The sequence below is a fragment of the Bos grunniens genome, chromosome 21, assembly GCF_055505025.1.
Source record: "Bos grunniens cultivar Pamir isolate PY7600 chromosome 21, Bosgru_T2T1.0, whole genome shotgun sequence".
NCBI classification, from domain to species: domain Eukaryota; kingdom Metazoa; phylum Chordata; class Mammalia; order Artiodactyla; family Bovidae; genus Bos; species Bos grunniens.
Window position 1 is genome coordinate 3321143 of NC_141185.1, and position 214921 is coordinate 3536063.

The 214921-nt window shown below is 52.2% G+C and overlaps 4 protein-coding genes, 1 long non-coding RNA gene, 2 other non-coding genes and 1 pseudogene across 46 annotated transcripts; 4 read left to right on the forward strand and 4 right to left on the reverse strand.

Annotated features, from left to right (window-relative positions):
* The first annotated feature begins 59672 nt into the window (after positions 1–59672).
* On the forward strand, positions 59673–62876 carry ANKRD9 (ankyrin repeat domain 9). Of its 4 annotated transcripts, XM_086362854.1 has the most exons (4): positions 59673–59957; positions 60965–61039; positions 61777–61807; positions 61944–62876. In XM_086362854.1, exon 4 carries the CDS (start codon positions 61983–61985, stop codon positions 62781–62783), a length of 801 nt encoding a protein of 266 aa, XP_086218980.1. In that variant the 5' UTR covers positions 59673–59957; positions 60965–61039; positions 61777–61807; positions 61944–61982; the 3' UTR covers positions 62784–62876. The 4 variants fall into 4 exon arrangements, with proteins under 4 accessions (XP_086218980.1, XP_086218979.1, XP_086218978.1 ...); XM_086362853.1 differs by having other exon boundaries at positions 60965–61153; positions 61777–62876; XM_086362852.1 differs by having other exon boundaries at positions 61777–62876.
* Positions 62877–68109: 5233 nt separating this feature from the next.
* On the reverse strand, positions 68110–167692 carry TECPR2 (tectonin beta-propeller repeat containing 2). Of its 17 annotated transcripts, none has more exons than XM_086362833.1 (22): positions 167504–167692; positions 153003–153291; positions 149766–149866; positions 134057–134185; positions 133527–133658; positions 127433–127590; positions 120074–120386; positions 118162–118294; positions 117395–117712; positions 115336–116288; positions 112881–113064; positions 109928–110101; positions 108051–108231; positions 106691–106832; positions 103630–103870; positions 102869–102958; positions 101306–101539; positions 92512–92660; positions 73068–73262; positions 70514–70655; positions 70054–70203; positions 68110–69767 (listed from the first exon to the last, which is right to left on the reverse strand). In XM_086362833.1, the coding sequence occupies exons 3-22, from the start codon at positions 149781–149783 to the stop codon at positions 69616–69618; spliced, it is 4188 nt and encodes a 1395-aa protein (XP_086218959.1). In that variant the 5' UTR covers positions 149784–149866; positions 153003–153291; positions 167504–167692; the 3' UTR covers positions 68110–69615. The 17 variants fall into 17 exon arrangements, with proteins under 17 accessions (XP_086218959.1, XP_086218956.1, XP_086218949.1 ...); XM_086362830.1 differs by having other exon boundaries at positions 117395–117733; XM_086362823.1 differs by lacking the exon at positions 149766–149866 and adding an exon at positions 156488–156836 and having other exon boundaries at positions 117395–117733; positions 167504–167688.
* On the forward strand, positions 80597–87330 carry LOC147348918 (uncharacterized). Its single transcript, XR_015149397.1, has 3 exons — positions 80597–80693; positions 85837–85965; positions 86983–87330. It is a non-coding gene; the product is annotated as an uncharacterized LOC147348918 (long non-coding RNA).
* Positions 167693–167713: 21 nt separating the features above from the next.
* Positions 167714–182411, forward strand: CINP (cyclin dependent kinase 2 interacting protein). 3 transcript variants are annotated; one of them, XM_086362857.1, is made up of 5 exons: positions 167714–168724; positions 172437–172605; positions 174707–174836; positions 180730–180859; positions 181972–182411. In XM_086362857.1, the coding sequence occupies exons 1-5, from the start codon at positions 168688–168690 to the stop codon at positions 182172–182174; spliced, it is 669 nt and encodes a 222-aa protein (XP_086218983.1). In that variant the 5' UTR covers positions 167714–168687; the 3' UTR covers positions 182175–182411. The 3 variants fall into 3 exon arrangements, with proteins under 3 accessions (XP_086218983.1, XP_086218982.1, XP_086218985.1); XM_086362856.1 differs by having other exon boundaries at positions 167714–168326; XM_086362859.1 differs by having other exon boundaries at positions 167714–167765.
* On the reverse strand, positions 173702–173818 carry LOC147348920 (U5 spliceosomal RNA). Its single transcript, XR_015150805.1, has one exon. It is a non-coding gene; the product is annotated as a U5 spliceosomal RNA (small nuclear RNA).
* On the reverse strand, positions 176223–199777 carry ZNF839 (zinc finger protein 839). 19 transcript variants are annotated; one of them, XR_015149388.1, is made up of 8 exons: positions 199459–199777; positions 193354–194205; positions 192228–192443; positions 190327–190419; positions 189500–189649; positions 187718–187835; positions 187450–187558; positions 176223–176370 (listed from the first exon to the last, which is right to left on the reverse strand). XR_015149388.1 is itself a non-coding variant. In XM_086362845.1 (8 exons), exons 1-8 carry the CDS (start codon positions 199744–199746, stop codon positions 176339–176341), a joined length of 1881 nt encoding a protein of 626 aa, XP_086218971.1. In that variant the 5' UTR covers positions 199747–199777; the 3' UTR covers positions 176223–176338. The 19 variants fall into 19 exon arrangements, 9 of the variants coding, with proteins under 9 accessions (XP_086218971.1, XP_086218970.1, XP_086218969.1 ...); XM_086362845.1 differs by having other exon boundaries at positions 187695–187835; XM_086362844.1 differs by having other exon boundaries at positions 176223–178434; positions 187695–187835.
* Positions 199778–200114: 337 nt separating this feature from the next.
* Positions 200115–209489, forward strand: LOC147348922 (translationally-controlled tumor protein-like; annotated as a pseudogene).
* A 1844-nt stretch (positions 209490–211333) lies between these two features.
* On the reverse strand, positions 211334–211407 carry TRNAI-AAU (transfer RNA isoleucine (anticodon AAU)). Its single transcript has one exon. It is a non-coding gene; the product is annotated as a tRNA-Ile (tRNA).
* Positions 211408–214921: the final 3514 nt, after the last annotated feature.

The following is a 214921-nucleotide window of genomic DNA, read 5'->3' on the forward strand; positions in this document are numbered from 1 at the left end:
TAAGGAACAAAAAGGAAAAAATAGGTAAATTGGACTTCATCAAAATTTGAATATTTTGTTTTTCTTTTACAAATGATACTATCAAGAAAGTTAAAGACAGTCCACACAATGGGAGACGATATTTATAAATCATACCTGGTAAAGGGTTTGATCTAGAATATGTAAGGAATTTTCACAACTCAGTAATAAAAGATGAACAAGCCAATTTATTTATTTCTTTATTTTTGACTGTGCTGGGTCTTCGTTGCTTTGCAGGCTTTTCTCTAGTTGTGACAAACAAGGGCTCCTCTCTGGTTACGATGTGCGAGCTTCTCTTTGTGGTGGCTTCTCTTGCTGTGGAGCAGGGCTCTAGGGTGAGAGGGCTTCAGCAGTGGTGACGCTGGCCTCCAGAGCACAGGCTCGGTAGCTGTGGTGCACGGGCTTGGTTGTCCCACGGCATGTGGAATCTTCCCAGATCAAAGATTGGGAAAACCCATGTCTCCTGCATTGGCAGGCGGGTGCCTTACCACTGAGCCACCAGGGAGGACCTAAACCAATTTTAAAATGGATAAAAGTATCTAAACATTTCTGTGAAGAAGATGTACAAATGGTCAATAAGCACATCAAAAGATGCTCGACAATAGCCACCAGGGAAATGAAAATCAGAACTGCAATGAGATAGCACCAAGTATCCATCCCATAGGACGGCTGTCATGAAGAAAGAGTAGTGATAACAAGTATTGGGAGGAGGAGGAAACGTTGAAACCCTCATACACTGCTGGCGGAAATGTGAAATGATGCAGCTGCTTTGAAAAATAGGCTGGCAGTTCCTCAAAAAGTTAAACATAGAGTTACCATGCAACCCACCAATCCTACTTTTAGGTATACAACCAAAAGAATGAAAACATACACCCACACAAAACCTTGTGCACACATGCTCATAGTGGTGTTATTCGCAACAGTCAAAAAGTGGAAACAAGGACTCCCCTGGTAGTCCAGTGGTTAAGGATCCACCTTCCAAATAAAATGTCATGTCAAAAAAAAGCAAAAAGAATCCACCTTCCAACGCGGGGGACACGGGCAGGATCACCGGTTGGGGAACTAAGATCCCACAGGCCTCAAGGCAACCAAGCTCACACACTGAAGCTAGAGAAGCTCACGAGCCACAGCGAAGACCCAGCGCAGCCCAAATAAAAGGGAATAAAAAGTGGAAACAGCGTAAATTCGTCAACTGACGAACGGTTAAACAAAACGTGGTCTATTCATAAGACGGAATTTTTTTTAACTTTATTATATAATGTTTTTTGGCATCGCCACAACATGTGGGATCTTAGTTCCCCCATCAGGAACTGAACCTGTGGCCCCTGCATTGGAAGCCCAGAGTCCTAACGACTGGACCACCATAAGATGGGATATTATTCAACCATAAAAAGGAAAAAATAGACACATGCTACAATATGGATGAGACTTGGAAACATTATGTAGGATGAAAGAAGCCAGTCACAAAAGAGCACATATTATATGATGCCCTTTATAGAAAATGCCCAGAATTGACAAATGAATAGAGACAGAAAGAAGAATGCAGGGAGCCAAGGGCTGGGAGAGGAGGGCACTAGGGAGTGAAATGCTGGGTGTGGGGTTTCTGTCTGAGGTGATGGGGTGTTCTCAAACCGCTGGTAGTGCTGGTCCCAGACTCTGACTGTACTAAAAACCACTGAATTGTACGGGTTTCCCAGGTGGCGCACTGGTAAAGAATCGGCCTGCTCGTGCCAGGAGACGCCAGAGATGGAGGTTTGATCTCTGCTAATTGTGTCCGACTCTTTGCGACCCCATGGACTGGAGCCCTCCAGGCTCCTCTGTCCATGAGATTCTCCAGGCAAGAATACTGGAGTGGGTTGCCATTTCCTCCTCCAGGAAATCTTCCCAACCCAGGGATCAAACCCGTGTCTCCTGCATGGGCAGGCAGACTCTTTACCACTGAGCTGCCTGGAAAGTCCATGGGGTGGCAAAGAGTCGGCCACGACCGAGCAGCTGAGGGCACACACACACTGAACTGTACACTTGAAATGGGTACATTGTATAGTTCGTAAGTGCTTTCAGTAAAGCTGTTTTCAGTCAAGCCTCCCCGCTGGGCCTGGAGGTCTTGGGTCCGGCTCCCCGCGTTGGCTTCCTCTGGGATGCCAGGACCAGCATAGTGACTACAGGAAGGGCCCCTTAGGTCCTGTCTTGCAGCTCCCTGCTCAGTCAGGTCCCCGCTGTGCAGTCTGTGAGCCCCCAGGTGGAGTCTTGCAGCCTTGACCCTTCCGTTACAATAGAGGTCAGAGGCCCAGTCGGAGCCTGCCATCAGGGAAGGACTCAGGAGCAGAAGAACCAGGGCCAGGTCCTTCTTGCCCTGTTCCTGCCGCCCTTCCTTCAAGTAGCCTCAGGAATATGTCCGTCTTTATCTAAGAAGCCTCCCCAAGAGGCTTGGGAGATGGCCACAGGCCTGGGGTAAGTGGCAGAGGGGAGCGCAGGCTACAGGCCTGTGGAAGGTCAGCTGAGACAGACCCCATCCCCAGGCCTGCAGGTAGCCACGGGGAGTGTTATCGCTAGAGCTCAAAGGCCCTGCAGCCCCAGGTCTGTCTCGTTTCCCCACTTTGGGGGACCTCTGCCTTCCTGGGGTTGCTTGGGGCATGCCGCTCCCACCAGGCCACATGGCCCACTGCGTCCTGTCTCAGCTCACGGGTCACCTCCTCCAGGGAGCCCTTGTGCCCTCCCTGACCACCTGAGGCCCCTGTCCCAGCCCAGGTCCCTGTGATCCTGCTTCCTGGCACCAGTCACAGTGATAACCACCTTGTGGGGCTCTGTGTTTCTCTCCTTCTGGAATGTAAGCTCTATGAGGCCACTCTGATCTGAGGGCCTCACACACAGCAGGGTTCATTAAATCACCTCTGCTAAGCGTCCTGGGGTCAGTCTGGGATGTTTCGACAAAACCCAAGTCAGAGTGTAAACGTGTCGCCGTGCAATAAACACTGAGCATGTGTGGCTTCCCAGGTAGCCCCGCGGCTGGCAGATGCCAGCTTTCAGGCTGCCGCCAGCTGTACCCAGACATTTAGACACTCAGAGACAGGGTGTCTCTCATCTAGAAACCGCCTTCCAGCGTGTGGTTTCCTGTCCAAGGACGCACCCCTTATCTACAGGAGGGACAGTGGGAGTTAGCTACTCCTCTCCACCCCAACTCCACGGGATGCTGTGGCAGAAAAAGGCAAACCTGCTAAAGTCCCCCTGAGACAGACAGACACACGGACGGGGAGACAGATGGCCCTGGCAGGTGATGTGGGAGTGATAGGTCCTGGAGACAGGTCACTGCCTCAGGTGCCGGGCTCAGGGGAACCTTGCGGGGTCTTCTTCTAGGCAGGGCAGCTCAGGATACCTGGGCAGTTCCTCCTCCCTCCCAGCTTGAATGTGTGTCAGACACCATCCCTTTGCCCCAGGACATCCAGACAGTGTGTGTATGCTCAGTCGCTCAGTCCTCCCCAACTCTTGGAGACCCCATGCACTGTAGCCCGCCAGGCTCCTCTGTCCATAGGATTTCCCAAGCAAGAATACTGGAATGGGTTGCCATTTCCTCCTCCAGGGAATTCTCCCCACCCAGAGACTGAACCTGAGTCTCCTCTCTCTCTTGCATTGGCAGGCAGATTCTTTACCACTCACTACCGGGAAGTCCCAGGACAGCCGGAGACCTGGAACCTGCCTTCCCAATTCGCAACCCCCAGGCTTCCTGCTGAGGATACAATTTAAAGCCTCCTCAGCAAGCACCAGGCCCTGGGTGGGTATGGGTCTCCCCTCCCGCCCTCTGATCCCTGCCCACCCACTCACCTCCTCCGGGACTGTGCACAGGCTGTTCCTGGCCTGGAGCCCCTGCCGCCTCTCGCACTGCCGTCACCTCCTGGGAGCCCTCCCACCTCCCACCTCCAGCAGCCAAGGTGGCCTCCCGCAGGCCCTCAGCTTTATCTCAGTGACAGTTGCGGCTCTTTGTTCTCCTGTGTTATCACTCACTCACTGGACTCCACCTTGGCACCAGGACCTGTCTGTCTGTCCCACTCACAGAGTGCTCCAGCCCTGGCCGGTGCCTGGCCTAGAGGAAAATATACCTCCAGGTCCTCCTCGTGGCACCCACGTGGGGTGGGGGGCTGTTGAGAGTGGTGTAGGTGAAGGTAAGGCCGGAAGAAGACCCTTCACCACTTGCAGGAAGGGCTACCGTGGCCCAAGGGCGGGGCTCAGCAGAAGCCTCTCCTTGGTCCTCCCACCCTGTCACCAGCCTTCCTCCCTCTGGCCCAAGCATCTGTCTGTTTTTTTCTTAATTAAAAAAATTTTATTTTATTTTTTCTAATGGCAGAAAGAGAAGAGGAACTAAAGAGCCTCTTGATGAAGGTGCAAGAGGAGAGTGAAAAAGCTGGCTTAAAACTCAACATTCAGAAAACAAAGATCATGGCACCCGGTCCCATCACTTCATGGCAAATAACAGATGGGGAAAAAGTGGAAGCAATGATAGATTTTATTTTCTTGGGCTCCAAAATCACTGCAGATGGTGACAGCAGCCATGAAATTAAAAGACACTTGCTCCTGGGAAGAAAAGCTATGACAAACCTAGACAGCATATTAAAATGCAGAGACGTTACTCTGTCGACAAAGGTCCGTCTAGTCAAAGCTATGGTTTTTCCAGTAGTCATGTACTGGATGTGAGAGGTGGACCATAAAGAAAGCTGAGTGCCAAAGAATTGATGCTTTTGAACTATGGTGTTGGAGAAGACTCCTGAAAGTCTCTTGGAGAGCAAGTTCAAACCAGTGAATCCTAAAGGAAATCAACCCTGAATAGTCATTGGGAGTTGGAATATTCACTGATGCTGAAGCTAAAGCTCCAATACTTTGGCCACCTGATTTGAAGAGCCAACTTATTGGCAAAGACTCTGATGCTGGGAAAGATAGGGCAGGAAGACAACGGGGCAACAGAGGACGAGACGGTTGGATGGCATCATGGACTCAATGGACGAGTTTGAGCAAATTCCGGGAGATAGTGGAGGACAGGGAAGCCTGGAGTGCTGCAGTTCATGGGGTTGCAAAGAGTTGAACACAACTGAGCGACTGAACGAGGACAAGGATTTTTTTTTTTCTAGCGGCATCACACAACTTGTGGGATTTTAGTTCCCAGACCAGGGATTGAATGCAGCCCCTCAGCAGTGAGTGCAGAGTCCCAACCACTGGACCGCCAGGGAATCCCCCTGAACATCTGTCTTGCTGATATCTGTCTTCCCACTGGCCTAGAACACGTGGGCCTCAGTGAAAGTTAGGGGTTCTGATGGGTGGCCCCGGAGGAAGGCGTCCTTTCAAGCAAGGGCACAACTCAATAGTGTCGGGCCGATTTACCAAACACCCGGCATTTTCAGAGCCAGGGGAGGAATGGGGCAGACCTGGGGCAGCCCCGCCCCATCTCCAGGGTGCAGCCTCCGCCTGTTCAGACACCCCTCTGAGGAGCAGGTGAAGCCTGTCCCCGAGGGCTGCCTCAGAAATCTCAGGAAGCCTTCGAAGGAATGGAATGATGGTCGGTGGAGCCCATTCACTCACCTTCAGTCTTGCCCCAGAAAAGAAAAGAAAGTGAAGTTGCTCAGTCATGTCCAACTCTTTGCTACCCCGTGGACTGTAGCCTACCAGGTTCCTCCATCCGTGGGATTTTCCAGGCAAGAGTACTGGAGTGGGTTGCCATTTCCTTCTCCAGGGGATCTTCCCGACCCAGGGATCAAACCCGGGTCTCCAGCATTGCAGACAGATGGTTTACCCTCTGAGCCACCAGGGAAGCCCTCAGTCTTGCCTCAAGCCCTACCAAAACGGACAGAAACAAGAGCAGCAAAATCTTGGAAGCCAAAAATCAGGTGGGTGAGTGGTCACTGACTTCACCCACAGCTAGAGCTGGTTCCAAGTCCCGCTGTGGGGGAAGCTGAGGCATCACCCCTGACCGTGCAGACCCCCAAAGCCCTCCCATCCACACTGTGGGCACCAGGCCCACCCCACTTCCCCCGGCCCAGCCCAGGGGGAGGAGGGCTAGCACTACTTTCTTTTGTATTGAAACCTCCTCACGTCAACCCAATGAACTAAGGTGTGTGACTCCAGGTGGCAGAGGCGGCCAAGGATGGAGGGACCCCACCAAAGAAAGGCATGAACCATGGGCCAACGGAGACTGCGCAGATGAGCCTGAGAGCAACATGCTAAGTGAAGGAAACAGGCCCCACGGTGTCTGATTCCATTTCTGTGAAATACAGAACAGGCAAGTCCACAGAGACAGAAAGGAGATCTGGGTTGTCCGGTGCTGGGGAAGAGGGAATAGGAGTGACTGTTTATGGGGCCAGGGTTTCCTGCCGAGGCGAGGAGAAGGATCTGCAACTGATAATTGAGATGGTTGCACAATACTGTGGATGGACCCAACTGCAGCTGAGCTATAGGCAGGCGCCAAAATGGTAAAGTGATACATCTTATGTGTATTTTCTCTCTCTCTCTCTCAAGCACACACACATACAGGAACTGAGGGGCCAGGGTTGGAGCCCAGCCTTCAAAGTCAAGGCCAGGACCCCCCCAATAGGGCCAGAGGGGATGGTGGGGCAGCTGGTAGACGGCCTTGCATCTGGACGCAGCTGCGCACCCTGCACTCTGTCCCTCAGCCTTCTGACCCCAGCTCTTTTTTTTTCATTATGATTTTTATGGTTTTAATTTATTTTGGCTGTGCTGAATCTTCGTTACTGCAGCTTCTCTCTAGTCGTGGTGAGAGGGGGCTGCCGTCTAGCTGCAGTGCGAGGGTCTCTCACTGCGGTGCCTTCTCTGGTTGTAGAGCATGGGCTCTGGGGTCCGTGGGCCCGGTAGCTGTGGCTCCCGGGCTCCAGAGCACAGGCTCAGTAGTTGCAATACACAGGCTTAACTGCCACCCCAGCTCTTTGCCTGGACGTGGTCTGTGATGGAGCGGCCTGGGTATCAGGCACCACCATCATAGTGAGAGAAGCACCGGGGGCTGAGCACCCGCCAGTGCTCCCTGAGTGGGAGACACTGCTGGTACTATCTGCCCCAGCCTCTTCTCTCACTCACCCCTTGGTGGTCTCAGGCTGGCTTGTGGCCTTTGAGAACACCTCTACCCGATGACTCCCAGGTCTACATCTCCAGCAGAAACTCAGCCCTCAAGCCCGGCCGCCCGCTCCAGGACTGTCCGGTCCCATGGGCATCACGCCCTGGCCCCTCCCTAGGGACTGTCACCTCTTCTCCCAGGCGCTCACTTCACAACTTTGGAGGCACCTTGCTTGGCTTCTCTCCTCCTCAAACTCCGCACCCGCCATCTGCTCAGCCCCCAGGCGTGTGCAGGATCCAGCCTCCAATGGTTCCTCCACAGTCCCCACCCGGGAGGAGACCTGTCACCTCTTACCTGGACTGTTACGACTGGCTTTTTGGCCTCTGCCAGAGGAAGACGGTGAAAACAAAAACCAGATCACGCCATTCCCCTGCTCTAAACCTTCCCCGGGCTGCCCTGGGGGCTCAGACGGTAAAGAATCTGCTTGCAGTGCAGGACATCTGGGATTGACCTCTGGGTCAGGGAGATCCCCTGGGGAAGGGAATGGCTACCCACTCCAGTATTCTTGCCTGGAAAATCCCATGGACAGAGGAGCCTGGCGGGCTCTAGTCCAAGGGTTTGCAGAGTCAGACACCACAACTGAGTGACTAACACTTTCACTTTTCAGACCCTCCAGTGGCTCCCACCTTATTCAGAATGGAAACAAAGGCTTTCCCATGGCTCAGCAGGCCCCACCCAAGCAGGCCCCTGGGACCTCCTGGACCCTGTCTTGTCACCTGGCCTCCTCTCTGTTGCCACTTGGCTGTCGTCCCACTACCCCTCCTGCTGCTCCTCGAACAAACCAAGCTCGCCCAGCCCTCAGGGCCTTGGCATCTGCTGTTCTCTGTGCCAGGAGTGCGCTTCCCCTAGAGACCCCCTCGGCTCACTCCTTACCTCTTTCAGATCTGACCGCCCTTTTGAAACAGGCCACCCTCCACCCAACACACGTTTTCATTTGCACACGTCATCAGCTGGTGTGTTTTTGCCGAAAAAGGTTCATCTAGTCAAAGCCATGTTTTTTCCAGCAGTCATGTACAGATGTGAGAGTTGGACCATCAAGAAGACTGAATGCCAAAGAATTGATGCTTTCAAACTATGATGCTGGAGAATCCTCTTGAGAGTCCATTGGACAGCAGAGAGATCAAACCAGTCAATCCTAAAGGAAATCAACACTGAATATTCATTGAAAGGACTGAGGCTGAAGCCGAAACTCCAATACTTTGGCCACCTGACGTGAAGAACTGATTCATTGGAAAAGACCCTAATGCTGGGAAAGATTGAAGGCAGGAGGAGAAGGGGGCAACAGAGGATGAGATGGTTGTATAGCATTACCGACTCAATGGATGTGAGTTTGAGCAAGTTCCAGGAGCTGGTGATGGACAGGGAAGGCTGGCGTGCTGCAGTCCATGGGGTTGCAAGGAGCTGGACATGACTGAGCAACTGAACCACAAAAACACTGTCTGGCTCGCGCTTAGGATGACAGCCGCTGGAGGGCAAGTATTCCTGTGTTCTTTGCTCACTCTGTTTCTCCAGAGCCTAGAGCAGTGCATGGCACACAGTGGGCTTCCGCAAGTATCTGATAAATGGATGCATCTCTTTACGGTGAGGACACCGGGCCCAGAGGGGCAGAGCAGTGCAGCTGTGACCAGCAGCTCCAGGGTTTCCTTCAGGCCTCTCTCTCGGGCTCCCAGATCCCTCCAGCCCACGGCGCTTGTTATTTCTGTTAGTAGCCGCCCGTATGCAAGACGGAGTGTTCTCACAGTGTCTTCTTGCTGAGAAGGCAAATATTCAAAAATACTTTGACAATGACATTCTCCACTTCCCCGAGGCTGTGTGAGATGCCAAAAATGATGTGACTAATTAGCGGCACCGACTCCCCGCACATCCTGGCATCTGTGTCTCCTGGGGAGAGGGCATAGTGTCCGAGACTTCTCTGGATGCTGCCAAGGGACCCCCAAGGCAGAGGGCGGTGGAGCTTGAACCTGGGCCAAGACTTGCTGCACTAGGGCTGCCCCAGGGGCCCCTGAGCCCATCCCTGGGGCTCTCTGGCCTCAGTTTCCCCATCTGTAAAATAAGAGGCTTCTGCCTCAGCTTCAGGTCTAAATGGGACCTGATCTGCTACAGGATTCTCTGACGCCATGTGCCAGCATTGGTGAGGCTTGAGCGGTTTTATCTGAACCTCAGAGACTTGAGCCCCTTTCACTTAAGCCCACTCTCAGCCTCGTTCACTTTATTTATTTATTTTAATTTAGTTTTGGCTGCGCTGAGTCTTCGTTGCTCTGTGGGCTTCCTCCAGTTGCGCCGAGCGGGGGCTCCTCTCTAGTTGTGGGGCTCGGGCTTCTCATTGAGGTGACTTCTTTAGTTGCAGAACACAAGCTCTAGTCACGTGGGTTCAGTAGTTGTGGCGAACGACCTTAGTTGCATGTGGGATCTTCCCGGACCAGGGATCGAACCCGTGTCCCCTGCCTTCCTGCACCACCAGAGAAGCCCACAGCCTCCTTCACTCTTTGACTATGCTGTGGGGTCTTGTTCCCTGACCAGGAATTGAACCCAGGCCCTGACAGGGAGAGGGGAGAGTCCTAACCACCAGTGAGTATGAGTGGAAGTCGCTCAGTTGAGTCTGACTCTTTGGGACCCCATGGACTATACAGTCCAAGGAATTCTCCAGGCCAGAATACTAGAGTGGGGTGGCCTTTCACTTCTCCAGGGGATCTTCCCAACCCAGGGATCAAACCCAGGTCTCCTGCATTGCAGGTGGATTCCTTACCAGCTGAGCCACCAGGGAAGCGCTAACCACTAGACCACCAGGGAATTCCCATTAGCCTCTGCCGTCTTCACATCGGCTCCACACCCCGAGAGCGCCCTGCTGAGCCAGGTGCCGGGGACACAGCGACAGGGTCCCCCATCAAGGTTAGCTCTCTCCTGGCCCCAGTCCCCTTGAGACCAGGCTTTATTTGACCCTCGCAGCACCACGGGAGGCCTCCAGCACAGGGGTCATTGCTCCCACTTGACAGATGTGCAAAATGAGGCCTTGAGAAAGGAAGGGACTTGTTTGTTCCAGACAGCACAGGAAGCTGGGCAGGTGGAACCAGACCTTGAACCTGTACTTCTGAGTGCTGGTCCAGGACTTGCATCTGGACACCTCGGAGGAGCGCCAAGAAGGGGCCTCAAAAGCTGGGAAGGGACCCCTGTTCTCAGTCAAAGACAGATGGACCCAAGCTCACAGACTCCACTGGGCTCTGGGGCCGTGGAGAATGGCCAGAGGGGCTGGACCTGGCCGAGACCACGATGAGAGCTAGTGCACGCCAGAGATCAGTTCCATCAAGCCACTCCTCTGCTCAAGAGCCTCCTGTGGCTCCTGCTCCTCAGCCGCACAGGCCTCCTTCCCTAGTGTCGCCCTGCAGCCCCCTGCGTGTCCCTTGTCACCCTCCACCTGGCTGCAGCAGACTGGTGTCCGGGTCCCTCCAGGCTCCAAACGTGTCCCCATCTTGGGACCTTGGCTGGGGCTGGGATCCCCTGGGGAGCACCCCTCCACCCCCAACCTGGTCTCATTTTCTTTCTCCTTAGTGGCCCTTAGGCCATGCCAGCGCTCCCTCCCTTGGGCCCAGAGATCAGGAGGACAAGGTCCCCACCCTCCAGAAGCTCACAGTTGCAAAAATAAATACATCTATGAAAAATCAGAAGTCGTGGTGGTTTAGTCGCGAAGTCATATCTGACTCTTGGGACCCCACGGACTGCAGCCTGCCAGGCTCCTCTGTCCACGGGATTCTCCAGGCAAGAATACTGCAGTGGGTTGCCATATCCTTCATCCAGGGGATCTTCCCAACCCAGGGATTGAACCCGGGTCTCCTGCATTGCAGGCAGATTCTTTACCAATTGAGCTACAAGGGCAGAACACAAGGCAAAGGTAACTTGGGTGTGAAGGAGCCGACAGCCATGGCAGCTTTTCTGATCCTCCCCTAGGGCCAAGAGAGGCTGCAGCATTCCCAAACTGAGAAGAGCTGGAAGGGCATTCCTGGAGGGAGGAACAGCCTGTGCAAAGGCCCGGGAGTGAAAGAATATGACTTGTTCCTGGAAAATCATCCACCACATCCCAAGCCCAGTTCTGTGTAGAGATGTGGTGGCAGAGGAAGCTGAGGAACATGAAGAGTTTGAATGCCAGGCAAAGGGTTGGGCTTCATCCCCCAGGACAGGAGTGAGCAGACCAACCCAAAGGCGCTACATCTAGCCCATCACCAGTGTTCATAGAGTCCATGAGCTGAGAATGGTTTCACTTTTTTTTTTAATTAACTAATTAATTAATTGATGTGGCTGCGTCGGGTCTCAGCTGCATCATCTGGGGTCTTGGTGGCATCGTGCGGGATCTTTCGTTGTGACTCACGGGCTCAGTAGTTGCACCGAGGCAAGTGGGGTCTTAGTTCCCGGACTGGGGATGGAACCTGAGTCGCCTGCATTGCAAGGAGGATTCTTAACCACTGGACCACTGGGAAGTCTCTGTTTCCACTTTGGCTATCTACTTTTTTTTTAAATGGTTGGAAAAATCAAGAGAGTCTGAAATTCAAGCTTCAGTTTCTATAAATAACATTTTATTGGAACGCAGTCACACCCACTTGTTTGCATATTGCATGCAGCTGCTTTTCACGCAAAGATAGAGTTGGTCCAGAGGCTCCTCCCCCCACTGCAAAGCCTAGACTGCTTGCTATCCGATGCTTCCCAAAAAGTCTGCCCATCCCTGTTCTAGGAATTGGCAGTGGTTCCCAAAGGGGATTCTAGGAAACTCTCAGCCCATGAGATGCTCTGGGAGAAAAGGGTTTCCCAGGCAAGTAAATCTGGGCTCCTCTGCCCGCTGCGCCCCACTCTCTCCAGAGAGGGACAGGGAACAGCAGTGCAGTGAGGGCACTGAGAAGTCCTGCAGGAAAGGACACCATTCAACTGCTGAGTTGTCAGAGGTGTGCGCAGATGCTGGAATCCTCTCCTTCCAGGCTCAGGGGAAGACTGCACATCTCCTTGGAGGGAGGCATGGCTGGGGAACTCACTTTGCCACTGAGATGCAAAGTGATGTGTTCTGAGTGGAAGCTTTAAGAGCCAGTGGGTGAGTGAACACTTCCCCCTTACTCCCACCATGGCCACCAGTGTAGCTCCAACAGCTTGCGTCCTGGAGGGAGGAGACTTGGAGCAGAGACCCTGCCAGCCCGTGACGGACGTGAAACAAGACCAAGAAAATGTCCCTTGCTGTTTTGTGCCTCTAACAAATGAACAGGGGTGGAGGGGCATATGGGAAAACTCACTGGGTTGTAAACTCACTGGGTTGTGAACCTAAAGAATAAAGTTTAATTAAAAAAAAAAAAAAAGGCAGTACATACGATCCAGAAATCCCAGTCCTGGGCATATATCTAAGTTGAAAAGATATATGCACCCCAATATTCATAGCCATACTATTTACAGTGGCCAAGAGCTCAGTTGGTAAAGAATCTGCCTGCAGGGCAGGAGACTTGAGTTTGATTCCTGGGTTGGGAAGATCCCCTGGAGAAGGAACTGGCAACCCACCCCAGTATTCTTGCCTGGAGAATCCCAAGGATAGAGGGGCCTGCAGGTTACAGTCCATGGGGTCACAAGAGTCAGACACGACTTAGTGACTAAATCACCACCACCACCAAGACATGGAAGCAACCCAAATGTTCACCGACAGACAAAGGAGCAAAGCTGTGGCGCGCACACACAGTGGAACGTTACAGTAATAAAGAATGAATAATGCTGCTCACAGCAACATGAATGGACCTAGAGATTATCATGCTAAATGAAGCAAGTTGGATAGAGGAAAACAAATATCACACGGTATTACTTACATGTGAAAAGTGAAAGTGAAAGTCAGGCGTGTCTGACTCTTTGGGACCCCATCGACTATATAGTCCCTGGAATTCTCCAGGCCAGAGTACTGGAGTGAGTAGCATATCCCTTCTCCAGGGGATCTTCCTAGGGATCGAACCGAGGTCTCCTGAATTGCAGGTGGATTCTTTACCAACTGAGCTATCAGGGAAGCCCTTTACTTATATGTGGCATCTAAAAGATGATACAAATGAACTTATTTACAAAACAGAAACAGTCACAGACAGGGGGAAAAAAACTAATGTTTACCAAAGAGGAAAGGGGGAGAGAGATAAATTAGGAGGTTAAGATTAGCAGATACAAACTATTATGTATGAAATAGATGGAACCTCCATGGTGGTTCAATGGCTAAGACTCTGAGATCCTGAAGCAGGGGGCCCAGATTCTATACCTGGTCAGGGAATTAGGTTTCACATGCCGCCAACAAAGATCAAAGACCCCATGTGCTACGACTAAGACCTGGCACAGCCAAATAAATAAATATTAAATTTAAAAATAAAATAGACAAACAACAAGGTCCTAATGTATACTACAAGGAATTATATTCAATATCATGTAATAAACCATAATGGAAAAAACTATGAAAAAGAGATATATATATATATATGAACTATCTTGCAGTAAATCAGAAATTAATATTTTGTAAATCAACTACAATTAAAACTTTAAAAAATTGAAAATGGGCAGAGGATCTGAATAGATGTCACTCCAAAGAAGATATATAAATAGCCAATAAACACATCAAAAAATGCTCACCAGTCAGGAGGGGAATGCAAAACCACAGTGAGGTTCCACACCAAGAAGGATGGCTTTCACCAAAAAGACAGACAATACCAAGCGTTGGCAGGAAATGAAGAAACCAGAACCCTCATACACTGTTGGTGGGAATGTGAAATAGTACAGTCACTTAGAAAAGCATCTGGGCAGTTTCTCAAAATGTTAAACATAGAGTTACCGTAAGACCCAGAAATCCCATTTCTAGGTCTACACTCCAGATAAATGAGAACTTAGGTCTACAAAAATCTTGTACCCAAATGGTCACCATTGTATTATTCATAATAGCTAAAACGTAGAAAGAACTTCGGAGAAGGCAATGGCACCCCACTCCAGTACTCTTGCCTGGAAAATCCCATGGACGGAGGAGCCTGATGGGCTGCAGTCCATGGGGTCGCGAAGAGTCGGACACAACTGAGCGACTTCACTTTCACTTTTCACTTTCATGCATTGGAGAAGGAAATGGCAACCCTCTCCAGTGTTCTTGCCTGGAGAATCCCAGGGACAGGGGAGCCTGGTGTGCTGCCATCTATGGGGTCACACAGAGTCGGACATGATTGAAGTGATTTAGCAGCAGCAGCAGCAGAAAGAACTTAGTGTCTATCAACTGATGAATGGATAAGCAAAATGTTTTCTACCCATACGATGGAATATTATTCAATCATTAAAAGGAAAAAAGTACACCATGGGTTAACTTTCAAATTATGGTAAGAAATTAGCCACAAAAGGCAACATACAAGGTTCCATTTATATGAAATATCCAGAATAGATAAAGCTATCCAGGCAGAAAGATTAGTGCTTGCCAGGAGCTAGGAGTAGGGAGTGGGTTAATAGAGATAGATTACCAGTGCGTTTAAGGTTGCTTTTGGGGGTGATGAAAACATTCTAAAATTGTTTATGGTGATGGTTACACAGCTCTGAGTGCACTAACTGAATTGTACATTTCAGGTGGGGAGTTCTATGGTATCTCAAAAACCTTCTATATTTTTTAAAATCTGTAGGCGAAAAGGAAAAAAAAAAAAGAATCTGAGGTTGCTTATTAGTATCACATAACCTAGCCCATCCCGTATAATATAATTCAGAAAGAGGAAGGGACTTGCCCAGACCTCACAGCTGGTGGGCTGCAGGGCTGGCCACCCACCCCTTGCCGCATTACCCTGGCGGTGGAACGGAGACTGTGACCCTGGTGGGTCCCGGACCTTGGGTCTTCTGGTGCCTGGTACCTGGGCAGCCCCCCTCTATTCCCCATGTCCCACCGTGGAGGACAGCTGTGGCTCCCTGGAGAGACTGCCTGGCAGCTGCTATGCAGGGGCAGCTGGATCCCCAAATAGAGTCACAGGCAAGATGGAACCGGGTGATTTCCCATTTCTGCCAAGGACACAGAGCCACTCTTCTCTTGAGCTCCGTGTGGGGCTGAGGGGACCACAGCCCCCCTCCCCAGAGCCCTTCCCAGCGGTTTCACCAGGGCTGCAGTATTCATGGGACACATGGGCCCACCTCTTAAATGGCTCCCATCCAGAGTACAGCCTCATTCACTCATTAATTGAGGGTCTGCAGCATGCAGTCCTGAATTGGCTGCTGGGGGCAGCACTGCATCCACTGGACACCCTCCTTGTCCTGGAGGCCACCCTACCAGTCACTGGGCCTCCACCAGACCCTCCGGTCCAGCCCCAGTTACATGACCATGGCTGGTCCCAGCCCCGAACATCTGGTGACTCCCAGACACTTCCAGGCCAAAGCAAGCTTCTCAGCCTGGCATTCAAGGCCCTTCGAGGTCTGGTCCCTGCCTCTCCAATCACGTGAATGCCCGGGGCTCCTGCAAAAGGAACCTGATCCCAAACTGTTCTTGGAACGGCCCCTAGCTGATCCCATCCCTCGGGGCCTTTTGTTCACTGTGTTCCCTCGCCTGGAATGCCCCTCCCTAGCCTGTCTAGTTGGTCCAAGTCTCTGCTGTTGGAGGCTAAGTAGGAGGGAAACAGGGAGCAGAGAGGCCCCTGGCCCTGTCTGTGGATGGGGGCAGGTGCAGGGATGCCAACGAGGTGGTTGCCAAGGCTCTACTCATCAGAGTTAGCCCAGGTGAGCTCTTGCCAAGTGCTCCACGGATTAACCTGCTGGCTCCCGTGAAGCCGCATCTGTCATCGTCCCCCTTGTGCACAGGAGTAATCAGAAGTCACCTGCTCAGTGCCACATTCGTGAGACAGCGGCAGAGCGGGGACTTGAACCCAAGCAGAGCCGGACTCTGGCGATGCCCTCTGAACTGCAGTGCCCCTTCCCTGCCTGAAGGAGCCAGCCGGCTGCGGCCCCAGCTCTGGCTCCACTTGCAGCCTCGGGCCACATCATTTCCTGTTGGAGGGTCTCAGTGTCCCCATCCTCACCAAGGGGAGGAGGATCCTGTCTCCCTACTCAGAGGACAGTCTCTATCAGGTGGTCCCACAAATACACCAGGCCCAGAGGGGCGGAGACAGCGACCCCACAGAGAGCTGTGTCCTCTCCCTGGCTGCAGGGGGCACAGATCGGCAGAGGGACTGTGCCACCAGGGAGGGTAATAGTGCTGTCTGGATATATACAGTGCTATGTATACAAGAGATCACTAATGAGAACCTACTGTATAGCACGTGGTGGGGGCGGGAGAGAAGGCACAATCTGTTTATAGGATACATGTTAACCTGCAAAATGTATTCCAGGGCACATTAGGTGCTGGTGGTGAAGAATCCGCCTGCCAATGCAGAAGACGCAGGAGACTCGAGTTCAGTCCCTGATTTAGATCCCCTGGAGTACGAAATGGCTACCCCACTCCAGTATTCTTGCCTGGAAAATTCCATGGACAGAGGAGCCTGGTGGGCTACAGTTCATGGGGCTGCAAACAGTCAGACACAACTGAGCGACTGAGCACCATACATTAGATCCAGACAAATACTGTTTGACTCCTCAGTTCAGTTCAATTCAGTTCAGTCGCTCAGTCGTGTCCGACTCTTTGCGACCCCATGAATCGCAGCACGCCAGGCCTCCCTGTCCATCACCAACTCCCAGAGTTCACTCAGACTCACATCCATTGAGTCAGTGATGCTATCCAGCCATCTCATCCTCTGTCGTCCCCTTCTCCTCCCGCCCCCAATCCCTCCCAGAATGAGTCTTTTCCAATGAGTCAACTCTTCGCATGAGGTGGCCAAAGTACTGGAGTTTCAGCTTTAGCATCATTCCTTCCAAAGAAATCCCAGGGCTGATCTCCTTCAGAATGGACTGGTTGGATCTCCTTGCAGTCCAAGGGACTGTCAAGAGTCTTCTCCAACACCACAGTTCAAAAGCATCAATTCTTCAGTGCTCAGCCTTCTTCATAGTCCAACTCTCAGAATAGTCAAATTCATAGTCAGAAAGTACACTAGTAGGTGCCCGGGGCTGGGGGTGGGGAGGGGCAATGAGGAGTTGGTATTTAACGAGCTTGTTTCAGCTTGAAAGGAGAGAAACTGTTGGCTGCTCAGTGGTGGCCAACTCTGCGACTCCATGGTCTGCAGCCCACCAGGCTCCAGGCTCATCTGAGCCACTGGGAAGCTTGGGGGAGAAAAATTCAGGAGATGGATGACGGTGAGAGCTGCACAACAGCATGGATGTCCTTAGCGTCACCGAACTGTGCAGTGAAATATGGTTAAAATAGTATATTTTGTATGATGTGACTTTTGTTGCTGTTATTTAGTCGCTAAGTCTTGGCTGATTCTTTTGCGACCCCATGACTTTTACCACACACATACACACACAAACATTTTAAAAAGTGCTGTGCGGATCCACGAGGGGGCTGGAGGAGGGGAGATGTGAACTGAGGGTTAAGGGACAATCGAAGGTTTGCCAGGCAGCCAAGGGTGCGAAGGACACCCCAGGCTTTGGGAGGCATGAGAGGGTCAGTGTGAAGCCTCTGCCCTTGGACATCCTGCAGCTGGAGAGGGCAGTCCCAAGGTGGGAGCTAGGCTGAGGCTTGGGGCAGCATTCCTGCTGGCCTGCCTCAGGGCCCTGAGCTCCCGAGACGCCGAGCAGCAGTGGGTGGGTGGGCCTCTGTGACACCCCGCCCCCCCCGGGAGTGACCCCTCACTCTTCACTGCCTCTCCGCTCTGGCCCCTTCCCGCTGGCCACACACAAGGGGAGGAACTGGGGTCAGCCCGAAGTGTCAGGTGAGGAACAAGCTCAGGTCTCCTCCTGGCCCTCTCTACTGGGTCCTGGGTCTGGGGACTCCGGGAGGCAGGGCCCAGGCCCAGCCCTCACTGGAACCAGGCCCTTGGCTTGGAGTCTAGCCCAAGTGGACTGGGCGCAGAAGACCACCTGTTCAGCTGTTACCTCAGCATCTCCTCGGGTGCCCAGGGTGGCACACACACCCCAGAGGGGCCCAGGCTCTGTGACCCCTCAGATTAGCCCACGGGGACCAGGACAGGCCTGGCAGTGTTTAGGGCTGCAAAAAGCTAGAGTCGAAACCTCTGTGCGCCCCCTTTTACAAACGGGGAAACTGAGGCTCAGCTTGGGGGTAAAGGAGAGGACCAGTGTCCCCCAGCCTGTAGACTCTCTGGGCTCTCAAGGAGGAGGTGGGGACCCAGGCTGGGCCTTGCCCCTCCACCAGGAGGGCACGCAGGGCCAGAAGTGGAGCTGGTCCTGGGGCCTCTGCCACCTGGTCCTGGGGGGCCCCCTGGCTTGTGGCCAGTGCCAAGGCGGGGCTAGGCCAAGAGGGGGGACCATCTCGGTCACTCAGGGCTCCTCACAGCCTGCCTCCATGCTGGGAGGGGCGGCCCTGGGCCTCAGCAGGGGCCGGGGGACCCTCTGGCCCCATTCGGGGCCTGTCTGCTTCTCCTGTGATGAGGCGGGAGGCTCCCCGCCCGCCCCGCGCACTGCCTCCCCGGGGCCTCCTTAGGAGGACCTTCCAGACTGATGCATCTTTCCGAGGGAGGAGGCGGTGAAAGGAAGGGATAGCATGGCCAAAGCCAGCGAAAGGTCAGAGGAGCCAGTGCGTCCGGGCCCGCTGTCCAGACAAGGAAACTGAGGCTCCGAGTGTGCGAGGCTGGCCCGAGGCCACCCGGAGCCCCGGACTGGGCGGCGGCGGGCGCCCGCGGGGGTCCCCGTAGGCCCGCGCCGCCTCGTCGCCGGGCGCTGCCGGTTCTTTGTCTCCCGCGGTCACCATGGCTACGCGTCCCCGCGCCGCCTCCGCCCGCGGCCGGCGGGATTTCTCTTCCGCGCCGGGCTGCAAGGACCCGGCCGCGGGCGGGGGCGGGAAGCGGCAGGCGGCGCGGGCGGGCGGGCGGGCCTCGGTCTCCCGACCCGGCAAATGGGCGGGCACGCTGCCAGGGAGGGGCCGGCGGAGCCCCTGACCCTCTCCTTAGGGGGTGCTGAGTGGCCTGGGGTCTCTGCGCCCCTTCCCGCCCGTGTCACGTGGGTAAGATTCCAGGCGGTGGCAGGAAGGGCCCAGGAGCCGAGGGACACGGGCAGGTGCCTATTCCTTGGTAGCCAGTGTCATTATTCTGAATAAAACGTTGTGACTTGGGTCCAGGGGGCCAGGTCTGCAGGCCCGGCTGGTACGGGGCGGCGCCGTCACTGAGCAGACCACATCTCCACCGCCAGCCGGTATTAGGAAGAGCTGAGCCTGGATCTGATGACAAAGGACACTGCAGGGAAGAGCACTTTATGCGGAGGGAATAGCAGAGACAGAGATCCAGACGGCAGAGGTCTGGGGGCCCCTCCCTAAGCTGGAAGCAAGCCAGGTCACAGGAGGACCCGGAAGAGACCTGGGAGGAGGCCAGCCCTTCAGGCTCCTGCCCAGAGGAGCCCGTGTTTGCTCCTCGGCCCTGCTGTTGCCCAGTCTGGAATTCTTAATTTTTAAACAGAGTTCCTGCAGTCTCCTTTTACACTGGGCCCTGCATATTATGCAGCTGGTCTTCACGGAGGCAGTGTGGAGCCAATGGAGGGTTTTGTGTTTAATTATTATTTTTTATACATAGAATTTACCATTTTAAACTGTGCAGTTTACAGGGAACTTATTCAATATCCTGAAACAAACCACAGTGGAAGGATATGAAAAAGAAAACATGTATATGTGTGTGTGACCATCACCTTCCTGTACACCAGAAACTAATACGATCTTGTAAATCAACTATACTTCAATTAAAATAGTAATAATATTGGGGAAGGGTGGGAGGGAGGCTCAGGGGGAGGAGTATATACATAGGGCTGATTCCACTTGTTGTACAGCAGAAACTAACACTATTGTAAAGCAATTATACTCCAATTGAAAAACACATTTAAAAAAAAGACAAGATGATGCCAGTCAGACCACCGATGACCAATTTCAGGATGACTGTCAGAGCTGACTGCTATTTCTACATGTAGCCCCCTCCCTCTGCATATAAAAACTCTTGCCCCTGACAGTCAGGGCAGGGAGTCAGCTTTTGGACAGGAGTCTGCCCTCCCCACCTGCCTACCCCAGTCCCTAGCCCCATTCCCAGCACCTGAAATAAACTTTACTTTCCACCATAATAATAATAAAAGTGTGCACTTCAGTGGCATTAAATAATACCCACTGTGTGCAGCCATCAACACCATCCATCCACAGAACTCTCTTCATCTTGCAAAGCTAAACCACTCCTCATCCCCCCACCCCCAGCCCCTGGCAACCGGCCTTCTACTTGCTGTCTCTGAGCAAGGTTACACTAAGTACCTCCCATAAATGGGATCATGGAGATTTGCCTTTCCGTGACGGGCTTATTTTACTCAGCATAACATTCTCAAGGTTCATCCATGTTGTAGCTTCTGTCAGAATTTCTTTCCCTTTGAAGGTTTGAATATACGCTACTGGATGGATAAACCACATAATTTATCCAATCACCCTTCCATAGGGATAAAGGCAGAGGGTTCCCTGTGGCTCACAGTCTCACCTGTCCAGCCCTAGCCTCACCTGACACTACCCACCCTTGCTTCCAGCATTCCCTTTTCTGTTATCATTTAATGAAAACCTACTACTTATGACAAACCTAGGCAGCGTATTAGAAAGCAAAGTCATTACTTTGCTGACAAAGGTCCATATAGTCAAAGCTATGGTTTTTCCATGTATGGATGTGAGAGTTAGACCATAAAGAAGACTAAACGCCAAAGAACTTATGCTTTTGAACTGTGGTGTTGGAGAAGACTCTTGAGAGTCCCTTGGACTGTGAGAAGATCAAACCAGTCAGTCCTAAAGGAAATCAGTCCTGAATATTCATTGGAAGGACTGATGCTGAAGTTGAAGCTCCAGTCCTTTGGCCACCTGATGCAAAGAGGCAACTCATTGGAAAAGACCCTGATGCTGGGAAAGATTAAAAACAGAAGGAGGTGACAGAGGATGAGATGGCTGGATGGCATCACCAATTCAATGGACATTTTGAGCCAACTCCAGGAGATGGTGAAGGACAGGGAAGCTTGGCATGCTGCAGTCCATGGGGTCGAAAAGAGTCCGGAGATGACTGAGCCTCCAGAGATGACTGAGGACTGAACAACAACAACAGCAACAGTGTATCAGGTGCTGGAGGTACATCAGAGAACAAGAAGGACAGAGACCTGCCTCCAGAGGCGCTCAGGCCGCAAGGGCTGCCAGGTCCCCACGCCCACCCCGCCCCGGAACTTGGCAGCCTTCTACCTCAGGGTCTTTAATCCTGCCACTCCCCTGCCTGTACGTACCCCTCCCCTCACCTCTTTTGCTTTAATTCTCTCATGCTCCCCTCAGACTTTCTTTCTCAAAGCAGTCTTCCCACCTTACCAGTGTGGTCAGGCCCTCCTTTGCACACGGGGGAGCCTGGTGGGCTGCCGTCTGTGGGGTCGCACAGAGTCGGACACGACTGAAGCGACTCAGCAGCAGCAGCAGTACTTCCCTGCCCTCTTTGGAGCAGAGGTTAGCACAGCCGCTGTGGTGGGCCACTGATCTACAAGCACAGATCAACTTCTTGTTGCCACAGATTAACCTGCCTGCTTTAGAACTTCACATAAATGGAATCATACAGTAGGTAAGAATCTACCAGGATTCTTTCAACTCACTGTCACGTCTGTGAAATTCATGCATGGTGTTGTATGTATTGTTGTTTAGTCAATAAGTTGTGTCTGACTCGTTGTGACCCCATGGACTGTAGCTCATCAGGCTCCGCTGTCCATGGAATTTCCCAGGCAAGGATACAGGAGTGGGTTGCCATTTCCTTCTCTGGAAGATCTTCCCAACCCTGGGATCAAACCCATGTCTCCTGCATTGGCAGGTGGGTTCTTTACCACTGAGCCACCAGGGAAGCCCTGTGTATTAGTATTTCCTTATACAGATACACCACATTTGTTTATCCATCTACAGCTGATGCAAAGTTCGGTTGTTTCCAGTTTGGGACAACTACAAATGAAGCATTTTTTTAAAATGAAATAAGGGTAAGCTCTGTTCCATAAGCTTTTCCTTGCTGTAATTGAAGACGTATGTGCAGGGCATGGGGTAAAATGCAACACTTCCTGCCGCTGCATGGGGCAACCAGCTCCGGAGCGCCCGTGTCCATGGTCAGAGGCAAGTGGGGTCCACATCAGAACTCAGCAGGCCTTGCTCTGGGCAAGCGTAGGAGTGGAGAGGGTGGTCTGTATCTGAAAAGGGATCCACTGACCCGGAGGTCTGGGCTCAGGCAGTGGGACCCCCGACGGTCCCTGGGAGGGTGTGCCGTCCCTGCTCTCAGGCCCCACCCTCTGGCTGGTCCCCACCTCATTCTAGAGCCAGAGAAGCCTGGGAGGCAGCCCGACTCCTGCTGCTCAGCAGCCCTTCCTCTCGGACCCCATCCCCACCATCAGGATTTCCTCCCCTGCTACAACCTAAGCCCTGATTGTGGGAGACCTGGGAGCTCCGGAAAGGAGCCTGACAATCCTCCCCCACCGGGGAGCCTTGGACTTGGGCTGCAGGGGCCCCTGGGCAGGCACGTGTCTCTTATTAGCTCTAAGCTGTCCCTCCGGGCTGGGGCTGCCGTGCCCAATATCAAGTTGAGTCAACTGAGGCCAGGAGACTGGGGCCCAGCCAAGAGAGGGTCTGGAGCACTGGGGCGGGGCGGGGGGAAGCGGAGGGGGGAGGAGGCAGTTCAGACCCAAATTCTGACAAACACTCCCTTCCGGTTCTACTTGTTCTCATGGTCCAGTCCCATCCACGCTCCCCTCGGAGGGCCCCCGACTCCTCTCTCTGCCCTCCTAACCATCTCCTGCCTCCCCTCTGAGGACAGCTCTGCTCTTGTCATCCCCATTTTGCAGATGAGGAAACTGAGGCCCAGAGAGGTTAAGCAAGTTGTCAAGGCCACTTTAAAGCAGGTACAGGGAGGAAGTGATGAAGCCAGAGTCATCCTCCAACCACAATGCTCCAGGCACGGGGTGTCTCAGCCAGTCCCAGCCCTGCCTGGCAGGTGGGCAGCCCTGCATGGCCCCGTGCCCTACGTGGGTGCCAGACACCCCCAGAGATCCCTTTCTGTCTCAACCTCTCACACCATTCCTCTCCTCCCAGCTCCTTTGCACCAGACCTTCCTCAGACATTCAGGCCACACTGCTGAGGTCCTAGGACTCAGGCCTGTGACAGGTGTTCCCAGCCAGACTCGGGCTCCCAGGGCAGTGAGGGGGTAGGGGAGAAAGCCCGGCAGTCTGCCTGGAGGTGTACAGCTGCAGCTGAGTTCGTTCAGTTCAGTCACTCATTCGTGTCCAACTCTTTGGGACCCCATGAACTGCAGCACGCCAGGCTTCCCTGTCAATCACCAACTCCCAGAGTGTGCTCAAACTCATGTCCAGCAGCTGAGTTACTGAGAGCAAAATCCTACACTCCAGCTGAACACCCACCACTGGGAACTGGGCACACCAGTGGGGGCTCCTGGCACAGGGGTCTGGAAAAAGGGGTGAGACGGCTCTCTCTGGGGGTCTTGGTGTAAGAGAAGAGTGCCTGGCCAGGCGGCAAAGTGAATAAAGCAGGGTGCAGACCACGGGCGTGCAGAGAGAGACCCCTGCGTGCCTGGGAGAGAGAGACGGACGTCAGCAGGAACAGGAGGACCCCTGGGGACCCGCACGGCCTGACAGCAGTCACCCCGCTGGACACCACTGCGGGGCTGCGCTTTTCCAAGACATCCTGTGCTCCCCAGTGTTTGTACCAGAAACACTTATTACTTAGATTAAAAGCAAATTATACAAAATCTACTGAATGAAAAACAAAACCTCACAGGAACCTTCAGAGTTTTTCCAAGAAATGTCTACGGAGACGGGGACTATGAGGGTGGGGGCATCTGCCTGGGGCCTGAGGCTCCCCGCATCCTGGGTGAGGGATCCCGGTTGCCCCTCCCCACTTCCTTCCCAAACCCTCCCAGTACTCAGGTTGTTACCGTATTCTCCCTGTGGAAGCTCCGGTTACCACGTTCCCCCAAGTATGTGCCACTCAGGTTCTGCCCCGGGGACTGCCATTTCTGCCCTGGATCCTCAGAACGCCTCCCCGCAGGGTAAGAAGCTCGGATGGCTCATTATCCCCAGGGACTCCCCTGTTCCCTCCAGGGGATGGTGCTCCTCCCCCTTATCTCTTTCTCTATTAATTAATGTGTATTTTTATCGGAGCAATGTAATAGTTTAAAGTATATGCCCTTGACACGCACAGAATTTTCCAAGATACACAGGCCTACAGTGTCGAGCAGCAGGCCCTCCCCAACCGCCCCACCCCCAACCCTCCCCGGAAACAACCACAGTCAACGCTTTTGGCTTCTTCTGGGTTTTATCTCCATGTTTATAAATAACATGCCTGTGCTGCTATTACTTGATTTACCAATTTGAGCCATTATCTACTGACTTCCTCTTACAGAAGACAAGGGTTCAGCTCTCTCACACACAGTCCCCCTCAGCTACACACCCAGCTACACACCCACACAGCACTCTCCCTCTCTGTCACTTCTTATTACCAATATGCAACAATTTTTGGTTCAACAAATATTCAGTTGTTTAACAATTATGTAAACACTGTTTGCTACTGAGTCAAGTAATGTAATGTGGTTGTATTTCCTTTCTGGTTTAACTTTTAGTTTTTCATGAAGTTAATAATTAGCTTTGTTTAGGCTGCTTTAACGGAGAAGGCAATGGCAAGCCACTCCAGTACTCTTGCCTAGAAAATTCCATGGATGGAGGAGCCTGGTAGGCTGCAGTCCATGGGGTCACTACAAGTCGGACGCGACTGAGCGACTTCACTTTCACTTTTCACTTTCACACAACGGAGAAGGCAATGGCAACCCACTCCAGTGTTCTTGCCTGGAGAATCCCAGGGACGGCAGAGCCTGGTGGGCTGCCGTCTATGGGGTTGCACAGAGTTGGACACGACTGAAGCGACTTAGCAGCAGCAGCAGGCTGCTTTAAAAGTGGGTCCTAAATTTTAAGAAAGTGATTCCCAATATAAAAGAATGAAATTGGATCATTTGTAGAGGCGTGGATGGACCTAGAGAGAGTCATACAGAGTGTAAGTCAGAAAGAGAAAAGCAAATATCGTATATTAATGCATATATGTGGAATCTAGAAAAACAGTATAGGTGACCTTACTTACAAAGCAGAAATAGAGACACAGATACAGAGAACAAATGTATGGATACCGAGGGGGAGTGGGGTGGGAGGAGCTGGGAGGTTGGAACTGACACATAGGCACTATTGATACTATGCATAAAATAGACAACTCATGGGAATGTACTGCAGAGCACAGGGAGTTCTGCTTAATGCACTGCAGTGTCCTAAATGGGAGGGAAATCCAAAAAAAGGGGAAATTTGTATATGTATGGCTAATTCATTTTGCTATGCAGTAGAAGCTAGCATTGTAAAGCAACTATACTCCAATAAAAATTACTTAATAGAAATAAGTGGCTCCCGAAGACCCCACCATCTGGTGTTCACACCCTTTTGCAGCCCCTGTCCTTGAGTGTGGGCGTGACCTTGACTCACTCTAACCAACTGAACACGGCAAAGGCGACGGGATAGACATGGTCATGTGGTATAAGATCACAGAGCCTGTCACACAGGTGTCTCTTGGACCCTCCTTGGCTAGGAAGGAACAAGCTGCCAAGTCGTGTGGTCACAGCAAGAAATTGTGTGTGGCCTCTAGAAGTCGAAGGCAGATACTGGGCAATAGTCAGCAAGAAGCTGAAGCCCTCAGTCCTATACAGCAAGGAACTGAGTTCCAGCAACATCGTCAGTGAGCCTGGAAATGGATCCTTCCCCAGTCCAGCCTCAGATGAGTCTGCAGTCCCATCAAGCACCCTGAGTGTAGCCTTGTGACGCCTTCAGCCAACGACCCAGTTCAGTTATGCCTAGACCTGCCCAGAAGGTAAATTTGTGGCAATTTGTTAGGCAATGATGGGTTACTAATAGCTTACCTACTTATCCATTTCTAAGTATACCTGATGGTGGACAGTCTCTAAATATTATTTCTTACCTATCAAAGAAACTGTGCTCTGCTCAGTCCATACCTTCCCTGCCAGAACCACCCCACCACCATCACCACCCCTCAACAATCCAGGCTGGCTGCTTCTGTTTCCCCGACCCAATCTTTCTAGTTCTTGGTTTCCTTGCTTTTCTAGAGAACCTCCTCCAGGAACTTCCTGAGAAAAGGAGCATGGAAGATTGATTAGTATAACTCTTGCACATCTGAAGAGGTCTTCAGCCAACATCATGCTTGGTGATAGCTTGGCTAAGTATAGAATTTCAAGTTAAAAATAATTTTTGCCAGCAACTAATTTTAGAGTTAATTTTTTAATTAAAAATATTTAAACTATTTTTTAAACATTTTGGCCATGTCACATGGCATGTGGGATCTTAGTTCCCAGACCAGGGGTTGAACCTGCATTTTCTGCTTGGCAGGGTGAACTGTTAACCACTGGACCACCAGGGAAGCCCCTTCAGGAGCACTTTGAAGGCATTTCTCCATTGACTTCTTAGCTCCCAGTGCTGCTGCTGAGAAGCCCAGAGTGTCTCTGATCTCAGTCCTTTCCATGAGACAGACTTTTCGTCTCTGGAACTGTTTAGTATCTTTGCTTTATCCCTGGCACTCTGGAACCCCTCTGCCTTGAGGGGAGGGCAAGAGGGGGATGGTCTCTGAGCAACTCTGTGCGGGGCAGGCCTCTGCACTCTGGGGACTCACACTCTGCAGGCCTCTCCTTCTGGGACTTCTGTACTTGGATTTAGCGCTTATCCTCTAATTTCCCCCCTATTTCTTTGTCATTTAGGTCTACTCCTTAGGGATTTCCCTGCCTTTTACTCCCATCCTTATTTCAACTGTTGTCTTTTAAACTTCTACAAGCTCTTGGCTCCATTAAAACCAATAACACTGTTCTGGTTTAATGTTCTCTCTAAGGAATTAGGATTAGTTCTGACGTTTCCCTCTGCCCCCGATTCTCTCCTCTCACCCTACCTCCTTCCCTCTCTGTTTTGGTCTCTGTTCTTTCACTGATGGGTTTCCTCAGTGTCTGATGACGCTCAGCTGCCACACACACCCCCAGAGGGCACAGATGGGCCAGCTGGAATCCCTGTGTGTGGAAGGACGCCCTGGATTTTCAGGCATCCAGGCAGCTTTCCTGGGTGTATCAGTCAGCTTTGCAAAGTTATGCTTCAGTAACAAACAATCCCCCCCAAATCTCAGAGACACACAACAGCAAAGGTGTATTTGGTGCCTGCAGGTCGCTGCAGCTCTGCTCCGCGTGTCCTTTTCATCCTGGGCCCTCGGCTGAAGGAGCTGCCTCCACGTAGGACACTGTCTTCTGTGGCGGAGGAAAAGAGCAATGGTGGGACCACAGGACGACTTTTCACATTTTCAGAAAGTACCTGTCACTTCCAGCTCTCTCTTCATTCACCAAAGCAGGTCACATGGCCTTTGCAGCCCAGGGCAATGAGTGATGGGGAATCTTCCCGCGCTGGTGCTTCGGGGTGTCCACAGAAGACCCTCCATCTTCCGCCCAGGGACACACACTTGGTTGCTGGCATTCCAGAGGCAGGGCAGGGAAGGATTGGGAATCCGTGGTCACTCAAGCATCTTTTTCAGCTCCACACTCATTCCTGCCTCTGCCATGCCCGAGGTCCTGATTTTGGAATCTCTCTCCAGAGGATGCATTTTGTCTTCTGCAGGAGGGGTTGGTGCAAACGGGGAAGTGAATGGTGAGCAGCTGTGGGAGGGCCTCGGAGTCTGTGTTTCTACGCTGAGTAACAGATGACCACAGACGGAAAAACTGAAAACCACAGACATCTATTCTTTCACAGTTGCTAGGGGTTGGAGGTCTTGGTGGGCTGCTGCTCTGCTTGGGGTCTCACGTGGCTGCAATCAAGGTGCCACTCAACGCGTGCCCACCTGGAGGGTCTACTGGGGAAAAGATCCACTTCCAGTCTCATTCGGTTGGTTGCTGGCAGGATTTCTGTCCTTGTGGCTGTGTGACTGAGAGCTCCAGCTTCTTGCATGCTGGTGGCTGGAGGCCACACACCGTCCCTCGCCTCATGGGCTTCCTCTTCAAGGCTGCTTACCTTGTCGAGCCTGCCAGGAGGGTCTCCTTAGAGAGGAGTGGGCCGTCCCATCACCTGTGCCATAGTCTATTGGTTAGAAGCGGGTCACAGCTCCTGCCAGGAGTTACACAGGGGTGTGAATATCAGGGGACAGGAAATCACTGGGGTCACATTAGGGTCTGTCCACCACAAGGGCTGTCATCAGACCCGGCCCCACCTTCCACAGTGGGGCCCAGACCTAGCCCCACCACCAGTCCCTGCTGGTCTGTGGGTGCCAGTCTCCGGTACAGGCCACCCCAGGGAGGCACACAGAGCCCTGTCAGTTTCCATCTTCCTAAAACATGCAGCCCCTCTCATCTGCAGAACTCTCCTGTCTCGTGTTTATACCTTTTTAAACTGTTTTGCCATCATTTTTATGAAGTTTCCAGAGGAAGCAGAGATGAGCATGAGGTTTAGTCTCCAGGTTTAACCTCCCCCCTCTACCCACTAGCTAACCCTCCCCCATCTGACAGCCTGGCTTTGATGCGGTCTTCCCTGCCCCCTCTGCCCATCCTCCACCACCCACCTCCTGCAACCACCAGCCCACCCAATGCAGAGGCCTCTTGCTGCTCCTTGCCTGCACCTTCAGAGAGACACTGACACACGGGGAGACACACGCCAAGTCCTTCAAGTTCTCATGCAGGGGTTCCCTGGGCACCTGCACTCTTTGCTGCCTCTGTGCCTTTGCACATGCTGTCCCGTCTCTGGGATTCCTCCCCTCCCCCACCTCTGGGCATATCTCCCGGTGATCCCCACTAGGCTGAAGGCTGGGGCCCCTCTCCTAGGAAGCCTTCTCCAAGTGGTCCAGGATCTCGCATCCACAAAGATCTGCAAAGTGGGGCTCCCATCCATGTCCCTCGACCCCTATGAAGCCACCAGGGCGAGGAGGCATTGTGGCAGCGTTGCATGACAAGCAAGGAATTCTTTCCTTCACAAGCTGGCAGAGCCCTGGGAAGGCACCAAGGCCAGAGGGATCTATTAAAACCCTAACTGGCCGCACTAAACTCCTGCTTACAGCCCATCCATGTGTGGCTGGGCTAAGATCCAAAGGCCCACAATGCTCTGCGGGCGGTCTCCGCGCCCCGCCCCCACCTCGTCGTTCTTTCAAGGGAGACCAGGAATCCTCCCCAGTCTCTGGGTGGAAAACTTGGAGCTCTTTCTCTCTCTTCAACTCCAGACCCTTCCCCAGTCATTTCCTGAGGGCTCTCAGGGTCTCCCCCTGAGGCAGTCTCCAGCCCCGGCCCCCCTCACGTGCCCCTCCCCACAGTTCCTGGCACAGACCCCCCTGAGCGTCCCCAGGCTGTGAGCCCCGGGGGCAGGGCTGTGTATGCCTCACTCCGGACATGTTCCGTCTCAGAGAGTAGGTGCTGCATGCAGGAACATGGGCAGGAGAACCCACTGTGCAGCTTCCAGTGGACAAATAACCAGGTCCAGAGGATCCTCAGGGTCAGGTGGTGAGGTGAAACCCGTAAACAGCCTGAAGCCAGAAAGTCAGCGGACAAGTGCAGTGTGCACCCAGCCCCAGCAGCAGCTGAGCCCGGGGCTGTGCTCTCTGTCCCTCACCCTCCCTCGTATGAGGTCTCCACCTGAGGCAGCCCAGGTGGCCCCAGGTCACCAGCACCCACTCCACCCGCCCCGCCCCCCCCCCCCCCCGCAGGGCTGGGGGTCCTTCTCCAAACCAGTGGGGCAGAATTCTGGTCGCAGGCCTAGATCTAGGAGGGTAGGGTGCCACCCCGACACCGTATCCCTGGAAGGGGGCTGGGTAGGGTCTCCCTGGAAAACCAGGGTACTCTTAGAAGGAGGGATTAGACATCCCCCCCAGGGTGAGCCCAGAGGAGTGGGACCAGCTCTGGGGCCCCAGGAGACTCAGCACTGGAGAGCTGTCCCAGGCCACTGAGTCCAGCACCTCGAGTGCTGGTCTGGGGCAAGGCCGCACAGTGGTCCAGCCCGGAGCTGGAGGAATAAAGCAGGGGCCTGCGTGCCTTCCCCTGCAGCGCCCAGGGCACTGAACAAAGGACCCACTCCCGGGCGGTGAGTCACCAAGTGGAGAGTAGGCTTCCCGGATAAGGTGGGCCTCTGGAGCTGGGACTCCAGCGGGCAGGGAGGCGTCCACACCCACAGGAAAGAGTCCCTGGGATCCCCAGCCCACTTGCCGCCCGTGAAATGGGTCAACAATCGCCCAGCACAAAGCCAGGGGGCGTCGCAGACCAGCCTGAGAGACGGGGCGGGCAGCCTAGGTGCGGGGCTCTTTTGCTAGGCCAGGGTTTGAAAACAATTGGGTTAATCTTCCCCATCGGGGCTTGGGGACAGGGTTCAAAGTTCCCAAATAATCTCCTCGCGTGAGATGCAGGGGTGCGCATGCGCCCTAGGCCGGGGGAGCCGCTCTCCCGCGGGTCCGCGGTGTGGAGCCCCAAGTCCACAGGCTCGCGTCTGCACGCGACACTCGCATCCTCAAGCCCAGCTCGGTCCCCAGTCCCGGTCCCGGGCTGTGCTGTGTTGCTCCTGGGCTGAGCTGGGGCAGGTGCCTGACAGTGGCGAGTCCTTACCAAGGAAGAAGGGCGGCCCTTGACGGAGCGCGCAAGGGTGTGTGTGGGGGCGGGGGTGGGGGTGGGGAGTTTGAATCCCGACGGCATCTCCCCCTCCTGAGACCTTGGGGGCCACTGAACTCCTCGGTATCTCTCTCTCTCCTCCCTCTCCTCCCCTGAAACGTGGGGTAATAATAATAAAACCTGCCTCGTGAGGTCGCGCTCCGCTCCCCTGCCCCATAGCGGCAAGGGTACTCCTAGGGGTGGAGTTCGGGTCATAGACAGATTTGGTGGTATTTTTATGGGGGAGGAAATAGCAACCCACTCTAGTATTCTTGCCTGGAAAATCCCATGGATGGAGCCTGGTAGGCTACAGTCCATGGGGTCGCAAAGAGTCGGACACGACTTCACTTCTTCACTTTATGGGGGAGGGGAGTTATTTACTGATGCCCCCCCCCCCTCCAGTGACTGTGCATTACTGTCGGTCTTGGACAGTAAACCTTCCCTCCAGAGACCCGCAGTTAGGGGTGCGGCTTGGAGGCGGTGCGATCGCCCCATTTCATAGAGGCGCACGGCTGGGGGCGGACCGAGTCTTCCTGGAGCTCAGCCAGGCTGAGCGGGCAAAACATCACACACACACACACACACATACACACACACACACAGACATACACATACAAAGACACACACACACACACACACACACACACACACACACACACACACAGACAGAGGCCCCACCCCCAGCCCCGGGTCAGGCTAGCCCCGGGCTCTCACACATACACACACAGGCACAGACGCACACACAGCCCCCTCCATCCCTAGCCCCGGGTAAGGCGGAGCCCCGGGCTCTCGGATTTCACCCCACCAGCGGACGCACAGAGGGTCTCCCCGCGGGCTTCCCGCTCCGCGTTTTAGGGGCCCTTAGCTTGCTCTTCGTGGGGTGGGGATGGGCCGCCAGTGGAGTCATCACCACCTGGCAAGGCTCGGCGAGCACCTGGCCGGGAAGAGGAGCACAGCGGGCTGGCAGACGGGACCAGAAGGCCGTGAGGCTCAGGGCCCTCCCGTGTGCCGGGCGCCCCACAGGCCGCGCGCCCTTCGCTCCGCCCAGCTCCCCGACCAGAATTTGCTTCCTGTTGCAGCCGGGGAAACTGAGGCCCAGAGTGGTTAGGTCGCTGGTTCAAGCTCGGCGGCGATCTGAGCATTTGGGGAGGGAGGGTTGTGTGTTAGGCAGGGGACCCGCTTGGGCGAAGGCGGTGGGCCAGGATGCGGGGGCTAAGCCCCGGGCGGGGCCTGCGGAGAGCGGGGTCGGCCAGAGGGCGCGCGCCCAGCGCGCTGGAGGGCATCCGCCCGCCCGAGGGCAGGAGGCTTAGCTGGGGAGCTGGGAAGTCAGATGGGATCGGGCGAACAGCCCGGAGGTTCCAGAGATGGTCCGTCTGGTCTGGAGGCGGGCGGGGAAAGAGGACCAGCCTGTGGCACCTGGCGAGCGCTGGGAAGCCGGTTCTGGGGAGAAAGCATCACGTGTCTGCTTTTGTTGGGGCGTGAGGGTGACTCCTGCAGCTCTCTCTGCACAGATCCCTCATCTGCCCCCTCGAAGGGTCTGGGAATGGTCAGGAGGCCCAGCGGGCTCCCGGGAGGAGGAGGCACCTGGCAGTGCGACAGCCTGCTTGGAGCCGGTGGGCTGCTCCACGAAAGACGGTGGGGGCCGCAGAGGCTGAGGGCAGAGGACCGCCAACCGGGCGCCCGGTCAACGGGTCGGACCGGCTGGGGAGGGGGTACAGCCCCTGGGCGCGGCACCCGTGACACATTCCTGCCTGGAGGCTGGTGACCCGGGAGGCCGCATCCGGGGGTGTCACCCTGGGCGGGGCCTGGGGCTGCCTCGCCCGGCTGAGAGCGCAGAGGGTGTGGCCACGGCCGGGACACGCCTCCCCCCGCCCCCAACTCCCCCGCCGCCCCCAACAGAAACCTTAGGGCTTGTTCTAAGGTTTGTTCTAACACAGCCGGGCTGTTCTCTAGAGATGGTCCCCCCACCTCCACCCCCCCAACCCCGTGGCCTCCCTCACTCTCGGGTTGTCTCTGCCCCTTCCCACCACCGCTCCAAGGAGGCAGATCTATGGTGGTCAAGGGAGGTGGTCTGTACCCCCGTTCTACCCGGTCTGTACCCACTCTTCCTGGGGGTGAGCCTGCCTCCCCAGGATTCATCACCCCACCCCTCCCGCAGCTAAGGGTGCCCATCGTGTGCCGTTCCAACCTGCCTCTTCCTGAATTTCAGACCCAAAGTCACCCCTGAGGGCACTTGCAGGCTCCTCAGACTCAACCCAGCTTCCTCCTTGGGCTCAAACCCGTGTGGGTTCGAATTCCAGCCTGATCCGGGCTGTGGGGTTTGAGGACAAGCTCCTTCCCTCTTTGTGTCCCCCCAAAATGGGGAGGATAATAGCGCTGACCTCATAGGGTGGTTGGAGAAGGGCACGGCAACCCACTTCCGTATTCTTGCTTGGAGAATCCCATGCACAGAAGAGCCTGGCGGGTTACAGTCCATGGGGTTGCAAAGAGTTGGACATGACTGAAGCAACTTAGCAAGCAGGTACAGGGTGGTAGATAGTGGTCCTGAATCAGCGCCCACAGTAAATGCTGCATCCTGAGTGTGTTAGATTCTAGGAAGACCCTTATCCCACTCAAAATGGACAATTTATCCTTGAGATCATGGTGGGCAGCTTTCACAAAGACCCCAAATGATCATGGCGGTGGTATTCATACCTGGGCATAATGCCTGCCCCTTCAGGGTGCTATGAAAAGAGCAGACTTGATAGGGCATCACTTCTGAGACTGTTGTTGTTGTTCAGTCACGAAGTCATGTCGGACTCTTTGGGACCCCATAAACTGTAGCTCTTCAGGCTTCCCTGTCCTTCACCATCTCCCAGAGTTTGCTCAAACTCAACGTCCATCGAGTTGGTGATGCCATCCAACCATCTCACCCTCTGCCGCCCTCTTCTCCCCCTGCCCTCAGTCTTACCCAGTGTCAGGTCTTTTCCAGTGCGTCAGTGAAGAGCTGACTCACGGTCGTGGTTTAATTACCCACATGGCTATGGTGTTTCCAGCCTCTGGGGCTTCTAAGAGCTTCAACTGAGGAAGCATCCCTGCCCACCCCCACGTTAAGCTCTCTGTCCCATCCGTCACCGAGGTTCAGTGGCTGTGCCTCTCACATGTCCCCCGGGGTTCCCTTTTCTCCCTCCCAGTAACCACACTGCCCCCCCCCCGCCTCCATTCAGCTCCTTCCAGAAGGCTGCCCTGGACTCTTCCTGTCCCCATGGGCAGCTAGAAGGTATGTGTCCCTCCCCTGCTGACACCTGCCCGCCCCTCCCCTTCAGCCATCCCTCTGCCCCACCTGCCAACTCCTCCTTTCACGGCTCCCCCTTCTGCCCTTTAAATTCCAACCTTCCCACCTCGCCCAGGTACGTTTCCAAGGCCCCTTCTTGCCACCTGCTCACCCAGATAGAGGGCAGATAGCGGATGTGCAGAGCCCAGGGCTCTGGTCCTACCAGCCGGCACTGCTTACCTGTCCTCTGCGTCCTAGTTGGCCCAGTTCTAGGACAGAAGTAACGATGGCTCTCCATGCTCATCCCAGGATTGTTGGGGGAATAAGATAACAGAGAAGAAAGGGCTTGGGAGGGGTCAAAGACTTTGTGAAGGAGTGATGATAAATAATAATATCATATTAATAATAATCATCATTCTTATTAATTATCAGTGTTGTTACAAGCACTCAAAAACAAGACAGTCCAAGCCATAGGATGGCTAGTAAGAAACACCAAAAAGCAGCAAAAATCCACCAGGTCTTTCCCCAAAGTGGCAGACTTGGGGGGAGAAGAGGTTGGGGGTTCAGAAGACCTGGGTTCAAGTCCCCTTCCAAGGGGAGGAGCCTGCCAGGCCAACCCCCCCTTCCTCAGACACAGCATCTGGGTGCTGGGGCCACAATATTTGTAGGGGCCATGAAATGGTTCAATTTTATTTAAAGTCAGAATGGGGGGAATTTTAGGATGAAGAAAAGTTCTAATATATTATTAATATATTATTTACGGTAATGTTGTCATAAAATAGATTTGTGCGTGTGTGTGTGTGTGTGGAGGAAAAAGCCCAGGAAGACCAACCCTCAGGCGTCTGGGAGTAAGGCAGGTGGCCCTGGGCTCTGGGCAAGGTTTTCACACCGTGAGCCTCAGTTCCTGGCCTCCCGCGTGGCCGTGCTTGCATGAGCCTGGTGGGAAGGAGTGAGCAGCGCAGCCTGGGTGCCTGGTGGGGGCTCCTCCCTCCATCCGTCCCGCGGGGGTCTCTGATCGCTGCTCTGGCACTTGAGACATAGTTTAAGAGAGGCTGACGAGGTCTAGGCTTGAGGCCTCAGGGGGCTTAAAGGGATTAAGATGAAAAAGTGTGAAAGGAAAGAAAGGAAGAGGGAGCAGAGTGAACCAGATACAAGGAAACCTTTGGGGAGGACGGACCCTGGCCCAGCCAGTGACACAGAGGCAGAGGGAGCTAGAGCCCGGGGTACAGAGCTCCACCAGCCCTGCTGGGGTCCCCTCCCAAGGAAGGAGCAGAGCAGGGCGAGAGACAGGAGCCCCCCACAGCCTATCCAGTCTCAGCGTCCTAGGCAGGCCATCTGAGCGCCTCTCATGTGTCAGCATGTGCCATGCCTGTGTCAAAACCCTGCTTGCGGGAGCAGGTAACTCAGCTGCCACGCAGCCCCGTCTGTTTTCCAGGTTTGGGCATGACCCCTCCATCTTAGGGAACATGTATGCCACTCAGAAGATGCTCAGGGACAGCCCTGGTGGTCCAATGGGTAAGATGCCTCGTTCCCAATGCAGGGGGCTGAGTTTGATTCCTGGTCAAGGAACTATATCCCACAAGCCGCAATTAAAGATCTCAAGTGCCACAAGGAAGGCCCGTTACAGCCAAAATAAAATAAACAAATATAAAAAAAAAAAAAAAAACAACAAGAAGATGCTCAGGAGGAACTCCAGACAAGCTGATGGAGGGGCAGGGGCATGTTTGGGACAGGAAGTCTGCCCTGGATACCCCAATACTCAAGTGTGTGTGTGAGACAGGGAGCGATTTACCACCTTGGATCACACCCTAGCCCACAGCCCCAGGACATACTCACATATGTGCCCCTGTAAGACTGTCACCAACACGCTCAACCTGAATGCAGGCTTAACTCTGACCCAGTGAGGGCGCACACACACGCGCGCGCGCACACACACACACACACACACACACACACGACCCCTGGGCCAGTTTATAGCCCGGGGGAAAGAAAAGTTTTGGCCTCTTTCTGAATTCAAACACCACTCTGCCAAACACCCCAGGACAAAGCTGCAGGGGAAACGCTTATTCTTCCTAAGAGGCCGTGTGTGACCAGCAGCCCAGGCCCTCCCGGATCCCATCAGGACCCTCCTCCCTGCAGCCTGGGGTGTGTGGTGCCTGGGGCCTCCCAAGGCAGCCCTCAGCCCCTCTGGGCCCCAGACCCCTCCGAACCTGCCTGCCGGGCAGCCTGCTGGAGAATCTCGGGTATGGATAGGGGGGTTGAGGAGTCGGGGGAGGCAGGCGTCAGGAGGGAGCACCGAGAGGGGCCCTGGCTTCTCCCCCCTGCCCGGCCTCCTGCCAGGACCCCTGCCAACTCCCCCTTCCACCCCGACCCTGGCTCCAAGCCCGGCAGCCTCCCCTTCAACGCTCTCACGGTTGAAAAGAGGGGGTGAAGAGACCCCACCTAAAGCACAGCCTCCAAAACTCCTGCGGAGCCCGGGGGCCTGGAGGACCCTGAGTCCCCCCTCCCCCCGCCCCGGGCCTCAGTTTCCCCCAAGACCTGCCCAGGGCCCCGAGGATCCGTGCGGATGGGCTGGGGTGGGGCCCGCGCGTCCTCCCCCACCCGCCTGGCAGGCTGTGGGCGTTCTTGGCAGCAAGCAGCTAGTCCCGGCTCCGGAGGAGGAGACCGGGCGGGGGCGGAAGCTACGGGCTCGGGAGAGCGAGCAGCCGGGCCTCCCCAGGAAGGGCCTCCATCCCCCCCACCTGGAGAGGCCGGGGCCCCGAGGGCAGCGCCTCCAGCTGGTGGAGGAAAGAAAGGGAAGTCGCTCAGTCGTGTCTAACTCTTTGGGACCCCAAAGACTCTTTGGGTGCCCTACCATGCTCCTCTATCTATGGGATTCTCCAGGGAAGAGTACTGGAGTGGGTTGCCATTTCCTTCTCCGGGGATTTTCCCGACCCAGGGATATGAACCTAGGTCTCCCGCATTGCAGGCAGATGCTTTACCTTCTGAGCCACCAGGGAGTCCCCAAGCTGGTGGAGGAGGGGAAGGGTCACCTCAGGCCCAGGGTCGCCTTCCCCGCCTCCCACACACCAGATCCCTGCTCAAAAGTGCCCTGGGACAGATCCCCGCCGGCGCCAAAGGCCCAGGCCTCAGTCTCCACTTTTGTAAAAAGAGTGGGCTGGGTGGGGCTGGGCTCTGCGCACTTGGATCTCCTGGACTTTGGGGGCTCCCCTCTTCACCCCACGCCCCTCACCTCCTTCCCAGGTCACTAGAGGGGTTGTGGACCTCAGGTGCTAGAACCCAGGATCTCAGAACGCAGCTCCTGGACTCTCAGACTCCAGAACCCCAGGACAGGGAAGCCTGGACCAAGGACGGCCTCCAGAGCTTGGGCTGCTGGGGGTCGTGTGAGATCCTGTGAGGTCCCTGTCCTTCAGGCAGCTGAGCGCTTTTCGTTCAGTCCCCCAGGTCCGAGGCCTCAGAAGCAATGGCGGGCAGGATGGAGCTCTTCCTGCAGAACCTTGGGGCTCTCTTCTCAGAGTTTCCTGGTCTCTGATCCTGGGTGAGTGAATCCCGCCTTGGGGGCTCAATCCCACCCTGAAGGCTCCTGTCCTTGCCCTTCAGGGTCACCGGGAGGGAGCAATGGCCCTTATCCGGTTGAGGACATCAGGGCCGGCGGAGTCCACCCACTGACCCACCCGCCCTCAGCGCGGGACCGCAGTGACCTGGAGGCCAAGCCGGCCCTGGCCCAAATGGCAGCTCCAGGCGGAGCGGGACCTCGGGAGACCCAGGGGGCTGGGTGGCGCGGGGCCTTGGGAGACCAAGGGGTGGGGCCTCCGGGAGACCCGGGGAGGGGCGGGGCTCCGGGAGAGCAGGGGAGGGGCGGGGCCTCGGGAGACCCGGGGGGTAGGGCGGGGCCTCCGGAGCTTCCCGCGTCTTAGTTCCCAGGGTGCTCTCCGCACCCACCGTTCGCGCTGAGCGGCTGGGGGGGCTGATGTAACGAAACATCCCCACGCCCGCCGCTTGCCAGGGACCCTGCACACCCTCCCTGCCTGGGCAGCTGGGAGCTGGCTCGTGCCCAGCCTCAGGAGCTCCGTGGACACGGGCACAGAGGGCATGCCCAGAGCTCGCCCTAGGTGGGGATGGGGCGCACCCCAGGGTCTCTGGGAGGAGCTTTCTTGACTCGAGCATCAAGTGATGTTCTAATCAGACCATGGACCCCCGCAGAGCCTCGAGGAGCCCCAAACTGTGGCTGGGGCCAGGCCTAGAGTCTGGGATTTGAGCCCCCAGGGGTCAGTAAAAGCCCTAGCGTTTCAGACTTGCCCGGTTTCAGTCTCCAGCCTGTGGAGTGGGAATAACCCACCTCAAGGTCTGCAGTGAGGACCAAAGAACATCCGGAAGTGCCAACCTGGCGTGTGGCCTGCCCCTCTCCCCCATTAGCCTGGTGGCCTTAGGAATGGACTGCCAAGAACTTCAAAGCAGGTGGGGCTGGTGCCTGGCGTTTAAACATGTGGAAACTTCTACAAGAGCCAGGTTTACTTTAGGGCCGGGATTTGGGGCCCAACCCTCCTACCCTCAGTCTTGGAAGGCCAGGCCGGCAGTGCAGGCCCTGGAAGGCAGTGGCTGTTTCTCCATAGGAACACCAGGGTGTGGGGGTGGAGAGTGGAGGGCTCCGGAGGTCCCCTCAAGCCCCCCACTGCCTGGGCCAGCCCCTCCCCGAAGCTCAGCCCCACAGGTGCACGCACCTTCCTGTCTGCCCAAGCTGCCCCCGCCTCCCCCACTGGCCTGCGCTCTGCAGCTCTGAGATTCACACCTCAGGCCTCTGCCTTTGCCAGGGCCCCTGCCAGCGAGGCTTTGCCTTCCTCCCCATCTGTCCGTCCTTAGACAGTCCCTCCCATTCCTCCTCAGTTGGAATTAATTCATCAGCCAGAGCGGTGGGCCCTGATCACCTATCCCCCACTGAAGTGGACACCCCCGAGGGCAGGGGCCTGCATCGCCTGTTCTGGGAGCCAAGGACACAGCATCAAGAGCCGCTAAGCAAATGTGCTGTGGACAGTAGGAGAGTCTGAAGGACAGAAACACACACAAATCAACAGATGCTATTCGTAGCCTCACAAGAATCCCACGTTACCCCCAGTTTACTGATGGAGTGGGCTCTGCGAGGTTAAGTGATTGCTTGAAGCCACACTGCCTGGAAGTGGCAGGGCTGATTTAAAGGCTGGCCGGTGAGCCTTCAGGGCTTCCCGGGTGGTGCAGTGGTAAGACTCCGCCTGCAGTTCAGAAGACAGGAGATGCTGGTTCCATCCTGGGGGGGAAGGTCCCCTGGAGAAGGAAATGGCAACCCACTACAGTATTCTTGCCTGGAAAATCTCGTGGACAGAGGAGCCTGGAGAGCTACAGTTCATGGGGCCGCAGAGAGCCACACACGACTGAGCATGCGTGCATGGGCCTCTTGGGCCCCTGACGAGATGCAGGTCAGTCAGGCCGTCAGGTGCAGGAGTGGACTCCAGGCCTCATCCTGGGAGGAGGGGGGAACCGCTGGGGGAAGCTTCCTGCCTGAAGAAGGAAACTGTCCAAAGCAGGGACCCATGGAGAGAGGGGTTCAGATTTCAGGAGAGCGGCTCTGCCCCTGGCCCGGGCCTCTGAGAGCACAGAGCCCGCCCCCGGCCCCAGGGTGTCGGTCGGGGCTTGGCTGGGCGCAGGCCGGGCAGCTGGTGGCTGAGGAGGCCCGTTTACTCCGGCCCCCCGTGGAGGTCACCTCTCCACCGCAGTGGAGGTCTGAGGAGTCGGGGGACCCCAGAAGCCCTCTGCCAGTCCCGCTGCCCTGGAGTCCAGGTGGGGACACGGGCGGCCCAGACTGGCGTCTGTCTGCCTTTCAAACAAGTCTCATCTCCACACGGTCTGCTGTCTCCGCCTTGGCAGGAGAAGCGGGTGGTCCAGTGTGCTCCTGGCTCATCCGTGAGGCTGTGGTGTGGCCAGTGCCCTCGGCTTTCGTCAGGGCGGGTCGGGGGCTTTGACTCATTGTCACTGAGTAACCGCAGCCATCCTATCAGCTTTCACTAATGTGGGAGACCCGGCTTCGATCCCTGGGTCAGGAAGATTCCCCCGTCGGGAGGCATGGCAACCCACTCCAGTGTTCTTGGCTGGAGAATCCCATGGACAGAGGAGCCTGGTAGGCCACAGTTCAGGGGTCGCAGAGTCAGACACGACTGAGCAGGAGCACAGAGCAGGCGCTTGGCCGCTCTGAGAGCTACTGTGGAGCCTCTCAATTGACTCCTGATTCCGCAGATGGGAGAAGCAAGGCACAGAGAGGCTGTGTGTATGCTCTGGGGTTACGCAGCTGGCACGTGGAGGACTGGGGACTTGAAATCCTGCCGTTGCTCACCAGGGTCACATGTCTTTTGTATCAAGCAGCTTGAGACCCCACCTTGAGACAGGGAGAATGTGCTTCTCCCCCTCTTATCCCCTCGCCCCATCCCATAGAAAGTCCAGGCACCCCTGGGTCTTGCTCGGGCCTGGACGAGGACCAGGACATCTGCTGTGTGACGGGGCCAGTCTTCCCAGCTCCCTGACCGCCGGGGCCACCCCACAGAGGTGGGGGTCAAGGGATGGGAAGGGACGGGGAGGGCTGCTCCCAGGGCCTGGCTGCCGGGTATCACCCTTGGGTTACACACGAGTCACAAGCCACCCCCAGGCCTGGCTCACGGCAGACCCCCTGCAGTTCCCCAGGGCCTACCTCTTCCTGCCAGTCCCATAAGGACCTGAGCACAGCAAGTGGGGTGTCCCAAAGCCTCGGCTCCCCAATTCCAGCAGGTCAGATGACTCTTCAGTTTTTTGAAGAGCTCCTTATTTATTTTTTGGCTGCACTGCGTGGCTTACAGGATCTTAGTTCCCTGACAAGGGATTGAACCCAGGCCCTGGGCAATGAGAGTCTCGAGCCTGTCCTAACCACTGGACCACCAGGGAGGTCTCTAGATCGCTTTAATATTTGTTATCACAGTCATACAAGGGATGATGTTAGGAGAAAAGGGAGCACCAGGGGCTTCCCTGGTGGTCTAGTGGCTAAGCACACTGAGCAGGGGGCTGGGGTTTGATCCCTGGCCAGGGAACTAGATCTCACAAGCCGCAACTAAGAAAAGATCCCCAGCGCTGCCAAATACATAAATAAATGCAAATAAATATTAAAGAGAAAAGAAACAGAAAGCCTTGGGAGGAAAACAACCCAAGATTTCTTTCCTCCCCACTCACCACCCCACCCCCAGAGAGCCATCCCAGCTCCTGGGAGTGACCTCCTCCTCCACACTGCCCCTCTTCACCCCGAGTCCCTCCCCAAAGGCACCCATCTCAGCTTTGGTCCTCTCTTCCCCTGCCGCCTCCACGGCCCTAAGAGAGGACAGCCAGCCGACTTCTGCCCCCTCAGATCCCTCCTGTCTCAGGAAGACCTTGGGGGCCTTCCTTGCCCCCCTCCCCAAAAGGGTCTCCCAAGCTGTGTTAATCAGTTGGCAATTTGAAAATCAATAGTCAGGTTTTAAGCTGCTGCAGATCTGCGCATCTTGGAACAGGCACTTTTTAAAAGGAGCTGTTGTACCCTTGGTCTCTGCCTCCCTGGGCTCCCTGCTGCAGAGTCATGAGATGTCAGAGCAGGGAAGGGCCCTGGAGACAGTCTTCCTACAGCCCTGGTTCACAGAGTCAGCCAGGAGCTCAGAGAGGTGAAGGGGCTTGCCCAAGGGCACACAGCTTGTCAGAGCTTGGTGCAGAGACTTCTCTCGGCCCCTCAGGTTCCTGTCCCCACCCTGCCACCTCCATTGTCCAAGGATATAAAACCTCTGAAGGTCTGTCTGAGTATTTGCTGCCTGGAACGAATTCCCAGCCCCTCTTACATCTAGGTGTGGTGTGGCCATATAGTTTTGGCCTAGATGTAAATAGTGTTCCATTTCAGAAAGGGTCTTTAAAGGACAAGCACATCCTGTTCGCCTGTTTCTTTCCTGCTGCCTGTAATGCAGATGTAATGGCAGGAGCTTCAGCAGCCATCTTGGATTACAGTTTTTCCACATAAAAACCGTGCATGGCAGAGCCATGTACAGAAGGAGCCCAGCTTCCCAATGCTGCCCTGACCGCCTCTGACCATCTGCACTGTGAGTGGAAACTAAACTTCCATCTCGTGGAAGCCCCTGGCTCAGCAGGTAAAGAACCAGCTTGCCAATCCCTGGGTTGGGAAGATCCCTGGAGGAGGGCATGGCAACCCACTCCAGTATTCTTGCCCAGAGAATCCCATAGACAGGGGAGGCTGGTGGGCTGCAGTCCATGGGGTCACAAAGAGTCAGACACGACTGAGCGGCTAAACACAGCACACACTGGCATTTTGGGTTTCCAGCTGGGTCTGTCTGACTCAGTCCAGGGCTCCACTTCCTCTCCCAGGGTGTCCTCTCCAAGGAGACTTCACAAGGGACCACCAGGTCTGGGTGCTGAGCAGGCCTGGGGTTTGTGACTTGGCACCTCATCGGAGTGCAGGGGCCCCAAATGTTTTTGAAGTAGCTTAAGCCCTGAATGAGAAAATCTCACTCAGATCTCTAAAAGAACAGAGTCCCTTCTTCCCAGTTGAAAGGAAGAGGACAGGAGCCCCCCGGTCAGCCTTTGCTGACGTGTCCCAAACCCCCTGAGCCCACCCAGCATCTGTTCTTAGAAGCACCTGCCTGCACCCCTGTCCCCCACCATCCCAGGTCCCCAGGTGTCAGACAGACTGACTGATGGAAAGTTGCAGTGACTCGGCCTAGCGGTATAAACAGCCCCTACTCCCGGCGTGGTGGCTCTGACATCCCCAGAACATCCCAGACCCCAGGGACTCTGGGTGCAGCTGCATCCCTCCCTGAGCCCTCCTCATCCTGGGGGACATGTGAGAGAAGCCACGCTCCCCCCAACCCCAAGATATCCAAGCTACTGCCTGGCAATGGGTAGGCAGCTGGAATCAAGATCCAACCCAGAGGACCACGAGGACCTGGTGCCACAGTCCTCCGGCGGGACCCTCAGCACCGTGCCGCCTCTCCTCCTGGCCCCCGGGCTCTCCTGGCATCAGTGCTGCCTTCTGTCAAGTGGGCACATGGCTCCTTGCCCTGCCCGTCTCCCTCCCACGCTGCTCTGTGACTCAGAGAGAACAGATGAGAGCAGGGCTCTGGGGTGAGAGGCTGGCGTGCACGTTGCCAACCTGGGGGGCCTGGCAGGCAGCCGCAGATGCCACCCTTGCTGACTCCACGGTGGCAGATGGAACACCACCTCGTCCGTCAGCAGCCCCTTAGTTGTGGAGGCCAGTGGGCTCAGACGGTGGCTGCTGGCATGGAATCCCTTGGTTCACGAAACCAAGTGCCTGTGGGTGTTGCGCTCTGTCCCTTTAACGTGGGGGCGCTTCAGTAACAAGACTTCGATTTTATGCATTTACTCAAATCTCCACTTCTCATCCCAAATGCCTGAGTAAAGCCGATGCTCTGGAAGGTGACCTGTGACTGTCCGGGGGCTACTCCCCACTCCTCCGCCCCCCACTCCCCACCCTCCTCTGCCCCCTACTCCTAACTGAGAACCAGGCCCCCACCCCAACAGAGAAGCCTCCCTAATTGCCGCTTCACCTGTGCAGCTGGGCAGGTCCTCTCCTGGGGCTGGAGCTTGTTACTGGGAGGAAACTGATTTCCCCAGGTTAGAAAGATTCAGACTTGGGGGGTGACGTCTGCTGGTTTGGAGCCTTGATCATTCACAGCAGGCCTCATTCGCTCACGGTGGGTTTTCTGTCAACAGCTTAGAAGGGATCCCTCATCATCTGGGCTCCTACCCCGCTGGGGTTCCTGGCCTAAGGGGCAAGGGTGGCACCCAGGGTGCCACGACCCTGCACAGGCCCCCGTGGGTCTGGGATCTGAAACCCAGAAGGCTGGGGCCGACTCCAGCCAGGTGTGCCCTCAGCCGAGCCCCACCCACCCTGAAGGCCTGGCCCTGGGTTCCTTCTCCTTCTGAGAGCTTTGCTGATGTATCGCTTTCGTGCCATGAAACTTCCCGAGTTGGAAGGGCACAACTCAGGGATCTCCAGCACATTTAGAGAATTGTGCAGCCACCACTACAGTCTAGTTCTAGGCCATTCCATCCCCCTCCCCACCCACGTTCCCAGCACCTCTTTTCAGTTAATCCCTGCTCCCACCTCAGCAAGCACTGACCTGTTACCTATATGCTTTTTCTGTACACTCTGCCAAAATGGAACCTCACAACATGTACTCTTGTGTTTGGTTTCTTTGTGTGTGTGTGTGATGTGCTTAGTCACTCAGTTGTGTCTGACTCTTTTCGACCTCATGGATTGTAACCCGTCAGGCTCCTCCATCCGTGAGGATTCTCCAGGCAAGAATACTGGATTGGGCTCCCATGCCCTCCTCCAGGGGATCTTCCCAATCCAGGGATCAAACCCAGGTCTCCCACATTGCAGGTGGATTCTTTATCATCTAAGCCACCAGGGAAGCCCCAAGTTGTTTAGGGATTCCTTCTTAGATTTTTTTTTTAAGTTGTATTTTATTGTGATAAGATCTATCCTCCTAATGCAACTTGAAGTGTGCAGCACATTCTTGTTGACCACTGGAGTGTTTGATTTCTTTTACTTAGCATCATATTTTTGAGGTTCTTCCTTCTTGTGGCATGTATCAGACTTTGTTCCTTTTTCAATTTTTAAAAATTAAATAATTATTTATCTTTGGCTGTGCTGGGTCTTCGTTGCTGCAAGGCCCTTTTTCTCTACTTGCGGAGAGTGGGCTTCTCCTTGCGGTGGCTTTTCTTATTGCCAAGCTCTAGGAGCACCAGCTCTAGGGGTTCGGCGTTCAGTAGATGCTGCCTGTGGGCTCAGTAGTCACGACTCCTGGGCTCTGGAGCGCAGGCGTAATAACTGAGGTGCACCGGATTAGTTACTCTGCAGCGGGTGGGATCTTCCTGGATCACGGATTGAAGTCCTGTCTCCTGCATTGGCAGGCGGATTCTTCACCACTGAGCCACCAGGAAAGCCCAGAGTTTGTTCCTTTTTATTGGTGAATAATTTCCCGTTATGTGGACAGACCACAATTTATTAATCTATTCGCCAGTTAATGGCATGTGGACATATGTTCCTATCTTTGGACTGTGATGAACAATGCTGCTGTGAATGTATAAGTCTTTGTGGGAACATATATCTTCATTTCTCTTGGATATATACCTGGGAGTGAAATTACTGGGTCATCCAGAAACTGCCAAAGGTTACCTGGGAGTGAAATTACTGGGTCATCCAGAAACCGCCAAAGGTTTCCAAAGTGGCCGCACCCGACTCCCAGCACGTGAGAGTCCCAGCTACGCCACTTCCTTGTCAACAGTTGACATGGCGCATCCTTCATTTTTCTGATTTCCCGCTGGAACGAAGATTGTCAGGAGGAACATCAACAATCTCAGATATGCAGATGATACCACTCTAAGGCAGAAAGGGAAGAGGAGCTAAAGAGGCTCTTGATGAGGGTGAAAGAGGGATGAGGGATAGTGGCTCAGTCGTGTATGACTCTTTTCGACCCCTCGGACTATATCTGCCAGGCTCCTCTGTCCATGGTATTCTCCAGGCAAGAATACTGGAATAGGTTGCCGTGTCCTTCTCCAGGGAAGGGTGAAAGAGGAGAGTGAAAAAGTTGGCTTAAAGCTCAACATTCAAAAAACTAAGATCAAATGGCATCTGGTCTCATCACTTCATGGCAAATAGATGGGGGAAAATGGAAGCAAGACAAATTTCATTTTCTTGGGCTCCAAAATCATGGTGGACGGTGACTGCAGCCATGAAATTAAAAGACATTTGCTCCTTGGAAGAAAAGTTATGACAAACCTAGACAGCATATTAAAAAGCAGAGGCATCACTTTCCTGACAGTATAGTCAAAGTTGGTTTTTCCAGTAGTCAGAGCTGGACCATAAGGAAGGCTGAGCACCAAAGAATTGATGCTTTCGAACTGTGAAGATGATCTCCCAAGCTCATTCTTGAATTTATCTTCTTACCTTTCGCCCCCCGCTTCCTAGACCTGACAGTCCCACCTCCTTAGTTTCCTCTCCTCACGCTCAGCCACCTCCTTTTGGGAGGTGACTTTAATTTTTTTTTTTTTTTTATCTTTCGGCTGCACTTTGTGGCTTGTGGGATCCTAGTTCCCTGATCAGGTATCAAACCCCTCTGCATTGGAAGTGTGGATCATAACGACTGAACTGCTAGGGAAGTTCCAGCAGTGATTTTTTTTTTTAATCCCAAATCAAATCACACTCCACAAGGGCAGGGATGGTTCTCTGTTTTGATCACCAGTGAGTCCCAAGTGCCTGGAACAGTGCCTGGCATACAGTAGCTTCTCAGTAGATAACACTGAGCACCTCCGTGGAGACACTGAGCACCGAGTTGGGTTGGGTCATATTGATCCTTGGGAGACACTGGGCTGCACTTGGAGCAAATGCAGCCTCAGTGTCCAGGCCCTCAAGACTCAACAGGGGCTTCCCAGGCGATTCGTGGTAAAGAATCTGCTTGCCAGCGCAGGAGAGGTAGGAGACGTGGGTTAGATCCCTGGGTCGGAAAGATCCCCTGGAGAAGGAAATGGAACCCACTCCAGTATTCTTGCCTGGAGAATCCCATAGACAGAGGAACCTGGCGGGCTACAGTCCAGGGTGTCACAAAGAGTTGGATACAACTGAGCGACTGAGCATAGCACAGCACACAGAAGACTCAACACAATCCGACCCTGCCCACCCTGCCCCTTGCCCACCCCTCTCCTGCCACCCTGATCTGCCCACTAACCCTCAAACGTGTCAAGCTCATTCCCATCTCAGGGCTGGTGCTTTAGCCTGTGATTCATTTCCCCTGCCCTCCCCAGGCCTGGCTCCTTTTTTTGGTTGAACTCAGCTTAAATGTCACCTCTTCTGAGAAGCCTTCCCTGACCACCTTGTCTAAAGCAGCTGCCCCACCCCCACATCCGATCACCCTATTACATCAACCTATTTTCATTGTCCACAGAGCACGCATCTCCAGATGTTTTCCCCAGCTTGTAACTTTCCTCCCTGGATGGTTATCCTCCAGCCTCCATGGGCCCCAGGATGGAGCGGGGTGGGGGTGGGATGGGGTTGAGGGTGGAGAACAGAGCTCCCAGCCCTCTTTCGCCAAGCCCTTCCTCCTTCAGGAGGCCTCCTCGGTTACTCTGACCCCCGAAGCTCTCCTGTCTCTTGTCTGTCTTCCTTCCTTTCCCACTTCAGTAAGCTGTAAAGTTGGTGGCCCACAATGGCTCATGCTTCCTGGTATTCATGTCCTGGGGAAGTCGCATTCCACACTGACTCCGGGCTTGGTCGTGCCACTTATCCTGGCCAATGACATACTAGCAAATGTGATGGAAGTGGAGGTTTGCTGAGCTCTTGCCCACTGAAGCTTGTCTTAGTGTAGCATAGCTGCCATGGTGTGAAGAAGCCCAGGTTAGCCCTGTGTAGAGGCCAAGTAGAGGAGGATAAAGCACAGGGCCGGGTGCCAGGACCTCTGCAAATACCAGTATCCCAGGGTGCTCAAGTCCCTGGTACACGATGGCATAGGAGGATTCCTGGCTGTCCAGTCGTTAGAACTCCGGGCTTTCACTGCCTGAGCCCAGGTTCAATCTCTGGTCAGGAAACTAAGATTCCACAGGCCATGTGCTGCAGCAAAAAATAATAAGTGACACAGTATTTGCATATAACCTATGCAATATCCTTCTGTATACTTAATTATTTAAAAATATTTATTTATTTGGCTGCCAAGTTGACAGTTAACATCAACTGCAGCTGTGTGGGTAAAGCCATCTTGGACATTTCACCCGCTTCGAGCCCCCAGCTAACTGCAGCTGTGTAAATGATCTCAGCCAGCAAAATATGAAGAACTGTGCCGTCAACCCAGAGGATGGCGAGAAGCAATCATTGTTTCAAGCCACCGACGTGGGGCTGTTTGTTACACAGCAGTAGGTGGCCGATACACCTGGGGAAGCCTCTTTGGTCTCAGGGCTTATTGGCAGACTAACTGCAGCTTGCGCACCGTCCACCACTCCTCCCTCCTGTTCACTGCTCCTGGAGTTGGTCAGTTTGTGCAGTCCTCCCTGTCCTTGGAGAGAAGTCCCTCCCAGGCCTTACTGACCTGTCTCCTTGCAGCCCAGTTCCATGCTCCCTGCACAGGGGTCATCGGGAAAGCTCAGGCCCTTAGTGACACCTGGCATGGCCCTCCCTGCCTCTGCAGAGCCTCGGCTTCCCATTGGAGAAGCGGTGGCAGAGTGAGAAGCGGTCCCCAGGGGGATCCCTGAGCCTCCCATCCAGACCACAGTAGACCCTCAGTGGGCTCTGCCAGGCATGTGCTGTCCATTGTCCCCTGGAGTGGGAGCAGAGAGACAGGCTTGGGACGCGGTGCCATGGGGGTGGGTGGCACAGCAGTGTGTCACAACCAACCGTTGTTTCCTGCCAGCCCACCTCCCAGGCCGGCACCTTGTGGCCTGCTTCTGCGGACACTCTGGTCTCAGTGCCAGCATTCTGTAAAATGGGCCCGAGGTAGGATGAACTCTCCCCTGGAGAGGGCAGTTAGACCTCTTGTCCAGGCAGGCCCAGCTGGGTGGACTGCATTCCGGGGAAGGCAACAGCTGGTGGCAAGTCCTGTTCCCTGAGGCGGGGAGAGGAGGCCTTTGTGGAGGACTGGGGCAGGGCGGGGCACCGGGGCCTCTGTTGGGCAAGAGGCCTTGCTGCCCTCCCCACCCTGCGCCCTGCTGGGGTCCGAGGCCTCCCCGGGGCGGGGCACCCCAGGAGGGGAGGTGCCTGGACGGGGTAACGCAGGGAGGGGCCCCACTTCGCCCCCCGCCACCCCCCCGGATTTCGCAGTGGCCTCTCGGGGCAGTGGCCTCGCTCACTAGGAAAGGGGGGGGGTGCCGCTCACCCTGGGTGACCGCGCGCGCGGAAGGAAAGCGGGGTTCGCGGGCCCCGAGGGGGCGGCCGAGTGGCCACCGGCGTAAGATGGGCACGACTGTCACGGCAGAGACAGACCCAGAATGGGAAGGGGTCGGTGGCGGCCGCACGGCGAGTGGAGGGCGGGGTGGGAGTCTGTTCGTGGACGCCGGCGCGGCGCAAGGGCGCTCAGACGACCCCCGTCCTCCGGTGACGAGGCGCCCGGCTCCCTCGCGGGGCCAGGAGACGGCCCGCGGGCTGCGCTAACGCGCGGGGCCGCCAGGTGGCGGTGTCGGCCCGCGCCGGGCGGTGGGACCGGACGCCGTGTCGCGGACTGAGCGGACGGGGAAACTGAGTCAGGGCGTTCCTCCCGCCCCGCCCACCTCCGCCGCCTCCCTGTGGTTGCACAGCGGCATCCGATAGGGGGACTCCCCTCCCCAAGCCCTGGACCTGATGAGTCCTGTAAACCTAGTTGACGCTCACGCCCCCCTGCCCATTGGCTGCGCCTCCCCGCACCCGTTTCCCCTGGTGTCCCCCGAGAAAGTGATATTGAGGACGTGGGCATCCAGACACCGACCGTTTGGGGTCTTGAGAAGGCGGAGGCTCCTGTGCGCAGCTGGCTGAGCTGAATGGCCAGGGCCAGGCCTCAGTTCCCCCTGCTGACTCACTGCACTGCAGGCCACAACTATTTACCCAAGGGGACGTAGAAAACAAAGCCGGAGGGCCCACAAAGTGGGGGGCTGCCCACCGCGCGGCCCACCTGGAGTGCTGCCCCCGCCCCCCAGAGTGGCTGAGGCCTGGTGGAAGCCCCTCCGGATGTTCACCTGGCCTCAGGGGCAGCATGGGCTTAAAGGCACAGCCGGGCAGGAGTCCAGCCCCTCTGTGCTGGGAGGCTCCTGGAGACAGCAAGCCCACCTTCCCCCTGCAACCTGCTCTGCCAGCTAGCCGCCCCCAGGAGGAGCCAGGTCCGAGTTCTGTGGGCTCCTGCCAGCCGGAACCTGGGCTGGGCCCCGACTGGGGCCCCTCGCGCCCAGGGCTCCCTGGTGTCTGGGACCCGATGCAGCAGGGGTGAATCAGCCTGTCCAGGGGCCGGCCTGCTCTCCCATGCGGTGATGGGGCCTTGCCAGGTTCCCACCCAGCCTGCTCCCTCACTTCCTAGCCCGCCCCAGCCCCACCCTGATCAACTCCTTCTGCACTTAGTCACCTGCATTTATGGGGCACCTACTACCCTCCCCCGGGACAGGCAGGCCCCACCCTATGAGGGTGAAACAGAGGAGAAACCCCTAAGGCTGCAGGACGCTGTAGGTGACACGGCCAGATGGGCGGGGCCCACTCCTTTAGCCAGGCGACACCTGAAGTGAGTCCCTTCAGACTTCTGGGGCCTGAAGGCCAAGGTTCTCCTGTAATGTGAAGGGGTACAGCCTTGAGGACTGAGATGGTTGGATGGCATCACTGACTCAGTGGACATGAGTCTGAGCAAACTCTGGGAGATGGTGAAGGACAGGGAAGCCTGGCATGCTGCAGTCCATGGGGTCACAAAGAGTCAGACTCCACTGAGCGACTGAACAACTGGCCTTGAGGCAGAGCGGGGGTTTTCCACGCAGGTAGGCGGCACCTTTGAGCAGGAAAGGCTCCCAGCAGAAGGGCTGAGTTGACTTGTTTTGACAGGGTGCCCTTGGGCCGAAGGAGGCTGAGGCTGAAGCTGCAGCCTGGAGGGTCCGGGGCAGCCTGGCCCTGGAGGGGGGACGGAGTGGCGAGGAGCGGGGCAGGGTGTTTGCACGCAGTCCTGGGGGTGATGTGACGGGTGCTGGTCTTCATCTCAGGTGGCCTCATCCTGGAAGCCTCTCCTGCCCGCTCACCTCTGGTCCTCAAGAGCAGGCTCCAGGGGCTTGTCAGTTGAATTACCCAGTTAAGCTGCTCAGAAGGGCTGGCTGACCATCCAAGTCCCCTGGCCAGGGATGAAGGGGCTCCCCACCACCCCCATCTGCATCTGAGGCCCCCGCCATCCTCTGAGTGGCACAGATTTCTAGCAGAACTTACGTCAGCTTTCACCAAGGCTTGGGAATTCACGAAAGCAGAGCCTTTCCTTCCCAGACTGGAATGAGGCCTCTCTGCTCCAACCCTGTGGGCAGAGTCCTGTCTCTTCTCTGAGCTCGGTTCCCTACCTGGAGAGCGGGCTGACAATGCAACCTTCCTCACCGGGCAGATCCACGAGGCAGCATTTCGCCCACAGGACCTGCCTCTTTAAAAACTTGCCTTAATTACACAAATAATATTTGAATATGAGAATGACTCAAACCACAGAGAAGGTGCAGGGAATCAAGAGTCCCTTCCTCCTCCTCCCTGACTTTCTCTCCAGGAGGCCCTTCAACCCACACATCATTGTGTGGCTTCCAGTATTTTTCAAACATCACGAGGGACTTCCCAGGGGGTCCAGTGGCTAAGACTCTGTGGTCCCAGTGCCAGGGACATTTGATCTCTGGTCAGGGAATGAAGATCCCGCTTGCCACAGAGTGTGACCAAAAACCAAAACATATATGTGCTTTTTCTTTTAACATTTTTATGCTGAAATGTTGAAAATTAATCCTAAGAGCTCAGTTATTGAGGGCAGCTCTGTGCCCAGCACGGCGGAGTCCTGCAAGAATGCCGTAACTTCTCAAGGACAGCTCTCTGATCCCCACTGACAGATGGGGAGACTCAGGTTCTTTACTGGAGGCTGTGGCTGCTTGATATTAATACTTGGGTTGAGCATGAGTCACAGGGCAGCTGTAGATTTCCGCCCTGAACTGGAGCCAGGCAGGAATCTCCCTGGCGGTCCAGTGGTTAGGACTCTGCCCGTCCACTGTAGGGGAGACAGGTTGAATCCCTGATCAGGGAACTAGATCCTGTAAGCTGAGAAGAGAAAAAAAAAATTTAAACAAGGACCTGTTGAGAGTGTTGTTGTTCAGTTGTGTCCGATTCTTTAGGACCCCATGGACTGCAGCACATCAGGCTTCCCTGTCCTTCACCATCTCCCGGAGCTTACTCAAACTCATGTCCGTTGATCGGTGATGCCATCCAACCATCTCATCCTCTGTCGTCTCCTCCTCCTGTCTTCAGTCTTTCCCAGCATGAGGGTCTTTTCCAATGAGCTGGCTCTTCACATCAGGTGGCCAAAGAATTAGAACTTCAGCTTCCGTCCTTCCAATGAGTATTCAGGACTGATTTCCTTTAGGAGGGACTGGTTGGATCTCCTTGTGGTCCAAGAGACTCTCAAGAGTCTTCTCCAACACCACAGTTCAAAAGCATCAATTCTTTGGCGCCCAGCTTTCTTTATAGTCCAACTCTCACATCCACACATGACTAATGGAAAAACCATAGCTTTGACTATATGGACCTTTGTCAGCAAAGTGATGGCTCTGCTTTTTAATACAAGGGGGACACTATTACAACTGCGCTGAGATGACAGGGACTGTCCTGAGCAAATACCCTTGACTCAGGGCTTTTTCAAGTGACAAAGCCCTTTCTCCAATTGGCCTAATCCTAAAACTAGATGACTTAAATATTAAATAAAATACTAAATAAGAGAGTTATACTTTAATATAAATATTAGATAAAATATGTATGTAATTAAATAGTAAATTAAAAAATAAAAATTCAGCTGGCTCACTTAATGAGAGAGCCAGAGTCCTCAGGCATGGCTGTCTCCAGGGATTCCCCCACGGACCCAGAGATGCTATCAAGAGTGTCTCCCAGCGGGTGGGGGTGTGGTGGGGGTGAGGGGGATGTGCCCTAGGCTGCAGGCCTGCACGAGGTCCTCTCTGAGAGCCAGCAGGGCCCCGGGGGTGGGGGAGGATGCACGCCTCCCAGCTGGGAAAAGGCATCGTGATCATTTTGTGCTCCCCTTCGGATGGCCACCTAGGACGTTTCCAGTTTTTATTATTAAAAACACAGCAGTATCATATTTTCGTAATTTAAAAAAATACAGAGAAAAAACCCCACAGCAGTGATTGTCTATTTGGTGGCTGACCCGCGTCGTCTCCCAAGGCAGACCTCACTTTACTGCACTTCACTCCCAGTGCCTCACAGATGCTACGCTTTGCTCAGACGGGAGGCTGGCGGCCATCCTCCGAGAGCAAGTCTACTGGCGCCATTTTCCCACTGCATTTCCTGCCTTCGTGTCTCTGTATCACATTCTGGTAATTCTCACAATATTTCCAACTTTCTCATTCATATTTTTCTGATTTCTGTCATCAGTTATGTTCCCACTACATCTCACTGAAGCCAAGATAATACTTGGCATTTTTATCAATGAAGTATTTTTTTAATGAGTTGATTTATTTGTTTGATGGTATCAGGTCTTAATTGCAGCACAAGGGATCCTCAGCTGCGCCAAGCAAACTCTTGGTTGCAGCATGCAGGATCTAGTTCTCCCACCAGGGATCGAACCCAGCCCCCTACTTTGGGAGCAGCCACTAGACCAGGGAAGCCCCACAATAAAGTAGTTTTTAATTAAGGTATGTACCTTGCTTTTTTTAAAGAGATGGGGATACCACACCACCTTATTTGCCTCCTGAGAAATCTGTATGCAGGTCAAGAAGCAGTAGGTCCAACCAGACATGGAACAATGGACTGGTTCCAAATCAGGAAAGGAGTACTTACTTGGTCAAGGCTGTACATTGTCACTCTGCTTACTTAACTTTTATGCAGAGTACATCATGAGAAATGCCAGGCTGGCTGAAGCACAAGCCGGAGAAATATCAATAACCTCAGATTTGCAGATGACACCACCCTTATGGCAAAAAGCAAAGAGGAACTAAATAGCCTCTTGATGAAAGTGAAAGAGGAGAGTGAAAAAGCTGGCTTAAAGCTCAATGTTCAGAAAACAAAGATCATGGCATCTGGTTCCATCACTTCATGGGAAATAGATGGGGAAACTGGAAACAGCATCAGACTTTATTTTTGGGGGCTCCAAAATCACTGCAGATGGTGATTGCAGCCATGAAATTAAGGATGCTTGCTCCTTGGAAGTAAACCTATGACCAACCTAGATAGCATATTGAAAAGCAGAGACATTCTTTTACAGACAAAGGTCCATCTAGTCAAAGCTATGGTTTTTCCAATGCTCATGTATGGATGTGAGAGTTGGACTATAAAGAAAGCTGAGCACCAAAGAACTGAGACTTTTGAACTGTGGTATTGGAGAAGACTCTTGAGAGTCCCTTGGACTGCAAGGAGATCCAACCAGTCAATCCTAAAGGAAATCAGTCCTGAATATTCATTTGAAGGACTGATGCTGAAGCTGAAACTCAAATACTTTGGCTACCTGATGCGAAGAGCTGACTCATTGGAAAAGGCCCCGATGCTGGGAAAGACTGAAGGAGGGAGGAGAAGGGGATGACAGAGAATGAGATGGCTGAATGGCATCACTGACTCGATGGACATGAGTTTGAGCAAGCTCCGGGAGTTGGTGATGGACAGGGAAGCTTGGCATGCCACAGTCCATGGGGATCGCAAAGAGTCAGACACGAGACATATTACTATTGCACACTTAGTAAACTTTGGTGTAGTGTGAATGTAATGTTCACATGCTTGGGGAAGCCAAAATATTTTTGTGTCTCCTTTTATTGTGATACGTGCTTTATCATGGTATCCGGAACAGAGCTTGCAGTATCTCTGAGGTCTGCCTATAAAATAAACTTGAATTCTCTCCTAAAACTGTAAAGAATTAAGCAAGTGAACAAACACCATAGCAGTGAGCATCGTACATGGAACCTGGCACTTGGGCCAGTATTTATCCGGAATAAGATACCCACAAAAGGTGCCACTGGACCCAACAGCACGCGTGTTTTCCCCGCCGGTGGGCCTACCCAGGGGCCTGCCCGCCCCCGTGTGAGTGAGGGCCTGACTCCTGACCTTGTCGGTGCAGGCTGTTACCCGTCTCCTTGGGTTTTCCGTTATTGGGTTTTGCCATTAGGAGAATTGTTAGAGCTGAGTATCAGGCGTTTACTGGCCAACCTGTGAATTGCCTATTCATACCCCTCCCCCATGGTCCTGGGTTAGTCCTTCTAATTGGCTGCAGGAGCTCCTTATTCATTCTGAATACAGACCGTTGGAGGCCAGGAGGGCTTTGACCCGGTCCAGCCCAGTGGTGGAAGTGCAGGGCCCAGGTGAGGTGGGGGTGAGAGGGATGTTCCCAGCCTCTTACCTGATCCTGGCCACTTCCCATACTGGCCATGGCCAAGCCTGCCCCTTGGAACACCTTCCTTTTGAAATACAAAACTCTAGCTGACTCATTTCACAGGGAAGTGACTGGCGCTTGGACAGGTGCAGTTACACACAGCTGGTGAGCAGTGACTAGTGCCCAGCTCATTTGGCACCAGCCTCCCCCAGGAAGCTCTCTGCCCCCGAATCCCTGTGCAGTGTGCGCCCTGAACTGCGCTCCCAGGCCCAGGCCACCTGCCACGTGCCCTCTGCTCTGACGCCACGGGCCAGGCTTGCTGGCAACAGCTGGGACTCAGGTCAGGGAGGGTCTCCGTGAGGTCAGTGAACTCCTCTCAGGTCCCACCCTGCACCCCTTGTCATTCTCAGCAGATGACCTTGGACACAGAAGTCATCACAGCAGACCTCTGACTCACCTGTCCCCCTGCTCTCATTGGCACCATGCCCAACCCTATGCTGCCCAGGAAGAAGGGTCCATGCTGGAGGCTGGGGGCTCCTTTCCTCGCCTGGTGGCCGTCCCTGAGGGCCGGAAGGTCCTGGCTCCACAGGTCTTTCCTGCATCAGTGTTTTGGCCCATCAGTGTCCTGCTCACATGCAGCACACTGCACACGGACACGTGCACACACGTGTGTACACAGCGCAGCCAGCTATGACCTAGTGCACACGTCTGCATGTGCAGCACTTATGTATTCAGTGTTCACGCTTTCATTCTTTTTTGGCCCAACCCTGAGACTTGCGGGATCCTGGTTCCCCTACTAGGGATGGGAACTTGGCCCACTGAGTGAAAAAGCCGAGTCCAAATCACTGGACCGCCCAGGGAACCCCCATCTCTTGCATTCTTTAGCCCTGCTCACCTCCTGCCCCTTTTCCTCTGCTCCTACACATCTTTCCCAGCCCTTCCCCCACTCCCCTCTCCACAGGCTTCTCCGGCCGCCCATGACCTTCTGGAGAGGGCACCATGACCTCCGTGTAGCCAAATCCTCCCGACCCTCTGGTGGCACTTGCCCCAGGTGGCTGCTCCCTCCTCCATAGGGCGCCTGTGCCCTCCAACCCCCGATGGCCTCTCCCAGCTCCTGGCTCCGCCTGCCTCCTCTCCCTACCCTGTGCGCTAGATGTCAAGCCTGGCCTCCCAAACTTCCCTCCCGTGTCAGGCTTCCAGTACCTTTTCTCTGTCACCGGCCAGGGCTTCTCCCTCCACTTCCTGTTGCCATAGACACCCCCAGAGTGGCTGACAGGCATCTTTGGGGGCGCCCTGCTCCTCCCCACCCTTCCACGTGCTCAGCCTGACTGGGAGGCATTCTGGACTGCACTCTCCCTCTTGGAACCTACCCAGCTGACCCGAGCGCACACAGAATTCATCGTTTCTGCTTCTCCCCTGTGAGCTCCCTGCCGCTCACCCCAGCCACCCCTTCTCAGGCTGGTCGGCTACTGGGGCTTCCACCCTCTGCCCCTGGGGTTGGCTCCCTGCAGCCAGAGGGGCCTGAGAAAAGCCTCCTAGCCCCTGCAGGGCCCCTGCTCAGAGCCCTTGCTCCCCCAGTCCTCGCACTGACCCTTGGGTCCCTCTGGACCTGGGCGCACGCGGACACCTGCCCATGGGTGAGACAAGCTCTCCCAGCAGAGAGGGGAGTGTGTCTCGGGTCAGGTCCGAGTGGGAGCATGACAGGATCAAAGGTCAAAGCCATATTTAGAAGGCCATCTGCCCACCCTCAGATCCCCCCTTAGTCTGTGAAAATTGAGCCCTATGTCCCGGCTTGTGCCCACTCTCCACCCCCAGCCCCTTCACTCCCCACCGAGCCCATCTGCCCTCCCGGGGAAACTCTGTTCACAGCCCCATCCACAGCCCCAGAGGGCAGGACACTGCTTCTCTGGGTGAGGGGGCACCTGCCCCCAGGGCCACCCTGGACGGCTCGAAGCCATCACAGCCCCACGGAGGCGCGGGGAGGGTGTTCACAGTAGCACCAGGGCTCCACACCCGTGTTGGGCACGGGCAGCTCTCGCCAGCAGAAGGTTCCTCCGCAGGGATGGTGTGGGACCCAGAGTAACATGTACCCCAGAGGGTGAGTCTGAAAGTGACCTGGGAGAGAAAGACAGCTTGTCGAGGCTGGGAGCTGACGGAGCCGACGAGAGGGTTCCAAGGCCCACCACCGCTGTGGGGAGCGCCAGCGCCAGGCTGGGCCGCCAGACGCGCACACCGGCCGTCAGACGTCCCCACAGGCTCGTTCCTAACCTGGCTCATGGGTTCCCAGGCATGGAAAAGTTATCAATACTATTATTTATGCCTGAAATAATCCACCCCCCTCCGCCTCCAGGTCCTCAGGACAAACCCCAGCTCCTTGTGCCGGCCTTCAAGGCCTGTGCTCCCCTCCCGCTGCCCTCTGCAGCCGCCCTCGGTCACGGCCCAGACCTTTGCCGCGGTTGTGTCCTGACCAGGATCACCCTTCCTCTGCCTCACCTGGTCTTTCTGGCTAAACTCATTTCTGAGGGCAGCTTTAAGTAGTGGGGCAACAGGGCCAGGTTTTATGTTGAGAGAGGCCTTCAAAAAGGCTCTTTCCCTTCGGGAAAGCCAGCAGCAAGCAGTGGGGAGGGCAAGTTGAAGCAGAGGGCCAAGAGGGCTGGGGGTGGAGAGACAGTTGCCCAGAGGCCAGCTGCAGAGCAGGCACCTACAGCTGAGGCCCCTTCACCCTCAGTCCACTGGCGGCCGTGCAGACGGTGTGAGGTCTCACCTCCAGCCCTTGAGGAGCAGCCTCGGCACATGGGAGCCATGTGGGTAGCGTCTTGAACCACAGCGAGTTCACTTGGGACGCCACCTCCCTAGGTTGTCTCCCAGGGCCTGGGGGCTATGAAAGGCCAAATGTCAACCCCAGAATTTCTATTTGCCTTGTCCCCCATCAGAAACATCAGCAACGGGACAGCTGAGAGAAGATGTAGGAGACTGAGGCCTAAAGAGGGGAGGACACAATGAAAGGTGAAGTGGGGCAGAGGTGGAGCCTGGACCCCCAGCCTTGGTCCATGACCATCTCTGTACATCTGGTGCTGATCATGGCTGTCCAGGTGGCGCCAGTGGTAAAGAATCCACCTGTCAATGCAGGACGTGCAAAAGACATGGGTTCGATCCCTGGGTTGGGAAGATCCCTTCGAGTAGGAAATGGCACCCCACTGCAGTGTTCTTGCCTGGAAAATTCAATGGACAGAAAAGAGCCTGGCAGGCTACAGTCCACGGGGCAGCAGAGAGTCGGACACGACTGAGCAGGCACGCACTATGGTGCTGATAATGGATCCCTCCCCCACCTGCCTCAAGGTATGGTAAGGCCTGCAGGGCCATGTTGCACTAAGGCAGGCAGCAGTTTGGGTAGCAGGATCTGGTGGCATCTTGGGCATGTGTGTGCTACTTGTAGAAAGCCCAGAAGGCCAGGACCCCTTCAATCATAAATGTCTGAAGAAAAGAAACACAAGTGTCCAGCTTCCCTTTTGTGTGTTCCTCACTTGAAGGACCGATGCTGAAGCTGAAGCTCCAATACTTTGGCCACCTGATGAGAAGAGCTGACTCATTAGAAAAGACCCTGACGCTGGGAAAGACTGAAGGCAGGAGAAGGGGACAACAGAGGATGAGATGGTTGGATGGCATCACCGACTTGATGGACTTGAGTTTGAACAAGTTCCAGGAGAAGGTGAAGGACAGGGAAGCCCCGAGTGTGGCAGTCCACAGGGTCACAAAGAGTCGGACAAGACTGAGCGACTGGACAACAACAATGTATGAAGGTCATCTCCCTGTGAGACCCGATTTCATGGTTGGTGAAATCAGGGGTCATAATTCCCACCGCCACTGGCTGTGGAAATGAAATCAAGTGTGTTTAGCACAGAGATTGGTGCAACTAGGCACAGGTAAGTGATTGTCTGCAGCCGGTTCACCATCTATTCCCTGGGAAAGTCAGCCTGGAGCAGGGGCTCCAGATGCCCGGACCTTCTTGGGCAGAACGCGGCCGGGGGCTCTTAAGAGGTCACAACCCCTTCCCCCTGCCCCCTCCACGTGCGGTCCCGGGGGTCATCCCCAAGGTCACAGAGGGTCAGTGCAAAGGGGACGTGGAAGACGTCTCTTGGGGTGCCGAGGACAGTCACGCTCGGCGGAGCCCGGGCTCCTGAGTGTGAGCGCAGACTCGTTGAGCGGAGGCACCGCAGGCCGAGGGGCCCTCCCGGGGCTGGTGGCCCGCCGCCCGGAGCCCGGAGCTCTTCTCCGCCGGCTACTCCGGTTTCCGGGAGCCCCGCCCCGCTCGCTCCCATCGCGGCCCCGCCCCCCGTGCGCCCGCAAGTTTCTCCCAACTTTTCCGCGGGTCCCCCCGGGCGCCCCGCCCGCCGGCCGGTGACGTAACAATGGTGCAGCGCGGTGGCCAATAGGCGGCGGCGGAGGCCGGCGGCGCGGACCAATGGCGGCGGCGGGCGGCCAGCGGTCCTGCCCGGCCGGGGCCGCACTGCGCCGCCCGCCGCCCGCCCGCCCGCCGCCGGCGCCGGCACCGCCGCCCAGCGATTCGGCAGCGGCGGCTCAGAGCGCGGCTGAGGCGGGCGCGGGCGGCGGCGGCAGCCTCTCGTCCGTCAGTCCGTCCTGGGAGCTTCGCCTGCGCACCGACCCGCGGGGAGACAGCGCGCGCTCCCGCCCGCAGCGGCGGCGGGGACGCCAGGCTCGCGGCCCCTCCAGCCCCCAAGGTGAGTCCCCCTTCCTCGGCCCGCTCGGCGTGCGGCTCCCGTCCCGGGCGCGACCCCCTGGCCGTCGCCCCCCCCATCCTCCCTGGACACACGCGCACGCAGGTGCAGCCCTCGCTGCGGCGGCCACCGGCCCGCAGATACTCTGGCCTCGCCCCCCCGCGACCCGGGGTCCCGCCGTGCGGCCGGTGGGGGCCGGGGCGGAGCTGGCGGGCGGCCCTGGGCGCGCGGCCTTGCCCTCGGTGGCCCAGCCCCCACCCCCCATTCACTGAGCCGCGACCGTGACTCGCTGCCCAGTGACGTGAGGCCGGCCCAACTTTACGTAACCCGCCCGGCGCCCAGTGTCCACACAGGGTACACCCGGGGCGCGGAGGCCCCGGCGTGCGGCGCCGCGTTTCAGTCACGGTGCCCCCTTAAAGGGCTCTGTGGCTCCAGCTCCGCCCCCCCCGCCCCCTGCCCCGTGCCCGTGTCTGTAACTTAGTTACCCGGTGTGTGTGGACTCAGCCTACCCGCTGACCCAGGGCCCTTGTGACCCAAGGGCTTACCCTTGACAAAATGCGGTGGAGAGCTGGGGCCAGGGGCTGGAAGTCAGGGCTCAGGTTGGTGCAGGGGGCTCTGGGGACAAGGTTAGGGCTCAAGCTGGGTTCCCGGTGGGTTGGCGGGTCCCCCGACTTCTGGAATGAGCCCGAAGTACGAGGTAGAGATCTTGGGTCCAGGCCTGGCTCTGCCGTGACTTGCCGGCTGACCTTGGACAAGTTTGTCCCTTGCTGGAAAGTGGGATGGCAAGCCCTGCTTTGTCCAGCCTCCGGGAAGACCAAGGGAGCCAGCAGACCTGGGGCGGGGTCTGCAGGCCCTGAAGAGTGTACACACGGGTCTCTGGGTTGATTTCATCCCCCTGCCTCCTCGCGGGAGCTGGGGGCGGGGACAGCGCGGAAACACCGTGTTTGGGTGGAAGGCTGGAGGCCCGCTCCCTGCTGTGGCTCCCAGCCTGCCTTCCCTCTTTCTTACAGATGAGGAAACTGAGGCTCAGAGGACAGTGATATACCCACCTGCACGGAACTTGGTCATTGCGGTGCACTAACCAGGTAGGTTAGTTAGAACTCCGGGAGTTGGTGATGGACAGGGAGGCCTGGCGTGCTGTGATTCATGGGGTCGCAAAGAGTCGGACACGACTGAGCGACTGAACTGAACTGAACCAGGTAGGTCTGAGTCTGGAGCTCTGCCCCTGGGCAGGGTCTCCTAGCTGCAGGCAGGGGTCAGATGACAGGGTCAAGGTTAGATGGAGTTGGGGAGAGGGAGTTTGGACTATAGAAAGGGTTTGGTTCAGCTTGAAATGTGAGATGCAGCTCTTCGGCCCCCCACCACGGCCTGGCTTTTTCCTTGATTGGGGTTGGATGCAGCTGCCGCAGGTGGGAGCAGGAACTCTTCCGGCGGGTCCCTGGCCTGGAGGGGGTGTGAGGTTTCAGTGTGGTCTTGGCGACGGTAGGTGGTGGGTTATGAGGGCAGAGGGAGGGGAAGGGGGTCCTTGGCCGAGGTACCAGAGAAGGAGACGAATCTCAGGGCGGGCCACTGGCTGCCGCTAGATCTGGGATGTGGGAAGCGGTTCAGGGCCTGGAAGAGAAGCGAGCTGTTGAGGAGTGACTGGGACAGCCCGTCGGAGTCTGGGGGTGGGGTGGGGGTGGCGGTGGCGGTGGCGGTGGGGGTGGGGGGGGGCCGGTACGAGACAGGCCCAGCCAGGTGGGGCGGCGTGGGGGGCTTCGACGGGAGACCCCCGTCTCCCGCCTGGATCCTCGACCCTCACTGGACTCTCCTCGGCTTGCAGGTGGTCGGCCCCCGAGGGCCCATGCCGTGAGGTGAGGACACCCAGCCAGCATGCCGTGGGACGCGCGACTGCCGGGGGGCGGCGCGGAAGGTGGGCCGGAGGGCACAGGGGCGGCGCGCTCTAGGGCACAGAAGCAGTGCCGCAAGTCGTCGTTCGCCTTCTACCAGGCCGTGCGCGACCTGCTGCCTGTCTGGCTGCTGGAGGACATGCGCGCCAGCGAGGCCTTCCACTGGGACGAGCGCGGCCGCGCCGCCGCCTACTCGCCGTCCGAGGCGCTGCTCTACGCGCTGGTGCACGACCACCAGGGGTACGCGCACTACCTGCTGGCCACCTTCCCGCGGCGCGCCCTTGCGCCTCCCAGCGCTGGCTTCCGCTGCTGCGCGGCGCCGGGGCCGCACGTGGCGCTGGCCGTGCGCTACAACCGCGTGGGCATCTTGCGCCGCATCCTGCGCACCGTGCGCGACTTCCCAGCCGAGGAGCGCGCGCGCCTGCTCGACCGGCGCGGCTGCAGCCGCGTGGAGGGTGGTGGCACGGCGCTGCACGTGGCCTGCGAGCTGGTGCGCCCCGAGTGCCTCTTCCTGCTGCTTGGCCACGGCGCCTCGCCAGGCTTGCGCGACGGCGGCGGCCTAACGCCGCTCGAGCTGCTGCTGCGCCAGCTGGGCCGTGACGCCGGGGCCGCCACCCCTGCGGCCTCCGGGGCTCCTGCGCCGCTGCCTGGGGAACCGCGCCAGCGCCGCCTGCTGCTGCTCGACCTGCTGGCGCTGTACACACCCGCGGATGCCGCCGGCCCGGCCCGCCGTGAGCTGCTGGGTGACCGGCCGCGCTGGCGGCGGCTGCTGGGCGAGGAGAAGTTCCAGTGGCTGGCGGGCCTCGCGCCGCCCTCGCTCTTCGCGCGCGCCATGCAGGTGCTGGTCACCGCCATCTCGCCCGGCCGCTTCCCCGAGGCCCTGGACGAGCTGCCGCTGCCGCCCTTCCTGCAGCCACTGGACCTCACGGGCAAGGGCTAGACCGCGGGGGCGCTCCGGGCCCTGGGCTTCTGGAGCATACAATTTTTAAGAGCGTTGTACCTGGCACTTTACATATATTGTTTCTGGACGGCAGAACCTCTGTTTTCGTCTGTCGGCGTGCTTCGGGGGGCCAGGCCAGGATGGGCAGGCGAGCCGTGAGCTGCGGGGCTTCCAGATGGGGTCGGGCTCAGCTTCCACCTCCCTGCGTGCGTGGAGCGGGGCTGCGAGGTCAGGCGACTCCCAAGAGCTGGGCCCTGTCCTCAGCTACTTGCTCAGACTCGAGGACCGGAGCCCTGCCTTGATTTAGAGCCTCCAGGAAGGTGTCCCAGAGGGAGAGACAGCTGAGCGGAGGAGGAGCTGGGCAGGTGCTGGGGGCCGAGGGAACCGCCGTGTGGTCACTGGCTGGAGGGCCTCTATCCCGTCAGCAAGAGAGGCCTTGCCAGCTGTCTTGTGGGCTTGGGCTGGGGCTCGGGTCTTGAGAGCTGAGGACGGAGGAGGGCCCGCGCGCCGGTTGTAGGGGGCAGGACCCAGGCTGCGCCTCCTGTTTCTCCCCAGCCTGCCCTGGCCACTGCCCCTCCTTGGGTATCGTGGAGCTCTTCCCACCCACACAGGCTGAGGCCTGGACTCGTCCTCTTGTCTGCTTTTTTCTCCTCTGGCAGTTGGTGTCGGGGCCTGCTTCTCACCTCTCTTTTCATGGATGCAGCTGCCTCGGGCTCCCAGCTTCAGCCTCCCCTCACCTGGTGTTAGATGTGCCTTCCTGCAGGCCTGCCTGCTCACCCTGGGCATGGGCTCCCAAGACCCAGGCCCCGGTGTTCGATGGCACCTGTGGGTGCTGGCAACACCCTGTGGGCAAGCTCTCCTGCCTCAGCCGGTAGAGCTGGTTTCTGCAGGAAGGGTTTGAAGATGGAGGCTTGTTGACAGATGTTATAATAACCCTTAAGGACCAAGGGAAAGCGGCATCCACGCCCGGAGGAACGTTGGGATCAGGGATGATGGCCAGGTTGTTGTGCCTGGGAGTTCTGCAGGGCGGTGAAATTCAACCCGTGCCGGCTGGGCTGGAGAGCCACGGTGTGCTGCCAGGAGTTGAGGGCTCAGGAGCTGCCCGATGAACCCTGACTGCTTGGCCAGGGGTGCCCACTGCCCTCCTTGCCCCTGGCATCCCTGAGGGGAGTCTGGCTGGGGGTGGAAGAGGCTTGGGAGGTGGTGGCAGTGCCAGGGTGATGGCTGTGGGAGGGGAGGGGTGGGAGCGCCCTGGTTCTGGTCTGTATCTGCCATATCTTCTCAGGGTGACTTTGGGCACATCCCTGCCTTGGGCCTCAGTGTCCCCAACTGCCCTCAGAGGGGTTTTGGAGCATTTCCAAGCTCCCTACCTAAAAGGATGTTCCTGGGAAGTGTAGGGTGGGCAGGAGCACAGCCCTGTGGGGTAGGGGACAGTGGGGGTCAGTTCTGCCCAGTGCTGACCCTAGATTCTTGGTGGGGGTGAGGGTGCCTCCTGTGTCCTGGCCCAGTTAAACAGACTTTCTGAACCTTGACACTTGGCGGGCAGTGGATACTAACAGCTCTTCTACCTTAAAATGTGGAGCATCAGGAGCCCTGGGGTATGAAGACCGGGAATGTGTTGTTGGTGAGGCACACTCCTTGGAGGAGATGGCGAATGCAGACCACGTGCCGTGGCTCCTGGGGGCTGGGCTCGGGAGGTTCTGGGGACTCGGGGCCCACTTGTGCCCTGGAGCTTCCGCCTGGAGAGAGCCCAGGCACCTGCAGGGCATGCAGACTTCCCCTCGCGTCTCCCTGCTCCCAGCTCTGGCCACTCTGGGCTGAGCCCTCCTGGCCCGAGGCCCAGGGCTAGGCCCTCACTCGCTTCCCTGCTAAACCTACAGCTGACCCGTTGGTGACAAACTCCTTTGAGCTCCCTGGGCTGAGGATGGGGTGATACAGGGTTGGGGGGCTCCCTGGTGGGGACCCCACAGAATCCATTGTCCAGTGAGCAGGAGGTGACCCTTGGGAGGCTCCTTGTGTACAGGGCAGGATCTGGGCAGGAGTTGCGGGCACCAGAGCCGGGGTGGGGGGTCTAGCCAGAGCCCAGCTTCGTAGCTTGGGGGGTGAAGGGCAGTGGGGGTGTCCTCGCCGTGGCTGGGCGGGACAGGGATCTGTGGGAAGGCCGAGGACACGCTGCGGAAGCAGAGTGGGGCCTGATTCCTGGCGCAGCTCCCACGGAGCCTGGGGTGCCTGGCTCAGGGCGCCCTGGTGTGAGTACAGAGAACCTGGAGCCCAGCGCAGGGCGGAGACCTCGGGGTTATCTGGCTGCTGCTGCTGGCCTGCACGAGGGTGGCTGGGCCTTGGTGCTTGTCTTATCACTACCCGGGGCCCTCCAGCTCCCGCAGGGGCCCCTCCCCAGCCCCATCACCACCGCCGCCCTGGCGATGAACCTGGTGGCCTGGAGGGGGCCAGAGGCAGCCGGGAGATGCGGCTCTCGGCTGTTGGCGGGTGGCCTTGGTGGCTTCTCACAGGCAATAGCTCTGCCTGGAGCAAGGCCCACGACTCGGGCAGAATTCTTCTGTTCACTTCCTTCATTCCACGGACCTTGTCTAAGGAAACCTGGCATCGGCCAGATTGCCTCCAGCATGCCCACCCCTGGGCTTGGTGAACTCCCAAACAGGAGAACTCTGGGGCCAGAATCTGGGCACCCCAGATGCCTGTCGGGGAGGTGCTATGACTTGTTCCTGGAGCCTGGAAGAGACACACGGCCCTGAACCGCGCCCCCCTTCGGGGGTGGTGACAAAACCCCGCGCCGGGGCCTTACTTCACCTCCTCGTGTGCTGACTTCTCCCATCACTACCTCGATTTCCCCACTGATTTCCTTTCCTCCCGATTTCAACCTTCAAATATTGTACTGAGAGTTTTCCCCAGTCCTGTGCAGAACAAGGATGCCTCCTGAAAGGCAAATGTGGAGGCGTGCTTAGGGAAGGCAGTGGAGAACCAGCTTCTGCTCCAGGAGACCGAGTGGATGAGGGGACCAGTTTTGTCCCACTCCGTTTTAAAATTGAGGCATGACTGACATGTAATAAATGCAGACTTCAGTTGTGTGGTTTGAGGAGTTAGCCCCCCATCAGTACATGTGTAACCATCCCAGTCAAGTCAGAGGTGAAGAGATTTCTATCTTCAGTGTTCTTTTTTGGCAGTGGCTTGTGAGTATCTTAGTTTCCCCCCAGGGATGGAACCTGTACCCTGGCAGTGGAAGCTTGGAGTCCTGCACCCCTAACCACTGGACTGCCAGGGGATTCCTGTATCTTCAGTGATTTTTTTAAAAAGAATTTCTGCTTATAGATGCAGGCTCATGGCAGAACACTCAGACTGTGCCGGGAAACTCAGGGCAGGATGGATCGGAGCCCTGCCTGCGCAGCTCCCAAGTAAAGGGGCCACCTGCCTGTGGGCCCCCCACCACCCAGGCGACCGCTGCGCGCATTTTGGTGTATTCTGGCTTTTTCTATGCACTCGTATACATATGCTAAAATTTTTTTCTATGCTTATTTCTTACGTATAGATTTGCCATCAGATCAAATTGAGTATTTAAAAACTTACTGTAGAATAAGCATTTCCATATGTTGTAAAACATTGTGTAAAACAGCCTCTGGTGTTTATTTTGTGATTATTTAATTCCACTAGTGTTGGTATGATAAGGAGTTGATGTTAGGACTGAGTCTTTAAAATGTAAATTTTATTTATTTTTGGAATAAATAATACATTTACATGGCTCAAATTCAAAAGATACAAAAAGGTACACGCTACAGGCGACAGCTGCGTGTGTCGTGTCTGCCCCTCTGTGTCCCTTGGAATTACTATGAAAGGTTTCAAACCCACCAGAAGTTAGGAGAGAGCAACGCAAACACGTGTGTTATCTTCCTCTCTGTGTACGAAGTCCTACAAAACCACGTTCTCCTTACCACGCCCAAGAGATTTAGCGATGATACAGTCAAACTGCCCGAGAGACTGCTTGGCACAGATTTCCTCCCGGGCACACGGTTTTAACAGCTGCATACTGTTTCACGAGAGGAATGTCCCCAAATGTCAGCTGCTGTTGGTCAGCTGTTTTTAGTGTTTTACACTATGGATACCCCCGCTGTACACCTGACTTGGGTTTGTTCTTGAGGACAGGTTTCTAGAAGTAGGGCTTTCAGGCTGTGAGGCTGTAAGGCTGCTGCCAGCTCCACGTGCACCCTGGGGGCTCTTAAGGCAGTGCCCTTTCGCCTCTGTCCACAGGTACGTCTCAGCTGTTCCTCTGACTTGCTGCAATTGTTTCCCCTTTTATGTTTTTTTTTTTTTTATGTATAAGATGTTATAATTTGAGGAAATCAATTGAGGAAATAATATACTATTTTCCTCTGACTTTTCCCACCACTTTGGGGTTTAGAAAGCGCTTGCCATCCAGAAGTCAGTTACTGTCCTTTGCCCCCTAGTTTTAAGGTTCTCTCGTCCACTTGGTATCTGCTTCACCGGAGCGGTTTGGTTGAGGGCCACGCCAGCTCGCAGTCGCCTCCCCCTCCATTTGGCTAACTCCCCATGGTCCTTGCTGGGCCGCTGATGTCACTGCCCTCCCACCCACGGCCTGCTTCATTTGGCCCGTCATCACTCAGCACTGCCCACCTGTTTCTTCCCAGCACAGGCCTGGAGCCCCTGGAGCTGGGTCCAGTCCCAGCGCGCTCTGCCGCTTTGAGCAACTTACTTCCCCTCGCTGGGTCTCACTGGAGCCCCAGTGAGCTGGGAGACCCTCGGAGCACATCTGTGGGCACAAACGTTATTTTATGGAGTCTTCCCTGCCTCCCCCAACAGAAAGAACCCCAGTGGGGAGTTTGACAAATGGAGAGAAAGCCGTAAATGCCTTGGAGAGGACTGATGTCTTTGCATGGTGTCTGTGGCTTACCCTCGGCAACATCAGCCACGCCTTCCCGGTCAAGCTTTCACAGAAGTCTTCCATAAAGCCTGGCCAGGTCTTGACCGAATCTGACGTGTCTCATTCGGGTTGCTGGCACGCGGCTGGCTGGCCTGCTGTGTTGTGAACACGATCTTTCTCCACGTGTTGGTTTCCACCCGGGCACTTCTGGTATCTGGTTTTGGGTCGTGGGTGGAGACTAGGCCCGTGGTCTTGCCCCCAGGGGCACCTCTGGAGTGACATTCCCCCAGGACCACCCCCGGGCACACCCTCCTGGCGGGGGGGCTGGGCCAGGAACACCAGCAGCAGAGTCCCGGTGGCATGGGTGGGAGCAGCCTGCACGACTGCCACTCAGGGCAGCTTTTCCCCTTCAGACGTCAGACTGGACTGGGTGGGTGGGGGAGAGGTCGAGTTTATTGCACTGTCTCAAAGCACAACTGAGAAACCAGAAAGGAAACTTGTACAAAGCACTGAAGCTACAAGTCACTGCAAAGTATCCACTGAAGTCCCGCGGGTTCAGCAGAGCTCTGCCAAGCGGGGAGAGGAGCCGGGCAAGGCACAGCGGGCGCGGGACAGGGGCCTCCGCTGTTGGCACGCGTGAAGCGCTCTGTCGGGGTGAGGGGTGAGGTGCAGGCGGGCACTGCGGCTTCTCGTCCTCCTGGCTGGCTGGGTCCCGTCACAGAGCGCATCTTACCGCTTTTCACCTGTGGCCCAGGGGCTCTTGGACACACTTGCCTAGTAGAAAATAGGCTTCGAGTGACAGGGCCCCACGCCAAGGGCAGGCTAAAAAAGCACCTCGGCAGGACTCCCGCCGGGAGGCGGGGGCTGCCTCTCAGAGCTGGGGGACGCGAGGGGGCCCCGCGGGGCGAGGCCACGGACTGAAGTCTGACGTAGCCACACGCAGCCATGGACCACACAGGCACCAGCTGTGGCCCTGTGAGGGCATCTAGCCTCCCGAGGTGGATGCCCGCTGACGGAGGCTGCCCTGCCCGGGAGGACACGCAGCGGAGAACAGCGCGGGCTCAGGACAGACCACGTGAAGGGGCGAGAGGCCTTCCACTGGGTCCAGAAAATACATTTCAAACTTGTAAGATCGGATTTCAGATGAGGTATCTCAGGTAGGTTTGTAATACAACAGAAAAGGCAATCACTAGGAGGTTCACCCTCTGAGGGTGCCCGAGTTTCTGCGATGCCCCAGCAGCGCGGGCTGTGTCCTTGAGACGTTCCTACGTCACAGCGGGGCTCAGGCCCCGCGGCCGCTCCGCCACCGCAGCCGCTCCGCCACCTGGGATTCACGCGCACACGTCGGGTTTCGTTCGCCCACCGGCCTTTATTGTTCCAGCTGAGCTGTGTGTCTGCCGGGGCGGGCCTGGCCCCAAGGCGGGGTCGGGGGTGGAGGGGGGCGGTGTGCGCGTGCGTGCGTGCATGTGCCATGTGCGTGCGTGTAGCCCCGTCCCGGCACAGCTGGCTTCCCATCCGGCGCGTCCGCAGGGAACGTGTGCCGGGACCGCGTCTCAGAGAGGAGGTGAGGGCGCCGTGATGGAGGCGGCCCCGGCGGGAGCGGGCAGCGCTGACCCGGGCTGGGGGCGGCCGGTGCTGAGGCGGCGGCGGCGGCGGCGGCGCAGCGGGGACTATTGCATGCAACCGCAGCAGCCGCCGGCCCCACCCGGGACGGCCTCCGCGGGAGTCCAGAGGCCCTGCTGCCGTCGTGACGGCTCGGACCCTCGGCCGAGGCTGTGGGTTCTGGGACGAGACACAGACGAACACGGATGAAAGCAAAGTGGGCCGTCCGACCTGGCTAGACGTGGCTGACGGGGGCCGGCGAGGTGTGTCTGGGGCGAGTGACGCTGAAGCCGACTGTGTCCCCACTCGGGGCCGGCGTCTGCCCTCCCGGGGGCACCTTCAGATGACCTCCCACTCGTCCTCCAGGTCCTCAGGGTGCGGGGTGGTGGCGTGGCTGCCCTGGGCCCCGTGCGAGTGGCTGAACGTCCTCGTCAGCCGCTGGAGGAGGTAGCCGGGTGGGCCCACTGCCCACAGCTCATCTGACGCGGTCACTGCGGGAACGAGAGCCGGCCACACACTGTTACTCCCCAGCCGGGGCTCCACGTCTGCAGGCACTGCCTAGGGGTGGCCCCAGGCAGCCCTCAACCTGCACCGCGGCCGCCTTGGCCTTCCAGTGGGCGGGCCTGTGGCCCGTCTTCCTGGGAGACCCTGGCAGGGTCCAGGCGCTGGGCACCCCTCGGGCGTGATGCTGGGATAGGTCTCGTTTGGGAGAGCCGGCCTGGTGGGAGCAGCCCCGAGGCCCCGCACCACCCACGGGGCCCGGCGCCCAGCACCTGCCTGTGACGCACGCCAGGCTCCCCGGGCTCCTCTTCCAGTAGTCCCCGGCAGGGTTCTTGTCGGTGACGCCGAACCGGCGGGCGAGGTCCCCGTTGGGGCACCGGGCCCACACGGTCCTGGCGCTCAGGGCCAGCTGGCAGGCCTGCAGCCCTGCAGGCAAACAGGGCATGTGACTGTCCTCGGACCCGGGGTGCAGAAGGGGTGGGCCGACCCTCCCCGAGAGCCTGCTCTCCCCTGGGCACAGGGCAGGAGCCCCGGGGAAGGACGCCCTGTCGGCAGGGCAGGCACGGCCGCGAGCCTCGGACCAGAGGCCCCCAGAAATGACTGTCTCACAAGGAACCCCAGGGACCAGGAGCCGGCGCTCTGCTGGCGGGGTCCCCACCCTGGGGCGATGGGGTAGACGCCTGCTGTCAGCGGTCTGACGAGCCCCGTGTGGCCGCTGCCTGCCCGGCACCGCTACCTGGCACATGCTCCCAGTCAGTCCCCACTGGCATCTCCTCGGTGATCCCAGCTCGGACGTGCACGTTCCACCTGCTGTCCAAGGCCCACAGCATCTGGTCGTCGGGGCTGCAGTGGACGCTGACCAAGGTGACCCCGGCAGGCTGGAAGTAGGGAAGGAGATGGGGGTGTGTGATCGCAGGGGGCAGTCCCCCCCAGCCCACGGCAGCCTGCCACGGCGGGAGCAGCAGGCACAGGGGCAGCCCTGCGGGGACAGAGGTGCCTGGCAGACTCAGACCAAGGGACGTCCTCCCAAACACGGAGCCTGACTCTCCAGCGGCCGCCTGTCCCGGGCCCAGCGGTGGGCTGGGTGATGAGAAGGGAGGGCTGCCAGCAGAGACGCGTTGGGTCCAGGGCTGGGGAGGGGGGTGTGCTGCATGCAGGCGGGGACAGACATTGGGGGCCACTGGGGAGGGAGGTGGCGGGGGTCTGGCCTCTGAGGGCACTCACAGCGTCACGCCTGGAGAGCGCACACATGGCCCCGTGTGGGCGTGACTCTGGGTGAGTCCATCAGAGTTCACCAGTACCTGCCCCTAGGTTTGCTTTATTTTTTTGGCTGCACTGTGCTGCATATGGAACTTCCCTGACCAGGGAGCGAACTTGCAGCCCCTGCAGTGGGAGCGTGGTCTTAACCACTGGGTCAGCAGGGAAGTCCGCTGCCTCTACGTTTTCTGTTGGTTTAAAGATTTCAAAATGAAAGCTTAATCTTAGATAAAAGTCACTGAAAAACGCACTTGCTGTCGAGTGTGTTGGGACAGAGGGCCTCTGGCCAGGAGGCAGGTGACTCCAGCTGGGAGCTCGATCTAAGAGGGCGGTGGTCTGGGGAGGAGGCTGAGGCGGGGTCTGGGAGGTGGGCCTCCTCATTCACGCCCCAAGCCCCTCTCTTCTGCCACTTGTCAGGCCGATGGGGCCGGGCCGGCTGTGCGGAGCTGCCAAGAGCATGGCAGGGGCCAAGAGCTGGCAAGTGAGGCGGCCAGAGACCCTCGCCATACCCCATCCCACAGAGGGCTCGGGGAGGGGACGCTCACGCTGCAGAGCAGGCCTGAGCGGAGACGGTGGGGCTGCATCCTCATGGCACTCTGAGAGTACCAGGCCCACTGACACCCGGGCAACCCCGAGCCGGCTGCTGTGGGCACGAGCTGGCCGCTGTGGGCACGAGCCGACCACAGTCCGCAGCACTCTGTCTGTGAGATGCGATCAGAGCTCTGGGGCCGGGAGCTGAGGCACACCCTAAACCCTCTCAGTTGAGAACGTCAACAGTAAAAGGGCCTTTGCTTGCCCGTGTCAGGTGGGGCCGTGAGCTCCTCGGTCCCACTGGGACAGGGGTCTGTGCCCAGCCCTGGAACCCCATCTGTCACTTCTTGGACCAAAAGAAGAACGCGACGTCAGCATCGAGGAGGCAGGGCCGAGCCTGGCCTGGAGGGGCGTGAAGCCTGCAGTGTGGACGTCCCGAGGAGGGAGAGAACGCGTGCCCCCGAGGCCCCACTGTGGTGAGGGGGAGGAGCTGTCCACGCTGGACTCTGCCCACACCCCAGACCCAGACTACTGAGAGGTAGCAGCTGTCAGCTGCGGTCAGAAGCCACGGACTTTCAGGGCCACGTGTTGTGGATGAGCAGAACACGGAGAGACAGATGGGAAGGCTGTGCTGGGGTGAGGGGACCGGGAAAGGGAGGGGGCGAGGGCTGGGGAGGAGGGCGGGAGGAGGGATGGGGGGAACACCCCCACCTCCCCCAGCCCTCTGCCCTCCGCCCTCGGGCTCTCTGACCCCCTGGACTGCTCTGCACTATCTCAGAACCCCTTGGCCCCTGCCCCGCTGCCCGTCAGCAGCCTTCCCAGGGCACTGTGGGCCCACAGCCCAGGTGTGGGACCGGGCCCCCACCACCTGGAGAGCCAGGCAGACAGTCCTCAGCAGCATGCCCGTCTCCTTCCAGGCCTGCCCCTCGCCCGCAAGGTTAGCTGGAGCCCACCCTGCTCAAGTGCCTCCCCATGAAGCTCCCTCCCTGCCTCTTCATTCTCCTGTTAAAGTGACCAACCCAGACAGTGCATTAAAAAGCAGAGACATCGCTGTGCCGATGAACGTCTGTCTAGTCAGAGCTATGGTTTTCCCAGTAGTCATGTACAGATGTGAGAGTTGGACCATAAAGAAGGCTGAACGCTGGAGAATTGATGCTTTCAAACTGTGGTGCTGGAGAAGGCTTTTTTCTCCTTAAATGAAAACCATTACTCCAGGTGTCGCAAGCCATTTACAACACTTAGGGAAAACCATTTACTCCATGCGTCTAAGGACGTAGTAGGGGTGGCGGCTGCTCCCCGCACCCCAGTCACCACACAGGGGGTCCTGTCCCAGAATATGCGGGTCCCCCACGGCTTCCCCCATGGCCTCTGGCCTCGGTCAGTTGGTCGATCACGGGGCCCAGCACAAGGAGGGCGGCGGGCCGAGAGGAGAAGCCTGGCAGTGCCCCCGCCATCACTGCTGCCTGTTTCTCTTCCCGGCGCTTTAAATCCTCCTGCGGCACCTTGACCAGAACAGATGGTGACGGCATCCTGTGGCTGTAGGCCCGCCTCTCTCTCGGAGGTTCTGGGTGGGCCTCTGTGTGCTCAGAGCAGACTCCCATGGTGTCTCCTTCCGAGGCGCCCGGTCCTCCCCCATGGCTTCTGTGGACACCTGCGGGCTGGGCCTCTGCTTTTCCTCCGTCTATCAAAGCGGGGGTCTGCAGGGTGAGGGGACACGTCACCAGGTGCTCCTCCCGGTCCCTGCTGTCCCGAGCGCCTCTGTGCAGCCCTCCACCCGGCACTGGGACATGTCCCGTGCTCGGCCAGGATCTGGAACGGCGGGTCATGGCACTCCAGGACGTGGGGGTCCAGCAGGTGACCGGAGGTGAAGGCCCGCCTGCAGAAGGAGCAGATGTATCCGTGCAGAGAATGCTGGTGGTGCTCACAGTCTTCCAGGGCGCCAAGCACCTGGCAGCAGCTGGCCGCCCGACAGGTGACCTCAGCACTCGGGGCCTCTCAGGCTCCCCAGCCACCCGCGTGAACACATCCTGGAGGCTGAGGTGCCTCTGCACGCCCCTGTTCTTGAAGAATGCGTGCTCCCGGCCAGGGGTCCCACTGTGCGGGCAGTGGCTTGGCCATTCCAGGTGCCCCCACCAGGCGGGCAGGCAGCACCTGCGTCGCCCTGCGTGCCAGCGTCCACAAACTGGCTGGGGCAGGGCTGGAGAAAACTCTTGAGAGTCCCTTGGACAGCAAGGAGGTCAAACCAGTCAATCCTAAAGGAAATCAACCCTGAATATTCATTGGAAGGACTGGTGCTGAAGCTGAAGCTCCAGTACTTTGGTTGACTCATTTGAAAAGATGTGAAGAGCCGACTCATTTGAAAAGACCCTGATGCTGGGAAAGACTGAAGGCAGGAGGAGAAGGGGATGACAGAGGATGAGATTGTTGGATGGCATCACCAACTTAATGGACATGAGTTTGAGCAAGCTCCGGGAGTTGGTGATGGACAGGGAGGCCTGGTGTGCTGCAGTCCATGGGGCTGCCAAGAGTCGGACATGGCTTAACAACTGAACCACAAAAGTGTCTTCAACAAACACCCCTCGCCCTACCTGCACACCACAGCCAGGACGCCCAGGGAGGCATCTCAAAGGCCACTCTCTGGGTGGCTGGTGTGAGCGGCCTGTTGAGAACCAGAACGTGGACAGCCTCTCCAGGGCTCTGAGATTGGAGGTGTTCAGAGGTTTGGAAACACATCTGAGGGCAGATGGCAAGAAACGACGCGATGAATAAGAGGGCCTCCCAGCTGAATGGAGGACTCAGCGCAGGTCCGACGGGCACACTGCCCCCGCCTCCAGGAGAACAGGGGTTAAGCTGGAGGCAGCAGCGGGAAGACAGACACCTGCCCAGGGAGAGTCCACGAAGCACATGCACTCCCTGCCACCTGCCCCGGGAGCTCCCGAACACAGCCCAGCACAAGTTCCAGTGACCTGACTCCCGCAGTCAAACAGCCAGAGAGCCAGGAGGGGCTGAACAGGAGATGGCTGGGAAGCCTGCTCTCCCATGACTCCCGCAGTCAAACAGCCAGAGAGCCAGGAGGGGCTGAACAGGAGATGGCTGGGAAGCCTGCTCTCCCATGACTCCCGCAGTCAAACAGCCAGAGAGCCAGGAGGGGCTGAACAGGAGATGGCTGGGAAGACTGCTCTCCCATGAGCTGGCCATCTCAAACTGGGAGGCTCACTCCTACTGAGCCCCGAGGAAGATGAGTAAGACCACAGTGGTTCTCAAAGCTTGGAATCCCTGGGACTCGTGCAGGGACCTTTCACAACAGCTCTCCAGGTGACGTGGGCTGCAGCCTTCTGTAAAAACCGCTCTGCTGCTCTATGGCGCAGAAGCAGGCAAGGCAGTACTACTCAAAGCCATCTACACATCTCAATGCTGTCCCTGTCGGAAACCCCAGCTAGCGTTCTCAGAGAAAGGAAAAGCTGATCCGAAAACTCGCATGCAATTGCAAGGGACCCTGAACAGCCAAAACAATCTCGGAGAAGAACACAGTTGGGGATTTCCCTGGTAGTCCAGGCAAGAATCTGCCTAGCACTGCAGGAGACAGAGATTCAATCCTGGTTGGAGAACTAGGATCCCACGTGGTGTGGAGCAACTAAGCCCGCGTGCCAGAGCTACTGAGCCCACACGCGGCACCTAGTCTGTGTGCCTCAACGCAAGATCCTGTGTGACGATGAGGACCTGATGCAGCCAGACAGACAGAACTAAGTATTAAGAAAAGAATACACTTGGAATTTCAAAACTATTGTAAAACCATGGTGATTAAACAGTGTGATACATAAGAAAAGACACGTAAATCAATGGAACAGTATTGAGAATTCAGAAATAAATCTATATGGTCAAGTGACTTTAGACAAGGTTGCCAAGATTATTTAGTAAAAAGAAGTCTTCAGCAAATGGTGCTGGGATGACTAGATAGCAAGCACATAGCAGAATGAGGCTGGAGCCTCACTTAACACCATATATAAAAATAACCTGAAACGTATCAAAGATAAATGTAAGGGCTAAATCTCATAATGGTTTCTTAGATAGGCACCAATAACAAAAAAGATAAACTGAACTTCATCAAAATTAAAAATTTTTGTACATCAAAGAACACCATCAAGAAAGTGAAAAAACCAACATATAGGAGAAATTTCTCCTGATAAGGGTCTAGTATCCAGAGTAAAGAACTCTTAAAATTCAACAAAAAAATAAAACCCAACAACAAAAAGGCAAATAACTGAAGTTTTAAAAGGGCAAAGGACGTGAGTGGACTTTTCTTCAAAGATGTACAGATGGCCAACAAAGACATGAAAAGGGGCTGAATGTCATCAGTCACCAGGGACATGTAAGTGAAACCACAATGAGGTTTCACTTCACACTTGATAGGATGGCTAAAAAAGTATTAGTAAGGATATGGAGAAACACGAACTCCCATATATGTTGCTGGGGAGGTAAAACGGCGCAGCTGCTGTGGAAGACACTTAGGTAGTTCCTCCAAAGGGTAAACGCAGAATTCCCACGGGACCCAGAAATCCCACTCCTAGATACACACCTCGAGAAGTGGAGCAGATGTTCCCAAAGAGCTACACCAGTGTTCACGGCAACGTTCTTCATAATAGCCCCGAAGTGGAGACAACCCAAATGTCCGCCCACTGATGAGCAGGGGACAGAGCGTGGCCTGAACCACACGATGGAGGGCATTCAGCAACAGAGACAGAGGAGGCGCTGACAGCCATAAGGCACGGATGTGCCTCGAGAAGAGGATGCTCGGTGCAAGAAGCCAATCGCGAAGGCCACGTGTTGCGTGACTCCTTTTACAGAAACATCCAGGAGAGGGGCATGAACACGAAGAGAGGCACATGCATGCCTGTCGGGGGCTGGGGCGCAGGAGGCCTTCACTGGGCACAGCGCACCCTCTGGGACGATGACACTGTCCCGGTAACGTGTAGTGACAGAGATCACACAACATGTGAACGTGCCGAATGTCACAGATGGGAAGTCTTACGTATGTGTATTTTACCACAGTTTTTTAAAAAATAGAAAGCAGACAGGCCTCGGTTGTAACCATGTGCTATCACTATGAGGAAAGTCACAACTGGGGAGACTGGGTAAGCCGCGCAGGGTCTCTGATTCCTTACAGAGCCTGTGAGTCTGCAGTCACTGCAACAAACGTTTCAATGAGGAAAAGCAACAGGCAGCCTTGAGTTTTGGTTTATTCATATTCAAAACCACAAAAATGAAAAAAGAGAAAAGGATGCTGTTTTATAAAATGGGGTAAATAAGGAATTAAAGATTTAAAAATCATTTGGAAATGCTGAAAAAAAAAAAACCAAAAAAACATGTATAATCTTGGTGTGCTTCCAAAGACTAGGACAGAAAGTGTGTGTTTGTGCATGTGTGAGTGTGTGTGGGTGTCCGCCTGCTCCTTAGTTTTAAGTGCCCTTTAAAGAGCAGCTGCAGGGTGGGTGATGGGGAGGGGCCACACCCGCTTTCTGGAAGCACCCAGATTACAGCCACCAACATGCTCTGATGTTTACAAATCAAAGGGGCTGCTCAGGCCCATCAACACCTCAAGCTGCTGTCCCATGTTCTCAAAAGATAAACACTCATCACTAATCATTACCAATAAGTAACACATTTTATTTACTCCAAGTCATCAGTGTTACAGGACAAGCCATTACTCTTTCCTAGAATTTATTTTATACACTGAGATCCTGACTAGACACGACACTGAGGTTAAGGAGTGAAGTTCTCAGTGATAGACTGTTCCCAAACCAGGACTCCAAAGGTCCTGCCGCTGTGTGCCCTGACTTGGGGCCCAGGGTGACTGCTCTCAGGTGAAGGTATTCATAGTAATTGCCAAGTGCAGATAAAATACTTCTGAGCCTCAAGAACATGTACTAGAAGTGTGACGGGTTCTGTGTTCCCTGGCATCCAGTTACATACAGTACTTGTCAACCTGGCTCTGAGCTTTTCATCTACTGGATGTCCCAAGAATTTGGACGATAGCTGTTAAGTTAGTTGTGGTAAGACCACATACTCTGAAGATATACAGACAGTCAAAAAGCACGTGAAAAGATACCCAACACCACAAATTATGAGAGAAATGCAAATCAAAACTACTGTGAGGTACCACATCATACCTGTCAGAATGGCCATCGTCAAAACCTATGAACAACAAATGCTGGAAGAGAGTGTGGAGAGAAAGGAACCCTCCCACAGTTAGTGGGAATGTACACTGGTGTAGGCAGTATGGAGAGCAGTGTGGAGGTTCCTTTAAAAAACTAAAATTGGAGCTGCGATACGATCCAGCAATCCCACTCCTGGGCATATACCTGGAGAAAACCATGATTCAAAAGGATGCGTGCACGCCAAAGTCCACTGCGGTGCCACTTCCAACAGCCAGGACACGGACGCCACCCAGGTGTCCGCCGCCGAAGCCGTGGGTCAGGAAGATGTGCTACATGTACACAGTGGGATATTACTCAGCCATAAAGAGACCAAAGTAAGCCTTCTGCAGCAGCATGAATGGACCTAGAGGCCGCCTACCGAGTGAAGGGAGTCACACAGAGAAAGGCAGATTTCCTACGGGGCTGCTTACGCGTGGGAGCTAGAAAAGGGGCACAGGTGAACTCAGTTACAAAACAGAAGTACAGTCACAGATGTAGGAAACAAAGGTATAGTTGCCAAGGGCACAGGGAGGGAGGATGTATGGGGAACTGCGATGGACCCATACACACTACTATATATAAAATAAGTAACTAATAAGAACTTCCTGCTGTTGAGCACGAGAGCTCTGCTCCATACTCCGTAACGGCCTATATGGGAAAAGAAGCTTAACAAGAGTGCACATGTGAATAACGGACTCAGCCTGCTGCACACCTGACACCAACACAACGCCGCAAATCAGCCGCGCTCCAGTGAGGGCTGAACAAAAACGCCACGCGCTCACAGGAGAGACGAAGGATGGTGCCGAGGGAGCTGATGGCCCTGGTCCCCGCCTCTCCGCTGGGGGCACCGGAAGCAGAGAGAGGGCTCCCCCACAGGTCCTCCATCCTTTGCTCTGCCATCTTCATCAGCGCTGGTTTTCTACCCCATTTCACGAGACTGCCAGCTCGGGGCCTGGCGGTGCGGCCTGACGGCCTCAGGGGCCTGGAGCCCACCCAGCTGTGCGCCTGGCTGACACCACAGGCTGCGGTCCCTGCCATCTGCAGGGCACCCCTGCCCCTGTGCCCTCCCCGAGCAGCAGCCCCTTCTGGCCCCATGGCTGGCCGGGCCCTGGCACCCACAAACAGGCCTCCTGAAGGAGCCGCTGCCCCGTCTACCAGCCCAAGGGGACCCGTCCAGGCCCACCCCACAGGGCCTGCCCCAAGGGCCCCCCACACTCCCTCCCCTCAAGGCTGGGTGGACTCAGAATCCATCATGCTTTTTCATTTTCACAGCCCTCAGAGCGCCACACATGGCTGGTGGCACAGAGCCTCTGCTCAAGAAACCCCCACATAACTGGCATCTGGGGGACAGCAAGGCTTGGAACCCCTGGGAGGAGAGGGGCGTTAGCACCGCCTCTCTAGAGCACTCCGGCTGGTTTGAGCCATGGGCTCGCCAAAACCAGCTTGGGGCTGGAAGGGCCCTAGGAGACCGGTTAAGCCCAACTCCCTCACATTCTGGGTGAGAAAATGGACAAAAACTCAGGCTGAGAAGTGAGGGTCCTGCCCATCTTCTAGAAATGAGGTGTCCAGGGCTCAGACCAGAGGGCTCCAAACTTCTGGCAGACTGGGCCTCGATTCCAAGGAATGAATACACATGTGTGCATACACACGCTTCCTGCAGGCAGAACGTGAGTGTGCACGTGTGCTTCGCCACTTCAGTCGTGTCCAACTCTTCGCCACCCCATGGACTGTAGCCCACCAGCTCCTCTGTCCATGGGATTCTCCAGGCAAGAATACTGGAGTGGGTGGCCATGCCCGCCTCCAGGGGATCTTCCTGACCCAGGGACTGAACCCGTGTCTCTTACATCTCCTGCACTGGCAGGCGGGTTCTTCACCACTAGCGAGCGCCACCTGGAAAGCCCAGCAATGTTAATAAACCCAGGCGTAAAGAAAAAAAGTCAAAAATTCTACAGCCAGAATAAATGTTTATCTAGACAAATCACTCTGGTAGGGACTTCATGTGACCTTGGATGAAGTTCACGTGAAGGAATATTTCGGGGACACCGAGGTGAATGAACTGGGAGCCTGCTGGGCACACAGACGCCACGGGGAAAGATGCTTCTGAAGAGAAACCCTGACCCCGCATGGCGGCCAGTCATGCTTTCCTTCCCCTGCAGGCTCCCCCTCCCTCAATCCAAATGAACCTCGAGCCCACCTAACATCTGGGAGACGCGGTGAACTCTGCCTTTCCTGGAGGATGCGGGGTCTGGATTGAGCACCCCAAGGCAGCGGCAGGAAGCCCCAGGCTGCCAAGCCTCGGGCACATTCAGCCCCTGGCACGTGGCCCTAGGTTTCCGCGCTTCCTGAGTTCTGTCTGGTCACTTCAGTTCTTCCGTGCCTTCCCTGGAGCGGATCCCGTGCCGCCTCTCATCTCCTCCTCCTTTCACGGGAGCCTGAACAGTGGACACTGGGGTGAACAGCCTGTATCTACATGCAGGGCCAGTGGGCTCTCAGCGTGCTGCCTGGGCACGCCCGTCCTCCCCTCCTGGGCTCTGCGTCCTCAGCTGGCAGGGGCAGACGGCCCGCGGGGCTCCCCTGCCAGGTGTTCATGCTCCGGGGCTGGGGCACGGTGGTCCTGGCTGCCCTGGGGCCTGCCGGGCAGCCTGGGGGTGTCTTCAACCCGAGGCCCGCAGACCCCGCTCTGCACGCTGCCTTGGCCCCCGGGGCAGTCGTGTGGGAGCCACTCTGCTGTTAGTGTTAAAAGTATCTGGCTGAAGTCTAGGATTTTCTCTGGAGGGTGAGCCGCGCTGCTGAACTGCTGACCCAGCTGGGCGAGGCCACCAGACGCGGGCTCTGGACTGGAGCAAAGTTCCTGGTTTCTTTCTTCCTCTTGCTGCTGATGGCAAAGCCAGAAGGTGACGGGTGACTCCTTCCCCGGCACAACCTCGGAATCCAGTAAGATACAGCAGTTGCTAGCTGCTGGGGGATGTGCCAAGGAAAAGACTGAGAAACAGGTTTCCTGGGCAGAGGTCACGTTCTCTTCCTCCTGAGCCGGGCTGGCAGGGGTGGCCGTGCCGGGGAGTGGACCGCAGCCTGCATGCAGGGTCAGCGAGGGCGCTGGCACTACTGTGCTCCGAGTCTGTGGAGACTTGACCCCGGGGCACTGGCCCAGGTGCTCAGAGGGCTTCTCACACTCAGCAGCGGAGCTGAGCGCCCCGTGCTGGGGGCCTGCTCACCGGGAGAAGGCCAGGAGGGCAAGGCCCTGGGAGGGGCCTCCGGGGGGGCACTCGCACACACCTGTCGGCCGGGATAGGGCCCATGGGCGTTTGTTTTGGCCTCTGGGTCGACAAGTTGAGAGATGGTGAGGGGACGGCTGCAAGGCTGGGGGGTCTGGCTGGGAGTCACAGCCCCCCAGTAAGAGGAGAGAGGGCAGGGCCAACCCAGGAGGACGGGGTCTGAGGAGATGGAAGCTCAAAACAGCAGGTGTTCAAATGGAGCCACGGTGGGGTGGGGTGGGATATAAAGGCAGTTCTCAAAAAGTGTTTTTCCTCAAAATGGAGCTGTGCTGGCCAACGGCATGAGCCTCCATTCTTGGAGGTCTTATCCTGCCCTCGCAGGCAGCACCACTAAGGGCATCAGAGGACCGCGTGTGGGACAGGAGCCCCCGACACCTCGACCCCAGCCAGGGGTGCTCGAGGAGACAAAGAAGGGGCGCAGGAGGGGCGCGTCCTTGGAGGGACCCTGACTCCGCCAGTGGGAGAAGGGGCGTGCAATGCCCTGGGCTCAGCACGGGGCGGGGGTGCCAGCCGCCGAAGAGCTGTGACGCCCACAGCTTCCCGGGCAGTGGGCACCGTGTCCTCCCCTCTCACAGGAGCGTGGGGAGCCCAGGGGTGATGACGCGAGCAGAGGCCACACAATGCACGGACTGGGAGGCAGTGGGTGAGCAGGAAGGGGCTCAGGAGCCGAGTGAAGCCCCCCTGCCCCCAGCAAACCACACGGCCCAACCACCATGGAGAGACCACCGTCAGCAAGCCTCACGCACGCTCATTCCCCACCCCCCCAGTACATAAAACCACCATTGTCTAAGGAAAGCTGTGTGGAGAGGACACAGGAGAGACAGGAGGCAGCAGCTCAAGGGACATGGGGTCTCAGCCCGGCAAGAAACTTCAAAACATCCTCGGAGGGCCTCCCTGGTGGCGCAGTGGATCAGAGTCCACCTGTCAACGCAGGGGACACGGGTTCAATTCCCGGTCTGGGAAGAGCCCACATGCTGCGGAACCACTAAGCCCAGGAGCCGCGAGTACAGACCCCGTGCTCCGGAGCCGGGATGCTGCGAGTATGGGGCCTGCGCTCCGGAGCCTGGGAGCCGCGAGTACGGAGCCCACGCTCGAGGGCTCCATACTGTGCAACAAGAGAAGCCCCCAGAATCAGAAGCCTGTGCGCCACGACTACAGGGTAGCCCCCACTCACCCCAAGGAGAGAAAGCCCTAGGACAGCAATAAAGGTCTGTGCTGTGCTCAGTCACTTCAGTCCTGTCCGACTCTGTGAGTCCCCATGGACCGTAGCCTGCCAGGCTCCTCTGTCCATGGGATTCTCCAGGCAAGAATACTGGAGTGGGTTGCCACATCCTCCTCCAGGGGATCCTCTTATCTCTTATGTCTCCTGCATTGGCAGGCGGGTTCTTTACCAGTCAGTGGTGCCACCTGGAAAGCCCCAACAAAGACCTAGCAGAATCAAAAAATCAAAGAAAGAAAAAAACATCCTTGAGGGCAAGAGAAGACTCAACAACTGAGAATCAGCAACAGGAGTATCCAGAAATTAAAATATAATCACAGAGGGAATTTTCCGGTGGCCCAGGGGTTAAGAGTCAGTGCTTTTACTGCCAAGGGCCTGGTTTAACCCCTGGTTGGGGAACTAAGATCCCACAAATCATACAGAGTGTGGAGGAAAAGAAAAGTATATACAAACATATTTTAACATTTACATATGTATATTATATACATACATATTTTAACAGAAAAAACCCCTGGAGTCTGCCGCAAACTCCCCAGGCCGACAGTCGAGTTCCCCGGAAAATGAGCCAGAGGCCCTCGCCAGGCTCCTTGGGCACTTGATGTTTCTCCTGTGTCCTCCCCTGCAGAGGGGCTCACTGGGCAAGACTTAGGACTCACTGCCGAGAAGAACAAGAAATTGATGTCTCAACAGGCTCAGACAGTGCCCCATAGAGGGACTGCAGGATGAAGAAGAAAATGGGATAAAAGTGTAAGAGAAAGAAAATAGGAGAGAAAAGGTAAGAAAAGCAGCGCCGTGGCACAAAAGCAAGATGCCCAGGAAGAGCACCTGTGGGGTGGGAGAATGGGGTCAGGGGGTCGGGCAGAGGCCTGGAGGAGATGCCAGCATGAGCCAGCACAAGCACGGGATATATCCCAGAACAAAGGCCACGAGCTCCAAGCTGGAAGGCTTCCTGGCACAAAGACTAAAACAGACTCCCCCAGGCACACACTACTCTCTGCTCCCAAGACAATGGGAACAAGGAGATCTCACAAACTTCTAGGGAGAAAACACAGGTCAGGTAGCAAGGATCAAGTATCAGAATGGCTTCAGACATCTCGACAGGAATACTGGATGCCAGGAGATGATGGAAGAAAACCTACAGATTCTAAAGGAAAATGATTTCCAACCTAGATTGATAAACTCAAGACAAAGTCAAGGACGAATGTGAGCAAAGACTTTCAGACATGCAATGTCTCCAAAAGTTACCTCCACAAACCTTTCTCAGGAACTGACCGGAGGAGAAACTCCACCACGGCAGCGACAGGCAGAGGAAGACACAGGATCCAGAAGAGAAGAGATCCCACACACCAGCAAGACAAAGGGTGACCCCAGGAGGACAGAGCGGCAGGCCAGACTGCAGCTGGCCAGGGTGTCCAGGGAGACAGCTCCAAGAAGGGGATGGAACCGATGTGTCTGGGCATATGGAGGGGAAATGGACTCAGCTGGCGGGGAAACATTGAGGCTGAATACGCAAACCATAGAGAAAACCAGATGGAAAAACAAGACAATGCTCAAGCCCAAGGAAAACAGTCTCGCAGATAAGAAAATGGGGTGCAGTTCACTGCCAGCTCAGCTCTGAAGGGTGTGCGCCCCACTGCAGCTCCGTAGTGCTGGGAGGAGGTAGGCGGGGAGGCAGGGCAGATGGCTGGGGGGAGAGGCACCCCCTGCTTCCAGCAGGAGTCAGATGAAGACCCCAGGGCTAGAAGCATGGAGACACAGACTCCTACGAAGCTATTTAGGGAGACGAAGCTAAGAGACAGTTGTTCTCCTGAGTGGGGACCGTAAGGGGACATGAGGTGCTTGTGGCCCACTGGGTAGACCCGGCTGACTGGTGAGCTGTCCTTACCTGTGCGCCCAGCACTGCCCCCCACGGCTGAGGAGGAGAGGCCGCCCGCCACACCCTCCCGTGAGCCTGTCCCAGGCACCTGCGTGCAGACAGCTGGGGTGGCGTCCGGCAGTTTGCACACACACGCCACGCTGCCTGGGCGAGCCCTGGCGGGTCAGCCACAGAGCTGGCAGGGGCACACGGGGGCAGCCAGCCTTTTCACCGGGAGAAGCCTGGGCCCCAGCACAGACAGGCTTCTGTGCCCAGATATTCGGGGTCCGGGTTACCACACCCCTCCCCCCAGCGCAGTGATCTCACAGATGTGTGCTCCGGATCCAGGGGACCAGGCCGAACAGTCTGGCGGCTCCGCAGGACGTCCTCACCCAGAGCCATCATGCCGGCCACCCAGGACGCCGGCTGCCCCTGGAGTCTGCTGAGGACTCTCCAGGCCGACAGTCAAGTTCCCTGGAACCTAGGCCCTCGCCACCCCATGTTTCTCCTGCGTCCTCCTCTGCAGAGCGTCTCACTGGGCAAGACTCAGGACTCAGCGCTGAGAAGAACAAGAAACTGATGTCTCAACAGGCTCGGACAGTGCCCAGCTACAAACCGTCCCTAGCAGCAAACCATCCTACCCGGCACACCACGGAGCAGCACCTTTCCCTGCTCAGAAACACTGGCCAGACCAATTTCTTGCTGCTGACCGGAAACGCACCCTGGCTCTGTGAGTTCAAGGCCGATTTCATCCACAGAAGCCGCAGCTGGCAACCCTCAGTGACCTGGGTTTCCTTCCTGGCTGGGACCCTGGCCTACCCCGCTCTGCCTGAGGTCTCTTATCACTTCCCTCCCTCAGAGGCAGCACCCCCCCGCCCCCGCTCCCCAGCACGGCTCAGTGCACCGTTCTGCATTCATTTAAACATTTTTACTGTTTGATACAAGTTTTTTTTGGCTGTGCCCCATGGCTTGTGGGATCTTAGTTCCCCGACCAGGAATTGAACCCGTGCCCCCTGCAGTGGAAGCACGGTGTCCTTCAGTTCAGTTCAGTTGTTCAGTTCGTGTCTGACTCTCTGCGACCCCATGAACTGCAACACGCCAGGCCTCCCTGTCCATCACCAACTCCCGGAAAGTCAAACTCATGTCCATCGAGTGGGTGATGCCATCCAGTCATCTTATCCTCTCTCATCCCCTTCTCCTCCTGCCCCCAATCCCTCCCATCATCAGGGTCTTTTCCAGTGAGTCAGCTCTTCGCATGAGGTGGCCAAAGTACTGGAGTTTCAGCTTCAGCATCAGTCCTTCCAATGGTGTCCTAACCACTCATAATTAGTATAACTGCAGACTCTTCACAAGAGCGGGGTGGGCACCACCCAGCTTCACTCCCCACACTTGGTCTCTGAACTGGACACTGTCATATAAACAGCAGCACAAGAGCTTTGGGACATTTCTGATTATTTTCCAAGGTGGACTCTCATTAGCAGATGATTCAGTTAGGAACTAAGGACTTACTCCGTAAGTAATTAAGTTCACTGCAAGATATTCACAGAACAGAAGTAAATTACAGGCGGGAGAGCATTCAGCCACAAGAGCACAGTGAAGCTGTCACCCCGGCTACCATTTTGCGGGATGTCTTTATGGACTTTTTCAATGTACATGTCTTTTTTTTTTTTTTCACACAAAAATAGAATCATCAGACAGACTTTGGTAACTGACATTTTTATTCAACAGTGTGCTGTGAGCGTTTCTCTGTGGGAAGCAAGATTCCTCCTTGCTGCCCGTGTCTGGCAGAACTCGCCTCAGCCCTCACGGCAAACCCCCAGCCACATCCTCAAGAAGCAGAGGCCTCCGAGACACCAGGCATGGAATTCACAACGTTCTCCTCTCTTACTCTTTTATAATTTATCTTGGGCAGTGCTGGGGCTTTGTGGCCATGCAGGTTTTCTCTCATGGTGGTGGCTCCTGGGACTGAGGAGGGCAGGCTCTAGGCTCCCGGGCTCCGGAGCGCAGACTCAGCAGCTGTGGCACACAGGCTCAGCTCCCCTGAAGCACGTGGGACCTTCTTGGCCCATGGACTGAACCTGTGTCTTCTGCTTTGGCAGGAGGATTCTTAACCACTGAGCCACGAGGGAAGCCCTTCTCTTTCTGTTATTAAACACCAGGGACTGTCAGATGCGATGGTGTCCCAAGCTTGGCACGCAGAGCTCCGAGCTCCCCATCCCAGGATGCCGTGTGGTGTTCCTGTGCGATGTTGCTCACTGGGCTGTGTGGAGGGATTTAGCCCATGGTGCCCCAGATGCGGTGAGAGGAATCTGGTTTAATTACCCCAAGGCCTTGTACTTTGATGTCAAGAGGGAACATGAGTCTTCAGAACACCCCAAGACTCTTGGAAGCAGGCACCAGGTTGGACCTGCAGAGCTTGGCTTTGGGGCGTGGGTACCATCTCCTTCTGCCATCTTGTCCCCGCCTGAGTGACCTATGCCAGCCATGCGGGGGCGGTGGTGGTGGTGGAGCTGCATCCAGGGATGCCCACACACCTTGGCTGGTAGTAGAGAGGGTGAAGACAGCTTTCCCTGTGAGGTCCCAGCCGGGCAGGGTCCCCTCTCACTCTAACGCCTCTCTGAAGCAAGCCTACTGCCCCGAGCTGGGAACTTCTCTGAGATCTGGTTGTGTAAAGTAGCATCAACCTCCGTCCCCACCGGCACCACCTGTGAGCGTGACATTCTCATGGGATTTCCCGTTACCATGCGTGCATGTTTGTTTTTTTTAGTTGTTGTTCATATAGCTAAAAATACCTACAGTAGTTGAATTTAAAATAAGTTTTCACCATTTGCCAGTCACATGAGTCTTGATTTTGCTGGTCTCTCTCTTTTCCAGACAAAGCTGTAATCCACGCCAAGTAGATGACCCTGGAGCCCGGCTGGAGCCACCCACCTTGGGAGGCCTGGACACCGGGCATGTTGAGGAGGAGCAGGGACTGCCCAGAGGTGGGGCGGGCAGGAGGGCAGGGGAGGCCCTCTGAAGGCAGCGGTGGGCCAGTGCAGGCGGGGGGCTCACGGTGCCCACAGTGCTGTGAAGTCACAGCATCAGCTGTGCTACTGTGGAGGCACCGCTAGTGCGGACAGAAAACGCTCCCACCAAAGCAGCAAGCTCCAAAGAAACCATGCTGAACACAACTATAAATATTTTTTCCACATCCTTCCAAATGTTAGCAAGTCTGCAAACTGAGTCATTTGTTTTGAGTACTTGGTTACAACTTCACCCCGAAACTACTGCAGGAGGGAGGTGCTCCCAGAGAGAGCAGGACACAGAGACAGGGAAACTGCTGCTGGTTCCAGAAGGCCCCTGCGGCCGCACCGCTCTGTGCCCTGTAAGGCCTGTTGTGGCCTCCACAGACTAGCTGCACACACATCCTACCTGGAGATCAGGATGCTCGTGCCCAGGAGTAAATAAAACAGAGCAGAGAGAGGTCGATTATGATCAAAACACAGAAACACCATCCACATTCTAATACCTGCATTCAACCAAACCATCCCGACTTTCTAAACCATTTTACAAGGCCTTGTACCATCCCCACTCTGCCACTGGACTAGTCTTCTCAGGAACTTCTGCAACTTGAAGATTAATCTGAAATTCAATTTAAAGGCAGGCTTTGTCCTAAAGCCCCGCCTGGGGGGCCACCGGCTGAGCCTGTGGCACGCTGCCTGGACTCGGTGCTCTGGGGCTCGTGCAGTCAGTAGGCGGCCCAGGCCTTGGTCCTCAGCAGACCGTGGAAGAGCTTAGCAAAAGGCCTGTGCAAGGGTAAAGCCTGGTTTTCCCCACAGGAACCAGTTCTGTAGCTACAAGCTCAATGTGCACTTCTCCTACAGCACACTGAAAGCTACTAAGAGAATGTGGTCCATTCAACGGAAGTGCCCGAAACAGTTAATGCTGAACAGCCCATTGAGCAGTCACTACTTTACTCAGAGTACAGCTCTGAGGCCCTTTCATTTGAATTTGTTCTATTTTGGCATTTTCTTGGGCAAAGCTTTCATCAACCCACAGTCAATACTTTACAGTTAAAGTGAAACTCGCTCACTTGTGTCTGACTCTTTGCGACCCCATGGACTATACAGTTCATGGAATTCTCTGGGCCAGAACACTGGAGTGGGTAGCCTTTCCTTTCTCCAGGGGATCTTCCCAACCCAGGGATTGAACCCAGGTCTCCCACATTGCAGGCGGATTCTTTACCAACTGAGCCAAAAGGAAAGCCCAAGAATAGCAGAGTGGGTAACCTACCCTTCTCCAGCTCATCGTCCCAACCCAGGTATCAAACCGGGGTCTCCTGCATTGCAGGCAGATTCTTTACCAACTAAGCTATCAGGGAAGCCCATAGTCAATAGAGCACTCCAAGTAAAGCTTATGTCCCCCCATTTTAGCTTTGCTTCCTAGAGGGTCTTCCAGAATATAGATGCTGAAAAAAGAGGAGCTTATGATTTCACGTCATCCTCGATGACACCAAAAGTATGAGCAACTGAAGGAAAATGGAGGTTAGATGGCCTTCATCAAAATTAAAAAATTCTGTGCGCCTTAAAAGACACCGTAAAGAAAGTGAAGGAACAACCCAGAGGGTGGGAGAAAAGCCTTGTAAATCATAATTCTCATAAGGGTCTGGGACACAACTGAGTGGGTGGGTATGCACACATGAGATGCACACATCCAGAATATATGAAAAAGCCTTACAGCTCAGCAGTGAAAAGACAAGTCAGTCAGTTCAGTTCAGTCGCTCAGGCGTGTCCGACTCTTTGAGACCCCATGAATCGCAGCACGCCAGGCCTCTCTGTCCATCACCAACTCCTGGAGTTCACTCAGACTCATGTCCATCAAGTCGGTGATGCCATCCAGCCATCTCATCCTCTGTTGTCCCCTTCTCCTCCTGCCCCCAATCCCTCCCAGCATCAGACTCTTTTCCAATGAGTCAACTCTTCGCATGTGGTGGCCAAAGTACTGGAGTTTCAGCTTTAGCATCAGTCCTTCCAACAAACACCCAGGGATGATCTTCAGAATGGACTGGTTGGATCTCCTTGCAGTCCGAGGGACTCTCAAGAGTCTTCTCCAACACCACAGTTCAAAAGCATCAATTCTTTGGTGCTCAGCTTTCTTCACAGTCCAACTCTCGCATCCATACATGACCACAGGAAAAACCATAGCCTTGACTAGATGGACCTTTGTTGGCAAAGTAATGTCTCTGCTTTTGAATATGCTATCTAGGTTGGTCATAACTTTCCTTCGAAGGAGTAAGCGTCTTTTAATTTCATGGCTTCAGTCACCATCTGCAGTGATTTTGGAGCCCCAAAAAATAAAGTCTGACACTGTTTCCCCATCTCTTTCCCATGAAGTGACGGGACCAGATGCCATGATCTTTGTAATGAGCAAAGTATCTGAATATGTTAGTTCCCCAAATAAGACACATAAATGACGAATAAACACACAAGATGCGCACTGGCCCTTCAGGAAATGCAAATGAAAACTGTGAGGACGTGGGAATACAATGGTCAGCACGGTGGCCGCGGTTGGCAATGCTGCACCGCAGGCCTGCGAGGTGCTGAGGGGGCAGGTCCAGAGTCCTCATCATAGGAGAAAACTGTGCATCATGACAGGTGTTGACTGGACTTACTGTGGCGACCACTTTGCAATATATATACAAATGCCGAATCACATTGTGCCTGTGAGACTAACACAGTGCTACACATCAGTCACATCTAAATTAAAACTCAACTGAATTATAACAAAACTGCCAGTTTGGATCAGATCAGCTTTCCTTTGTGTATAGGACTGTTTTAATACAAATCAGAACATTCAGTAACCCCCATAATATAAAAACTAGCGTTTCCTATTTCAATGAACTTTTTACCCTGTTTTTTAAAGAAAACCATCATGAAATATTGTTTTACACCCACTAAGACAGGCTTTTTAAACTGGCCAAAAAAAAAGTTTTTCAGTAAGGGTGTAGAGAAGTCAGCACCCTCACACGTTACTGGTAGAATGTAGAACGGTGCAGCCAGTATGGAAAGCAGTCTGGCAGTTCCTGAGAAAGCTAAACATACAATCAGCATATGACCCAACAATCCACTTAAAGTCACAGACCCAACAGAACTGAACACACAAGTCTGTACAATTTTGTACAAGAATGTTCACAGCAGCATTATCCATAGCAGCCAGAAAGTGGGAACAACCCAAAGATCCATCAGCTGACGAATGGGTAAACAAACCATGGCAAATCCACACAACGGAATGAATGAAAGTCACTCAGTTGTGTCCAACATGAATATACAGTCCAAGGAATTCTCCAGGCCGGAATACAGGAGTGGGTAGCCTTTCCCTTCTCCAGGGGATCTTCCCAATCCAGGGACTGAACCCAGGTCTCCCTCACTGCAGGCGGATTCTTTACCAGCTGAGCCACCAGGAAGCCCTGGTAGAATGGAATGGAATACTATTCCAATGGAATACTATTCAGTCATTAAAGGAATGAAGTACTGACACGTGCTACAGTGTGGATGAACGCTGAAAAGATGACGCTAAGTGAAAGACGGCAGATAAAAACGCCACCAATTACAAGACCCCATTTACACAAAATAGGAAAATCCAGACCAGGCAAGTGCATAGAAACACAAAGGAGACGGGTGGCTGCCAGGGCCGCGGGGTGACGATTCTGAGAGGAGGTTACCAGTGGGCCAGGGGTTTCTTTCCAAGTGAGAAAGTTCTAGATTGGAGAGCAGGGATGGTTGCAGAGCTTTGCAAATATACTAAAAAGCACTGAGTTGTATACCGTAAAGAGTTAATTATAACCCTTCCTTTAAGATAAAGCTGCTAGGAGGTGGCGATGACTACCAAAGGAGTCAGACAAGAGGGTGCCGGCTCGTCTAAGGAGAGTTTGAGAACAGCAGAGAAACCCTCGCCACCCATCAGCAGAGCACCACATGGCCGGCCGGCCACACCCCGTCCCCTGTGCTGCGTGAACTGCAACTGTCAGCCAGCACTGCGTGCAGAGGAACACGGGGCCGGTGTGCACACAGAACCTTCGAACTCAGACACGATTCCACTCACTCTCGTCATGACCCCGTGAGAGGAAGATCCGCATGGAGCCTCCCTGTGGCCGTGGCCAGTGGCCTGAAAGAACTCGGCACGGGCCTCTGACTACAGCGGCTCCCAGCACGCATCCCAGGCCTCCCGGGCAGGACAGGTGGTCCTCAGCCGTGCACCCTGGCCTCTGCTGCCGCACCCCTGGGGGTTTATGGTGTCCAAATGCAGACGGCCAGCAGCACAGGCGCCCGCCCGACACCGGGCTCCTCGTCTCCGTTCACGCGTCTGTTCAGCCAGCCACTCCCGCCGCTGCTGCGCGTGAGGCTTCATTTTTTTCCGAACAAAGTCACAAATGGGGACTAGAAAGCACTGGAGTAAATAGCTCATTAAATCACAGCCTTCCTGCAAAAGTTTTAACAGAAGTACACTTAGCATAGTCACCAGGGCCACTAGCTATTTAAGAGTAACTAAAGAGTGCACGAAAATCAGACTTCAGCTTTTGATTTGAGTGGTAGAACAGTCAAAAGAAAAACATTTAGGATACATGGTAAACTAAAATACGATAGGCGTTGGGGATGGGATGGGATGCATAAGAAAAATAATTTCTGAAGACTCCCCTGGGGGTCCAGTGGCTAACAATCCTCCTTGCAAAGCAGGGGACGTGGGTTCAATCCCTGGTTGGGGAACTAAGACCCCACATGCGTCAGAGCAACTGAGCATGTGCACGACAAGAGACTCTGCGCCACAGAGAGACACCTCGCGTGAAACTATAGAGAGTCTGCGCCATAGAGAGAGACCTTGCGTGACAACTAGAGAGTCTGCGCCACAGTGAGACCTCACGTGACAACTAGAGAGTCTGCGCCACACAGAGACCTCGCATGACGCACAACTTAAGACCTGATGCAGCAAATAAATATTTTTTTAAAAAGGAAAAACTATTTCTTCAACAAAATAGAAAAGGCACTCACAAAATAATGGTAATAGGCTCTCTCATCACAAGATCTTTATGGGACTTTTACTCTCTTCCTTTTGGATATTATTTGCTTTAAAGAAAATAATGCTCATTTTTAAAAAGTCAGAAACAAAACATTTTTGAGAAAGAAAAAGCAGCCCTGGCTCAGATCATCGTGAACCTGTTCAGCTCTAAACTCCACAAATACCAGACTCTGAGTTGGAACGCCAGGGAATGAGTGTGTGCTGACCCCAGGCACACTCAGCCCCCAGCGCTCGGATACGCGCCTCCGCCCCGTTTGCTGGGAGGCCCTCGTCGGCAAGTGCGTCCTCTCCCCACCTCAGCACCTGACCGGCCAACTGGGGAGCTGGGATCAGGCAACCTCTGCTCACCTGGACAGGCGGCTCAATCGCTATCCAGGCCGGAAGCATCAGACTGGGGTTCAGCGGCTGGGTGCCAACGCGGAAGTAAACGCCACCCCTGGAGTCACAGGCCCAGACGTGCTGGTTTCCACAGGCCAGACTCGTCAGTTTCACAGCTCCTGTAAACAGACAGAAGGCACACGTGCTAGCCACTTTCGTGTGATGACTCACGGCTCATGTAAGCTATGAACTTTGATTTTGTTCTTCAAAGGAAGAAATGACACTGCGTGTGCAGCTGAACTCTATGGCTGGAGAATATTATCGCACACGAGAGTCACCAAGGCCTCTGGGTGCCCAGCCACCCGCCTGGCGCCACACTGCAGCCCTCCCACACCAGAGACAGAGGAGTCAAGATGCCATCAGCACACACCCTGAGCCACCAAGCACGGGTTAATACCTCAGCATGGTGGACATGGAACAACAGACTGGTTCCAAATAGGAAAAGGAGCACGTCAAGGCTGTATATTGTCGCCCTGCTTATTTAACTTCTATGCAGAGTACATCATGAGAAAAGCTGGGTGGGAAGAAACACAAGTTGGAATCAAGACTGCTGGGAGAAATATAACCTCAGATATGCAGATGACACCACCCTTATGCAGAAAGTGAAGAGGAACTAAAAAGCCTTTTGAGGAGAGTGAAAAAGTTGGCTTAAAGCTCAACATTCATAAAACTAAGATCATGGCATCCGTTCCCATCACATCATGGGAAATAGATGGGCAAACAATGGAAACAGTGTCAGACTTTATTTTTCTGGGCTCCAAAATCACTGCAGATGGTGACTGCAGCCATGAAATTAAAAGACGCTTACTCCTTGGAAGGAAAGTTATGTCCAACCTAGATAGCATATTCAAAAGCAGAGACATTACTTTGCCAACAAAGGTCCATCTAGTCAAGGGTATGGTTTTTCCAGTGGTCATGTATGGATGCGAGAGTTGGACTGTGAAGAAAGCTGAGCGCCAAAGAATTGATGCTTTTGAACTGTGGTGTTGGAGAAGACTCTTGAGAGTCCCTCGGACCGCAAGGAGATCCAACCAGTCCATTCTGAAGGAGATCAGCCCTGGGTGTTCATTGGAAGGACTGATGCTAAAGCTGAAACTTCAGTACTTTGGGCACCTCATGCGAAGAGTTGACTCACTGGAAAAGACTCTGATGCTGGGAGGGATTGGGGGCAGGAGGAAAAGGGGACGATAGAGGATGAGATGGCTGGATGGCATCACAGACTCGATGGACGTGAGTTTGATTGAACTCTGGGAGATGGTGATGGACAGGGAAGCCTGGCATGCTGCGATTCATGGGGTCGCAAAGAGTCGGACACGACTGAGCGACTGAACTGAACTGAATGGGTCTCACAATGAGCTTCATCACATACACAACCGTTAGTAGCAAATTCTGGGTCTGGGGTGAGAGAATTCATTGTTTGCATAATCTTGATCCTAATCAGAATTCAGTCTAGTTCAGTCGCTCAGTCGTTTCTGACTCTTTGTGACCCCATGGACTGCAGCACGCCAGGCCTCCCTGTCCATCACCAACTCCCAGAGCTTACTCAAACTCATGTCCATCGAGTTGGTGATGCCATCCAACCATCTTATCCTCTGTCGTCCCCTTCTCCCCCTGCCCTCAATCTTTCTCAGCATCAGGGTCTTTTCAAATGAGTCAGTTCTTTGCATCAGGTGGCCTAAGTACTAGGAGTTTCAGCTTCAGCATCAATCCTTCCAATTACAATTGACTAATGAAGCCTCCTGGAATCTTCATTTCTCTTTTTACATTTCTCCTTGTTTATTAAGCTAATTTCAAGAGGAAAAGAAGTGGGAGGAGCCTTTAAAGAGAAATTATATTTGATTAAGAGTTTATCTGGGAGAAAGAGCAACAGCCAACAGTCGCTGAACCTCACAACAACCATACCTGGTTATTATTGCCCCAGCTCACACATGAGGCCATCAGGACGTGGACTGAAGAGATCTGTCCAAGATCCCAGAGAGAAGGCGGCTAAGCCAGGAGGCAAGGGTGCACTGGGGTCTGAACCCAGGCCAGGCCAACTCTCCCTGCCGGCTGCTTCTGGCCTCGGGCTCCATACCTGCTGAGTGCACAGATCTTACAAGTTCAGCCTCATCACTGCTGACAAGTGAATATACCGGAGTAACCTGCGTCTTATCCTGTCACAGAACATTTTCACCACCCAGAAAGTTCCCTCAGGCCTCTTCTGGTCAACACCCTCTGCCCTGAGGCAGCCACTGTTTTGACTTCTGTTGCCACAGATCCAGTCAGTCTGGTCTAGAAGTCCAGGAGAACAGGATCAAGGCCGGCACTCCCCCTGGCCCGGCTTCCTGCTCTCAGTGTAATGTTCTGGACGGGAAGTCAGCCATTCACTCCTCCTCACTGCAGGTAATAGCCACAGTTAGTGTCTCCTACTGGCAGACACTCGGGTCACTTCCACGTTGTGCTGCTAGGAGCAAAGCTGCTGTCGTCATTCCTGTAGGAGACTTTTTGGTGAACGTGTGTTGTTTTTCCTGAGTAACACCTAGGAGTGGGACTCTGGGCTATAACATTTATATGTTTAACTTCCAAAGAGGCCGCCAGTAGCCCATCTTACACACCCACCTGCGGCCAACACCTCACCAGCATCCACTCTGGGTATCTTTTCATGTCGGCCATCCTAGTAGAAGTAAAGTGGCATCTTGTCATTGTTTTAATTTGCATGTTCCTGATAACAAGTAATGCTGAGAGCCTTTTAATGTGCTTATGGGGGCACTTCCTTTGTGAAGTATCTGTCAAGCCTTTTGCCCATTTTTCAAGTTGAATGGTTTGACTTCTGGTGACTGAGTTAGGGGATGAGTCATTCTGACTGTAGAGCAGGAAAAAGGTGGCGCAGCTAGGCTCACTGGCAGGGGGCTCTTGGCCACCCCACACAGTTGTCACTGGCATCAGATGACAGCCCGCGTCATCACCAGATCACAGGCACGGATCCTGCAATGGGAAAATCTCATCACATGTATTTAGCTTAAAAATATTAGTCCATTACTACTGGAAAAATTTCCTAAAGATGATACTGTATTTTAAAAATCTTTTACAGAGTTAAAATAGACATCCCAGGGCTCCAACATTACATATTAAAAGATCTGTAGCAATCCAAATAAAGTACTTCCAGCAGTAAATTACAGAAATAGCTGAGAAACAAATTCTCACTTTAAAATGTTAATTTAAAAGGATTCTATGTTGGGATCGTCAACCTGCCCTACTAGGAACTGCTCCTGTGAAGAAAGGTCCATGGTGACAGAAACACCCTGGATCAGCACCTCAGAGTGAGCAACGAGCTCCACCCCTAGTGAGACACAGAGCTCACATTACAAGGCCAGCGTCTTCCAGAACAAGTGTAAACGCCCGTGTATAAGTGAATTTATTTCAAACAGGAGAGACAGGTCAAAAGAGAAAACATTTAGTCAAGGGCCTTTCTGTGGCGTCCTACCTCCCAAACGGTCTCTCGGGCTGCCTGGACGCAGGCCTACGGGGTGCAGACAGGTGGCGCCAAACACAGCTCCCCAGCACCCCCGGGCTTGTCACAGCCCCTGGAGTTAAGGGCACCCCCCTCCCCCCCCACAGGTTCTGGACAATGGGCTGTGAGCGGAAGGGGTCCGTCATTCCTGAGCTGAAGCATAAATGAGCTGGCAAGAAGGCCTTCCCTTCAGTGGTCCATGTGCAGTGGCCACAGTGCACAGCAGGGCTCAGTCAGCCACCACCCGCGAGACGACGACCGGGCGAGAACCACCTCGTGGGAGCAGAGAGCAGCAAGCGTGTGTTAAGTCGCGGGTATCCGGGGCTTGTTAACTACAACACTAGTCCAGCTAACACAGACACACTATAATTTTCCTGTCTTCTGTTTTGCTTTCCGCTCCCATGTAAAAAAAGTTTTAATTACTTTATTCAACAGATCAGACGTTTTCCCTTTAAGACTACTTTTTAAACATATATTTTAGAACAAAAGGTGGCATTTATTTGGTTTTCACTATTTATAAAATTGCTTTTCTGCATAAATTACTATATAATATGGTCCTATTTGTTACCTAAAGGCATGAGCTGACGCTGAATCTGTCTGCATTAAACTCTGTGACCAGATGAACTCAATTACAGATTGCATTTGTTCGCTGAACATTCTAGTGCCTGACACAGGCATTTTATGTGTACTGGGAAATGAAATGTTATGAGCGTCTTAAATATCTGCTAAACGATGCAACTTTTTTCTAAAAACTAGGCATGTCTTAAGTCATAATATTTCATATTCGGTCTCTGTAACAGAGCTCAGCAGCTAAACATTTAACTGAAGAAGTCTCTCAGTCTAAGAGACGCAAACCGAAACCACAAGGAGGCGCCACTCGCAGCAGTCAGAATGGCTGTCACTAACAAGTCTGCAAAAATTAAACACTGGGGACGGCGTGGACAAAGGGGCCCTCCTGCCCTGTCGGGGGAAACGTCAGCTGGTGCAGCCACTGTGGAGAACAGCATGGAGGTTCCTTAAACACTACAAATAGAGGTAACATGATCTAGCGATCCCACTCCTGGGGATCTATCTGGACAAAACTATAATTCCACAAGATACAGGCACCTGCATCTGCACAGCAGCACTATGCATAACAGCCAAGGCATGCAAGCAACCTACATGTCCATCGATGACAGATGGATAAACATCTGGGATAATGCCAGTAAGGCCACCTGTAGCAACATGGGTGCAACTAGAAATTATTACATTAAATGAAGTCAGAAAGAGAAAGACAAATATAGTAATTTTTGTCTCTATATATAATAATTTGTACATATAATAATTACATACAATAATAATTTCACTTATACGTGGAATCTAAAATTTGACACAAATTAACTTATTTATGAAACAGAAATAGAATCAGGGACATAGAGAACTGACTGGTGGTTGCCAAGGGGTTGGGGTTAAGGGAGGGATGGATTCAGAGGTTAGGGTTAGTAGATGTTAAGCTATTACACGTAGAATAAATAACACGGTTCTACTATATAGCACAGGGCACAACAGTCTATATTCTATGATGGATAAACCATGATGGAAAATAATATATGTGTGTGTGTGTGTGTGTAGGTATAACCGAATCACTTTGCTGTAGAGCAACAATTGATACAACACTGTCATATGGGAATAGAATCTAAAAAAGGGTGGACACATGTATAACTGACTCACTTTGCTGTACTTGTTAGTAGCAACACAAGGCTGTAGACCAACTATACCTGAATTTAAAGAGAGAAAAATAATTCTTAGTCTAATCCCAAAGCAGCGATTTGGTAATTTGTACAAGGACAGAAAAGAGGGACGCTACATCTTGAAAAAGAAAGACAGAAAAGACAGAAAGCATGTTCTTGATTTGATACTTTGCTAAAGTCATTCTTAAAACTGAAATACCTAACTTACATTGTAAGAGGTGGTGACATTCCAGACTTTAAATGACCTGGTGTTGCCCACGATCAAGGCTGGCATGAGGTAGCCTGGATCACACTGCTAGCACTGGGAAGATGGGTTTCTGTTTTCTTGTTTTCAGTGTCAGAACATCTGTAAAGAAGCGGCCAGGACTGAAAGGGAACCAGGTAATAAAGCACATCTCTGAGCAGCTCTGATAAGCCAGCATCTCCTACCTCACGCCTTGGGCAAGCGGATGATAATGTGGAGCTAGACTAATGAATTATGGTGAAGACATCTTGTACCTGTTACTAGTTTTATTTGTGATGATCAGTAACAAGGAATCAAAACCCATATTCCAGAATTACTTAGAAATGGAGTTGCAAAATGATGACAACTTGCCTGACAGTCTAATTTCTGCTGTGGGTGGATATGGCCATGTGCGGGGCCCTCCACCTTCAATGGAAGCTCCTCGAGGGTCTGAAAGAAATGAGTGCTGGGACAGCGTGGGAACAGGGTGCTGACTGAGGAAGGCAAGAGCAGGGTGGATGCTCTAGACGACGGGGAGAAAGGGGAGCCCGGCATGGTAAGAGCAATGGCCAGCACTGGGAACCCCACAGCACCAGGCCCTCAAAAGGCAGGCTGAGCTGGCCAGGCCGCCAGGGTGCGGGAGTCACCCCAAGACTGGAACTTGACTCCAGGGCATGTGGAGCCACTTAAGGTCAAGCAAGGGTGGCGTCCCGAGCCGAGTTTTAGGACGGGAGCTCAGGCAGCTGTGGCGGGAGGGGGCACACCAGAGCCGAGAGGCGGTGATGGCCGCGCGGGAGTGTGTGCGGGGGTGTGTGTGGGAGTGTGTGAGAGCTCAGGCAGCTGTGGCGGGAGGGGGCACACCAGAGCCGAGAGGCGGTGATGGCCGTGCGGGAGTGTATGCAGGGGTGCAGAGCTCTGGCCCTGGCAGTGATGGAGGGAAGCAGAGGATAAGACAGCCCAGGAGACCTTCTGGGGAAGACGGAGAGACACTGTCGACCACATTGGCCAGCAGAGAAGCAGAAACAGCCAGAGAAGCTAATGGAACAGAGAAGTGAAGTCAGGAAAGAGAGTACATTTTGGACCATCAACAAAATGAAAAGGCAACAACCTCCTGGAGTGTGAAGTCAAGCAGGCTTCAGGAAGCATTCCTATGAACGAAGGGCTTCCCAGGTAGAGCTAGTGGTAAAGAACCCACTTGCCAGTGCTGGAGACCTGAGAGATGTGGGTTCAATTCCTGGGTTGGGACAATCCCTTCGAGAAGGGCATGGCAAGATACCCACTCCAGTATTCTTGCTTGGGGAATCCCATGGACAGAGGAGCCTGGTGGGCTACAGTTTATAGGGTCACAAAGGGTCGGAAATGACTGAAGTGACTTAGCACACACGCATGTATGCACTATGAACAAAGCTGGTGGAGGTGATATAATTAGAGTTGAACTATTTAAAATCCTAAAAAAGGATGCTGTTAAAAGTGCTGCACTCAATATGTCAGCAAATCTGAAAAACTCAACAGTGGCCACAGGACTGGAAAAGGTCAGTTGTCATTCCAATTCCAAAGAAGAGCACTGCCAAAGAACGTTCAAACTACCATACAATTGCACTCATATCACATGCTACCAAGGTTATGCTCAAAATCCTTCAAGTTAGGCTTCAGTGATACGTGAACTGAGAACTTCCAGATGTACAAGCTGTGTTTAGAAAAGGCAGGGGAACCAGAGATCAAATTGTCAACACCCACTGGATCATGGAGAAAGCAAGGGAATTCCAGAAAAACATCTACTTCTGCTTCATTGACTACACTAAAGCCTCTGACTGTGTGGATCACAACAAACTGGAAAATTCTTAGAGACTGGAATACCAGACCACCTTACCTGCCTCCTGAGAAACCTATACGCAAGACAAGAAGCAAGAGTTAGAATAGGACATGGAATGACGGACTGGTTCCAAATAGGAAAAGGAGTACGTCAAGGCTGTATACTGTCCCCCTGCTTATTTAACTTATATGCAGAGTACATCATGAGAAACGCTGGGCTGGATGAAGCACAAGCTGGAATCAAGTTTGCCGGGAGAAATATCAATAACCTCAGATATGCAGATGACACCACCCTTATGGCAGAAAGTGAAGAGGAACTAAAGAGGCTCCTGATAAAGGTGAATGAGGAGAGTGAAAAAGCTGGCTTAAAACTCAATGTTCAAAAAACTAAGATCATGCCAAAGTGTCCCAGGGAAGGCAGGAGGGCACCCCACAGTGCAGGCAGGAGCACGGCCAGCAAGGCCACTCCGGTCCTCCTGGGGGTGGCGGCCGGGTGAATGCTCTGCTGGCTGGACCGCGACCCACCCTGGTGTGGGGCTTAGGTTCAAAACAAGGAGATGCCAAAAGCATAAATAATCTAAATAACCCTGGAAAATTCCTAGCTTTGGAACAAAGCTTGCTTCTTTAGTTGAGAACCAACCTGCTTCTCCAGCTAAGCTGATTATACTTGGGGGCCTCGTGGGACCAAAGAACAACGGAGCCTCTGTGCATTACAGGATGGTGGTGAGAGGCCGCTGGCTGGAGGCACAGCAAGGGCTGCCCGGGGGTAAGGCGGACAACGCCCCCTCCTCCCTCCTCGTCCTCCCTTTTTATTTGTTAAACGAGAACACGTGGTTGAATTCTCAAATGTTAAATGCTTATAAAATTCAATTCTATCGCCTAATAGAATACTGGTTGTCAGTTCACCAGGTGGGAACCCATCCGGCTGAGAAGTATTCCTAAGGCTCACATGGGCCCTGGAGGGGCTGGGAGAGCCTCGCCTCCCGACAGCCACGCCTGACACTCTGCCGGGAGGATGACCTGAAAGTGCAGCTCACTCTTATTTCCCGGAATGGGAATGAATTACTTATAAGCAGCATCAGGCTGCTTGGCTGCCCTGCAGCCCTGGTGGGGACACTCAGAGCACGTGGGGATCCGCACACCCTGGGCAGCGGGGTAAGGAGGGCTGTCCCAGCCGCAGGCCTGACCCCGGTGCCCAGACCGGACGGGCACTGAGCAACAGAGGCAGACGCACTGCAGGATGGGCCGGAGTGGCTCTCCCGGCCCCTCTCTCGGACATGTTCCTCCTGGGTTCTAAACCCTGCAACCTGGAGAGGGTGGGGAGGGGAGGCCCCTCACTAGATTCTTAGGAGGCCCATTAACCTGCAAGAGCGGCTAATCGGCCTCCTGCAATTTAGCGAGCGGCCTCCAAGAAGTCACTCGGTTGAACACAGGGGCCCTGGGAGGCGGGTCAGGCTCCCATCTCCACGCGGCTGAAGGCGGGCGGGGGCGGCAGTGCAGGCAGCCTACCTAGCTGGGAGAGGTCCAGCCGGGCCCAGTGCATGCCTGTGGGGCAGCTGGCGGACAGCGTCCGGATGAACACCTGGCCGAGGCTGTCCAGCGCCCACAGGGCATCTTGGCAGGCGGCGTAGGCCCTCATCTCGGCGTCAGGGGGCAGCTGCACAGTGGACGGGCGGGACTGGGCGTGCTGGGCACTCAGGCGGCACAGGTCCTTGCTGCTCTGGCACAGCCACAGCGAGCTTCCTGCAGAGAGGTCACAGCATCACTGTGAGGCCCCAGCCCGGTGCCCACCCTCGCTCCCCACCGTGGGGCAGGAGCAGCCAGTAAACAGGAAACCAGCCCAACACACTCAGAAAAAACAAAAGAGTTCAGATCTTGGAAGCCCACGTCACCGGCTCAGTGGCCCAGACCTTGGATGTTCTATGATGAACCGGGAAGCCTTCATCGTGGTGTACTGGCCAGGGTCCTGAGGAAGCAAGCTCAGCGACTCCTTGGCAGTACGCCACCGAGGAGCCACTGCCCGGGTGACAGGCAGGCAGCAGGGTGAGGCTGCTGGAGGAGGCCCAGAACACCAGGAAGCCTCTTCTCCCTTTCCTCACCCCCAAATTACACGCTTTCATTGTCTCCATTTATTCAGAGTCCTTGAGGCTCAATTCAGTTTAAAATGCAAACCATGCTTAGAGAAGTTTTAAAATCTCAGTCAGATTATCTAAAACCTGGGGCCAGATACAGTTTGAAATTAAATTTTTGGGGGGAGTTTGAAAACGTAACGTCACGGTCATGCCAGATATTTAGGTAACAGCCCTGAGGAGTCAGCTGGTAACCCTCCAGCCGCCACCCCAACCCAGGCGGCGCAGTGATGCTTCTACAGCGCAGCGCGTCCTGGTCGCGACCCGCAGGACAGACGAGGGCAGGAGGGGCCTCCCGTCAGCTCAGGTCAGTTTTGTGGCCGCATTCAGGACACCTGTGGTGTTCAGAGCTCTCTCCCTCGGCACTGTGGTCAGACCGTCTGGCGAGGGAGTACTCTGTTGCACTGACCGAATCCTCCACATTCTGGCGGCTACAGGCTGGACCTCGCCGGCCGCTCCCTCTGAACCACAGACTCATGGCATCGTCTCGTTGGACTCGGCACCATCCTGGGCGGATGCTTTGGCTGCCAGCAGGGCCACCTGACTACCCTGAGCTGCAGGAGGGGCTCTGAGTTCTGAGTGGAGTTGGGAGGCCTGCCTGCCACGGGGCAGTGGGACTGAGGCCAGCAGGGGGATCTGTAAACGAGGATCACAGGGGAAATGGCCCAGCACCCGGACAAGCCTGGTGCCGACTGGCCTGTGCTATGGCCCCAAGATGTGCTGCTGCGGTACCGGCTGCCAGCCTCAGCCGCCACACAGGATGCGCCCGGCCGTCAGGAGGAGCCTCGTCTCCAGACTCGACTCCCTCAGCACCCCACACCAGGCTCTTCTCTCCTGTCCAGCTTCGGGGGCCCTCGCCCGTGACACCACCACGGCCAGGCTCCCACCCCAACTCGACCACATCAGACCATGGATTTAACCGTTCAGTGGCACCCCAACCCACCGTCCTTGCTGGGGGCAGTGGACGCCAACACAAAGGCCCACTTTGTGGCAGAGGCGGTGCCCCGGGGAACAACATGACTCCAGTAAGTGCCTGCGGAGAGTAAGGGAACAGTGTGTTAAAGCCAGAAGCGCTTCAGAGCTTCAGTGCTAGGCCGCAATTGGTCTTCAAAGCCCCCACAGAGGAGGGGCTCCGGAGGCCCTTAACGTTGGAGACCCAAGCCAGCACTGCGAGAGCCAGCCCAACGGGCAGAGCTACAGTCCTGCCCAGGGTTGGGGGAGGCCACCCAGGGGAGACAAGCTGGAGGAGACCCACTGAGCAGGGGTCACTCACAGAAACGAAGGCCCAGCTGGCACCTGGGCACTTACGCCTACGTTTACAGATCTCGCCCGAGCCTCGCGTCTCCCACAGGGCAGAAATTTTCTCTTTTGGAAACGGACTATTCTCTCACTAGACTCTAAGTATGGGAGGAGTTTTTCATGTAAATGGAAACTGCTGACATAAAAACAAGCTCTCTGCGCTCTCCTTATATCCTACGACACCCCTAGTGAAAACTGACGACACACCAGGTAGACACCGGTGTCCAATCATAGGAACGACAGACGGAAAAGAGGACACTTGTCAGAGCACAGAGGGCGCCTCCATCACACACTTCACACCACTGGCACTAGACGATCTCTTCAAGCGGAGTCTTAAAGCCGTACTTTCAAAGCTGACTCTAAGTGGAGCGGCCCATCAAGCTGACATGGAAGTAATTCACCCACCGATGAGACTCCCTCGAGCGACGTGGAATTCGTTCTTGCCCGAGGAGATCCAGACGCCGCTGTTGTTGACGCCCAGCAGGCTCGGCTGGCACTGCAGCTGCTGGGACCAGAATGCCGTGCGGAGCCTGTCCGCCACCTTCTCCACGGGCGCCTGGGCCGCCGTGGCCACGGAGTGCGTGGCGCGGATGACGGTCTGGAACAGGCTGCACTGGTCAAACACCACGTAGTCCGTGACGCTCACCTGGAGGGAGGCGGGCAGGCACCCTGCTCTCAGTGCAGTCACAAGCGCCTTCTGTATGTGCGCGGCCCGAGAGCTAAGGCCCCGCCCCCACCTGCACGCGCGCGCTCACTCGTGTGAGGGCTGGGGACAGGTGTGGGGACAGCCCTGCCGCAGGGTGCGATTACCTCCAAGGGGTCGATTCAGGGGGAGGCTAACACCTGCCTTTAGTTTACATACTTCTCTACTGCGTGCACCTCTTACAAGCATGCATTCCTTTTACGACTAAATATCACCCCGCCGCACCCCTAAGTCTTTTATTCTAAATCAGTGAGAAAGGATTATTTTGTTTTGAAATTTAGAAAGTTCCAAAGGACAACCGGTACAATACTTAGAATCGTAACATGGTTTTAAAAAGGTAGTATAGGTAGAGTGATGGAGCAACTCGTGACCTAACAGGAAAGTGAACGTGTGAGGCGCTCAGCGGTGTTCGACTCTGCAACCCCATGGACTGTAGCCCGCCAGGTGCCTCTGTCCACAGGATTCTTCAAGCAAGAACACTGGGGTGGGGGCTTCCCTGGGGGCTCTGTGGTAAAGAATCGGCCTCCCAACGCAGGAAGCCTGGTTTTGAGCCCTGATTCGGGAAGCACCTGCATGCCTCAGAGCCAACCAGGCCCGTGCGCCACAACTACCGAGCCCATGCTCTAGAGCCTGGGAGCCGCGACTACTGAGGCCTGCGCGCCGAGAGCCTGTGTCCACGAGAGAAGCCAGTGCGGTGAGCAACCTGCTCTCTGCAACGAGAAGCCAGTGCAGCAGCGAAGACCCAGCACAACCAGAAAACATACTGCAGTGGGCAGCCACGCCTCTCCAGGGGCTCCTTCCGAGCAGGGAGCAAACCCCAGCCTCCTGCTCTGCAGGCAGATGCTTTCCCATCAGCCACAGGGAGGCTCTGACCTCACTGGCACTGTTAGTAACTACGCCGGAACAGCAGTACAGACTGAACCTGGCCTGGACATGTGGAGCACACCTGGGCTCCGGTTCCGGACATGCTTCTCTCCCTTTCCTGAAAGAGGCCTTTCTCCAGGCCGTCTAAGGAAACCTCTCCTTGCTGGGCAGCTATGGTTGCTAGAAAGCTCTCTGACTGCGCGGCTTCCCGAGTCTGTCCACCCTGGTGGATTTAATTATAGAGAATGTCACGGCCCCACTCTTAGGACGGCCTCGTGCAGGCCACACTCCGAGGTCATGCACAACAAAATGCTGAGTGATGTGAAATCACTCCCGACAGGGAATCTCACGTGTAATAAACAAAACAAATGCAACAGAAGCAGCTATAAAATCAGCACTGCACTCCGTGTGTGCACACAGCCCTTCCTCACGGTGATGGAACTCGGGCTGACTGTGAGTTGCTGTTTGTACCGAGGTTCAAGCAAATGGTATTTGTTAGCTGCAGAGCCTGTGGCCTCTTTCTCTCTTATGGGCAGAGTCGTGCCAGCTTGGCCGGGTAGACTCTATCAGAGTCCACAGGAGGCCGGTAGAGCCTGGGGACCACCGCCCTTCCTCATGGGGTACGGTGCCAGGCCACACGGAAAGCCTGGGACATGTTCAGTCCCAGCACCCAGGCCTGGCCGATAAGTAGGATGCAAGTTAAAAAAGAAGAACGGTTTAATGACCAAACATAACGCTGACTCGAGCACCACAGAGCAATCAATCCTGTAGTAACTGAAACAGCTTGCTTCCAAACACCCCAGAGACGACTCTGTCACATCTCTCTGAAGACAATGTTCTGAATACTATGATAAAACAGCATCTAGCTTTCCTTAGGCTACTTAAACACAGAATTCAGTACATATATATGTTTTTTGTGTGTGTGTGTGTGTAAAACCATATAATATGGTTACAAATACAGAGTATTTTTGAATCATTTATATAACTTTTCAAATAGCACCTGGCATATTAAATTAGAGACATAGAGCAAACACAACTTCCTTTTCCACATGCTCATCTGAAAGACCTAAGAGCGGCCGATGGAAGACCTGCCCTCAACGAGGCAGGCCTGAGGGACAGCGCCTGACCCAGTGGGGCTCACACAGGAAGAGTCTCTGCTCGCCCCTCGGCGTGAACGCCAGCACGGTCCCACTCACCATGCTGGGGACTGCGGGCGACACGTTTACGCTGAATGTTGCCAGAGGGGTAAAGAGAGCTTAATTACACCATATTATTTGTCAGTGTTTACTTTTCTGGGAAAATTCCCCCTTCCTTTGTTGAAATACCATTTATTTACAGGCCTTCTGTACAAGCAGAGATAGTGAATTTTAATTGTGGGTTGGGTTTCTCACACCTATTATCTAATCTCTTTTCTTAGTACACTCTTTCAGAGTTAAATATTAGTATCACCTAGGTCTTCAAATGGATGTCACTAGGTCGATTTAGCCTGTAATATCAAATTTCTAAATAACACCAAAATTTAAGTAAACTAAGCCTGCATACTTAGGCAAAAAGAGCTTTCCGAGTTACTTTCTGTGATAAAAGCCTTGATATTCCTAATGTGCTCAAATGGTGACTGAGGGGTAAAGACTCTGCCTGCAGTGCAGGATATGTGGGTTTGATCCCTGGGTCAAGAAGGTCCCCTGGAGAAGGAAGTGGAAACCCACTCCAGTATTCTTGCCTGGAGAATTTCATGGAGTTCACAGGGCTGCAAAGAGTCAGGCACGACTGAGCACGCATAACTCATGAAACAGAAGTGAACACTGTTGGTTTAACCCAAGCTCCCTGAGCTCCGTAAGGAACAGGGAGGGGCGCCAAATGGGAGGCGCCCTGGCACGGACCCTGGAGCTAGACACCTACCTGCCACCAGTGGTCGTCGTCTCCTTGGGGCTTCTTGGAAACGATGCCAGTCCGGAACCACAGGTTTCCTCGGACGTCCAGAGCCCACAGGCTCTGCTGGTCCCCGAGAGTCACACAGACAGGCTCCAGAGCCTGCCGCTCACTGCAAACAAGGACAGCAGCGTGGCGTCAGCACCAGGTTCTCGGCTCCCAGCGTGTCTGGGACACTGACGTCAAGTGTCTGGGGGGTGCTCAGTGTGGGACAAGAGATGAGCCCCACTCGCAAGTTCCAAGGAAGGAAGCCTGAGTTCAGAGTTCAATGGCTGTGCAGTATGTGCAGTTCAGACGTGTGGTGGGACCTGAGGGACACATTGCAGGCCCAGGACGGTGGGGAACACTCCTTAGAGAAGACGACCCAGGAAGAAGCGCAGGTGTGTGGGGGATGCCAGGCCTGCGTGATCCAGCATCCCACCCCTGCCTCCACCAATTAAGTGAACAGAACCCCTTAGCACCAGGCTGTGCAGCGCAGTAGCAGCCTGGCAGACCCGCCCTCTCAGCGGACAACACCCTCCCTCTGCCATCCAGTGATGTCCCCGCCAGTGTCAGGGATTAGCTGCAGTCCCCCCAGCACAGCGCCTCCCTGACCTCTGCAGGGGGGCCGGGGCACCCCCGTGAGGCATGTCCCTGTCCAGCTTGGGACCACCTACACCAATGGGGGGTGGTTCCCCGAGACGGGAGCTCTGTGAGGCCAGGGCAGGGTCACGTTCACACTCTTAGCCCAGTACCGCCCCCGGCTCTCAAGAGGAGCTCACTCAAGTTTCCTGGGATGCTAAACTCAAACCAAGACTATCCTAGTCTAACTTTTCTAAGGACTACTGATAATTCCATGCTAGAAAAATGGCCTGACAGTAATTCTGCAATGAAAATTCTGACTGGTAGAAAGCAACCAAATAAACTGTAATTCATGGATAATTTCAGCTGACGAGGAGGATAATAAATGAAAATATTTGGTTCAGTCATCTGAGACTCTAAACAGAAACTTTCTGACACTGGGCAGTTCTGCAGAAAGACCACCATGAGAGACCTGTGAACACATGGGGCTCAAGGTCACACACAAATGCTGCTCAAGGGTAGAAGCATTTTTAAAACTGAGCTCTGACCCAACGTCCAGGCTGCCAGTCAGAGGGAGGCATAGGGTGCCTTCAAAGCCCAGGCTCCTGGCATTGACTCTGACAATACCAGAGAACACCACAACCTTGGAAACCTTCAGGGAACCAGCTCTGCCTGGGAAAGGCTCACACGTCCCTTAAGGGGCATCAAGCTGACAAAGACCAGACAGGGACAAGGAGGACACAGACCGCGTCTGCCCCTGCGCGCATACCTGACTATGTCGCACTTCCAGAGCTCCCCCTCGGGGCAGAAGCTGCTCACCCCCTCCCGGTACAGGAGGGCTCGCTGCTCCGTCAGCGCCCACACCACGCTGTTGCGGGCAGTGACCTGGGACAGCGGGAACGGACAGTCGACCTTCACGGCTCTGGCACAGGGGCGATCCACGCTGAGACCTGCCGGGGAGGGTGGAAAGCCCCCAGAGACACACCATCAGGATTTCACTCCCCATTCTCATCCTGTTGCTGGCTTATTTTTCTGTTTTGGTATTCTGTTATTAATAGCCTTTCCTTTCATAGTAAGTGCTTTCTCTTTTTAAGGTTCAGTTAACCTAAGATGGTTAAACAGTGCTTAAATATAACGTCCATCTGTAGTGTTTTTGGACGCTCTTTGGAAACTGGAATAACAACAATTCAGGACCTTCTAGTGTCCCCAAGTAGCTAAACAAGCGCTGAGAGAACATGAAAGCCCAGCACAGGAGGCAGCCAGACCCGAGCCAGGAGGGCCCTGGCCCAGAGGAGCCAGTGCGCAGAGAGGCCCTCCGCACTCAGTGGCCACAGCCCTCGCAGACTCTGCAAGTCCTGTCTCAGGAGCTCCGAGGCCATTCCTAAGGGAATTGGCAGAGCAGCTGCTACCTAAAGCCCATACCTGCGGCCTTGGCCTGCAGCTGGGTCTCTGCACTCCCTGACGTGTCCCTACTTATCACTAAAGTGCCTCTCGGTATCACAGTCCTTGGGCTGCATTTCCTCGGACTCAACGCGGTGGGAATCACCTACGGGACTTCTTACACTACTAATCCTCAGCCCAAACCTGGAGACTCTAACCCAGTAGCTCTGGGTGGGTCTGAGTTGGGCTGAAATCACTGCCCAGGTGATTCTTAAGACCCCCCTCATCCCCAGGCCAGAGTGCCCTCTTTCCCCAGCAGGAATGATATTCAGATGCCTCTGGAAGTTGGACGTGCCTGTCTTCCCAGCTATTTTTCACTTTCAAGGAAGCCACAGGAACAGGCTGGAGGGACTGGCGGGCACACGGGCCCGAAGCTGGCAGGGCTGCCCTCTGGGCCGAGGCAGGAGCTGCTGTCATCCTGGCATCCCCACAGCCGAGAGTGAGCCAGGTGCGAAGGGCTTCCAGCCCCAGAGCTGTTCCTGGCTGACCGTTCCCAAAAGAGATGGAAACATCCTCTCGGAAGCAGCAGTATTAAATGGTCAAAAGACTGATCTTTACATAAATCCAACAGGGCCTCCTGACAAGTGAAAAAGAGCTCCTGCCCTGGACTCATTTCCAGGTACTGCTAAATCATGTTGCTTTTGGAAACCCATATCCCATTTTGCTGACGGTACATAAACACTGACTCTCATTACAGTTTATTTTTAATAAACAAGTCCCACTGAGTCTCTTCCAACAGCTAAAGGTTCCCCTCAGGGCAGTTTCCTAGGACGAGATAAACTGCTATTTGGAGCAGATTATTTCTCGATGTTTTTTCCTGACCCATGTGTAAATAAGGATACGGAAGCAGGGCTTTGACCAGGCTGAAAAAACTGTCATGAGTTAAAGGGAAAAATGATTCTAATGTCATTTCTGTTACTCTTTCCTCTGCAGATTTGATACCACAGGAAAAGGGACATGCAATGAATGGCTAGCCCTATAAGATTCAAAACAATTGTATTAATTCCCGCTGTAAATGCGTCCTGGGCTGAACGTGAGTGAGCAGCAGAAAGGTGCCGATAGATTTCAGCGGCAAATACTCTCTTTCCGGAAACAATGGCAAATACTCTCTTTCCGGAGACGTTTTAACTTCCATTCGCACCCAGCCCCTCCCTCACCACCTCCAAGCACATTGCCACCAAAGTGCAGTCACCCCAGGGCAGCCACCTGTCTGCAGGTACAGGTCCCCGTTGGTCCTGATGATCCAGGCCGTGTCGTCACTCAGGGCCACAAACACCGCCTGGGGCAGAGCTTCGTACCAGTGGCGCTTCCCCTTGATGGTCACTTTTCCGCACGCAAAGGCTCGGTTAGACTTCTGTTCAATCTTCCAAAGAAGGGCGCCTGTGGAAATAAAAATTCTATTCAAGGGCCAATGAACACCGAGAAATGTTTACCCGCTAAACTCCCTTCTGGGTGCTGCGGGCAAGCGATTTCTCCAACATGCCCCCTTTGCTGCTACGCCGACCGGGGAAGGGCAGTGCTGAGGCGCGAGCCCCCGGGCCCCCTTAGCCGCCTCTTCATGTGTGAAAGGGGGTCGCCAGCAGCCCGCAGGCCGTCAGGAAGGGAGACTGCCTCAAGGACACAGCACACAGGGCGGGCGTCAGGGGCCCACGCCACGTGGGAGAGAGCAGTGCTGCTAGGCGTGCCGGGTGAGGGCCCGGACGGCCGTCCTGACACTGCTAGGCGTGCCGGGTGAGGGCCCGGACGGCCGTCCTGAGGCACAGTGAGCGTCCCGGCAAAGAGAGCACCCGAAGGGACTCGACGGCACAGGGTGAATTCTGGACCAGCCAAAGGGACACGGTGCAGGAAAAGGACACATCTGAGTTGGGCTGTCCCTTTTCCCACTTAGAAAAGGATTCTACTCAACAGACAATGGGGAGGGAAGGAGGAAAGGCAAACAGGAAGCCTGTCTATGGAGACGGAAGCAAGGTGTAACAAACCACCAGTGTCACCAAGAGCGCACAGGCTGGACAGAGGGTCCGACGTGAGGCGCAGACGCAGGAGAGGCGGCCGGCACAGCCCACAGCCCCGAGTGCCCAGCCTGGTCGGGGCCCTGCAGAACGGCTCAGCCAGAGCACCAAGCTGGTGGAGACAGAGCTCCCACTGGAGCGGTGAGGGACTGAACGGTGTGGAGACACAGAGTAATTCACAGAATCAGGGAAGAACCGAAGCTTATAACCGGCTGGAGAGATGAACCCAGAGGTAAATGAGAGGGAAAGGGTAAAGTTCACAACTACATAAAGTCAGCTTTACTGACTATGCCAAAGCCTTTGACTGTGTGGATCACAATAAACTGTGGACAATTCCGAAAGAGATGGGAATACCAGACCACCTGACCTGCCTCTTGAGAAATCTGTATGCAGGTCAGGAAGCAACAGTTAGAACTGGACATAGAACAACAGACTAGTTCCAAACAGGAAAAGGAGTACGTCAAGGCTGTATACTGTCACCCTGCTTATTTAACTTCTATGCAGAGTACATCATGACAAACGCTGGACTGGAAGAAACACAAGCTGGAATCAAGATTGCCGGGAGAAATATCAATAACCTCAGATATGCAAATGACACCACCCTTATGGCAGAACATGAAGAGGAACTAAAAAGCCTCTTGATGAAAGTGAAAGTGGAGAGTGAAAAAGTGGGCTTAAAGCTCAACATTCAGAAAACGAAGATCATGGCATCCGGTCCCATCACTTCATGGGAAATAGATGGGGAAACAGTGTCAGACTTTATTTTTTGTGGCTCCGAAATCACTGCAGATGGTGATTGCAGCCATGAAATTAAAAGACGCTTACTCCTTGGAAGGAAAGTTATGACCAACCTAGATAGCATATTCAAAAGCAGAGACATTACTTTGCCAACAAAGGTCCATCTAGTCAAGGCTATGGTTTTTCCTGTGGTCATGTATGGATGCGAGAGTTGGACTGTGAAGAAAGCCAAGCACCAAAGAATTGATGCTTTTGAACTGTGGTGTTGGCGAAGACTCTTGAGAGTCCCTCGGACTGCAAGGAGATCCATTCTGAAGGAGATCAGCCCTGGGTGTTCATTGGAAGGATTGATGCTAAAGCTGAAACTCCAATAACTTTGGCCACCTCATGAGAAGAGTTGACTCATTGGAAAAGACTCTGATGCTGGGAAGGATTGGGGGCAGGAGGAGAAGGGGACGACAGAGGATGAGATGGCTGGATGGCAACACCAACTCAATGGATGTGAGTCTGAGTGAACTCTGGGAGTTGGTGATGGACAGGGAGGCCTGGAGTGCTGCGATTCTGGGGTCGCAAAGAGTTGGACACGGCTGAGCGACTGAACTGAACTGAACGGAACAGATTATTATCTTAGTCTGTAAGGAAAAATATTTTTCAAACAGGAAAAAGATAGAAGAAAACAACCCTGAACAAACTACTGGTTTACACAGTGACAAAGGCCAGGAGAGTCGGAGGGAGCCTCTACCAGACATCACAGGCTCAGTCTTGTCTGCCTTCCATTCTGATGCTCTAACAAACCAGCTACAACCAGGCAAATACACATACATACTTTTGTTCTACCCCCTCCCCAAATAGGTAAAGCAGCCAGCATTATGAAAGACACAAGGTTCTGTGCAGATGGGGGCGGAGGTAGAACCTCACCCCGGAAGCGTCTGTCCCAGCCCACTGACAACGGCCTGATCACGGCTTGAAGGACTGAATGCATTTTCTTTTCACAGCCCAGGAGTAGCTTGTTCACCCAAAGATGTATGTAGCTCATTAAAAAATAATTTCTAAGAGAGAAACCAAATATTTCAAATTTATCCAACATATCCATGGGCCCATCTTCATTAGTTCAGTTGCTTTAAAGCAACACTAAGAAACAGGAACACATTTATTCTTATGAGAAATTTGTATGTTAATATTTCTTTAAAAAAAACTCAAAATTCAAGCTATTTGCATAACTTAACAAGAGTATGTTCATGTGTTACCACTGCAATTAATAAAAAACTAAAAACTGAACTGCATTTACACAATTTTTAGTTGATGTCAAATGAAGCAGTCCACGTCCCATGGAGAAAAGCCCTCAGCCCTCCAGGAAAGGCCCAGCGGCTGCGTGGGGTGGGGGGCCGGGCGCAGGGAGCCAGGAGGCAAACCTGAGGGCGAGACTGCCACCTGCTGGACAGCATCTTCGAACTTCTGCCAGCGCAGCCCAGCGCCCGGCAACGCGCTGCAGAACAGGCCGCCTTTGTAGTCCAGGCACCAGAGGTACTTCTCGGAGACCGCCAAGCTGAGGATGCCGTGGCCGGGCCCGGAGTAGCCCATCCAGCTTTCTGCAAACTGACAAGGACAGAGCCTGCTGAGTCGGCGACGGAAGACACAGCTGCATGTGCCCCACACTCGGCAATACGAAAAGTGCGCCAGCATTAAAGTCACAGAGCTGAAAGGGCTGTGTACGTGTGAGTGTGTGTGTGTCTGTGAAAGGCCCTCTGAGCAGCCATGCAGAGGCCGGCCCCACTGTCTCTGGACCAGCTCTCAGAAACACTGTGAGATGGGAGCTGCTGTCCCTGCAAGGACCCCACCACATCCCTGGATAAACACTTTTTCGTTGATACTGTAACCTCTTTCCTACCCCGGGGCTCACACTGTCATTCTACAGGCATGCTTCCCTTCCCGCTTGAGGGCAGACTGGCCTCTGTGCGTCCAATCATCACAGGAGAAACGGCACTGCCACCACCTTGTTTTCTCACGGGATGTTTTTGAGTTCTGTTCCAGTCACCAAACAGGCGGCCCACCCTGTGGTTGACGGACGCCTGGCCAGGACACTGCCTGACTGGAGTTTGGAGACTAAGGTTTAGCTGCGAGGAGTCTTTCGAAAACCAAAGCTAAATAAAGTGCGTACTTTAATTAAAAGTTTTCCAAAACTGCAAAAGAAACCCATGTATTTGCACAATCATCCACACAAGGACGTTCGTTCACTGCTTCACAGAGCATGATGCCCAAGTCTTCTCAGCTGGCCCTGCTCCCCAGGACACGCCTTATCTACCCCCTCAAAACCCACCAAATGTGGCTTTCAGATGGCTGGGCTGGATGAAGGCAGGCGAGGTCCTCACAGTGCTAGGGGCCCTCTCACCAAGGACTTTCTAAAACTCTGCCCAAGAAGCCCAATCACGCAGGCCAGAGCTGCCTGGCTAATGCTGGGTGGGTGGGGGCCCTGTGGCCACCCCCTCTCCGCCCTATGCTCATCACCAGCGCCCAAGTCCTGCTCCACTAGGAGGATCTGCAGATTATCTGGCTCCTCCCTGACTTGGACTCTGGGACCCAGGACTGCCCGTCACAAGCACTGCAGTGTCCCAGCACCAGACGCAGACCTTGGCAGCCGAAGGCACTCAAGAAAGGGCAAATGCACAGAAAACTGCGGGAAAGGGCACGCTGTCTTAAAGCAAGTAAGTGCGAGGTTCTGCTCTCAAGGCAGGACAGACAGCACCAAAGTTTGAGAGAGGGGACCCTAGGGCCACCCTGGCCCCACTTGCTACTTGATCCTGTGAAGCCAACGAAGTGTCTGAGGCTCCACTTCCTCCAGTGAAATGGGAGCACCTAGAGCTTGCGGTTTTTGTTTCCAGAAAAGTAAACGAGTTGAATTTGTAAAGGGCTGAGTGTGGCACCTGACCCCTGTGGGTGCTGCCCCAATGCTGTGCCTCGGTGGGACAGAGGTTCCACAGGCATCTGGGGACGGCACACGTGGCTATAGGTTCACCCACAGGCCACACCTCACAGCCACACAGCAAGAAGAGGTACAGTACACAGCTTTGAATCCAAATACATCTAATGATAATTACTTGCTGGATTTCCCTGTAAAGAATCCGCCTGCCAGTGCAGGAGACATGCTTTGATCCCTGATCCGGGGAAATCCCACGTGCCAAGGAACAACTAGGCCCATGTGGCACAGCTACTGAGCCTGAGCTCTAGAGCCCAGGGGCCCAAACTACGGAGCCTGCGCTCTAGAGCCCGGGGCGGGGGTGGGGGGCGGGGGACCCAGACTACCGAGCCTGCGCTCTAGAGCCCGGGGGACCCAGACTACCGAGCCTGCGCTCTAGAGCTCGGGACCTAAACTACTGCAGCTCTCATGCCTGGAGTCCAGGGTCATCGGTGCCCAGCTGCCTCAGGTTCCGAAGGGAACAGCTCCCTTCTACACCCGTCACACCTTGGCACCGATGTTGAGTCAAAGAGATGCACGTCTGAGGAGATGGGGGCAGGGAGTGCTGGCCTCCGGCCTGCTCTGCGCCTTCTCCTCCAGGAGGGGACGGGCCTCTGCCCACTGGGTTCCTGGAGTGGCCCCCGGCCAACCCAGCCACTCTCCAGGATGATGAACACTAGGTGCCCATGCTGGACTGGCCCTCCTGGGTCAGGATCAATGGTGAGAGGCCGCTCTTGCTGCTTACTGACTGGGAACGGCAGGTCAGCAGGAGCCCAGGCCATTTCAGACCCCTGTGCTGGAGTCCCCTCAAATCTGGGCCTCCAGCACTTGGCTCACAGGGTTGACAGTGGGAGTGTAACTTCTTCCCAGTGTCAGTTTGCCAGCGACTTCCCTAAAGGAAGGAGCCCTCGTACCTGATCGGCCTTGAGCAGCCCGGGGTCGTCCGTGCCCAGCTGCCTCAGGTCCTGCAGGGAGCGGCCCCCTCCCAGCTCCGTCACGCTCGTCTCCGAGGATGAAGAGGGCAGCCCGTGGCCATAGATGTCCTCCTCATCGCTGGATGTCAGCACCTGGTCCCGTGGGGGCTGCTCCTGGGAGCTGGCGGCCGAGGTCCGGGGAGGTAGTCGGCCTCCCCCACCCAGGTCACGCTTGGAAGTGACGACCACCGTCTGGCCCGTGTCAGCGTCAGGAGCGGTGCGCTGGGGACTTGGGCTGAGGTTGTGGGGGGCTCCCATGTGCGTCAGGAAGCCCTGCTCTTCAGGGGGCTTCTCAGCTCTGCCTTCATCAGCCGTGGCCCCCGGAAGCCGTTGCTCTGCACTGGGGGCCCAGCTGAGGTGGGAAGGCTCCGGCGCCGAGTCCAGGAGGCAGGCTTCTGAGAAAGCACCCGGGGGGCCGTTAGGCTGCACGGCCCCGTCCCCCCGGGCCTCTGCTGTGCTGCCCGGCCCACTGTCCGCAGGCTGAGGCTCCTCCTCAAGCTCCACGATGTCCTCAGTGTCCTCCGCAAACTCCGTCGGGTGCCAGGAGGAACTCCCCGCCCCACAGGGTGGCTCGGTCCCACCCTCGCCGTCGCCCAGGGGGCTTTCAGTTCTCCCCTCAGCTCCTCCGTTCAGCAGGTCAGGGGCGGGCAGGGGGACCTCCAGGACACTGAATGCCTCAGGGTCGCTATACTCCAGCAGCACACCACTGGCCTCCCTGCTGAGACTGCTCTCCTGGTCAGGAGACCCTGTACTGGTCCGGTCCACGATGCTGCCCAAGCTGGAGGCTGCAGACGGCAGGTCCGTGCTCACGGACTGGGGGCTGTCCCCAGGACACTCACGGCCGGGGGTCGGCTCAAGGGGGCTGGGGCCCGTGGCGCTGCTCCCACCTTCGACTTGAAACAAGAACGGTTAGGGTTAGGCAGGATGCCACACAAGCGGCAAGACGCGAGCTAAAAAACAAAAACTTGGCTTAAGGAAAAAGGCGTCTTAAATGAAGGAGCTGTAATTGGTGAAGAATAAATCCCTCAAGTACAAAGTATCCCGATGTGGGGGTGTTTTAAATGAATGCAAATACTGTACACATGATGGGCTCTGAGGCTTCCTTCAATAAATGTTAACTAAGCAAAAACAAAGGAACAAATGGATCACAGAACAATTTTTTGAACTTATTAAAATATTAAAGCATCTGATAACATTTTCCTTCAATATTGTAGCGACCTTTAGTAGAGAGGCTCAATAAGCATCAAGGAGTAAGTAATAAGTTAAAAAAATTCCATGTTAAATCCTGTATCTGAGACTTCCCTGGTGGTAGGTTAAGAATCCACCTACCAAAGCAGGGGATGTGGGTTTGATCCCTGGTCCGGGAAGATCCCACATGCCGCCGGGCAACCAAGCAGAGCAACAATGACTGAAGGCCGGGCTCCGGAGCCTGTAAGCCGCGACGAGGAGCCTCTGCAAGGAGGCCAGACTGGTGACAACCCCTAGTCCCTGCCGCCAGAAAGCCCGGGCGCGGCTCCAGAGACCCAGTGCAGTCAAAAGGAAGCGATTTTAAAATCTCATATCTGGGGACTTCCCTGGCAATTTAGTCGTTAGGACTCTGCAAGCTCACTGCCAAGGACATGGGTTCATACCTTGGTTGGGGAACTAAGATCTCACAAGCCCTACAGCATGGCCAAAAAAAAAAAAAAAAATCCCGTATCTGATGACATACCCAACACTAGACATAAAGTGATGCATCTGAAGATTCCCACAGCTTTCCTTCTGAGCTCATAGACTCTCTGGTCCAGCAGATGATATACATGAATAAACCAAATTTTTAATTTAAGCATTAAAAGTATAACACTTTGTGTTAAATACTGGATAAAGCTTTCACAGTGAAACTCCTCCGAGGAGGACAGACACTGCTGCCTGTGCTCTCGGCGAGCAGCCCCCGACCCCAGGCTGGTGAGAGGCCCCACGTGGCGGGAGGGGGCCCCAGGCGCTCTCCCGCGGACGGTACCTGTCTTCTTCGTCCTCTTCTTCTTTTTCACTCTGAGAGGCTTCACCACTAGTTCCTGGTCGAAGTCCTCCGAGCTGATCACGCTGAATCTCTTCGAGGTGAGTGGGCCGCCCCTGCCCAGCTCGGGGGCTGCCTGCAGCCCAGAGCCACTGTCCGTGGAGTTGAGCGAGCTGCTCCTGCTCCTGGGCTCGCTGGCCACGGAGCTGGCCACCGAAGAGCCCCGGAGCCTCGTCTCGGAAGGCGTGGCCGCTGGCGGCTTCTCCGCACGCGGCCCGTGGACTTGCTCTGCGCACACCGATGTCTCCAGGCCATCCCGCACTGGTAAAGAGGCTGGTTTTACTGTGGTTATCGGGGGGAAAGATGATGTGCTCTTATTATTAAAGGTAAAACACGTGTCCCAGGTGACAGACTTCAGTGTTCGAAAGCCTTACACATCGATCCCACAGGCTGGCTCAGAGCATCAGACGGAGATTACTCAGGCGGGTGCTGAGCTCCCCTTCCTATTCACTCAACCCCCAACCCTACAGACCCACAGAAACGATTCCAGCAAATGTGAGACCCTGACTGAAAATAGGTGATCTTCAAGAAAAGTATCATAAACTGTTTCTTAAGAATCAAAGGAAACTCCCTCTGAATAACTCATTTAGATAAAGCTACAATCACTTAATGGGTAAATAAAAGTGGTAAGTTTTCTACATTATAAACTTTAATTACATACGTTTTATAACAAAGTTTTGTAATAAATACATTTTATAACAAATACAAACCTACTGACGCTAGTCCTTCAGGCCTGCTTGAAATTCGTATAATGTTCCTGTCTCCCTTTAAGAAAAATATTTCATTTTCTGTGCAGGAAACAGACACGATATCCCCTGATCCTTCCAAACCAGCAATTGTGGCCTGTCCAGAAAAAGAAAATCACAAAACCAGGCAATGATAATAGCTCAATCTGTACAAACACATTGGAATCCAAAGAAGTCAAATAGCTGCTGTTTGCTGTCATGACTTTCTGAAACTTGGGAGTAATTCAACCCAAAGTGAGGTAATACCTGACTGATGGTGACTGAGTACCCGTCAGTACCTTTCTGGGACCAAGCCTGCAGTCTCTCCCCGCCCCCGGCCGCTCTCTCCACTGGCCCTGGTTGTGCTCCCACGCCCACCCTGCTGCAGGCGCATCCACTGGCCAGTCCGGACCCTGGCCCTGACCCCGTGATGCCATGCCCTCCACTCGGATTCTCTCCCTGGCCCTAGGTCACTGGGAGTTTCAACTAGATTCAGATGCCACCTCCTCGGGAAGAGTCCCTGACAAGCGGGCCCTCCTCAGCGATGCCCAGACTCTCAGAGCTCACAGCCCTTTACACTAACCCCCACCCGGCCCATCTCTCCTGGGCTGGACGTGTACTGGCAGGTCTAGAGCCCCCACCATGCGGATTCCCGCAGGAGAGCTCAGGCGGGCACTGCGAGTTGCGGTTGTGAATGAACGAGGAGGGAGACAGGACTCCTCCAACGCATCTGAAAGCCGTCAGCACCCAAAACACAGGACAACCCTGAGCCCTCGCTGACTAAAAAACATTCTTGCTTCTCAGTCAACAGCAAATAAGAGACTAGCTCAATGCAAAGGAGAAAATGGGTCTAAGTCCTTTGTTAATTCTTAAATAATCCTGACAGCAGTCTGAAAGCTTCTGATTGTGCTGCCACGTTCAGACTGTCTGTTCATGCCCCGCCTCTCTGGCTCCACTTCTCCACCTACAAAATGAAGTTAATTACACCTACTGGAGAAAGCTTTGGGTGAGTGTTCAGAAGAGAGGAATTGATGTATCATTATAGTATACCTTGACCCCACCAACTAGTAAGTGCACATTAAGTTCAAAGAGTACCCAAAGAAAAAAGAAAAGCGGTGTTCTCTAGACCTGGGGAAGAACACAAAAATGTCTTTCAAACGTTCCTTAAGAAGAGAAACTCAGGGCTAAAGGCACCTTGGTGATTCCCTAGGCCAACTCACCCGTCCCTGCCCCCTGTTGCAACAAAGACTTAGTGCAACTAAAAATAAATAAAACTTTTAAACAAAGAATATACTAAAACTGAACAGTTAAAAAAAAAAATCCTAAAGCAATCTCTATTGGCAATAATCTCATCACCCTACTTTAAACAGAAATTGTTTCCAACCATGATTTAATAATGCTGGAAAGGTGTCCAAATACATCATCAAGTAAAGTGGGGGAAAAATGGCACGAAGTAGCTCCACTCGGGAGGAGAAATAAGGGTAAAAGAAGAGGGTAGAAAGAAAGCTAGAGAAAGGCCCCCTGCCTCGCTCAGCCTCACCCTGGGGAAACCCTGGGGAGTGGGTCCCTGTCTCACTCTTTCTGTTAATGTTTGAGTTTTGATCTGATTTCATTACGCTCACGGTAATTTGGTAGCCATAAAACACATGATTCAAAGAAACGATAGAGAACATTTACTTTTCTGCTTAAATAAAACACACACACACTTTCTTAGTAGGGAATAGGACTACGAATATTTAAAGCAAATATTTTTTCAAATCTACACCTGGTTTCCATGACCAGCTCAATGGAAAAGGCGATGCACAGGACCCAGGCTGTTCCACCCTGAGAGGAAGCAGGAGGCCTGTGCACACCCTCCTGCCTCTAGAAGAAGGTGCGGTGCCATCCCTTTGCTCACCTGGTTGACGGTATCCAGGAGATAAATACTATATTCATTCCAACTCAACACCCAGCCTTCTTGGAAGAAGCACGACACGAGCCCCAGGTGCTTCTCAGGTGAGCTGCACCCTCCCCGCTCGGCGGAGTCCAGGCGTGGGTAAAGCTCGAAAGGCTTGACTCCTCCGGCGAAGACGTCTTTTAAGATAAACGTGGCCTGGACAGTCCCGTGGATGTCGGCCTTCCACAGCCGGAGCCCAGGCCGGGACGCGTACAAGGTTAGATCGCTTTGCTTACAGAGTCCTGGTATAAAGCAGGCACCAAACTTCCCAGTGCTGAGATGACAAGGGAAAAGGGAGGGAAGAAAGAAAGCGACACGGACTGAGTCAAAGTGCTAGCTGTCAACCCCTCATTTTAAGTCGAACAAGAATTTCTGGACTAAGCCAGAACAAGACTGATTCTTTTTCAAACCCTTTTCTACAGTGTGGGTTTTGGTGACGTGACCCGCTGGTCTACCCCAAGCCCACAGAGGACACGGCCTCTGCCTGCACCCCCTACAGCAGCCTCACAAGTGTGCACCCCGCGGAGCACGCATCCCAGTTACACACACCATGCCAGTGCAGTCTCACCACAGCCCCATGAGGCCGGAGTCAGGACTCCTGTCCTAGAGAAGAGCACGCAGCGGCAGGAGGAGAGACGCCCAGGGCCGAGCAGCCCCGCTGCTCTCAAAGTCTGCTCCTTCTGACGCCTGCTGCTGGGTTCGCCCAGCACCCCAGGGAACTAGCTTCAGGCCCAGAACTGGGGCAGCCCTTTCAGAACTTCTCTTAAAACCACAATCTCCATTCTGATCCTCAGGCAAGGTGGGATTTTTTGTTTTCCTATGTTTAGTACCATGAAATAGCTAAAACATACAAATAACAAAATGTACACCCAAGAACCTGTCCCTCAACTTTGGAAATAAAGCCAATAGCCGCATCGTTGATGTTCTCCTGCTCCAAAGGTCCCTGCCCCTCTGGGCTCCAGGTGTGAGTCCTACACTGAATTCTGTGTTCATTACTCCGTTGCTTCTATCAACACTTTAACCACATACCTTTGTTACTCCTAAATGCTACGTACTTTGGTACAGACATACTTTTGTCTGTAATTTGTGCTACAAAGTATGATGCTATTTGTAGTCCTTTGCAACTTGCTTTTAATCTAATAATTCTGAGATTTATCCTTGTTGAAAAAAGCACGGGGCTCATTCATTTTCACTGCTATACGGGACTCCATGATTTATTCACCCTCAGGTTGATGAGTATTTGAATTATTCCCACTTTTTCATTTTGAATTGTGCTCACCATGAGCATGTCTACACATAACCTCCTGGTACACAGGTCTGAGAGTTTGTCACGGACATTTCAGAGTGGACTCTGGACTGTCACGTGACTGCCATGTTGCTGATTAAGAGCAGATTCAGGTCAGAGAGACAATTTCAAACTTTTCCCGGTGTGTTTACACCAACCTGGGGGTTCCCACCACTCCACATCTCTGCCGAACCCCCGTGTCTCCCAGGGTTCAAACAGTAAGAGTTCAATTTAATCCTAAACCCTCTGATTCTCTGTCAGAGTACTTCCCTGATTCTGAACAGCAGAAGGAATTGTGGCTTGTTTTTTAATACTTATTTGGCCGCACCAGGCTTTAGTTGCAGCATCGGGATCTCTGATCTTCATTCAAACTCTCAGCTGTGTCACTCGGGATCTAGTTCCCTGACCAAGGGCTGAACCCAGGCCCTCTTCGTTGGGAGTGCAGAGTCTCAGCCACGGGGCTGCAGGGCAGTCCCACAGCCCTGCCACTCACTCCATGCTGTGGACTTCAGCTCCCTCATCTGTAAACCAGGGGTAACAACTCCCACCTCAAAGGCTGAATGACAATCCATGAAGATGACAAGCAACGCCGGTGACACTGAAGGCCCCAGATGCTCCGCTGCCTCTGCCGTCGCACTCCTGTGGGTGCCGGGCCCCGCCTCACCCTAGCCCTGCACAGCAGCACGGACTCCCAGGGGGCATGCCAGTGCCCACCCACCCCACGCAGATGAACTCAGCTGGGTGCTTCTCTGCGGTTCAGCATCTCACTGCATCCCTCTGGACAGGGTCCACGGAGGACACAATATCAATTCAACTTTGAAGTTAAGATCGTCAGACCAACCCGACACCGTGGGTCACTCCTGGACAACTCCACGGTCAGCACCGTGGTGATTACTGCCTCTGGTGACTTGTTCTGGCAAGGTTCTCAATAGAGACGCCCACAAGAGTTCCAACAGGACAGCCCATAACCTCTTCCTCCTGCCTTTCCTATTTCTATTTCTATTTGGTGATCCAACTTCCAAATCGAAGTATTTTCTTTCTACTAACAAGTCCTCTTAAAAATCTGTCACTTCAGGTGGGGTGACTAAAGCCTTCATTTTAATCAACATTTAGTGAGCTCCCACAGCACGTGAGAAGCTGTGGTGCAGGCAACAGGAAGGATGCAGGAGGACGGTCTCGGCCCCGGCATGTGACACACTGCAGCAGACGTGTGTCAGAGACGCACCGCCTCCGCAGCTCCAAGAGCTGCTCGAGGCCTCTAGACAAAGGGGACACGCTGTGCCTGGGCCGTGGAAGGCTAGACCTTGGACACTGAGCAGACCATGACCCTCTGGGGAAGGACAAGCTGAGCAGGGAAGGCGGGGCCCTGCTCTAAGGAGCCGCTGAACCGTGTTGGCAGCAGGCTGGGAGAAGGCGGCCGAGCCAGGGGTAACTGGCTACATACCGCCCAGGGCAAATGGCCCTCCACCCCAACTCGGCCGCCACCCACACGCAGGGTGACTCCCTAGCGCTGGCTGAAGTCATTCTGAATCAGACACAAAAACTCTAACTTTTAAGGTCAAAGCTCTGCAGGATTCTAAAATCACAAATCAACCGAGTTTCTCTACTTTGGTGGGTCTGTTTTCTAGAAATATCAACCATGACTTTAAAAAACGTCATTTCCTTTATGAGACACACCAATGTTGAGAGAAGTATTTCTAGTTATCAAATTCTACCATCAATCAAATTTTCTAATTTATGTACAATAATACTGAGCAAGACAGAGAGCCGGAAACGAGACGACAAGCCACAGCCTGGACGGCAGGCTCAACAGCCGGACACCCAAAGGCACCAGAGGGCACGATAGTGATGCTGCCCCAGAGCCCACGTGGCTGGGCGGGGGCCCAGGCTCCACACTCACCCCAGGGCCGCGGGTGCTGCTGACCCGGGAGGCCTACCACCGGACACGGAGGAGAAGCAGACGGCTGGGCGCTGCGATCGCCTGGGAGACACACACGCACTGTTCTGTTCAATCTGAGGGGGTTCACAGGCTGGATCACCCACCACTCCCTGCAGCTCTCCCCAGGCCCAGCTGCCCCGCTAACAGGACAGCCTCCGCCCCCCTCGGGCCAAGCTGGCTCCACTGCGGCCCTCCCGGGCTCAGGGCTGTGACCTGCACCACCACCTGGTCACCCTGCGTTCAAGCCCACATGCCCAGATACCCCAACACCCACACCCCCAGACACCCAGACACCCAGGGACCCAGACACCCATATCCCCAGACACCCAGACCCAGACACCCAGATATCCACACAGCCAGATACCCACACACCCACACCCCCAGACACCTATACCCCCATCCCCTCAGACATCCAGGGACCCAGACACCCAGGGACCCAGACACCCACATCCCCAGACACCCAGACACCCACACACCCAGACCCAGACACCCAGATACCCACACTACCAGACACGCACACACCCACACCCCCAGGGACCCAGACATCCACAACCCCACACCCCCAGACACCCAGAGACCCAGACACCCACACCCCCAGACACCCAGACATCCACACCCCCAAACACTCACACCTACACCCCCACACCCCCAGACAACCACATGACACCTACCACACCCACACCCCGACACCCACCATATCCCGACACCCACACCCCCGGACACCCAGGGACCCAGACACCCAGGGATCCAGACACCCACACCCCCACACCCCCACACCCACACCTAGCGTGCAGCCCCCCTTCCTCCCTCAGCTCCCCCAACCCCGCGGCCTGCGCCCTAAGGTGTTTTTTTGTCCAAGCCACACGGCATGTGGAATCTTAGTTCTCTGTCCAGGGATTGAACCCATGCCCCTTGCAGTGGAAGAGCGGAGCCCTAAGCACTAGACCCCAGGGAAGTGCCCACAGGGGAGGTGGGCCTGGCCACCACACTGCCAGAATCAGAGGCCCAGCTGGGCGCATGGCTCGGGGCCACTCAGCGGCTGCAACACGGCTCTTTCTGACAGGTAGAGACGGGGTGTGCTGGCACACAAGACCTCCCTTTGCCAGTGACACTCACTCATCAGAGAGCTCCTAGGTCCCAGAGCTTTAAACGCTGTCCAGACACCCTCGAGGGCACCGCTGCAGCCCCCCACAGCCCTGAGCCCACGTCGCCCCCACCCGCCACCCCAGCCTGGCCCCAGAGGAAGACCGCGCCCTGCCCGCAGCGACACTCTACCCACTGCCTGGACCACCGCCTCTGACAGCTCTCCTCCTCCCACACCCCAGAGCCAGCCAACCCATCGGCTCTGCCCTCAAAGCATCCCTGCCACCCCACCCTGGTGTGAGCCCGACTCTCACCTCAGTCACCCGGGACCCTGGTGGCCTCCGTGGTGGCCGCACTCGCCCCCTCCACAGGGCAGCCAGAGTCAATGCCACTCGTGACTCTCAAGCGCTGGAGTAACACAGCGCCGAGTAGGGCCGTGAAGCCTACAGGATGGGCTCCCAGCCCCTCCTCTGAGCCCCAACACCTGGCCTGTGCTTCTCTGAGGGGTCCTCACGGCTCCCCCCCACCTCCCAGGAATCGGCTCAGACCCCACTGCACAGGAGGGTGGGGACACGTCTGCCTAGCCAAAACACACCAGACAGACATCCTCAGAGCTCCACCCATTTATTATTACAGCTGCACATTCTAGAACACGCTTATTTAACGTCGGTCTCCCCCACAGGAACGTGAGCTCCTGAAGACCAGCGCTTGTTCCCCTTGCTCACAGCAGTCTTCCCCAGATTGTAAAGGGCACTGGGCACAGAGCAGACACCCAGGAAGGACCCTCCAGGGTTGAATGGGAAACACGCTCCCAAGATGGCCTCACCCAGGCCAGGGGGCTCAGTGTCACCTGCATCTGACCACCTCATCTTCATTTCTGGCCCAGCCCCCTCTCCTGAGCTGCCGACCTGAACACGTTACTCCTGACGGGGATTCCGGCTTAGTCACCTAACAGGCATCTCAAACACAACGTGCCGGAGAGAGAATCCAGACATCCAGACCTTAACCCAGGGCTTCCTGTCTGAGTTAAAGGGCTTCTCTCTCCATCTGGTTGCTTTAGCCAAGGGCACAGAAATCCTTCCTTACTCTGTTCTCCCCTCGCCCCCTGTATCGAATTCATCCCCAAATCATCCTTCCCCCCCGCCCTACCCCTCTTCATGCCGGGGGCCCAGGTAGATTTCACACCGCCCCCAGGACTCCTGCAGCTGCCTCCTTGCTGTGCAGAACCAGGCGTGCTCAGGCCGCCCTCCTCCTGCCTAAAGCCCCCACTGGCTTCCCGTATGGCCTGGAATAACTCAGGGCAAGGACTGGCTCGAGTCTTCCTTTCCAGCACCCGCCCACCCTCCACAGCTGCCCTAGTCCCCCTCTGGCTCCTTGAACATTCCAGGCCCGGGCCCAACGCAGGGCCTCGGCAGCTCCCGAGACCGGAAGGCTCTTCACACACTGGAGGGTTCAGCCCAGGATCTCTTCCCCAGAGGCCTCTGCTGACCGACTGCCTCTACCCGACCCTTCACCCAGATGCTGCCTCAGAGCACTGTCCACGCCGAGACCGGCATCTCCGAGGGCAGAGCCTGGCTCCCCGCTGAGCCCCGGGTGCCGGCCGGTGGGATGCCTGGTGACCGGAGCTGCAGCTCTGGGAGGCAGTTGTCATTGGGGTCCTTTTCTAACCACGATCTAACAAAGCACACGACAAGAGACAAGCTGTCAGGACACAGGTTGGAAGTGTTTCTGTTCACTCTGTTGTGCCCTACTTCTCTAACACAGCTCCCTAACATAAAGGGGACTCAGCTGTTTCGGCACCCTGAGATGGTGCCTGGCAAGTGTGCGCAAAGACCCGGCCACAGAGACCCACCAGGAGAGGGTCAGAAGAGGTGCTAAGGCTTCATGCTGGAGGTGAGAAGGCCAGGTGTGAAGGCAAAGACTGCTGGGTACCGATTCACGTGGAGGTATTTGGTTTTTAAGTCTCTCTCTCTGCATGCCACCTTCCTTCCAAAAAGACACAACACAGAGAGACACCGATAGACAAGCCAGGATGAGACCTGAGGGGGAGAGCGGAGGGCTTCTTGGCTGTCTGCTCCCCACCCTCCACTCCACCCCCTCCCATCTCCCGTGACCCCTGCCATCCCCCCACCCCTGGCCTCTGCAGACAGCGCTGCCTCTTCCCCTGGCACTCCTCCAACTCCAGCAGAGGGAGAGTCTGGCCAAGTCTGCAGGACCACCAAGCCCAAGCAGCGGGTCCTGCTGGGCTTCCCAGGAGCCAAAAGGGAGATGATGGTTATAAGAAGACCAACTGTCGATGGAATTAAGGGGGTGATCAACATGGAAAGGCGAAGCTGAGGGAAGATGTGACTGTGTGAACAGCCAGGGGCTGTTCTGCCAACAGAGAAAGGAATAAACTTGCACTGTGTTCCTGCAAAGCCTGGACACAGCATAACGGACGCTGAGAGGACCAGACGCTGGCACCGCCAGCCCCACGCTCGTTCACCCCCGGGCTTCTTGGCTGTCTGCTCCCCACCCTCCACTCCACCCCCCTCCCAGCTCCCGTGACCCCGGCCGTCCCCCGACCCCCGGCCTCTGCAGACAGCGCTGTCCCTTCCCCTGGCACTCCTCCAACTCCAGCCACCAGGGATGCGGCTGGACCAACCCTGCTTGCAGCTGTTCTTCCACCAGGAGCAGGTCGTAGAAGGGGTCGTCTCTCAGCCAGGAGCTCTGACCCCGTCCAGGCCGGCCCCGCTTCTTCAGGACAGCCCACCCCGGGCCACAGCCCACGTCCTGCCGCACCCCTCACTAGGCTCCACAGCGGGAGACACAGCCAGTAGCGCTGCGGCCACCTGCGTCCACAGTGGTGTGGCTCACGGAGGGGGTGAGGCGGAACGCCCACCCGACCCTGACCTCTGAGCCAAGCTGTGCAGGAGGCGGTCTGCGAGGAGCAAACGCTGGCAGGAGATGCGGCGGGGGGCTGGGGACCCACGTGGAGCCCTGTCCCTTGCACTGTGACCCCAGCGCAGCTCACCTTTTCCTCGGCTGTGTCCCGACCTGCTGGACAGAGCGCTCCTCGGTGTAGAACAGCAGGCTCCGCTGCAGCGTGGAGACCAGCAGCACCTTCTGGCTGTAGTCCAGCTGCACAATGGAGGCCGGCTCCTCCAGCACCAGGTGCGACTGGCAGACGCCCTGCGGAGAGAGGCGCGTGAGGCCCACGGGGCCAGCTCCAGGGCCCCCAGCTCCCGGCACTGGCCCGCGGCCCTCCTGTGTCTGCATTCCTGCCAACGTCTACCTTAAATGAAGGCTCTCATCCTCACCGGGTTCAGTGCCAACCCACCGTGATGATACTACCCGGAGAAGCCCTCACTGGTGAGAAAACTGTCAGGGTTACCATCTAGGTCAGGCCACAGCAAGGTTGCCAAGAAACGCTTAAAACTTCTGTATGATTTTTAAAAATGCTTTCAGTACATGTGTGACTCTGTACCTCCCTGTTCACTGAACCCAGGGTAGGCGAGGTACGAGCAGGGAAGCCGGAAGATGTGAGGAGCCACAGGAACCAAGACATCCGTCATTCACAGCAGCAAGGCAGACACACTTCCCCCTCTACCGGCTGACGCAACAGCAACAACGACGATGCAACTCAACACGCCTCGACTCGCCGCTCCTTTGAGTTTCTCAGATGGCGCTTATATAGGTCACTGGGTGTGCACAGTGCTACAAACCACCTCGGCTGTCACAAAACCATGAATTTACAACTCGTGGGGTGAGAGCGAGAGGCCATGGCCACCGCCATCCTGGCTAATTTGCTCTTTCCCTGCAACATGGTGCAAAGAAGGAAGAATCCATAAAGATCTAAGCAGAAATATGCAGCACCATGTATATTATTTATTCCAACAGAACACAATGGGACTTTCTAAAAAACTATTGTGACAACTATCAAGTTCACATCACAACCTCCTCCACAAAGGGTTCAAAGTAATTCTGGGGACATTATATCCTGGCCTACTGAAAGGGTCAGAAGAAACAGGTTAGAAAGAAATGAAAATGTTACTAAGTATGTTAAAGAGCCAAGTAAAGCTTTGCGAGGCACTTCATCGCTGACACAAATGATGTGTCTTTGGGTCAAGTATCCGCTCCTGTAAGCCACTCTTCTCCTACAGCCTGTTTCTTTAACTGCGTAAGAAATACTGATGCAACGTCGTAGACCTTTGTGGGGAAAAAGGGAGTAGCCATCAGATTTGCTGTTAAGATTTACATACAGTAAAAGTCACCCTTTTTAGATACATGATTCTATGAATTTCGACAAATGCATACCGGTGTGTAACCACCAGCATGACTGAGACAGGGGAACTCCTATTACCTCCACTATCATGGACATGAGGCCAGAGTTCCGTCCCACCTTTACTTACACAAACTGCAGTTTTTCAACTTTTGACTTAGCTCATAATGGAATCAAATTCATTGCATTGTACTGTGCAAAGGGCCTCCCTTGTGGCTCAGCTGGTAAAGAATCCACCTGCAATTCAGGAGACCTGGGTTCGCTCCCTGGGTTGGGAAGATCCCCTAGAGAAGGGAAAGGCTACCCACTCCAGTATTCTGGCCTGGAGAACTCCATGGACTGTACAGTCCACGAGGTCACAAAGAGTCAGACAGGACTGAGCGAGTTTCACTGTGCAAAACCATACATCTTTTCTGCAAATCTCATGAAACACCTGTGTCTTTAAAAACGGATCAGAACCTCAATAAAGCTGGGAACAAAGTGTGGGGAAATTAACAAGATGGCACCGGTCAGGCTCTCCCGTTCCACGTTCTGTAAACAGTGGCTGTGCAGCTGTGTAGCAGCCGAGACGGCTTAAGGCACTGTGCGTGTGCGTCACAAGGCGCTCGCCTGGCCACAGGATACTTTTGCTCTGGTTGAGCATAAACAAGCTTCGCCTGGAAAAGCCCTGAAGGATTGTGTGCGGTTATGTCTGCTGTGCCAGCTAGGAGAGAATAAACGTGTCTGCAGTTCCTACGGCTCCTCACATTTTCTTCCAGCCTCTTAGCCCGCACCTTGCCTACCGTGGGTTCAGGGAACAGTGCTCACAGTGAGACACAGCGAGACAATGGGTGCTGTGAGCAGGGTCAGCAGCACACAAGGAGAGTGCTCTCTGCGCGACTTTTCCCTCCGTTTCCTGATGTGCGTGAGCAACGCTCCCATGGTGCAACCCACGCTGTGGGAGTGACAGCAGGAAGCTGCACACACGGGATCCCTGAAAACCTTAACAGCAGGTTTTCCTGGAGAGCAGTTCTCAAAGTGTGGCCCAAAGTCCCTGAGGGTCCCCTAGGACTTCTTGAGGTCAAAGTCATTTTCATTATGAGGTTTCGCCCGCCTTCTTCATGGAGCAGTGGTTCATACTGCTGGTGGGTAGAGCTCCTGAAAGATCGGGGTTGGAGGGACCCCAAGGCGAGAAGGGCACCAAACTCCAGGAGCTGTTATGGTGCCCCCGGCCACTGGACATGTGCAGCAAAAACGTAAATTTCCCTTCAGAAGGTCTTTGATGCAGGAAAATAACAATCCCAACAACTCTTGACCTTGGAGACACCAGTTTTTTTATTCTGTGATGACACTGGGCCTGCACACAGCTCTCTGGCTGAGGCTGAAGTCCTGTGGTTCTTTTGAGGAGGAGCACTTGGACGACTGTATGAGCTGGGAGCTGAACTTTTTTTCCCCACAAAATACATTTTTACTTGAAATACTAGAATTATTCAAACTTGGGTCTTTGGCAGGCATTTTCTCAGAAGGAATAAAGCATATCTGTCACTTCAAGGAAAATAAGTGAGGGTATCTGTTGCTGATAGTAAGACTTGATCTTCACAAATGAAGATCAGAATCTGAAAACCTGTATCCACTCTTGTGAACCTGACATTCCCAACAGCTCAAGACCTTTCTCATCAGAATGATGGAGATGTTAACAAAGGTGCTGTTTTTGCTTTCAGTTCAGTTCAGTCGCTCAGTCGTATCCAACTCTTTGTGACCCCATGAACCGCAGCACGCCAGGCCTCCCTGTCCATCACCAACTCCTGGAGTCCACCCAAACCCATGTCCATTGAGTTGGTGATGCCATCCAACCACCTCATCCTCTGTCATCCCCTTCTCCTCCTGCCCTCAATCTTTCCCAGGATCAGGGTCTTTTCACATGAGTCAGCTCTTCGCATGAGGTGGCCAAAGTACTGGAGTTTCAGCTTCAACATCAATCCTTCCAATGAACACCCAGGACTGATCTCCTTTAGGATGGACTGGTTGGATCTCCTTGCAATCCAAGGGACTCTCAAGAGTCTTCTCCAACACCACAGTTCAAAAGCATCAATTCTTTGGCACTCAGCTTTCTTTATAGTCCAACTTTCACATCCATACATGACCGCTGGAAAAACCATAGCCTTGACTAGATGGACCTTTGTTGACAAAGTAATGTGTCTGCTTCTTAATATGCTGTCTAGGTTGGTCATAACTTTCCTTCCAAGGAGTAAGCGTCTTAATTTCATGGCTGCAATCACCATCTGCAGTGATTTTGGAGTTTTTGCTTTATATTATAAAATTAAATGTATCAACATTTGGAAGATCTGCATCAACATTTGGAAGATCTGCATCACTCTGTCGGAGAAGGCAATGGCACCCCACTCCAGTACTCTTGCTTGGAAAATCCCATGGGCGGAGGAGCCTGGTAGGCTGCAGTCCATGGGGTTGCGAAGAGTCAGACATGACTGAGCGACTTCACTTTCACTTTTCACTTTCATGCATTGGAGAAGGAAATGGCAACCCACTCCAGTGTTCTTACCTGGAGAATCCCAGGGAGGGGGAGCCTGCTGGGCTGCCGTCTATGGGGTCGCACAGAGTCGGACACAACTGAAGCGACTTAGCAGCAGCAGCAGCATCACTCAATATGTCAATATTTTCCAAGTGACCAACACACAAAATTACAGAATTACAAAATCAAATAAAATGAGTCAAGGAGCCCTTCAAAGTGCAAGACAGACCAATGGATTTCATTGTAACAGAGCAACAAAAATTCATCCACATGCTTTCAGATTCCATGTTGTAACCAACCTTTAAAGAAACTACCGTTAGTCAATTTGGGCATGTGATTAAAGAACAACATAACACAGTCCTCTGGAAGGGCTACTAAAACACTCCTATTTCCCACCACATACCTGTGTGAGGCCAGATTTTCTTGATATACCCCAACCAAAACAATGTATTATGACAGACTGAATGCAGAATCCAGCTGTCTTCTATTAAGGCATATATAAAGAGATTTGCAAAAACATAAAGTGATGCTACTCCTGAAAGTAGTAGTAGTTTTTTATTTTTTTTCTGTCACACTGGAAGGTATGTGGGATCTTAGTTTCCCAACCAGGGATCAAACCCAGGCATCCAGCATGGAAGCGAGGAGTCTTAACTATTGGACCACTGGGCACGTCCCATGTTCCGTGTTTTGTTTTTGGCCTCGCCTTGCAGTTTGTGGGATTTTCCAACCAGGGACTGAATCTGGGCCCTCTGTATTGAGAGCCCGGAGTCATAACCACTGCATCATCAGGGAATTCTCAGTAGTATTTTTTTCACAAAAATATACAAAAACTTAACCCATACAAACACAACCTCTCTGGAGTCCTCTTTTTAAGAGGTATAGTGTTAAGGGGTCCTGGGACCAAACAGTTTGAGAACACTGCAACAGAATATTCGTGATAGACAGGTCAGTCTCGGATTAGAGGGACTCAGATTTACCCAGCTAGTAATCGCTGAATTTCTGGACGCACTAGGAAAAATGGCTACAAAACAAAGAAGACGACGAAAGGAGCATACCACCAAGGAGAGAATTCCAACCGGGCAGACATCTGACAAAACAAAGCACAGGCAGGCTTCAAGCCACCCACACAACAGCAGCAGACCCTCGGTTTGAAGTTGAGCTCTGCTGGGCGTCACCTGGTGCCTGGACCCCTGGGAGCCTGGGTTTCTTATCTACTGACTGAAGATCAGAATGTGAGGCTTAGGGCTCTGTCCAGAGGTTTAATGAGCAAACACAGGGGTGGAGCTGGCTCCCTGCTGCCACCAAGCCTCCTCCTCCTCCACCACTCTCTCACAACCAAAGTTTGGCTGGGGTGAGCTCACCACCCACTCTGACCGCTGTCCACAGAGTGGACCAAGACTGCTGCCTGCCATGTCAGTATACAAGGGAGGTGGCAGCCATCAGCCACAGGGCTGTCCTCTCCCCTACCCCAGGGCGCACCCTCAGGGAGCTCAGGGTGGAGATACACAGGCTACCCCGCATCAAGCCAGCAGCCACTGTGGGCCACCCCCAACATGTGGCTGAGGGGTTCAGGATTGAAAAGCACGGGACACTGGCCCTAGTGTTAAGGGGCACATCAAAGGAATGTGATCTCAGTGAGCCCAGACTCTCGCATCTTCCCACACATAGAAAAGTGCTAAATTCGTTAACTTGAGAGATTTTTTCCTTTAGTTAGCACACTTCTTGATGTTCAACAAGCAGGTTTGTTCTTTCAAAGCTCCTGTAGATCCTGGTTCCTCCCCAACCTCTTTGGAAGGATCCCTCAGAGCTACCTAAGACTGTCTCCCAGGCTTAAGTCCTCAGTAAGCCCACCGAATAAAGATTCTCAACTTTTAGGTTGTGCTTTTTAGTTTTCAGTTGACAATTGTCGTGACTTTGAAATGTTTCATGTCCTCCTCTACAAACTGTCAAGGAATAAGGCTTGGTAGTGGCTTCTTTTCTAAGTGGCTGCAACAGACAACAGGAGAATGAGAAAAGCGTATGTTTGAGTAGAAACAAAGGCCAACTCTTAACACACAGAAGTAGAAGCTCACAAAGCGTCAGGAGAGCCCCTGAAAGAAAATGCTGCAAACAGCAACTGAGGACAGAAAGAGACACAGGGAATTTCCGGGGGACCTGGAGGTTAGGGTTCCAGGCTTTCACTCACGAGACCTGGGTTCAATCCCTGTTTGGGGAACTGAGATCCCACCAGCTGACTGGCGCAGACAGAAAAAAATGGGACAAGGATCAAGAAAACAAACTGACCAGCTATAATTTCTCCAAGTATCAGACCAACAATACTTCTGAAAATGATTTTACCTGATCTAGATCCAGAGAAGAATAGACGATTTTCCCTTTATCATCTCCAGAGAACAGTTTCATCCCATTGGGGCTCCAAGCCAGAGCTGTTATGCTATTTTTGTGAATGCCAGTGACGTCAAACCTCCGAAGCTATGAATAAACGATAAAAATAACACGCAAGAAAAAGAAAAGGAGAGACACTGTGAGATGTAGAGCTGTGTGGACGAGGCAGTATGCAACCCCTCCTGTTTTGTGGAGTAACTGGTGTTCCCAAGCTGCTTTCCAGGCAAAACCCTGCACAAGGGCCCATCTGTCTATTTACCTTGAAAACTGACGGAGAGGAGCCAGAGGCTATTAAGCAATTTAAATTACCCATATGCGCTTTTCACCAAGTGTCTTACAAGCAACAAAAATGTTATCTGACTATGAAGAGCACAGAATTAGGCTTTTCTGAGCAAATATTTTCTCAGCAGATGAGGACTTCTCATTTTAAAGGATGAGAGGAATTTGCCAAGAAATTAAGAAATGCTAAAATGGTTGGCACTTACCTGTTTATTTCTCCCTGGCAATGAGGATACAAGCTGAAAAACTGCAACCCTCCCAGAGGCTGTGCCTGCTGCTACCAGGTCATCGAAGCAGCTCAGCAGCTTCACCACCGTGATGGACTCCGTTTTCCCCTGAAAGAGAAAACATCTAAAATCAAATGGGCCTGTCACTGGGCCAGATTTCAAACTGTGAAACAGCACCTACAAGTGAAATGGAAAACCTCACCACACAGCAGCCTATACATACTCCTGATTGAAAATGAATATAGTTCAGAGATAATTATATCTTTTTCTTTCCAGGTTTTTTATTTTTGAAATGGCAAGTGTGAACCACTGAGCTCTTCTCAAGAGAATTCTAAGGAGCTTGGACAAGAGAGATTGTTCCCCCTGAAATCAGAGTCTGGAATCAGGAGAGCTGTCCCACTCCCAAGCTCTGCTTCCTTCTCTCTCAACATGGACAAGTCACCCACCAGCTGTCATCCGTGGTGTGTACCTGCCACACAGGTGTGCTGGAGGATCAACAACACACTTGAGAGTGCTTCATAAACTTATTCCTGGTGTGTTTAGATTCTTAGATCAATAATCACATTAAATAACATTAACGCAGGCTTCTTATACTGGTTTAGTAAAAAGCACATGTCAAGCACTGAATACAGATCTTTAGGCTTCCAGTGCACCTGAATAGTCGTTTTGTATTTTGAAACCACTCATTCAAAAAAATTACACAACCATTTCCACCTTGCTAAGACAAATGGCAAGATCTTCAATAGGCCGTTTTGAACCCTGATGCGGTAATTTACATGGTAATCAATCTGTCAAACCCGAGTGCACCTTGCGCCTTCAGGATCCTGAGTCAGCTGCTGGGTTAACACACAGCAGGGCGAGGGCCCGGCCTCTCAAAGCGGAGCCGCAGCAGCAAGACATGCACGCAGAGAACCGCCCCAGCGAGCGGAGGTGGTCACGCCGGAGCTCGCTTTCAGGCCCTGCTCAGGCTATAAACACGCCTGGTGCCAGAGCATGACACGGGGTAAGGGAGCTAGATCTTAAGTGACAGGAAGGAAAAGCGGGCCCTTGAAGATGCCTGCTTTTGCAAGTATACCCGTCTGAAGTCTTACTGGGACACCCTCTGGAACAGGCTGGAAGGAGGCGTGGGCCCAGACAGGAGGACCAGCCGGGAGCTTTCTGCGCTCATTCAGGCGGAGCAAGTTCGCACCCAGTCAAGAGAAGTGGCCAACTCCACAGGTGCCAGGGTGGAGAACCCCAGGGAGGAAAGACGAGTGTGAGGCCTGATGAGGATGCCGGCAGCAGCAAGGGACAGGGCACAGGCCTCTCAGAAGCACGTGTCCTGCGCCAGGCCGCCTGGCCAGCACTGCACAGGCATTACCTCCTGGGATCCTCAGACCACCAAGAGCATAGGAGATGGAGCTATCCTCGTGACACCAAGGCTGTGAGACTGGTCTCAGGTCACATAGCCCAGGGGAACCGAGTCAGGACTCTGCCTGAGTGTGACTGCAGAGGCCAGGCCCTGCTCTGCCTCGGGGCTCCAGCAGACCCATGGCTGTGGACGTGGGAGGCAGGGTCGGCCAAGGAGCAGCAGGACGGTGAGCGGAAGGCAGGGACTGTTAGGAACGGCTCCACCTCCGCTCGCAGGCGAGAAAGGCACACAACACGCCTTAGATGTGTATCGTCTGACATGCCAGCGGGGCCTCCCTGGTGGTCCGGTGGTTAAGACTCTGCAGTTCCACTGCAGGGTGTGCAGGTCTGATCCTTGTTTGGGGAACTAAGATCTTGCACACTGCATGGCATGCCCAAAATAAAAAAGAATATTTTTCCTGGGAATTTGTAATTACAAAAACTGCTACTCCATCAGTAATCCAAATCACTTATTGGAGATCTTGCCATGTCATAGCACAAAATCAGAACAGCTGTGTAATTTTTCTGAATGAATGGCTTCAAAATAAAAATCATCGCACAGATGGGCTGGAAACTGCAACGCCTGTAAACATGCTTTTAATAAACCAAGGTACTAGGCTTGACTTAACATTCTTTAATATGATTACTAATACATGTCATCATTCTTGACGTAAGAACCAAAACATCCAAAGAATCAGACTATCATACCCGACTATACTTCAGATAGAAACAAAATATGAAGTTTCAACTTCTGACAGGATAACACTCTGGCTGTTCTGAAAAACACTGCCCTCCAAACACCTAGAAATGCTGAATAAGATACATAAAGCACTTATTAAATGCTCAGCCGACCTCTATAAAGAAAATCTACAAGAGCCAAAACCCAAGAGAGCCCTTCTGTCAAACCAGACAGAAGCCAGCCCTGAAGCCACAGGCTGCCCAGTGACTGGTGAACATCCAGACCTGGGATTTTCTCAGGTGAGTAGGGGGAATGAGGACAAGGCTTCGGGCCAGATGAGGTAGGGAGCTGGACCTGACCTCCCCATAAAGCCAGAACCCATGAAGACCTAACGCTCAGGGAAAGTGTAAACTAGGGAAAAGTCAATTTGCTGGCAAATGGAGCTGACAAGGAACTCAGCCTTGTATCTCAGGCACTGACTGGAGTGAATAAAAAGAGCAGTTCCTAAGGATCTGTAATCACAAACCTGCCCCATCCAGCACCAGGGTTTAAAGTTACTCTCCCTCCCCACTCAAAAGCAGCTCCATGCAGGCAGCTTCTGACACGCTTCCTTGTCTGTAATGCTTCAAGGGGCCTGGCAGAGTGACCATAAACCCCACCTCTGGGGACTCAGTCTCGGCCCAGGCCCCTCAGGATTCACACATGTTGGGATCAGCCACACAGTTCACAGCCAGAGATGACCACAGGGAAACAGGCCCATGAAGAGGACTCAACCGAAAGAGCACCAACAGAACTGGACAACCCCTCATCCCAACTCAAGTACTTTCATGTAGACTAAGAAGAACCAGAACTGTAATGGAAATATACTTAAGGGGAAGGATAAATTGGAAATTTTGAATTAGCAGATATACACTACTACATATAAAATAAAAAATAGAGACCTGTTGCCGGGAGCCAGCATGGGAGATCCCACCCATGACAAAGGTCATGCGGAGAGGACCTGAAGGCAAAGGCGAATCAGGACTTGAGGGACCCCTTGGACCTGCTTGAGCATCTATCCCAAAACCAGAATCTGTCTGTCTTACTACTTTATGACTTTCACCAACTCCTCTGACATTAACAGGGGGCTATTCCTGACCACCTTTTTCTGAAGGACATCAACTTAGAGCTCTAGTTAATAAGTCTCCTGGGCATAATAGGAGTGTTCCAATTCAAATCCCTCAGATAGCTTTCTAACTTGCCTGACAGGTTTATCCGGACTCCTACAGCTACGCGTGTGATTGTTCACAGCCTCCCAACCACGAGAGGCACGGGAAGCTGGCATATTTTAACAATGCAGAGCTTCTAGGGGAGTTAAAAAATATTAGAATAGAACTGGTAGAGGATTTCATTGTTGAACTAATGCTTGCTGCCAAGTTCCCATATCCCTTACCCACTGTGTCCCTGGGAGTGTATTAATATAGTTGGTATATAGAAATATAAGTAGTAACCTTAATGTTAACAACCCTAGACCCTTGAGTTAATAAATTCTTTCCTTGTTATCCCCCACTGCACCTTTTGCCCTACAGGAATACAACTCTATCTAGTGCTTTCAGGCAGTGGCGCCAAACTTCAGAAAAATCACCTTTGGAGAAAATAAGTTTTTCTGGTTGACTAAGCTTTATCAGAAGAAAAATGTTAACAGGCCTTCTGGCCAGAAGATGATGTAAATCACCTAAAGCCTTTGTATATGATAAGTCTGCAGAAAGAAAGCCTGGTCTCAATAAGGGTCAAGGACTGCTGACCTTGCATGATTCTATACCTGCTATTATCCTCTATGTACAACTTAGGGTATAAAAGCTCCTTTTGAAAATAAAGCTACGGACCTGGCTTCATCAGAGCTTGGTCTCCCCGTGTCATTCTTTTTTTCTTTTCTCTCCTTTTCTCTCTCTGTTCTTCCTTCAGGATGACTACTTGGAGCACAGGGGCTCCCTGAGTTCACTTATCTGCCCGGGCTTCTAAGACTCAATTGGGAAGGCGCCCAGTGTCTTCAGGGCAAGGGTGCTCTGCGTCTTCACCCCACTGAGAGGGCGCCTGTGGCCTCCGTGAACAGGGCAAGTCTGGTGTCACGGACTTTATTGGCTTTCTGTGTAAACCAAGGTAGATCAAGCCCCTTTCTCTCCCCTTTTACTATCCTTATCGCCGATGCCGTCCTCCTGAGGGAATCCCTGGGTCCTACCAGGGCTGGACCCCGGTATACTATATAGCACAGGGAACTATCTTGTAATAACCTACAGTGAAAAAGAATCTGAAAAAGTGTAACTGAATCACTTTGCTATACACATGAAACACGATAAATCAACTATACTTCAATAACAAAAAAGTCTTTAAAATTTTCAAGGACTATAAAGGAAATTGAAACATAAGAGCAAACCACTATCAGAAATAATTAAATATACATGAAAAAGAATCAAAAGAATTTAAAATCTTAGTGGTGGATTAAAAGATTAGTCACAGCTGAAAGAAAAATCACTGAATTAGATGACAGATCTGTGCAGCAAAGATATAAATTAAGAAAGAGAAGTTGAGAGTCACAGAGGATAGAATACAAAAATCCAACCTACATCTAATTGGGATTCCAGAAGAAAAGAAAATAGGATTAGAGAGGGCAGTGCCTTCAGAGATAAGGCTAAAAGCTATCCAAAACTAGGGAAAAGCCTGTATCCTCAGGAGTACAAGCCTTGAACAAGATTCATGAAAAGAAATGCACACACACATATCTTTCAAACAATAAAACCTCAAAAGCAATGAGGAGATATTCATATGTCAGAGAAAAGAGGCAAATAACTAAATATGAATAATTATTAATAAAAGATGTCTCAACAAAGGAGTCCTGGAGACTGTAGAGTATCATCCTCAAAGTGCTAAGAGACAGAACTGATAGCCTTGAACAGTATGTCTTTCTAAACAATTTAAAGACAGAGACACAGGAATTCTCTGGCGGTCCAGTGGTTAAGACTCAGCACTTTTACCATGGCCTGGGTTCAATTCCTGGTCAAAGAACTAAGATCCTTGCAAGCCATGTGGCATGGCAACAAACAAACAAAGGCAGACACTCAGACGAACAAAACATCAAGAGTACTTGATTTTGTACTTTGAAGTACCACCCAAAGACTTCAACCCAAGAACTACTACAGGACACACTCCAGCAAGAAGGAAAATTGGTTGCAAAGGAAACCAAAATGTAACAAGGGATGGCAAGTGAAGATGCCGATAAAACTGTGAGGAAATCCAAACAGTGATTATAAAATATAATATGTCCAACTTGAGTAGTTAAATGTAGAATGAAAATACCAAATTGTCACATGCATAATGAGAAAGGCCAGATAAAGACATAACCTTCTGTGAATATAGACACAAAAAAATCTCAACTAAAGTACAGCAAGATTTTAAAACAGGCTATCATGATAAAATGCAGTTTAAAGCCAGGGATGTTGCTAAACACTCTACAACACAAAGGACAACACCCCTAGGCCAAAGGTCAATAATGTCAGGTTGAGAAACCCTGACTTAAACCACCTCAAGAAGGACATTAAATATAAGTGGCCTAAATATGCCAATTAGAAGGTAGAGACTGTTAAACTGGATTAAAAAAGTAAGACCTAAATTTACGCTATCAACATGAAATGCACTATAGATTTAAAGGCACAGACAAGTTGAAACTAAGAGTGGAGAAAGATAAAGCACGCACACTGTTATTTTGGAGATTTCAACACTCTTCTCACAGTATTTGACAGAACAAATTGGCTGCAGAAGTCTTGGAAGACAGAACTATACTATTGCATTAGTCTGTGTGCACAGAGAGCAGCCCCTGAGGATAGAATCAGACACTCAAGGCACTTACTGTGAAAACAAAAATCTGTGAGGGAAAAAGGGATGCAGCTGGAGAAGGCAGGAAGAATTGTCCGATCACAATGCAGGCTATGACCCTGAAGGAGGAACAGCCTGGGAGCAGCCAGGAGGAGGTGTGCCATGGAATGAGCACAGTGGTGGCTTCGGGGGTCTCAATACACCATCCATCCCCATGGCGGGAAAGAAGTCAGGTTACCACCAAGCCACACACAGAGTTCAAAGACATTAACAGACTTCCCTGGCGGTGCAGAGGACAGGGATCTGCTTGCCAAGGCAGGGGACACAAAGCTTGATCCCCAGCCTGGGAAAATTCCACGTGCCACAGAGCAACTAAGCCCGCGGGCCACGACTACTGAGCCCGTGCTCTGCAACAAGAGAAGCCACTGCAGTGAGAAGCCCACACCCTGCAACAAAGAAAAGCTCTGGTTTACCGCAACTAGGGAAAGCCCACACAAAGCAGTGAAGACCCCAGCACAGCCAAGAAGATAAATTAAAACAAAAAACAATTTTTAAAAAGTATTTGGGAGAATAGCATTGAAACATGTATAATATCATGTATGAAACGAGTCGCCAGTCCAGGTTCGATGCACGGTACTGGATGCTTGGGGCTGGTGCACTGGGACGACCCAGAGTGAGGGTAGGGGAGGGAGGAGGGAGGAGGGTTCAGGATGGGGAACGCGGGTATACCTGTGGCGGATTCATTTCGATATTTGGCAAAACTAATACAATATTGTAAAGTTTAAAAATAAAATAAAATTAAAAAAATAAATAAATAAAGATTAAAAAAAAATATTTATTGTGAGTCCCTCTTTAAAAACAAAGACATTGCCAACAATTCTACTTTAGAGAGAGAATATACTTAAAGATTATTTTTCATGACTGCATTGATATACAAAACCTCTTTTAAGATACCCAAACACTCAAGGCTCAAATCCACTGTTAATATTATAATTTTTAGCAATACATCTACTTCATAAAATCAATCCTTCATTTAACACATTATTTAATAATGGGATTTTTACCACACTAAGAGCATTAAGATACCGATCTAGTACTGTTTCATACGAGTCTACAAATGAGATAGACCTTAATAATATCAAGTAGCCTATATAAAAGAATTGCTAGTTTAAAATGAGATGAACTAGGGTTAAGCAGTTAAGTGTTTACTGGTGGCTTCACTGTGCTTGTTGTGGGGACACAAAGGTGCCGCTTTCGGGGGTCTCACAGTCCCGGAGGGACATGGCTAGCTCCGACACGCTCAGGAGAGGCATGGGCTGGCAAGGTTGCTGCCTTCGGGGTGCAGTCAGCTGCACATCAAGTGTCTCGTGGCATGGTTATTTTTCATTTTCTGAAACAGTGAAATACGATCATAAATGCAAGACAATATACATGACATATACATGACACCACCCTTACAGCAGAAAGCGAAGAGGAATGAAAGAGCCTCTTGATGAAAGTAAAAAAGGAGAATAAAAAAGCTGGCTTAAAACTCAAAAAACTAAGATCATGGCATTTGATTCCATCAGTTCAGTTCAGTTCAGTTGTCCCTCAGTCGTGTTCAACTCTTTGTGACCCCATGAACCTCAGCATGCCAGGCCTCCCTGTCCATCACCAACTCCTGGAGTTCACCCAAACTCATGTCCACTGAGTCAGTGATGTCATCCAACCATCTCATCCTCTGTTGTCCCCTTCTCCTGCCTTAAATCTTTCCCAGCATCGGGGTCTTTTCCAATCAGTCAGTTCTTCACATGAGGTGACCAAGATTTTGGAGTTTCAGCTTCAGTATCAATCCTTCCAATGAATATTTAGGACTGCTTTCCTTAAGAATGGACTAGTTGAATCCACTTGCAGTCCAAGCGACTCTCAAGTCTTCTCCAACACCACAGTTCAAAAGCGTCAGTTCTTTGGCACTCAGCTTTCTTTATAGTCCAACTCTCACATCCACATGTGACTACTGGAAAAACCATAGCCTTGACTAGACGGACCTTTGTTGGCAAAGTAATGTCTCTGCTTTTTAATATGCTGTCTAGGTTGGTCATAACTTTTCTTCCAAGGAGCAAGCATCTTTTAATTTCACGGCTGTAGTCACCATCTGCAGTGACTCTGGAGCCCCCAAAAATAAAGTCTGCCACTGTTTCCACTGTTTCCCCATCTATTTCCCATGAAGTGATGGGACCAGATGCCATTCTCTTAGTTTTCTAGGTGTTGAGTTTTAAGCCAACTTTTTCACTCTCCTCTTTCACTTTCAATAGGCTCTTTAGTTCTTGTTTTCTGCCATAAGGGTGGTGTCTTCTGCATATCTGAAGTTATTGATATTTCTCCTGGCAATCTTGATTCCAGCTTGTGCTTCATCCAGCCCAGCGTTTCTCATGATGTACTCTGCATATAAGTTAAATAAGCAGGGTGACAATATACAGCCTTAACATACTCCTTTCCCGATTTGGAACCAGTCTGTTGTTTCACATCCTGTTCTAACTGTTGCTTCCTGACCTGCATACAGATTTCTCAAGAGGCAGGTCAGGTGGTCTGGTATTCCCAACTCTTTAAGAATTTTCCACAGTTTGTTGTGATCCACACAGTCAAAGGCTTTGGCATAGTCAATAAAGCAGAAGTAGATGTTTTTCTGGAACTCTCCTGGTCTTTTGATGATCCAGTGGATGTTGGCAATTTGATCTCTGGTTCTTCTGCCTTTTCTAAATCCAGCTTGAACATCTGGAAGTTCATGGTTCACGTACTGTTGAAGCCTCGCTTGGAGAATTTTGAGCATTACTTTGCAAGTGTGTGAGACGAGTGCAATTGTGAGGTAGTTTGAGTATTCTTTGGCATTGCCTTTCTTTGGAATTGGAATGAAAACTGACCTTTTCCAGTCCTGTGGCCACTGCTGAGTTTTTCAAATTTGCTAGCATACTGAGTGCAGCACTTTCACAGCATTTTCTTTTAGGATTTGAAACAGCTCAACTGGAATTCCATCATCTCCCCTAGCTTTGTTTGTAGTGATGCTTCCTAAGGCCCGCTTGACTTCGCATTCCAGGATGTCTGGCTCTAGGTGAGTGATCATATCATTGTGATTATCTGGGTCATGAAGATCTTTTTTATATAGTTCTTCTGTGTATTCTTGCCACCTCTTTTTAATATCTTCTGCTTCTCTTAGGTCCATACCATTTCTGTCCTTTCTTGTGCCCATCTTTGCATGAAATGTTCCTTTGGTATCTCTAATTTTCTTGAAGAGATCTCTAGTCTTCCCCATTCTATTGTTTCCCTCTATTTCTTTGCACTGATCACTGAGGAAGGCTTTATCTCTCTTTGCTATTCTTTGGAACTCTGCATTCAAATGGGTATATCTTTTCTTTTCTCCTTTGCCTTTCACTTCTCTTCTTTTCACAGCTATTTGTAAGGCCTCCTCAGCCATTTTGCCTTTTTGCATTTCTTTTTATAGGGGATGGTCTTGATTCCTGCCTCCGGTACAATGTCACGAACCTCCATCCATAGTTCTTCAGGCACTCTATCAGATCTAATTCCTTGAATCTATTTCTCACTTCCACTGTAAAATCGTAAGGGATTTGATTTAGGTCATACCTGAACAGTCTAGTGGTTTTTCCTACTTTCTTCAATGTAAGTCTGAATTTGGCAACAAGGAGTTCATGATTTGAACCATGGTCAGCTCCCGGTCTTGTTTTTGCTGACTGTATAGAGCTTCTCCATCTTTGGCTGCAAAGAATATAATCAGTCTGATTTCAGTGTTGACCATCTGGTGATGTCCATGTGTAAAGTCTTCTCTTGTGTTGCTGGAAGAGGGTGTTTGCTATGACCAGTGTATTCTCTTGGCAAAACTCTATGAGCCTTTGCCCTGCTTCATTCTGTACTCCAAGGCCAACTTTGCCTGTTACTCCAGGTGTTTCTTGACTTCCTATTTTGCATTCCAGTCCCCTATAATGAAAAGGACATCTTTTGGGGGTATTAGTTCTAGAAGGCCTTGTAGGTCTTCATAGAACTGTTCAACTTCAACTTTTTCAGCATTACTGGCCGGGGCATAGACTTGGATTATTGTGATACTGCATGGTTTGCCTTGGAAATGAAAGGAGATCATTCTGTCATTTTTGAGATCACATCCAAGTACTGCATTTCGGACTCTTGTTGACTATGATGGCTACTCCATTTCTTCTAAGGGATTCTTGCCCACAGTAGTAGATGTAATGGTCATCTGAGTTAAATTCACGAATTCCAGTCCATTTTAGTTTGCTGATTCCTAAAATGTTGACGTTCACTCTTACCATCTCCTGTTTGACCACTTCCAATTTGCCTTGATTCATGGACTTAACATTCCAGGTTCCTATGCAATATTGCTCTTTACAGCATTGGACTTTATTTCCATCACCAGTCACATCCACAACTGGGTGTTGTTTTTGCTTTGGCTCCGTCTCTTCATTCTTTTTGGAGTTAGTTCTCCACTGATCTCCAGTAGCATATTGGCATCTACCGACCTGGAGAGTTCATCTTTCAGTGTCCTATCTTTTTGCCTTTTCATACTGTTCATGGGGTTCTCAAGGCAAGAATACTGAAGTGGTTTGCCATTCCCTTCTCCAGTGGTCCCATCACTTCATGGCAAATAGGTAGGGAAGCAATGGAAACAGTGACAGACTATTTTCTTGGGCTCCAAAATCACTGCAGATGGTGACTGCAGCCATGAAATTAAAAGACACTTTTTCCTTGGAAGAAAACCTATGACCTACCTAGACAACATATTAAAAAACAGAGACATTAATTTGCCAATAAAGGTCCATCTAGTCAAAGCTATGGTTTTTCCACTAGTCATGTATGGATGTGAGAGTTGGACTATAAAGAAAGCTGAGCACCAAAGAATTGATGCTTTTGAATTGGGGTGCTAGAGAAGACTCTTGAGAGTCCCTTGGACTGCAAGGAGATCCAACCAGTCCATCCTAAAGGAAATCAGTCCTGAATATTCATTGGAAGGACTGATGCTGAAGCTGAAGCTCCAATACTTTGGCCACCTGATGCGAAGAACTGACTCATTTCCCTGATGCTGGGAAAGACTGAAGGCAGGAGGAGAAGGGGATGACAGAGGATGAGATGCCTGGATGGCATCACTGACTCGATGCACATGAGTTTAAGCAAGCTCCAGGAGTTGGTGATGGACAGGGAGGCCTGGCATGCTGCAGTCCATGGGATTGCAGAGAGTCAGACGCGACTCAGTGACTGCACTGAACTGACACACGTGATCACACAGCTAGAAGAGCCATCACAAAGTGAGCACCTGTGGAGTCCCCACTCATCACCAAGAGCACCTTCGAAGCCCTCTATGCCCCACACCCCCCCACACCTGACTGCATTGCTGTATCAGACCACCGCTGTGGAACTGGGATCCATCACTCCCATGCTCTTATTCAGAGCTTTCATGCTTATTTGTTTACACACAGAAGTGTATAGAAGTGCCTAAGACACAGATCCACACTGGTGAATGGGCACCCGAAGGATCTGCCCTCGAGCTTCCCAATCCAAGTATTCAATCCGTTCCATGTCCTGCTGTTCATCAGCCCAGGAGGGCTGTTTTGTGATCACCAACTCACACGGAGCTGAACCCCAAAGCCAATGTATGATTATTTCACAGCGAACGAATGCTTGCACAAACCAGAAGGCTCATGTAGGAACAACCGGCACTCTGCCCCCACTGGCCGATATAGGTGGGCAGCAAGTTCTAGTTCAAAAGCTGCTCAGCAAGCATGGGGCAACTTCTGAGGAAACCTCAGTAAGCCTCAGTGCCAGCCACACCAAGGGCATCACAGCCCTCAGGGAATCGCTACCCCCACCTCCAGCAAAGCCCAGTTCAGCCCAACGTTTAGTTTCCCGAATCACACAGCAGCCTGCCGGCCCTCTCCTCTCTCATATACTCGTCCTTTTGAAATGAAAACAGTTCTGCCCTGTTCTGGCCTGGGAGCCACTCTTCTGTCTCTTTAAGGAGACTGTCCTCCGAAGAGCTTATCTATTATGTGTGTAACTCTTCTATTTCCCTCCTTTCCAGCTTCCAGGGAGGGGAGTAGGGACACTTCTTGTTGCCTCTAAGTGGCAACTTAACTTCCTCAAACAGAAATCTAGTAATTAGCTTAAGAGAAAAACCTCTGATTTGCAAGAAACCAGCAGTGGTTTTCTGGACAATCACTTCACCAATAGGTCTTAGCCAAGTTTCTTAGGCTCCTTGGCAGGCACTTTTCCCTTTATACACAAAACAAAAAACACCAGGGAAAAAGTGTTCTTTGTGAGCAAGCTCAAGGAAGCTGTGACGTTTGACAAGGCTTTCTTTAGGAGCTGCTTTTGCTGTGTCAAAGCTGAACCTTCATAGAAACTGCTAGCACATCAAGCAACCAACAGATCTGAACTACTCAGAAATGTTTAAGAAAGACTCAAACATATATAAACTCACTAAATTCATAAGAAGTGTTTCACTATTCTTCTTTGCTAGCAAAGAACCACAGTTTAATAAACCACAGTTTAACTGAAACCAAAGTTTCAATATTTATACAACTTTTTAATGATCTAAAAGTTAAACCAAGGCATCTTCTTCTGGAACAATTTCCTTGAGGCAAATTGGAGTAGGAAAGGTCTACTAGGTTTGAAGGAAGTCGCAGGGGCCTGAGACTCTATCATTAGGGATGATCTTAAGGACAGAGAAGGCAGATTACCTACAGAAAAACAATTAGACCTCCAGCAGAAGTCTCAGCGGTCAAGACAATGGCACAGAACCTTTGAAGTGCTAAGACAAAATAGCCGTACAAAGTGAGGTGGGATCAAGTTTCACTTCCACCCCTATATTCTTGTCCAACTGCTGACATCATTTACCAGAAAATCTTTGTATTATCACTTTGTGTTCATATACATGCAGATTTTCTGGCTTCTCTAGTCTGTTCCAATGACCTCTTTATCTATTTTTGTAGTAATACCACACTGTCTTAATCACCAAAGCCTTATAACTCTTGTTACTCAGCAACAACTCTAAGAGTTATGACTTCCATCAGGACACGGAAGGCATTAGATACACACACCTCTGGCTGACATGGTGATTCAAAAGCTCTCATTTCTGCATCACTTTAAAAAATAAAACAGGCATCAGTCAATGAGCCATTCATAACGTTCCCTCACATGCCCAGGGCTCCCCTTCCTTCCACCTGGACCCGCCACCAGGAAGCTCCTCCTGGTGAGCTGTTCACTCTCTGGAGGTCTGTGTTCACCTGTCACCTGCTCAGTCAGCAGCCACTCCTGCTGGCAACTCCCCTCCCCCTTCCCCTAGTACTGCTCCCCACCCAGCCACATGGCCTTCTTGCACTCATTTTTTGCTCTCCGCGTTAGAGCTGGTGTGCTCTCCACTGCATTTCCAAGTCCTAAAATGGGCTGGCACAAGGTAAATACTCAATAAACACTTACTGAATAAATTCACCAGGAGACCAGTACGGAAAAGTTGCAGAAATGAGAACTTGCACAGTTAGGCTTAACGCAAAGACAGTTTTGAAGGCAAATCTATGAAATTTCAACAACGTGCTAGGTGCTAAGGAGAAATCACATTTAATTTCAAAGCAAAAAAACAGAAACACAGGTCAGCTTATCTTTTGGACTTTCTGGTCTCTTCTTATGTGTGTCACACCCATATATTTAGCAACAGGTTTATAACACTTCTGTACTTAATTAGGTCCTCACAGCATTTCCTTCATGCTTTTGCACTTAGCAAGGAAGCATTTCCTGTGTCTCCATCTGCCCTCTCCCACTAACTTGTGTAAGAAAAAAGGTTTCTAAAAGCATTATCCTTGAAAACACCTCAGACTTTATCATATAAGAGATCTGCTTTCTTCTTTTGGAAAATAACTTCATTTAAAAACCTAATCTTTCACCCGTGCATGCCACATATGGATTGATTAGAGGGTAAACTAATTTTTGCCCTTTTATACAGCTATGAGGTTCTCATGGTGAGTACACCGGGGTGGTCTGCCCCTCTCTCTACCAGTGACGCAGGAAGCGAAGAGGAACTAAGGAGCTTCTTGAAGAGGGTGCAGGAGGAGTAAACGAGCCGGCTTAAAACTGAGTATTAAAAAACTAAGGTCATGGCATCTGGCCCCATTACTTCACGGCAAGCAGAGAGAGAAAATGTGGAAGCAGTGACAGACTTCCTCCTCTTGGGCTCTAAAATCACTTTGCATGGTGACTGCAGCCATGGAATCAGAAGATGTTTGCTTCTTGGCAGGAAAGCTATGACAAACCTAGACAGTGTGCTGAAAAGCAGAGACACTACCCTGCTGACAAAGGCCCGTACAGTCCAGGCTATGGTCTTCCCAGTGGTCACACACAGTTGGGAGAGCTGGACCGTAAAGAAGGCGGAGCGCCCAAGAATTGATGCCTTTGAACTGTGGTGCTGGAGAAGACTCCTGAGAGTCCCGGGCAATGCAAGATCAAACCAGTCAATCGTAAGGGAAGTCAACCCTGAATACTCAATGGAAGGATTGATGCTAAAGTTGAAACTCCAGTCATTTGGTCATCTGATACGATCAGCTGATTCATTGGAAAATTTCATAATGCTGGGAAAGATTGAGGGCAGAAGGAGAAGAGGGCATCAGAGGATGAGATGGCTGGATGGCATCACTGATGCGACAGACATGAACTTGGGCAAACTTCTGGAGATGGTGAGGGATACAGAGGTCTGGCGTGTTGCAGTCTATGGGGTCACAAAGAGTCAGACACAACCGGGCAGCTGAACAACAACAACAAAACTAATTTGTATTTACCTTCCCATCAAGTCTTAGACATTCCCTAAACTAAACTAGTTGAGGGACTTCCCTCATGGTCCAGTGGTTAAGGCCGTGCACTTCCACTGCAGAGGGGCATGGGTTTGAACCCTGGTTGGGAAACTAAGATCCCATATGCCTCAGTGTGGCCAAAATTTTAAACAAACAAAAAAAAACCTAGCTGATGCACCTCCCAATTGTCACTAGGAAATTCCAAAGAAACTCTTAATTGATCTGTTTCCACTGTGCTCTAAATCCAGACTTTTATGCAAGCCCTGCCTTCTCACATGGGAAGACAGCAAAATGGTTAGGCCACCAGCTATGTGGCTTGGGGCAGGAATCTCACTGTTTCTTTATCTGTAAAATACAGGGATTGTACCAAATGATCCCAAGACCCCCAGCTCTAAAGCCGAAAATTACAGGAACAATGACATGAATACTTAGTTCATCCTCAGCTCACACAACTAATGACTGACAGTCAAAGCTCAAAACAAACCTCTGTTGTGTTTACACAAGTAACAGATGAATACACACTTATTGTCCAAATCCTAATAAGTCCGCAATATTTAAAATAAAAAATAATAAAGTAAAAAAAAAAAAAGAAAGATACCTCCCTTCTCCTTCCTGCCCTCACTCTCAGTCCCTCTGTCGTCATAATGAACAGCTTGGAGGTATTCCTCCAGATCCTCTCCTATGTGTTTTACATACAGATACTTAACTTTGTTTTCAAACCCTAATATTCTAAATCCAAATTCTCTGTTCTCTCCAAAACGAGAAGTTTTATTTTCTATTTCCTTTGTGATTCTCCACAATATGCTTCTATTCTATACCCAATGGGTATTCAAAAACACTTTTGATACTCAGAGTTGCTAAGTGTGGATTTGGGCCCAGTAAAATATGCTTTCTTATGGCGCTGTGCACAGAACCTCCCAGGGTCCCCTTCTACCTTCCTGGGTCCAGTCATCTGCACCAGAGTCCCCCAGTTCTGCTCGTCCCTGCAGAGGCTGTCCTCACACGGCACATCCCTTCAGAGTTCATGGGGCTCATCTGATAAACAGAAAACTAGTTCCAGTAAAACTAGGAAACTGGCAGCAGATGCAACTTGTGCTTTCACTCTGGGGAGTACTAAACTCTTGCTTCCTTAAGTTTTTTTTCAGTTTGGAGGCAGAAATTTTAAAAATAGTTATAGGCATGCCTCGTTTTATTGTGCTTCACAGATAGTGTTATTTTACAAATTGAAGGTCTGTGGTTTTTATGTAAAGTCTGCTCCAATTAAAATTTATTGAGGAGTGTTTTACAACCAAGAATACAGTCTGTCCTGGTGACTGGTCCATGTTCACTTGTAAAGAACGTGCTCTGAGCTGCTGTTGGGTGGAGTGCTCTGTAAACATCACTTAGATCACAAAGGTGGATGGGGCTGCTTGGGTCTACTACACGCCCGCTGACTTTCTGTCTGCTACTATTACTGACGGTGGGGTGTGGACATCTCCAGCTAGAATTGCAGATTTCCCTACTTCTTCTTTCAGCTACGTCAGCTCTTGCTTCATATGTCATGAAGCCCTGTGTTAAGGAGCACAGTACACTAGGGACCACCATAGGACCACTACGCCTTCTCACTGAACTGACGCTTCTGTCATTAAATACTGTCTCTCTGGTTATTTCCTTGCTCAGAGGACTACTCTGGTATTAATACAGCCACTCAGCATTCTTTTTTTAATACTTTCATTTGTTTCTGTTTGGCCGTGCTGGGGCTTTGTTGCTGCGTGGGCTTTTCTGCAATCTCAGAGAGTGGGGGCCACTCTGCACTTGCGGAGCGAGGGCTTTTTATCACAGTGGTCCCCTTGTTGTGGAGCGTGGGCTCTAGGGCAGGGGGACTCCAGGAGCCGCGGTGGCACTGGGGGCTCTAGGGCACAGGCACGGGAGCTGTCACAGGCTTAGTTGCTCTGCGGCATGTGCAGTCTTCCCCGGCCAGGGATCGAACCTGTGTCTCCTGCACTGGCAGGAGGATTCTTTACCACTGGGCCATCAGGGAAGCCCTCAACGTTCTTTTGATAAGCATTCACATGGTACATTTTTCCATCCTTTTTCTTTTTATCTATTGACATGTGATTATATTTGAATGAGTTTCTTACAAACAACAAATAGTTGTTTATGAGTTTTTTTTTCCATCCCAATAATTTTTTTTAATTGATGTGTATGGATCATTTTCATTTAATATAATTATGGGTATGTTTTGATTTAAGTCTATGATTTTATTTGTTTTTTGTTTGTTACTCCTGTTTTTCGTTCTTCTGTTTAACCTTTCTGTTTTCCTGAGAACTGTCTCAATATATTTAACATTCTATTTTGGTATGTCTATAGTAATTTTTTACTATACCATGCTGTACAGGGGTTTTAAGTGGCTGCTCTAAGGATTACCAGATCAAATGTGGGAGATATACAAATACACACACGCGCATACACACACACACAGCTTTTCAAAATCTATTTAGACTCAGCATTGACCCTCTTCAGTAGAATGAAGAAACCCTACTACCCTACAGGTCCCTTACTCTCCCCTATTATAATTCTTTTATATATTACTCCATGTGTATAAACTGAAAACTCAATCACACAATGATATAATTTTTTTCTGTCAAGAATATTTAAAAAAAACTCAAGAGGAGGAAAACAGCCTAGTGTATTTACTATTATTCTTCCTTCTTTACTGATGTTCCAAGTTTCCTTCTGGTGTCAATTATCATTTGTCTAAAGCAATTATTTAGAGCTGGTGTGCTGGCAATGAATCCCCTTAGTTTTCCTTCATCTGAGAACATTTTTATTTCACCTTCTTTCCTAATAGATATTTTTGCTGGATAAAAATTCTGAGCTGAAAATTCTTTTCTTTCAACACTTTATACATGCTGTACCAACATCTTCCAGCGTCCATAGTTTCTGATGAGAGACTTCCCATCATTCAAGTAATTGTCCCCTACAAGTAATATGCCCTATTAATCAAGAAAAGAAATAGCAATAATTTTAATTTTCATACAAAAAATACAAATATAAACTCCAGAGCCAATCTGCCCAAGTTCAGACCATGGTGTCACCACTTTCTGACTATCTCGCAAGTCACTCAACCTCTCTGAGCCTCAGTTGTCTCCCTGATAAAATGGAGATGACAAAACAACATAGAGTTGTGTTCTCTACCTCATAGAGTTCTGTGGGGATAAAATGAGTTAATACATGTAAAGGGTTTAGAAGAACGCCTGGCACATAGTAAGTACTATATGGATGCCAACCATCTGTGTTATTTTAACTGACTACAGAGGCTTAAGAAAAACAAACTTTATAAATTAAACTTTAATAAGTCGATACTGATTAAAACATAGATATTTGTAAACACTTCTTTCAAATACAAAAGCCTTGTCTTAGTCTGCAAAAGTCCACTAACCACAGTGTAGAGCCCCACGTGGCAGGAGCCACAACTCAGTCACCCTTGAGTCTCTCACAAAACCCATGTTCTTATAAATCACAGATACTAACGAGACAGGTGAATACGGTGATGGTGCATTCCCAACATCTACAATACACAGAGATGCCTGAGTCAGCAACCCAGAAGAGACGTCGGTCAGGACCCCAACAGCAGGGCACTACAGAAGTGTCCTCATTTAAGATGTATGCGTTCTGGCACCTAGCCAACACTGATCCTGATCCATTTTCCTTAATAATTTTGCCAGAATACCTAGAGATTATCTGAATCAGTCAGTGAACATACTCTCGAGAAACACTCAGAAGACACTGTGAGCGATTTCTCTGGTGGTCCAGTGGTTAGGACTCCATGCTCCCACTGTAGGGGCCGAGTCCTGTCCTGCATGCCGCATGGTACGGCCAAAAAATTTTAAAAAAAGAAGAAAAAAAAACCCACTTAGAAAATTGTGCCTATTTTCAAAGTTCAAAGTGTTAAACACTATAATGCTCTCTTTTAAAGTAACGCTGGATTTTTGGAGGCAAGAAAAACAAGTTAAAACAATGCATTTTTAGTTGCACTCCACCTGAAAGATGGTTGTAAAGTACTCTTTAGGTAGGACACTCAGGCCATACTTCAGCAACTCAGAAGTAACCCCCCCGATCCTGGGACTCACAGGCGTGTTACACACCAGCCAGGGCCCCGCACGCTCAGTGGAAGACAAGCGGCACCCACCTCGAAGTTGTACTTCTTCATCTGGTCGTGGTGCCGGCAGTACAGGTAGAGCATGCCGATGCTGCTGCCCACGGCGATGTAGTCCCCATTGGTGTCGAGGGCCGTGAGGTAGACCACCAGCGAGCGGAACCCCTTCTGGATCTTCGTGGGGATGGAATTGAGCAGATAGTACAGAGGGCAGAACTCTCTGAAGGTAACAGGCTCCGATACAGATGCCATGGCCAAGGTCTCCACCGGTGATCATCAGGCAGGACGAGGGATTTTAACCGGCATCTGGGGAAACCTGGGGCTGAAGAACAAGGCATTATAACGCTTTCGATGTCTAGTCATGCAAAGACAAGTCAGACTTCACAGTGGGAACAAGGAACTTTCAGGTGGATATAAATTATAGTCAGAGCTTAATTACACAGGGAAAGTAAACTAAGTGTCATTAAGATTACTTTTGAGGACTTCCGTGGTGGCACAATGGGTGAGAATCTGCCTGCCAGTGCAGGGCACACGGGCTCAATCCCTTCTTCTGGAAGATTCATGGGTGTATGCCCACGCACCACATGTGCTGAGTCTGCACTTGGGAGCCCTCAAGCCGCAACTCCTGAGCCTGCACTCTAGGGTCCGTGCTCCACAGCAGGAGAAACTTCGGTGATGAGAGGCCCGTGCACCACAACTAGAGCGGAGTCACTGCTGCTCACTGCAAGTAGGAGAAGCCCGCGCAAAGGAACAAAGACCACACAGCCATAAATAAATAAATCAACAACATTACAATTCAGACTCACTTTTTGAATTTCACTATTTTCTGCCCCCTGTAATTTATATCATGATAAATGGTGGGGAAGGGGTGGGAAGAATATTAAAGATAGCTCTGAATCTCAAGCAACTTATGATCTCGTCAGGGAGGCAAAAGAACCTGAAAAGACACAAAACCAGATATGACTGGTGCTAACCTGTGGGTCTCAATGAGAAGAAGGAGAGAGCTAGCATGGACTAGAGTGTGGAGAAAGCTTCTCTGAAACATTTGAAACTCTGAAGCCCACCAAGAAGCACAGAACGTGGAGAAGAGGAACTCCCTGGCAGCCCAGTGGTTAGGACTCTACACTTCCACTGCCGGGGGCATGGGTTGGATCCCTGGTCAGTGAACTAAGATCCCACACACCATGCAGCCAAACAGATGATAATAATAGTACTGTGTAAAAGAAACAGTCAAGACACTGCACTCACTCCCACTAGGAGAGCAGTGGGCCAGCCCAGGTGGAGGAATGCTGTCTGCGGGGGGAGAAACGCCCACAGCCTCCTCAGCCACACAGCGCCTCCTCTGTGCCACCATGACACCCACACCTCTGGGGAATGTGGATTCAAAGCTTCCCTTGGACTTCTCCAGGGGCTCAGTGGTAAGAAATCTGCCTGTCAATGCAGGAGACATGGGTTCGATCCCTGATCCGGGAAGACCCCACCTGCCACGGAGCAACTAAGCCTGACCGCCACAACTACTGAGCCTGTGCTCTCGAGCCCGGGGTCCGCCACTGCTGAGCCCACACGCCCTAGAGTCAGCGCTCTGGCAGCAAGAGAAGCCACGGCGGTGAGAAGCCTGCACATCACAGCGAGAGCGGCCCCTGCTTGCTGCAGCTAGAGAAAAGCCCATCCAGCAGCAAGACCCAGCACAGATAATAAAAAAAAAAAAACTTCCCTCAATAAAGATGCTCAGTCATCACATACTGTGTTATAATTTATGAAGTGCTCACTCATCCATTAAATCCTTACCCTACAAACGTTTACATGAGATACCAAGGGCCAGAGGACCACAGGACTTGTCCAAGGCCACATGGATAAGACCTGAATCTATGCCTTTTCGCCCTTCAAGTCCTGCAAGTGAAAGTTGTTCATTTGTGTCTGGCTCTTTGCGACCCCAGGGACTATACAGTCCATGGAATTCTCCAGCCAGAACACTAGAGTGGGTTGCCTTTCCCTTCTCCAGGGGATCTTCCCAACCCAGGAATCAAACCCAGGTCTCCTGCATTGCAAGTGGAATCTTTACCAGCTGAGCCACAAGGGAAGCCCAAGCACATTGGAGTGGGTAGCCTCTCCCTTCTCCAGAGGATCTTCCCGACCCAGGAATCGAACTGGGACCTCCGGCACCACAGGCAGATTCTTTGCCAGCTGAGCAGTCCTGAGCCTTTCCAAAGGGCTCTCCATCACACCCCACTGCTGCTGCACTTTCTCCACACACTCTCTTCCTCTTCTGTTGACAGCCTGCTCTGCCTGACCCCCCCACGGGTGTAAGCCCCCCAAAAAGCAGAGCCCACACATCCACCTCACTCACCCTTCTAGGCCCTGGCACCTAGAAAAGGTTCGGCAACATCAGAGGCAAGAAGTATTTATTGAATAAATGAATGAGTTATGAAAAAGGAAAACTGGCAAGGGAGGAATGAGTGCAAGAAAGGAAATGAAGCAAAATCTCATTTTTCCTCCAGTATGGCCCCAGTTCAATGCTGGAATAAAAATCCTCTAGATCTGTAGGACACTTTCAAATCCCTATTTCATTTGATAGTCACAATAGACAAGACGTACAGTGAAGGAGGCAAGGTAACTTACAAGCACTGTTTCTATAAGTACACAATAATGTCCCTCTGTGATGATGAAGGGCTTCCCTGGTAGCTCAGCTGGTTAAGAATCTGCCTACCATGCAGGAGGCCCTGGTTCAATTCCTGGGTCGAGAAGTTTACCTAGAGAAGGGACTGGCTCCCTATTCTAGTATTCTTCGGCTTCCCTGGTGGCTTAGACGGTAAAGAATCCGCCTGCAATGCAGGAGACCTGGGTTCGATCCCTGGGTTGGGAAGATCTGCTAGAGGAGGGCAAGGCAACCCACTCCGGTATTCTTGCCTGGAGACTCCCCATGGACAGAGGAGCCTGGCGGGCTACAGTCCATGGGTCAGAGTCGGAAGTGACTAAGCACAAGCACAGTGATGGTTCAGAACGCTAATATGCCCTCTTTTAGCAGAAGCTGAAGCACTCTGGGAGGTTCAGAAATGTGCCTGGGGTCATACAGATTCAACAGCTTTGTTGTTGTTCAGGCAAGAGGCTACAACAACAGAAACTTTGACAGTGAATGCTGATCCTGTCCATACAGCAGCATAGTTCAGAAACTGCCAACTCTGTAAGGGCAATGCTGTCTTGGCTAAGCAATGCATGTGCTCCCCAATCCTCGATTTGCGTAAGTACTCCAGAGAGGTGGGCAAGAGCCACATGACCCCCAAATCAAGTGAAAATGAAGAGGTTATCAGGCAAACTCTAGAGAGAACAGCCACGCTCAGTCCCCTTGGGAAAGCACGCAGACCACTACAAGGACATGGGACATGAAAGCCAAGATAACAGTGCAAATAGCAATAATGTAACAGCAGACATAAGTACTTAATGGAAACTATTTCAGCACACGAACTCATTAAATCCTCACCAAAAACCTCAGGAGGGAAGGCATCACTGACCACTGTTACCTCCACTTCACTGGCGAGAAATGCTGGCCTCGTTTCCACCGTCTCCTCTCCGTCTCCAAGGGCAGGGCAGCACAGGCGCAGGAAAAGCTGTGCTTCCTTCACGCGTGTACGCACGCGGATGCGCCCTAGTTTACACGGCACTTTTAAAGTAAGAGTTTATTTTTCACAAGATAAATGTTCTCTATCGGGACTTCTCTGGTGGTCCAGCGGTTAAGATTCCGCGGTGCAATGCAGAGGACATGGTTTTGATCCCTGGTTGGGGAGCGAAGATCCCACAGGCCACAGGACGACTAAGCCCGCGCCACAATCAGAGAAGACCCCGCGCCACAATGAAGACCCAGCACGGCCCCTACAAGAAATAAGTAAAAACTAAACATTTACCCTCAAAAACTGTGGAAATATAGGAAAGTACAAAGAATGAAATAAATGCCATTCATAATCCCATCAGAGAGATGCTACGTTATAAATGCTTAATAAATCATGAGCATTTGCCACGTCATTAAATACTCCCCTAGAATAAGATTTTTAATGACTATATTTAAAAAAAACTACGGAGAACACAGTAGACTCAAAAACTGAAATTTTCCCAGTGTTTTAATTTCTGCTCTAGCCGATGAGGTCTCCAAGGAAGCAGGCAGAAGTACTGAGCACTTCTCAAATGTCAGCGAATATTGTTTCTTCCTTTAAAGCCTTTTCCCTCAAAGTAGCTCAGTCAAATTATGACATTTAGATTTCAAAAACTCATTCACTTGAATTGACAGCATTCGCTGAGAGCTCCACAATCTCCACACGGAAGGGGCTTGGAGACTGCAGTCTGGTTAGAAGGGGGCAAAGGATTCGCCTCAAAGCTGCACCTGCAGGGCAGGCACACTATTCAAACGTACACAACATGTTTGTTGGAGGTGGCTTAGGAGATGTTAGAGGATAATACAGAAGTTCAGGGTCCCTGGACCAGCTCCTTGGCACAGTGATCATACAACCAAAAGCCACTTCAAGTGTATGAGAAGGGACTACAGGACTCACCTGCCAAGCACCATTAAGAACGACCGTAATTCTATAGCAGGCGACAGGTAGCTGATTGAAATTATCTAAGCTGAAATCCTAGCACACATCTGATCTCTCTCCCTTGCTCCCCGCTACAGCAATCCCTCATCGTGTTCCACCAGCCCTGTCTCCCAGCCGCCTCCCGCTGGCCCCTTCTCAGCTCTGTGGCCATGCCTGAGCTGAAGCCAGCACCCCCCTCCCCTGGACCCCCGTGCGGTCCTTGGAACAACTGCTCTCCTGCTTCCACAGCTGCCCTGGGAGTCGATGCTCACACATAGCGGGCACAGCGAGCTCTCCAGCTTCATCGAAATTAAAATCTTTTGTGCTCCAAAGGCATCATCAAAAAAAAAGTGACAAGATGGACTTCCCTGGTGGTACAATGGGGAAGAATCTACCTGCCAAGGCAGGGGACATGGGTTCCATCCCTGGTCTGGAAGATTCCACGAGCCAACTGCTGAACCTGAGTGCTACAACGACTGAAGCTCATGTGCCTAGAGCCCACGCTCCGCAACAGGAGAAGCCACAGCAATGAGAAGCCCTGCAACAAAGAGCAGCCCCTGCTCACCACGACTGCAGGGAGCCTGGGCGCAGCAACGAAGACCCAGCACAGCCAAAACTAAAGAAAGAAAAATGAAAAGACGGGCTTCCCTGTGGTCCAGTGGTTAAGACTCCACACTCCCAACACAGGGGCACAGGTTTGATCCCTGGTAGGAGAACTAAGACCCTCTATGCTGCAAAGTGCAGCCAAAAAAAAAAAAGAGAGAAAAGACAACCAACATACTGGGAAAAAAATCATTTATCTGACAAAGGACTTATATCCACGATACATGAAAAATTCTTAAAACTCAATAATTAAAAGATAATTTTCAAGTGACCAACTGAATAGTGGGATCTGAATAGACATTTATCCACAGAAGACATACAAATGGCCAATAAGCACAATAAAAGATGCTCAACATCATTAATCATCAGGGAAAATGCAAAACAAAACCACAATGACATTACCACTTCACACCCACTAGGATGGCTATAATCAAGAGACAGGTAAGTGTTAACAGAGGTGTGGAGAACTGGAACCCTCATACATTGCTGTCTAGACGCTCAGTCGTGTCCAACTCTGTGGCCCCACAGCTTGTAGCCTGCCAAATTCCTCTGTCCATGGGATTTTCCAGTCAAGAATACTGGAGCAGGTTATCACTTTCTACTTCAGGGGACTCTCCTGACCCAGGAAGCAAACCCACATCTCTTGCATCTCCTGCAATGGCAGGTGGGTTCTTGACCACTAGCACTGTCTGGGAAGCCCCATACATTGCTGGTAGAGAATAAAAGGAGGCAGTCACTGTGGAAAAGTCTGGCAATTCCTCAAAACATTAAACACAGATTTACCATATGACCCAGCAATTCTATTCCTAATTATATACCCAAGAGAAATGAAAGATGTGAGAGTTGGACTGTGAAGAAGGCTGAGCACTGAAGAATTGATGCTTTTGAACTGTGGTGTTGGAGAAGACTCTTGAGAGTCCCTTGGACTGCAAGGAGATCCAACCAGTCCATTCTAAAGGAGATTGGTCCTGGGTGTTCATTGGAAGGACTGATGCTAAAGCTGAAACTCCAATACTTTGGGCACCTCATGCGAAGAGCTGACTCACTGGAAAAGACTCTGATGCTGGGAGGGATTGTGGGCAGGAGGAGAAGGGGACGACAGAGGATGAGATGGCTGGATGGCATCACTGACTCGATGGATGTGAGTCTGAGTGAACTCCAGGAGTTGGTGATGGACAGGGAGGCCTGGCGTGCTGTGATTCATGGGGTTGCAAAGAGTCGGACACGACTGAGCGACTGAACTGAACACATAAACTTAATTTCAAAATATTACCATTCATAAAACCAAAGTAAAACAACCCAACTGTCCATCAACTGATGAATGGATAAACAAAACAGGATATATCCATACAACAGAACATATTGTTCAGCAGTAAAAAGGAACGAAGTACTGATACACACTATATGATAAGCCTTGAAAACATTATGCCTAGTGAAAGAAGCCAGACACAGAAGACCATACACTGGATGATTCCACCAAGATGAAATACACAAATGGCCTGAGGTAGCCAGTCTATAGACAAAAAGTAGATCAGTAACTGCCTAGAGCTGGGAGGCAAAAAGGGTGAGGGTGGGGATGGTTGCTAAAGGGTTTGGAGTTTCTTTTTAGGGGGGTAAAATGTCTTAAAATTGATTGTAGTGGTGGCTGCATAACTCTATGAATATCGTAAAAAACACCGAATTGGACATTTTAAATGGGTAATACACATGGATGTGAATTTTCAATGAAGCTTTTACCAAAAAAACAAGAAGTATCCGCTCTCTGACACTCACTCAAGACAAAAAGCTTCAGTAAACCAGAAATAGAGGGGATGTCCTCAACCTGATAAGGAATATCTACCAAAAAATCCAACAACTAACATCATACTTAATGGTGAGAAACTCAAAGTTTCCCCAACTAAGACCAGGTACAAAGCAAGGATGTCCCCCTCTCACCACTCCTTTTCCGTATCATACTGGAAGTTCTAGCTAATACAATAAGACAGGAAATGTAAGACTGAAAAGGAAGAAATAAAATTATCTCTGCAGATGACATGTTCATTTGATAGAAAACCCCAAATAATAATAAAACTCCTGAAACTAATAGGCAATTATAGCAAGGTTGCAGAATACAAGAGAAACAGAAGCCGATCACTTTCCTATATAGGAGCTATGAACAAGTGGAATTTTAAATTAAAACATAGTATCATTTACATTTGGATCCCCCCAAATAAAATGTTTAAGTATAAACCTAACAAAATACGTAAAGAGCTATACAAGGAAAACTACAAAAGTCACAGGAATGAAATCAAAGAACTAAATAAATGGAGAAGTATCCCATGTACATAGTTAAGAAAATTCAATATTGTCAAGATGTCAGTTCTTCCCAACTTGATTTCCAGATTCAGTGTAATGCCAGTAAGTTATTTTGTGGATCTCAACAAAATAATTCTGAAGTTTTATAGAGTCAGAAGACCCATCAACACAATATTGATGGAAAAAAAAATGAAGTTTGAAGACTGATATAATCTGACTGCAAACTTACTATAAAGCACCAATTATCAAGATAGTGTGGTACTGGTGAAAGAACAAATGAAGCTACAGAAGAGAAAGTGCAGCTACAGACCCACATAAACACAGCCTACTGACCTCTGACAAAGGAGCAAAGACAGTGGAGCAAAGACAGCCTTCTCAAGAAATGGTGCTGGAACAGCTGGACACCCACAGGGAAACAGTGAGTCTAGACACAGAATTTACACTCTTCACAAACATTAACTCAAAGAGCATCACAGGCCCAAACGTAAGACACAGAAACGACAAAACATGCAGAGGGCGATACCGGGGAGAGCCCAGATGACTGGGCACGGTGACGACGTCTTAGGCAACAAGACCAAAGGCACGGCCCATGAAAGAAGTAACTGATAAGCTGGCTTCGTTAAAATGAAAAACTTCTGCTCTACAAAAGACTACGCACATGAAAGAGAAGACAAGTCACAAACTGGGAGAAACATATTTGTAAAATACCTGCCTGATTAAGGGCTGCTATCCAAAACATACAATGAACTTCTAAAACTCAAGAACCCAATTAAAATATGGGCAAAAGATCTTAATAAAACACCTTACCAAAGAAGATATACAGATATCAAATAAGTCTATGAAAAGATGCTCCACATCGTATGTCATCAGGAGAATGCAAATTAAAACAAGAGCCACTATAAACCTAGAATGGCCAAAATCTCCACCACTGACAACACCGAGTGCTGCTGAGAACGCGGGGCACCAGGAACTCTCATTTATTGCTGGTGGGGCTACAAAACGGTGCAGCCACTTAGGAAGACGGTATGAAGGCTTCTTACAAAGCTAAACATAACCTTATCACATGATCCAGCAATGCAGTCCTTGGTACTTATCTAAAGGAGTTCAAAACTTACATCCACACAAAACCCACCAGGATATTTATAGCACCTTCAATCATAACTGTAAAAATTTGGATGCAATGAGAATGTCCTTTAGTAAGTGAATGAATAAGCAAACTCTGGTACATCCAGACACTGGAATATTATTCAGCACTAAAATAAATGGGTTATTAAATCATGAAAAGACGTGGAGAAAAAAAAAAAAAGAAAGAAAAGACATGGAGAATTTGAAGTGCACATTACTAAATGAAAGAAGGCAATCTGAAAAGATTTCATGCTGTATAATTCCAACTACGTAACCTTCTGAAAAGGCAAACTATAAAGACAGTGAAAAGGGGTTGCCAAGGTTTGGGTGGGGAGGGAAGGGATAAACAGGCAGAGCACAGAGGATTTTTAGGGCAGTAAAAGTACTGACACCATGATGGATGCACGCCACTACACACTTGTCCAGACCGACGGAATGCACACCACCAACCCTAAGGTAAACCATGGACTGTGGGTGATAACACTGTATCAATGCTGGTTCGCCAACTGTAACAAATGTCCCACTGTGGTGGGGGATGGTGATAAGGGAGGGATACATGTGCAAGGGAAGGGAGACCAGGGTTCGATCCCTGGGTTGGGAAGATCCCCTGGAGAAAGGAAAGGCTACCCACCCCAGTATTCTGGCCTGAAGAATTCCATGGACTGTATGGTCCATGGGGTCGCAAAGAGTTGGACACAACTGAGCGACTTTCACCTTCACTTTCAGGGAGTATAAGGAAGTATCTGCAGCTTCCCCTCAGTTTTGCTGTAAACCTAGAACAGCTCCAGAAAAGTGTTTTGTTTTGTTTTTAAAGTTCTTTGAAAGAGAAATGGGTGGCTCTCATATCACTCACCCTATTCAAAATTCTTCAGTGGGGCTTCCGAGTGCTTTGAGTCAGCCAAATACCTTTCTGTGGACGAGGCCCTTTGGCCTGACCCCTTCCCGGCTCCCCCATCACACATCCACCTCTCCCCACTCATCCTCTAAGCTCTGTCTCTACCACCCACTTATTCCTTCCTTGGGCTTCAGAACTGACTATCTTCCCTGCTCCCCACCACCTTGAATCTCACTCCACACATCTGGCTTCAGAAAGACATCCACTGACCAGATCACTGACAGTGTCCATCAGTCCCCACATCCCTCAACTTTTCATCCTGTCTTTCATAATTCTCATCACACTTTTAATTACTTTATTTGATAAACAGTTTAATGATCATCTCACTGATGAGACTGTGAAGGTGATGGTGAAGTCCCTCAGTCGTGTCCGACTCTTTGTGACCCTGTGGACTGTAGCCCGCCAGGCTCCTCTGTCTGTGGGATTCTCCAGGCAAGAATACTGGAGTGGGTTACCATTTCCTTCTCCAGGGGATCTTCCTGACCCAGGGATCAAACCTGGGTCTCCTGCATTGGAGGCAGACGCTTTAACCTCTGAGCCACTAGGGAACTGTAAGCAACACAAATTCTCTCCTGTTTACCAGTGAAAAGCCTAGTATCTAACAACACCTTTGGCATGGAGTAAATGTTCAACATCAACCTGTTGAATGAAAAAATTTAAAAAGTTAACTTCAGGTCTTACTGCAAAAGAATATTCTCAATCCATCTTTAAAATCAATAATGCTTCTCTGGTCATGGATATTTCCATTAAACATATAAAAATCACAACATTCTTCCTCAAGACAGGATAATTCCCTCCCCCATTATAACCACAACCCACACATATGGAAGGTGGTAGCTGACTTCACACTGACTGATAGCACCCAAATACCTGATTGGCAGTATTTAAAAATCATCCACTTGGTACAATGGTCTAAATTATCCACCTAGTACAATGGTTGGAAGTTGCCAAAGCACCCTGACAAATCTAATGGTTTAAGGATTCTCTCCAAAATCTCTACGAAGTGGTAATTAGTCTCCCTGTTGTACAGTCTATTATTAAACTCCGGCTACAACATCCACTATTCTTTTAAGTATTAAAATCTTTTCAGTTCAGTTCAGTCGCTCAGTCGTGTCACTCTTTGCAACCCCATGGACTGCAACACGCCAGGCTTCCCTGTCCATCGCCAACTCCCGGAGCTTACTCAAACTCATGTGCATATAGTCGGTGATGCCATCCAACCATCTCATCCTGTAATCCCCTTCTCCTCCTGCCTTCAATCTTCCCCAGCATCAGGGTCTTTTCAAATGAGTCAGTTCTTCTCATCAGGTGGCCAAAGTATTGCAGCTTCAGCTTCAGCATCAGTCCTTCCAATAAATATTCAGGACTTATTTCCTTTAGGATGGACTGGTTGGATCTCCTTGCAGTCCAAGGGACTCTCAAGAGTCTTCTCCAACACCCTAGTTCAAAGGCATCAATTCTTTGGTGCTCAGCTTCCTTTATGGTCCAACTCTCACATCCATACATGACTACTGGAAAAATCATAGCTTTGACTAGATGGACCTTTGTTGGCAAACTAATGTCTCTGCTTTTTAGTATGCTGTCTAGGTCGGTCATAGCTTTTCTTCCAAGGAGCAAGCGTCTTTTACTTTCATGGCTGCAGTCACCATCTGCAGTGATTTTGGAGCCCAAAAAATTAAGTCTGTCACTTGTTTCCATTTTTTCCCCATTTATTTGCCATGAAGTGATGGGACAAGATACCAAGATCTTAGTTTTCTTAATATTGAGTTTTAAGCCAGCTTTTTCACTCTCTTCTTTCTCTTTCATCAAGAGGCTCTTTAGTCCTTCTTTGCTTTCTGCCATAAGGGTGGTGTCATCTGCATATCTGAGGTTACTGATATTTCTCCCAGCAATCTTGATTCCAGCTTGTGCTTCATCCAGCCCGTGCTTCATCCAGCCCAGCATTTCGTATGATGTACTCTGCATATAAGTCAAATAAGCAGGGTGACAATATACAGCCTTGAGGTACTCCTTTCTCGATTTGGAACCTGTCTGTTGCCCCACGTCTGGTTCTACCTGTTGCTTCTTGACCTGCACACAGATTTCTCAGGAGGCAGATAAGGTGGTCTGGTAGTCCTATCTCTTGAAGAACTTTCCACAGTTTGTTATGAGCCACACAGTCAAAGGCTTTGACGTAGTCAATAAAAAGAAATAGATGTTTTCCTGGAACTCTTCTGTTTTTTCAATGATCCAACAGATGTTGACAATTTGATCTCTGGATCCTCTGCATTTTCTAAATCCAGCTTGAACATCTGGAAGTTCATGTTCACATACTGTTAAAGCCTGGCTTGGAGAATTTTGAGCATTACTTTGCTAGCATGTGAGATGAATGTAATTGTGTGGTAGTTTGAACATTCTTTGGCATTGCCTTTCTTTGGGATTGGCATGAAAACTGACCTTTTCAGTCCTAGACTGGCTGAGTTTCCCAAATTTGTTGGCATATTGAGTGTAGCACTTTAACAGCATTATCTTTTAGGATTTGAAATAGCTCAGCTGTTATTCCATCACCTCCACTAGCTTTGTTCCTGGTGATACTTCTTAAGGCCCACTTGACTTCACATAAAATCTTATGGCTGAACATAATGAGATGGAGGCAGTTATTTATCTTTCAAATGAAATCTGGTTACTTCCCTGATCCCAAGCCTGATGGTTAGCCAGTGCTCAGAGGCTGAAGTCTGATCAGAGCATGAAGTTGAGCATTTCAACAAGGCAGCCTGTATCTAGCTTCATCTCAGGCCACTCTTCCTTCCATATACCCTACACTGCAGCCACAGTAGTCTGCCAGCACAGCCCCAAACTCCCACGGTTTTTGCAAAGTCCCTTTCGTTCCTTCCCCATCCCCCACACATATCTTGTAAGAACGCGCTGGCCACAGGAAGCCTTCAGACTCCCTCTGACACTTCGCTGGTGTGTCTCCGCCTTCACAGAACGCTATGAGCGTGGTTACCACATGCTTTGCTCTCTATCCTCCTCGGTGGCTTCCTGCCAGTCTTCATCTACATCCTGCTCCTCTCCAAAAGACCACCAGGGAGTGTGGTACAATCAACACATATCTGTTGAATTAATCTCTCTCTAAACACGGCCAGAATTCCTGAGGTATAGTAGAACAACATATAAAACCACTCCACATCACTTACATCCATCATTATGCAAAAACTCAATGGTCTCTTTATGTCTGGGTCCAAAGAATACATTCATTTAAAACTGACACACGCTTCGAACGACAGCTCACTTCTGTCTCGGCAGTTCACAGAGCCATCAGCTACTCCCTTGGATTCTACCACGCTCTTATGCTCTTCTGTATCTAGACATCTCTCCAGGCCTGACTCCAAATTTGTTTCTGTTATGAGTAACTGTTTTCCAATCCATTCTCCACTTTTCTAAGTTCAGTCAGCTACTCTGCCTGATGCCTTTTTCCTTCCCTTTTCCCCACTAAGTTCCAGGACCATTTTGTCCAAACTACACAGAAGCTAAGATAAAATGAGGCCTCCCCCAAACTTAAGGTCTAATTTCTCTTAGGGAAAATGGAAAACGAATCCAATAGGAGCCAATCTTACACTGAAAAAGACAATGAGACTACAAAGTAACTTAAACCTAACAAAAGCTCCTTACTAGTCACTCCTTCAGAAGAGGACCACCCTGATTCCACCACCAGCCTCCAAGCCAGTCCTGAAAACTCGAGCAGAGCATTCCCTGTACCTACACCTGCTGGTTCTCAAGCTGGAAAGTTCCCTGGGGACAGGGACTGGGTCTGTCTGGTCCACCACAGCGTCTCTAGAAGCTGGTACTGTGGCTGGCATACAACAGGCACCAAATAACTACCTGCTGAATGAACCAACAAGGGATGTTCAAAAACAAACAAACAAACAAATTCAGAGCTTCACCAAGGTGCATGGTAGCTTCTAGGCGGGAGGAAGTAAAAAGTGGTTTGCAGCTCAGGGGACCAGGGCTGGTGAACACAAGGGCTACAATGACTTTATTCCCAGATTCCGTCCATCCTGGGATCTGGGTTTGGGGATTTCCAGAACTCCTTTCCATAAAAGTTTTCAAGACCTTGGCTACTAGGAGGAAGTCAAGCCCAAGTGCAACTGATCGCTCCAGCAGATAAGGCAAGGGTGTTGCCAAGCTGGTCCCCCGCACTCTGCCAACAAACGTCAACAGAAGCAATAGGACGGAATAAAATTCCTGAATCTCAGCAAGAAAAGGGATGAAGAACAAAAGAGCAGAGAAGAGAAAAGTAGGTAGGGTGTGCGGGTAAGGACCGCAGGGGCTAGCTAGTCTTTATTGAAATGCACAGCGCCCGGCCACGGTGCTGAGCAATTCACAAGCACTGACCCGTTTAATCTTCTCACCCAGCCAGAGCTGGAAACTATTATCAATCCCTACTTTACTGATGGTGAAACTCAAGTTTACGGAGACATCACTTGCCCTGAAACACAGCTAGGAAGGGGCAGTGCTGTGCGCCGGGTCTGACTCCGGGGTGCCGCACTCTTCAACCTGCACTCACTATCTTGCCTGAGGCCTTAAAGGACTGAGAGAAGAGTCGCTCACTTATCCATTTAACGAACACTTAGCATCGACTGGGTACGAGCCAAGGCCTGGTGCCAGGCGCTGGTGGGCGGATGAAGGGACCGGGACTGAGAGGCTCGGGCTGGGGGACAAGGCGCAGGGTCCCTCAGAAAGACCCTGGAGCTCGGCACCCGGGGCCGGCGGGGGTGCGAGGGCGCGGCCCGGGCAGACGGAAGGCGCGGAACCTGAGAGGCGAGCGAGCGGCGCGCGCGGGGCGGCGGACCCGCGGCGCCCAGAGGCGTGGGCGACGACGGCTCCCTCAGCGGGCCGCCCGCTTCTGCCCGGAACGGGGTCCGACGCTTCGGGCGCCACGGCAACGGCCTCGGCCACCTGGCGCTGGCGAGACGGGGGTCGGGAACGGGGGCGGGACGGACAGTGAGACCCTGAGGCGCAGGAGCTCGGCTCGGGCGGGGGAGCGCGGGGCCGGGCGGCGTGGCGGGACTCACCTCCCGCGGCAGCCCCTCCGGACTCGTCGGCCCGGCCGGGCCGGAGGAGATGGGGATGGACTCCGGGCCGCGGGGACTGCCGGGAGTCCGTTCCCTGGGCAACGGGACGGGCACCTCCGAGGAACAGCCGGCTCCGCCGCCGGCTAGAGCGGCAGAGCCCGATCTAGGGGCGGTGGGCGTGTCGGAAGTGACGCAGAGGACTTCCGGTCCATAGGCGGGGCTTCGGATCTCTTTCCCGGGATCCCTGCGGAAGGCATGGAAGGTGCGTGAGAAGGGCCAGTTTTCCCAAGCGGGAGGGTGCGAGTGGTGCCGTTTGGTCTTGGAGCTGGACCCGCGGCCGGAAGTTTCCCTAGTTGCGTGCCGATTCGTGCCTGGCCCCGGTCCAGCCCGCTGGCCCCGGCACAGGCTCCGCAGTCGGTCTGGAAGTCAGTTTTGCCAAAATAATCAAAAGAGCGTCAGCAGATCCTGACACTCAAATTGTCGTTATAAATTAGCAACAGCAGAGCGCTTTCTCTGAAATCCCGTCAGTCAGAGTTCCTGGCCACAGAGTTTTTTCTGCTTGTAACAAAAGCTGTCATTCAGCGAGTGCTCACTGAGCCTCACCACGATACCTTGAAGTGTCATCAACAGGTGGGAAGTCGAGGCTTGGAGAGAATAAGAAAGATACCCGCTATGCTGCTGTCCTGCTCTGTGGCTGATACCTGATCTCGTTTGAGTTCCTTGAAGTCAGAGCGTTGTTTTTGGTTCCTAAATATGTGCTGTGTTTTGGGGCAAACAGATAATGACTCTCACGTGCTCCTCGCCCTCAAGGAGCCCCTATTCGGTAAGGGAACTCCTTAGAAGATTGTGGTACAGGCGGTAAGAGATTTTTTTCTCCATTTAACACATTCTAGTCAGCACCTACTATGTGCTGAGGGCTTCGTTTGTGGCTCAGCTGATAAAAAATCCGCCTGCAATGCGGGAGATCTGAGTTCGATCCCTGGGTTGGGAAGACCCTCTGGAGAAGGGAACAGGCTACAGCGCACTCCAGTATTCCGGCCTGGAGGATCCCATGGACTGTATAGCCCGTGGGGTCGCAAAGAGTCGTACACAACTGAGCGACTTTCCTTCACTATGTGCTGAAGTTGTAAGAGGGAACAAGACAGCCTTAGTCGCTACTGTGGTGGAACTTTGTCTGTCAAGGAATGTATTGGGCATTAAACAAGCAAATACACTGCGTTGGTGAGTGTCATGAATGAAACTTCATGAAGTCAAGGGTGTTCAGGTATAGAGTGCAGTAAGTCCTAACCTAACCTTGGGATCCAAGAAGACTTCTTTGTGGAAGTGACTTTCTAAAAACCTATGTCAGGTCATGTAGCTACTCAAAGCTTCCTGCTTGCTTTTCATTGACTTGGAATAAACCCAAATGCCTTACCTTGGCCTAACACTTTCTGGCTGTCTTGACTGCCTCCTCAGCTACTGCTCCCTCTTTCTCCTTTTCATTCTGGCCACATGGGTCTTGTTTCACACTCACCAAGCTCATTCTCACTTAGGGTCCTTGCTGTTGACTTTTCATCATTTAGGTTTCAGCCTAAATGACAATGTCTTCGGGGTTCGCTCTTAACACAAGATCCTGTTTTATTCTCTGGCATTTATGATATAAGCTAATGATCATAGGGACTTCTCTGGCGGTCCAGTGGTTAAGACTCAGTTCAGGGAACTTGGGTTCAGTCCCTGGTCTGGGAACTAAGATCCCACATGCCGCATGGTGCAGCCAAAAAGGAAAAACAAACAAACAAACGGATAATCACCTAATTGTTATCCACCTCCTCTTTGGAAAGTAAGTTCTATGGAAGTGGCCCTGGTCTGCGTAGTTCACGCACTTCCTTGCCCATGTCTGGTGTAATGTAGTTCAGTTCAGTTCAGTCACTCAGTCATGTCTGACTCTTTGCGACCCCATGAATTGCGGCACACCAGGCCTCCCTGTCCATCACCAACTCCTGGAGTTCACTCAGACTCACATGCATCGAGTCAGTGATGCCATTCAGCCATCTCATCCTCTGTCGTCCCCTTCTCCTCCTACCCACAATCCCTCCCAGCATCAGAGTCTTTTCCAATGAGTCAACTCTTCACATGAGGTGCCCAAAGTATTGGAGTTTCAGCTTTAGCATCAGTCCTTCCAAAGAACACCCAGGACTGGTCTCCTTTAGGATGGACTGGTTGGATCTCCTTGCAGTCCAAGGGACTCTCAAGAGTCTTCTCCAACACCACAGTTCAAAAGCATCAATTCTTCGGCACTCAGCTTTCTTCACAGTCCAACTCTCACATCCATACATGACCACTGGAAAAACCATAGCCTTGACTAGATGGACCTTTGTTGGCAAAGTAATGTCTCTGCTTTTCAATATGCTATCTAGGTTGGTCATAACTTTCCTTCCAAGGCATAAGTGTCTTTTAATTTCATGGCTGCAATCACCATCTGCAGTGATTTTGGAGCCCCCCAAAAATAAAGTCTGACACTGTTTCCACTGTTTCCCCATCTATTTCCCATGAAGTGATGGGACCAGATGCCATGATCTTAGTTTTCTGAATATTGAGCTTTAAGCCAACATTTTCACTCTCCTCTTTTACTTTCATCAAGAGGGTCTTTCGTTCCTCTTCACTTTCTTCCATAAGGGTGGTGTCATCTGCATATCTGAGGCTATTGATATTTCTCCCAGCAATCTTGATTCCAGCTTGTGCTTCTTCCAGCCTGGCATTTCTCATGATGTATTCTGCATATAAGTTAAATAAGCAGGGTGACAATATACAGCCTTGATGTACTCCTTTTCCTATTTGGAACCAGTCTGTTGTTCCATGTCCAGTTCTAACTGTTGTTTCCTGACCTGCATATAGGTTTCAGCAAATACTGGACAATTGTCTAAATAAAGAATGAATGAAAAAAATCAATGATATTTAAAAGTGAAGCCCCTGGGTAGCCTGAGGATGGGGGCTGGTTGTCAAGGGGGGGCCACCCGTGTGATTAGAGTTGTAACTTTCAGTCCCACCCACCTCAACCACCGTCTCCAAGAAAGGGAGAGAGGCTGGAGTTAAATCAGCCCCAGCGGTGACTCATTTAATCAGTTGTGCCCAAGTAACGAAGCATCCATAAAAAAACAAAAGTGAAGGGTTGTGAGAACTTTCAGGAATGAAGGGTTGTGAGAACGTTCAGGTTGGTGAGCGGCTGGGGGTGCTGGGAGAGCGCTCTGCTCCCCTGCCCACATGCATCGGCCAACGCGTCGCTCCCATCTGGCTCTCCCTGGCAGCCTAGTAAGGAGGATGTTTTCCTGAGCTCTCTGTGAGCCACTCTAACAAGTTAATCAAACCTCAGGAGGGGAGCCTGTAGGTCAGAGGCACAGGTGGCCACCTGGACTTGAAGCTGGGATCTGAAGTGGAGGGAGGGGAGAGGAGTCTTACAGGACTGAGCCGTTAACTTGTGGAATCTGATGCTGACTCCCAGTAGGCAGTGTCAGGGTTGAGTGCACCGCTTGGTGGTGGTGGAAAAAACACTGGAGAGGCCCTTGAGGTAACACATACTGTGTTGGATACTTGCCATGTGCCAGGCCCACACAGCTTTGCATATATTATCTCATCTTCACTTAACTCAGAAGTAGATGTAGTTTATCTTCATTTTACGGATGGACACTTTGAAACCATGAGAGGTTAACTAACTTACCCAAGATTGCACAGGTGGCTGTAACAGAGCTGGGATTCAAACCCAGTCAGCCTGGTCTTTAGAATCTATACTCCAAACAATTGTGTGTCCTGGATTCCTACGGACCTCTCTGAGAATTTGGACCTTATCCTGTGGGCCATGAGATGCCTTTGTAGGATTTTTTGGTTTTTTGGCTGTGTTTGTCTTAGTTGCGGCACGAGGGATCTTCGATCTTCATTGCAGCATGCAGGATCTTTATTTGTGGCATGTGGGATCTAGTTTCCTGACCAGGGATCGAACCTGGGCTGGGCCACCAGGGAAGTCCCTGAGGGATTCTAAGTAGAGAAGAAGAGAGGGGTGGGAGGGCCAGACAGCCTGAGTAGTCTGGGTGTTGCTTCCCACAGGAGCTGGGGTCTGGGTGGGTCCCAGGATATGGGCAGCATCATTTTCAGGAAGGAAAGAACTTTCTAGCAGAGAGAACTGCACATGCAGAGGACTTTTCCAGAGTTACAAGTAGTTGACTTTAGTTAGAGATTGAGGGGCTTCAAGGTGGGGGTTGCAGCGAGGCCAAGAGGGAGCCAGGTCCTGAAAGAGTTTGGACCTCCTCCTGCGTTGGCAGCATCGAGACCGTCACTGCGTCTCTGGGGTCCAGCCGTGTCAGTGTTGGAGTGACTAGCACCAGTTACCCACAGGGCTCGGAGCAAATGCCAGGTATCAGAGTGCCTGAGGCTAGAGAATGGGAGCACCAAGGCAGGGAAATCAGAGCCTGGCAGCACAAAGTTACAGCTCTGCCTCCATCCCGACCTTCACCAAGTGGTCACAGTGCTCGCAGTGTGGGAGACCTAGGTTCCATCCCTGGGTTGGGAAGATCCCCTGGAGAAGGAAGCGGCTACCCACTCCAGAATTCTTGCCTGGAGAATTCCATGGACAGAGGAGCCTGGCAGGCTACAGTCCATGGAGTCGCAGAGTTGGACACGACTGAGCGACTTTCACATTGACATCACAGAGCGCTCAGCGTGAAAGTGTGGAGGCTTCGAGAGGACTCGGCTATATCTGCCGAGACTTTTAAGGTAGAAACAATTCTCTTTGTCTCGTCCCAGAAACTTTCACATTCGTCCGCACGTCTTCATTTTCACAACAGGATCTGTCCAGTCGATGTAGTGTTTTAAATAGTCTTACTGTCGCAAATCACAAGGACCATTTTCCCCCCAACTGTGATCTTGAATTTCATAAAGTGATGTTTCTCTTCCTCCTTATTAGCAAAGACTCTTGGAACTGTAACGCCAAGAAAACCTGTCTTATCTGTCAGTGCAAGAAAAATTAAGGACAATGCGGCCGACTGGCATAATTTAATCCTGAAGTGGGAAACCCTCAACGATGGAGGTTTTGCTACTGCAAACAGTATCGCCAACATGAAAATCAGCTTGTCGTAAGTACTGGCAGAACACGTTCTGTGCGCTTCGGCCTTAGTGATCGGGCAGACGCTTGATGGGCGTCTTTTAGAGTGGGCCAGGTAGCCTCCAGCAACGTGGATAAACAAAGTGAACAAGCACTGATAGAACAGTGCGTGCAGGTGTGAAGGGTACGTGCGTTTTAGAAACAAAATTATGCTACAAATCGTTTGTGGTTACATCTGCATGTCAAATTATCAAAATGGATTGGGAGGAGACAGACTCAGGCGCTGGTACCTTCTGGGAGGACTGAATGGGATGGTGGGGCAGGTTCCACTTCATCTCCAGACTGCTGCTTTTTATTTCTGTGGTGTTGTGACTATCACTAGAAAATACATAGATTTGGCCTTTGTCCCTGTTCTTGGCACATGGCTCTTAAAACGCTTATGATTTCCTTAGGGACTTGACCTACGGAAGAATCTTTAGTTATAGTAATACTTGTTCTTTGGTCCTCCAGTTCCTGAATTAGCTCCAGAATGATTAAGGAGTGCCCTGTGGTCATAACAGGCCCCTTCCTAAGACATCCAAGCCTGTGTTAATAAGGGGGCTTTTTGGAAAACCCCTAAGGAGGGGGACACCAGCCGTGCAATTGGAGTTGGCACTGTCAGCCCCGCCCCCTCACCTGCACTCTGGGGAGGTTGAGTTAATCACCGATGGCCAATCATTTAATCAATTGTGACTTCGTAAGGAAGCCTCCATAAAAACCTGGAAGGACAGGGGTTTGGGTAGCTTCTAGGTTGGGGAACCTGAACGCTTCCCTGGGCCCTGATGCCACAGGGAGAGAAGCCCCTGGGCTTGAGACCCTCCCAGACCTTGCCCTGGTTATCTCCCTATGGTGACCAGGAGCCAGACGTGGTCAGAACACCCAGTGGGGTGTTCAGAGCAGAGGAGACATGCTGGAGTGTGTTTTCCCTTAGCAAGTTCTTTTAAAAAGACAAAAGAGAAACTGTAGACAAAAGAAAATGAAGAAATTGTTGGCAGTTACCAGTTCTGATTGAAAGATTTGCTTTATTATTCTTTGCATTTTCCTGTATATATATTTTTAGTTTGGGTTTTGTTTTTTTTTTTTTAATCAGCCTGGCTTACGCAAGGCCTCAAAAAATTTAATCAAGACTCAAGCTTGTTCCTACCCATGGAAATCTTTTAGTAAAAGGCGAAAGATTTAAATGACCTGAAGAGAAACATGAGTGTGGATCTATATATAGTAGTTTTGATTTCTCAGAGCTGCATATCTTTTGTCTACCGGCCGGAGTCTAGAGTCTTAACTTCTTGGGCTGGACCCCTGGCCCTCGCCAGCTCTCCCAAGCACATCAGACATGTCAGCCCTCTGGTCCCTTCTCCTGCTCAGCAAGTTCCATGAAGCAGTTCTTACCTGACTCCATAAGATGCTCTCTGAAGTTGGAGGTGGGGGGTGGGATACACTGGGAGTTTGGGATTGATACATACACACACACATACTGTAAATAAAATAGATAACTAATAAGGACCTACTATATAGCTCAGGGAACTCTACTTAATACTCTGTAATGGCCTAGATGGGAAAAGAATCTAAAAAAGAGTGGCTATATGTGTATGTATGGCTGATTCACTTGCTGTACAGCAGAAACTAACACAGCATTGTAAATCAAGTATGCTCCAAAAATCTTTTTTAAAACTTTTTGGTCTACAAAATGAAGAACAACGAGAAGATCTTCTCTGATAATCTTCTAATGTTTCATTTTCTCACTTAAATGTTGATTGTGGAGCCACTAGATTAATTTCAGGTGCCATGGATCACAGCTTTCCATTTACAAAACGCATTCCTAGCTGGCGGGCTCTGAGGAAATGACCATGTCTTGTCCACTGAAGACGCCACAGGGCTGGATTGAACTGACTTTGTTCTAGGGCAGAATCGAGCAGTGGATGGACATATTCCTTGTGTGCGTAAATAACATGTAAATATGATGATGTGAAATGACACCGGTGCAAACAGTCGATGATGACACATGTCCATGGATATTGAGTTTTCTAGGGTTCATCCTAATGAAGGGAGGCAACCTCATGGAGTGTGTTCTGTTCCTGCTTTTCCATCTGGTTCAGGAGCAAAGACAAGATAGAATTAGCGAGCAGCGGCCTGACTTCTGACGACGGTGCCGAAAAGGAGCACCCGGAATACAGCAGGGAGCTCGAGACGCTGTGCGAGGAGCTGCAGGCCACCCTGGAAGGCTTGGTAAGGTGTCGCCGCCCCGGGGCGAGTGTGCGCCGGCGCCCGGCAGGGTTCCACACTTCCCTCCTCCGAGATTTTGTTTGTCCCTCCTCCACCTCCTCGGTGGTCTCTTGCTCTGCCTGCCCCATAAATCTGGTTTCCGAGATGCTGTCCTGACCTTCCTTCTGATCGGCATGTCGCAGGGCAGTGTCCCTGCTCCCGGTCCCCACAGGAAGCAAATTAGGCTTGCGGGCTGCTCGCCTCTACTCAGCAGCCGTCCAGAGGCGAGTGGGCACCACTGCGTGCCAGCAGGGCTCTACTTATGGACGCTGAGCTGTGAGTTTCATACAGCTTTCATGTGTCACATGAAATATTCTGCTTTTGATTTTTTTTTCAACCACTTAAAAATGTAAAACCCATTCTTAGCTCAAGGGACACCCAAAAATAGATGGAGCTGGATCTGGCCTGAGAGCCCTGATCTCACCCATAAGAGATGCTCTGAAGTGTTGTTTAACTCAAGGCTGGATGTCGGTACCCACCACGCTGGCCACCTCGTGTGGACGAAACACCCTCGTCTCAGCCAGACACAGGGATAGGGTTTTACACATCTTCAACACAGATAACTAAAGCTTCTCCACATAGAGCGTCTATATGTTCTAACATTTCTTGATGTGTTTCTAATGCTTTACATGCTTCCTTATCTTTTTAAACAGCATATGTCGAGTATCATTGTATTTCTTCAAGATACCACTTGTTCAAAGTCAGGATTCCGCCTATTAAAGGCAGACTATAGGTTTATGAGTTTTTCAGAAAAGAAGCACATCCTTTATAAGCTGTAATGGCTTCTGAAACATGAAAATGAGAAAAATAAATAGGGCACCAAGGACATCTTGGTTTCGCCTTTCCTTTGATCGAAATGCACTACTGTCTTCAGGATATTTTGCTGCGGGGGTGGGGTGGGGGGGAGCTATCTGTCTCCTCTAAGTAAAGATCAGGGTTTTGTGATTGTCCTGGTTTGTAACACCGCCTTCGGGTGGTGCTGTGATAAGAAACAGTTGCCCACCTGCCCCACCCCTCGCAGGCGGTGCTCAGGCAGAAACAGGCCTGTGTCGTTGATCCTCAGGCAGAAACAGGCCTGTGTCGTTGATCCCTTCTCAGCACTCCCACTGCTAGGAAGGCTGGAGGGGAAGGCGTGTAGGTGTTTGCTTTGTCGCATCTCTGTGGTCACTGCTGTGTCTCCAGTAATTGGGTCATTGACCTCAGCTTCTGGACCTAGGCTTCCTGAATCGACACAAGCAGAGTAATCAATGTTTTCCCCCACATCAACCCGTTTGATTTTGGCAAGTGGTTTTGTTTGGACAAAACACCAGTGCACACATTGCTTGAAAGCGAAAAAACTGGATGGCTAAGTTCCTATATTGAAATGTTTATTTCTGGTCACTCTTAGCTTGTACTTGTCAGTTTTTATTGTTTATTTCTGGTCACTCTTAGCTTGTACTTGTCAGTTTCTGTTGTTTCCTTGAAGTCTAGTTGGTTTGCAACATTGTGTTCCTTTGTGCTGTAAAGCAAAGTGATTCAGTTACACATGTACACATACTGTCTCTCATATCCTTTTCCATTATGGTGTGTTACGGCATATAGAATATAGTTCCATGTGTATACTGAAATGCTTTCAACAAAGTTAAGGACAGGCAGCCAGGCTGTCGTCTGTTGGTCGACGTGGCAACACTTGCACCAGAACTTCATCATCCGTGGCCTACCGCCTCCCTCTCCACACAAAACATCTCACAGAACCCCCAGCTGGATCAGAACGAGAAACACTTCAGGCACATGCTAACGTGACTTTTACGAAACGTAAAAACCCTGGGAAGGATTTTGTTTCTAAATGCCATTTGGCTTTCTTTAGCACGCAGTTCCCTCATTTATAACTCTGTGCATATGCACACCACGGTGGGGAAGGAGGGCTTGGGCAGGAACAAGGGGAAGAGGCTGTTCGCCTCCCATTTCAGGCAAGGCAGGAGGGACTGACTGGTTTTGCTTGCGTGGTCCCCATTCTCCCTGTTCTCGCGTGGCTGTCTGGTGCCATGGGACCCCCTTCCCCAGCCCCGCTGACTGTGCAGAGGAGGGGTGGCCTGGGGGGGTGTCAGACCTGAGTCAAGGTCCAGAAAACCCAGCCTGATGGACTGAGCAGGTGACACGTCCTGTCCGTGGCCCCTCCACCCACAGCAGGGCAGCTGAAAATGGCCGCTAGGTTTGAGGTGACCGCATGCCCCACAGTGGCTCTAGTTCCCAAGGCCTGCTAAGTTGCTTCAGTCGTGTCCGACTCTGTGCGACCCCATAGATGGCAGCCCACCAGGCTCCCCCGTCCCTGGGATTCTCCAGGCAAGAACACTGGAGTGGGTTGCCATTTCCTTCTCCAATGCATGAAAGTGAAAAGTGAAGGTGAATTGGTGTCCGACTCTTAGCGACCCCATGAGTGCAGCCCACCAGGCTCCTCCGTCCATGGGATTTTCCAGGCAAGAATAGTGGAGTGGGTGCCATTGGCTTCCTTCAGACAAAGCCTGGGCCAGGCTCCTCCATCCATGGGATTCTCCAGGCAAGAGTAGTGGAGTGGGGCGCCATTGGCTTCCTTCAGACAAAGCCTGGGCCAGGCTCCTCCGCCCATGGGATTTTCCAGGCAAGAGCACTGGAGTGGGGCGCCATCGCCTTCCTTCAGACAAAGCCTGGGCCAGGCTCCTCCGTCCATGGGATTTTCCAGGCAAGAGCACTGGAGTGGGGTGCCACTGCCTTCCTTCAGACAGCCTGGGCCAGGCTCCTCCGTCCATGGGATTTTCCGGGCAAGAGCACTGGAGTGGGCGCCATCGGCTTCCTTCAGACAGCCTGGGCTGACCCTGGGTGCTAGCTGTCAGGCCCCGAGCTCTCTGCCCCAGTGGGTTTGTTCTATTTTAAATGGAATAAGTGGTTCAAGGGACTGCCCTGGTGGTGCAGTGGTTAGGACTCAGTTCTCACTGCTGTGGGCCCCAGGTTCAATCCCCCGTTGGGGAACTAAGATCCTGCAAGCTGCATAGCATGGCCAAAAAAAAAACATAAAGTAGTTTGAGAATTAGTTCTCAGTTTCAAAACCAAAGTTGATGTTACGAGAATATTGATATCATTATTCCTGTTTTCCTCCAGCCTTTAGAGAGAATGGTTTCCCAGGCTTGACTTGTCCTTGAATCTGGCCTTGGTGGAGGGTGGAGGTGTCCGTGTCCCTCAGCTGGACGAACATTTCGCAGTGAGGGCTCTTGCCTTTAGGAGGGACGTGGCGCTGCGAGCGTGTCACTTCAGGGCTGTGGCGTGTGTGATTTTGGTGTCGTTATTGTTGAATGAGCCCCCGGATGGAGCTGGCCCCTCCGGCCCAGGCTGGAGCCTCCGGGGTTTCCTTTGCTGTCCTTGGGCTCATCAGCTCTTTTAAGCATTAGGTGGCAGCGGGAAGCTGCCGCAGGACGCAGAGGGCAGGGCTGGGGATGGGATGTCGAGGCCTGGCCTCGTCCCGAGCTCAGCAACCTTGAGAATTTTCCCAGCTGTCATCCGGAAGTGATGAGTCCTACCTCCTGGCGTCGGGCCAAATGAAATATCGAACCTGGAAAGATTTGGGAACAGAGTCTGGTCCTTTAAAAACTAATGTTAGCTAAATTTAGTTCAGCCGCTTCATGTAGTTAGAGAGTGCTTGAAGGACCAGGTGCAGGGAATTAAGATTTTGATGACTGGTAGAGCTTTTCTTACACCCCGCTGTGTACATAAAGCTAACTTCATACTTAGGGCCAAGGCAATGGCACCCACTCCAATACTCTTGCCTGGAAAATCCCATGGACGGGGGAGCCTGGTAGGCTGTAATCCAGGGGATCGCTAAGAGTTGGACACGACTGAGCGACTTCCGTTTCACTTTTCACTTTCCTGCATTGGAGAAGGAAATGGCAACCACTCCAGTGTTCTTGCCTGGAGAATCCCAGGAGTGGGGGAGCCTGGTGGGTGGCCGTCTATGGGGTCGCACAGAGTCGAACATGACTGAAGCAACTTAGCAGCAGCAGCAGCAGACCCTACAATGGGGCTTCCCAGGTGGCGCTAGTGGTAAAGAACCTGCCTGCCAATGCAGGTAGACATAAGAGACCCGGGTTCGATCCCTGAGTTAGGAAGATCCCCCGGAGGGGCGCATGGCAACCCACTCCAGTATTCTTGCCTGGAGAATCCCATGGACAGAGGAGCCTTGTGGGCTACAGTCCATGGGGTCACACAGAGTTGTCCATGACTGGAGTGACTTAACATGCACGCACACAGACCTATGCTACTGAAATCCGAAAGCTTGGTCACTGCACGTGTTTGTCTTCACAAACACTGACGTGGCTCCGACCGGGCGCCCCGCAGGCACTCGCTTAGTCCCCTGGCCCCTGTGTTAGCAGGCAGTCTGTTGGGCTGGGCCCCACTGCAGCAAGCTCCTGACGTGCACCAAGGCACCGTCAGCTCACGTGCTCGCTGTTGCCTCCCCGTGTGCAGCATGCTGGGCTGCCTTTTGTTATTACAGTTTTATCAACAATGAAACCAAGCCTCAGAGGTCTCAGTGAACTTGAAACCAAGCAGGACACGGAAGCCTTTTTGTCCCACCTTTCTTGTTTGTAGGCAAGACCCCAGGCTCGAGACCTGCCTGGTGGTCCAGTGGCTAAGACATCACGCTCCCAGTGCAGGGGACCCGGGTTCAATCCCTGACTGGGGAACTAGATCCCACGTGCTGCAGCGAAGATCAGAGATCCCAAGTGCTGCAGCTAAGACCTGGCACAGCCAGATAAATAAATACGGGGCTTCCCTGGAGGCTCAGTGGTAAAGAATTCGCCTGCCAATGCAGGAGACATGGGTTCGATCCCTCGTCTGGGAAGATCCCACATCCCGCCGAGCAGCTAAGCCCGTGAGCCACAACTACCGAGCCTCTGCTCTAGAGCCCGTGCTTGGCAACAAGAGAAGCCACTGCAGTGAGAAGCCCGAGCACCGCAACCAGAGGGTGCCCCCCAACCTGCTCGCTGCAACTAGAGAAAAGCCCCACAGCAACAAAGACCCAGCACAGCCAAAAACCATTAAATAAAATTGTAATGAATAAATAATTTGTTTTTAAAAAAAGACTCCAGCCTCCCTGACCTTCCCTGAGTTCCAAAGGGTGGATTCCAGCAGTTGCTAATTTAGAGAGGAGCAGTCAAGAAACTACTTGAGGCAAGATTAAAGGGACCCAAGAAACTCATCAAGATTAGGAGGCCTGACCACCTGAGACCAGGCCCTACACACACCCTAATCTTATTGGCAACCCCACCCCTTGTGGCTGTAAAACTCCTCGTCAAATACCCCTGGGCCGCAGACACACAGTTTTTAAGAGCAAGAGGCTGCCATGTCTTCTTTTGCCTGGCAAAGCAATAAAGCTGTTCATTTCTACTTCACCCAAAACTCTGTCTGAGATTTGATTCAGCACTGGTGCACAGAGGCTGAGTTTTTGGCATCAAACTCAAAGGCAGTTCATCAGAGTCAGAGGTGAGCTCATTTCATGCCTCTTCTCCTGTCTTTCATTCCATGAAAGGGAGAGCCTGCCTTGCCACCCCTCTAGGTCTTCGGTGCTAAAAAGTGAGTGATGTTCAGAGAGCTAGTGCTCAGCAAGCTTCCTCTTCTCCAGCAATGGAGATCCAGGGTTTATTACTGAAGTAAACCAAACTTGTGTAATCAAAGCAACCGTTCACCTCCATCTCCCAGAAGTTTGCTGCACACGGAGTGAATGGTGTTGAGTTATTGGACTTACCTCTCAACAGACTTACATTTCTTAGCTTTGAAATCTTCAGAGTTACTGAATCTAAGACTGAATTTCCAATAATATTCTCATAGTCTAAGTTAATATCTTTTTCAGACGAAAATACAGATGAAGATGGAAAAGCTGTCTTCAACCACCAAGGGCGTTTGTGAACTAGAGGATTACCATCATGGGGAGGAGAGAAAGCGCCCCCCGCTCTTCCACACATGGCCCACAGCTCATTTTTGTAAGTCGTTCTTTGTGCCTGCTTTTCAAGGGTAGATCCTGAGAGCATTTCATGCCATTTAGATCTGGCCCTCTAAAGCTGACAAGACTTTGAAAGTCAATTCAGAAGGATCCATTGGGAGGGAGGGAGATGGAGGCATCTTAGATGAGTGTTTCTTCTTGGCTTTAATTACCTACTAACCAGCAAAGACTCATTGGAAAAGACCCTGATGCTGGGAAAGATTGAGGGCAGGAGGAGGAGGGGGCAACAGAGGATGAGATGGTTGGATGGCATCACCAACTCAATGGACATGAGTTTGAGCAGGCTCCGGGAGATGGTGAAGGACAGGGAAGCCTGGCGGCTGCAGTTCACAGGGTCGCAGAGTCGGATACGTCTTAGTGACTGAACAACAATCAGCAAAGAGTGTTAAACATCATTAGAGACCCATGAAGCAAGCTGCCGTTAGTCCTTTAAAGCCAGTGGGCAGAATGAGCTTAGCCACCTCAGCAGAGGCAGGATTTTTTTATTTTTTTGGTAGAAAGATAGATTTTCACTTTTTGTTTTGCTTTGTTCAAAAAGTAAATGGGGATCACTTTAGCCTGCCCCATGAAGGCAGGCTGCTGGGAAAACAAACCCCATTACTTAATAAATTGTGCAGTAAGGGCTGTTTTTAGCATCATTAGTTTAAAAGAAGGGCTAAACTATTTGATGTCGCTTTGAGACCTCACTTCTAAATAAGGGAGAAGGATAAAATCACCTAATGTAATGTGTTCATTGAATGTTGTCGGTCTGAGATGAGTGCACTCTGTATAGTGACTGTAGGCTCCTAAGAGCTGTGTAGAGAAGGTTACAGGTGCTTTTTAATTCCATGACACTCATTTCCCTTGTTATCTGATCCTGATCTACACTGGCCAGAGTCCGTCTTCCTCGTAGTTCTGCTGCTGACTCTGGCTTTTAAGGAGCAGCTTTTCAAAGTCCCTGGTGGTCCGGTGGTCAGGACTTGGTGCTGCCACTCCAGAGGGCATGGGTTCAATCCCTGGTCCAGGCACTAAGATCCCATAAGCAGTGCAGCAGGGCCAAAAAATCCCCCTCCAGCAAATGCTGCTGTTCGAGGGGGCCCGCGTTTGTTGCAGATGAGGTCTCCCGCAAGCTCTCGGACATGTACAGCCAGGAGCTCCGCCTGAAGCGCACGGTGGTGGAACAGCTGGCACACACGGCCGACCGCGACCTCGCCCTCAGCTACCTGTCCATGTGGCTGCACCAGCCCTACCTGGAGGCTGGGAGCAGGCTGCTTCTGGAGAGCATGCTGCTGGAAACCGGGCACCGCGTGCTGTGACCTCCCCCCACGCCTCCGGGCTCCAGACCCCCCCAGCGGACAGACTTCCAGGTGGGCGCTGGGCGGCACCCTGGGATCACGCCCCCGGCTGCACCCTGGGTCAGGCCGTGCTCGATCCTTGCACCGGCTCTCTGCAGCCTCTCCAGACACTGTCTACCACTCAGCCTTGTCTGCACCTGTTGTGAATGTGGCATCTATGAAGACTTCCGCATGAAATAAATGAGTTCCTCAACTAAACGACTGAGTGATCTGGTTTTTGTCAATTAGGTCTATTTTACATAGATTCCACTTGCATAGAAAATGCCTGGTTTAATATTTGTGTTGTTAAAATTGTGGGACTGTATAAGCTTTGTAACTACAACTAAGATGGGTGGGACTCGCGGTAAAGAATCTGCCTGCCAACGCAAGGAATGTAAGAGATTTGGGTTCAGTCCCCGGGCTGGGAAGATCCCCTGGAAAAGGAAATGGCAACCCACTCCTGTGTTCTTGCCTGAAAAATTCCATAGACAAGAGGAGCCTGGTGGGCTCCAGTCCCTGGGGTCCCAAAGAGTTGGACACGACTGAGTGCACATTAGCTTTGTAATTGCAACTAGTGTCTAAAATACTTTAGAGGTCACTGAATAAAGATCAGCATCATGCAAATGAGAACTAGCTACCAAAAAATTGCCCATCTTTGTACTTAGGCCATGACAGGCCAGGTGAAGTGTCTTCCATGTCCTTCTGGTTTAAATCCTAGTTTGGCAATATCTGCAACCAGATATTGGGGGTCAGTTCTGCCATTGCTCCCCCAGAAACAGAAGTCTAAGAAATGTCATGCTGTGATACGGGATGTAGTCTCATGACACTCAAGTCCTAGCAGCTCAGGAACAAGTGCTTCCCAGGCAAAGAAAGAAAATATCCAGAAATAAAAGACTGTATGTGATGGGGGTGTATTTGGAGCGAATCTCACTGTGTAAGTTGGCATGTGCAAAGCATTCCAAAGCAGCACTTAGAACTTCTTGTTCTCTCCTTTGCAGTATTTATTAGAACCCAACCATAATAGTAGCCCGTCAGATGTCCTGCAGCCTGGAAACCGCCTGGCTGGCATTCGGCAGAAGGGGCATCCTGCCCCCAGGGCTCCCTGCCGTGGTCCCAAGCCAGGTGGGCAGGACCAGCCCTCCTCAGAGGCATGGGGTCAGTTTTTAGGATTGGGATGGGGTGTGGTACTTAAAAAAGAGTAAATGTTCTTCAGGGGAGACACTGAAGAACTGCTCAACCTTTCTAGGGCATATCCTGTCTTCTCGACACCTCACCCATGGACACCAAGGTTGCCAGGGAGATCTAATGGGAATGAATGACGCTGCTGATGCTGAAGCCCAGCCTCTGTGCACCGGCGCTGAAGTGAATCTTGGAGACAGTTTGGGGTGAAGTAGAAAAGAATTGCTTTGTCAGGTGAAGGAAGGGGGCCACGTTGGGCTAATGCCCTCAAAACTGTGTCCTGAGCTTCCATGGTGGCTCAGTGGTAAAGAATCCGCCTGCCAACGCAGGAGACATGGGTTCGATACCTGAGCCAGGAAGATCCCAGATGGCAAAGCGCAATGAAACCCCTGTGCTACAACTACTGAGGCCGTGCCCCAGAGCCTGTGCCCCGCAACACGGGAACTCAAGCAGTGAGAAGCTCGAGCACTGTGACGAGAGTAGCCCCCGCTTGCAGCAGCTGGAGCAAAGCCTGCACAGCAGCAGGACCCAGCACAGCAGCAGGACCCAGCACAGCCGAATATAAATAAATAAAAAATAGCTGTGTCCCACCCGGGGTGAGGGTGAGGGGTTGTGTGGTGTCTTATAGTCAAAGGGGCAGGCTTTCTGCTTAGTACCCCGAAGGGCCTGCATTCTTCAAAGCCAGAGGTCATCTGGAGTCGGGGTGACCTCTCTGGAGAATGTTTCATTGAGTAGTTAACATGTTCCATTTTTTGGGACACCTACCCAGCAGAAGAGCTAGAAGATACTGTTCTATGTATCCTGAATATTAATTTGAAGGACTGAAGCTGAAGCTTCAATACTTTGGCCATCTGATGGGAAGAACTGACTCTTTAGAAAAGATTCTGATGCTGGGAAAGATTGAAGGCAGACAGAGAAGGGGACCACTGAGGATAAGATGGTTGGATGGCATCACAGACTCAGTGGACATGAGTTTGGGCAAGCTCAGGGGCTTGGTGATAGACAGGGAAGCCTGGCGTGCTGCAGTCCATGGGGTCCAGAGTCAGACACGACTGAGAGACTGATCAGATCGTTTGAGGAGGAACCGTGACCTGCGCGGGGCTGCACTATTATTTCTCAACAGCTCCTCCCTGTTGCTCTATGCCCTCCCTTCCCTGACTCAGTTCAGCCCCTCAGTCCAGCCTCCCTGATGAGCAGCTGTCTGAAGCTGCCCTTTGGAACTCAGAGGCTCCCCAGGTGGTGCAGTGGTGAGGGATCTGCCTGCCAATCTGGGAGACACAAGAGACACAGGTTTGATCCCTTGGTCGGGAAGAGGCCCTGGAGGCGGGCATGGCAACCCAGTCCCTGAGAATAAAGCCCACTCCTCCACAGCACAGGGAGGGCACAGCCCACAGCCCCGGCCCCAGCGTCCAGGGTCCCTCCTGAGGGTGTCGGCCAAGGTGGGGAAAGGACAGCTGTGCCCTTTTGATGCTCTCATCTGAGTGTGGACAAATGGCCCTCTCTTTCTCCCTGATAGAGCCCAGGAAAACATTCCAAGAAGAGACGGAAAGACCTTGCTTGATAAGTGGCTTTATAAGCGGGACACGGAGGGGCTGCAGCTCCTGCCCTGTGCCTCACTCTCCCTATCCACCGAGTGCCAGCACAAACAACTCTCTCCCCTACTGCCCAATAAAATGCTGCCCAGATAGCAAGCTTGCATATTTATTTATTGAACCCAGAAGCAGCTTCTCGTGTGGACTAAGTCTGGTATAAAGCAGCACATCGCTGAGGAGAAAGGGGACGTCATTTTCTGTGACTGGGGGCAGGGGAGGCAACCCAGAACCAGTGTGGTGCCACCTGCAGCAGCTGTCAGAGGCTCCCAGGGGCAGATGTGTCAGAGGGACCCATCACCAGGCAACACACCCACCATCATCACAGCAAGCAAGATGTAGAAAAAGGTGGACAGTGAGGTAGAAAGACGTTGTTCATTATAAATAAAATGTTCATTTGTGTCAGTATTCACATTAGAAAAATACACGTTCCTTGAAACACACCTTCTCTGGGTAAAATCCACACAGATCTAGGGCTGCGGCTCTGACCCCATCTCACTGAGAGGGCTGCGTCTCCAAGCCTCCAGAGGAGCTGTTCCGGGGGGCCCGCCTGCAAGGCAGGCCCCTCCACGTCCATCACTGTGACAATATTCCCCTCCCTGGACACTACGGAACCCGAAAGGAACAAGGGAAGCCCGTCAGAGTCTGAACAGCCGTCTGCTCCTGTTCCTGAGACAAGAGCATGGGGCACCCATCGCTGAGTTCAAAAGCCATGGCCTCCCGGACGGCAGCGCTGCCTCCAGCCCCTGGTCTGTGTGCCTCTCAGAGGAGCTGGGCCCAGCCCCCTGCGGCCTGCAGGGCCCCCTCAGGACTTGGCATCTGCCCCGGCTGGGCCGAGGCCCCGCTTGGACTCGGTGCTGTGCACACAGTTGGCTGGCACGGCATCCATGGACCACGCTTTCCTGGGCAGAGGGGCAGGGGCCTCACCGGCGCTGGACTCGGGGCTGCTCGGGTGGGAGCCACACGCCTCACGGAAACTTCCTGCCTCTGAGTTTCCAGGCTGGAGACTGAAGCGCTGCAGAGAACCGGGCTCCCCAGGCCAGCCCCAGTATCTGGACGTTCTCCCCGGGGAGTGCTGCCAGCTGGTGCTGGGCCCGCGTCCCCGGTTCCCCTAAGGGACAGGGGAGCCCTGGCCCAGGGCATCCGGGCACAGGGCAGTGGGGTCTGCAGGCCCACCCCGAGCTGTCCAACCAGCCAGTGCTGCCGGCCGGTGGCCCGCCTGTGCCACGCTGCCCTCGCGCTCGGGAGCCGGGATCGAGGGGCTTTCCTCAGGACGGGGAGAGGCGACCCCACTCACTCGGGGAGTAAAACCTAAACGGTTCAGAAAAACAGAGTCAGTTGTGAACTGCTGCCAGTCACGTATCACTATCCAACCAAGCTAGTCCAAAGTAACTTTCCTGCCCCTGAAACAGAAACAGAAACCCTCCTTGTTACTTGGCAGCTTCCAGGAATGGATGAAGCTGAAAGGAAACGCAGACCTGTGAGGCGAGGGGAGCTGTGTTCCAAACAGGTGCCAGACAGCCCTCATTGTTCTGTGAATAAACCTGCCCTCCTGTCTGGAAGAATTAAGTCCTAACTTCTGAAGGGGAGGAGGCCTCTTTATATTAGAGACCTAAGGATCAGGTAAGGTTATTAGGCAGCTGTGATAACATTTTGGAAAGTTGCTGCTGCTGCTGAGTCGCTTCAGTCGTGTCCGACTCTGTGCGACCCCATAGATGGCCTACCACCAGGATCCTCTGTCTCTGGGACTCTGCAGGCAAGAACACTAGAGTGGGTTGCCATTTCCTTCTCCAATGCATGAAAGTGAAAGTGAGGTCGCTCAGTCATGTCCGACTCTGTGCGAACCCATAGACGGCCTTCCACCAGGCTCCCCCGTCCCTGGGATTCTCCAGGCAAGAACACTGGAGTGGGTTGCCATTTCCTTCTCCAATGCATGAAAGTGAAAATGAAAGTGAAGTCGCTCAGTGGTGTCCGACTCTTAGTGACCCCATGGACTGCAGCCCACCAGGCTCCTCCGTCCATGGGATTTTCCAGGCAGGAGTGCTAGAGTGGGGTGCCATTGCCTTCTCCTTTGGAAAGTTACGCCTGCGATATATTCCAGGTGTCTCATGGATCCGTTCTGGCTAGCACCAAAATAAAAACCAGAACATGTCTTGTTTTCCAACGTTAACTCTCAGCTGGCACTGAGAGCCAAGTCTCACGAAAGCCAAGCTCACATGTCCTGTGACCAGTCCCTGCTCTCAGGTCTCCCCAACTCCTCAGGGCCCTCCCAGGTACCACCCACTCAGCACCACGAGGCAGCTCTTTATTCCAATAGAGGACTCAAGGAAACCCCAAAGACCTGAGACTCCTGGGGAATAAACACTGGGAGGCTGGGGTAAAACTCTTGAGAAACCAGAGGGGTCTCTGAAACGCGGCCACAGGAGCGCCGTCCCCCCTGAGCAGCAGGTCTCTGAGCCCCGGGGTGCACACCGCGAGGGCTGTCTTACCCACACCAGCCGCTGGGGCACACGCGGCCGGCCTCTGCAGGCCCCCGTCTTCAGCAGGACACTCGTCTCTCCTGGTCCTTTTCACTGAGGCCAGCCCGTCCCCTGCAATCTAGGGAGAGAAGGCCCAACCAGCTAAGACTAGGAAGAAACAGGCCAACCGGCACCTCTTCTCCCTGGAGAAGTGCTGTGAGTCCCAGCGGTCCACCCCAACAATTCCCCGATGGCGCCCCTCGGGCCATGCCCACCTCATTCGCCCTCTTTTGCGGACCTGCTCCCTCCAGCTCCTCTGGGGCCTCCTCCGGGCTGGTGCACTTGCAGGGAATGCAGTCTGCATGTACTTCTTTTTTCCTTAGGAATTCCTCTGTGATTCCTATGGACTCGGCAACCTGAGAAGAAAGGGGCCCATAGAGATGCTTCACTCAAAACACAAGATTCAGAAGCATGTCCACACTTCAGAATAAAGGCCTGAGTCTGAACCCATGGAGCCCCTTTGTACAGCAAGGTGCCATGAGGACAATGGGAAGGATGAGGACGCACTGGCATCACGGCTGCACGACGTTAGTCTGACTCCACGGTAACTTTCTTGCCCACTGTTCCTCCTGGATGGCATCCACGCCTGCTCATCTGGCAGGTTATGTATGAACAGGTAGGTGACCACTGCCAACCGGGGCATCTATGTGAGGCTTAGTGAAAAATCCATTACATTAAAAAAAAAAAAATATGTAATTTAAGGCGATAAAACATAGGGCCTCCCTGGTGGCTCAGGGGTAAAGGATTCGCCTGCTGATGCAGGAGACACAGGTTTGACCCCTGGTCCAGGAAGATCCCACATGCCTCGGGGCAACGAAGCCCCAGCACCACAACTATTGAGCCTGTGCTCCAGAGCCCGGGAGCCACAGCTACTGAAGCCTGAGCACCCTGGAGCCCGTGCGCCACGAGAGAAGCCAGCACAGCGAGAAGCCCAGCACTGCCACAGGGCAGCCCTGCTCCCCGCAGCTAGAGAAAAGCCCCTGCAGAGCAACAAAGACGCAGCGCAGCCGAAGAAGACACGGACGCCTGTCAGTTGAATTTGTATAAAACGAATGAGGACAACCCAGAAAACCCACATGGTATGTTACAGTGTGGATCAAGATACTTCTTCCTGTAGAAGTAATGACTCTGAAACACTACCCTTTCTAGGCAGGCAGCTCCATTGTGGGTATAATCAAACTTTAGGAGCTCTTAAAGTCAACATGGCCTAAGTGTTACTCATTGTTGTAGGAGCAATTTTTTTAATACACCTGACCCCGCTTTGTTTACTTACTTCCTTGCTGTAGTCACTGGTTTGTTGTCCTTTCTGAGATTCTAAATGTAAGTGAGACGACATGGTATTTGCCTTCCTCTGACTTCTCTCACTCAGCATAATACCCTCCAAGCCCACCCATGTTGTTAAAAGAGTGTGGCAAAACCAGACTATTGAAAAGCACAGCATCTCGAAAGCCAGAAAAGACGACTAATGATTCAGGGCTGCCCTCTGCCGAGGGGGGAGCTGGGGGACTTGGCGCAGCCAGAGGCGCTCGGCGGGGCGAGGACCTGAGTCTCTGAGCTGGGCGCAGGGAGTCCCCCGGATGACCTGCCCACGGGCACATGCTCTGCCCAGTGGAAGGTTTTATCCAAAACAAGTAAAACCACGTCAGTTTACAGCGTATTTCTGTCAAGGACCCAAAATAGCTAAAGGCAAGGACACTGAAATGGGAGCTCTGGGAACACAACCACGAACAATAACTGCTGGTCCCTGTGTGATTCATCCCTTTGCAAAAACCTACATAACGAAGAAAAGATACCACCTATTCACTGTGATCATCGGTGAGTGGGAGGATGGTGGGTGCTTCCTTTTTTTTTTAGCTTATCTGCATTTCTGAGTTTTCTGAAAAAAGCATGTAGCACTTTTGGAAGAAAGAGCTAAACAGAAGCTGACTATGAAGATGTCATGACTAAAATAAACATCCTCCTTCTTTACTGGACAGCTTCCCCTTGGCTCTGGGCGAGACTTCCCACGGGAGCTTGTTACCTTACTGTTGTTTACTTCCAGGGGCTCCTGAGAGCAGGGTCCAGAACTACGGAGGTAATCTTGACACATTTCCGTGACCATTTTATGCAGCTCTTCAAACTCCTTGTATACAGATGGGAAGAGAGGTTTTGCTAGATGACCTTTTTCAACCTCAGTGAAGATAAAGATGACAAAGGGGAAAAAAAAAAAAAAAGATGTTTCGACCCAAGGCAAAGATATGGAAAATACAGAGAGGAATCCTAAGGCGGGAAGGACATTCCTAAGCCCCCAGCTGCTGTCAGCAGACTTGGCCTTCGCTCCCCAGCGAGAGTAAAGTGTGCCCTGCACTGCGCTCAGTGGGACAGCAGACGGCCCGGAAGAAGCAGCCCAGGAAACAAACCAGCCCTGCTGAGGGCCGCCGCAGAACGGCGGCCGGGGGAACAGGACAGACAGGCCCTGAGGACCAAACAGGCACGTTCTGGGGCCTGCAGCCGGGGGAGGGCCAGGTCTCTACTCCTGGGGTGCTCCTGAAGTGTGGGTGCAGGCAGCAAGGCCACATCTCAGCACAGGCTCCCCGGGGACGGGGCTGCCGTGGAGGCGGCTGGCAGGGGCGTGGGTGCGAGAGGAAAGGTGACTGTGGCTCTTCCCGCACACCGAGTCCACGCGGGCCTGCCTGACGGCCCTGTGCTGGGTGCCCAGGCCGGACCAGCCAGCCCACTTTAGCCCTCTCTGGGGAAAGGAGATGATTCCCAAGGCCTGGCTCCGTCTAAGAAAATATTATAAAGGATGCGTTTCTAAATAACTTCAGATCATCCCCTCAGTTGCTTAGAAACACTAAGAAGACCCACCTTCATCAGAAGAAACTCATACACGGTCACAACCTGAGCCAGTCGAGGCAGAGCCAACTCCACTAGATCGTCCCGGTCACACTGGTGGAGAAGCTACCGGAAGAAAGTGTTTGACATCTTTGAAAGAATTTCCCAGCAGCCAGCAAGTTGGTGCAACAAAAACCACAGGAAGCAGAAAGTTGCCTAGTCTCAGTGACGAAGCAACTCTCAACTGGGAGCGCTGTGCCTGCTACACAGCTCACGTGCTCACGCATAACCAGTCCCGTGATCGACTCTGCATTCAGAGTCTGCCCCCGACGGGAGCACTGAGCGAGCAGTGGGTACCAGGCCCTGGATGAGGACACAGCCACGGTGGGGAAACAGGTTTCGCTCCCCAGGGCTCACCAACTGGTGTCAGAGCCAAAAACACAGCAAGTCCCGAGGCAGCCCGCAGCCAGGAGACCACACCAAGGCACAGGGACAGGCAGGAGGAGACGCGGACATGGGGAGGGGCTGGGCGGGGGGCGTGGATGACGCAGGAGGGTGCAGTCCTCGGACGGGACTGGAGTGACGGGAAAAGAGGCGTCGTGGGCACGGTGTACCCCCACACCCTGGACGGAGCCTGATACCGGACACCCCCAGTTGTGTGTAAACCCGTGCCCATCTCTGGGACCCCCACACCCCGGACGGAGCCTGATACCGGACACCCCCAGTCGTGTGTAAACCCGTGCCCATCTCTGGGACCCCCACACCCCGGACGGAGCCTGATACCGGACACCCCCAGTCGTGTGTAAACCCGTGCCCATCTCTGGGACCCCCACACCCCGGACGGAGCCTGATACCGGACACCCCCAGTCGTGTGTAAACCCGTGCCCATCTCTGGGACCCCCACACCCCGGACGGAGCCTGATACCGGACACCCCCAGTCGTGTGTAAACCAGTGCCCATCTCTGGGGAGCTTCTCTTGTGTGGGATCAAAAGAGGTGCTCCTCAGAGGGTCCCTGATTCTCCGTGGCACAGTGCGGCGCTGCGGGTCCCAGCCACGCACTCCAGTGGCCTCACTGACCTGACCCACAGGGAGTGTCTCTGGGGTTCCAGTTCCTCATCTAAGCGGAGCTACTGACACACAGTGAACTGAGCGCGGCTGGAACCCAGCAGAAAGTGCTCCCAGGATGGAAGCCATTCGCTCGTTTCAAATGTTAGTGAGCAAATCACATCAGAAGCCTCCTGACCTCCTACTCCTAAAACTCACTCAGCCAGGACTTGGTAACAAGCCCATGGGGAGGAAAGTTAATTCACCCGGGTTTAAATTTCCCGCTGGATCCTGCAGCCTCCTAGGCTTTCTAGAAAGCCATTTCCTCTCTGAAAACCACTTTCCCCTCATATGTAGTTTGGAGGCCCAGGGCCCAGAAAGCCACTCTCTGGGGCTGGTTGTCTCACGTACTTAGCTGTGCTTTCCCTTTGCTATTTTTTTACTTATTTTCTTTAAGATGCAGGCAAATAAATATATCCTTGCCAAAGACAACCTAAGTTTGGGGTCCCACTCTTCTAAGCCAATCTAAATTCAATAAACCTACTTTCAAGGGGCTAGAAAGGAGATTCTAGAATTTAAAACCCGAAACATGCTTTTATATCTTGAAACTTTTTACAAAAAAAAACCCACCATTTCTATTCTTTTCTAAACTGCTTCCACACAAACCCAAGTTATAATTATTCTACAAGTTATCAAGGCAAGCAGCTGGCACACCTAAGAATCATTTCGGGCAATGCCATCTCTGAATAGAGCATTCATCCCATTACACATCAGGTGAACTGTTTGAGTCCTTCTGGGCATTTTACTCTGAAATTCAGAAACCTAGAGAGTTGCCACATACCATGCCAGAGACACGGGTTTCAAGAACGGGGCTCTAAGGGCGACGCACCTCCTGGAGCCTGGCCCTGCTCCTCGCGGCCCCAGCACCCACGGGCGGGTGAGCTGTACCGCTCCGCTCCAGGACGGCCGTGCTGGGCTCTGCGGGGACCATGGAGAAGCTGCTTCTTCTAGGTCCGGGATGTCTCTCTGATCCCAAAAGGGCTGAAAAACTTCCATTTTTTGCTTCAGATACCAGCGCTTCTTCAACTTCCACAGACTGACCATTCTAGATTGGGGTGCACACCCAAACCAAAATAAAATAATCATGCTTTATACACCGTAATGAAAACCTTAGAGAAGAAAAAATATCATCAAAACAAGGAACTTGTAAATTATTCTTCTTGGCATAATCAAGACACATTAATGATAATCAATGCATCTTAAACAAAGGTTCCCTTTAAGATACCAGATGAACACCAGCCTGCAAATCTGGGCTGACAAACCATAATCATGGAGTTGTGCCCAAAATGAAACGAAAAACTCTTCTGATGTCACTGGCATATTAAAAATTGACCTGAGTTTTGTTCATTCATAATTCACCCATGACTTCTAAACTTTTTTTATTGGATACACTTCAAATACCGTAAAAGTCATCCTTTGGAAATATACAGAGGTGGACTTTAGAAAATTAACCAGGCTGTGTAAGCTCAGAGTCCTAACCACTGGACTGCCAGGGAAACACCTCAACTGCTGTTTTTAAATAACGGACTAGTGCACATGTCACACAAATGTTCACCCCACACACACTGGGCTTCAGTAAATACATGCTGAAGTGGTAATGCAAATCCATGGTGACTGGATCTGCTCTGTTTGTGAGTTTTGAAAGGGGAAAAGCGGGGAGAGAACCCGGCAGGCCGCGTGTTACTGCAGACGGTCCAGGAAGCAGCCTTGTGGACCAGCGCCCCCACGCAAACCTTTCCCAAGGCCACGGTCATGTCAGCATCAGCAAGAGCGCTGCGATTTGTTTCCCTGACCGGCCCTGCAGGACCCGCGCCTGCATTCCACCGCACGCGGTGAGCCAGGCTGCCCAGACAGGAGGCACACTGCTCCGTGCCCACCCGGCACCAGTGCGCACATATCGTCCACTCAAGGACAACGTGCAGGAACGAGGACACAACCACCGACAGAAAGGTTACCTGCAGGCCACGCTGCGCTGACGCAGCCCCTTCCTCAACTGGCAGAGCTGGCGTGGGCGGCCCCTGGGACGCCAGGCTGCAGGTCTTGCCCTCCGTGGGGCCCGCGATCATGCTCCCATTGGCCTTCTCAGATGGCGACATCTCAGGCTCCAGGTGGCCATGGCCAGGGTTAAGTTTAAAGTGCCGGGCCAGCCCCCCCTTTCCTATGTATGACTTTTCACACGTCTGACACTTGAAAGTTTTGGGCCTCAGGGAGCAGGTTGCTAAGTCAAAGAGCGCCCGCCTTCCTCTCTGATCTTCGTCTTCTTCCACACTCAGCTCGGCGTAGTCGTCGGAGTCAGATGGGTGGCCATCAGCCAAATCCTCTGTCTTGATGAACTTATAATCTTTAGCTTTATACTTGGGAGGTCGAGATATCCGTCCAGAACGTGTTTTCACTTTTAGAGACTTCTTTAGTTTCTCAGCGTGTTTTGTTTGCGAGCTGGAAATAAATAAATTTGCTGAACTGGATGAAACAGATGTGATTGCCGGCGGGTCAGAGGCCGACAGACGGACGGCCGCAGTGCTCCGGCCACTCGGAGGCTCGGTGGCCGAGACTGTCTTCACAGGGACTGGCCGGAGGGCAGGCAGCGGCCTCTGTATGAACACGCGAACCGGAGGCCGGGGATGGTGACTCAGGACGCGTGACGGCGGCCCCAGCAGCTGAGAGCTGAGCCCCACCGCGCTGCAGTGCCCGCTGGGCGGCGGGCCCGGCCCGGCCAGCTTGGACTGGATGGTGGCCAGCACGGGCATCGGCTTTTCCTGACCTTTTGTCTCTCCAGATCTTACCTTGATGCAAATGGCTTCCAATTGCTTAAACACAGAAAAAGAAAAGAAGCACTGTGTTTATCACATTTCTGCAATTTTGTTCCCATCTTAAAACCACTGCTGAAATTTTTTTTCTAACTTACACATCTTACATATAAAAAACTCTGTATCTATTCTGTTTACACTGACATTTCTCAACCTTTCTGCCCAGTCCATAGTCATCTATTTTACGTCACATTTCTTGTAGTTGCATACATAAGAAGCATTTGCTTATATACACAAAATAAAAGTTCATGTAACTACTCACCATTCTTACATAAATGCCTTTTGATAGCACTGGGTTGGCCAAAAAGTTTGTTCAGCTTTTTCTGTACAATCTTAACGGGAAAAACCAAATCAACTTTTTAGCTAACCCAGTATCTACATTTTTTTTTTTTTTACTTTTTTTTTAAAATCCACTCAGTTGATCACATGAACCATTAAAAAATATCCTTTATAGTTTTACCACATGTACTTGGAGTTCTTAGTACTCTAAATTGGACTCAGTTCAATACATGGCCTTATTTTTTAAAGTTTTGAGTGAAATTCTGGAAACCAAAAAAGCCATAAAGAACTATGCAACTCGGGTCCTGACCACCTACGTTTTGACACGCAACATTACTACACTGGGAAGCCTTCTTGCCCCACGTCTGCACGCCTTGTTTTCCCCCAGCCCGAATGTGCTGTTTGTCATTTGCACGCATTCTTTATATCACTCTTGTGCTTAGTCACTCAGTCGTGTCCGACTCTGCGACCCCATGGACTACAGCCCACCAGGCTCCTCTGTCCACGGGGATTCTCCCGGCAAAAATACTGGAGTGGGTTGCCATGCCCTCCTCCAGGGGATCTTCCCAACCCAGGGATCGAACCCAGGTCTCCTGCATTGCAGGTGGATTCTTTACCAGCTGAGCTACCAGTGAAGACCATATTATACTTGTAGGTGTCCCTGAAAATAAGCAGTTCTGTCTTGATGTGTTTTCAAATGTTACACAAGTGAGCACCATCTCTGGTACCCTGGTGGGTTTCCCGCCTTGCTCGTGAAACTCCTCCGCGGGGAAGTGCGTAGCCCTCGGGCGCTCACTTGTCTGTTCTGTCTTGATGCGTTTTCAAATGTTACACAAGTGAGCGTCATCTCTGGCATCCTGGTGGTTTTCCCGCCTTGCTCGTGAAACGCCTCCACGGGGAAGTGCGTAGCCCTCGGGCGCTCACTGCTCTGTAGCACAAGGCACAGGTGGCCTCCCACCCCGCGCTCTCTGGTCTGCTTTGCACGGTCACGGATCGCAGATGTGTGTGTACACACGTGTAAATTTCTCCAGGGCACACACCTAGGAGCTGGGCTGCATTTCTTCATCAGCTTTTTTTTTTTAACATCTAACAAAGTTTTATTTTATCCTTTTGGCCCCACGGCTTGTAGGATCTTAGTTCCCCAACCAGGTATAGAATCTGAGCCCTTGGCAGTAAAAGAGCAGAGTCCTAACCACTGGATGGCCAGGGAAGTCCCTGAAAACATTTTAAATGCACGTGCCTTTTGACCCAGCAGTCTTGCTTCTTGAATCCCAGAAGGAACACTGGCACTGTCACAGGGATGTATGTCCAGGGGGTTGAAGGCAGCGCTGTAACAGAAAGCACCCGCCAAAGGCGAGGGCTGCTGCCGACCAGGTTCCACAAGTGCTTTTTAGAGAATATTTATTTATTTGGCCATGCTAGGTTTTAGTTTCGACACTCAGGATCTTCAATCTTCACTCTGGCACGGGGGATCTTTAGTGTAGCATGCAAACTCTTAGTTGTGACATGCAAGATCTAGTCCTCTGACCAGGGATCGAACTGGGCCCCCTGCCTTGGGGGTGCGGAGTCTTAGCCACCAGACTACCAGGGAAGTCCGCACCAAGTTACTGAGCAGTGACCTTGGGCCTGATACAAAGTGTAGGTGTTCGGGAGACAGCAGTCATGGTCTCGGCGGGGGGGCAGCAAAACTAGGTTCCTGCCTTCACTGAGCAGAAACAAAAAGAGAAAAGACAGATAAACCTCATCACCCAGAGCTGACTTTCTCAACTTGCCACAGCTGACATCTTGGACCAATAAGTCTGTCATGCCAGCTGAGCTGGGCAGCGTTGAGCACAGCCCCGCCTCTACCCAGCAGAAGCCAGCAGCACTCCCCAAGCTGTCACAATCAAAAATGTTTCCAGCGACTTCCCTGGGGGTCCAGTGGTTAAGAATCTGCCTTCCAGTGCAGGGGATGTGGGTACCACCCCTGGTTGGGGAACTAACATCCCACGTGTCTCTGGGCAACTAAGCCGGTGCCCCGCACTCCAGAACCTGTGCTCCACAATGAAGACCCCGCGTGCCCCAACTAAGTCCCAGTGCAGCCAAACAGATTAAAACCAAAACCAAAATATCACCAGACTTTGCCAAGTGCCCTCTGTGGGGCAAAACTGCCCCCGTTGAGAACCACCAATTTGGGGCCACTAACAGGCCCTCTTTGGACTCAACCCTCTACCAAGGAGAGGGTCAATAAAAATAAAACACAGGACAGAATGAAAACCCACACTGAAATCAAGTTGGAGGTTGGAGTAGATCTGTCTGCACATTATATACTACTACAAACAGCAGACAATTCAATATACTGGTTTTTGAGTAGGTGTGCAGAGCTAGCCCTGAGCCACCATGAATCAAATGACAACTAGCTTTACTTTGCATATCCTTTAAGAATCACATTTGTTTCTTTTTACTACCAATCACTTAGAATGTTTCTCTAAGCTCCTGGGGTATTATCAGATAATGCCATTATAGACACACACACACACACACACACACACACACACACACACACACACAGAGCAAATCCTGTTGTTTCTGAATTACCTCAGAGGCAAAGCTGGTCTGATTTTTAATCTGCTCTGCAGACTAGTTTACCAAGTGGGTATTCTACCTGATACCTGTTATATGTCTGTTTCATTCAACAGACTTTTCCTGAGTATCGCTGGGGGCCAATTCATAAATAAGTCAGGTCCCAGCCTCACCCACGGGTGGCGGGTTTCCCCTCCCAGGCCTGCCACCTGCAGCCCTGCTGACTCAGGTCTGCACTTTGCCTCAACGTCTGTGCTTTCAAAAGCTCCACAGCTACACCTGAAGGCAGTAATTGCGGAATGCTGCTAGGAGAACATCACTGCCACGGCGCAACAGGTGCAGTGAGAGAAGCAGGGGCAGCTCAGGGCTGGCGGGCTTCCCGAAGAGGTGACCTCCGCAGGGGGCCTTGTAGGATGAGTAGAATTTTTGGAACAGATGTTCTAGGTGTAAGGAAAAACGTGTGACTGCACCGATGCATGAAAAGGAGCACTCTGTGTGGAGGAAACTGAAAAATCTCTCTGTGGGGCAGGAACAAGGCTGGGAGGGGTAGGTGCTGACCTGAGGGAGTGTTTAGTCTGTACCTTTGAATCCACACCACCCCCCAGAGACCCTCCTCTGCCTGGGTTCTCCAATCACGCCTGGGTCCCCGCCCCCCACCGCCTCTCCTCTTCTGTATTTTCCACTTGGACCCACCGTCCCAGGTCTAGCTCAGACCACCTCTTCTCATCCCCCTCGGCCAAAAGCAACTTGGCCCTTTCTCTAAGTGCATTTGGCCGTGTCCTATTTATGTAGTATCTCTAGCTTTCTGCCCTTGACCAGAAGTCATCTGAGTGACGAGTCACCCCCTTGGTCACATCATAACTCCATCTCGTGCGTCTCTGTGGCCTTTGTGGCACAGCCAGGGGGAAAAGAGCATTACCAGAATTGAGTGCAAAACCACAGTACCATGAATGCATTAAGTATTTATATCACCCCAATGAGAAGAGCTAGAGAACATGATCATGCTGTCTAACTCCAGTTAAGTTTGCTTTCATTTTGGGGAATACATCATTTTTGGGCTCTTTCCTAAGTTATCTAACCCAAAAAGCTATAGCCACATTCAACAGACCCTGGAGTGCAGCCACGCCTGGGGAGGCTCGGAGTAATCACTCAGCCTCTCTCAGCTCCTTCCTCATCTATAAAATGCTGATAAAAACACTTTTGTGTGGTTGCTGAGACCCAAGCAGTCCAGCACAGTGCCGGATACAGAGAGGAGATGGACAGACTCGGCCACCGGAACCCTTCTGACTCCACAGACCTGCTGTGGGACTTCGGTGGGAGGCATTTATTTCTTCAGCACAGTAGGAGACTAACGTCCTACAAATAAGGAAGCCAAAGTCCAAAGAGGTTGAATTACCCAAGGTCACACTTCTAAGAAGTTTGGTGTTTGGGCAGTCATACTTGTCTCCCCAAACTTGAGTGAGACAACTCTCCAGTCTTGATGACCAACTGGGTACCAATCTTAACTGGCCAAATCCCTCAGAAACGAAAATATAAACTTCGTGAAGACTGCTGATTCTACTACCTATTTCTTCTAGAGGCAGGATCTCTGTGGTACTTTTGGAGTGAGAAGCACGGTGACATTCACAAGCCCAGTGCTGAAAGGGGATGTGACTTCACAGGTGGCATGAACGACCTCAGGCTCGGATGCTACTCTGGACGCTCTGGGATGGCAAGACCCATGTTCGAGTTCCAGCTTCCTTAGCGGCCAAGAGCTGTGTGACCCGGAAATCAGGCCACTGAGAAAGGACGCTGGCTAGCACACGGAGTGCTTCCCACGGGTTTCATTCATTAAGCGAATGTCAGGCACCTGCCGGGTCTGTAACAGGGGTTGCAAACGCAGGCGCCACCACCGCGAGCAGGTGCTGCATCAAGTCACTAGAATGTACTTCGTTCCGCCCCCGAGTCTCGGCCGGGCCATTTGCAGCACCTTCCACCTGAAAGACCCTCTACGTTGGTTCCTTTTAAGCTATTCAGGCCTCCGCTCCATTGTCAGGCCTGGGGACCCCTCACTCGCGAGCAGCCTCCAGGTCCGGCCGCTCTTCATGGACTGGGTTCAAACGCCGCACCCGCCGCAGCGCCTAGACACCGTGAGCGCTCAACGAAAACGGGACGAAACGCCCGCGAGAGCAGCCAGGCGGCGCGAAGGAGCCCCGGGCAGGGGCCCGGCGGGGTGGAGGAGCCGACGGTGCCGGCGCTGACAGGGGCGGGGGACCTGCCGTCCCCAGGGAGCCGAGTATGAGGACGCCCTGAACTGTAACGGCCGCTCTCTCGGGCAGGGCGGCCCTAAGGCCTAAGCGGAGAAGCCTTCCTTCCCCGCGCGAGGCCTCTCGGCACGCTCCGGGCCTCAGTTGCCCCACGGCCCCTCCTCACCTGCGGCGGCAGCAGGCGCGGCGGGCGCGGGGGCTCGGCGCCGGGGCCCCGCTGCAGGGCGGCCTGCTGGGCCGCGTCCCGCAGCCGCCGCGCCGCGTCCAGCACGCAGGGCGGCGGCGGCGGCTCTGCAGGCGGCTGCGCCTTCGTCACCTGCTCCAGGACGCGCCGCAGCTGCTCGGGGCCCAGCGGGGCCACGCGTGCGGCGCTCCCGCGCTGGGAAGAGGGAGCCCGGCTGCCACTGCAGCCGTCCTCACTGCCACCCTCAGCTTCCGGCTCCGCGTCCGCCATGACGGCCGACGCGGGGACTCGAACCCGGGTCACCGAGCGCCGGCGGCTCAAATGTGCGTCACCTGGGAAAGGAGGCAGCTACGAGTGCCCCGCAGGCCAAGACACTTCGGAAGGCGACCGCACCTGACAGACAGAGTGGGTCGGTGGGCGGGGCCTACTCAGGCCCCGCCCTGCCGCCCCTTCCCGCCCAGAACTCTACCCGGCCACATTGCCTCCTTGTCAGGCCATATTCGTCTTTCTGTCACCTCCTGCAAGAGGTGTCCAACAAAAAGAACAAAAAGTCTTCGAGGTTCCAGAGCTCCTGGCCTAACGTTTTTATCCAAACGCTATCAGCGTCACCTGAAAACCCTGTCTGGACCTGCGGAGGCATGGGTCAGCAGTGGCCCGCTGCAGGGGCTCTGGGTGCAGCAGGCTTGGCTGTGGCAGAAGCCCTGTTAGAGGAGGTCTCCATTAACCCCACCTTAGAGTTGCAGAGCAGACGACCCAAAACTGCAGAACAATTATACCATATACATTGTCCCACTGTTGAGAAAGTTCTAGGACCTACAACAGATTGCCCAACCCGGGGATCTGGCAACGGGACTGAGAACCCCCAGGGGAATTTGACTTTGGAGGGCAGTGGGATTTGCTTATAGAACTTACACAGGACTGGGGAAATAGACTCTTGGAGGGCACAAACAAAATGTTCTGCACACCAGGACCCAGGAGAAAGGAGCAGTGACCCCACAAGAGACTGACTCAGACTTTCCTGTGAGTGTCCATGAGTATCCGGCAGAGGCAGGTGCAGGTCAGCAGTGGCCTGTTGCAGGGTCGGGGGCACTGGGCCATTATCTTCGTCATGGCTTCCCTCGTAGCTCAGTTGGTAAAGAATCTGCCTACAATGCAGGAGACCCAGGTTCAATCCCTGGCTCGGGAAGACCCCCTGGAGAAGGAAATGGCAACCCACTCTAGTATTCTTGCCTGGAGAATCCCATGGACAGAGGAGCTTTGTGGCTACAGTCCATGGGGTTGTAGAGTCGGACATGACTTAGCAACTAAACCACCACTATCACTACCATTATCTTCATTACCTCCGCCATAGTTTGGTCTCAGTCAAACAACAGGGAAGGGAACACAGCCCCACCCATCAACAGAAAATTGGATTGAAGATTTACTGAGCATGGCCCCGCCAATCAGAACAAGATCCAGTTTCCCCCACAGTCAGTCTCTCCCATCAGGAAGCTTCCATAAGCCTCTTATCCTTATCCCTCAGAGGGCAGATAGAATGAAAACCACAATCACAGAAACTAAACCAGTTACATGGACCACAGCCTTGTCTAACTCAATGAAACTATGAGCCATGCCTTATAGAACCACCCAAGACAGACGGGTCATGGTGGAGCGTTCGACAAAACATGGTCCACTGGAGAAGGGAATGGCAAACCACTTCAGTATTCTTGCCTTGAGAACCCCATGAAGAGTATGAAAAAGCAAAAAGATAGGACACTGAAAGATGAACTCCCAGGTTGGTAAGTGCCCAATATGCTACTGGAGAGCAGTGGAGAGAGAACTCCAGAAAGAATGAAGATACGGAGCCAAAGCAAAAACAACACCCAGTTGTGGATGTGACTGGTGATGGAAGTAAAGTCCGATGCTGTAAAAACAATATTGCATAGGAACCTGGAATGTTAGGTCCATGAATCAAGGCAAATTGGAAGTGGTCAAACAGGAGATGGCAAGAATGAACATCGACATTCTAGGAATCAGAGAAAAAGAAATGCAAAAAGGCAAAATGGTTGAGGAGGCCTTACAAATAGCTTAGAAAAGAAGAGAAGCTAAAGGCAAAGGAGAAAAGGAGAGATATACCAATGTGAATGCAGAGTTCCAAAGAATAGAAAAGAGAGATAAGCAAGTCTTCCTCAGTGATCAATGCAAAGAAATAGAGGAAAACGATAGAATGAGAAAGACTAGAGATCTCTTCAAGAAAATTAGAGATATCAAGGGAACATTTCATGCAAAGATAGGCACAATAAAGGACAGAAATGGTATGGACCTAACAGAAGCAGAATATATTAAAAAGAGGTGGCAAGAATACACAGAAGACCTATACAAAAAAGATCTTCATGACCCAGATAACCACAATGGTGTGATCACTCACCTAGAACCAGACATCCTGGAATGCAAAGTCAAGTGGGCCTTAGGAAGCATCACTACAAGCAAAGCTAGTGGAAGTGATGGAATTCCAGCTGAACTATTTCAAATCCTAAAAGATGATGCTGTGAAAGTGCTGCACTCAATATGCTAGCAAATTTGGAAAACTCAGCAGTGGCCACAGGACTGGAAAAGGTCTGTTTTCATTCCAATCCCAAAGAAGGGCAATGCCAAAGAATGCTCAAACTACTGCACAACTGCACTCATCTCACATGCTAGCAAAGTAATGTCAAAATTCTCCAAGCCAGGCTTCAACAGTACATGAACCATGAACTTCCAGATGTTCAAACTGGATTTACAAAAGGCAGAGGACCAGAGATCAAATTGCCAACATCCACTGGATCATGGGAAAAGCAAGAAAGTTCCAGAAAAACATCTATTTCTGTTTTATTGACTACACCAAAGCCTTTGACTGTGTGGATCACAACAAACTGAAAAATTTGTTCAAGAGATGGGAATACCAGACCACCTTACCTGCCTCCCGAGAAATCTGTATGCAGGTCAAGAAGCAACTGTTAGAACCAGACATGAAACAACAGACTGGTTCCAAATAGGGAAAGGAGTATGTCAAGGCTGTATATTGTCACCCTGCTTATTTAACTTATATGCAGAGTACATCATGAGAAACGCTGGGTTGGAGGAAGCACAAGCTGGAATCAAGATACCAATAACCTCAGATACACAGATGACACCACCCTTATGGCAGAAAGTGAAGAGGAACTAAAAAGCCTCTTGATGCAAACTTTCAGGGAGAGTGAAAGAGGAGAGTGAAAAAGTTGGCTTAAAACTCAACATCTAGAAAATTAAGATCATGGCATCTGGTCTCATCACATCATGGCAAATAGAGGGGGAAACAGTGACAGACTTTATTTTTTTGGGCTCCAAAATCACTGCAGATGGTGACTGCAGCCATGAAAGTAAAAGACACTTACTTGCTCCTTGGAAGAAAAGCTATGACCAACCCAGACAGCATATTAAAAAGCAGAGATGTTATTTTGCCAACAAAGGTCCATCTAGTCAAAGCTATGGTTTTTCCAGTAGTCATGTATGGATGTGAGAGTTGGACTGTAAAGACAGCTGAGCGCTGAAGAATTGATGCTCTTGAACTGTGGTGTTGGAGAAGACTCTTGAGAGTCCCTTGAACTGCAAGGAGATCCAACCAGTCCATCCTAAAGGAAACCAGTCCAGAATATTCATTGGAAGGACTGCTGCTGAAGCTGAAACTCCAATACTTTGGCCACCCAATGTGAAGAACTGACTCACTGGAAAAGACCCTGATGCTGGGAAAGATTGAAGGCAGGAGGAAAAGGGGATGACAGAGGATGAGATGGTTTGATGGCATCACCGATTCAATGCACATGAGTTTGAGCAAGGTCTGGGAGTTGGTGATGGACAGGGAAGCCTGGTGTGCTGCAGTCCACGGAGTCAAAAAGAGTTGGACACGACTGAGTGACTGAACTGGACTGTGAGGGTTTCAAAGTGTGCATTTTTATCAAGTGTGGTCCCCAACCCCAAAACTGTTTCCCTGTCGGCCCACTCCTCCTGCCCGCTCACCCAAAGGGGGCGCACCTCAAGGGTATCATTTCACTCATCAGTGCCCGTTGGTTCATGCTCAGGGAGTGAATGATAGATGCATGAACATGAATGAATGAATGAATGAATGAGCAGAGGAACCTCCCCACCCCTCTTCACACTTCAGTCGCAGCTCTGCCACACCCTCTTCTTCCTTTCCCAATCTCCCCTCCTCGCTGCTCCCGGTTCCCAGTGTCTTATAGCCACAAGCACTAAGGCGGCCGTAGGGCCATCGGTCAACAAATACTAACTAAGCGCTTGTTGGGTGAGTCATCATCGCTGCCCTCTACGTACAGTCTAGGCTGGAAGGGAGGAAACTAGCATTTGCAGCGTAATATGGTGAATCCATGATGCTCATGGTTGGGGAAGCTGGGGGCCAGGCTTATTTATACCAGAGAAGTTTCCAGTAATCTTTCTGATACTTTTTCTCTCCACTGGACCACCACGATCATCATTCACCATCATCAGCAGCATCATCTCATCATCATAGTCAATTACCTTGCACTGTGCTCCCTGCAGTGTCTGACTTAATTCATTAGTAGCCTCACTAAGGATTGGCCAGAAAAGAGATCAGATTTGTGGAATTTGTTCCAATTTCTTAATCCTTTTCTTCTTTCATTAAAAAAAAAAAACAAAAAAAAACCTTTCAAATGAAAGACTTTCTCATCCTTTCATCCTCAAATGCCAGACAGGTCCTCTCTGACATCTAAGAAAGGACTGGCCCCTCATCTAGAACACTATCCCATATATCTTTTTTGAGCCTGTCAGGGAGGAAAAACTTTTCCTCTATCCTCTTATGTTCTGTCTCTGGGGTCTTGTGAATTAAGCTGACAAAAGACAGATTAACAGAGAAAAGACAAATATTAGGGAGTTCCCTGGTGGCCTAGTGGCTAGGATCTGGTGTTTTCACTGTGGAGTTCTGGATTCAATCTCTAATCAGTAAACCATGCTGCATGGCCAAAACACACACATAAACATACAAAAAAGAACAGGCAAATTTTAATATAATGTATTTTTAGTAATGTACCAATGGAATTCACAGAAAAATGTTGGGCTTATACATTATCTTAACAGGGAAAGGGATGGTGGGAGAGGGCACTTATGGGAAAACAAACAACTTGGGAAAGATAAATAGGCCCTTCCCTAGAGTAGAGGGGAGGTAGGATAGTTTCCTGACAATGCCTGCGTAGGGGTGATGGCGGCTTCTCCTGTCCAAGGATGAAAGTCAGCCTTGCCTGGTTGTTCCCAGGAAAGAGGATTTACGACAACCGAATTCTTCCAGAAGGCTCTACTTTAGGCAGAAAAGACTTTTCAGGAGCTAAAATGGCCTCTGTTCAAAATAATTTTTATGCCATAGAGGTGAATTCTGGACCCTTTCAAGTCCTTGTTTAGGGAAAGTTATGGGCTCAGAGGGCAGCAACTTAGGCGAGGCCTCTGCATCTAACAAGGTGCCTGTTGTACACACCCCAGGTGTTGACGCCGAAAGCTCAGCCTCTCTACACGGGTGCTGAACCACATCTCGGAGACAGAGTTTTGGGTGAAATAGAAATGAATAGCTCTGTCGCGTTGCCAGGCAAAGGGGCCACAGCGGCCTTGTATCTCTCAAAATAGTGTGTCCTCCCCTGGGAGGACTTGATGAGGAGTTTTATAGCTAAAGCCCCAGGGCGGGGTTGCTGACAAGACTAGAGCGTGTACAGGGCCCGTACTCCAGGAGTGGTCTAATCATGGTGAGCTTCTCTGGGCCCTTCAGTCTTGCCTCAGGCCCTTTCTTAGCTGTTCCTCCCTCGATTAGCAACTCTTGGAATCTGCCCTTGGGACTCAGGGAAGGTCATGGAGGCTGGAGTCTCCCCTACAAACAAGAGATGGGGGACAGAAATGCTTCCGGGGTCTTCCCTGGTGGCTCAGTGGCAAAGAATCACCCGGCAATGCAGGAGATATGGGTTCGGTCACTGATCCGGGAAGATCCCACATGCTGTGGAGCAACTAAGCCCGTGCACCCCAACTACTGAGCCTGTGCTCTAGAGCCCGGGAGCCACGACTACCGAAGCCCGCGTGCCCTAGAGCCTGAGCTCCGCAATAAGAGAAGGCACCGCAGAGGGAAGCCCGCACCCACAGAGTAGCCTCCACTCTGAGAAACTCTGAGAGTAGCACTCCACTCTGAGAGAAACGCCTGCGCAGCAACGTAGACCCAACACAGCCAAAAATAAAATAAATGAATAAATACAATAAAATAATAAAGGCTTCCATGCCTAGGAGCCCACAGGGTCCTGCTTGATTTCAGTGTGAAATGCAATCTCAGTGCAGGTGCCTATTCTAGGGGTCAGGAGCCCCAGGTTTTCCTAACTGTTCGTAATAATAACGGTCCCGTCACACTTTTTTTAAAAAATAACTTTATTTTATTTTTGGCTGTGCTGCATCTTCACTGATGCAGGCAGGCTTTCTCTAGTTTCAGAGAGCGGGGCGGGGGGCTACTCTTTGGTTGCAGTATGCAGGCTTCTCATTGCGACGGCTTCTCTTGTCGCACAAGGGCTTCGGTTCCCAGGCTGTAGAGCACACGCTCAGCAGTTGTGATGCACGGGCTTAGTTGCCCAATGGCATGTGGAATCTTCCCAAATCAGAAACTGAACCCATGCGTCTGCATTGGCAGGCGGATTCTTTACCACTGAGCCCCGAGGAAAGCCCTCCATCACACTTTTAGTACACACGGAGCACTCGCCAAAGGTGTTAAGCCTGTAGTCTGGGGACTTGAGCTGTCATTTATTTCAATCAGAGCTTGAGGCATATTTGAGAAAAGAATGAATGAACGGTCTAGCAGATGTTCTCATTTGAGATTTTTTCAAACTTGATTGGACCTTGACGTAAGATGGCATCCACCCTTAAAAGCCTTTGCTAAACGAAGAACTCCTGGGAACTTCCCTGGCAGTCCAGTGGCTAAGACTCGTACTCCTAACGCAGGGGGCCCAGTTCAATCTCTGGTGGGGGAGTTAGATCCCATGTGCTGCATCCAAGGCTTCACGTGCCACAACTAAAGATCCCGCTGCAGCGACGAAGATGGGAGATTCTGGTGCCGCAACTGAGACCCAGGGCAGGCAAATAATAAATATTTTTAAAAAATCTAAAAATGCTTGACTTGGTCTATGAGTGAGAAATTCATCCAGCTGCCCTCTCGCTACATACTGCAGAACTGAGAGGAAGAAATGTGAAGTCTAACTGGCCAGAATGGCTATCATCAAAAAGTCCACAAACAATAAATGCTGGAGAGGGTATGGAGAGAAGGGGATTCTCCCACACTGTGGGGAGGAATGTAAATTGGTACAGCCACTATGGAGCACAGTATTGTTTTTTAGTCGATAAGTCGTGTCTCTCTTGCGACCGCATGGACTCTAGCCTGCCAGGCTTCCCTGTCCATGGAGTTTCCCAGGCAAGAATACTGCATTGACAGGGGTCCCTTTTACCACTGAGCCACCAGATGGTAAACTGAAAAAAACCCTAAAAATAGACCTCCCATGTGCTGTGCTCAGTTGCTCAGTCTTGGCCGACTCTGCAACCTTTGGACTGTAGCCCGCCAGGCTGCTCTGTCCATGGGATTCTCCAGGCAAGGATGCTGGAGTGGGTTGCGGTGCCCTCCTCCAGGGGATCTTCCCGACCCAGGAATCAAACCCGTATCTCCTGCATCACAGTCAGGTTTTTTACCCACTGAGCCACCTGGGAAGCCCAGAGGGATCATATGACCCTACAACCCCACTCCTGCGCATATATCTAGAAAAAAACATGGTCTGGAAAGATACATGCACCCCAATGTTCATTGCAGCACTTTTTACAATAGCCGAGACATGGAAGCAACCTAAATGTTCATTAACACAGGAGTGCGTACGGAAAATGTGGTACATATATACAATGGGGTATTACTCAGCCTTTAAAAAGAATGAAATAATGCCCTTTGCAGCAACATGGACGGACCTAGAGTGTCATACTGCGTGAAGTCAGACAGACGAGGAGAAATATCATATGACACCTCTTGTATGTGGAGTTTATAAAGAAATGATACACATGAACTCAGAAGAGACTCACAGACTTAGAAAATGAATTTGTTGCCAAGGAAAGCATAGTTAGGGAGTTTGGAATGGACATGTACACTCTGCTCTGTTTAAAATGGATAACCAACAAGCACCTACTCTGTAGCACATGGAACTCCAGTCAGTACTAGGCGGCAGCCTGGCTGGGAGGGGAGTGGCGGGGAGAATGGATATACGGATATGAATGGCTGAGTCGCTTCACTGTTCATCTGAAACTATAGCAATATTGTTAATTGGCTATATCCCAATACAAAATAAAAAGTTAACAAAAATGTGAGGTCTAAGATCTCTCTGAAAAACAAAAAACAAAATGTAGCAAAAGATTTCCAGATGCTTCTGTTACCCAAAAGCTGGGTTCACCTCTAGGTGAGTGTGGACCCAAAAGGCAGCCAAGTCAAAAACTGAAGGAAGGGTGCATTCCTTGCAGGAAGTAAGGAGAACACCAGGGGTCTTTCCTAAAGTGGTGTCAATTCAAACAGCAAAACTGGGGAAGGGGCTTGGGTGGTATATACATATTCATGAAGGGGATTGAGCAGAGGAGAATTCAGCATAGCAGTGGGGCAAAGATGCTGATTGAAATCAGGAGGGTCAGAAAACATCAACATCACGAACCTTTAGGTTCCAGTAGATCTGGTGGAGGGAGTTTAAATTCTGCAAAATAGCTCAAGAAAGCGCTTCAGGCTAATCTTTACCTTTGAAACAGAACTGGGAGTCTTTACAACAGGTTTATTATCTTTGGTACTGTCACTTCTCTTGCCAGATAACAGTTTGTTCTCTGTGCCCTTCAGGTTGTTATTACTGAGCTCTTCCGCCTGCTCACCCCCACTTTAGGCCGCACCGTGTTTGCTCTGAGCTCCAGCTTCCTACTAAGCTAGCGCCGCTGTGGTCTCCCTCCAGTCACCATCACGATCATCTACGAGGCCCTCATCAGCCATGATGAGATGTTCTCTGCCATCTACCACATCCGGGACGTTGCAGACGCACTGTGGTGGACAGATTGTGTCTGGAGGTGAAAGCGAATATGGCCAGCAGGACAGAGGGTAACACCGATGACTCACTCGCTCATCGGTGGAAATTTCTCTGCTGAAGACCCCAAGGATGAAGGTGCTGAAAGCATAGCAATCACTGACACTGATATTGTCATGAGCCATCACGTGCAGGAAATCCACTTCACAAAAGAAGCCTACAAGTGAAACAGGAGAGGAAGGGGGTGGGGCACAACCTTGAAAAGAATGGCAGAGCCATAGGATGCAACATAAGTGGTTACAGCCAACGGGGTGCAAGATGGTGATGAGACTTCCACTAGACCTTGAGCCTCAGTATATGCTCATTGTAACGTATCAGCGAGCTAAGTGACATACTCACAGGCACTCATTAGCATATGAAATTACCCGCCCCAATAAAAAGTGACAACCCCACACCCTGGAGCCGCTCTTGCCTTCCGAGATGGCCCACGCTCCGTCTGTGGAGTGTTTCTCTCTAAATAAATCCACTTCTTACCTATCGCTTTGTCTCTCACAGAATTCTTTCTGCGATGAGACATCAAGAACCTGAGCTTCATGAAGTCCTGAGACCAGGTGTGTGATCTCAGTTAAAAGACCTTGAGCTCAAGTCCCAGTGTGGGTTGCACGGTTTCACAAGAAATGCATGGAAGATTACACGAGGTCAATCAAAGGGACACTTGAAGAAGAGACCAGAAAGACTAAAACCTTTTATGACAGGGGCTGCGGAACAGACCAAGCACATCCTTACTAGTTTCAGAAACGATTGGTTCTTTATTAGTGTAAACATGGATTCAGATGGCATGGTTGCTCTGCTGGACTGCTGTGAGGACGGTGTGATCCATACGTGATTTTCTTTAAGGATGGTTTAGAAATGGAAAAATGTGAACAAACTTGGCTGTGACTTTGAACCAACTATCCTCATAACTGGCTGCCTGCTGCTTTTCATCCACACAACACCAGGACTTAGACAACTGGGACTGATGTCATCCTGAGCTTTTCATTTATTTTCTCATTGATTTAGAGCTTCCCTGGTGGCTCAGAGTTGTTGTTGTGTTTTTTTTTTTTTTTTTAATTTAAAAAATTTTATTTAATTGGAGGAAAACTGCTTTACAGTGTTGTGTTGGTTTCTGTCATACATCAACATGAATCAGTCACAGGGATACGTGTGGCCCCTCCCTCTTGAAGCTCCCTCCCGCCTCGCACCATATCCCACTCCTCTAGGCTGTCGCAGAGCACTGGGTTCAGCTCCCTCCCTCCTTAGGCAAATTCCCACTGGCTCTCTGTTCTACCTATGGCAATACATACGTTTCAGTGCTACTGTCTCCATTTGTCTCACCCTCTCCTCCCTTCCCTGTGGAGTGGAGGTATGGTTTTTGAGGGGGAAAAACACATGTCATGTAGGTTGTCTAAAAATTGTTGTTGTTCAGTCACTGAACCGTGCCCAGCTCTTTGCGACCCCATGAACTGCAGCATGACAGACTTTCCTGTCCTGCACCATCTTCCGGAGTCTGCTCAGGCTCACGTCCATTGATACCCTCCAACCATTTCATCTTCTGTGCTCCCTTCTCCTCTCGCCCTCAGTCTTTCCCAGCATCAGGGTCTTTTCCAGTGAGTCACCTCTTCGTATCCGGAGGCCAAAGTATTAGAGCTTCAGCTTCAGCATCAGTCCTTCCAGTGAATATTCAGGGTTGATTTCCTTTAGGATTGACTGGTTTGATCTTGCTGTCCAAGGGAGTCTCAAGAGTCTTCCCTAACACCACAATTCAAAAGCATTGATTCTTTGGTGCTCAGCCTTCTATAAAGTCCAACTCACACATCCCCGTATGATTACTGGATAAACCATAGACTTGACTAGACAGACCTTTGTCGGCAAAGTGATGTCTCTGCTTTTTAATATGCTGTCTAGGTTTGTCACAGCTTTTCGTCCAAGCAGCAAGCATCTTTAATGTCTAAAACTGAAATGCACTGAAACTAAACTAAACAGATCTCATGATTACGGAGACCTGTTCAACGACAAGCATGGTGGCCAGGCTTGGAACACCGGTTAGTTAGGCCCGAAAGGGCTTTTCTCAGGTCCTGAAAGCTACCCTATTTGCTTTCTAACCCTCACTACAGACTGGGCAGCCATCTGGCCGGTCCTTGTCTCCACGCGTGCCGGGATGCGTGTCTCCTTCCGGGTTCCCCAGCTGGACTAGGACGCGTGCAGTAGGCGCTCCATAAACACGCGTGGAATGGCCTTCGCTTTGGCAGCACGTACAGTAAAATCTGAAGGATATAGAGATAGCGCCCCTAAGCAAAGATGACACGCAAATTCGTGAAGCGTTCCGTAAAAAAAAAAAAAAGAAAGAAAGAACCGCAACAACAACAACAATTAAAAAAACAAAAAACAAAAAACGTGTGGAATGAATGAACTCCAAGGCTGGATTTTCAACTCTAAGAGACTACTGAAAACCGAGGTACCCCGAGGGCTCTCAGAAGCTCTGCATTGGGGAGCAACCCGCAGTGACATTGGAGAGTATCCTAAAATAGGCCCGAAAGGGGCAGCATGCCCCCAGCGCGCGGGGACTGGGGTACCCCGCCCCGCCTCTGCACTCTGCCCCGACTTCCGACCCAAGTCGAGAGTGACTCCGCGATTCCTTCTGTTTGCACGCGGCCCCACGGCACTCAAAAAGCCTATTTTTCAAGACAGTTGTGAAACAAACCCATTAGCTGGAAAAATAAAAGAAAAAAAATGTCTTGCTCCTGTGGCCCGTACGGGGATCGAACCCGCGACCTTGGCGTTATTAGCACCACGCTCTAACCAACTGAGCTAACCGGCCACCTGAGCACAAAACCCCGCCGGCTCACTTACCAGATATCCACGCCTGCGCCGCATGGAGCCGACCAAGCGCCTCCCGGCGGAGTCCGCCGCGCCGACTTGCAGCCGGCGCCCGCCGGCCCGGGCTGCAGCCGTCCTCGTAGTCACCCCCATGGGCCAGATAAAACAACTGAGGCCTTTAAGGAGAGGGGAGGAGACTTCTTAGAGCGAATTGGAGGCTTTCACTGGACAAATGCAAGCTGCCCCTGAAACTTAACTGGGGAGTAGGATTCTCCAACTCGGTGCTATTTTTATTCATCACCGCGAATCTCACAGCGTGGAAACTTCGTGTATCAAGGGCATGGCTAAGTCACTTCAGTCGCGTTCGACTCTGTGCGACCCCATAGACGGCAGCCCACCAGGCTCCCCCGTCCCTGGGATTCTCCAGGCAAGAACACTGGAGTGAGTTGCCATTTCCTTCTCCAATGCATGAAAGTGAGAAGTGAAAGTGAAGTCGCTCAGTCGTGTCCGACTCTTAGCGACCCCATGGACTGCAGCCTACCAGGCTCCTCCATCCATGGGATTTTCCAGGCAAGAGTACTGGAGTGATTGCCTTCTCCAATCAAGAGCATTGGGCACTGCTAAATGCAGTTTGGAAAATGCAGAAAACCAGATAAAGGACCAAAGAACCTCCGAATTCCCCACCGCCCCGAGAAACAATGGCTACTGGGGTCTCGGCATCCTTCCTGCCAATCTTTTTTCATTGGGCGGTGTATTAAATATATGCAACCTTGTGAAAAAGAAAATAATTTTTATGTTGCTTTTTGTACTTAATATTCTATTATATGTGTATCTCTAAGTGATTGAAAATGTCATTTTAAGTGGTTCCTCAATGTTTCTTAAGTAAGGCATAGTTTTTCCTCCTCCCTCCTTTTGGAAATGTCTAGAAATTGTCGTCATTTTGCCCTCTTTTGTTAACTAGCACATGAATAAATCATGAAATAGCTGTGGAATGGGCAATGTGACAGCCACTGCAAAGGCATAAGGTCTGTATGCAAAAAAAAAAAAAAAACACCCAAAACAAAACAGGAGAAAAGTGCTGGGAAGACAAAACCCAAAGACGTCCATTCCTCCAGCCGTGTGTCCCCGGGGTCTCTTGGTCCCTGAGAGGCCCTCGCGGCCAGCGCTAATGCGCAGGTGCTCCAGGAGTGCAGAAAAGGAGCTCCAGCTTTTCCTAGTCTAGGCCTCTGGTCTGATCACTCCAAAAAAACTGCTCCCATGGGAGATGTCTCATCAAGGTTCCCTGTTGCAAGCAACAGAAGCCAAGCCTAGTTAATCTTAAGTGAACAGATTTAATTGAAAAGATGTTAAGTAGGGAATTCCCCAGTGGTTAAAACTCTGAGCTGTCATTGCCAAGGCTCCAGGTTCGATTCCTGGTGGGGGAGGAAAGATCTCATAAGCCTCCAGGTGCGGCCAAAATATAAGTAAAATAAATGTCATGAAAAGATGCACAGGGAACCCAAAGCCCCGGCTCTGTGACAACCTAGAGGGGTGGGATGGGGAGGGAGGTTTCCGATTCATGTTGATGTATGGCAGACACCATCACAATATTGTAATCATCCTCCAATTAAATAGAAGTAAAAAATAAATATCATGAAAAGATGTGAAGTTGTTCACTTCCCCAGCAGGAAGGCTGGAGAACCAAGCGTGGACAAACACCCACTCAGTCAAAACATGCTCATTCAGCCTGGCCGTGCGCTAAGCCCTGGGACTCGTCTGTGAGCAAAACAGACCTAATCTTGTCTTCACGGAGCTCAGACCTGTGCCTCATCAGCGCAGGCGGCTCGGGCCTCTCAGGGACCAAGAGACCCCGGGGACACACGGCTGGAGGAATGGACGTCTTTGGGTTTTGTCTTCCCAGCACTTTTCTCCTGTTTTGTTTTGGTTTTTTTTTTTTTTTTTTGCATACAGACCTTATGCCTTTGCAGTGGCTGTCACATTTCCATTCCACAGCTATTTCATGATTTATTCATGTGCTAGTTAACAAAAGAGGGCAAAATGATGACAATTTCCAGACACCTTCAAAAGGAGGGAGGAGGAAAAACTATGCCTTACTTAAGGCATAGACAGGTCTGGCAAAGACAGGTTTTAGAGTGCTTAGACAGGCTTAGGTGCCATGATGAGTGTATTAAACTGTGGTGCTAGTGGAGGGTTGATTGGACAAGTTCCTGGAGACTGGGACACTTGACTGTGTTCTGAAGGACAAGGATAGATGGGTGTAAGCCAAGGGGGTAGAGTGAGCTGCCTACGATGAGTTGTAGGCAGGCATCCTGCCCATTTTGCTTACAGGTGAATGTCCAGAGTCTAGCACCCTGTCTGGAATAATACATGATTAATAAACAGGAGTCAGGCTGTTACTGAACCAAACTTGGGTCCCCTCGTTTGTTCACTGTAAAGCCCACCTACTGCCCCCGGGTCATGGTGAAGGAAAGGGCGACATCTATTGTAGGGAGCCAAGCAAGGAGTCCAGCAGAGCTGGTGCTCGGAATACCCCAACTCTCCAGTGGGTTTCAGCAAAGCATTTTGAAAGGCCAGGTGAGGGAGGGGGCATCACGGGGTATGTGATGAGCTCATACTCAGTTCTCTGATTGGGTGATAGCAGTACCGGGATGGTGTCATGGGGTTAACATTATCGATCCTTAAGCACCAGTAGTCTGGGGCTTTGCGCTCATGGCCATCAGGAGGTTAATTTCTTCCATTTGGTGGTGATTGTTAGCACCTGTAAAACAACTCAGGCGCTGTGCATCAGATACTATTATCTAGGCGCTTCCGAGAGAAGCCAGCACAGAGGACATGGGGGAGGGGGTCTGTCCTGGGAAGGCCCCAAAGAGTTTTCAGTTACAAGATGGATAAACGAACTAATTTCAAAATTATCTTACACTTTAAAACAAAGTCAGATAAAGTTATTTCTCTAAGTTCAAACTGTCCTTTTCTGGCCCAGCCCTGATAGGGTTGCCAGATTTAGCAAATACCTTAGCATAAGTCTGTCCTGCACACTACCTGCGGCATACTTATACTAAAGGTGGCCCGTGTGGTAAAGAACCCACCTGGCCAATGCAGGGGACATAAGAGAAGCAAGTCCCATCCCTAGGTAGGGAAGATCTCCTGGAGGAGGGCGTGGCAGCCCAGTCTAGTATTCTAACCTGGAGAATCCCATGGACAGAGGAGCCTGGCATGGGGTCGCAAAGAGTCGGACATGACTGAAAAAGAGACTTTGTGCATATACTAAACCAGTATGTGGTTGATCTGAAATTCGGTTTCAGCTGGCCATCCTGTACTGTATCTGGCAATCCCACAGCCGGAGTAACAGCCGCTTGAAAGACCCCACCTAACCTGCTCATTTCCCCACTTTCTTTTGCCACAGCCTCATCACCCACTTTCGTGGTTGTTCCAGCCACGTTTCCTGAGCAAGCAAGGCACTCCCGGCCAAGGCCACTCAGGATTCAAGGTCGGGAGACGCAGTGACTAAATATAGC

Excerpts from the sequence above, each read along its gene's own strand:
- ANKRD9 (XM_086362853.1), top strand. The coding sequence starts at position 61,827 with ATGCCGTGGGACGCGCGACTGCCGGGGGGCGGCGCGGAAGGTGGGCCG.
- TECPR2 (XM_086362822.1), bottom strand. The coding sequence starts at position 153,221 with ATGGCATCTGTATCGGAGCCTGTTACCTTCAGAGAGTTCTGCCCTCTG. Across the intron at positions 70,656-73,067 it reads CACCATCTGTTCTGGTCAAG|CCTGCCGGGGTCACCTTGGT; the intron begins GTGCCGCAGGAG and ends CCCTACTTCCAG. Across the intron at positions 69,768-70,053 it reads GAGCCTGGCGTGCGTCACAG|TGACCGCGTCAGATGAGCTG; the intron begins GCAGGTGCTGGG and ends TCGTTCCCGCAG.
- CINP (XM_086362856.1), top strand. The coding sequence starts at position 168,257 with ATGTGCTGTGTTTTGGGGCAAACAGATAATGACTCTCACGTGCTCCTC. Across the intron at positions 174,837-180,729 it reads AGGCCACCCTGGAAGGCTTG|ACGAAAATACAGATGAAGAT; the intron begins GTAAGGTGTCGC and ends TATCTTTTTCAG. Across the intron at positions 180,860-181,971 it reads ATGGCCCACAGCTCATTTTT|ATGAGGTCTCCCGCAAGCTC; the intron begins GTAAGTCGTTCT and ends CGTTTGTTGCAG.
- ZNF839 (XM_086362841.1), bottom strand. The coding sequence starts at position 199,746 with ATGGCGGACGCGGAGCCGGAAGCTGAGGGTGGCAGTGAGGACGGCTGC. Across the intron at positions 187,836-189,499 it reads TGGAAGTAAACAACAGTAAG|GTTGCCGAGTCCATAGGAAT; the intron begins GTAACAAGCTCC and ends CTTTCTTCTCAG. Across the intron at positions 186,272-187,449 it reads TGCCCCAGCGGCTGGTGTGG|GTTTTACTCCCCGAGTGAGT; the intron begins GTAAGACAGCCC and ends TGAACCGTTTAG.